The 261213-nt window shown below is 41.8% G+C and overlaps 3 protein-coding genes and 1 long non-coding RNA gene across 26 annotated transcripts; 2 read left to right on the forward strand and 2 right to left on the reverse strand.

Annotated features, from left to right (window-relative positions):
* Positions 1-19134: 19134 nt before the first annotated feature.
* On the reverse strand, positions 19135-101008 carry EPB41L2 (erythrocyte membrane protein band 4.1 like 2). Of its 17 annotated transcripts, none has more exons than XM_060272684.1 (22): positions 100927-101008; positions 73069-73511; positions 70951-71154; positions 61297-61401; positions 59766-59808; positions 56971-57046; positions 55881-56099; positions 52916-53003; positions 50423-50575; positions 49157-49254; positions 45353-45525; positions 44479-44648; positions 36492-36524; positions 36228-36290; positions 33747-33893; positions 28566-28619; positions 27816-28364; positions 25863-25985; positions 25372-25464; positions 24278-24358; positions 22134-22239; positions 19135-20314 (listed from the first exon to the last, which is right to left on the reverse strand). In XM_060272684.1, exons 2-21 carry the CDS (start codon positions 73495-73497, stop codon positions 22135-22137), a joined length of 3006 nt encoding a protein of 1001 aa, XP_060128667.1. In that variant the 5' UTR covers positions 73498-73511; positions 100927-101008; the 3' UTR covers positions 19135-20314; position 22134. The 17 variants fall into 17 exon arrangements, with proteins under 17 accessions (XP_060128667.1, XP_034964875.2, XP_034964873.2 ...); XM_035108984.2 differs by lacking the exon at positions 100927-101008 and adding an exon at positions 100723-100893; XM_035108982.2 differs by lacking the exon at positions 100927-101008 and adding an exon at positions 76108-76630.
* Positions 22121-30355, forward strand: LOC118082103 (uncharacterized). Of its 2 annotated transcripts, XR_004692184.2 has the most exons (3): positions 22121-22243; positions 22855-25677; positions 27707-30355. It is a non-coding gene; the product is annotated as an uncharacterized LOC118082103 (long non-coding RNA). The 2 variants fall into 2 exon arrangements; XR_009557341.1 differs by having other exon boundaries at positions 22855-30355.
* Positions 101009-101164: 156 nt separating the features above from the next.
* Positions 101165-203815, forward strand: AKAP7 (A-kinase anchoring protein 7). 6 transcript variants are annotated; one of them, XM_035108999.2, is made up of 10 exons: positions 101165-101366; positions 102493-102581; positions 104992-109048; positions 129504-129641; positions 131960-132105; positions 136410-136546; positions 142964-143124; positions 157810-157922; positions 167091-167238; positions 199921-201003. In XM_035108999.2, exons 4-10 carry the CDS (start codon positions 129593-129595, stop codon positions 200124-200126), a joined length of 960 nt encoding a protein of 319 aa, XP_034964890.1. In that variant the 5' UTR covers positions 101165-101366; positions 102493-102581; positions 104992-109048; positions 129504-129592; the 3' UTR covers positions 200127-201003. The 6 variants fall into 6 exon arrangements, with proteins under 6 accessions (XP_034964890.1, XP_060128665.1, XP_034964892.1 ...); XM_060272682.1 differs by having other exon boundaries at positions 101165-102581; XM_035109001.2 differs by lacking the exon at positions 102493-102581 and having other exon boundaries at positions 105876-109048.
* Positions 159566-162028, reverse strand: MSH5 (mutS homolog 5). Its single transcript, XM_035110151.2, has one exon. It carries the CDS (start codon positions 162026-162028, stop codon positions 159566-159568), a length of 2463 nt encoding a protein of 820 aa, XP_034966042.2.
* Positions 203816-261213: the final 57398 nt, after the last annotated feature.

Here is a 261213-nt window from a genome sequence, read left to right on the forward strand (position 1 = left end):
AAGCCTTGTTAAATCATGAAGTGCACGTTGCAGGTTGTTTATTGATGATCCTGTTAGGTCTGTTAAGCCCACAAAGAAAGCAGCTTTTTCCCAATGAAATCAAGAGAGAGAGCCTCATAACACATTTCTGAATCTTAACCTAAGTTGTGTTTTCAATAGCAGGGATACAAACTGCATCACATGAATAAAAAAATGCCTTTGCTACACCACTACAGACTTAAACGTCAAGCACAAAGCATTTTCTACCTTCAGATCTACTACCCATCTCTTCACCCGGGTGCAAACAATAAAATATATTTTATTATATTTTCCCCATCTGTGTTCAGACATGCACTGGTTTTGACCCCTGACCACAGCTATTTATGGCTCTCCAAATTATGCCTGCCTCTGCCTCTGTTTAGCTCATCCATTTTGCCCCTTCCTTCGTGTGAGTGGGCAGCCAGCCTTGAGTTTATTCATTTAAGTCCCATTTGTACAATTATGTAAAAATAAAAATAAACAAAAACAATAGTTTAAAACAAGCAGCAGGAGAAGGTGCTATGTGAATAAAACATCGCCATGACCTTATGAATATGATTTCTATTTAAGAATGAAGTTAAGGAGGGAGGTTCAGAGGGAGAAGGAATCGACAAATGAATGTAAAAGAATGTGTTTTACACCAGTTTCACAGAGTACCTCGGACCATCTAACTTACATTCTTATATGATAAAAAAAATCCTTCAGTAGCACCTTAAAGACCAACTAAGTTTATATTTTGGTATGAGCTTTCGTGTGCATGCACACTTCTTCAGATACCTGAAGAAGTGTGCATGCACACGAAAGCTCATACCAAAATATAAACTTAGTTGGTCTTTAAGGTGCTACTGAAGGAATTTTTTTATTTTGCTTCAACTCAGACCAACACGGCTACCTACCTGTAACTATTCTTATATGAGTAAGAATTAGTTTGGTGTCACCATAACAAATGGGGTGCCAAAGATCTAGGACTATTTATATATACACCAGATTGAAAAGCTGTTTATTCACAAGGCCTATTGCTGTCTTCATCTTTAACTTCCATCAGCATGCATGGTATGAAAGTGAGGAACAGAAAGTCCATAGAATACGAGATTAGGAGGATGTGTTCTCCCTTCCCCCTCATGACAGGTTTCTGTAAATGTGGTGCTCTTGGGTGAAACAGAGTGGTTGGAGGATGAGATGCGATATACCTAAATGCATGAAGCCTTGACCTGAGAGGTATAGGTCTCAGCACAATTCTTACCATAAAGCCAGCCAGAACCCCAGTTTCATTTTACATTACAGCAGCTAGCTGAGCCTTACAGCTCTTGATTAGATGAAAAATGGGGAACTGTGAAGATGCACCTAAGTTTTCTGGAAACAGAAACTGAATGAATATCAGAGGTGCTCACTCACGGCTACACACATATTTCATTGTCGTCTCCTGATGTTCATGGCTTTTTCTTTGAGCTTCCCCATGTCTAACTCTGCAGGGGAGAGCACATTATAACACAAAACAAATTGCCTGCAAAGCCTCCAACAATCACGTCCTGGAGGGTTTTCATTTTTCCATTTCTCTAAAGAGGGATAGCCCTGAAGTTTATCTAATGGATAATAAGTTGCAGCAGTCACAAGGCACGGAATCTACCAAGCCGATGTGAAGCTGGTATAAAAACCCGCATGGCCACAGCTGCTTAGCTTCTAGCACAAAACCCTAGAGCTGCAGCTGAAGAGCCCTTTGGATCAGGCCAATCTGGTAGAGCAACCCTGTTCTCACAGTGGCCAACCAAATCCCTATGAGAAGCCCCAAAGCAAGACCTGAGCACAAAAGCACTCTACCCACCTGCAATTCCCCGCAACTGGTCTTCCCAGGCATTCTGCCTCAGGCCATGGAGGGAGAACCTAGCCATCACAGCTAGTGGCTGTTGACAGCCTTATCTTCCATGGATTTGTCTAATCCTCTTTGGAAGCCGTCAGGTCTGGCTTTTCATATAAATAGGATGTACAAATAAAACACTGCAGGAGTCTGCAGCAAAGGCCACCACCATCACAGGGATAGAGGTTCTCTCATCAGGGAACAACACCTCTCTACTGAGTACACTATTACTGGCATTCCTCAGGGATGACACTGGACAAAGAGTGGATACAAATGGCATCAATTTATCGTGATGGGCAATGTTATGAATTGTATCACCGAAACTCTAAACTTCTGGCATGTGTGCTTTAAAAAGTGGGGGCTACAAACTGATAGTTTTGGGTGGTATTGGCATCAACCATTTGAGCTAGCCCAACAGGGAGGGAAGCTAATTCTATCACTTCTATCTATATTGATCTATACTGGTAGACCAGGGATGTCCAACTGGTTGACCGCGATCAACAGGTCGATCCCTGGGTGACTGTGATAGATCACGGTGGATCACTGACTCATTTTCCTCCGTGGTCATAGCAAACTCATTGAAGGTTGCTCAGAAATACACAATTTAAAAATGGCATATCTAACAGGGGAGCTACCAGTGTATACCAGAAAGGCTAAAAGCTATCAAAAATAATACATGCAGCATGTCTCAATGGGCTTGCTAACAGAAACTTATGTTTCTAATATCTCTGGTTTTTTAATAGCATCCTTCTCCATAACATCTGAGAAGCACCACAGGTTTGTTTTCCACAGGGAAAATGTAGAAAATGTGTGTCAATGATATAAACTCAAAGTGGAACAGAACCACAATTATAATGGACAACAGAGGGTTGCAACCCCAAGGCCTGATACATATTTAATGTGTGAATTTTAACTTCGTAACTTAGTGCTGTATTCTGATGCTGTCACAGATTACACTTACTGGTACATAAAATGATTACATAAAATAAACCATATTGAATAAAACAATAAAATCATAACAAAGCAAACAGAAACCTTACCACTTCCTTAAAATCCCTTCTGGAGTCAGAAAGTCTTTGTCTTGTGCCTGAAGTTCAGCAAGGAGGGTGCCTGTCTAATCTCAGTTGGAAAGGAGTTCTCACCCATTGGTTCCTACCAAATGCAGACTCGATACATACAAGAGGCAATGCAGAGTTGCTTCTGGGAAAAGTTAGAAGAGACAAGAAAGGCACTTTCTGAACTGCCCTTTCCAGAGCACAGCTTGTTACACTTATGCTTACATCCTTTGTTTGCTATTTTGTTTGCTACAGGCTTCTTAAACAATGTGTGGCCACCTCATGAGAAGAGAAGACTCCCTGGAAAAGATCCTGATGTTGGGAAAGATGGAGGGCACAAGGAGAAGGAGACGACAGAGGATGAGATGGTTGGACAGTGTTCTCGAAGCTACCAACATGAGTTTGACCAAACTGTGGGACCAAACACAGCAAATGCTGTGGGCTGCTAGAGATGAACTGTTCTTGATCTCTTATTTATGAAAGGTTGTGTGCTGCTCTCTGAACCTCCCCCTTTCCCTTTTATGTGCAAAATCCTCTCCAGTGCCTTTCTGGAATTAAGCAAGATGACAAAGCATCACATCAGTACCAAGATTAACACTAACCTTAGTCTACTTCAATCCAAAATCTGCATTCAGAATTTGAGGTGGAGCAGCAAAAACTGGTATCTCACCCTTCCTCTTTTTGAGCTAACCATGGTACAGTATTGCTACAAGTCTGGTGGAGCGGGGAATAGGCTTTATGCCGAGACCCTTCCAACCCCTGGATCCGGCAAGTATTAAAATATAAGCTATGCTAGCCTTCCTGATGAGGTGGGTGATGGGCCATTAAGGGGAACTAAAGAAAGGTGCTCTGTGCAAGATGGAGAATGGGAGAGGCCCCTCCTTCAACCTGCAGATAGTTAGAAGGACAACTCCAGAGTTGATAGTAGAAAGTTGCAGCCTTGTGGGCCAGAAGAAAAGCAGCAAGCTGGAAAGAGTCAGAACAATGTTTGATTTCTGTTTGAAATCCTAAATATACCACAGTCTCCACTGTTCCTCATTCCTAAAAGAAACACAAATCCTGACTAAGAGCCTGGAACTCCTGGCATTTTACACCGTGCAACAGTATTACTCTGCAACTTTCATGGTTAACTCTAGAAAGAGAAGGGGTGGGCTTATTTGTTTGCATGAGGGGTGAGGAACCCATGAGTTTACATTACACTCCCAGTCTTTTTATGATGGATGGGAGTTTGTTTTTTAATGCTTCCAGAAATGTATTTTATTTATTCATTTAATTGCTAACATTTATGTGCCGCTGGTAGCTTACAGTACAGTAATGAGAAAGTTTAAAAAATGTGCTATGTAGAAACTATAAAACCCTAACACATGCTGGGGGTTTGCAGAATGCTATTTTTGTATGAATAAAAAAAAGGGGGGGTGGGGATAAGACCTGAATTAAATGTTGGAGCACTCTATGCTTTGGTGATTATTTGCATTTCATTAAGGACAGCCATATGCCCTGCCAGAAGCCCCATATGTGAGGCAATAACTTTCTCAGCAGATGGCATTACAGAGACAAAATAAATATTATGAGGAGAAGCGTAATGACTACACAGCCAGTGAAAAATGGAGGGGGAAATAAATAGTGAGTAGCTCGTTTCCGCTTTGTTTTCAGCTGTGACATACTTCCATAATGCCCCAAAGCCTTCAGTAGGATCAGTAGGATTAAGAAACAGATGTTGCCCTTTGTGGCCAAGATTCATCAGATGCCTGGGGAAATGTTTACCTGTTATATTTAAACACCATGTGTTTTTGTGCAATATGACAAATATGCACATACACACACACAGAGCAACTTCTGCAGAGAGTTTTCAGCGGTAGGTGGTCAGATCCTAACCATTATTTTGATCCTTGTTAGCAAGCAACACCTTTGTTTCCTGCATCCAACACAAAGGTGACAAAAACCAGGTATAATTTGAACACACACCCCAATACAGTAAATTGACTCCAATCACAGACTCAGCAGAGGTAAACCAAGTCATCTCCTCATGTTGCTTGAGGACTCAGTAAGCTTGGGCTCCAGATTGGTGGGTTCTGGGAACTGGAGAATTGGCAAGAATGGAGCCACTGATAAACAGGAAGGAGAAGGATGCTCAGAGGAACTTCCTTTCTATTCAGAGGAGCTGAGGGCAATTACATGATTGTGATTGCAGCTAGAGTGCCAATGGCACAAATCTTACAGGTGGCAGCTCGGCTTCAGTCCTACTCTTTTGGCAGTGTTGGCAGCAAAAATAACTTGCTTCTGTATCAACAATGCATCTGTGCAATGTCAAAGTCCTTTTTCCAGATGTTGAAAGGTTTTGTGGGGGGGGTTCTTGGGGAACCCACGGTGAGCAGTTTGCCTTACAATTTGCTAGCTAATTCACTCGCATCTATGCCAGCTTGGATGGAATAGTTATTATAGAGTCCAGAAATGTCATTTTTCATACTTTTCAACGTGTGCAGCTTGAGGATGTGGAAAAGCTACTTGGAACGTCAAAGAATCCACTGGAGGGTGCACGGAGGGGTGGAATCTATGCCAAATACGCTGTAGTGGAAATATTTAATCTCCAAAATCTAAATAAATCATAAACCTTTGGAGCCCATCCTACGACCGAGTTATTTCAGGACTGCATTTCTTTTTTAAAAGAAACAGAAGTGAGAACACAGAGATGTGACACAGGAGAGCAATTGCCAAGAGATCTATTTTAGTTTCAGAATTAAAGATTTTATCGAAGTGGTCTCACATAGATTAAGGTGTGTGTGTGTGTGTGTGTGTGTGTGTGTGTGTGAGAGAGAGAGAGAGAGAGAGAGAGAGAGAGAGAGAGAGAGAGAGAGAGAGAGAGAGAGAGAGAGAGAGAGAGATGGGAATGGGATGAGATTATGGCAAAACAAAGTCAATATTTTCAGCTGTATCTCTAGACCCCATTTACTTGTGCCATCTTTTGATCCTTTCCTGTGGGTCGGTGGGGAATCTCACTGCTCCACTATACTTTGTTAACACTTGATTTATGTAACCCTCTCAAGCTTAGTATGGCACCTCAAGTCCTTGGTGTAGCTGTAAAGTGTGGAAATGAGATACCTCTCTGAAGGCACAGTGGACACATGCCAGGGAGTAGGCATCCAAACAGAACTCCCTAGCAAATGTCCACAAGTGTGGGGGGGAGGGGAGGCATGCCTCTTCTACACAATTATCCCCTTGGCTTCTGTGAAGTAGCTGCAATACAGCCTGCTGTTCTGGAATTCTTCCCAGATTGCTCCCTCCCTCATCCCCTAGTTGGAGGGCCTGCGTTAAAGAAACTGAGCCATTTCGTTCAGGAAAAAAAGATCAGTGAAACAGCAAAAGCGCAACAGTGAGGAGGAAGAAATTCCTCCTTAAGCTCTCATTAAGCCTCACCATATGCACAGTACGGCAAAGAGCTCTTTGGGTGCTACTCGGAATAAAGAGAGAACAGCAGCAGCGAAAAGGAAATTTCAAAGCCCTTCCTCTGCACTGACTGCTTTCACAATACATGAAGGATAACCAACCATTTCATTCTTCCCCAAACATTGCAGCATAGCAGTTGAAACACCAAAACGCTTTTATTCGGTTTATGCCATTTTAGCACTTGTAATAGACGTATTTCTCTTGAAAACCAAATTGGGACTCTGTGGTTTTTACTAATTCTCCCTGAGTAACTAAGGGTGTGGTTCAACCTTGCTTTTGGAGCATCATGATTAAGGACACATGTAGAGTTGGTAACAGCTCTTTAAAAGGTAAAGGTAAAGGACCCCTGACAGTTAGGTCCAGTTGCAGGCGACTCTGGGGTTGTGGCGTTCAACTTGCTTTACAGACCAAGGGAGCCGGCGTTTGTCCGCAGCAGAGACGTAGGAAGGGAGGGGTGATGGGGGCGCTCTGCCCCGGGCAGCACGATCCCGAGGGCGCCATGGAGGCTGCCCCCCCAACCCGCGTTGGGTGTCCCGCCCCTACAGGCAGCACACCACGCCCTCAGAACACACGCCAGCCCCGCCCCCGGTGCCAGAGCATGAAGCTCCGCCAGTGGCCCACAGACAGTTTTTCTGGGTCATGTGGCCAGCATGACTGTGAGGGACAGAAGCTATAGACAGCCCCCTCCCATCTTAAACACAAGCTCTTCGCCCAGCGCAAGTGGAAGCGGGGAGGGGGATGTTTCTAGTGGGGAATCAGGAAGCAGAAGCCAGGGCTCAGGCAAGGTAGCTGAGCCTAGGCGCCGCTTGGGAAAGGAAGGGGGAAGTAGGGAAAACGCGGGATGAAGACCGATCCCAGCGACCCCGGAATTGCGTAGGAAGCGACGGGGGCGGAGATTTAGTATCCCCAGGCTACTTTGCTGGAGGAAAACGCAGGAATCTCCATTCGGAGGTTCTGCACCCGACAGACAACATGTACACAGCACTGTTTCAGCACTGTAAATAGACTGCATGCACTAAATAAAAGGATAAAAATGCAGAGCTGTGGAGTCGTTACTCTAGAGTAGCCACCAGCACCACTGTGACAATGACTAAGCCTCTTCTGGCGCAACGGAACACTGAAACCAGGGCAGCACATAGAAATGTCATTTACCTTCCCGCCAGAGCGGTACCTATTTATCTACTTGCACTGGTTTTTTTGCGTGCTTTCGAACTGCTAGGTTGGCAGGAGCTGGGACAGAGCAACGGGAGCTCACCTCGTCATAGGAACCTTCTGCCAACCTTCTGATCGGCAAGCCCAAGAGACTCAGTGGTTTAGACCACAGCGCCACCCGCGTCACTCTTTACCAACAGCCAAAACCACCTGATCCTAACTAAATGTGCTGGACACTCTGCATCACTTGGCCAGCTTGTGGTACTCATGCTACACCTAGGAATTGCATAGTTCCAGGTTACACTTCATTGCAGCCAGGTCAGATGTCTCCAAAAAGAATGCTCCAAAAGTTCCAGTATTTACTTGTTAAGTACTTTCCTCTCTGGAGTGTTTCACACATTAGGGAAATGCTGATTCCCCTGGCATGCTTGCAGGCCAGCCCCACATTACAGTGTGGGGAAATTATAAAGATAGGTTGCCTCTGAAAGCCATTCGAACATTTTCTTAATGTGAGAAGGTAACTGGATGCAAAGGGAAGAAAGCTATTTCACCTTTTGACAAAACCATTGCATAGCATCTTGAACTCCTTGTTAGGAAGAACAGAAAATGAAATATACCTCTGAGGAGTGTTGCAACTGAATCGGCTCAGAAAGGGGTATGCTGAAAGGCTTAATTTAGAAATGTGCTTTGTAAAGTGGCTGCAAAGATCCATGATATGGCCATTATACATCACCTTGCTTTTGAAAGCACAAGGAAGGCCAGCAACATGTTGCCAAATGCAGCTTTTTTGTGAGATTGCAGCCTATTAGCGTCGAACCCCCAAGCAGACGCAAATGTGTTTGTAGTGTCAGGGAGCAGGGGGTCAGCAGGCTGCTCTCATACACAAGGCTCTCAAAAAGGAAATCCAGAAAGAACTCTAACAAACAAAGAAGGTGAAAGACAAGAGACTGGTCCATGCCCCGCCTAACGGTCTAAGCCTATGAATCATCACATCACTACCAGGGATCAGTTCCTCAGACTATTTTCCTGAGTACGAAATTCCAAATTTGCTGTGAAAATTTCACTTTTCATACAGTCAGGTGGCAACTCTCATCAAAATCACATTCTGGGCCTGGCTAGAGTAGTCATCAACCTTATCAGACATTCATTTGGGGACTCTCTCTCTCTCTCTCTCTCTCTCTCTCTCTGTGTGTGTGTGTGTGTGTGTTGCCATTATGACAGTAGATGTCACAATGCTGCGACTTTGGAGGCAAGTATGCTTCTGAATACCAGTTGCTAGAAAATAGAGTGCTCTTGTGCTCGGGTCCTACTTGTGGGTTTCCCATGGGCATCTGGTTGGCAACCATGAGAACAGGATATTGAACTGAATGGGTCATTGGCCTGATCCAGCAGGCTCTTCTTAACTTCTTCTTTGATCTACCCTAGGTGAGGCTGCAAACTCTCAATATATCCTTAATAAGTACTAGACTGTTGAAATGTCAAAACCCAGCACAGGCTGCATATGCCCATAACTAGGGATGGACGAATATGTTAATTTTGATTTCTCTCAGTTCCTCATTTTTCTCACTTAGATCTCCACATTTTCACATCAATTTGCGAATTCTTTTTTTTAAAAGTCCTCGTAACAATTGTCCTAATACAGAATGCACATTTTTGCAATATAATGCCTTTTTGCATGCTATTTTCAATACTGTGTGCATTCTTATACAAACTTTACCTAGTATAGTATGTGGATTTTGTATACTTTGCATGGTTGCAGATCTACACTGCATAATTCAGAGAAGCCCACTTTTTTTTTCAAAGGGTGAATGCATTTTGGTTCATACATGGTTTCAGGAAGTTTGAATTAGCGGTACGTAGGTTTGCTTTTTCATGCGAAGCGAACTGAATTTTTCTCCCATCCTCACCCACAACACAAGAGCAAACCAGGAAAGTAGAAAGACACAACCTAGAAGAGGAGAGTGTTAAGCACTGATACCTGGGAAAGAGAAAACACAAGCCAAACTTCCAAAAGAAGCTTTCATATGAGAGACAGAAAGAAGCACCAGCTGCCTCAAGTCCCGAAGAAAATGAGCAACAATAAAATCGGGATTCTCCATCGTCTGCCCACTGAAATGTTACAAGGTGGCTTGTTACCAGATTGATGAGCAAAGCAAGAAAATGCCTAAGGCTTTGGTAGACACCTGCTCTCACCATGTGTGTGTCAACAGAAGTGTATTGATATCAAAACAAGTCAAAGGGGTGGTTATTATATATATAATAACCACCCCTTTGACTTCTATTCTAATATATAATATATATTAGAATGGCATGAGTCATCCATAGTCAACTTAGAAGCACCTGAAGCTCCAGAGACTGTGAGGAAGAAGCAAAATGAGATGCCACAGCCGATCCACAGAGCACCATCAGGCTAGATTCCCTAAGCAGGGAGCTTTTGCCTCTAAGCAGTTTTCATTTTGATCCCTTCTTGCCTGATCTGTGGACATTTGCTGTTCCATTCAGCAGCAGCACATTGCACAGATCTATTCTGCTCCACCAGCACACCAGCCTTATTATAATGCATCTTGTTTCCAGGCTGCTTGCTAGTTTTAATTAAATTTTGATTACATTTGTCTGACTATTTAAAAGCTTGCACACTGCATGCATCAGTCCATGCTTCATTTGCAGTCTCTGCTCTCTCCAAACTCTCTTGGTTAATTCCCCCCCCCTTTTGCCCTGCTGACTTATAAGATGTTGTTGGTGGGTCAAACCAGGGGAAGCTGTGGCCCTCCTGATGTTGCTGGAGTTCTAACTTGCATCAGCCCAAGTCAGCATTGCTGGCCAATGATCAGGAATGATGGGAGCTATAATCCAACAATATCTAGGGTGCCACTGTTTCCCTATCTGTGGCTTGGAAGGTTGTGTGAATTTGACAAATCGGTTGCTTAATATTTGTATCTTACTTTTGTTGATTTTTTACTGAATCTCCCAAAAAACCAGCATTTTAGAATGAACCCGGAGATAAAACTTTCGTTTTTATAATATGTTTGGGAATTGCCTAAGGAATATGTCGAAAACATATTTGGCATGCAGTATTCCTCTGGCAGAATTCCAGTTTCCACCCAGTGTAAACTCAAAATCTGGACTGCAAATCACAAGAAGGCAGGCAGGCTGTAGTTGGGCATTCATTAATGCGAAGGCTACTGCGGAGGAGGAAGATCCCCATAACAAGGGTGGCATGGAACTCAAAGTGCATCTTTCCTGCCAGGTTAAAAACTGCGCTGAGCAGGCAGATGGCTGAACCTCATTAAGATGCAGAATTGTAGCACAAAAGGGTGAAATAGTGGTAAATTAAATTAGCATTCATGAGGAATGAATGGCAGGCTATGATGAATGCCAAATGCCATTTTTATTTCATGCCACGTTATACCTGGAAAGGCTAAGTGCCCAAAAGCATTTTCCTCACTGAGACTAACAGGATGAGCCAAGTCTTGGACATATGCAAACAGTCACCTCTCATTGCTTTGCAGACACAGAAAGGAGGATTTGAAAGTTACGGTTACATGAGCAAAGAGAAAATGTAGAATGCCCCCCCTCACTTTGCACAATCCACATTTGGACACCCTATCCAGAAACTGCCCGAGACAGTTTTGGCACCTGAGGCAGAAAATCTAAATGCCAGCCTTCTTATGAAGATAAAAAAAGTAACAGAATAACAGTCCCTGTAATGGGACTCAGAAAGCTGCCACCCGAGATGGACCATGACATCCTGCCTAACAATAAAGACAGTCTTGAGCACAATCCTGTTTGCGTGATGCACATAACCTCAAAAACTATTTGAGTTTGCCACAGAGACACATTCTTGATGCATTCCACTTCCTTTCCCAGATGAAGCAAAACTGTTTGCTCGCTAGCTGGCCAAGAAGTTCTATAAGGAGGCTTAGCAGGATGAAAGACTGCCCCCAAAGTGGAAGGGTCCACTTAGCGAGCTATAGCAGACAAACAAACAAACAACAACAATAATACTTTCATTACTTATACCCTGCCCACCTGGCTGGGTTGCCCCAGCCAGTCCGGGCAGCTTCCAACATGTATAAAAACATAAAATAATATTAAACATTAAAAACTTCCCAATACAATAATAATGCTTTTTGGAGTCCTATGTGGAAACAGCCTCCCATTGCACTTAGGCAAGGTTCTTCAGTGCCTCAGATACAAATAAGCTACCTAGCACACACTTTACTTCTGCATAGACCTCCTGGAAATGCACAGGCGAGTTGCAGAGTCCGAAAGTGTAAGGAAACCCACAGAATGTCATGAACTGGGAGGACAACAGAGGAAAGGGAAGAGGATTCTGGTGAGGGATTGGGACACACTGGAACAAGCTGAAGACGGAGAAGGAGAGGTTGGGGACTTAGGAGGTACTCACGGGACATTGGAGGATGTTGCAGGGCAGCTAGGGGAGGGTGGCACATCACGAGAACCAGAGGTGTGGCCATGGTGGGCTCTGAGGCATCGGAAACAGCAGGAAGTGCACTCCAGGAGAATGAGGCAGGCAAGGGCACACAACCCAGCTCACTAGTGGACCAGGTGGAGATCATGAGGCTTGTTAGGTCAGAGAGGAAATTTGTGGTCACTCAGCTGGATGAGGCTCAGGGCAGGGGAAGATCACATGCTTCGTCAAGTGGAGAGACACAGCTGCTCAACTGGAGCAAACTCAGGTGCAACAATTAAGATTTGGAAGGATAAAAGGGAAGCAAGCCAGAAGCTCTCTGTCTGCTTAGCTTTCTCTGGTGATGGGCCACAGTTTGGCTGCCTTGGGATGACCACTGGACTGGGACTTTGAGACTGACCCCCAGATGTTCCAGCTCTAGATCCTCTGCCAAGGCAGGAACCTGGCCTTCAGGATTGACTTCAGACCTTGCTTGTTTTAGACCTGGACTGGTATTTGACCATTTGGATAGTCTGACTACTCTCTAGTGTTGCCCTTGGGACTGTGGATTATCAGAACTTACTTCCAGGTACCAGAAGGATGATGCACTCTACTTCATATCTTCTACAAAGGCTGCTGAAACTGATAAAAACCAGCTCAGGTTTCTATTTCTTTGGAGCATTTATTATTTATTTTTTACTCTGGTGTTGTGTCAGAAAAAAAGACACCTGGTAATAAGACACTGCTTACTATCTGAAAGGCATGACACCAAAGGAAAAGGAGCAGGGAGGGAAGAGGGGCGAAGCAAACTCAAGCACTACTTCTTAGTTACAGGGTTCTTAAAACTACCAGCTGGAATGAAAAGTGTTCAAAGAGAAGAACCAACAGTTGCTGATGTCTCAGCTGTGCCATTAGAGCAGGTATAGGCAACCTTGGCTCTCCAGATGTTTTTGGAACTACAACTCCCATGATCCCTAGCTAACAGGGCCAGTGGTCAGGGATCATGGGAGTTGTAATTCCATAACATCTGGAGAGCCAAGGTTGCCTATGCCTGCATTAGCGAGTCTCCTGTAGTCCCCTTTCTCCCACTAGAGTTGGGTGGATAACCTCAGGTGCTGAGGCCAAATACAGCCCTTCCAAGGCTACACCCCCTTCCCAGGCACCTCTGGCCCTGCTTCACATGCTTGAGCATCTTTACCTGCTTGGAATGTGTCCTTGGATTCTGATTATTACACTTGCTTGCCTGGAGGATAATGAGGTTATGTGTCTTAAGAATTTGCTGCACAAAGGTGAACTGTATATTCACTGTTCACCCACTTTGGTTCCTGGCCGCACCCACCAGGGGCATATGCCCCAGAAGGCTGCTCAGAAGGGAATGCAAACCTCAGGCTGAACCAGGTGTTGTTTTGTACGGCATCCACAGGTCAGAACATAAAGCTCAGATCCTTTGGCAGTTCTGTTTCCTTCCATTCCCAGGTCAAAGTGCTGATTTTGGCCTTATAGCCTGAAATTACCAAATGCCAGATTACTTTAATGGTTACCTACTGTATTGCCTGCTGTATTTACTATATAATTTTATGACTTGCCACTGACCCGTCGTACTGTGTTAATGTATTATTTGTTTGTAGTGTTAAATTGCTTGTTGGTACTGAACTGTTTTTCTGGTGCTGCTGTGTGTATGCGAAGATAACAAACTGGCAGCGGGGAAGCTCCCATATGGACACAACCCTAGATAACGACAACAGACAACACTTGTCCTCGAAGTTAACAAAGCCCTAAGCACAGGATGCGTTCTTAATGATTCTTTGAAAGTGAAGGGCAGTCATTTTTAGTTTCGACCAATACAGAGTTCTTTATCGGATTTGGGTTGGATAAAATACTGCACTATCCAAAAATGAAATCAGTGTTATTGCCAAATCAGAAGGCCAAAGTAAACAGGAGAAATCTGTTTCACAGCACAGACTATCTGCACTAAGCAATGGAGAAATGTCAGATCATGTGTTATATGGCTGATTCAAACACACCAGCTTTTCACACTAATGGGGTGCTGCATTTTGTTCATGACCCACATTCCTTCCCTGCCAACTGGTATCACTCTCTTGTTTACTCTACCTCAGTCTCAGGAAGCCAATAATGGATCACCCCACAAACTTGTGGATTGAAGTGTGGGGAGGTTTCATGCCTTACCCAAACTCCATTGTAAAATCTCAAATTATTCTGAGCCCTGCAAACACCATCATTTCTGCAAACACCTGCTTTTCTTATATCACACACACCTTAGAGAGGCCACTGCGGAAATGGTTGGGTGCCAAGTTTTTCTTCTTCTTTTTTTTAAAAAAGCCTGCAATTTCTCAGTTGGCGGAACAATGCACTCTGAACATGTGCAGAGGTACTCTTGGTGTATGATTGTTCCACTGGTCCAGAGTTGAACCCTGGCTTTTGAAAATTCTGACTGAACATTATGCAGTGTCAGATCTAGGGGGGGGGGGGTTCCCTGTACAGGGCGCCTAGCTAAATGAGGCTCATAATTATAAAACATATTTATGAGTACCTGCTGAGAAGATTCATAAAAGCAACTGTAGTAAAAGGAATTATTGTGAAAATAAGAATCTTTGAGGGGGAGGGGGTGGGAATTTTATCCTTGCTCAGGGAGCCATATTACCCGTGCTTTATGTTCATGTAACTGGAATTCAGAGGGTTGCATCCAATGCTTGGTGTGTGTTCAGCTCCCCTGTTGCAATAGCACTTCTGTTTCCTCTTCTTCCCCTGCCATCCCCTCAAACTGCTCCAAAGGGGCCCTAATCCCCCAGAGCTGATTTTGAGAGCATTCATGGGGCTGGAAGGGGAGTAGTTCTGTTGCGGGTGCAGAAGTCCATTGTGACAGCCAAGCTGCGGTGTTGGATACCACCCACGATATCCCAACCTCCTTACTGTATTAAAATCTCATAAAAAAGAAGGACAAATGCTTCTCCGCAGTTTGTTAATCTTTCCTGTTCACTGTTGGTATTGTTCCTTGTGTGTGCCCATGTTGTCATTTGATGACACTCAGTCATTTTCTGGCCTTGTCTCCTCTGCCACTACCATTTTCATGATCCAACACCTTTGCTACATACTTCTGAGGATTGTTCACTCAGTCAAGGATGCAACAACAATAGAAGCCAAACAGACTATTATCCACATAGTACTTTACAGAGTAATTTAAGAAAGCAGGGTGCTGCTCACTGAGAGAGCATAAATTATACGTAGATCAGTGTATATATGTGCATCTGTTTATTCAATCCTAGCCCTCTTTATTAATATCCCCTCTGCAGCTTCCAGTGTCACCTTCTGTGTTGTTCCAGGGCTTCCCCAACCTGCCAGAGATTTCTCTTTTTTGGGTGGGTGTGGGTTATTGCCTCTGTATATTCCACAGCTGTATCAGAGCCATCTGCAGATGGAAGGAGCTCTTCTGTTAGCCAGAGGCAAAGTCTAGACAGAGTTGAGTGCAACAGCAACACCAGCAGAGAGAGAGAGAGAGAGAGAGAGAGAGAGAGAGAGAGAGAGAGAGAGAGAGATAACAAGATGAACATGAGTAAGTACAGTGGTGTATCCTCGGGCTTCATTTAGCTTGCAGGTGAGGCTTGAATATCACAGAAAGCAGTTTTTGAGAAGTGATTTGAATAAAGGAGGATTCAGGAAAGTGTTCAGGAAAGGGGATTTTGTGTATAAAGGAGTAGCTTGCCACCAACATTCATACATGAGAATTTAGGTCAAATGTATCAAATCTATCACTTCTAAGTGTCTTCTATACATTCATTTGTGTGACAGGAAGGGCATTATTCCTGACTTGGCCAGATTGTTTTGTATTCTACAGTCTGAGAATTGGCAAAGAATTGATCTCAGCTTAGTAAGCAGGAGCAGGACTGATGTGATGGTTTTTAATAGTTGCTCAGTGGAGCAAATGCACCTTACAAAATATAGACACCAGCGTGCATCATTTGTCATTGGCAAAGAGCCTTTAAGTAAGAGACTAGAGGAATTTAGAGGACGGGACACAAGAGATTTTATCCTGGGGTGAGAAACCTGCTGTCCTCCAGTTGTTGCTGGACTCCAACTCCCTAACCGTTGGCTGGAGACTAGCACCAAACCTCAACTCCTAGCCTTGATAATCTTCTAGGGCTGCAAGATCCCCACACTTTCTGAAACCATGGGAGAGACAGACATCAGTACTCTCCCCACTTTCCTGTGCATCATGCAAAGCAAATTTAACACAACGCAAGTGCGGAAGAACAGAACAGAAATGCTTTATATCATCTCTTAGCCTCCTTGTGACGAAAGAAAGGTGGCATGCAGGTATTTCAAATAAAGAGTTGACTAGAGAAATTATAAAAGCCCCTCTTTACTCAGTTTAGCTGCTGTTATGTGCCATTTCAATCTGCCCTTCTAAACTTTGCAGCCGAGTTAGTTCTGTTAACGGTGGCCCTCACATTAGAAATCACAGGCTTGTGCAAACAAAGCAAAGTCCAGAAGGAAAAGAAGTTAATACAGGCCGAGCAAAGGCCATGCAGCAGGAGCAACAAAATACAGAGAACAAGGTACAAAGCTACACAAAGCCTACTTGCGATGGGTCAGGCTGTGGTGTACATCCTGACAGCTTTTGTCAGGGAGCTGCCTGGATGGCTTCTCTTCGTGGGAATTTTCCTGCCAGTGACTCTGTTGCTGCTCCTGCTCCTTGCCTACCTGAGGGTTAAGCTACAAGAGGGTGAGTCAGCCACTCCAGGGCTCTGAAAGGTGGGCAGGTAGGCAGAACTAATAATAAAGCATAACACTCTGAATTTAACCTATACAGTAATTAGGACTAGCAGACTAATTCCAGCTCCTTCGAAACAACACCTAATCTCCCGCTGTACTGTAAGAAACTGATATTATCCTCAGCGCACTTCCCCAGGCAAAGGCCAGTAAATATATTTGATTTCCTACTGATAATAATGTATGGCGTAGATTGCCAGTATTGAAAGGGTACTGGTGGGTGGGATACAGCACTGCTTCAGAACCAGCCCCCCCCAAAAAAAAACCCAGAATAGAGCTGAACAGATCTGAGCATCAAGCAGTAAGACAATGGCAAATAATAGCGCTCGCTCTGTGTGTGTGGGGGTGTTTTTTTTTTAATAAGCAAGGTACAGGGTTTCTATGTCTTGGGTCTCCCACTCGGCCTGGCTTGATTTTGTCCAGATCTATTTCAAGTTTGGCACACAATTTTATCAATGCATTTGAAATGAAAGTGCTTTGGAAAAGTCCATAAATTAGCACCGAAAGCTCTCCGGCTCTTGCCCAATTTCCCTGTTGCATTTAGATATGGCTATTTCATTCTTTCTTGTACTTACATATCGCTCCTCAGGAGGCCCTCACAAAGTGGTTCCCCGAAGGTTATTACAGCAATAAGCATCCAATTTTTTAACTTACAGAAGAGTGTAAAAGGCAACTTGCTTAGAGGAACCTGTTACTCTTTCTTGTTCCCTCAGGGCAAGATGGTCCTTCAGAGGGCCTTGGGGGGGGTGGCAGTTGGGAGAGGGGCCATTCTGGGAGCTGGATGGTGACCGTTCCTCCTAAGAGCACAGTGATCAAGGTCTCTGTCCTAGGCAGTGAATCCTGTGAGTTTGCAAAGTTAGGATTTATTTATATGCCCTGATTTCTTATCACTTTACGCTTGCTTAGACTGAATTTCATTTGCCATTTTAATATCTAGTCACCCAGCATGGAAAAATCTCTTACAAGAGCTCCTTACAATCCCCTTTTGTTTCTACTGTTCTGATAAATGGTGTGTCATCAGCAAGCTTGGTTACTTCACTGCTCACCCTGAACTCCAGGCCACTGATGAAGTTAAAAAGCAGCTTCTGTTGGTTCAAATGGCATCAGTCCCGTTAGGTTAGTGCAACACGTTATACATAGGGTTGCCTCTGAAGACAGTTCAGAAACTTCAACTGGTGTAGAACTTGGCAGCCAATGAACACAAGCATGAAGCTCCTACTGCTGAGGAAATTTTTATCTTGCTGGTCGCCTTTCAACAGCTGCTACAAACTAACATGGTGTGTTTATCCTTTTTAGTGGACCAGGAGCTCTACCTAATTCATAATCCCTCTGATGCTGCTGCCATTGAAGCCTATGCCAAATACTACAAAAAGGGAAGTGGTAAAAGGAAACCAAGACCATCCTAAGAAATTGGTAACTTCCAGATACATAGTTTAACAATGGCTATTTACTCCAGAAGTTTAACTGCTGTTTGGTGTTATGCAAAAACTGGGGGGAGGTGTGCGAGGGAAGCTGCAACAATTTGTTCTTTTAAAAAGGTATAAATGAATGGGCTTGTTTTCTAAAAAAAATGGATTTTAATCATTTTGCTTCCTACTATAAAGTTAACAGCAGAAAATGTTTTCAGAAAATGTTTTCATGCAAAAATAATTGGGCACAAAATGAAAAACTGGACTTTTCTTCCATTTTTCTACCACTTAAAAAAATCTTTCTGCGGTCACAAGTGTTGGAAATACAGTGAAATGTTGTTCTTATACAAGAGAGTATAATACTGCCTGTATCTGATGACATTCTTTAGACCTAATGCATTTCTTAGGGCTTGTATAGGGTTATGTGTTTGTTTTGGAAATTACAGATTTGTAACACGTTCAACTGCAAAGAGGTTTGGTAGGAACCTTGTACACAAAATGAATTGAAATTTGCTGGTGAAAGACAGTTCTTCTTGCTACTGAGATTTCATCTTTGATGTGATTGTGACATTGCTGTATTGAAGACTACTTGCTAATGGCATTACAATAGCAAGATTGTTGGGGAGAATCAGTGGGGTTTCAGGGAGCAGTTGGGGAGTTGGGCAACTTGACCTCTAGGATAAGGTTACCAGATGTCCCTGTTTCCTGGGGACAGCCCCTAGATTTACAAATCAGTCCCCTGACAAAATCCTATGATTTCAATGAAGTGTCCCCGGATTCTTTGAAAAAAATCTGGTAACCTTACTCTAGAAGGACATTCAGTTAACAGCATGACTCTTCCCCACTGGGTTAGATAGGCAGGGGGAACAAAACTAGGGTGCCTCTTGCTCTAGGAAATGTTACTAGGTTACATAAAATCAACAAGTTTTGTTTTAACAGACATCCCACCCTCTTGAAATGTTTTCAATCATGTTAAAGAGGCTCAAAAAATGTGCTGAAACATTTAGAGAATAAACAAACTTTATTTTATAACAGTATTACAGAAAGCAAAATATCACTTAATACAACCTCAAGCTGCTATAAATTTAATATGGCATCTTAACTATACACAAGGTGAACAGTGAAGTATGTGGGAGAGAGACAGTTAGCAGGTTTTCATATAGACCTCCTCAGTGACTAGCAGCCTCACTCAACAGAGTTGGTTCCCATACTACTTACAATGGGTCCTTGGCTGCCCCCCTAGTTCCTCAATGTCCTGAAAACCTGTACAAGACATCAGGCGAACTACTTAAAGACAACTGCTCAACAGACGTGTCAGTTCTAACAGGTAGACAATGAGTTATGTAATGCAAGCATCCTGCACATGTATTCATATAATCAAAGTGTTTGACATTTAACATGTTAAGAGAAAAGCACTAAGGTTTTAAGCTGCCTGGATTATCTTTGTCAGAAGGAAAGAGAGCAAAGTCCTTCCTATCCTGTCTGGAATGTTGCAGACCAAAGTGTCCACGAAGAAATTGAACAATGGCACTGAAGTGTAGAGAGGTTACTAAAACAGCGCTCAGTCAATAGAAACATCTTTATAACTATCTCTTCTATAGTATACCAGCACCAGTTCCCTTCAGAAAGTGGGAGATCCTCAGAAGAGACTATAAGAAGTTTGTGCAACATCCATACAAATATTAATTTATTTCCCCCACCAGGTCATATGAAAGCTTTGTATTTTCTTTTAATACAAGATAATGTATTTCTTATATTATTTGATGTTTTATTTACCTGAATAATCCGAAAAAAAAGCTGTTATCCCATTGAGAGGCTTTATTTGGAAACATCTTGAAAAGACTTAGTGAAAGGTTCTCTCCTTCCTGCACTTGCCAAAGTGAAAAGTGCTTACTAAATATTGTTCACTTTCATGCAAACAAGAAATCAGTTATATAAAATGTCAGGGAGATGTGGAAAAAAATAATAAATCTCTAAACCTCATAAAAAGCCAAGAATGTTAAGAAGTGGTTATAAAAATAAAAGACATATATGGTAAAGGACCAGAGAAGTTTTGGTGTCGGCAATTTGTTCTGGAGATGTCTGGTCATTGTCACCAGGCTTGGTGGAGTCAGTGAAGTAGCGGTGGGGACACCAACTTGAATGATCAAAGTTCTTCGGTCACAAATCAGTCTTCAGAATTCTAAAGAAAGGCAAGCAGTTTAATGTCATTCTTTACATTTAGTCACAGATTTTGAATGCTATTAAAAACACTCAACCATATTTACAGCTTTCTTCGAGTAATGTTCCCTTTTCAAGTGTCACATGCTACATTTTTCTTATTTCAAGTGGCATCAGGCCTCCCCCTTCAGAAGAGCAGATTTCCTTCATTTTTCAAGGAGCTAGCTAAGGAACTGCTCCCTCCCTCTCTCTCTCTCACTGCAAAGAGCTCCATGCATCACCATTAGCATTCAAAAGGCCTATAGTCTCAGCCATGCTGTACCATTCCTTTCTGCTTTCCCTTTGTGCTCTTCTTCCGAACAAAACTCCAAACTGAAAGGTCCAAAACATTAGACCCTAGATCTGATTCCATACAGAATCACAAAAGATGTGTTTATTTGTGGTCAATAACATTCAAATAGGGGTTCCAGGTACTTAGTAGCAGCAGCCAGGGCACAGTCTTACAATGGTTGCGCTCTTTCCTTTCATATCAGAGTTGTCATCACAGCACCCCTTGGCCTGTGGAGTGCCCCAGGGTGCAATCCCCCCCCCCCCGATGCTTTTTTATATCTTTATGCGCCCACTTGCCCAACTTGTTCGGAGCTTTGGGCTGGGTTGACATCAGTACACTGGCGACACCCAACTTTATCTGCTGATGGGACGGCCATCCTGACTCAGCCCCAGACACATTGACCAGATCGGTGGCTGGATGGCTGCGTGGGAACCAGCTGAAGTTAAACCCTTCAAAGACAGAGGTCCTCTGGTTGGGTTGGGGGGCAAACTCCCATCCCTTGCAGGGGCACAATTAGTACCAGCGCCTTCAGTCAGGAGTCTGGGCATAACCTTCGACGCCTCCCTCTCCATGGAGGCATGGGTCGCAACTACAGCAAAAGCAGCATTTTCCCATCTCCGCCGTGCCAAACAGTTGGTCCCTTAACTTTCCTGCCCTGATCTTGCCATTGTGATCTATCTGATGGTCACCTCCAGGCTCAATTATTGTAATTCGCTTTATGCGGGCTGGCCCAGAAACTCCAACGGGTGCAGAATGCCACGGTGAGGCTCCTTACGGGGTCCTTGCCATGTGATCACATCCAGTACTACACCAGCTGCACTAGCTTCTGGTGGAGTATAGGGTCAGGTTTAAGGTACTGGTTTAAACCTTTAAAGCCCTATACGGCCTAGGACACTCATACCTACAGGACCGCCTCTCCTGGCATGTCCCGCAGAGGACCTTATGGTCCACAAATAATACCTTGGTGGTCCTGGGCTTCAAGGAGGTTAGGCTGGCCTCAACCAGCGCAATGGCCTTTTCAGCCCTGCCCCAGCCTGGTGGAATGCTCTGCCACAAGAGACCAAGGCCCTGAGGGATTTGACATCTTTCCACAGGGCCTGCAAGACAGAGCTGTTCCACCAGGCCTTTTGCCCGGGTCCAGTCTGACCCCCCCTTTTTTTTTTTACAAAACCTTGCATGTAAGGGGGCCCTCTAACCCTTCTCACCGGCTCATATGATATCAGCACAAATAGCTGGGCCTGGTGAGCACTTAATGTTCCCAACCCCATAGTTAGTTTTAATTCGTGGGATGCCATCTGATTTTATTCTGATTTTAAGCTGTATTTCAACTGATAGTTTGACCTTATGTTTTAATGTATTATATATTTGATGTTAGCTGCCCTGAGCTTGGTCTTGGCCGGGGAGGGCGGGATATAAATTATTATTATTATTATTATTATTATTATTATTATTATTATTATTAACCTGGGAGGATAATAGCATTCTATCAGCTCTTGTCTCAGGCTCTTACCTTATTCTCCTCCTTCCGGAAGATCTGTTTCCTTATGCACCACAACTCTTGTTACAGACATGTCAGGATGCTGTTCTTTGGCTTCTTTAATGGCTTGTGCCAATGCCTACGTAAGTATTAAAAAGGACTCATTAAATAAAAATCATGGGGTGGTTTGGCCAGTAATGACAACACTTCCTGGACTGATTTTGTTCAGAAGTGACAACTGAACAGAGGAAGAAATCTGTTCCTCCATTACTGAGACAGTCAAACAAAATACCCAGTAGCCCCTCTAGGCTTTTTAAGTTATGAGCTGTAAACTATGTTTTGGGTATCTTACATATTTACCTAAAGCATTAAGATCCTCCTTTTCTGGCAAACCTCACAAAGCAGTTTTTCACCAAAACATTAAGAAAGCACTAACAATAAAAACTCCAGAAAGGTAAGAAACAGAAAAACTTTTTAAAGCACACCACAGACACATCTTTATATTGATCCACATGGTGAGCCATTTGGATCAATATAGTATCTAGACAGGAATGCTTTATTGCTGCAAGGACAAAGAAGCATTAGGACGTAAGAGGAATCATTCTAAATCAGACCAAAATACCATCTAGTTCAGTCGAGAGGGTGAAATTTGTTGAGGGGAATCAGTGGGCAAAGAGGAGGTTGCTTAATTCTCAGTTATCAATTCTGCTTTCAAATGCCCTAACTGGTTTTTAAAACCCCCTCCTTCCCATAGAAAACCAGCTGGACTCAGACAAGAAACCCAAACCAAGCAAAAATGAGCAAGGATGGAGAAAACAATCAGTGGGCACCAGATTCCCTATCAAGTCTCCTTGACAACCGATTCTCACCACCACCACTACCACAGTTGCCACAGCAATTGTAGGATTGGGAATATATGTTTCCCAAGGTAATGGGTAGTTCTGCCAGGAACCACCTGTCAGCTTTCTTCCATATCTGATGTGGGATGTGGAAAGTGTAAGCACTGGGCAATTAGCAACTTTTCCCTAAAGATCTTTTCAAAACACAGTTCAGAGGTAAACATAATGAGTGGAGATTTTGCCTTGACAGATGCACACTGGAAACTCAAGACATAAACCAAAATAAATAGCAATCAGTTTTTAAATATAGAACCTTCAGGGCTTAACAATAAATGGCCAAGTAAATACATACACTATTTTGCTTTGCCTATACTTTATTTAGTACTTGAGCATGGAAGAGTTATCCTTCAGAATACAGAGAAACAAAATTGAAAACAAGACCGGATAGGCAAGAAAAAAATGGTTTTAAGAAATAATGTTTTCAAGTTTCCTAGATACAGTTTCAGCTTTGACAAATACTTTATTTCTAAACTGTACTGAACATCATTTAGAAGAATGACATTTCAGGGTTGTTCAAACTGAAGAATTCAGGGGTTCAAATATGAAAAATAAAAGTATTTTGTTCTTATCAAGTGTATTTTCCATTTTAAAGGGTTACTAAAGATCCTAATTTTACTGAAATAATGTTGGAATTTACATCTGAATACGAGCATGTTTTATATGAATTAAAAACTCAGACATTTATAATGCTGAACAAGATCTTGTGTTACAAACAGATGCATACAATCTATCTCTAAAATGTTTACTTTAAGACTTTATACTATTTATCCTAAGTGGAGTATACTGAGATCTGAATTTTATTAAAGCAAATCTGTTGTCTGACCTTTCCAGATTCCCCAGCTGTATGTTTTTGTTTTAGCATGTGCTGGGACAGACATCCCTCATGCCTAATGCTAAACAGCTCTGTCATTTAATTTCAGGCTTCAAGGAGAGATTGAACTTGTCACAAGCCACTTGCTACAGGCACATCAAAATCTGAAATTAAATTTACTCAGAGCCCTTGGTACATTACAATTAAGAAATGAAAATTAAATCCCTGTTCTGTTAAATTGTGAACCTACCATCAATTAAGAATCAGTGCAGCACCACATAGTAAAAATGGCAGATTATAATTACAGTAATTTAGTGATTGTTAGTGATTTACATCATGAGGTGGTTGAGTTTTAAAAATATTGTTCGTGTTCTTATAACAGAACATTTTTGATAGGGGAAAAACCTCAAATGCCTCATGACAGGCAAAATATTGGAAAGTAGAATATGATGCGTTCTGTCTCTCACCTGATCGTGGTCAAGGTCTGCATCGCCAGTGATAACAATCCGCTTTTCAATTCTGGTTTCTGACACACCACCTTTTACTGTCTAAAGATTTCAAGAACAAGAAATGTTTTACTTAATCCCCCAATGTAAGTAGCAGCTTGTAACTGAACATAGGAAAGGCAGAAAATCTTTCTCTAGTTCTTCTAATGTTTACTGTTTAGTAACAATTCTTAAGATAAAAGAAACACAGCACATTAAGGCCTTAAGACTTAATTCTATACTTTCAGTATTCAGATGTGTAACAGAAAAACCACACATGCAGCATAAAACAACATTCTTCATCACTGTCTGGAAATTCAAGTACCACTCAATCAAATGTGGGTCACAATTTAAGCTCAGTAAAATACAAATATGATAAACAATACTAAAAGAACATGCAAAAGCCCCACCAGCACAAAATAATCAGCAGCATAAATCCATTATGCACTGCAACCTAGAGTAGCATCGAAAGTGGGGAGAGGGTTTGACAGGTGGCACTAAATCAGGCATCCCCAAACTTCGGCACTCCAGATGTTTTGGACTACAATTCCCATCTTCCCTGACCACTGGTCCTGTTAGCTAGGGATCATGGGAGTTGTAGGCCAAAACATCTGAAGGGCCGCAGTTTGGGGATGCCTGCACTAAATGGTAACAGTGTCCATGCCTTCATTTAGGATAGTCATAACTGCTCTGCGACAGAGGACAAGATGGTTGGACAGTGTTCTCGAAGCTACGAACATGAGTTTGACCAAACTGCGGGAGGCAGTGCAAGACAGGAGTGCCTGGCGTGCTCTGGTCCATGGGGTCACGAAGAGTCGGACACGACTAAACGACTAAACAACAACAACTGCTCTAAACATACTTAAAATAAATCATCCTAGGTTAAATATAATGAAAGTTCAAGATTCCAGAAAATAAGCGAGTCACAAAATCTTGAATTCTGAATGGTTCATTAGTAAATATAAAACATGCCCAGAAACTTGAATAATATAACATTTCACAGCCCATTTTGATTACTTCTGTCCTGTTTTGTTAAAACAGCTGAGAACAGCAAACCTCACTGTTTTTCTTTTTACCTTTGTGATGTGTGTGGTTGTGGTTGTAGAAAGAGATTCTGAAGTGATCGTCTGTGCACTCAACAGCACACCAGCATCACCACTGCCATCAAACTGCATCATCAAGAAGAAAGAGCAATAGTCAATTTTGACAAACGGAAGACAAACCAGCAGCCTTCCTTTAAACAGAAGTTGCCTGTTCTAGACAATGAAGATGTCTAGATTATGTTTCTCATGCCACTCAAGTGCAGACGACAATTCTGGAACAGACAATGTACTAAATGTCATTTAACGTGATTCAATCATCATTAACCCCTTCTCAGGCAGGTGAGGTCAAGATGGCATTTCAGTGATGTTCTCAGATAAAGAAGTCCATTAGTTCATTGTCCTAGTATAAGCAGCGTATGTATACAGATATCATTTCCACAAGGAGATATGGCAACCTGTCCTCTCCCAACAAGCTTACAATATTGTATCCCAAAAAGGCATTCTAAATTATAAAACACCTGTACCTGGGGAGATTCATATGTGATCGTTTTAGTTTCTGTCTGAACAATTGGTACTTCCTTGGTGGATATTTCAGTTCTCTGTGAAGCATCTGAAATGGTCACCATCTCAGTTTTAACCACTGGAGGCTAGTGTTTAGAAAGACACAGAAGAGTATGAATTCAAAATTCGTGAAACTAAAGTACATGGTATACAGCAGTCTATGAACTGGATTCAGGCAACAAGATCCTAGATTCATTTTTTAAACATTCCTTAGAAGAACTTCTAAATCCAAGTCTGAAAATCATGAACACACAAGAAATGTTAAGTGTTCTGTCTACTAAATATAAGAAAGCACTTCAAAATCACCATAGTATATTTCCTATGCTAGATATGAATATAAATTTAAATCAGTAGCATATAAAAATGGTTAATAAATTAACATACAATCAGATTGGTAAGATTTAAAGCTTTTAAAATATCAGGGTATAAAGTGATGAGTCCATGGCCAGTCACAGCTTCCCATTGTTTAAACCCATAGCTTACATTTGATTTAAAAACTTGAGTTTTTTTAAACTTCATGCAAATATATACTCACTGCAGGTGAGCCACAAATGGCCACAGCATTTATGTGTTTCTGTCTTGTACACCATGTTAACAAGATATGTATCTACCATACTTCAGTTTGAATCATTGTTTATTAAGCTTGTCAATATATCTTCAATGATCTCGTTGGTATGACCTACCCTTATGTAGCCAATAGATGTCACCCCCAAACCAACTCTGTACACTACTTCCAGAGTGTCACAAACTTGCTTCAATGCCTTATATGGCAATGTTTAATAAAATTCATAAATGCATTTTGATAGAGTTTAAAACTTGACAAATCCTGCCAATGGGGACAAGATTGACCCAGATGGCCCTGACCATCATTACAAATCTTCTGTTTCTATATTTTATAATCTTGGGGGTGGAAATGCCCTCAGCCACTCCAGTATAACTATGGCGCTACACACACATTTCTCTAGCTGGAGGAGGAATTGCACATGCAAGTGGCTCTGTGAATCCCCCTCCAGTCCAGCTGCTATGTGCACCATTCTGTTTTTTGAAATACACACAGAGCAACAGCACAGATCAGCTTTGGGGGGATGGATGGCTGGATGGTGGTGGAATGGGTTTAGTCTTCCCACAAATTTCAGCCGATTAACACAGTTGCTGTGCTCCCAAGTTGCTGTTTGCCAGGACCCCCCCCCCCACACACACACACTGAGTTGGATTGAAAACTTTAACCTGTGCTTCATTTACCATCTCTTCTTCATTATGCTGCATGTTCTTAGAGAAAATAAATTTGATTTAGCTTCTACTGAGTAAGTTCATGCCTCTCGAGGACTACAAGTGGCTAGCATAAAACAATAACTGTATCTGCAAAGGACTTTGGTTAAGAGTAGTAAATATGGTGTGTGTGTCTCATGGTGATTTATAGAATGCACCAACTGTGCATTCCTACAAATCCTGGCTCTTTGTGTTTTAGTATTTAGACAGGGGGTTTCATAAAATAAGTAGGGTTTCTCAATTTAAAAAATACCGGTACTTGGGTTTTAAGAATATTACATCAAATGCATTTTCATCTCATGCACAAGATAGGTAACATCACAACTCCAATTAAAAGTTATTGAAGGATAATAAAAATCAAACTAGACAGGACAAGACTCAAACAAATTAACACATGCAAAACAAACAGAACATGAGAAAGTAAAAAGATGGCATAATCCCAGGCAAGTTCGCTCTTCTGGGTAACCAAACTAGTAAAAAATTCAGAAGCCTTAACCAAAAGCAGAATTTGACTGCACATCCATTTTCCACTTTCTAGATCTGAATCTTTATGAAAACCTGAAGAGGACAGAGAAGAAGAAAGGCAGAGATACTGAACCCTAGGACGATGCGCCTGATAAAGGATCCCTTACTCTTCTACCATTTACCTCGGAGCAACAAATTATTTGCTGTGAAACATCAATGTCACTATGCGATGCCTCTCCATTTACTTTGAGCTGCTCTTCCACCCTCTCTTCTTTCAGGCCTTGCTTATCCAGTTTTGCCGGGTGCCCCTCTCTGGGTGTCTTGGTGGATACTTCATTCGCCTGGACCAATGTTTCTGTCACTGGTATGTGCATAACTGTTACTTGAAATGGACTGGCTTCTTGTGAAATTTCTGCACATACTGTTGCCTGTGCATTGTGTTCTCCCTCCTCTATGACAACTTCATTTTCTTCTTTTTCTTCTTTTATGGCACCCTGAGTCATCCGTTGGTGTGGTTGATATTCTCCTACTTCATCTTCACTCTCACTACTGCTGCTACTTGATGACAACGATGAAGAATCATTCTTTGATAGGTGCTCCATCTTCTGAGTTTGCCCACCACCAGAGACAAGTTGTGTTTTGCCTCTGTTGGTATCGGCAGTGACTACTGTCTCTTCTATCCCAACCTCTGCCTGCTTCTTCTCCACTACGTTCAGAGTCTCATGCGAACTCTGCACAAAACAAATGGATGAGGAAAAACAAAAAGTAGAAAGCATGAATAAATAAAATAATGAACATAAAACTATATGATGGGTGGTTCAGGTCACATGAAGAACAAAGATGACTGTAATGGTTAAATGAAAAAAGTAAGGAAGGAAGAATGAAGATTTTGAAATGTAAAAGCTCAATGGACTATGGCAAAATAGTAGAACCTTAATCGTCCTGCTGGCTCCAATGGAAGACTCTTCTGTTTGGGGAGTAAATTTCTGTGAAACAAGAAGCAACCAGAAGACAAACATAAATACAAGCTTCAACACCTCTTGACACAAACATCTGATTTTATCATTTCACAAACATCACAGAGGGACTGATTGTACGCTCACACACGTACAGCACAATTAGCACAGATCAAGTGCACAGAAATAAGCACACTGAAAATATGCAATTCTTTTTTAGCCAGAGTGCTGTAAAACTTTCTACTTATGAAAGCTCCAAAGTTGTTATGGTGGCATTTGGTAAATCTGGATTCTTTAGGGGTTTTTATTTCATTTGATTTATCTGAACAGGATACACCTCTAATTGAAACTTTCACTCTCTTGGCTTGGGACAGGTTAAATTCTGAAATAAATATTCTACTTTAATAACTATCATCATCATCATTATTATTATTATATTTGTAAAACAATGTTATGAAGTGCCAAACAAGGCTAACATTAACTGGCCAACTATGTTCATGTATATGCGGATTTTTCTAACAAACCTAATGTATATCAGCAAATACTGACACCCTTGAAAGGGCTGCTACAAGTTCTGCCAGATGTTCCTATTTCACAGATATTAAATATCTGAACTTACATACATTTCATTGTTTTAGACCCTTGATTAGTTGGTCACCTCTGAGGATATATGAAATTTGCCTGTACCGTACATATATGTAATATCTTAAATGGAGAAATGTGATTGGCATATAAGCATGTAAGGAACAGCATTTTAAAAGCCCATACTGTCATATGATCCTCAAGGAACTAGTACTGTGCCACTTGTCCTAGAGTCAGGACAAACTGACGTATGTAGATTTTAAAAGCTAAGAGATGACACACACACACACACACACACACAGGACAGTACAAAAAAGTGAAAGGAAAAACATAACAGTACCATTACTATACTAATTAATCCTATTACAGCAGCTGTGATTTAATTTTGGTTTCAAATTAAAGTTTAAGGCTAGATTAATCTATGGCTGCCAGATAATTTCAAATATAAATGGAATAGAAAAACAATATATAGTACTATTGCTTTTGAATATCTATGTCTACAAAACATTTAGAATGGGCAATATAGCTTTTAACTTGCCCCTGCCTTTCATTTTTTTATTCAAAATAATTTTACTTCTAACTTCTAAAAAAGCGCAATGATGCAATATGTGTTTACATTCTAACTCTCCGTTCCCACTTCCTGCATGGAGTTGGCACTTCTACACGCAAGTCACTGGTAAAACCAATTCATGCAGGCGTTTTGCATATACACCAGCCATTTCAAAGAGCTTTTTTTTTAGGCTCTGCACTTTTCGCTATCCTAATTTCATCTTACAATATTTTAATCACTGGACACAATTTCATCTGACATGAAACCCCACTGTCTTCATATATAGTTTTATGATGGAAAAAGTAAATGTGGAAAAGCACCTCAGGCAGCTGAGAGAAGGGCGAGGCAGAAAGCTTTTCAGGAGGTACATTATCTTTCACAACAGTGCCCTCTGCTGTCCACAAGGTAGCTGAAGAGAAGGCAGATTTCATGCTAGTGGAAAAACCCTCTTTACTAAATAAAATTGATGCTATCTCCTCTTCTAGGCTCTAGACAAGTTAGAAAATGGAAAGTAACGAATTAAACAGCAGAAGACAAAACAGCAGTGACCTACAAAAGAAAGGAAAGCATCAGGCAGGAAAAGAAAAAGGACACAAAAAGGAAAAAAAGCACACCAACACAAGAAAGAGCACATTCAAATGTTTCCCTAAAAGATACAGCTCCATCCATTTTCATTATATTCTTTTTTTAACCCATTACGGACAGGATTTGAAGATGATCAAGGGGTTCCCCTGGCTTCCCCCCCCAATACTGCAGATCATGACATCTTCCTGTAGGGCAACAGACCCTCTCAAAATGTGTGTGGTGAAGCAGGTGGGGTGGCTAGAGCAAGATAAGAAATTCGTGGATTTCAGCAAAGCTGCCTTGGATAATTGGAAGGGCTTTCTGGCTCACGCAAGACATCTCTGGATCTAAGCCATTCATCGAGAAAATTGTGCAACTCTGTTCTCACAATCTTGCTCCTTTCTGAAAAGTCCATTATTAAGTTCAAACCTACATGAACCCTCAAGTGCAAACCTATTATGTATCATGGCCATTAAAACTAGCTTACATTTCAAACTTATTTTCAGGCTTTTCTGCAAACCATTTTTTTCTTAATTAATATTCCATTTTCCCTGGGTCATTAATTATGAAAGGAAGGGTAGGCAAGATAGCACATTTAAAGCCGAACTATAAAATGTGTGCAATAAACCCAAATTATAACCCAAATGTGGGCTAAATGATTTTGTCAGCTTACTTGGAGGAATTATTGAATGTCAAAGCACATGGCTGTGGAGGCAAACAATCATTTTATAATACAAATTTATGCTGGAGTGCAATTTGGAGCACAGGAATGTTGAAAAGAGGAGAAGTGCCCTCCACTTTTCAGTATCAATTGCTGCCTATAAATCTGCTTTTGTAGAAAACTCCTACCCACCCATATCTATGTACATGAAGAGTTTCATACAGTCCAAAAGTCAGTAACAGTTGATCCTACAAGGCTGTTAAAATCCAGCACCTTCCACTGAGTAATATACACAATAGTTACTGATAATGGTTTGTATTTAAAGCAGTGCTAGTGAAGTTCTGCGGGTGCCATGGCACCTCTGTTTCTTTCCCTCGCATGCTCACAAAATCTTCTCTATAGGGTCCCTCAGCCCTCCAGAGCTGACTCTGAGGACACATGGGGGGGGGGCTGCAGGGATGAGAATGGGAAAGTTCCATTCCACTAGGGCAAGTCTCTTGGATAGCGGCCAATATTTTTCCAGCCTAAATATTTCTTTTGTCTCCTACTACTCTGCCCCTGCAGCAGTGAAGAACTTAAGGAAACAATTTATTAGTACTACTATTATGTCAAAACATAGCACTATTCTTAAATAGGCTGCTAGCTCTAACATGTTCAGAATGAGTACAAAAAATTGAAGGGGAAAAGAAGGGGAAAAAACCAAGACAGTGATGCATACTTAAACCTGTAGCATAGTCCTGAATTTGAAGGGAACTAAGACAACCTTTCAAGAAATGACTAATTTCACTGGTAAAATTTAAACTCTCTAGAACATGGGTATTATAGAAATTGGCAAGGGCACTGCAACTATGCTGACACTACTGTTATTCTCACTAATTTGAAGTGGATTATCTATTTCTTGCTCAACTTGGCAAGTATTTTGCTTATACAGTACCAACTACTGGAAACTTAAAACTGTGGCGTATTTCTTATTCTATTATTAACTGGTTATTACTGACAAGATGTCTTTGGACAAAGACATGCAAAACATTAACAAATATGAAATATTGGCTCCCTATGCTGTGCTAGGGAACAGTGGTATGAAAACCTAACTGAAAGTAATGCCAAAGGAAGCACATACCTCTTTTGAGGCTGAATGTGGAGGAAAGCCAAGTATTCAAACAGCACAAATCTGCCGCTGCATAGGGTATATGATGGATACACCTTGAACCGGCACCTGAGCTTATATACTCTATGTGTGTATCAGGCAGCATCATTTAAAGCCTCATTTCCCAATACAAAAAAGAATACAGCCTGATCAACTGCTAAATACCCACTGGAACCAGAGATGGCTCTCTTTAGGAGGATCCCATTCTTTGACATTACTGATCTGCAGAACAGTTTTAAATGATGTCAATATACATTCAGAGAAATATAGTTGAGTCTTCATTTTCAAATAGCTTGAGTTTGGCACATTCGCTAGCTAATCCATTTTGTATTTATATTTTACTGATGTTGGCTATGCTGAGCACATTTGATGAAATGGCAGGATACAAATTTAATAAATAAATAAATAAATAACTGCAGAAGAGATAACAGTCACAGTCAACAGCTAACATGACAAGCAGAATGGCAAAAGAAACGAATACATCCACACAGTCCTTTTTATGCTAGGACAACTGGCATAAAAACAGGCAGAGAATTCCTGTGTCGCTGGCATAATCAACAATGTTTTCTGCACAGACATCTGGTATACACTATCATGAATGGAGTACTCTCTGAATTATCTCTCTCCAAGTATACAGGATGGGAAATGCTACAGGTTCAGCTGTAAAAGCCCCAAAGTTGTTTTGTTTTTAAGGCAACAGCATTTTATGATGGAGTCTAGTCATGTCAATGGGTTACTCTGGAGACAGTGATTTCAGAATCTGCCTTAATACAGATAAAAACAGCAAATAAATGTTCTGAAGTAAATACCTGGCCCACTGACTCATTCTGGATTTCCATAATTAATTTGTGTTGTTTGTATTGAAATGGTTCACAAAGAAACCTAAAAGGTAAACTTTAAAAGTGCTGAACAAAAAGTGTACTTCACTCCTGAAAGCGTGCCATACATTGGCACATCTATGGCATTTGTTTTTCATTTTTAAAGAACACACACATTGAAAACTGTAAATGGAAATAGAAGGCTGGAGCTTACTGATACTGGAATTTAAATCCTATTAGCATTCTCAATACTATATAAATACATTTGAATGTCATTTTAGCATTATAAATTTTATGATAATGGCTGTTGAATTTTCTGAATCTGCTTTTTAGTTGCCTGACAGTGGTTCACTCAAAATGCATTAGACATAACACCACTAAATTGGAGTGCATTCAAGAATAACTTTCTGTAGCACCTTTTTTGGAGGGAGGGTTGTGAATTGTGTTTCCCTTACCCCTTTTTCTCCTGTTGAATACTTCCGCCTCCAAATTGCTGTAAATGGTGAGGCAATGAACTGACTTAGGGACTTGGAGTGAATGTACTTGGAGCTGCACTGTAAACTGACATTCCACACTCTTTATCTAAAACTCTCAAATTATATTATTAATAACTACTTCATTCTTGCTTTCTCAACCTAAAAAGTAATGTAGTTACTTTGAAATTTTTGCAAACAGAAAGCAACAGATGCACACAATGTTAATGTGTTAGCAGCAAACAAATACCACATTAGCAACAAAGAAACACCCCATATCTTCCTTGTTAATACTGAAACACAATGTATAGTTTTCTTAATTTTGTGGCTATGCATGCTGACAAGGGTCTTCAGTGACATACCCCTTGTGTCTGTAGAGACAGAGGTGTGATACGCCGCTTTTCCCATTCATTAGGGCGTGGCTCAGGAGTGGATTCCATAAAATTGCGCTTGAGTTCACTAATGCTAGCCTGATGCTTCAGTAATTCATCCTGGGTCTTATCCAGGTCCTAAGCAATGTGTAATGTAAAAAAGGTAGGACAACATGTGACAAACATAAACCATTTAAAAAAACACACACACCATGAAAAGTGCCTGGGATATCAAGATTCAGTAATTTACTTATTTAAAGTGTTCTCTTTTTTACTGTGATATTATGTGCTCCCCCCCTTAATCTTTACAGTATTATCAAATTGAGCTACAAGGCAGTTTCTGAGATGTAGAACACTTAGTCACAAAGCAAATGTTTATTTTTGTCACTATAATACCCATAATTATGATGCACTACGGGAGGGTGTGGTGGGCAACAGGGTCCCTAAAAGTGAAGACCAGGCCCCCCAGTCTCCAGATGAAAAGCAGGGTTTGCCTTCACCCCAGTATCCAGGATAAACACACCACCTTTTGCCCACAAAAGTACATGGCACTATTTACTGGGAGAGGGTGGGAATAAAGCATTCTATTAATGTACAGTAATAGTGGAATTGTGTTTGTATAAGGTACATTTACATTGCAATGTAGTCGAAGCAAAATTCCAAGTATGTTTGGTACTTGGCCAATAAATTATTCCTTATTCCTTATTACATTTAACTTTGAGAGCATAGTTTGCCCCCTCCCAACAACCATGGACACCAATGACTCTCCTGTGAGAAGATGGTAGATAACAAATTGTGGCTTCAGCTGTTTCTGTGTTGCAAAGTACAGCAACCATGAGCTTACCCACTCTGTAGGGAAAAGCAATACAACACACAGGAAATGCTGTGTGACCAGAAATAATTTAGGCATCTTGCTTTATGCTTTATAATTTATTTAAACAAACATAGTGAAAGCTTGCACTTCCCAATTCTCCAGCTACAATTCTACGAAGTTCCTTTGAAGTAGTATGTCATTCTTAAGACATGGGTGTGGGTCCCTCCCTCTCTCTTTTGTGTGTGTGTGCTGGGGCTAGAATCCACTCTGCAACTAATTTTCAAACCACATCTGAAGGCACCATAAAATAATATGCCATGATGCCCAACGACACAATTCAATCATGCTGAAAGCTGGCTTTCAGATATAGCCTTGTACTAGAGGGGCAATAAGATAGCATGCATATCAAGAAGAGGGAAGAAAGAAAAAGAGTGCCTGGAATATTGGGTTGGGAAGCAGGCTCTGTGTTAGAAGAAACACTGGCAGGGGGAGAGAGATAAGTAACAAGGACAGCATGGAGGAAGGACATTTTTCCATAGTCTGTTGGGGAGGAGGAGAACTGGAGGCTTTTTTGTGTTGGCATTTAATTAGCCAAAATATTGCCCCCCAGACTTCCATGTTTATGGCACTATGAGCTTTGAAAGTGTAAAAGCAGTTAAAAACTTCAAGGGGTACAACTAGCACCTTTAGTAACAATCTAAGTAAAAAAAAACACCAACCCACACCAATTGGTAGAGATTTATCACAGTTTGAGTCAATAGAGTATTTTCAAAAAGAATGTTGGGTTGAGACCAGGCACATTTCTTGGATTTGTTCAATGCAACGTTATGCAGTACACTTTACAGTGTTTTAGTAAAATTATACTAAGTATGCATTTAGTTATCGAAAGCTGCCAAAAAGCAACATAACATATTAGTAAGGTTACTGTAAATCTGAAGATTTTAATGTAATGTTTTTGCATGTATACAAATAATGGACATCATCTAAATCTAAACCGTGCAAATAGCCCAATTTGGATGACAAAGCTTGCTCTTCTGGATCCAAAGTTTTGTTACTTTGAACACACCATTTTAATGCATTAGGTAAACAATATTTACTCAATATGGCTACCAAAAGAATCTACCATTCACAATTTCATTCAAAAGGCAATATAGTGCCTCCTGGTATCACAACAAATAAAGCATGAATTACTTCACAGTGTAAGTATTATTTTACTATAGAATTAGATTCAGCTCTCTAGGATTCCAGGAAGAGAGAAAAGAACTTCCTGGTTCAAATTTTACTGCATCATTTTTAATAGCATTCATTGCCTCGCATTTCCGGTAATGCATAGGAAATGTAAAAGGAAACATGCAGTTGAATTCTAGATGGTGCATCCTCAACGTTTTTGGCAAGTCTTTAAAAAATTGATTTCCTCCAAATATTAACATCTAAACAGGGCTATAAGTTCTACTTGCCATTCCAATATGTATTAACAGCTACATACTTAAATTCATTCATTTACAGAGTGACTAAAATTGGTTTTCAACATGCATGTCCAAGTCAAACACCCCCATGCATTTCATGCACTGTGCCTAGAACAGCCTGCAAGTGACCTCCAATCTCATGCAGCCTGGCAGCCCATGAGAACAGAAAAGTACTCCTTAGATGATACAAACCTCCAACATTAAATTGCTATGTCTGACATAAATATTTTCCCCATCTATTCTCAAGGAAAAGGTCTGTAAAATTAAAGCACACACAAAAGAAGACACGGAAAAACAACAACCCATGATCATCAACACAACAAAAAAAGTGTTTAAAAGTTCAATAAACGGGGCTTTTAAAATAAAACAGGGGTAGCCACTATGCAAACATAATCGACAGCAGCCTCAAGCACTGATAACAGCAGGCAACAACCAGGTGTAATTAAAAATATCCACCTCCTTGCGAATTTCCTCCTCTTCTATCTCTGCCTATGTAGAGGAACCACCCAGAGGTCAGCAAAAGAAAACACTCGTTAGTGTAGACACTGAAGTAGCACAGGGTCTTTTGTTTAGAAATACTACAAACAATGTGCTCTATTTACAAACCTTTATTGTTTTTTCCTCGGATGCTGCTCAAGTTATTAAACCACTGCAGTCTTCCACCTACAACACTGTAGAAATGGCCGAAGTAATTTTTTGTATAGGTGAAATGGAAAATGGAAGATTTGTCTGTCTCTCTACAACCATCATGTTCGATTATTTTTCTCCACAGTTTGAAATAATTTTTTTAAAATCTGAAGGTGAAGAGATCAGCTTGAATTCTGAACACTGATGAAGAGCAATTGCAATACCAACGCAGAATAACATCTGTAGTACATGCTCACTGTTAAAAACTATACTGTACAGGGAAAATTACATTTGTACTGTATTGTTAAATGCTTAGAGATACCAAGAGCTTTATTTGAATGGTTTTTTATGATTTTCGGGAGATCACATAAAAATATATACTGCAGACTTCATGTATAACCTTAAACCATCGTTTTGGGCTCTGTGAATGAGTCATATGCTTGAGCACTTCCTTCTCCTCCCCATACACTCCAGTTTAATAACTTGCTCTTTAGTTCAAACTAAAGTTTGCTGTTACTTACAAACCACCAGGATTATAAATCACAGTTTAAAGCTGAATGCCAGTTCTTGTTTGGAGGGAAAGCACAAACCACAGTTCAGTGCTCTGGATGCAACAGAAAATTATGGTTTGCACTAAAGAGGAAGTAACAAACCAAAGTGAAGCATGAGATGAGAAGAGGAAATGCAGTACATGAGCAGAAGCTTGGTTCATGTAGCATCAAACAGGGGCGTCTTACCCATAGAGGCTGGTCACGTAGGACGCCAGGGTTCCAAGTTCTGGATGGCGCCAGGGAAGAGGTGGAGGCTGGATGTGACACCTCCTGGCAACAGATCGCCGCCCTCACCTGCCTCCACCATGCCATGCTGAAGCAGCGCTGCACCCGGAGCCTCCGTCTGCCGTGGCCATCGTGGCACGAAGTGGCCAGCTGAGCTAGGAGGCACCGCATCCAGCCTCCACCTCTTCCCCGCCCTCCAGCTGCTGCCCGCCTCCTCTAGCCCCATCGGCAGTGCCGTCCTCCCTAAAAAAAAACCTCTGGGAAGCTTGGGGGGGCGCCGCCGGAGGAAGCTTTGCACCATGGTGCCGGATATGCTTAAGACAGCTCTGGTATCAAATTATGGCTTGCTGTTATAGGTTAACTAACTAAGAGTGACTTACAAGAGGCATCTGGACTACAGTTTTAATCAAAGTAATTATGTCCCCACAAAATAAAAATGAATCAAAATATGAATTGCCAAATATTAAACCATTGTTTTAATAACTATTTTACTTTTATCACACACATCTCTTACTAGTAACTATATGAAAGGGAAAGTATAGTGTGTACTAAACACATTATCAGGATATATTTATCCCAGTCCCACCTTTATCTGAGGTTTTTGGAATTCTTGCTGCAACGTAGTATCAAAAGTGTTTAATTGATTAAATGAGAAAATAGGCACCATAATATACAAATTGGCATATTAGATTACACTGAAATTAGGAATACAAGTATTGCACTGAACACAGCTGTATATAGCTGTCCTATGTAGAGTTGGACCACTAGTTTAACTGGCCCAGTCCTGCCTGTGTCTGGTTGGCAGCAGGTCTCCAGGTTCTCAATGCATGCTACCGTGTTTCTCATATTATAAGACATGTCTTATATTAATTTTTTCCTCAAAAAAACACGACATGGCTTATTTTCAAGGGATGTCTTATTTTTTAATAAAGTGCACGCGGGCGCTGTTTGCCGGGCTTGTCAAGCCCAGCAAACAGCGCCCGCCGATCTTCGGTGACAGGCGGGGGTGGGCAGAGAGCGGAGAACGATCTCCGCTTCCCCCCCACCCCCGCCTGTCACACAGCACAGGTCCGAAGATCGGCGGGCGCTGTTTGCTGGGCTTGTCAAGCCCAGCAAGGAGCGCCCGCCGATCTTCGGTGACAGGCGGGGGTGGGGGGAGAGCAGAGAACGATCTCCGCTTCCCCCTCACCCCCGCCTGTCACACAGCACAGGTCCGAAGATCGGAGGGCGCTGTTTGCCGGGCTTGTCAAGCCCAGCAAGGAGCGCCCGCCGATCTTTGGTGACAGGCGGGGGTGGGGGGAGAGCAGAGAACGATCTCCGCTTCCCCCTCACCCCCGCCTGTCACACAGCACAGGTCCGAAGATCGGAGGGCGCTGTTTGCCGGGCTTGTCAAGCCCAGCAAGGAGCGCCCGCCGATCTTCGGTGACAGGCGGGGGTGGGGGGAGAGCGGAGAACGATCTCCGCTTCCTCCCCACCCCCGCCTGTCACACAGCACAGAGCCGAAGATCGGCGGGCGCTGTTTGCCGGGCTTGTCAAGCCCAGCAAACAGCGCCCGCCGATCTTCGGTGACAGGCGGGGGTGGGGGGAGAGCGGAGAACGATCTCCGCTTTTCCCCCCACCCCGCCCGTCACATAGCACAGGGCCGAAGATCGGCGGGCGCTGTTTGCCGGGCTTGTCAAGCCCAGCAAACAGCGCCCGCCGATCTTCGGTGACAGGCGGGGGTGGGGGGAGAGCGGAGAACGATCTCCGCTTTCCCCCCCACCCCGCCCATCACACAGCACAGGGCCGAAGATCGGCGGGCGCTGTTTGCCGGGCTTGTCAAGCCCAGCAAACAGCGCCCGCCAATCTTCGGTGACAGGCGGGGGTGGGGGAGAGCGGAGAACGATCTCCGCTTCCCCCCCACCCCCGCCCGTCACACAGCACAGGGCCGAAGATCGGCGGGCGCTGTTTGCCGGGCTTGTCAAGCCCAGCAAACAGCGCCCGCCGATCTTCGGTGACAGGCGGGGGGAGAGCGGAGAACGATCTCCGCTTCCCCCCCACCCCCGCCTGTCACACAGCACAGGTCCGAAGATCGGCGGGCGCTGTTTCCTGGGCTTGTCAAGCCCAGCAAGGAGCGCCCGCCGATCTTCGGCTCTGTCCCCCGATGCGCTACGGCTCGGGGAAGCAGGCAGGGAGCTCCTGCTGGGTCCCGCGGCTTCGCCTCTCACTCGGTCGGGGCTTTGCGATAGTGCTTATTTTCGGGGTATGTCTTATTTTTCACCAACCCTTTGAAATCCTGTCATGGCTTATTTTTGGGGGATGCCTTAAAATATGAGAAACACGGTATTTTGGGGTTTCTATAAATGTTTCCCATCTTGTTGTCTGACTTTCTTCAGAAACTGTGCAATCATTTCTGTCTGATATATATTTCTAATTCTATAATTATAATTCTATAATTTCTAATTCTATAATTATAATATTATCAACTACAGGCAGCTAGCTCACCGCAAGGATTTCACTGCTTGAGAAGCTACAATTTTCTGCTTTAAATCTTCATAGTATGTTTTTTTAAAAAAAAAATACTGCAATTGCATTTGCCATATGGAATGCAGACAGTGTTACCCAGTCAATGCATATGGACATTGTCAGGAGGTTTAACCTATCAACATTAACATTAAATGTATATCTTTTTTTTAAAAAATCATGCATATATAAATTGCATTCAATGTAATCCTGACAATTTTAGCCAAGTAGGACTATGCTAGACTAAAGTAGATTAAGATAATTTTGTACCTGACAATGTTAAAATTGTTCTGGTCAAAATTCCACACTCTTTAAAAACTAAAACAAAAACAAAAAAAACTTCTCTCTCCACCCTCTCTACCTACTACCCAAAAAGCTAAACTGAATTTCAGAACTGACACATGGTCAAGTTCAGATGTAATGAGAAACAGTGATTTTATTGAATGTATATAAGCCTTTGGCCTCCTATTCTCTCAGTTAACCACAGTTTAGCATTATGCCCAAACCCTAAACCAGGGGTCTCCAAACTAAGGCCCGGGGGCTGGATGCGGCCCAATCGCCTTCTAAATCCGGCCCGCAGATGGTCCAGGAATCAGCATGTTTTTACATGAGTAGAATGTGTCCTTTTATTTAAAATGCATCTCTGGGTTATTTGTGGAGCATAGGAATTTGTTCATATATATTTTTCAAAATAGAGTCCGGCCCCCCACTAGGTCTGAGGGACAGTCGACCGGCCCCCTGCTGAAAAAGTTTGCTGACTCCTGCCCTAAACTATTATTAACCTTGACTCAGACCTTGGAGCCGAAATTCCATGCCTGATACACTTTTCTACTGCACATTTTATGCAGAACTGAACACACTAGTAAGCAATGGCCCCAAATTTCAATCACTTAATTTTTTCCAACTATATCATTTACAGGTTTCTTTTGGTACACACATGCACTGAAAAGATACCACAAAGAGTTTATTGATTGAGCTATGGAGTACTTTTTGACCCACCAATCTTAAAATATTGGGGCACTTTCCCCCCATTAAAATCTGATCCAGTGATGCAGATAAAAGTGCCCCCAAATTTTCATTTTTGAAAAATAATCATTGGGGCAAAAATGCCTTTTTTTGTTCCAGCTGATGTTAATGCATTGAAAAAATTTAAAATCTCATTTAAAGAGAAAAAAAACTGACCCAGGGAAATAGACATTTTTGACACCAGACCTTTTGGCTGTGGAATATTTTACTTCATTGGAATGTAGGTTGGAGTAGAAAAAGCACCACTTAAAACATTTTGTTAAGTTTTGTTAAACATCTGGGTTACTAGTTTATGGAAATAAGACAGCAAACCATGGTTCGAAGTTCATTTGCTTCTTTTCTACTATAGTTTACTAACTTGGTTCGGATGTAACACCACTTAATTGTAGCTACGGTAGCTAAAAATGGAAATGAATCCTTCCAATCGTTTTGCAGGTGTAGCAAATGACAAGCACACAAGTCCAAGGCTCATATAGACTCATTCTCAAAATGATAAACAGTTGCTGAACTTGTTCCTTGAACAAGGAATTCCAAGTACTTGTCAATGCTAGAGAAGAACTAAAAAGTAGGAGAATATGGATTATGGGAAGGCAAATAAGAAATCATTTCTCTCTCTCAATAAATGCTAAGCTATGTTGCAAAGTACTGTGTCCAACATCTTTGGCAAATCCCATGTGAGCGTACCTATTCAGGAGTGTACCTAGAGGTTGATAAGGTTGGCCCATGCCAAGCATGCAGGCTGAGGGGGGCTCAAAAATCACACCTCTTGATTATGGCTTGGAATCTGCCTACCCATCTGCATGCTCCCTGGGCCATTCCTCCACTGCTCTGGGTGGCCAAGCAAACACACAGGCTCCTCTGACAAGGACACAAGGGACAGCCGGGGGGGGGGGGGCAATACTTCTCCTTGTCATGGGGGGAAAGGAACCTGAGTATGCCTCTGATCATATCCAGAAATGTGTGGACTCACTGGGTTCTGACAGACATTTTGTAAGGAACAACACCTCCATGGGGGCTGTACACAGGGCTGTTGTGAGATCGCTGTATCCCTTTTTCAAAGTGGCTGCAGTGAAACTGTACACAGCTCTTTGCAAAGAAAGAGAGACCTTGATTCCTGAATGGCTTAGTTGCTGAACAAATCTCCTCCCAAATGCCACAAACCCAGAAGTAAGTGTTATGGTTTGCAAATGTTTTTCGGAAGCTGAACATCCAATGCGGCTTCCGCTTGAGTGCAGGAAGCTCCTGCAGCCAATCGGAAGCCGCACCTTGGTTTCCGAACAGTTTTGGGAGTTGAAATGACTTCCGGAACAGATTAAGTTTGAGAACCAAGGTACCACTGTATACAGCACCTAACTATGGTATCTCAATACCACTGGGATATAAACAGTAGATGTATGAGAAGGTCCTTAAAAGGACCATATGAAGTTTTAAAATTGTGAATGCTTTTTAAAAACACTAGATTTTATGAAGATAGATGCGTAAATATCTGCAGAAGGAATTCTTTAAAAAAAAATAGGGAGTCTGCAGCCTCATGCTGAAAGGATGGAGGTTGAACTTCTCTCTTAGTACACCCAAACAAATCTACATGCAAGTGGCAATTTAGGCAACAAAGTTACACACCTCCTCTTCCTCAGCTTTGTCTTTTAGAGCAGTGTCATTAGAGGTGGTCAGAGAAATTGCCTTAGGCTCCAGGTAGCAGAGGGACAGAGCAACAGGAAGGGACAATGTGAGTGAGAAAGGAATAGACTGGATGGTACAGAGAAGCAGTACAAAGATGAGGAAGAAGGAGGGAATGAATGAGGGAGAAGTAATGGGAACATAATGCTGAAGATAAGTTGGGAGGAATGAGATGCAAACTTCTGGAAGGCTAGGAAAGCTTATGTAGCCATTCTCATCAAGCAGAGAAGGAAAATTGAAAGGATAAGGTTTGCTCGCACAAACTGGAAAATGAGACACAGAATCTTCATGATCTGTATTTTTATGTGCAGCTCTCTCTACTGCAAGAGGGAGACAGTGGTCAGCCACCAAAAGATCCTTAAGTTCCAAGTGACGAGTTGGGAACCTCTGTTCATTTATGCCATGAACTGGTGTCTCTATCACAGGGCTGCAGACTATGGTATCTGAGGGCGTATACTTGGGTTTACCAAGATGATCATCCTCTGAAATGTCTGAAAATATGTCCATTTCAGGGATAGCAGGTAGGTTTTGGGAACAAAATGAATGAGAGTGATTGGGAGATGAAAGCTGATGTGTGTATGTTCACTGGAGGAGGAGGAGAGTCCAGTCCCAGATGCAGATGAGAGACCATGATATAAATGCACATTTGGGGGGCAGAAGGAATGCACAAAAGAGGGAGGGGGGAAGAAACTTGTTAGTGAGAACGTTTATTCAGAAGTAGGGACAGCACTACCATTACAATATGGATGCCACAAACATTCATTAGCCCCAATTGTATTCAAATACAACTACATATAATCCAAATACCTGGATTATACCAGCTCAAAAAGATTTTTGTTTTTGCCACCTTGTAAGGCTGCGAAGAATTCTGTAGTTTGGAACTGTAGTAGTGCAGTCACAATAGATGAAAGCAGACAGACATTCAAAGATTCTACAGAAGGCAGGCAGGGGAAAGACATCAGCATGAGGACATTGTTTCCAACTACAGGTTTTCCTTTTCAAGTGCTAACTTTAAATGTGTAACTGTCAAAATACAAATATTCCACAGATAATTCAGTGGCTTACAACCTAAATAAGAAGATTGAATCAAATTTCAAAGTATTCTTAGTAAAAGTGATTCCATGTTGTGTGTGCCAGAGAAAGCTCAAATTAATGTATGTTTATAACCTGTCAATATGGAAATGAAAATAAAGTTTAAATGTCCATATCTCACATTGATTCAGCTCACATTATAAATGTCCTAGTATTGTGCTTCAAGCACACAAATGCTAAAAGCTAGTATAAAACATGTGTTACACTTAATTATGTTTTCTTCTGCACAGTTATTCATAGAAGATGGCAGCTGTGGTTGCATAATGTAACTATAGGTTGCACAAGTATGAATAAATCATAAAATGAATTATATATGCTAATTGATTTCACTTTCACGCAACTGAATGGAGCTAGTTGCAGGGAGTTTTAAAGCAAATACCTTAGCTCTGCTCCAGAGCAGCTTATTACCAAATTAGATGCCCTTGGGCAAGATTGCAGGACTTTTTCTGCTCTTTCCACAACTGGGGGGTGATGAACACAGTCCCTCTCTTTTTGGTGCCAGGTACACTAATTTAGGGAAGAGTAACTGCCTTCTAGAAAAACTGCTCTTTAGCAGCTTTCACCAGTTTACCCATATAAACTGTAGCCCTAAGACCTGCCCCTATATAGGTGGGTCATCCTGTGCAAAAATCCCAGCCACAAAATTATTAGCTGAAGTGCAGCCCCACTAATGCAGCAGTTGGTTTTAAAACATTTCCAAAATCGATTAATTCCACAAAGCTGACAAACATCAGCACTCTTACCTTTCCATCTTCTAATTGTGGCATTTTAGTTATGCCTCCATCCTCATCTCTACCTTCCCCATCTTTTGATTTGAACTGTCTGGAAGCTTCAAAGATCCTATCACCAGCAGCCCCCACAGCTGTAGCAGAAAAGTCCTTAAGCAGGCTCTGGTCTGCAATACCTACTGGAGCTACAAAAAAATAGGTTTAGTTAATTCAACTATGTTTCAGATAAATATTCCACAGTACCTCGCTCTTTATGAGACAAGTATTGTCTATTTTTTAAGGTTCCAGTGTATTCTGGTTTTAGTCAGAAAATCAACGGAAAAAGAAACTGGGTACATGATATGCCAGTAAATAATTTGGGTGGAAAAACCTTTGGAACATTTTTAAATATAGTGACTAACGGTTGAAGAAAGTGGTTGGTTGGTTTGAAATAGAAAGTTGTGAGGTGCTAAAGGTCAGCTATAAAGGTATATAAAGGCAAATGATAACATCAAACAAATATCACTGGACAATTTTCATACATTCAGAAATGAGGAGATAAATCAAAAGATCACGCATAACGTTAATGCTATAGTGACAATATTTAGTGTCCACCAGGAGGAGGGGCTCTAAGACAAAGCAACTGTGGTGCTGTAAAAATGAGATACATTCTAATAACTCAGGTTTATGAATGTGTTTCGATACAAAAATGTTTCAATATATTAAATTCCATCCTGGTGCATAAACATAATGGTTTTATACCCTCTGTAAGTGCTGGCCCTAAATGCCTTACTAAGCACTACACACTAAGTTCAAACAAGAAGATTATCTGAATATTTAGTTTTAATTTCTCTGAAGAACCTATGTGTGGCACATATTAGGAGTTTACTACTTTTGGTTAGACTCTTACCACCATCAAGACTCCTGGAAACACGTTTGCTTGAGGTCCGTTCAAAATACGGAGCAGGTCTGTCTATGAGAGTGCTAGCCTGCCGTGTCTGTGCTTGAGTACGCCCACTGTAGCGGAACTTGGAACCTAGTGTCAGGAACTTGGCCTTGGCAGGCTGCTCTGGAGATACAAGTCTATAACCCCCAAAAGAAAAAGGAAACAAGTCACCATATTCAAAGGTATTTCAAAACTATAAAAAGATGCATATTCCAAAAGCATGTCAGATACCTGCTCAGGCATTGTTGCTCTTAGAGCAATGTGGCAGCAGGGCCAAATAAGCAGCCTTGCATCTTATATTGTATATCCAAAGTAGTCCTTTACTCAGTGTCCACACATGGGCTGATGACTGCCTGGCAGGCCAAGAATGGCTAGTGGGCCAGAGTTCTTCCACCCGTCTAATAAACATGGGGCTAAAACATGGAAGTGGCCTTCAAGAAGTGGTAGCCACAGCCATGCACACGTCTGAGGTTAACCTCCTTGCAGGCCCACCTAGGGCTAGTGGGAACAGCCAATCCCAGTATAAAAAAAATGTACCAAAGTTGCCCATGATTTTTGACTTTTGTTCCTATTGAAGAGATTAATTAAGAACATTTTTCTTTTAAAAAATGGATTGAAAAGCATTTAAAAAATGTTTCTTTCATTACTGCATGGTTACATGCCACATGCACAGTGGAAAAATGTGAATCATTTTTCATTTACTGGCATAGCTCCTCTCTTGCTACAGCAATAATTTCTGTTTTCAATTCTCTACCCTGCTGAGATAAACTTTTAATCTCTTAATAAGAGAAAAACCTAATTACTTCCTTATTTGGGATATTTTCAAGGATGCTTTAATTTACCAATCTTGGTTATACAAAGAACTGAAAAATATGGGTACAAATTTCCAAAATATTCTCCAAATGGCACAATATATTAAGTATCTCAGACATTTTAAAAAAACCAAGAAGCACTATATAAAAGTAATTTAAAACTTTCATAAAAATCTTATAGTACAACCCTTACAGACCAGTACTGTTTTAGAATACAAATGAGAGACTGCATGTTTCCCAAGTCACACTACTTCCTGTAAAGGGAGATAACATATAAGAAAGAACATTTGAACCTAGTCTTCTCTTCCTAACAAGCTATCTGAAAATCTGAAATAGTTTTGTATTAGATCTACCGGTACGTTATTACTGACACCCTGTTTTCAGATAGTAAGCAAAAGGAAATGAATATGTAATATATATTTAATCATTTCTATTTACCCTAAGAATAGTGGATGCATACAAGCATCCAGTACATTCCCCAAAACAAGAACAGAACAAAAAAGTTGGGTGCGTACATACTAACCTCAAAATTCTGTGCTCCAACATCTGAAGCCAAACACAAGTACTAAACACAGGCCTGGCTTAAGCAAAGAAAGGTAGCATCTGTCAGCTAAGATAACTAACTAAAGGCAATGGGAAGATAAGCCCTTGACAGTGATGCTACCGAGCATCCGTTTATTCAAAAAGGATCTGCATGGAACCCCTGCACAGTATTTATAGTGAAATGAATGGCAGTGATAGAACAGTATTTGCCCTATCCCCATACCTCATCTAAGGTGTGTGTGTGTGTGTGTGTGTGTGTGTGTGTGTGTGTGTGTAATAAATACGACCTTTCTAAAAAGGCAGCTTTAACTATAAGAATTACACTTGCTGCAACAGTTATATTGCTTGTGTTTATGTGAATTGTCTTTCAAAGTCTTGCTGGCATAGCTTTATTCTTGGAACACACAGAAGCCAGATTATTTTTAAATCAGGATGATTTAAATCTGCGGATTTTCTGCATGGTGACCATCGGTGGGAACAGGATTTGATACATGCAGTACATTCTCCCTCCTTACCCAAACAGCTATTTCTGATTGGAATAGAATCCAATTAAATTGTAGTCTATGGAAATGTCACAGAATAAATCTGTAACTTGAAATGGTCTAAACAGAGGCTGACCAGACAGTAAATTATATTTTTTCCTGTTTAGAGAGTGTTTTAAAAGTCAGATCATACTGTATTCACTTATTTAGAAGTAAAATGGAAATATATTCCTGAATAAATCTGTTTAGGATTACAGCAAAATCCAGCGAAAGAGTACAAAATCATGCTTCCCACTGCCAGCTATGAAAGGAAAACCACCACCTTGAATGACTGCAGAGCCTCTTCTGCTACAGTCAGTAGTTGGAGGCTTTTGATTCATGACCAAAACATTAATATAGCCTTTGGAAGCCCAAAGATCATTTCAACTTTAGTTGGTGCACTAGCTGGACCTCTTCCTCAATAACGAGTAATTCTACTCTGAGCACATTCATTGAGATTACTAAAATGTGCTGCATGCGGGGCTGCCTTTTAAAAGCATCAGATACGTCAGTCCAAAATACTGCAGTGAGATTACCACCTTGTTGCAAAAACAGAATCATATACATGTTTAAATAACTACACTGGCTTCCAGTCTGTTTCTGGACAGCATTCATACAGCTGACATTAATCCAGAAAATCCTAAATGGCTTCTGATCAGGGCATCTGAAGAATGGTTTTCACCTGTATTAACCTGGCAGTCTATGGAGAACATAGCCTGACTATTGGTGGTTGACTACTGGAGACAGAGCTTCTTGTTGTGACATTCTTAATACTGTATAGAATACTTTTCAAAGATGTGGGTTGGCAACTGTGTTGCTTTCCTGCATGGACCAGGTAAAAACCTGGTCTATGTGTTTTCTATTCAAGTTGAGTTTTAAAACTGTTGCTGTTTTAATTACTCTTTTTAAATAAAGATAAGCAAATCAAGCAAATGAACAGCCAAATTGCCATTATCAGTACAAAATGGCCTTTGTCATCTAGGTATTGCTCCTGGTCCACTCAACTTCCTGGACCTGCATTAAATGCATTATTTATGTTTATTAATGAAGGTACTTTCACCTTATTATGATATACATGCATAATCTGAGTGAAGACCCTGCTGCAGAATCATTTTTATTTGAAATTTATATCCTGCCTTTAATTTTTTATTTACCAAGTGAACTCAGGGGAGTTTACAAAACACTTTCTTTGACTTCTTTCCCAACATCCCATTCCCCCCCCCCTTAAGCATCACACTCAAAGGAAATCCATTATTCTTGTTTGCATTGCAGGTGAAGAGTTATGCACAACACTGGTGGTGATATGTACAAACTGTACATATAAAGATGTCATGGGTACATACAATCAATCTGAAATACTGTAGTTTCATATTTGCCACTTTGAGCTCTCTGAAAATACTACAGCAGTAACATGCTTCATGATTAAAGAGAACATGATATAATCAGTCAACACCGTTGCAAGAAAACAAATATTCTAAGACAGAAGTGAGAAAAAAATACTCTAAAAGTTATTGTCTTTTTTAGTAATAGTGGAAAATTTGCAGAGGGGATTTTACTCGGCAAAGATAGTTAGAAATTTGATGGTTCACCAATAAAAACTGCTTAAAGACAAGCATGGGGAGCGTCGTTACTCTGGAGTAGTCGCAAGAACCCCCTGACAGTTCATGTATTAGGATGCAGGATATTACCAAGGCAAAATAAAACAGAATGTGGGACTTCCTAAAGTTTGTTTGCTTTTAACAGATTTCAAATTTCATTGAAACAGTGGCAGGGGAAGGGTGTCCTCAACGCACGCTCCACAGGCCATTTTCAATCAAAACTGCCCTCTCAAAGCTGCTATTCTCCCCAGAGGATATGGTGACCCCATAACGAAGGAAAAATTTAAAAATTACCTATAAAATGTATGATGCTCCACACAAACCTTCCATAATTTCTTCGCAGCCCGATGGTTTGGCAACTTAAACCCAATAGTACTCTCGAACTGTTCCAACTATAAAGATTACAAACATCAAAATTAGCACAAATTCTAGAAATCACTGTTGTCTTTAAGAGTGCAGTTATTTCAGCTACAGCATATCTCCCTTCTCAAGATTAGAAGCACTCCGGAGTTTTCATATTTCTAACATTACAGCACTGCTTGAATTGCATACAGTAATAACTACACTTTTTCCCCAAAGAGAGAATGAATATATTCACAAGCAGCTCTTTAGGTAGTAGCCATGCTTATTGTAAATGGCTATATTTATATATATAGTACTTTCCACAACTATTCCAAGTGCCAAAAAGGCAAGCTCTTTCTAAACTAAAGCTTGCTTGCTGTGACAGCAGAAATTGTTGCATGTGTGCTCTGGCTGTGTCTCCATACATATATAACATACTAGTATCATGGTCTACTATAGTAAAACATCAAAAACATGCAATTGTTTTACTTGCAATATTAAATGCTGCTTACATAGGAACTAATAAAAAGCATGGCACTAGCACAAAGATTAATTAAAAACCAGAGCAAATGAATGAACAGCAAGACTATTACTAGTTAAATATCAGACTAGATATTTAATATCAGACTAGATAGTTAGTAGGATTGTAATTTCCTTCAAGTATTGTCCAGAGTTTCTCAGTTTTGTACATAGTTCAAGCAGGCTCGAAACTACCATGCTATTTTTAAAACTAAATGTTTACACATTTCTCAATGTTAGTTCCAAACGGAATTGACATGTGTTTTTGAAATCAGTAGCAGTTAACTCTCAGAAGCTGAACTGCATGTTATGGGGAAAACCAACTCTAATGGTAGAGTGTTCTTAAACCAGATCATGAGCTTCCCTAAATATAATTCAAACCACTCCAGTTAGACCAAATCACATAAACTAAGAGCTGCATAACGGCAGGTGTGAGAACATGGCAACCTTCCATTACAATAAGGAAATTTACATGGCAGGAGTGTGTCCAATCATCAGAAAGCACACTGCGGACATACTGAAACCTTAATTATCTATGCTAGCAGAGATGAAATTGTATTTGCTAAAAAACTATACCAAATGGACATATTCCTACATTATTCACAATGCAAATCGCTGCAAGATTGGATCTATTTTCAAGTAACTTCTGAGCTGAAAGTTGTAAAAACAGAACGCAAATTATGCCAGTCAAATGCTTACCTCAGTTGGTCGGACTTTAATATAGAAGTTACTGCGTTTGTAAGAAATCTTCAGTATTTTGGGCCAGGCAAAACGATTGATTCGGAGTCTGTCCTTGTAAATGAGAAGCCCATTGGCACATACCCCTAGCATGATGTCAACACCTTCAGAATCCTATCAAGACAATTGTAAAAGCAATTTCTATTGGAATATTGAAGGAATACGTAAAGAAGACAAAAGAGCAGGAAGGTATGCTAAGCTTACACTTGCAAATCAAGGAGCAGTGTATCGTAGGCAGAAAAAATGATTAAGTAAAGGCTTAAGAAATAGAAGTTTAAAAACCAGAAAAAGTATAATATTGAACTAATACATATTGTGGTTATGAGCTGAAAAATATCTTATTCTGGAAATACAGAGATAAATAACAAGATTTTATAAGAGGCTGGATACAAGAGAGTAATAAAATCAGGTTTATCAAAGACTATTATTATTATTATTATTATTATTATTATTATTATTATTATTATTATTATTATATACTGCCTTTAATCCAAAGATCACAGGGCAGTTCACAACAAAAACAAGAAGAAAAAGAAGGATATGGTTACAGTGGTACCTCGGGTTACAAACGCTTTGGGTAACTCCGCTAACCCGGAAGTAGTACCTCGAGTTGAAAACTTGGCCCCAGGATGAGAACATAAATCATGCGGTGGTGGCGCAGCAGCAGCAGGACGGCCCCATTAGCGAAAGCGCACCTCACGTTAATAACAGTTTCAGGTTAAGAACGGACCTCTGGACTGAATTAAGTTTGTAACCTGAGGTACCACTGTATGGAGAACAAGAATGACCCTTGACAAGAGCCCTTAAACCAATGGAGTAGCAAGAGACAAAATGTAACCTTTTAAAGCAGGCTTTCTCAACCTCGGCCCTCCAGATGTTGAGACTACAGTTCCCATCATCCCTGACCACTGGTCCTGCTAGCTAGGGATCATGGGAGTTGTAGGCCAAAAACATCTGGCGGGCCGAGGCTGAGGAAGCCTGTTAAAGAGTCAGAGGGAAGTGATGAGAGATTGAAGCTAAGAAAAAAACAGTGATAGAAAAATCTAAACTTTCTAAAGAATAAATCAGTGGTTTTCAACCAGTGTGCCATGGCACCATGGGGTACCTTGAATGATGATCAGGGGTGCTGTGAGCAATACTGGCCTCTGTCCCTCTTTCCCTTTCTTCCTCCTCTAATGCCTAATCCCGTCTCTGCCTCCCAAAGGCTTGCATACCGTAGCTGTTTGTTGCAGCAGTCCTGGCTACAAGCTTCTCAGGTGAATGGTGCTTCTGGGGCTGGCCAGGGGGTGCTTCCCAGGCCCCTGTGGAGCAGTATGAGGAGGCATCTTTCTTTGGGGTGGGGGGGTGGGGAGCTCGAAGACCAGGGATAGCAGCAGTGGCTGCCTAGAGGACACCCAAGGAGAGGGGAGAAGAGGCTGAGGGAACACTACAAAAGGGAGGGTGTTCGAAAAGGGATAAAGGGCTGCCGGCTCTGCAGGCAGTGGGTGACATAATTGGGCTCCTGAGCCCCACAGGGTTGCCACAGAAAAAATGTTGTTGCTCAAGGGAGCCGTGGACTCAAAAAGGTTGTAAAACTCTAGAATAAACAGAGGCTAGATGAATACTATCAGTATTAAATGCAAAAGAGAACAGAAACCTTAATAGTTCAACAGAAATCACATTAAGGCATAGCACAACGCTATGTATGTTTAATCAGAAGTCATTGAGTGTCATGTTTTCCCTCCTATGGCTACACTCATCAATTAGCCTGCCTTTAACACATTCTAGAATCAGTTCTGGTTCTGGGTTCATCTCGAGTGCATTATTATGGCCACTGTATGATTCACAGAAGGGAAGAGAGGAGAGGTAGAGATTAGGTTTGTATGCAGACAACACAGAAATGACCAGGAGAAAGGAGGTGGCAAACTACAGCATGTTGCAGAGGTATGTGCACATGCATGGCAGAAAAGAAGAGAGGAGGGGGAGGGAAAAGAGTGATTGAGATGGGGAGTGAAAAAGTAAAGAGAGATATAAACTGTCAGGAGTTTAAGCCCTTTTTTCCAAAATACAAGCTGGGAAAAAGTCTGTATGGAGCATCTGATTACATAAGAGGATTTTTAAAAAGAAAAAAAAGAAAAGGGAAAGGCTTATTTTTAAAATGCAATGCAATTGGTTCACTGCAAATGATGATTTTGTGTGAGGCATGTACAACAGAAAGAAAATGAATGGTTGAATGTGGTACATGCTTGCATGTAGATGTATGAAAGGGCGTGAATAGGTGGAGTACATGTGGATAGCTGGGTATAAATGGGATGTGTATGCTGCTTTGGCCCTGCACAATTTTGGTCCCGCCAACTGATGGCATGTAGCCTCAGAAAGTTATTCAGCCTGAATGCCGCATTCCCTTGTGGATAAGGTTCCACACCCCTCTGTTCTAAATGAAATAATGTCATCTATAGAAATGCTGGCCAATACCTTAGCATGATGTAAATCCACTCCGTACATGGAAAGCCTCTTGGCATTTTCTAAGAATTGGGAATCTGCCTGTGCTGGAGTCAAGCCTCTGGAATGATTGATAGAAGAAAATTCACGACAAAAATGAGTATCAAGAACAACATAAGCCTTCCTGCCTCAGATCCATGTCCCTCTAGTACAACAGCCGGCCACAGAGATGCCTTTTGAGGGTTTAACTGTAATTGGTTATTCCATTTATCCCAAGCATCTGGTCCTCAACAGTATATTGTTTCAGCTACACATTCAATCCTAGCAGTCACTGACCCTCACATCTATAAAAAAAGCACTGAAATTAAATGACAGGATACTAGTTAAATGGCATGGCAGATATTATTTAAACACCAACACCGCACCAAGTCTCTCATAAACTTTTTGGTTAAAAAATCAATGACAGAAGCTCAAACTATGCAAGCCAAGGTCTTAGCAAGTCTGCCAAGTCTCCGAGTAAGTTAAGGAAGCAACAGAACCTGAATCTTCAAACAGTACTCTCATGTTTGGGTAAGTAATCAGGGAGTTATCCTTACCTGGCATCTATCTCCTATGGAAAAGGCTGCAAAGGTCTAACATGTTATAGAAAAAGAAATTTGCTTTGTTGGAGATAACTTTTTGAACCATTTTTTTTGGGGGGAACCAGGGATTTTCTCAATAAAGGTGTCCTATTCTGGGGAGAATAAGGGGGGGGGTAATCTGGGAATGTTTGGGTTTCCCCCTTCCACCAGTATGTGACAGCAGCTCCATACTCATTGGCCAAAACCATCTCTAAAATTTACTAGCTGCTGTTGAACTACCTGCAAGGTACTGGTGGAGTGGTTGGGGCCAACATAATTTAGACCAGCATTTCTCAACCTTGAATCCTTAGACAACAACTCCCATCATTCCTATCCAGCATAGCTAGTAGTCAGAGATAATGGGAATTGTTGTTCAAGAATATCTGGGACCCAAGGTTGGGAAAGGCTGGTCTGGGCCAATGCAGTTCCTTCAACATACACTTCAAGCCCGACCACTAGTCACCCCACAACACTCCTGCCAACACTTCAGTAGGGCCCTTCACAGACCCCACCTTCTACTAATGGAAGGTGTAAACCTGAACACTCACCCTCTTTATCAGGAAACCCCCTAAATGCAGGAAGAGTTTTTTTGGGTTTTTTTTTTGGCTTAGAATGAACCTTATTGAGAGATTTGCCAAACCTCCTTTCCAACATGAACCTCACAAAACAAAAGGGGCAACTTCTGCACACATGCGTATCTCAACTGCTTGCAGGAGCGTTACACAACAAAGAAGAAAACAAATAAGAAATTCTTTGAAGAACAGAGTATCAGGAAATGTGATCTAAACTTGTTGCTATTGCAGTGATATCGTTGCCTCTGTCAACAAAGAAATCTAGGTCATAAGCATTTGCCTGTGACATTCTTAAATGTTAAGCATACAGTAGGAAACTCTTGCCCCAACTGTCACAAATTAGCTGTTACTCTCCTCCTTTTAGAACAAAGGTATATTACCCATAAGCGCTAAGGCTGGAACACATCTAATATCTGATATTTTTTATATTGCAATTTTAATGTTGTGAACCACCCTGAGATCTACAGGCATAGGACAGTATAATAATTTTGGCTACAACTGTTACACAGTAGTTCACTGTTGCCTAAAACAGTAACATTTTGCCCAACCATGGCTTTCTCTATCTAGCAGTGCAAATGGCGAACTGGACAGATTTAAGTTTCCTTGCCAATATGATCCAATATGGATCATATTGAAACGTATCTGTTTATGTTCTAATCACCATGGGCTTGTGGGTGGGGAGAGGAGCAAAACAACTTGAATACAAGTAAATCACAGAGGGGGTAAGTCCTTTTATAAAAGTAAATCACAGAGCGGGGAAGTCCTTTTAAAACACATACATACAAAATGTTCAGTTCCTCACAAAGCTAACTACATGAAGTACCCAATGATTTCAGCAAAAAACCCCACTTTGCTGGGGGCACAGTCAAGTCAAGATTACGTGCTTTAGTCCCACTAATTTCAATGACAAGTGAAGCGTATGCTACCCATCACTGGTCAGAACATAAATTGCTTGATTTTGGCTGGATGATGCCCGGTGTTCAACAACGCAACCTTAAAACATAGATGACAAGAATAAGCCTGTGCTGTTGCCACTGCGTGCAGTGGCGGGGGAGGGGGGAGGATAAAGAAGTTATTCCCTGTCACAATAGTATTATACCACATACTAGCAGTACTAAAATGGAAAGATAGCCATAGAAGTTGCCTGCTCATGAATGGGGCTGCACACTTGAGTGGCGCAGCTCTAGCATTATATAATCTCACAAAACATTTTTTGCTGTATTGGAAAAATAGTAAAAGTAATTTATGAGTGAAAAAAATCTTTATGATGTTTTTCTCTAGATGATTAAGCCTACACTGAAAACAATCTAGCTCTCCCCATTACATCATTCTTGTACACAATCTCTGGAACAAATTGAGGTTTTATTGGTTCGAAAAATGTTACCATACTATTCAAATATACTTGGATATTAACTCCAGAACAAAGGAAAAACAAAAACAAAAGTAGCTCAGATATGAAGCTGCAAAAGTTCATGGTGAGGACAGAACTTCATAACTGCAAAAGTTCATGGTGAGGGCAGATGATCATCAACTGTGGTTTCAACTTACAAATGTAATTTCAATCTGATGTTTTCCATCAGAAGAGTTTGTTACTGTTTTTACTGGCTAAGTCAATGGACACACCTTTGGCTGATTTTCCAAATCTTTAAGAACATAAAACTCTTAAGCTTGAGCTTGCTTGTGATATTCCAAATTAAGGTTATAAAGAAATACAAAGGCATTCTAGGTATTAGGATTCTGCATGAAATCCAATACTACCCACTACTAGGAAAGGGAACAGAACTCAAAGGTTCAGAAATGACCCACCTGTGTGTTTTGTGCAACTCTACTACTTTTTCCTCCATCTCTTTTGTCTGGTTAGGTGCAAACTGAAATTCCCCTATGTAATCACTGTTGTGTTCCTCTGGATCATAGTCACCTAGTTCTGCTTGTAGAGTATATGAACCAAGGAGAGCATGAGTCACAAAAGAACAAGGTAGGCGGCCAGAAGCAATATCCTGACGAAGCTGCAAACATAGGAAGTACCTGAACAAAGAAAATGGCATCAGACAAATATTTATTATTTATTTTGACATGTTAATAAAAGTAAAAAGATACATATCTTTATTAAAGCTAAGTGTTTTTGTTTTGTTTTTTTAAAAAATCCACAAATACACCTTTTAAAGGACATGGAAAATTTTAAGTGCAACCTGTTCTTCATATATATCCACCAATAAATGTATGTGTGTAAATTGATATCCATTAACAGATACACACTTGTGAAATCCTGGCACCAATATTCTGATTTCTAGTACAAATGGATTATAGTTAAAATTCACTGCAAATATATTTTAGTTCACAATCAAAACATCTTTACTGAAACTTTATTTCATATACCCTATAGCCCTCTCTCTACAACAGAAAGCTTCAGGTTATGCCAGTCCCTGCTCCCCAAAATTCATCTAAAGGAATCTATAAGCCATACACATGTTTACTTGTTATCTTAACTTTTACACTATCAGAGATCCAAGAGAAATATTTCAGAATCCAGATTCAGGATAAGTTGCTAGCAGCAAGCAGGTGCAAGATGTCTCCAGACATTACCTAGCTCTGAGCCAGAAGCTACTGTATAGTCCTGCATATAAGACTACTTTTTAACCCTGGAAAATCTTCTCAAAAGTTGGGGGTCGTCTTATACGCCGGGTCATATTTCTTATAGGGCGAGTATATCCCAAACTCTATATTTTAACTGGAAAAGTTGGGGGTCGTCTTATACGGCGGAATATATGGGGTATTTGTTGCATTTTCTATCTTGGTCACGTTCTCCTAAACTTACAGACTTAAACTCTACATAGCATTCCAAGGAAATATTAAAAACACAGGATTCAAAGTCAGGTAGTAATGCTTTATGGCATACCTGGTGATGTCTTCTGTTAACTGTGAGGGATCCGGTGGATAAAACTTCACATTAAATGTAAATAGCCAGGGCAAATCTAAATTGGGAAATTCCAAAAGGCCGGGAAATGTATTGGTGGGAGGATAAGAAGACAAAAGCACGTACACTGAAGTCTACTACATATACATTTGGGGAACAGTGTACACTAAAAACTAGACCATGATACTTTCATAGCACTTTTAAAAGTTGAACATATTTTACATATTCTTCAGTTCTCTTGCAAAGCAACTACTGTAACTCCTTGGGATCTTAACCGTTTCTATTTTGACCCTTGTGCTATTTAACATCTACATGAAACCACTGATCAAGTCATCCAAAGATTTGAGGTGAGGTGCCATTAGCATATAGATGAGCAACCAGTTGGCCCTCCAGAAGATTTTGGACTACACTTTTGATATATGCATTCATGTAAACATTTTTTATTGGAGAATGGCATTGCAGATTTCAGATAAGAGTGAATTTCAAAGGGTAACTGCATTTTGGAAGTGAGAATTAGGTAGGCTCAGATCAAAATGTGAACCAAATTGAATCACTCTCCCATCCCTAATCACAACTAAACCACTGCATTCAGCACAAAAGGGCAAGGCAGCAGGCAGTTAATATTAGGAACAGAACTCAGCGTCCTGGGAAATCTCAGCTCATTCTCTTCATCTCCTTTTTTATAAAGCTTACTTCTAATCCCCTAGCCGTGAATATTGTCTTTAGCCTGTGTGGACAATGAAATTAATAAAATATCAGAAGCCAAGGGTGGTACGGCCAAGTAATATTCCCATTGGCTAGTGGCCTGACACTTTCTGCCCCTTTCATGATAAACAAGAATATATACACAACAAGTATATGCAAATTTGTACAACTATTGAATTTGGCTATTATGCTGACATAGAAGCCTGATTTAAAAAATAAAAAGAAATGCAAAACATGTTTATCAGTTACATGCATCTATTTTAAGAAATAGGAGATTGAATCAATGTACATAGAAACTTACCATTATAATTAGTGTTACTGAATTAAGCTTACTGTCTACTTTTATTTTTTTTAATTATCAATTGAAACCATAAATAAGGTTGACTGTTTCTTCATTTAATAATAAGTTGCAGTGCAATCCTAGGCATGTTAACTCCAAGTAAATTTCAGATTTCTTGTAAAAGAGAGATAATGTATATGTAACCCTGAATGTTTAAATAGTTGAAACATTTGAAGAGCTATTGCAAAGTGTACTATTGTCAAGTAGGGAGAAAATAATCAACTAGATTTCTTGTATGACTACAAAAATAAGTTGTAGGCTGCACAGTAACCTTTATAGGCATTCTTCATTCTATTCATGAATCTGTGTATGTATAGGCTGCAAATCTGACCTTTCACGACTGTAGGTTGCATGCCAAATGAATAATTGTTTAGTGTAAAGTGCAAATCTCTGCAATGTTGCACTTCAGACTCAAACCCTGTTCTTTGAAGGGATATTCTGGCTATCATGAACAAAAGCCATTAAGTGTGCCTTATTTTCAGATGCTAACATAATGCTACTGAATAGAATGATAGAATCATAAAATTGTATGGTACCATACTGAAATGAAGGACTTCACAAAACTTAGAATATAGCCTGAGATACATTAGATACATTTCCTTGCGTATCAAATGACTAAGAAGCTACTTCCCAATTTTAGTGAGCATGTCTCATCAGAAATACTTCAATGTCTCTTATCCACTGATCCTCCTCCTGCCCCACTTCCCCTGTTTTTCTCTGTACAAATGAAAAGGTGACCCCCCTATGACAGGCATAGGCAAACTCGGCCCTCCAGATGTTTTGAGACTACAACTGCCATCATGCCTGACCACTGGCCCTGTTAGCTAGGGATGATGGGAGTTGTAGTCCCAAAACATCTGGAGGGCAGAGTTTGCCTATGCCTGCCCTATGAGCAGAATGAGGAAGTACTTGGTAGAACTCTTTTCCAGCTTCTATTTAAGCTAACTTACCAAGGCCCTTAACCATGTCTAGGGTAGAGAGAGAGAGAGAGAGAGAAGCATTTAATAGAGTACAGTATAGAGAAGAGGATTTCCTATCTATCAAGGGTATAATACAATAACATGCTCTTTCCGGGTCATGATCCTGTAATGATCCTTCCTGTAATGATTATGTACTGTTTGGCCATACAAATGTACAAAGAGATGTGTTTTACCATACCTGACACTGTTCAAAGCCTCTTGCTACTAATACTGATACTAAAGTCAAACAAAGAGGACAAGCATATGGTATTTGCAAATACCAAAGAAGGGAAGCAAGGCTACTACATCTGCTATGCTCAAAAAACTAGCTGTCTTTGGCTTCCCATCTCTCTGAACTGTTTATATCCCAGCTGGTTGCTATAATAACTTAGAAACTTTAAAACTACTGTCCAGGCTTATCATTTTCCTCCTCCTGTCCCATCCTTTTAGTTTCTGTGTTGGGCATTTTAAATTGCAGGTTTTGTGAGGGCAGAAATCTAAGTGCATTTTGAGGAGCCTTTCCAGCAGAAAAAATGGGGTGGTGGTGCTTAAAATAAATAAAAGTTGCACACTGCTTGGTAGCAAAGGTTACTCTTAAAAACAGCAGTATGTGAGAAATAGTGCTACCTGCAGTGGACAGGTCTCTTCAGCTTCAGTCTGATACAGACAAATGCATTGCAATCAGTTTCTGAAAGACTAACTAAACGAAACTCCAGAACCAATAGAAGTACTGCTCAGTTGTGAAATAATTTTAAAATCTGCTTAATACTTACTGCGAATTTGTCTCTTTATTTCCTTTGAAGGATCAAGCCAATTCTAAAAAAAAGGGGGCGAATAATAAGGAATTGCACAAGACTGATGCGGTTGGAAGAAAAGCATGGGATACTTAGACACATTTTATATACAGCTCTGTGAAACTTTTAGTTATTGCTATTCTTTCAAAATCAGCCTGCAATTTCTTTGAGAGCAAGTCTATTTCAGATATCAAGCTATAGTGATGTGATATTCATTCATTCATTCATTTGGTAAATGCAATACTCACAAACACAAAACAAAACACAAAACGAACTTATTATACATACAACTCCTTAATTCCGACAAAATAAAACAATTAAACATACATTAATCAAAAGAAATATCAACTTAAATTACAAAAGAAACTAAACATAAAAACATAAATCTTGACTTCCCTCCACTCATATGTGACTTCCTTTATTTCTTTCCTTCCTTTCGCTGTTATCAATATTATTTTTAACTATCTCGTCTTATACCCATTTCTTCTTAGTCTTTTAGTCTATAAATTTCATTCATTGCATATTGATATATTTATACCAGAACAATGTTTTAACATTTAACAAGTCCACTCCTCTATCAGTTTTTGATCTGACTGACCTCTTACCACTGCTGTAAGTTATAGTGATTTTCTTCCTTCTCTTTGCATATATTTGCATCTGACAGGAAGATGACAACTTTAGTAAAAAATAGATAATAATAACAATAATATATTAATGCTTTTGAAACACTATCCTGGGCCATCTATCTCATTCAGCTGCATTTAAAGAAGCCAAAGATCAGCATGGTTTGCAATATCTCTCACTATATATTTGCCTACCACTCAAGAAGAGGCTACTGGATATGCAAAATACCTTTGTCTTATTCCACACAAATAATTCAATGTACAGCAGTTGTAAATGATACAAAAAAGCAAAAAAAAAGTAATCTAATTAGAAAGCTGAACATATTCTGTATCTTATCCTCAGAGTGATTTTGTTCACAAAATCTATGGTCTGATATTTCAAAACAGAGAGCACTAACTGTCAGGATATGTAAGGTGCTTCCCAACAAATATTTAGATATTTTATAATGTTGGAATCAGAGAAGCACTACTTGCCACAATTCATAATGAAATCAGAGTAGAATGGTGCAAATAAATCACTTGTGCGTTTATGCTAACATGTAAACTTTTCAACAAAATATTTTTGTGCTGTCTGTAAATATCATGTTGTCAAAAATGGTTATGCTACAGTTAACTATCTAGATCTCCTAGGTGAATCTGAGGCTCCCCACTGCTCATTTCAAATTCTTCAGGAGAATTATCTGAATGAACCTAGGGAATGGAGCCAATGCTACTGGCACTGATATTCTTCCTCAATTTGAAATATGTTACTTGTTAAAAGTTTATCACCAACTAGGACCAAACATGCTAGTCATAAGAGCTCCCTGAAGTCTGAGGCTCTTTCTTAAGTAGGATGGAAAGATTGAAAACATTAAACAAATGTTATTAATGTGGAATTTAGTACTTGCCTTCTGATCAGCATGGTCTTGAAACAGTAATCCAAAGTAGTCCTTCTCCAATAAGTTAAGCTGTCCACACACCTTATCAAATAGCACATGGCCTTTAGCCTTTTTCTAAGGAGAAAGAACACTACTGTCAAGTAACAGGATAGACAATTAAAACATTTATTTCAAACCATAAAAATGTTAAAACTTGTTAAGGTGTCTCACTTCAACATACTAACAAAGAAGAAATGTTCAATATGTGTTCCTCCTTAATTTCCTTTATTTATTAGAAGAAAGAACCCAACAGTTGCACTTGAAACCTGCAATTGGTAAATAGGAAACCCCTGTTAAGAGGTGGGGTCCCCCCCAGTATTTAAGAAATTGAAATATACACTTAAACAGAACAAAAAAACTACATACAATTCCTAATAGTAAGCTGGAAGTCTTCCAATAATAGCATTGTGTCACACAAAAATATCAAAGAGTAAGCAATGTAATTTAGATTTCCATCCTTTAATTCAAGAACATATAGGTTTTGAAAGAGGAATCTGTTTGAATTTAATAAGATGGTTCCACAACAGAAATGTCAATCTGAAATATAAATTCATTGGGTTGTGGATCCATTACTAGTCCTACTCAGAGGAGACCCATTGAAATAAATTAACATGACAAATTTAATTCCATTATTTTCAGTGGGTCTACCTTGAGTAGGACTAGCATTGAATGCAACCTGTCTTTGCTAGATAGCCACATAATACTTGGAATCACTGTTAGTCTTTTACCAAAATGCCAGGCCCAGGGGATGGGGACAAGTGACTCCAACACCAACACATAGTATATGTTAAGGTCCAAAGAGTGTTTTATGCGCTCCACTTCGCCAGAACCTAGGGCAGTTCCACTCCAGGTTTACAAAATAAGTTGCAAGGTACACAGCAACCATTACTGGCCCAAAAGAAATACATGGTCCAGCATGTCAAAAAAGAAAATGAAAGAAATAATGTCTCTTCTCTTCTCTTCCCTCTTTCTCCTCCCCTTCCCTCACCCCTTAGCTAATTATGTTAATTTCTTAATTCCATCAGCTTTTAATGAGGGTGAACTGTTACAGTAAATGTGCTCCCCATTTTTTGCCATCCCTATCTTCCCCATCAATTTAAAAACTAGTACAGTATAAGTAAAACAAGCAAACAACTCCCCCTCCCTTTTTCTTTTCTTTTTTACAAACAAGAGACTCACAATGTGTCCAGTGTAGCACACTCACATAAATAGTGGATGGGGTTAGAATTAAACAACAAAGCTGATCAGGGAAGTTGGGCCCTGAGCTTTGCTTCTGCATGGGTGTGGCCTTCAAACAAACAACTCAGAACAGATGTACTGCACAACCAGGGCTACAAGTGCTGGAAGTTCCATTAACATACAAATTTGCTATCACAATGTTTTTCAGTATGAAGACAGATGGGTAGGACCCATAGCTGCCAAGTTTTCCCTTTTCTCACGAGGAAGCCTATTCAGCATAAGGGAATTTCCCTTAAAAAAAGGGAGAACTTGGCAGCTATGGTAGGACCTCCTGGCATAGCAATACTTTTGAACTGAGATTGACTGTGTGGTGCAGAGAGCTGGCCAGAGAATGGAAGATTGACAGATCAGTCTCCCCAAGTGTATCAAATGGATTGTAGAAGGATGTATGGCTTTGAGATTTTTGGGAAATTTTTGCATTTTAGGGATAAGCACTGGTTGGCCTTGTTGGCCTAAAGGGCCAGCCTCCGCTGACTTTAATCAGTAGGAGGAATGAAGAGCAAAAACAGAACAGCTAATCATCAACATCAACATCATCATCAACAACAACAACAACAGCAATCCATTGTTTGTGGTCACATTTCAAAAGGATTCTCTCAGATAACAATATATGCTAATAATTTGGGGGGCTCTGTCACATGGGGCCCTAATTCTGTGCATACTGTGCAGACCTATCAATCTGCCACTGCCTACACTTGGTTCAGCTGAGACCATTCTGCTGTACTCCTCTCCCATCATGCAGATGCACCTTCTAGCACAGGTGGAGCCTCAAGGTAAATGCCCACACATGGTCTCCTCAGGAGTCATTGCCTGGCTAATGCTGGGTGGTAGAGACTGGGGCTCACTTAAATTGCAAGATGTTAGCAAAGGTCCCAAAAGCCCCTGCGGCTCATCGCACTGATATTTGGAAATTCATTGAGAAACTGTAATTTCTCTATAGGCACAACTGGAGAGGATCAGCATGCTGCCTTATACTGGACTTCAAGCAAGTCCCACGTCCTTACTCTGCTATTTATGGCATTTGGTAAAGCAGCCATAATATGACATTTTTGAAACCTGGCAGTTGAAAGGCATTTTTGCAATTGCTTATCCTGCAGATTTCACTAGACGCCACTGCAATTCCAAAGGAACTCCATCAACTGCCTATGTGTAGGCTCTTGCGACACTGAAGTTATTGTGCCTAGCAGCCAGAGATAGAAAGCTCAGAACTGAACAAGCCTGCTATGCTCTGTGCACTGTGCACTACACAGTAGTTGTGAGCTATACTGTACAAATACAAAGGACAAGGGGGGAAAGGTATGCAGTGCAACTACCAAGCACAATAAATACATTGTTTGTTTGTTTCAAAAGGAATCAAAGCACATTCATACAGGACTGAACTGCTCAATTTAGATCCCAGTATTTACAGTTTTAGCTAGATCCTTCAATGCAGCATCTCATCCGCTGAAACACAGGGAACAATATGTAGTTAACGTATATCAACAAATACATCAGAGAATAAGCAAGATTATGGGAAAATATATATTCAGGTACAACACACAAACACATTTCCTAACTTGTGGCTGATATTATGGGTGGCCTTTAATAACTGCCTCCTGCCCAAGGGTAGCTTAAAAAACAACTTTAAAAAGCTTTTAACCCCAAAATTTAAAAAATGCAATTATAACAAGCTCCTTTTAAAATCAGCCTAATTTAAAATGAAATTGAAATAAAATACAAACAATTTTCCATTTTATATACTTAACATCTCTTTAGAATGAGTCATGACCCTCTATCAAACAAACTGAGTTGAAGGAAGCTTATGTAAAAGAAAAGGACACATGAGGATAGCACTACTATAGTATTATAAAATGACACAAATTGTGTATTGTACTTATTGTTGTGCTTTACTACTGGGCTTAAGGAGTAGTAAATTCTCAAAAGGAGTAAAAACCCAGATGTTATTGAGCATTCTATCAGGTTCATCCATGACATCCATGAATGAAACTCTATTTTATACCCACAAACTACATCTTCAGTGCTCAGATGAATAAGCAAGAATTTACTGATCAGATCTGATTGTTTACAAGTTTGCACAGTGATCTCTACCCCTTGTTAATAAAACATTCCTGTCCAATCCTATTAATATTTACTCAGAAGTGCTAGTAGACTGGTGGTATAGTGGAGGGGTCTGGGGAAGTTTTTAGGCTGTGATTTTATTTTATTATAAAACTAATAAAATAAAAAATATTTACTCAAAAGTAAATCCCACTCTGTTCAGACTAACTCCCAAGTAAGCATGAACAGTATTATAACCTTATTTCATTTATAAACTGCTTCCTATGGAGCACCTCTAAGCAATTCCACAATACAATAAAAACATATATAAAAGAACTGCATATATAAAAATAATTTCAAATCCAATGCAGATAACGACTGCAGCCTTAGTTTCAAGTAAGTAATCTCATTTAGCATGTTGGTCACAAATCTGCCTCTTGTCTCTAAGCAGTCATTCTGTAGTATACATGGGCTACATGACCTTTACTCCCATGCTATATAAAAGCTTATACCAACTGATTATTTGTATTAGTATTATTTCTATACCAATCTTCATCTAAAAATTACAAAGCCATTTACAATATAAAAAGACAAAAGTAAATACATACAAATACACTGCATCCCCCAACACAGTACTATTGGTTGGCATGCACACCTGTATGGGAAATATCAATTTTTAGTAGTTTACATTATCTACTATCATCATGGCCCAGATATAGCCATCCATATCTTTCCCTGGCAGGGTGGGGAGGTGATTTTTAATGAAGAAATTGATGGAAAGAATCTGCAGTTTCGATAACATGTACACCTTTTACTCAGACGAAATCTCCAGAGCTGGATTTTGTAAAAAAGGAAAGTGGGGAAAAACTACAAGCAACTGGATGTCACATGTAGCTTGTGTCTTTGTTTGTTTTCTGGTCTTCTTTGGGAAAGGGTCCAGGGGCCCTCAGTCTAAACTAGACTAGTGTAATAAGTTTTGCTTCTAAATCTAAGTGTCTGATCAGAAATCAATAGAACAAACATTCAGCTTAGGGAACAATTCTAAGCTCCCTGTGAGTTGTAGTCCCAAAACATCTGGAGGCACACTGGTTGAGAAACACTGATCTAGGCACTGACCAGACCTGCTTAGGAAGCCTTCACATGCCTTCTGACCACACCCTAGGACTGCCGCAGGCTGTCCCCCACCCCCATAGCATTAATCTTTGTTATTAATATAATTTTGGAGTGTTTCTTTGAAACAAATACAGAAAAGATGGACAATATGCACAGCTTTTGTTACAACTGATTTAAGTAAATATTGTTCATGGTTCAAAACACACTTTCCTACATTTTAGAAATATCACGAGTTCATTAGTAAATCATAGGTCATGTGGTATTTGAAAGTTTCATTCTTCCTATGTTGGCAAGTGCACACATCTATTTCATCTAAGCAAACTGTACAAAACCATTAAAAACTTATGTCAGCTTCAATATGCTTCAGTTGTTCAGACGTGCATAAAATATGGTCATGCAGTCATCTTTTAAATGCCTTTTGTCATAAAAGTTTAATTAGAACAGCACCCTGTGTAGAAAGCCTCCAATGTAATTCTCATTTGTGTTGTATGAAGAGGAAATATAAAAAGCCAAGTTTTTATATCATTTGCATTATTTAGACAAGATAAGTATTCAAACAACAATTAAAGCTGTTAAAATTATTCACAATACAGCTTCTCTATTTTTCTACACCAGAACTATATCACCTGAAACATATACTTAGACGTTTTAATTAAAGTAGGCAGAATGTGTACTTTATATGGGTAAAGTTCAACAAAATATTGTTACTCATTTAGAGAGACTATGCCTAGTATTCTAATGAAATCCAAATGTGAGCAGTGAAACTCTTTTTCATTCTCTTAAGCTGGTATTTATTCCCCCTTCCATGAGACTGGTGGGAATACAGCTTGGGGGGGGGGGGCTGTGGATAGAGGGTTCATTAGGCACAGCATAATGTTAAGGCAAGGTTGAGATTTGTCCCCTTTTGTCTGAGAAAGCACACCTGTGCAATCCCTTATCAGTAATGAGATCCTTGCCCATTTCTAATGCACCATCCTCTTATAGCTCTCAGGGGACCAGCAGGAGAGTATTTGAAGGTTTCCTTGGCATGAGGAAGAGGAGAAAGATAGTATTCACCACAAACCCAATAAAACTTAGAAGATGGAAACGCTACACAAGATGGAAAGCATAAAAAATGCTACCAAGATGAATTATTTCTTTGCTTTCAGTTACTGAATTTGGTTGAGAAAAGATCTGTTTTGTTAGATTTCAGTGACCATAAATTACCCCTCTTACACATTTCAGCACTCACAGAAGATATCCTGAGTATCAAATTCTAAAGGCATTTTAAGACATTATATAACAGCAGTAGGTCAGACTTAAAACTCTACATAACTACTTGATGCACTTCACTATGTGAAGTTCAAATACCTGCATGCAAATAAATAAATAAAATCAAACTATGTCCAGTAGAAACTGGTTTTGAAATGAAGCAATTTTAGCTGTTGCTATTGTCAAACAGCAAAATCTATGAGCCTACTGCAAATCATGGGAAGATCAATCTGCCTTTGATCTACATAATTTAGTAAAATGTTTCTGTTCATAAATGGATAAATTTTTGACTGTTCTATGCAAACAGAACAATGCCAAACAGGATTTATGAAGCCAGCTTCAAAACATCAATATTTTAAACAGAACATTTAGTCTTAAAACAAATTTTAAAATAACGTTGTGTGCATACTGCAATCAAGCTACATTAACATGGTAACAACTGTTTAATAATTTATATGATTGCATCAAACTCTACTACTGCTATTTCTCCTGCTAATTTTCATGGGAAACAGTTATTTTTGCAAGCAAATTCTGTTCTCATAGTAGCTATTTTATATAAACACAGCCTCTGGCAAATTTGAGGTAAGATTACTTTTGACTCCATTGCTTTGTTTAATGAATAGAGTGTGTAACATTGTTACTCTCAATGTAACAGCCACTGTAGAAGACAAACAAGATAGCTCACTTAACATATTTGGGAGCACATAGTAGCATATCTAGCACAAGCCTCATTGTATGTATCCATCTAACAAGTCCAGTCTCCATTAGATAATACAGTACAGTCCATATTGCTTAGTTTGTTCAACTTTTAAGCCACCCTTCATGCAGGATCCCGTGGCTATTTACAAAATACTAATGAAGACACCAACCATAAAAGCAATTTAAACATGATAAAATATTAAAATAATAATAAAATAAATAAATCAGTACACGGTGTAAATACAGCATCTCTAGGACCTTGAACAATTCATTTCCTCCAATTGTCACAGTGACATCAGAAGCCCAGTAAATCAGCACCCATCTTGCTTCAGGCCAAGGGAGCCGGCGTTTGTCTGCAGACAGCTATCTGGGTCATGTGGTCAGCATGACTAAACTGCTTCTGGCGCAATGTAACACCGTGACGGAAACCAGAGGGCACAGAAATGCTGTTTACCTTCCTGCTGCAGAGGTACCTATTTATCCACTTGCACTGATATGCTTTCAAACTGCTAGGTTGGCAGAAGCCGGGACAGAGCAAAGGAAGCTCACCCCATGGCGTGGATTCAAACTGCTCCGATCAGCAAGCCCAAGAAGCTCAGTGGTTTAGACCAGTGGTCCTCAACCTTGGGCCTCCAGATGTTTTGAGACTACAATTCCCATCATCCCTGACCACTGGTCCTGCTAGCTAGGGATCATGGGAGTTGTAGGCCATAAACATCTGGAGGCCCAAGGTTGAGGACCACTGGTTTAGACTGCAGCACCATGCAGCTAGTAGTTGTGTCTGACTGACACCATAAAATTTCCTCAGCCAACATGAGATTGGCATTTGTCTGATTCAGGAGACAATGGAGGAGTGTGCCTTTGGGGTTGTGGTCAAACTGCTGGAAGGTTGCAGCGCCTACTGTAGCTGTAGAGACTGATGCAGCAGTGACATGTTTTGTTGCTGTTGGGGCATATGAAGGCATCCAACATGAATTATATTCTTTGTAAGCAACTAAACTCAACTGCTACACAGCTTTACTTCAGACCTTGGGTTTCAAACTTCTCCTCAGTGCTTGTTATAAAGCATACGTTTTGACACCCAGTGTTATCACAAACAGCACAATCCTACGCATTGTTATTCAGAACCCCAAAGAACCACAACTTGAAGAACTATACTATGTTTGAGAACAGTGTATATTATAGTAATCAGAATAATTTATCTATCTACAAAGCTGCACAGAAAAAAAATGTTTTGTGTAGTACAGAGTATTATTTTCTTCCATTCATTCATAAAGCCAACTCCTCAGGCCTTTTTTCCTACACACCAACCATTCATTGATGAGCACTGGCTCAACCTAGAAACATTAAAAGCTTTTCTGACTGCCAAAGGGTATAGATTGACAATAATGTCCCTGAGCTCTGGCAGCGCTAGTCCACCTAGTATTCAGCCAGCATGCACTCCAAATTCAGCCACTCTATTTTTGCAAAATTTTAAGCAGTATAGTTACAGTATACTATATACAGTATACTGTTAAAAAAAATCATAATATGTAATAAAAAAAGGAAAGGGAGGAATTACAGCTGTTTCAATCCAGAGTACATCACTTCTAATCTCTAATCTCTGAGTCATAAATTAAGGGCTTGGGAGCCATCTTAGAGCTACACAATCCCTTCATCTCCCAATTTTCCCATTCCTTCTATGATCTTCCCACCAGTCTTAAGTGTAATGTTAAGTGTTGCATCAGCACCATGGTTAACAATGGTTAGCATCAACTAGTCAGTACAAATCAGTATTGGGTGTGAATGAATTTCCCACTATTACAGATAACACTACTTTTTCTTCAAGTACAATGCTATTGGAGGATAATTTTGAAGAGGAACAGCTACAAGGGGACAACGTAGCAGGCTATTTACTTCTTAACATTAAGACTTCTCTGTTATATTTGCAGAAAGCTGGTCCCATCTATCTCTAGTAGGTACAATACTGGCAAAAAACATATCTCGACAATGTGGGAGGTGTAAAGGATTAAAGCAGAGAAAATATAGAAAAAATGGAAAGATATGATCCACTCAAGTCAGTGAAAAAACTGGCCTAAAACTGCCATTCGCTAGCAGATGAGAGCTACCTTGGCATATGTCCTAAATTAGGAAAAATGGAAAAATCAGGCTGACCATGGCTCTGTTATTTGATCACCAGATGGCATCTATGATCAAGAGTACTTCTTCCAACTTTAGTTGGTTCACCAGCTGCCCAGTCTTTTCTAAAGATGATCTGGTGACAGGTGTACAACTAGCTTCTAAACAACTCCCATACAAACAGCTCAGATGCCTAATAGCCATCAGGGAACCCTGCTCCTGGTTCTGCCAAACTCTGCATCTTGTTTCTGAATTCCAAATAGTGATGACTAACAGGAAAATTGTATTCTCATGTGCCCAACTTCCTAGAGACACTTCATTACATTCCTCCAGAAGCTCGGGACAGTGCTCATGCTTTTGGTGCGTCAGTTTTTTCCTGCTCACAACCCTTTGATGTGTGTTTGATTGCAAGGGAGGACTAGCCTATGGTCACCACCATCTCCTCCCTCTCTCCTCTCTCCTCCCTCCTATCACTGTGCTGCTCCTCCTGACTCCCATCACTCACTGCCCCCAACTTACCAAGCACAGGCAAGAAGAGTTTCCATTTTTATATTTTTGCTTACAGGACAGCTGACAGCACCACAAAGTAGAGCACCAGAGGGACTCTAGCCACCCACCATCTTAAATTTGCCATAATTTTCTCTGGGCAAGTTCAGGTGACTGGAGTCTCACCAGCATTGCAAGTGGTAGTGTCTCCAGCTTCCCTTAAAGCAAAGTTTTAAAAATGTTAAAAGATTCAGGAACCAAAACAAAAGACCCAGGACTTGGACCTTGGATCAGTTCCACACAATGCAGTTCTACTGCTACTGAGAGGGCCTATATCAGACTAAGTGGAGAGAGTGCATTGTGAGACTCATGAACCCATGCATAAAATAGCTTCATTCGTGAACTTTATTTATGATCTGTAAACCAAGGGTTAAAACAGAAGATAATACATTTGCACTTGCAGTTTTGATAGTTATAGTAAAGTTCACAGTACACTTTAGGGATGCATTGTAATAAGCTAAAGGCATGGCTCATTACTACCCATTAACTATAGTGATGTGAATACCATAATGAACACATTAGATTGATAAAAAATGTGTTCATTAGCTCCCATTTCAATAAAAGCATACTGCACTCACTGCTTTCTTTCAACAGAAAAGGTCTTAAGGCTCACTGGCTTACCTCAAGGTCACAGCTGTATTCTGTCCCATCCAAAAGAACCACTTTACATTGGACAGTCCTGGTCCTTTTAGGAGTTTTTGGAAGAGCGTTCTCAATTCTTATTTCACTTGTCTGCACCTCTTTGGACTCCCTTTGGCCTTCCTCTGAATCTTGTTTGTCTTCTTTTACTTCAAAAACAATTTCTTTACTGTCTTCTTTAGCAGGCTGCACAAGAAAGTTGAAAATGGATATTAATGAACATCAAGGCAATTTTAATGCAATGCAAAGTAATAAATTGTGATGTATTACAATAAAAGATTATCATCGCCTAGCCCATAAATTTAGAAAAGAAAACCAATATATACTTATGAATCAATACCCATTTAGGGAATCTAATAGAAAGCCACTTAGCCCTCCCATCAGATGTCAAGGAAATAAACAACTATCTAACTTTTAGAAGACATCTGAAGGCAGCCCTGTTTAGGGAGGTTTTAATGTATTTTTAATATTTTGTTGGCAGCCACCCAGAGTGGCTGGGGAAACCCAGCCAGATGGGCAGGATATTATTATTATTATTATTATTATTATTATTATTATTATTATTATTACTACTACTACTACTACTACTACAGGTTGGTAATTGGTATCTTAAGATCCAGCTTATATTTTTGAGACTCTTTGGGTTGATGGCTAGGCCCTCTATACACACCCGCTCATTACATGGATCATTATCAGCAGACAAGAAGAAGACTTGTACATCAGTTACTGAAATTAATTTAATTAGGTGCTTTATATTGGTCTTAAAGTGACTTACAACAATAAAACTTCTACAAATACCACATTTAAAATCAGTAACACAGCAAAAGTGATAATCCACAAATAATAATTAATAAACCAGGACACATTTTTTCCCATGTAACACAGGGATTTTTTCCCCCAGTATTCATTTGGCTCCTTGAAGATATCAGTGTTAGTGACAGCTACATTTCTCTGGGGAGAGCATTCAACTAATTGGGTGGAACTTGCACTAAAAAAGCTAAGTTACTCATTGCCACATTTCCAGCTTCTCCTGAAGTGGGCACACTGAGAGGGACCTTCGATGACGATCTTAGGGTCTTTGCAGGCTTACATGGGGAAAGGTAGGCTGTGTGGGTGTCCTTAGAAATTAGAATCGGCACTTTGGATTAGTCTTAACAATGGATGAATACAGAATGGAGCGGTAGCTTCTATGAAAATTCACAGTAAGTGGGCTTTTTCTAGACAAGAAAATGAATGAATATTTGAATGTCAGACAAGCAAACATCTGTCACCTTCTTGTCCTCTCTTCTCTAAATTGCCCCCAGACAACCAGCAAAACTAACCTACAGCCTACAATTTACTCTAGCAGGAGTATAGTCTTTAAAACAAATGAACTGCACATAACTTACTACAGGGCACATCCTTGTACAGCATTTCCCAATAGCATCCTGCTTTATTTTACAAATGAGATTTTTCCATTTGTTTCTCTCACACTGTACTGGAAGCAAGAGTAGATCTGCTCTTAGCTGCTTTAATGTTGCTTGCTTGCCAGAAGATTGAATCACTCACTGTGAAAGCCCTACATTAATCGCTCTTTTAAACGAAGAAGCTGCTGCTGGGAGGAAACTGGAATTTTGTGTACAGCTAATACTAGCGTTTGAGCAACCAGAGGGGGGGAATACCTTGCTGTGCTTCAGGTGCTAGTCTAGTAGTTTTTTTGTGTGAACTTGTTTACAAAGAAAGGTTTTCTCTATAAATTGTGACATTTTGAAGATTATTGTTTTTTGGTAGGTATAACGGCCCTCCAGGTTTCACTGGGCTACAGTGGTCCCCATCCCCAACCAATGGTTGTGTTGGCCTGGGTTGACAGTAGCTGTAGCTCAACAGCATCTGGAGGTCCACACATTTCCCATACACTGAAGAATTCTGCTGTAACAAAATGCAAACATATAAAAACAGCATTTTGTGAAAGCAGCAGCAGATGTCTGAATGTGGAAAAAATATGAGGCTGGTCTCTGGAGGCATATTTCTTATAAACATATAACAGCCCATTTAACACAAGTTAAGCAGCTAGGTAATTAGCATTAAAGAGTTTCATTTTTCTTCCTTTCAAGAGTATACCTGTGTCTCAGCACTACAAACAGAATGTTTTTCCTCTCTGTCATCTGCTTTAGCTTCTTGCCGAATCTCAGCAATGTCTTCCAGTTTTCCCTTAGTCTGGGCGGTCTCCTCTGGAAGATGGCATTCACCCTCCTCTGCTCCCATTTCTTCTGCTGGCTGTTTTTTCTTTGTTTCATCTTTGGGTTCTTCCAAGCTGTATGATTTTTGTTTCTTAAGCCAGGGCGGGATGAAGCGAGAAATTCCCTTTCCTCCGGAGCGACTGGGGCTACTTTGACTAGCTGGCACCTGTGAAGTGGGAGAACTTTCTTTCATTTCAGAAATCTGCTCTTTTTGACTATCTGATGCATCCCCAGCATCTTCCTTTGCTGTATTTGATCCCAGGTTCTCCGATTCCTTTACTTCCGTGTCTGAACCAACTTCAGTCGTCATGGTCACAGGATGCACTAGAAATAAGATACATATATTTGCTTTTAGAATGTACTTTTTAGAACTGCTTGTAGACCTACCTAACTCCTAGCACAAGGTCTTATGCTTCAGCAACCACTGAAGTTTAAACTATTTGGCTTACTCTCTCCTTCGTCTCCCCAGAGTCACAAAAGCAAAAGCTATACACAACGGAAGTTCCAAGCAATCTGTGCTGGTATGTAAACAGACATGTGACATGCAACAGTTCCATGTTCAATACCCTGTTTTGAGTCCAGAATAAGATTTTGGAATAGCATATAAAAATAATTTCCTAATTTATTAGTTACAGGTAGGTAGCCGTGTTGGTCTGAGTCAAAGCAAAATAAAAAAATTCCTTCAGTAGCACCTTAAAGACCAACTAAGATACGTATCTGAAGAAGTATGCATGCACACGGAAGCTCATACCAAAATAAAAACTTAGCTGGTCTTTAAGGTGCTACTGAAGGAATTTTTTTATTTTGCTAATTTATTAGGATACACTTCAATAATGTATCAAGTTCTATAAAACACTAACAAAAATATTTGCTTAATCTTAAAATAATTGGATGGTTTAAAGCAAATATTTAATTATTAAATTATGTTAGGTCAGCATTTAAGCTGCTACAAGTCAAGTCAAATTTTAGTAATGTTCCTATTTTTGAAACAGGAAAGAATAATTTAAGGAGACTAAATCTGCCATTGTGGGATTCTTTCAAAACTGGTGTTAGTGGAAAAGGTTTGTTCTCAAATTATAGCAATCCTGGAGTAAAGTCATTGCTCAAGAACACAACTTTCCTTGATGTTTACTATTCAGTAAAATTCCTCTTCCAAAGAGGCAATCAGTCCCAAAGTATCGGTTTGTCTCTTCAGGAGTGGGGGCTGCTGCAAAGACAGTTTGAACAGAAAGTCCAGCTATGCATACAATAACCTTACTTGTAACAGAAATTACTGCTTTGTATAACAGTCCATATGAACTAAAGAATTAGAACTGAGTGCCTAGGAATCAACAGTCCAGCGTCAATATGACAAGCATTAATGCTTGTTTTGCTTGCCAGACTGAACCATCTCTCCTCCCCCCTCCCCCTCCATACAGTACAGTGTTCTGGAAGTTTGCCAAATTGCAGGTGAGGGCTCAGAGTGCAAATGGGGTGGGGGGGAAGGTGAGGAGAGAAATGCTTGTTGCACTGGCTCCCACTAGCACAACTACCTTTACCGGTAGTTGTGTGAGTGGTAACTGTAGTACCCCTACTCCCAAAAAATCAATGCTTAAATGTCAGGTTGTAAAGTTTTTGAGAGGTGTATTTCCATACAGATTATTCTCATGAAAAAATACTCTTTAATCACGCATACTGCTATTGCTCTTGGAAACCTATGATTGTAATACACCTGAATAGTTATGTCATCCCAAAATTTCAAATTCCTGATAAATTATGTCAAAGGACACCATGCTTGATTCAACAGTTATATCTGTAACCATGACAATGGTACTCTTTTCTTTCCGCCAACAGAAAATATACAGAACAAGTACATAGGCTACTTAGTAACTTAGCTATCTGACTTTGATCAGTAAATAACATTTCTGAAACTATTATTTTCAAAAGCAGAAATACTACATTAACCAATACTCTTTAAGCTGTAGTACTTTTACAGCTCAGTCTTATGCAGAATTAGATGTACGCAAGCCTACTGAAATCAATGGGTAAGATATAAATCATTCAGCACTGAACTGCAGCCTTAGTTTTGGAAAGTAATAACAAACCAAATATTTTCTACCACTAATATCAGTAGTATAAATTTTGTAACCCTACAGAAGAGGTGCAAAAGAACATGCGCTGCTTTACAACCCCTGAAAGTTTAAATACAGTTACAGAATGAAAGCACCACAAAAATTGTCTAAAATAATACCCCTTGTTTAAAGGGAAATTAGATACCATTATTGGATAAAAAAAATATAGCCACAAAAGTGTTGCAGTGAAAAGATCCAGAGAATCCCCTAAAAGCATTTCAACCAACACAACAAAACAGCAATGCCATCTACTTGAGTGTTTGCAGCTACATACACCCACAAAATTGCCTAGTGTTATTCTTGCAGTATTAAAGTACAGAGCATCCCATTTCAGAGTTAAAAGTCCTTTTTATTAAGTCATACTTTCTGAACTATTTGCTTCAATATTCACTCACAGACCAACTAACACAATTGTCATTTAGTACTTGGTGCCACTCATATACTGACACCGGATTGCGATCAAACTATCCACATACTTTTCTACACACACATGTACTTGTTTTTATTTTCTAATAAGCTGAAATCAACTCACCCTTTTCACTCGCTTGTCTAAGGCAACTTGAATCTCATTTGCTTTTGCATATCATACTTTGCATATTGATGAGCAATTAAGGTCAACAACAGCAATTAGAGCGAAGTTACACGCATATAATTTTTGTTATGCATATCAAACCAAAGCTATGAAGCCAGCTTATGAAAATCTACAGGCTCTTTGTGCAGATTAATGAATAAGTCTTGCCGCACCCAAGTCCCAACTCTGCTGGAGAAAGGCATGCCCAGTGGAAAAGTAGAACTTGGTTCCAACTCACTTCATTTTTGCAGCCAGAAAATGCACATGAGTCAAAGAGACAGCTCTGTTTTCCTGTTATCGCTCCTACAAAGTAAGAGATGCATTTTAAAAGCTATACTAGGTTAGCATGAGACATCTGCCACTGTTAGGATAGGGCTTTTATTTGAACTTTTTGAAAAAGGTACTATAATTTGTTCCGAGAAACTCAGAATATTAATACCACTTACATAGCTGGTTAGTCTTAGTTGTGGTTTCAGGGAGACCATATTTCACCATTAAAAGATAATGCTCATTTTATGGGAGATTGCTCTAACAGAACAGTTTCACCAAAACAAACAAAACAGATCAGTACAGCTACAAAAAAAATACAAAGGGGGAGGTGGTGAAAACCAGATAGAAAAGGAATCTTAACATGGTTTGAGTAAAAGGTTTTAAAGGGAAATTGCTTTTATATACAATAAATGCTGTTTATCTCCTCAGCCTCTCAATTCTCATGGCTAAAAAATGTTACTTTAAAATTTTCTGGCACATCTTCCTGCCAAATTGGTCTTAAGTGCTTTCACATTATTTCAAACACAAGACAAAAATATAAAAACAAACAAGAACAAACAGGGGCGTAGCCAGGATCAAAACTAGGGGGGGCAAGGGGGGGCCAAGGGGCGGGGCCAAGGCACGGGAGGGAGGGAAGGGAGGAAGCGCGTCGGTGGGGCGGGGGAGGAGCCAGAGCGGGATGGCAAACAGCTCTTTCAACCAGAAGGTTATTCCTGATGTTTAGTTTGGAATCTCCTTTCTTTTAACTTGAAGCCATTCATTTGAGTCCTGCCCTCGAGAGCAGGATAAAACAAACTTGCTCCATCTTCCATATCAAGGTGTGTGTGTGTGTGTGTTTGTAGGGGGGTGTAGAATCAAATAAAGGTGTGGGGGTGTTGAATAAACTCAAGTGCTGTGTGTGTGTGTGTGTGTGTGTGTGTGTGTGTGTGTGTGTGTGTGTGTGTGTGTGTTGAAGCAAGACAGAGGATGCCTCTTTGTGTGTGGGCAAGTAAAGAGGTGTTGAAGAGAAGCTTAAGGGCTCTGTGTGTGTATGTTGGGGTTGGAGCAGCCCTCTCTGCCCCTCGCCCCGTTCAACAAAGAGCAGCTGAGGGAAGCGACTTTCTTCCTGTCGCCGTGGCTGCTAATGCGGGTGGGCTGCTCGTTCCTCCCCTCCCCCCCCACCGCAAAAGCGGAGCATGCTGGCAGTGGCTTGGGAGGAGGAAGAGCAGCATCGTTAAGGGCTGTCCCCTCCCTCCCCTTCGTGAAGGCAGCCCCCATGCCTTCCCTGCTCCCTGTCAAACTTCTCCCCCTCCCCCCCCCAGCTTGTAAAAGCAGGCTTTTGCAAGCGGCAGCGGCAGAGATGCTTCACGGAGCAGGGGAGGAGGGGCAGGCTCGCTTTTCCCAGAGCGGAGATAGGCTACCAAGCCTGCCCCAGCTGCTTTGGAGGGAAGGAGGTGGAGCCACCCTCCGTGCTCACCCCAAAGCAGCAAAGAGGGAGAAAAGTTGCCTACTCAGGTGTAAGTGGATCTTGGGTGGCGCTTGGATCCTGACCGGGGCTCCTGGAAGGGAGGGGGCGGTGGAGAAAAAAAGCAGAGGCGTTGCCAGCAGCCCCCTCGGCTTGCAATTGCAAGCGCAGCAGGAGCGGCGTCTGCAGCTGCCGCCGAGTTGCCTGCGCGTGGGGCGCGAGGAGGAGCCGGCGGAGGAAGGAAGGAGGGAGGAGGGACGAGGAGGCGGCGAGGGAGGGAGGGGCGTGTCTTGGCCAGGAGCAAGGCGAGGAGGCCGGCCCGGAGCCCGAACGGATGGACGCGGAGCCGCCGCCACCGCCGCAGAGGCCCCGACCTTGTCCACCTTCTCCTCCTCCTCCGGCTGGCGGGTGCTGCGCCTCTCAGCTGTTTTTTGCTTCTAGGGGGGCAGCTGCAGTGGCACGCTGGCAGTGGCTTGGGAGGAGGAAGAGCAGCATCGTTAAGGGCTGCCCCCTCCCTCCCCTTCGTGAAGGCAGCCCCCGTGCCTTCCCTGCTCCCTGACAAACTTCTCCCCTCCCCCCGCAGCTGCCCCCCCTAGAAGCAAAAAACAGCTGAGAGGCGCAGCGCTGCGGCTCCAGGCTCCCGCACGGGGAGCGCGAGCCTGGGGCCGCCTTGCTCCGCCTTCTAGGGGGGGCAAATGCCCCCTTCTGCCCCCCTGTCTACGCCCATGAGAACAAAATCAGTCAGATACACCTAACACTGCAGTAATAAATATCTACCAAAATGGAGAAGTGCATCCCTAGTTTCTGACAGAGAAACTAGGAAACAAAGCAAAACATCTGGTACCCCATATAATAGCAGCATGCCTGAAGAGTATTTTCAACAGGTGGGCATCACAGCAGAGTATCTGTAGCAAAGCCATAATTTACTCCCTCCACGAATGGCCAGATGAGGTGCTCCTTCACATACCCTGGCCATTTAAAGCTTTAAGGGTTAACACGGGGACACCAACAAGAGGTACAGGGGATACAAATGTGCCAGGCCTCATGCCAAGAAGGGTCCCACATTATTAGTTTTCATTTTTTTAAAAAAGTAAGTGTACTGGGCATTTCTTAAGAAAGTCAAAACAGAAAACTTGAAGACTAAGGCTTCAGCACTCCACGTGCAATACTATTGCTAACAAAGTGTGCTGTCTTTACGGAATAATGCACCATTAACTGGCTTTGGTATGGTACACCCAGAAGTAACTCCCTTGAAATCAAAGTACAGCAGTTTCCTTCCTACTGAGAAAAAATGTTGATACACCCAGGTCTCATTTAATGAACACAATGCATTCCCTGGAAATCATTCGTTAGGCAAGCGTTCACATAGGGAGTCCATGATTTCCATTATTTCCTAGTGAAATATTTCTAATGCAGGATTTGTCCAATAACTTTTCCCTCTTTATCCATGGTTTCTTCCTGAAATGGCTGCAGCCAACCAGCAAAAGAGAGACAAGTTTGGGGGGGGGGAATTGCCTGGTCTCTCCTGCTCCCTGATTTGTCTGATGTCTCATGCTCTTTGGTTCATCCAATTCCACTCCCTTTCTGTGGTTTCTGCCCATAAATAGCTGCTGCTGACCAGCATAGCACAAACAAACAAAGAAGTAATGAAGTTGGCTGTTTTGATATCTGAATCTGTGGAGTGTATAGCTTGGTTTCGGCATACTGTAATTCTTTAAGCGCAATAAGTGAATTTTCAGACAGTGAGCATGTACATAATAGCGTGTATTTCAGCACCCTCCCCAATTTTCCATGTCCCCTACTCAGCCACTGCTGGTGTGCTTGTCATCGCTGGGCTGTTATTTATTAGGAAACAGTAACCATAAAACAAACAATATAAAATACAATACAATCAATCAGCACATTCAACCATAAAATAATTAGACATCTTATAGCTGCAGCAAATTAAAGTGTTGTCTACAAGGATCTCCTCCTTTAACTCCTCCTGGACCTAGGTGATGTGGGAGTTGTCTGTGCATCTTGAGAAGTGGTGGAGAGACCAGTAAAAATCCACCTCTGGGCAGACAGAACTACTCCTAGTATCTGATAGCATCGTGTCTTGTTTTTCCACCCAGGAGCTTAAGGTTGTTTACCTCCACCTCCCTACTTTTGTATTTTCAACATCCCTGAGATAGGCTAGGCCAGGGGTTCCCAAAATTTTTTTCTCGAGGACTCCTCATCGAGCCGCTATTGTGACAAGGACACCCATTAATTCCTAATCCTAAAATTGAAAAGTGGTTTTATTTATTTTTCAGTTGTTTTCCTCTTTTCTTTATGCTTCTTGGGGGGGGGGGGTTGGTGTGGTGGTGGCGGTGGCGGTGTGACGACCGTCTGGGGGTCGGGGGGTTTCCCTCTGGAGGGGGGGAGGTTTCTACCCTTTCACCTGGGTTGAGGGTGGTGGTGGGGCCCTCTCTTCCCTGTCGTCCCCTCTTCTTTTCTCCTCCTCTGGGGGTGGCTGTATTTGCGGCGGTAGCAGCGCCAGCGCCAGCAGGTTCGGTGCGGCCTTTGTTCTTCGGGTCCCCACGAGGCTCCCCGTGTGGCGTGCAGGAGCTGCAGGATCGGGGGCCTTCGCTTGGGGGGGCTCCTTCCCCCTCTTGGGCAGCTAGGGGTGATGGCGACTGCCGTCGCGAGGCAGGCCCCCCAGGATCGTTGCGTGGTGGGAGGTCTCGGGCCACGGAGCTCCGCTCGGCCGTTGGCCGGGCGCCCTCGGCTTCGGCCCGGCGGGCCTGCGGGGGGCCTCAGCGGCTCCTCGCTTGCTCCGCCAAACGTTTTCGACGCCCACGCGGTCGCCACGGGGTCTGCGGCCTGGAAGGCGGTTTCGGGCCTCTAGGCCCAGGGGTTCCGCCGAGTCTCCGGCCGGGCGCACTCAGCCTCGGTCCGGTGGGGTCGCCAGGGGGCCTTCAGCGGCTCCCCGGTTGATCCACCGGGCTCGCTTGGCACCCGCGCACCGGCGGCGGCAGTTCCGCCGGTTCCGGCGGGCCAGAGGCTTGGCATCTAATAGCATCTTGAGGACCCCTCTGGCATAGCTCACGGACCCCTGGGGGTCCCCGGACCACCTGTTGGGAACCACTGGGCTAGGCTAAGTGAATATATGTACATAAGCAGCAACTTTTGTCAAGTGGTGCGGGTGGGGTTAATGGGATGAAAACAGCCCAATCTACATACCATGTACCAGGCCCAGGAAATTCTGTTGGCATCCCTGGGTTAAGATTAGCAATTTGAATTGACCCAGAAACTGGAAGAATGTGAGGTTTTCCAAGAACTGGTGAAATATGATCACTATAAGCAAGTACAGTCTCCTAAGGTTGCCTTTGATTTTTTTGTTTTTAAACTAGGAAGATTCACACAACTAACAGTTACATCCAATTTATTGTCAGGGTAAGAACAGCCCATGATGTAGGAGCCATCTCTGTAGTGGGGGGCACATGAAAAAGAGGGTAGGACTTATACACCTTTAACAGTTGTGTAAAAAAGGGAATTTCAACAGTATAGCCTACCTGTCATGGCCACAGGGGAAGATACAATTAATAAAATTATTAACAGTCACTGTAATAATCAATGGTTGTGTTTTCCCCATTGCTGCTGTCCCTCTTTCAGATACTAGCAGGGTGGAGAACAGTATTAAAGAGTAGTTATTCTACTAGCCAGCCATTTTTTTATTCCCCCACTGCTGTCTTTCTTGCACATCTGAGAAAAGAAGGGCATTGAATTAGATAAATTTGCAGAGTAAGTCTTATGGCCTTCTACTCTACAGGCAGCTTCACTCTTCCATGAATTCTCTCTGTCCAAGATCCTAGGAAGTTCACCTAACTGCTCTGATCTTTACAAAAAGTCCTGCCTCTTTCCAATTGCTATCCTAAAAGGATGTACATATGAGGAAAGCCTTGGAGCCCCTAGCAAATTGCATGGTGTGCACCTGGCATTTGCCTTCCAGCATGAGAGTGGTGTTATTTTTTTAAGAAAAAGCAAAAATAACTAAAGGTATGTTGCAGAGACCATTTCAGTAAAAAGAATGACCATAGATAAGTTAGTCCATCAGAAAGGAATCTAGGCAACATTACTTTTCAAGTCTCAAATGATACTTTCAACTAGTATTTTGGTAGAAATTACCACCCATTTTGGTAATTTATTGCCTGAAAAATCCCAGATTATACAAATTCAAATAGTAATTTTGCTACAAATGATTCCTGAAATGGGTGGAATTATTCACTGGCTGAAGAAGACAGGCCATGTCAAAATCATACACAACTGCAAGAAAGCGGAACAAGCATGCTGAAGCAGCATATTTCCTATGAATGCCAATAGAAGGGCACATGTGTAGGGCATCCCCACTCTAAATTTCATCTGCGTCCACTGCTTAGCCCTGAAAATGCAGCAGTAAATCTAAACCAATCTACATCAAGTAGTGACTGACAGAAAAACTGAACACAGAAAGCAAATTGAAGAGAGTTCAAGGTCAGAAAGTGGGAAATGACTAATAGACTCCATTTGGTTTTGGTATTTCCCTCCTACTCAGTTCCACAAGGTTTTTTCATGAGGCAAAGCTAACCTTCCAAGTATGTTATTTCCAATTCAGTTTTGTCATAAAAAACAAATGAGACTTAATTTTTAGATGTTCCTCAGTAAATGTTGTTATGGTGTCCAGATTTACTACATTTGTTAACTGCTCTTCCAGGTAATTTGCATATCATGCTTATTTAACATACACACTTGCAGCTTTACATGCGTCTCCTTTTTTAAAAAAATGATGCAAAAATGGTGAACACAGGGGAAGCGGGGGCAGGAAACCAGGAAAAAAACCAGCCAGTAATCCCAGCAGCCTCCATGAGAGTGGGTGGAGAAGAGGCAGTTGGAGAGGGTGATCAGAGGCCAGAGAGAATTGCAGAAGGGTTTGAAGAGACAACAGAGGAGGTTGGAGTCAGTCAGTCAGTCAGTCAGCCTGTCTCTCTCTCTCTCTCTCTCTCTCTCTCTCTCTCTCTCTCTCGCACACACACACACACACACACACACACACACACACACACATGCACACACTCACTCACTCATAAAAGTCAGGTTAAAAAGCACACAAATCTTAAAATTAAAAATCTTTTTCTATAAGCCCTAATGCAATTCATTTTTTAAAAAAATTTAAACACTCTGAATGGTGGGTTTAATATCCAGGATCATGAAAATATTCTATACTCTTAACAAAAGGGGAAAACAGAACAGCCGTATTCTGTTGCAAAAATGCTGGGAGCAGGTACCCATCTCTGCTGCTCCTCCCCACTATGACCTGTCTTTTTCTTTGTACAGTGGTACCTTCGGTTTATGAACACAATTGGTTCCGGAAGTCTGTTCATAAACTGAAGCGAACTTTCCCATTGAAAGTAATGGAAAGTGGATTAATCCGTTCCAGATGGGTCCGCGGCGTTCGTAAACCGAAAATTCATAAACTGAGGTGTTCATAAACCGAGGTTCCACTGTACCTTCAGCAAGAAGCTATAGGGATGAAATTGGAAACAGAACATGAGTTTGACCAAACTGCGGGAGGCAGTGGAAGACATGAGTGCCTGGCGTGCTATGGTCCATGGGCTCACGAAGAGTCGGACACGACTAAACGACTAAACAACAACAACAATAATCCCTTTGCTCAACTTCAATAACACAATGAAACTGGGAGCAGTAAGTGCACCTTTTTCCAATTGCAGATTGGCCTATGTGTCTAAAAGGCAGAAAGAATAAGCTTTCTGCATTTTGGAAAGGAATGCACAGTGTTCTTTACAATAATGAATTAGTAGTTCCTCAGGATTTTTTAAAGGGTTATGAGTACACAATGCACAGTTTTATCCCTTTAAGCAAGGTGAATTTTTCCTAGTTGCCTGGAAGCATTTCTTTTTTGCCACAGTTGGCAAGACAAGTAGTAGATTCTAATCCTTATGGGGGGCTTTATGTAAAGTGGGAGACAGAGTATGGAAAAAACAATAAATAATCTGTGGGAGTGATCCTGGGGTTGATGTCGGCAAGCCGCATCAAGCCTGGCAGGAGAGCTGTCAAATGTAAAAGGTTATCGCGTGCAATGCTGGCAAGCCACATTGTACGTTGGTATAAGCACACACGTATCTATAGGTTGGGTCATTGGGACAGAGCAGGGCAGCAGGTCACCACAGGACTGGGCAGAGGTGGGGAGAACAGGATGGAACTAGTTTGGGCAGGTTATAACAGGGGAAGCAGGTCCAAGCCAGAGAGGTTGAACCCAGGTCGGGAGGAAAACAATGGAATGGGGAGGGGGTTTTGGGAGGCTAGCAGCAGTCACAAGATTGAGGGGAGGGGGATGTGTAAAGAGCACACATGTGACAAGGAGGTGTTTGAGGGATACGTGAGGATCAGGCACTTCCCTTATGGAGGGAAAATTGGGTGTTGGCAGGATGTGACACATGGGGAAGTTCCACCTTTTCTGGGATGTCCTGGCTGTCATTGGAGGAAGACTGCACTGGTTGTTAATGTTTTACTTTGAAACAAAATCTCAATAAAAGGGGGCTCCTGCTTCTGCTCTGGGTCACCCCCGGAATTTACTACCTTTGTGTTGCGTCTTGTTTGCCACCTCAACAATAATCCACTATGACAGAAGGTAAAGGAGCAAGCAAGAATGAAGTAAGCGAGGTTTAATGGTGTTTTTCTTTTATTTTAAGAATGTGCATGTTAAAAATACAAATGACTTCCATAATATTGTTAAATTCTGAATATTACTTTCTCAGCTGAATTTACTATAGCAACAAGTATGCTATGTGTATTTAGCTGCTGCATCACCAATTGAAAATTGAGTCATTTATGATACAAAAAAGAGGGTATACTGACTAAACTGGTGTTGCTGAAAGATAGCTTCTGTGTATATTGAATGGGTTCAAGATGTTTTTATGCAACATGTTCAGTACTGGACTCTTCATTTAGTATGCTCTCCACTTATTTTAAAGCATAAAAAATGTTAATAGCCATATATGAACAGCTATGGGGGTAGACCTAGTATGTCCATCATTTCTGCCTCCCTTACATGTTTACTGAATTCCTGAAAAGGACTACATTCAATCATATATCTAGGTTTCTTGCATGATGTAACAACCTGTGAACCGGCTTGAGACTCCAGGGTATAGGGTGGTATATAAATTCTATAAATAATAAATAATAATAACCCACATCACATATTTGTTCTGTTCAGATGCACCACTCTTATCATGGCTTCATGCTTTGTGAACAAATTCAGATTCATGAATTTCCTCCTTCTCTTATGAAATGCAATCTTCTTTCTCCATTCTTGCTTTGTTATGTGAACTGCCAAATGATGAATTACATTTGCCCTGTAGATCAGTACAGCAAACAATCCAAAATTTGCAGGGCAAGCCCAAATGGTAGTTTGCCAGTTAGAGTATAATGATAAAATTGGAAAGAAGTTTAGATTTGGATTTGATATTCACTACCCGAAGGAGTCTCAAAGCGGCTAACATTCTCCTTTCCTTTCCTCCCCCACAACAAACACTCTGTAAGGTGAGTGAGGTGAGGCAGAGAGACTTCAAAGAAGTGTGACTAGCTCAAGGTCACCCAGCAGCTACATGTGGAGGAGCGGAGACGCGAACCCAGTTTCTCCAGATTACGAGTCTACCGCTCTTAACCACAACACCACAAGGCCACTGGAGTGCCTTTTGCAGCTCCCAACATCAAACTAAAAACTCAGTTTTTGAATCCTTCCAGTTCCAATGTGCTACAAAGCCCCATATTTCCCTTTCAGGGAATATCTGTGTATATAAAGCAGACTTCTACATTCTCATTCATCACAGCAAGTGTGATCAGCACCTAGACTTCCTCAAACCTTTGAATCGGCAGAGGTGGATGAAAATAATACCAACAGCTGCCCCGTGATCTCCAACTCTAAGGATGAGAGGAAGTCTAAGGGTTGCTTATGTGCATGGGATCTGCCTCAGCCCAGAACACCTGAAGGAGCGTCTCCACCCCCATCGTTCTGCCCAGACACTGAGGTCCCGCTCCAAGGGTCTTCTGGTGGTTCCCAGGGAATCAGGCAGAGGGCCTTCTCGGTAGCGGTGCCCGCCCTGGGGAACGCTCTCCCATCAGATGTCAAGGAAATAAGCAACTATCTGACTTTTAGAAGACATCTGAAGGCAGCCCTGTTTAGGGAAGTTTTTACTGTTCTGTTGAAAGCCGCCCAGAGTGGCTGGGGAAACCCAGCCAGAAGGGCGGGGCATGAATAAATAAAATAAAATAAAATAAATAAATAAAATGTTGTTATTTCCTCCAAGCAGTCAAACTATTAAGCAATCTGGCTTCTTTCCTTTGAGTGGTGACCATGCAACTTCCTTGGTTGCTTGGAAGTGAGACACACTTAGGAAGACTACATCTTCTTGCTTTTGAGGTTGAAAGAATTTCAAGCTAATCTTGGGCATGACACTACAACCCAGATCCTCAGTTCTCTTGCATTATACACAATATAAAGGCAGCATGAATTAAGTCATATTATTAAACAGAAGATTAATTCCAGGACAGCTGTTACCTATGGTCACATTCTAAAATCCTAGGGTTACAGACCTCAAAAGAATAATCAGCATTGTAGCTTGATGGAATCTGAATAGATAATCCATTCTGAAAACACAGTAACAGAAAGAACAGACCAAATAAAAACCCAGGCTACAAAAATACTGGAGCAGCGGTTTATTCTTCTCTCACTGATTAGGAGCAAAGCAATAACAATTTAATTACAACATTCAGAAAAAAGAGATAAATAGATTTATAGATTTAGGTAAAAAGTTGCTACTACCCAGCAAAACTTTGCTACTTTATTGTTAATAATTAGCATATTGCTTGATTGCTCTTTTCCATAGTCAAAGAGATGCAAGTTAACGCACGTCTGGAAAAATTACACAGGATGAAACAGTTTGGCTATTTCTACTTAAAGATATTTGCAGAAATGAGGATGAGGAATGCAATGACGTCTGATGGTACAACTAGAGGAGCATACAAGTCTGTTTCAGGTATCGTTCAAAAGGTTGCATTCAGACACAACATTAAACCAGTTTAGTGCTATGTAAACAAGCGGGTGGCACTGTGGGTTAAACCACAGAGCCTAGGGCTTGCCGATCAGAAGGTCCGTGGTTCGAATCCCCGCCACGGGGTGAGCTCCTGTTGCTCGGTCCCTGTTCCTGCCAACCTAACAGTTCGAAAGCACATCAAAGTGCAAGTAGATAAATAGGTACTGCTACAGCGGGGAGGTAAACGGCGTTTCTGTGTGCTGTTCTGGTTCTCCAGAAGTGGCTTTGTCATGCTGGCCACATGACCTGGAAGCTGTACGCCGGCTCCCTCGGCCAATAACGCGAGATGAGCGCCGCAACCCCAGAGTCAGTCATGACTGGACCTAATGGTCAGGGGTCCCTTTACCTTTAAACAAGCCTCAATCTCTCACAAAACTCCTTTTCCATTTGCCTCCCATCAATAGTTTTATTTAATTAATAATTTGTTACATTGGAGTAATGCACTGAAGTTCACATTTATAAACATTTACAATAACTTTACAATGAATACAAAGCATCATGATTGTACATGAACTTGACATTTGTTATTCCAAAATATTAGGAAAATAGTCAAATAGTTTTATGGGAAAGTTTTCTGATTATTTAGTAAACAGGAGTGGACAATATTTGTACCCCAAATAACAGCAAACAGACACATTTCCTCCCCTCTCCATACCCCCATCAGTACACAAGGATGAGGAGGTAAAACTTCCCTACCTAATGCATTCTTTCTATTCCCCACTTACTGGCACTAGGAACAGCTAAGAACGTGACCATTTGATTGTAAAAAGGTCAGGGAGTTGCTTTTCAACATATAAACAAGACAACTTAGAATCCAATGACAAAGGAGCTCTCTTCCTACCGAGAATTTCAGAGTAAGACCTTGTGACTAATGAGGAATCTAAGCAATTTACAGACTTGCTCTTTAATTTTAAATTTAGAAACTGCTGATATCTTGGTACATTATGTCAAGTCATAACCATCACATGAGGAATGGTTAGAAACTACACTTAAGATTCTGAATACTGTATTAATTATCTTTATTGTAAAGCTTTGCTTTCAAGATATTGAAGGAGAGCAAGTCTTTAGAAAATGTCCCTCTCCTTCCACAATACCATGAAATCTAGAATCTAGATAGTCATTGATCAACAGTAAAGCCTTGCTTGTGTGTGACAGGAAAGGAATTCAAGCAAAAGCAGTAACATTTTTTTAAATCAGACAACCTAGAGTTGCAATTTTAATTTAAGAAGGCATAGGATTTTAATTTAAGAAGGCATAGCATTTTAGCTATGAAGTACTGAAGATTGAGCTAATATTTATTATTATTATTATTAAATGTATATCCCACCATTTCTTCCAAAAAAACACAGCATGAGACTCTTCAAAACGACCTGCTTATCTATACTTGCTTGCACAAAGCTTACATGGAGGTTAAACTGTGGACAGTCTTTACTGAAAATTCACTGTGTTTTGCTTGGGGGCAGTTATATGACAATGAGCATTCATCCTAATTTGTATACAAGGTGCTTTTATATCACAGAATCATAGAGTTGGAAAGGACCCAAGGGTCATCTAGTCCAACCCCCTGCAATAGAGGAATCTCAGCTAAAGCAACCATGACAGATAGATGGATCTTTCCACTAATCATTTGTTCACCCTACACTTTTCAGTGCATTTCCATGTTAATTTCCTAATTGCAGGAAGTCAAAATTTTAAAGTGGATTGGTTGTGCTAGGGTGATAGAAAAGAAAACTGTAGCTGGCTGCTGCAGGAGGACTGCAACAGGAGGACAAAAGCTTGTAAAAAATTCTGCAGGCTAGTAATTTTTATAAACCTACTTACAAGGCCGTTTTACTAACTTGCAGTTTGGCTGCATCTTCCTAACGTTATTACTATCAACAGAAAAGCCTCAAATGAAGGCTGAGAGTTAGACTTTAGAGCCAAACAAATGTATTTCTCAAAAACAGTGCTAAAGTAATGTGAAATCCAAACAAAAGGCTAGGAGACAAAATCCAACATAGGGAAACAGGCAAAAGTTGTCCTGTATAGTGAGGGGGGGGGAGTATTTGATCGCCTGCTAAATTTGCCCATTTGCCCATTTGCCCTCTGACGAAGAAATGACCAGTCCATAATTTTAATGGTAGGTTTATTGTAGCTGTGAGAGACAGAATAACAACAGGAAAAACCCCAGAAACCCAGAAGACAAAGTCAGAGATTGATGTGCATCATAATGAGTGAAATAAGTATTTGATCCCTTTGCAAAAGATGACTTAGTACCGGTACTTGGTGGCAAAACCCTTGTTGGCCATTAGAGGTCAGACTTATCGTGTAGGTGGCCACCAGGTTTGCACACATCTCAGGAGGTATTTTGTCCCACTCCTCTTTGCAGATCCTCTCCAAGTCGGTAAGATTTCGGGGCAGATGTGTAGCTACTCGAACCTTCAGCTCCAGATGTTCGATGGGATTAAGGTCTGGAGACTGGCTAGGCCACTCCAGGACCTTAATGTGCTGCTTCTTGAGCCACTCCTTTGTTGCCTTTTGGGTCATTGTCATGGTGGAATACCCATCCTCGACCCATTTTCAATGCCCTGGCTGAGGGAAGGTGGTGCTCACCCAAGATTTGACGATACATGGTCCCGTCCATCGTCCCTTCAATGCGGTGAATCTGTCCTGTCCCTTTAGCAGAAAAACACTCCCAGAGCATAATATGTCCCCCTCCATGTTTGACTGTGAGGATGGTGTTCTTAGGGTCGTAGACAGCATTCCTCTTCCTCCAAACACAGGGCAAGTTGAGTTGATGCCAAAGAGCTCGATTTTGGTCTCATCTGACCACAACACTTTCACCCAGTTCTCCTCTGGGTCATTCAGATGTGCATTTGGAAACTGCAGACAGGCCTGTACATGTGCTGTCTTGAGCAAGGGGACCTTGCGGGCTCTGCAAGATCTCAGTCCTTCACGGCGTAGTGTTACCAACTGTTTCCATGGTGACTATGGTCCCAGCTGCCCTGAGTTCATTGACAAGTTCCCCCGTGTAGTTCTGGGCTGCTTCATCACCGTTCTCCTGATCATTGCAACTCCACAAGATGATATCTTGCATGGAGCCCCAGACCGAGGGAGGTTGTGCTTCTTCCATTTGCGAATTATTGCACCAACTGTTGTCACCTTCTCACCAAGCTGCTTGGCAATAGTCTTGTAGCCCAGTCCAGCCTTGGGCAGCTCTACAATCTTGTCTGACATCCTTGGACAGCTCTTGTGTCTTAGTCATGGTAGCTAGTTTGGAATCTGCTGGATTGCTTCTGTCGACAGGTGTCTTTTGTACAGGTACTGTAACGAGCTGGGATTACAGGTAAGACCTCTCCCTTACAGCAGGTGCTTCTAATCTCAGTTCGTTACATACAGTGAAGATACCAGGTAGCCTAACATCTGGCTGGTTGATAGGGGATCAAATACTTATTTCACTCATTATAATGCATATCAATCTCTGACTTTTGTCTTCTGGGGGTTTTCCTGTTGTTTTTCTGTCTCTCACAGCTACAATAAACCTACCATTAAAATTATGAACCGGTCATTTCTTCGTCAGGGGCAAATGGGCAAATTTAGCAGGGGATCAAATATTTTTCCCCCTCACTGTAACTGAAAATTCTTCAAGTAGACTATTGAAATAAAGCATATTACCTGCTTGGCTAGTATGGTGCAACAGATTTCATTTTAAGTTCTTAAGCTTCTTTAGGAGCTCTATGAAACTGCCAAGTTTTCCCTTTTCTCACGAGGAAGCCTATTCAGCATAAGGGGAAATCCCTTAAAATAAGGGATAACTTGGCAGCTATGTATACGATAATTTGTACACAAGGCTAGCTTTCTACTGCTTACAAAATTTAAAATCAAGAACATACCAAAAACGTAACAGTGTAAGATGACCCTGCTGAACCAGTCCAATGGTCTGTTCAGCATCCTTTTTTCACAGTGGCCAACAAGATACTTGTGGAAAGACTGCAATAGAAATATACTTTATTGTCACTGTACCAGTTTACAGTGAGATTAAACGAGAACACAATCTCTCAGTCCTTGTTACACTCTGTGTGCTGTCTTACGACCACCAACCCCAAACGCCAGCTGCAATGTTGCTGTCTTCCACCTGCGATACCCAGCAACTGGTATTTGAGATATGACGCCTCAAACAGTGGATGCAGAATATCAATGGCTACTAGCCACAATGGCTATGTCCAGGGGTTACCAAACTTTTTCATCAGGGGTCCAGTCCACTGTCCCTCAGACCTTGTGGGGTGCCAGACTATATTTTGAAAAATATAAATACCGTGCAAGCCAGTCCCGCAGCTGCCTCCGGACCTGGAGGAGGTACACACTCTGCATGTGCTCAGGAATGCGTCTCGCCACTGCCCACTCACTGGCACTGTTGACGAGCAGCAGCTGCTCCATTGGCCCATCCCCACAGAGCTCCCAGTCAGCGCGCACCATGCGCTGTGGCCCATCATCCCAGATCAGGTCAGCAGGCAGGCCATGCATGCGGAACGCTGGGCAGGCGGCACGCAGCTCGTCCTTCAACTGCTCCAGCGCGGCCACTGAGTGCGCCACTAGCAACAGCGCCAAGCGGGCGCCAGGCACAGGGCCATCAGGCACGCAAAGCTCCAGCTGAAGCCCCGCAACGCGCCCATCCCGATGCCCATGGCACAGCCCACACCCGCCACCCACTTCTCCATCCATGGCTGAGCCGGGTTTACCTCAGAGTGCGGGTGGCGAGGCTTTGGATTGGCTGCAGGAACTTCCTGCAGCTAATCCAAAGCCGCACCAGTGTCGCCGCCTGCCCAGAGGCATCCGCGGCTTCGGATTGGCTGCAGGAGCTTCCTGCAGCCAACCCGCAGTCGTGCCAGCGTTGCGGAAGTCAGTCTCTGCACAGTGAGGCGTCCATGGCTTCTTTTCAAGGAAACGCTGTGCCGGTTTAGCTCAGTGCAGGGACTGACCGAGCGGGTGGCAGAGTCTGTGGGCCGGATTTATGAGCCTGGTGGCCCACATCCGGTCCCCAGACTATACTTTGCTGACCCCTGGCTAGGTCAAAAGTTTAAATTATGTTTCAACTGTAGCTTAAAATGAACTTAAGTATGCGCCAGTATTTTCAGAAGCTGTATTAAGGGGTGATACGAGGACGTTTGACCACATGTCCATGTTTTCATACATCTTCCCTGAGTAAAGTTCCAGTCCTTGGATTTTTGCTGTGTTGAGCTGCTGTTTTTTAATGCTCTTTGCCCGATGTCTATCCAAAGCAGCACTGAACAGCCTTTGGCCTTTCAGATCATATTGTTGGATTCCAACTCTCATTAGCTCCTGTTAGCATGGCCATTGATCAATGACATAGCACAGCTACATGTGGAGGGCCACAGATTTCCTACCCTTGATCCAAGGGAAGCAAAAGTGACCATAATGTTAGCAATTCCATCAACAAAATACAAACATGTCCCCATCAGTTCTGAAAGGAGTGAAGGTGTTTTAAGTAAAAAAAATGGTTAACTCCTGATTTAACTCCTCCATTTTGCCTTCATGGCGGAAGATGGCTCAGTTTTATGGCTTTATGGCTCAGCACACCATACAGATTAACATCCATAGTATTTTCAACACTGGGCTGCTGCAAAATGAAACCATACATTGGTAGTTACTCTAAAGCTCTCATACATAATACAATATCTAGCCATTTTCAAGACATTTGCATGTATTTTATAATATATTACACCTTTGAAATGAGATGAACTAAAACTGTTTCCATCTAAAAATCAAGCATTTTTCTCCTCAAATATTTAGAACACAATCTCTTGCAAACCTATGAGAAAATATATCACTCCTGCAACTCAAAATCTTGCAATGTTTTCTTATTTCTGCTTATCAAAATGCAAATTGATCAGTAAGTTGTTTATTTAGATGCACTCAGACTTGCACATACACTATCCAACGTGCATTGTTACTTCCAACACTTACTAAACAATTAAAAAAATTAAAAAATCATGATGCATTAACAACATTTCTCAAGTGTTTGAGAAAAAAACTACTTACGCAAGTAAAAGGAAACGAAAAAACTATTGACAGGAAACAAGAGAACAGTATACTGATCATACAGCACTATGCTGACAACTGTCTGATTCTGCAGTTTAGATAACACATGAAGAGTCAAAAGGTTGGATTGCAAACCCAGTACTTTGTTTCCTGAAGCAACATGCTTTATCCTTGCATTCAGTCTATCTGCTTCACAGCCGGGGGGGGGGGGTTAAAATTAGACTCTCCATTTATTACAATGGTACATACAGAATGGGAAAGGATCATGCAAAAACTTGTAGTATAGCATATATACCTACTAGATTTGGAGTTGAGAGACCAAAGTTCAGGTTCTCTATACAAACATGAAACATCATTGGGTGACATTAGTCTACTCAGTCTCAAGCTAATCCACCCCAGGTGGTGGTGGTTTTTTAGCTACCAAAAACAGTGTTCAGTGGAACTTGCCCCGGAATAAGTCTGAATAGGGCTGCAGCCTAAGTTACAACAAGTACACCCTTAGCAGATTTCCCCCCCTTTCTGAAGAGAACACATGTTGAATAAATTTATTAAGGTGATTTAAATGTTATCATATCTACTGAAACTATGTAGGAAAATCCTATTTCATTACATTTACATTACATCACATTTACTTTGCTACAAACAATTTCAACAAAGCACAGAACCTGAATACCAATATTCCTTACTACTTGCTTTCTATTTTAGAAATCTATTTTTTTTAAAAAAACTTCTAAACTGCCACTTGACTTAACTTCAAAAGACAAGGAGTGCTGAGAAAGTAAGGGTTGAGTGAGAATTCATTTAATAATGAATTTTTCTTTCAAGCTGCTTCTCATGCATATCAGGAGGCACACACAAATCTCTTATAGCATTCATTCATCCACTACTAAAGAAAATATTAAAGCAATTCCAAACAGCTACAGTATATATGAAACTGCTACATATATAATTTTACATGGCATGTGAGCTGCAGGACAATTTTATATACGGTATACCCCAATTTCCAGCAAAACCACCTAATGCCTACAACTACTAGGAGGTCTGATCCAGCTAAGCAGTGAGGACCATTTAGGACAGATTAACTCAAATTGATTGCAATCGGTGGGCATCTACCCCCAAAGTAGATCCTGAAAAACTGAAATCAGTGTGCTAGTGTGAGGCACTCTCAAAGTATTGACTTTACTAATGCTGCATTAGCCAAAACACAAAGAAAAAAGGCTACTCCTGCATAAACAGCAAAGTGATTTTAATACTGCTCCCTAAGCATAAAGCTTTCACTAGGAAGATAGCAGCAAAACATAGACCACTTTAAACATTACCTGGAGTACATGAAAACATAAAAGTAAAAAATCACAAGAACAGAAGCTTTTTTCTGTTCCCAAAGCTGATGAGAAATATCCAGACCAGAGAAACGAAAATAACACCAAGTAATGCAAAAATATGAAGTGGCTTTTATTAAAAGGATTTATTTAAGGGTAAAACAACCTAGTGTGACTAAATTTCCACAGTAGCAAAACAGAAAACAATGGGTTTGCCACATTTTTAACTACGAGAAGCATTTTTTAATATTCCATATGCACACTTTCTTTGGAGGAAGCTCTAGTGCAGTCAGTGAGACTTCCTAACAAACGTACATAGACTCAGACTGCATATTCATCTGCCCTTTTAACCAATTTAAATCAGATTTATTAATTTCCCCCCCCCTCAAAACAGAAAAAGTGCCAATGTATCCCTTCATTCTACTCAGTATCTAATGCAAAAGATCTGCAGAGGAAAAACTCATTTCTATTAAATAACGTATTTTCATTTGGGAAACAGTAATCCAAATGGTAGAGATTCATAGAATCATAGAGTTGGAATGAACCCAATGGTAATCTATTCCAACCCCCTGCAATGTAGGAATAACAGCTAAAGAATTCCTAAGAGATAACCATCCAGCTGTTTAAAAACTTCCCGCTTCCAAAGTAGTCTGTTCCACTGTCAAACAGCTCTTACTATCAGAAATTTCCTAATGTTTAGTAAGAAACTCCTTTCTTGTAATTTGAATCCATTGGTTTGGGTGCTACCCTCTGGAGCATGTCCAGGGCGCTGGAAATCGCGTCTGTGCCTGTGCAGGCGCCGAAAATTGCTTCTGCGCAGGCGGGATTTCCGGCTTCTGCACAGCCGCAGAAGCGATTTCCAGCGCCCTGGACATGTGCAGAAGTGATTTCCGGCGCCCCGGCCATGTGCAGCATGGCATCGGAAATCGCTTCTGCGCATGTCCAGCCCATGGACAATAGTCCGTGGGAATGCTCTGGCCCATGGCTGGAAAATGTTGCCAATGCCTGTTCTAGCTTGTCGATATCCTTTTTAAGCTGTGGTGATCAGAGCTAGACACAGTACTCCAGGTGGGGTCCGACCAAGGCAGATTAGATTGGCACTACAGTGGTACCTCTGGTTAAGAACTTAATTTGTTCTGGAGGTCCGTTCTTAACCTGAGGTACCACTTTAGCTAATGGGGCCCGCTGCCCCGCGATTTCTGCTCTCATCCTGAAGCAAAGTTCTTAACCCGAGGTACTATTTCTTGGTTAGTGGAGTCTGTAACCTGAAGCATCTGCAACCTGAAGCGTCTGTAACCCGAGATACCACTTCCCTGGATCTGGGCACTGTGCATTTGCTGCTGCATCCTAGAATTGAATTACAGTAGCCCTTTTTTTTTTTTTTTTTTTTTGCTGCTGTTGCTGCTGCTGCTGCATTACACGGTAGCCTCATGTTAGGCTTATGGTCTACTAAGAGCCTTAGATCCTTTTCACATGTACTCTGTTAAGCCAGGTGTCTCCTATCCTATATTTGTGCATCTGATTATTCCTGCTTAAGTGCAGAACCTTAGGTTTGTCCCAGGAGATATGATTAAGTATTTACTTTAAACAAACTGTAGTACAACAAAGCTACTTAACTGGTAAAAAAATATTTATTACAATGTGGGCCTCAAGTAGAAAGATATTTCAAGTCAGAACTCTCTTTGTTTTTTAAGGGATGGGAGGAACTACATCACACTGCAGTCTAAATCATTGTCGTTCTGATATTTCTGTGTTCAAATACCACAAGAGGTTAATGTTTTAGGCTTCAAAGAAATCACAGCCTAAATTACAGCTAGAAATTTAGTGCCTCAGAAACTGAGCCACCAGGTCACATTCAATTGGTCACATTCCAGAAGCACTACACTGCCACGTATGCAGCATGTCTTATGTTTAATAACTCTTATTGTAAACAGAGTCAGCAGCTGGATCATTTTATAGTAAATTAGATGCTTCATGGCACTTGTTGCCTAGGGAATGTGCTTAAATATAAAGACTGTAAATAGATTTATTTTATTATGCATGGAAACCATGGATATGTCAGAATTAGACATACTAATAAATGGTTTTTTAAAAAAAAACCCTCAATGACCCATAATCCAATAAACACACTGAAACTGTTTCACTTTTATTAAATGTAGGGGGGTTGTTTGAATTTGCAAAAGGGCACAGGAACAACTGCAAAAAAGAGAAACAAAAATTGTGTTATGAAGTTATAAGTAAAAAAAAAAAACCCTGACAAAACTTCCTACTTTTAAGTTAGACAGTTTGTCCTGGGATGTGCTGGCTTTAAAATCTGTTTTTGCTCATGGTTTTGTTAAACAAGAGAACAATCTTAAGAATTCAGTGACTGACACAGAAATTTACAGATACTAAATCTCAAAGTATAGTCCAAAGTGAGTGTGACCTCTCTGCTCCCCTCTTCCAAGTTATCCATGGGTGAATGTGCACACTCTCCCTACTCCCTCAATGAGGCAATGTCTTTTTTGCTTTAAAATGTTTAGGGGTCCTCTCATTCTCCTACTCATATTGAAATGCTGCCGCTCAATGAGGCCAAACTTAGATTCACAAAATGTTTACAGGTATGTGTATCCCCAGAAAAAAGCATTGCTCTGAGGTATGTGGGGGAAGTGGGAGTAGTAACGTTTATGGTGGTTCATTGGTGACCTAGCAGTCCCATTTGTTTATTTAAGTCTTGGCCCGCATTTTTACATTAAACATCTTTGAAGCAACTCTAATACCATAGAAGTATTTCAAAGTCACAATTAGAAACTCAATTTCCTTTCAATGATATATATTAACACCCAGGTGGCGCTGTGGGCTAAACCACTGAGCCTAGGGCTTGCTGATCAGAAGGTCGGCGGTTCGAATCCCTGTGACAGGGTGAGTTCCCGTTGCTTGGTCCCAGCTCCTGCCAACCTAGCAGTTCGAAAGCACACCAAAATGCAAGTAGATAAATAGGAACCGCTACAGCGGGAAGGTAAACGGCGTTTCCATGTGCTGCTCTGGTTTGCCAGAAGCGGCTTTGTCATGCTGGCCACATGACCTGGAAGCTATACGCCGGCTCCCTCGGCCAATACTGCGAGATGAGCGCGCAACCCCAGAGTCAGTCACGACTGGACCTAATGGTCAGGGGTCCCTTTACCTTTACCTTATCCACATGGGCACACACACACATGTACTACTCTTAGACTGAATGCAGTCAATAACTTTTAAAATAATTAGGGACATAATTGTAAAACTGTCATTGTCTGAACTGCACATCCCTTTTTCTGTTCCACATATTCTCTGGTCACACTAGTTTTGCAGGTTTCTGCAGTGCTCCAAGATATACCTGAAAAAAAGCAAAACAGCTCCTAGCAATGTGAACAGCAATGCTGCAATGCATGTGTACATTTTGGTATGACTGTCATGACCATCCACTGAAAAATGCCCCTGACAATTAACAACTTTTCCAGACTCACCCCAAGAAATTTTGGAAATGTTTATGTTAAGACTTCAGTCTTTTTCCCCCAGTGCATACCAATTCATTCCAGAAGATATTACCTACTGGTACATTGACCAAACTCAAAAACTGCAAAGTGAAAACACACAGAGAACAAGACCAAGCAAAGGCAAAGATAGTTTATTCTGTAATTTTTAAATGTGTGAGCAATAAGAACATGGACACAAAACATCTACCCAGAAATGCATGGTGACTACTGTAATGCAATAGATCTAGGCCAGGCCAGTACCTGGATGGATGACCAGATGGGAACAACATGTAAGCTGCCTTGCATTCCATGACAGAAGGGAGGTGGTATACAAGTGTAAATGAAATGTAATTAAATTAAATTAAAAAATTAAAATAATATAATACGGCACAGTAGCTGAAATGTGATATTGCTGACACTAGGAAGCTAGGGAAACAGGCTATCTCCTATCAAACCTTCTCTATATTGATTTATAACATAACTTAATTTTTCAAGATCAGAAAATGTAGCTTAATTTCTGGCAGGGGAAGCCAATGTGGTATCCTCAGGTTTGTGCCTTACAACACCCTTCTTCCATGAGCATGGGAATGCTGGCTGGGAATGGTAGAAGTTGTAGTACAAAATTATTTGGAGAGCCTGATTTATGGAATCCATCTTTAAACACATAATGCTTATATACAGAGATATTCACCCAAAAACCATTCTACTAGGCATTCACAACAGAAACTTCAGGCTCTTATAAGTAAGAGTGGCTAGTCCATAGAGCATGAACCAGCAGATAAATGTGGGGTAGAAAAGGGGTGGTGGAAAGGGGGTGGGACACTAATTCTGTCCGTGGTTTTCAAAAGCCCACCTTCTGAAATGAAACACCGTTCGCTCCTCCTGGGAAACAGCCTCACCTCTTAACTGCAGTGCACTTTGCAGAAATTCTTTAAGATCATCTTTTCTACAGCCCCTCTGACAGCTCACCCAACTCCTTCCATGGAGTTGACTAGAATAGCAGACTTCATATGCCTGTCAAATATCTAAAGCACCAGCACTCTGATGTCTGGCAGTCATCTCTGTCCCACTTCTCACCTTCTAGCAGGAAATGAGTGTTAATCACCTCCAGCATCCTTGTCTAAGTCCCTTCTTCCTTAGTTTAGCTGTTAATCATTATCACCACAATCAAACTGCATAAAAAGTGATATTATGCCCACATACTTTCTTCCTAACCTTCCCACCAACTTCAGAGGCTACCAAGGGCAAAGATGGCCATAAGAATAAGTTTTGCTATGTTAGGTTTTCCTAATATAGGATTAGATACAAAAATATTATTTAGTGTTTTCCTTTTGATTTCACCTACTTATAGTTTCTCCTCCAGCTTTTAATTAACACACTGCTCAATTTGATTTCTGTACTGCTTCCTAAACACACTCAAAGGCTGTTAGTTACACACGTACACGCCATTGCTCGAACCACTTGAGCTACACTACTGGGCTAAACTGCATGAGAAACTAGGAGAGGGATCAAATAGAAATGTCAAGCAGGAGACTTTAACTAGCAGTCTCCTGCTCCAGTAGACTTCATATGTCAGTGGGAATCACTCAGCTTCTGATCTAGGTAATAAGCAGGTGATAGTAAGAAAGAGTAGTAAAAGTGCACTCCTTGCCAGTAGGTTACATTCATTTCCCCACCATCCTCTCTAGAAGGTGGCACTAGCCTCTTTAGAACTACCTCACTTTCATTGTCAAGCTCCTAACAAAGCTTCTTACTTACAGATCATACTATCCAGATCACCAGCAAAGCTACAAGTTTAACAAATCCACATGCAGCTCTTATCTCAAACTCTCTTTATCCAAAACTACCCCTCATGTGTTGCAGCATCCTAGCCTCAAAGACCTAAAAAAACAAAATGTCAAAATCACATCCATATTTTTTTTAGCTTATCATGACCAATTTTTTTAAAAGAATATGGCTATGCTATGCTAGGCAGACACTTAGGAGAAGTGCAAATGAATTGTTTCCATAGTTGCCAAATCATATTCTAAAGCACATGGGCACTTCTTCTTCTTCTTCTTCTTCTTCTTCTTCTTCTTCTTCTTCTTCTTCTTCTTCTTCTTCTTCTTCTTCTTCTTCTTCTTCTTCTTCTTCTCTCTCTCTCTCTCTCTCTCTGTGTGTGTGTGTGTGTGTGTTGAGGAATACCAAATTTAGCTATCCAGCAATCTTACAACTGAAGGTGTGAATAATGTTTCTACCATATAAAGGTAATACTTGAGGGGGGTACACAGCCTAACACCACCCTATTTTGCTTCAGGTGATCAAAGAGCATACTCAGCATACCTTAAAATTAGAGCATGCAGGATGTATAACTTTGGCAACATAAGGAGTGCAATGCCTGTGTGTTGTTTTTAAAACAGCTCTGAGAAACCACTAAGTTTGAGGTGTTTTCAAAAGGGAATGGGGGTAAACAGACCCTGAATGTTTGGTCCCAGATGCTTTCATGCAACCCATTTGGTACCTACCACATTCTAATCTAATTAAGCCTGCATAATACCGCCTGCAGTCCTGCGTCCATTTTAAGCTTTTTCACCATGTCCACTTTCCCCACCCCACCTCGCTACTTCGCTTCACATCCAGTTTGCTCTGAGTACCATTTCTCGGTATACCAAAATCAGCACGCTGTAACTTGTTAGTTGGTGCCTATAAAGCTATCACGCGTTGGCAAGAGCTTTTTTTTCTTCCCTCTAAATGGGGCCAGGGCTCCCCGCTCACCAATCACTGCAAACACGGGAGACGGCGCTACACATAAACACATCGCGTTACGACGCAGGTCACAACAGTCCCGGCGGCCTGCAGGGGGCTTCCAGGACAGCAAATACGTCGGGACGCGTATCCCAGAGCCTGGCGTTCATTCCCGCCCCCACGCGGATCACATTCCCTCCCTCTCGGCTGCCACCCCCCCCCCCAGCAGCTCCACCGGAACTCAGAAACCAAAGGGCGGCTCGGGGGTGGAGGGCAGAGCAAAAGCCACCCGCTCGCTCGCCCACCTCCCGGACGCAGCCGAGGAGAGGAAGGGAAGCTGCGGCGGGCCGTCTCACTCGCTGTCTCACTCAACAGCAAAGCCCGCCAAAAAAAACCCAGCGCTGCTAAGTCCCGGCACCAACTTTGCCGGCGGCGCCTGTAGGGCTTTCTTACCTCCTCGGCGGGCTTCCTCCTGCTGCTGCTGCCTCTCGCTTCCCCGTCTGGCCGCTGCGCCACCGCCTCCCTCAGCCTCATTCGAAATTCCCTGGCCAAGGCCGTCAGCGCGCCTCCCCGCGTCCCGGCCTCCGCTTGCAGCCCCGCCCCCGGTTTTGACCCTCGGCTCCAGAACGCAGGCTCCAGAACGACTGTCAGCCCCACCTATTCCCTCTTGGGCGTTTTTCTTCTTTTCCCTCTCGCGCTCAGCCCATCAATCGCGGCCTCTGTTTCTCTTGCTCAGCCACCCTCCTTCCGTCCCGCTCTTTCTAGCCACGCCCACAATGTTCTTCTGGCGGCTTGTACCGGTAGTTTCGAGCTGCCCCGCCTTCGCGCTCCTTCGCTCGCGGTCCCCACCCCCACCCTTTTTTTTTTTGCTGTTGCATAGACGAGGCTGGCCCAGGAAAAGAAATGGAAAGGAAAAGAAAACAACTGTACTCGCTGATATGGGCAGGGATTGGTTTGGTGCATGTGAAATCAGTGCATAGCGGTACTAGAAATACGTTTCGCATTAAAGAAAAGCCGCAGACTGAGATTAGCCGCAGACTGTCTCCAGAAGCAGCAGAAGCAGCTATTTCTCCTTCAGCGATCATGAACTTTTGAAGGTATGAAAGGAGAAAAGTCCCACCCTGATCTTTTCCTCTTATAGCTGCTTTGCTGCGCTGCTTTGCTGCAGCTGCTGATATTTTTAACAGCATCAGCCTGAGCAAGTTTAATTGGCGTAGGGTTATAAACAACTGGAGCTGGGGGACCCTTCTTTCAATTAAATCTCCGAAGCATAATGACAAAAGCAAGATGTTTTTCCTGGATTAGGCAAGGCCAGAAAGAAAAGGAAGCATCTTTACAATTCTCTTCCCTCAACCAACTGTCCTCCTTAACAGTGTGCAAAGAGTCTTGGCCTTCAACTGTGCCTTCTACATCCAACAGCAGATTTTTACTCCCTTTCTTGTGTTTTTTAGGCTGTTTGGCTAGGCTGCGACTGTGACCCCTGGCTTATGTAAAGGGAAAAAAGAACCACAGCAGAAAAGCAAACAGTCTAGCTGTCAGCGTTGTTGGTTTAAATGACAATGCTGTCTCCATTCTCTTCCACGGGTCTCATTTATGCTTCAAAAATGAGGAATTTATGAGCTATAAAGGGAGTTTCTGGTGAATGCTCTTTCCTCACAACGCACACCACAAGAAAACATTTAAACTGTAGCTCTATGAAAGTGTTATCTGAACACATTTTGTTTGAATCCAGTGTGACTTTGTTCTTGAGTTTTCAGGGTGGACAAAATGGGAATAATAATTCCAAACGTCCTTGAGCTATGGAATTCTATTATTTTTTGAAACTATTGGATTTTTAATGGATTTTTTTTAAAAAAAAAATATCTAACAGTGGTATTCAACTAAATGGAGGGTAGACCCACTGAAATTAATGAACGTCTCTAACTTAGGTTCATTAATTTCAAAAGGTATACTATGAGTAAAACTTTGTTGAATACAGCCCTATATTTATACCTCTGGGTTTTGTTTTAAATGTTCTTAAGCAGCTGGATTGTATGCTGTGCTTTATTGCCAACCTAGTACCCTTCCAACGTTTTGGACTATCAATTCCCATCAGCTTCCATCCAGCAACAACCTATTTAATGGTTCCGAACATGGTAGGGTAAGCTGTCTACTTACACAGCGAAAGGCATGCTTCCCTTTCACAACATCAGATTCCTTATTTTGTTTCTTATATTGTACTAGGTCAAACAAACGCCTGGGCTTAGATAGGCATTGGCATCAGAGAACCAATGCACTCCATTAACCAACCATACAGGCTGGAGATATGAAGGGTGAGCAGACAAGTACTATTTTATCAGACGAATGCAAGATCCTCAGTGTGTTTTTCCCCAGCTCTGCCAGTTGTTCTGTGGCTTTCCCCCTCTGGGGTTCACCAGGAATTGGGGTGAAGTTCCCTCCAGTTCCAGTGGGAGTTTTATTTCCTTTTCAGCCCAAAAGCTGGGTGAGGGTGGGGGGGGGGGTTCATCTGGATCACAATCCCTCTCTGTGTGCTGGCAATCCACACCCACTCTTAAATAAATAAATGCAGCTGCATGCTACACGCTTAGCATTACACACATTTTGGTCCTCTCGCTCCTTTTGAGCATCTGCCTCTCTTGCTATGCCATGGTGACCTGGGCTCCCTGGGCTTCACCAGCCTGGGGTTGACAGCCCATCAACTATCGCTGAGCAAGGTGAATTACTTGTTGATATGGAGTCTAGCCCAGCCGTTCCCATGGCTCCCAGCTACAATTTGCGTGTTGAGACCCCGCAACCACCCCCTCAAGGAGAAATAAAAACACTAGGACACAAGATATAAGGTTAATGTTATTGGGCAAATTTAGGCCACAACTTTTTTGGTTACAGAATGTGAGCTGTATTGGCTTAGGCATTGAGTAGACCAGGCTATACCTGACTCCTGTCCGCTGCGCAGGTAGTCTGGTAGGGTAAACCACTGGTAGGGGGAGCCCCGTCAATGCAAACCAACTCGAGCTCACCCCTGGGTTCCCGGAAGGGTCATGGCATGGCCCTTGCCCCACTTCGGGCTTCAGACAAGATCCACATCCCCGGATTCCTGATTGGCTGGCCGATGGATGACGTGGCCAGGATCCCCCCCCCCCGGTCGGCGCGGAACAACGTCCCCGCCCCCGGGGTGATTCACCGCAACTCCTCCCCACCAGGCGGTGGAGCGGATTTGCCACTATCAAATACAGTTCTATCTCAGTCATGCAACCTACTCTTCCATTTTTCTCTCAGGCCTCGGAAAACTTTTGGGCAACCCTGGATCAAATGTCTTTATGCGACTCCTTCCTATTTCCACACAGCTAATTATTATTAATAGCTGTACTCATATTATGACAGCAACAAATGAGCACTTGCAACTATTAAGCATTGCTCATGGCAGTGTTGGATGCTAGTAAATTGTGCACAAGAAGTTCAAGGTGCTGTTTTGACTTGTAAAGCCTGTGTAAGTGGTTTTTAAAACGGGTCATATGGTACAGTGCTTTCTCCCAGCAAAGCTTAAAAGAGCCGATTTGTGGAGAGAGGGTTTTTTCTTAAAAGAGAAACAGATGGCAGGGTGTCTTGATGTTAGAAATTCCATCCTATTCTTACCCATGTATTGAAGTCCAAGTTGTTAACCGTCATATTCCACAGGATTGGAGGGAGCGTATGGAAATCAAAGGCAATTTAAAAGGAAAAACGTTTCCATTTTTGTCCTGTTTTAAGATTTTGCTTTTTTCTTTTCTTTTACAGACACCCAGAATAGTCACCAAATCAAATTGCAATAAAATGGTGGGCCACCACTTAAAGCAGTTCCGTCAACAAGGCTCATAAAACAATACCACAAAATAAAAAATAACAATTAAATACCGTATTTTTCCATGTATTGGACAAGGGTTTTTGACACAAAAATCATGTCAAAAACTGGATGGAGTCGTCCAATACACGAATAGTGGCATGGGGGGGAGATGCCGCTGTATGCAGGGGGCGATCTGGGGGTGCTGGCTGGCGGTGCGCAACTTGCCCCGATGCCACTGCACATGGGAAGCACTCAGCGCCGTCTTAGGCGCCCTCGGTGCCGTGGTGCGCTGGATCCCTCTGGCGCCCTCCCACCCCGTTCCGGCGCCCTCCCACCCCGTTTCCCAGCGTGGTGGGTGGGTGGGCGCCGCACGCAGCACGGGTGCAATAGGCACTGCTGCGCGGCAGGCAGGCGGGCAGGCGCAGCTACGCGGCGGACCGGTCAGCCAGCGGGTGGGCGCAGCTCACGGCGCCCTCCTGGCGGGCCGGCGCCATGGTGCCCTGCGCCACCCAGCCGGCACGTAGGGCCGGCACTGGAAGCACTCCCTGAATCATTTCCCGCGCACAGTGGCATGAGGGAAGAGGCTCAACAACTTTGGGCCATCTCTCCTCATTTTCTTAAAATTTAGTCCCCCAAAATAGGGGGGTGTCTTATACATGGAGGTGTCTAATAGAAAAGTATGGTTGTTGTTGTTGTTTAGTCGTGTCCATCTCTTCGTGACCACACGGACCAGAGCACGCCAGGCACTCCGGTCTTCCACTGCCTCCCGCAGTTTTGGGGGGGACTCAATTTTAAGAAAAGTATGGTACTTCACACTCCATTTGCAGCACCACATTGCCAACCCTGTAGCTCCCTGCTTCCAGCTACCATATTGCTTACCTACTCTTTAAAATCTTCCTTAGATGCCGATTTCTCTGCCCCTCCCCACCTGCTGCAAGGTTAGATGAACAAAGATGGTCTCCCCAAAACCTGCACATTTTGGAATCGTTTCCCAAAAGTCAACAAAGTCCTATTTTCCTGAGTTATTGTTATTGCTATTTGATGTTTGTATGGATATTACTGCTATTACTCCTTTTATTCTTGTTGGTTCTTTATTGCTGCTTTATGGCAGCAAGGTTTTGTTATCTAATTTAATAGCTGTTGATGTTAAAAAGCTTTTATTGAAAGGGTTTATTCTGAAAATTGGGGTTTAGGTCCAAAGTTTCAATATTTTCGTACCCAGGACTCAAATTGACCCCCAACATGCATCTGGGGACCCATTTCTTAATTTCTTACCATATGTGGTTGTGCCACTTGAAGACCGAATGCTTTAGGGTTGCTTTTTACAAAAACAAATACCTTTTACCATGCTTCCTTACCTTTTTTACAGCAAATGATTTGAAATTATTGTGTGAAATACACCACAGTCCTGCATGTATTTTTTTCTAACATAACAGCTGTATGTACTTATTATATGTACTTATAACACTCAACTTATAATAGCTCAGTCGATAGAGCATGAGATTCTTAAACTTTAAGTTCATTAGTTCGAGCCCCATGTTGGACAAAAGGATTCCTGCTTTGCAAGGGGTTGGAATTGATGACCTTCTAACTCTATTGTTCTATGACTATGATCCCTTCTAACTTATTATTCTATGACTATATAATATATAATTATATACAGCAGTACCTCTGTTTTTGAACGAACATTTGGGAACTCGAATGCCGAAAATCCAGAAGTAAATGCTTTTGCACCTCAGAACGGCTTCCACTGAGTGTTTCTCAATTTTCTCAATTAAATTTGCAGACCACCCTTTGCACCTCAGTTTTCGAACATTTCGGAACTCAAAACGGTCTTCAGGAACGGATTACGTTCAAAAACCGAGGTACCACTGTATATCATAACTAATACAGAATCAAATGTATGTGACACTTCAAGTGCTATGAGTAAATAGTTACTCCTTTTAAGCATGGTGAATGGTTGTCTTTTTAACCAGTGTACTTTGATTAACAGGGCCATCATATGTACTTCATAATATGTCAAAATGGAGATCAGTATGATTTACTCTCAGGTAAGTGTGTAAAGGACTGCAGCTAGTGCTGTTAAGGCTGCCATTTGCTGACAGCCATTTTTCAACTAGTAGTTCAGAATCCAGGTCGGCCATTTTTCCCTCAGTCCTATAACGCGCACAAACACTGGTTGTTTTGAAAAGGGTTTTTTATTTGGAAAACCTCTCATTTTCTTTTGTAAAAAACTTCTCCCTTCCATTTTGAGCCAATACCCACTGCCCCATTATTATTATTGGATGGAAAGCAAAGTATAGGCTATTGTTGAAAATAGTCTCTGTCCCTAACTGTGGAGGTAAAATGAAGGACTCTTGGGTTTACACATACACATGGAAAAAATCCAACGTTGAGGCATCACCACGTCACATCATATGCAGATTTTTATTTTAGGGGAAATACTTTGTAGGATTTGAATGTGCATTTCCCCCCTGCATGTACACAGATCAGGAAGGCTAACATCATGATTCTATTCATAGCTGTCAAGTTCTCCCTTTTTTAAAGGGAAATTCCCTTATGCTGAATATGCTTCCTTGCGAGAAAAGGGAAAACATGACAGCTATGTTCTATATACAGGTATGTCTATTCAAATGGGAACCCATTTGTGTTCAATGGGACTTACTCTCAGGTAAGCAAAGAAAGGATTGCCTCCTAAGAGAGAGAGAGAGTGTACACACACAGACCCCTATTCAGTAACTGCACATATTATTCTGAGCAGCTTGTATGACAGAAAGTACAGCACAGGCTTAGAAGCTGCTTGTCCTTCGGTGCCTGCATTAACACCATTATCTGCTTCCCAATCGATGTTACGCACATTAGCTTGGCTTAGGGGTCTGTTTACACTGCTACATGTTTAAAAAACTTCACTAAATCAGCCTGGAATGACTGGGTCAGGTGCTGTGAAGAACGATGATTGATATTTTATATGTAAGGCAGCTCGCCTCGTTTTAAGAAGAGCAAGTGCAAAACTGGGAGCATATGTCAAACCAGGGGGCTCACAGCTGCTTTTTCTTCAGAATTAAAGAGGCCAGTTTAAGCATGCATTTTTGAAAGCAGGAATTACGTAACATGTAGCTTGGCCCTAAGAACGGGTGAGTGAGCCAAGCGATGACGGCTTCATCTTAACATAACATTCAGCAAGAGAGGGAAGTTTAGCTTGCAGTTCACAAAAGGCTGCCTTGCAGTTCCAGCTGTGGGAAGCCAGAGAGACATAGAGGATGCATGCCACCCCAAAGGCCATGTAACCACTGACATGCTGACTACTTAGGCCAAGGCATTCACAATCATCCTATCTGGTGCTTTGGATTTGCAGATTTTCTAGGAGCTGTTTCTTTGCAACTGCTCTGGGCAGTCGAAACAGCATTACTGGACTCTCAGGTTTTCAGGAATAGGGTGGAGAAGAATATTGTATCAACCCAACAGGTTTGCTGACTGCATCCTCTTAGGGGGGAGGGGGACGCGAAAAGGCAAACATCATTTGATAAATCCATTATTCTTGCTCTATTTTGGATTTTAGTCTTGTTTTGCGCAACACTTTTGCACACTCTTCCATCTAGTTTGGTGCCAGAGGAAAATTCTAGCATTAATCATAAAATGGTTACCTGAATACATGACTCCAGTGTGATTTTTATTCCAGTTTTCTGGTTTGGGACTTTGTTACGCAAGTTAGTAAGATGTCATAATAAATAACGTTGTAGAGTCTCCGAGCAAATAGATGAGACTAAGGTGTAAAACGCAGTCCAAAAGCCTCCTCTGTTGGTTGTATTTTTAAGGCTGTTTGTCTGACATCCTTTACACATTGCAAGCGATGTTGCAGCCCTGATGAGGCAGTGTCATGCCTGACCTCACCTGCACTAGCCGGGATCTTGCATCCTAATCCCCGAAACGTCACTTAATCCGCACAAGGGATTCCCTGCATTACTATGGATTAGCCTGCAAAGTTTTGCTATACATGTGTTACAAATCTGGCAGGCTTGATAATTGGGGACTGTTGACAAAAGGGTGTTTAATATTTCTGGCTGTAAACTTTATGACGATAGCTGCCTTTAACACAATAAACGGAAACATACTGGGGGGGGGGGTTGTGGACCCCAGTAAACATTTCCTTGGGCGGAAATTTGGTTTGAGCCATGCTCAGGATCCGACTGATCTTTGTATGATGTCATTAATTTGGTTTGGTTGTAAGCTGTTTTGGATTGCCTTGAGCAAGATAAAGTGACTAACATATTTAATAAATAATTAATTTTCCTGAATGTATTCTGATCAAACCTGCAAACATGAAAACTAGTTATCTGCATAAAATAATACGAGAGACTATATTAAGTAAAATGAGCACGTCGGTTTGGCTCTCTTGTTTTTTTCCTCTCTTTCTCTCTAATGAACTAGTTGGAATTGTGTCCTAATTGCCTGCATTCATTGATTATTTTATTGCTCTGTTCAAGAAAGCACAGCTGTCCTTGTCCAGTATCTTTATTATGTATGCTCATGCCACTGGCAAAGCTTGGCCCGTTTGCCTTTGATGTCTCTAATGCAACCCCGTAAAATATTTAATACGCAACTATCATCAGTCTTGTTAATTTAACTTTGGCACTAACCTCATACTTTGAAGTGAGCAGGACGGAAGAGCACAAAGGATGTTCCCATTGATCTGCACCAAATCACTTTGATCCCGTGTCAGCTCATATTTAACCTGTGTGTCCCACCCATTCTTTCGCTGGGCGTTCTCTTGATTTCCATATTTCAGAAGAAGCAGTTGCTCTTCATCTTCAGTATGAAAAGAAAATAGTATCCTGGAAAGCGAACGTGCTATCCATTTAGAAAATTATCATGGGAATTCTATGAGTAGTACCGTAAGTGGGTACAACGGAGCTGGGGGTTTTGTTCTTCGGCTGCAATCCTACACCTAATTACCTGGGGGTAAGTCGCACTGAACTCATGGAAACTTCATTCTAAGTTGACCTTACTAGGATTGCACATTTATTCAAATAGCCCAGAAACACACTTAAATCTGTTTTCTCGTGAGTATTCTTCAAACTTACAACTTCCTTAAAATTAGGGACTTGGACTAATGACACGTAAGTTGTATTTCACTCCTTATTGGAAAGTAGATTAATATTAATTGTTCCCAAAGTATGCATCATGTGAGGTTTACTATATTCATGTGAGATCAAAATTGTGTAACCATGCTAAAATAAGTTTCGCTAAGTCAGGGAAACTTGCTGTATGTTTAACAAATTAAAATGGGAGAAATGATATTTTCCATACTCTGTTCCGACTCTCCTATATAATTTCACCTGCTTGCTTTTTTTGTTTTTAAAAATAAGATGAAGTCCTATATATCTCAAAGCTTGACCACAACGCTACATACATTGTTTGGGTCTATTTACAGTATTATTTTACTATTGCTGTGATTTTTATTAAATGCTGTTTATTTTCTGTGGTATAAAGGATTGACTAAATATCTTGCACAATGGATACACTTCTCATTACTTTGATTACTTCAAATTGTGCTCCTGATTTTGTGCAGTCCCCTGGGAATGTAAAGAAGGAAACCCAGCCAGATGGGCGAGATATAAATAATAAATTATTATTATTATTTTAATTCCTGGCTCATGAGCAGTACATACTGGCTGAAAGCCCTTCTCCATCTTTCTGAGAACCTGCCCCAAAGCTGTGCCACAACTTGAAGTTAAACACTTCATGTATATCATGAGGATTCTTCCTGGACTTTAGTGTCAGTCTAGAGAGCAGACACAGTTGAGGAGCGTTCAGTTACAAGTGTAAAAGTCCCTAATTGACTGGGCTGGAATCTCACAATTAGCGGCACTGGTTACTACGGCGACAGGATTGCAGAAAATAAACTGCGTCCCCATTTGCAATTTGTATAATTGGATGAAATAATTTGAAACGGGTCAGTTTTTGATGTATGGATGCTGAGCCTTTTATATTTTTACCTAATGTATAAATAATTTAGCCGAGCCCTCTGCCACTAAGAAAGCATGTGCAAAGGCATTGTTTGCCCATCTGTTTCAAATGTAAAGCAGTCCACAATAGTTTAATTACAGATTATTGCTGAATCAAAGGCCACACTCATAGGACTCATTAGCATGTTTAGCCTGCTTAACATATCTAAGTACCCATTACTGCTGTATTTGTCACTTCAATTACATGGCAGGGCTGGTGTGCGATAAAAGAACTCTTTACAGACCTCCAGCATGGGTGGGGTGGGGTGGGGGTAGATCTATGGTTAAATATATTCTCCATGAATATTGAATATTGTTTTGGTTGGACATAAAAACATCACTGACAGCATGAGGTAAAGTAGTTAAAATGAGAGACAGTGGGGATCAAATCTGCCTAGAAGCTTCCGCCTGGAAATATTGCTCCTGCTCCCACATGTACACCAGGTATCTCTGATCACTAAACAATGAAGGAATGACACTCCACAGATGCATGCATTTTTAGAATTGGTTACCATGGCTTAGGCCCAGTATACCTGAAGGAGCGTCTACAGCCCCATCGTTCAGTCCAGACACTCAGGTCCAGGTCCGAGGGCCTTCTGGCAGTTCCCTCACTGTGAGAAGTGACGTTACAGGGGACCAGGCAGAGGGCCTTCTCAGTAGTGGCGCCCGCCCTGTGGAACGCCCTCTCAACAGATGTCAAGGAAATTAACAACTCTATGACATTTAGAAGACATCTGAAGGCCACCCTGCATCGGGAAGCTTTTAATGTCTGATGTTTTGGTGTGTTCCTTTACACTTTGTTGGAAGCCGCCCTGAGTGGCTGGGGCAAGGAATCAATAATAATGTGCAATTACATTTATTAACCCCTACATGGGGGGGGGGAGTGGCCTCAATAGCTCAGGGGTCATTTTGGAGAGAGATCCAGTTATTCACTCTTGCATTTGCAGGGTCTCTTTATGTTGCCTGCTAAATATGTATGGTGAGGTATGCGGAAAACTAGCATTTACAAACTCAGGTATCATGGTTTGGTTTTAATTGTGTTCCCTTGTTGTTTTTCCGTTGAGTTACTGCATTTACCTTTGTATCTCAGAAAAGTGAAAAATTATCTTTTTAAAAGAAAAGGAAGGTTAAATATTGAACCCTGGCATGGTTTACAGGTTCATGAACTAAGCCCTAGTCAGGCCTGGCTGTTTTGTTGTGACATTAGCCTTCTTATGAAATCTGTTGAGGAGAGTGAGCGACTGTTGTTGAGAAATTCAAAATGCCAAACTTAAATGCCAGCCCAATGATGTCTTCTGCACATGGGGTCAGGACTTAAGCGTACAGCAGGCTCTTGATTTCACATCCTGGCAGTATACCACTATCAAGCTCCGACCAGGAAACATAAGGAAAGAACTCAATCAGTAAGTAAAGTTTATTCATAGCAATGTGTCAGAGAAGGTATGGCCTGACCCCTATAAAATATTCCAGGCTAGGTTGGTTTAGCAAGAAGAGGACCAATTTCCCTATGGGGGACTAACTTTGCCTTCCATTCACCATTCAACGCGACAAGAGGCGGATGTGAACAAATAAGGGCGGTGCATTCTTGTCCTGAACTGCTTTCCAGTTAACTTCACTGGGGAGAGGCAAATCACTCATACAGCAGGGATACATACGTGGACCAGCTTTTCTAGTGAAATGCATTGAGATGACAACACACAAACGCATGAGGCCAGAGAACAGATGGCATTCAGGAGTGGGGTGGATGTGTGCAGTCCACTGGGCTCCATTTACAGTACAGCAGCCTTCATGTCAACAAGCATGTATAGATGCTTTCCTAAGACACAAACACCTATTAGCATATCTGACTAATCTGATTAAGTGGGGAGAGCGCTGAAAAGACACAGAATTAAAAACCAACCACTCAACAAAACATCAAGACGGCAATTATGCTCCAGAGGTCCTCTTCTTTGTACTGCTGTTTAATTATGCACATCTCTCTCCCTAGGCACTTTCTTTCTAAATCTGTCAACTTTGCTGTCACACCTAAAAATCACCACAATTCTCTCTGTACTAATAGCAATCTCAGTTCTCTCCGAGTGCCAGACTAGTCCTGCTGTAGCCAAAATAAAGTTAGAGAAGGGAAACCTTCTCAAGGGCCTGGTGGAAACCCCCAAGTGATCTAATGAAGGCTGAGTGCATCCAATGGAGATGGAACGCTGACTGTTGTGAGAGGGTGTGGGTGGGGCTTTGCATTTGGAAATGGAGAAACTCCTGGCCCTCGCCACAAAATGACTCTATCGGCCTGCCTCCTTCTTCGTGGTTTAAATCAACCTGTCCTGTAAGCCAAGTTGACAAGGTAACAGAAAAAGGGGGGGGGTCCAAAGTGTTATTAAAAAACAAATCAGGAAGAGTAAGGAGGCTCAGGAATGGAGTATGCTGAACAGGAGCATGCCACATGATAGCATGTTGGTGCCAGTTTCACTCATTCCCATTATCTCTGCTGCTCAGGTGAGGAGTGCTGTTGCTTTTGTAGCCAAGCACCAGCCACACACAAGAGGGTTAGGGGAATGCTGAGGTTTGCAGGGGTGGTTGTTTCAGAAGCATAACCTTCATATGGGAAGGCAACCCACTGAACAACACATTCAGCATGTGCAGTGGTTACAGAATCAGACTGATGGGGGACCTGGAGGGTGGGTGGGAATAAGTTGGAACAGCATGGCTGCTGAATCCTGAATTGGGAGCAGTGTGCCACGCTTCAGGTCCAGGACAACAATTGCATCATAATAATGAACTCCTGCACATTTAGACTTTCTTCCTGGTCAAAACAGAAGGCGGATCCCCTCTTCATTTCAAAAGGTGTCTAGTTTGGGAAGGAAGGGGAGAGAATTTTAGCTAATGTGTGCATATGGAAATATATTCCAGTGGCATTTGCAGTGTGTGTGTGTGTGTGTGTCTTCAAATCTCAAAGCACTACTGCAGAGAGTTTCTAAGTGATTAGTGCAGAGCATTACTACTCTCCACCATCTGGCTTACTGATATAGAAACAACATTAAAGAAGTCAAATGAGCTATAGGCATCTCTGTGTGGTAGACAGGGCACCCTGTCGTGCAGTCGCAAAATGAAAGCAAAGCCCAGGCCACCTCACAATGTGAAATGTTTTGAAATGTAGCTTGCAAGCAAATGTTCTTTCTCCCCATTTCCAGTTTAATGACCTGAATGCTTATTATTGCCATATACATCACTCTTGATACATCTCAGTATTCAAAGGCAGGTAGCCTGCATATTCAGCATGCTAGGAGACGAAAGTGTTAACTCTGCTTTTAACAAGGGCTGCTCCGTGTCTGACCTCACTGCAGCTAGTTCATGTCTCTAGTGGATTTCTGAACACGGAGCTATCCTTGTTTGGAAGCCTTTTTTCCCATTTTCAGATGAAAGCGAAATGAAAGAAGCGTCACAAATGCAAAATATGACAGCTTTGCATTCTGCTCCTTCCATTCTCTCGCAAATGGTATGCTGTATATATCCTTGTGAGTAAAATATCCCTTTAAAAGCAAGAACAAAAGATACGCTTCTCCGCTCCAGTAATGTGACCCAGAATAAAGAGCCTCAGAAAGCCTCCAGACCACAGAATACAAGCTTGTGTTGGCAGAGAAGAGTGAAAGTCTATCCACTTTCCTCCATATGCCTCGTGCAGATGCCGTGCCAGGGAAGGCAATCAGGAGTTACACTCAAATATCTGCACGAGGGAAAGCAAAAGTGTGCTGAAGGCAGCAGTCTCCTTTTGCCCAGAGTGAGCTTGACCAACTTGAAGGAAAGGAGAAGAGCTCTGTAATGTGATGTGTTTCTCCTGCCAAGATTCCTCATTACTGCGAGTAGGAAACTGTAACAATGAAGCCTTGGGTATCATTATCATTATTATCATCATCATCATCATCATATTTTACTTTCAAAACACAATTTTGTGTCTAGACCATTGTTTTTTCCCTCAGAAGCCTCTGAGATGACTCACAGCAATGCAAAATGGTGAATTGTGCCACTGCAGCTTAAAGTCACATCGTATCACTGGGAAGGGCACAGAGTTCTGCTCTGTCACAATTTCCGTCCTGACTAAATGACTAAGTAAGGACTCTCAAAACAATGCCTAAAACTCCTTACTATTAAAATCCACAGGGCGGAGGTGTCATATTGGATTAGTCATGTTCTGTATCATGCTGTTAAATGTTAACGCTCGGTTCAGTTTGTGTCTGTATGGGCCTCAGTTAGTAAGGGGCCCGATGGCATGTTGCTACTTTTTGCTGTTAATTGTCGTCCACAGATAACAGGCATTTGTCCAATGCTCCCAGTTATGCCAACTGCCGCCATTGAATTTTCCCCTCCCACTTAAGCCCCTTGTTCCTCAGCACAATATTTTCCAGTTTCCCAACCCCTTTACTAAAAGTTTATTAGGGGCGGAGTAGGAAGGAGGAGGGTTGACGTTAGGATGGGAACCCTGTGGCTCTCCAGATGCTGTTTGGCTTCCACTCTTGTCAATCTCAGCCAGTGTGGCCAATGGGTAGGGGTGACGGAAACTGTAGTCCAACAACATCTTGAGGGCCACTTGTTCTTCACCTCTGCTTTCCAGCAATATCTGCTTCATAGTCTGAGAACTCTGGTCCTAATCAAAACTCAGGTCTGTGGGGAATTCTGTGGGCCTTTTGGCAGGTTAACACTGTTGTGTATTAATTCAAATATTCTGTAATCTGGCGGGAGTACTGTCCATTTGTCTATTTAAAGGGGACCAACACAATCCTAAGCATGATTGGGTTCTGCCGGAAAGTTAGTGTGTTATTGGTTCCCGCCTAAATGTATCCTTCTTCACCCGTGCCTTGTTCCTATAAATACAGCTTCCCTTTACCCCAATTCCTAGTCCTGTTTTGTCCTGAATAAAGAACTGTTCTCTTGAAGATGCGTATCTGGACTTCTTAAGCCACGACACAACAAACACTTAAAATATACATAGTTTGCTAGTGATTCAAATGCACTTGTTGTGGCTAGGACTGATTCAAATATTATTTGCTGAATAGGCATTGGTTACTGAAGTTGTGGTGAATTTCACCCAACACGTAGGATTATTCCCTGGCCAATTTAGCCTCACATATCACACGGCTCAGCAATGCAAAGGATGAAAGATGTATACTGTAAGATGTCAGAGGACATCACAATGGCTTCCACCTACAATTTGATTGTTGTTTATGTGCTCAAAGGCATTTGCTTTAGCTTTCTGTGCCTACTTTTTGTCGTTGTCATCCATTCGTCTTGAGAGATAATGGAGTGCACCTTCGGGTGTGAAACCAAACCACTGCATTAGCAGTACCAAAGTGACCTTCTCGAGGCACAAGCCTGGGCAGCGTGCATGGAGGTCCAGGGCTGCCCAGATGACAAGACCCTCTTCCTCAGCCTCGCTGATATGGTCCAAAGGAAAGCAGAGCAGTACGTTTGGCACCAGCTTGGCTGCAGGAGTTTCCAGAAGGAGGTGTACAAGGTGCCATCCAACCATCTTAGGGACTCCACTCCGAATTTGTGTAGGGTTTACTCCTTAGCCTTTTATTCTTCTGAAGATGTCCCGCAAGGCAGCAGAGGTTTAGGATCAGAGTTTTTCTTCTCCTAGATGGGCTACCTTCCCAGGTTGATGAGCCCCATCTTCCCCTCACTTCCCAATGCCTACCCAGTATTGCTGTACTATACAGGGCCTTTTTCCTGAACACTGAAGCAACAGTGCTGATGGCCAGTCTACACTGCTCAGATCATTATCATCAACCAGACTGGACTTTACTGGTCCAAGTAATAAAAAGGATGTCAGTGTCTGATTCTGTCCTGCTTTGCCCAATTTATTCATGGCTCCTGCTCTTGAGATACTTGCCAAAGTCAAGGAACATTCATATACCTTTCAGTCTCCTGATGTAGCAGGTGGTTAAGGCAGCCACAACATCTGACCATTATGACAATCTGCACAAACACAACTCAGCCCATGAATGGGTAATTCTTCTGTCATATGGTAGTGTCTGGATGCTAGCCTTCATTGTACCAGGTGTGCAAAGATTATTTGGAACAAGACTGCAAAATGATTTTGCAGACCTTGTTTACCTTCTGTCAAGAAAGAGGCCTTTCTTTGGCCGTTCCTCTGGGAAAGCAGCTTTATAGAAATAATAAAATGTTGAAAAACAAGTGGGCACTGAAACATTGGGAATTCATGCACAGTTAGACACAGTCAGCGCCAGTTTCAGAATTCTTGGGCAGCAGAGAACAACAAGATGTTCCTTGTTCTTTCTGACTAGGTTTCCCTTGGGCATTAAGCCCAAAGGTTACAACAGGTGCAGATATCTAAATCAGAACCTGTTCCAAGCTTCTAGGGCAGGAGTCAGCTGGGTTCAAGGATTTCCCAGAGTAGTCCTAGGCACTAGTACTTTCAAGGGCTGAGCTGGCCCTGTCCATACTAGTAGCGAACTAGTTGTCAGAGCACAATCTGGAATTCTGTGCCATTGCAAACCTTCTCAATGTGCAGGCCACACAAAGACTCAGCCATGCGTCCATCACTGAAGGATCAAGATGCTAAGGCCAGGCACATAATAAACGAACAGGACCTCAGGAGGAAGGTCAGTCGATGCTTAAATCATAACAGATGATCCATGATTTCACATATCATTGCCCATCATGAGCCCTTGGGAAGGGCCAGGTAATAAATAAATACATTTTGTTTTGGCTTCAGGGGAGATTATAACTTCTGCCAATGTGGTTAGGGTGGATTAGATGTTCACCTACCATGCCATCAATATATGCGCTAGGTTACTGTAACTACTGTAGTGTGAAACTCACATTATCCAGAAGCAACTAAAGGATAGCATGTGCCTTTCCACTGTTGCTCAGTCCTCTTCCATTCTTGCTCTGTCAAAAGCCATTTTCTGTTTAGAACATCTCTTGAATTGCCACCAGGTGTATAGTGCCTGCTATGTGCACAGTGGTTTATATGCTTTACCTTATTTGTCGTCACAATGCATTCATGTAGTCTCATTTTATAGGTGCAGTTGGCAGGGAGATAATGGCCTTCCTAAAGCCAGCTAATGGGTTCTTGACTAAGCAAGATATTTCAAGTCTCACAATTTCCAACATAATAACCCCTGCAAGACCAAATCCAGAATATCAAACACAATTAGTGTCTCTCTCGATTTAATGCGTGCAACCTGGATATCGAGCTGTAGCAGCAATAGTAATGGACAAGCTGCTTATAGTACTTACACAGAGAGTTGCTCTCAATCATGGAGGCAGTTGTGTGATCTACGCACAAAGCAGGTGTCCAGATTACATATAGGGGACTGAGAGGCAAAAATTGTTTTTACACTATTTAGTGTGTACAGACTGTACAGAGCAAAAAAAAAAGTTTCCATAAACTAACAAATGTCACGTATGAAGAGGCTCTCGTTCAAGCATTTATTATGTACCTGGAAGAACAAATTCATACAGCATGTACTGCAGAACCTTTTTTAAAAAAAATCACTGATGAATGATATGAGAACTAGGGGAAACAGCTGGGACCTGAAACAAAATGTACAGTTGTAAAATGCTATTGTTCCTGGTTCCAGCAAGTCATCCATGCCATCTTGCAGGATACTCCATTCCATTACCTGCTCCCTGATTTTCCTTAAAACAAACAATACAATACAAAACCTCAACAACCAATTGGCATCCTGTGCTCACTCTTCCCTTGGGGTTATTTTTAAGAACATAAAACAAGTCCAGTTGGATCATCTCATCCATCACTGTTCTTCTTGCAGTGACAAAGCAGATGCCTGATCGAAACTAATAAGCAGTGCATGAATGCAACATCACTCTCCACACTTGCTGTCCTCAGCAACTGGTAGTCAACTATACTCTATTATCTCTGACACTTGAGATAGTATATAGCCATTCTGAGTAATAGCCGTATCCTCCATGAATAAGCACACATGCAAACCTTGGGGATCCCTCAAACCAGCTCATATATCCCTCTTGTGTAAAAATGGTGCCCTCTTGGCTATATAGAAATCCATCCTTGGATAATAAGTTTGCAGTTAGTGTGCAGGCTGTGTAAACAACACAGCAGGAATGGTGCAAGTACGATGTCTGCTCCACAGTTCAGTCTTTTGGATAGAAGGATGGAAGGAGAAGAGGCGATAAGAAGGAAGAAAACAAAGTCAGACAAAGGATGATAAAAATGCAAAAAGAACAGAGGAAAGGCCAAAAGCAGAGTTTTGTGCAAAAAAGATGATGATGATGATGATAATTTATTATTTATATCCCACCCATCTGGCTGCGTTTCACAAGAAGGAGAAGGAGGAGGAGGAGGAGGAGGAGGAGGAGGAGGAGGAGGAGAAGGAGAAGGAGAAGGAGAAGAAGAAGAAGAAGAAGAAGAAGAAGAAGAAGAAGAAGAAGAAGAAGAAGAAGAAGTGGTGTTTATGGCAGCTGGTTTTGAAATTAGGGTTTGAATCTAGCACTTCAGTCTCGAAACAATGGTTTTACTAGTCTGTAAATATGCATTTCTTCCATCTGGAACGGCATAAAATTTGGATCCAATTCTGCATTCCTCACTTGCATAAAAATCCTAGTGAAGTCAATTAAACTTGAGTTGCTGGCTTTGCTTCATGAAGGGGGTGGATGTGTGCAAGCCTGCACAAAAATTCAAAAACTGGTCTTTTCTTTGGAAAGGAAATGGACGCAGCGTAGTTTGTTTATTGCTAATATTGCTTTTAACTACTTGTTTGACATGTTTTCCCAACACATCATTGCAGCCTGAAGATCAGTTTCAACATACTCAAGACTTTGGATCACTTCCCTCAAAATGACTTTTCACCTCTCTGGCTTAAAAACCCCCACTGATTTTTATATGCTGCTGGAAGAGGAAGGCTTCCCCCCCCCCCTCCATGCCACTGCCTCTCAAAATGCACAAGAGTTTTGAGCCCCAGCAAGGCGTTCCATGACATCCTGCTTTGGTGAACAGCTTCCGATAACGTCCCTCTCAAACTTGCATCCTTTTACTTAGAGATCCGTTTTCTTTGGCAAGGCGAAGAGACAAAAATGCAGCATGAGACATCCCATTTCAGCGGTTTCCTGCTCTGTGCTGGCTTCATACAGCAAGGCAATGTGGCACCCTGGAAGAGTGTCAGAACGTTGAATTTAGAAAGTATAATAAGTTATGAACGTTGAATTTAGAAAGTATAATAAGTTATGTGCATTGAGCCTGGAGGTCTAATAAAATTTAACATGCTCTGCTGACATTCTTCTTGAAAGTTAGGAAGGCCACTTTGTGTCTTGGATCTTAAGCACATGGAGCCCTGTGTAAATGATCAATTGCACTGAACAAACAGAAATTCTCCAGCTCCGGTGTGATTACATATCTGAAAAGTCACATGTTGCAGCGGTAGAGTTAAATGCATCGCCACTCCTCATAGCCAAACAAAGATAAGATTCCTTGCCCTGAAAAATAAGACAATAGAACCATTGTCTCCATGTCTTATAGGATGTGAAATTTGCCCGCAACAGTAGGGTGTCTTGGGTAAACATGCAGACAGATTGTAGAAAGGGAAAGAAAGTAGGCATGTGTGGTGTATAGATTTTTATATAAGACCCAGATGAGTACATTCTTACAAGCTTCACCCTTATATAAAACTTGCACATCATTTCTGTGATGTTTTACTTTCCTGTAAAGCCAAATTTCAATTTGTCCCAGAACAAATCTGTGTATGGTGCCACAAGAAGGGCACCATCTGTTTTCCTGGATCAATTTTTACTTGAAAAACCCCCACGGGACATTTCTTCTACTACAACACTTTGGCTAGGACCTAAAAGCACCTCTGTGGCAAAAATCAATAGTTTGCTTTTGGATATTTTATGCCCCAGATGCTTGTTCATTTCACCCACTTACGATTTAAATAGTAATTGATTGAAATTTGGTAGCACCGTTTGTTACTCTGCAGGTGATAATTTACCACAATAATTAGCTTGAAGGTCTGTGTGTAAATTCTGCAGAGAAAGGTGTACTTGGTAGGATTTTGTCCTGCAGTGAAGAATAATGTAGTATCTTACATTTTGCTCTGAAAATTTTGTGGGGTTTACTCCTGTCAGAAATTTACAAAAGGGCAAATTATTTTGTAAAATGATCTGTATATTGGGCATAAACACACACATATTCTTATCTTATACTTAACAGAAGTTATATATTTTTTGTATCATTGACAGACCTTTCATTCAAGCAGGCTATTTTTTTCTAAACCGCTTGTTTAGTTTCATGCAGGTCTTAGGGGTTTTTTTTTTCTCAAGCACTTTTCCTGTGCTGTCATGTAAAGTATGCCTGCTGCTCTAATACAAATCCCTTTGTGATGAGCAGCAGCAGGTCATGAAAACTGAAGTCCTTGGCTGTTTGACTCATAGATGAAAAGAATCATAGAATTGTAGTGCTGGAAGGGACCCCAAGGGCCATCTAGTCCATTTAGAGATCTACACTGGCTCCCAGTACGTTTCCGTGCACAATTCAAAGTGTTGGTACTGACCTTTAAAGCCCTAAATGGCCTTGGTCCTGTATACCTGAAGGAGCATCTCCACCCCTATCATTCAGCCCGGACACTGAGGTCCAGCACCAAGGGCCTTCTGGCGGTTCCCTCATTGCGAGAAGTGAGGTTACAGGGAACCAGACAGAGGGCCTTCTCGGTAGTGGCACCCGCCCTGTGGAACGCCCTCCTAGCAGATGTCAAGGCAATAAGCAACTATTTTACTTTTAGAAGACAACTGAAGGTGGCCCTGTTTAGGAAAGTTTTTAATGTTTGATGCTGTATTGTTTTTAATATCCGGTTGGAAGCCGCCCAGAGTGGCTGGGGAAACCCAGCCAGATGGGCGGGGTATAAATAATAAATTATTATTATTATTATATATTATCTACTCCAACTCCCTGCCAATGCAGGAATCTCAACTAAATTATACAAGACAGATGGCCATCCAAACTCTGCTTAACCTCCAAGGAAGGAGAGTCCCCCACATCTTGTGGGAGTCTATTCCACTGTCGAACAGCTTCTCTGCAAGAATATCATGGAGACATTGTCAAAAGCCTTACACAGATCAAGATACACTTTAAGTCCATAGCATTCCCCTGATCCATCAAGCTTGTAACTCTTATGAAAAAAGGAAATATGATTACTCTGACACGACTTGTTTTTGAGAAACCCATACTGGGTCTTAGTAACCACAGCATCCTTTTCTAAGTGCTCACAGGCCAACTGTTTAATTATATGTTCATCTAGGACCTTTCCTGGTTTCAATGACAAGGTGGCCAGTTGGTAGTTATCTGGGTTTTCTCTTTCCCCCTTTTTGAAGATGGGGACAACATTTGCCCACTTCCAATCCGCAGACCTGTTCTCCAAGAATCCTCAAAGATTATAGACAGAGACTCTGTGATTACATCCACAGCTCATCAGGCCCAGGAGATTTGAATTCATTTAAAGTAGCTAGGTGTTTCCTTACCACCTCTTTTCCTATCATGGACTGCAGCTCTTCCAGACTCTATGCCAACATTATCCCTCTCTGCCCTTCCTACAGTTTGTGTCCAGAGATAGCAATATCCCATGGGTTTCTCCACTCTACCAGGTATCTGTTATGACCACTATACTTAAGTTTCCATTTAAATCCAAGCAGTGCAACTCCCCTCACAACTATGTTTCCCAACATCATTAGTGCTAAAGTGCACCATGACTACTGACTCCTCTTTAGTAAAATCTAGAAGTGCTTTCTGTTACCTCTGCACCAAGCAGGCAGATCACTATGATGTCCATCACAAACCCATTCCTATATTTTGAATGACGGAAGTTTTATCCATACTAAAACCCCATCCCCGCCTTATGGGTACAAATAGCACCAATGTAGTTATAATTTCAGCACCAAGTTAAGACTTATTTGTTCAGGTATTTCCCCCAGTTATGATGTATGGAAGTGAGAGCTGGACCATAAAGAAGGCTGATCGCCGAAGAATTGATGCTTTTGAATTATGGTGCTGGCGGAGACTCTTGAGAGTCCCATGGACTGCAAGAAGATCAAACCTATCTGTTCTGAAGGAAATCAGCCCTGAGTGCTCACTAGAAGGACAGATAAAAGCAATACAGTATATTCCTGCATATAAGACTACTTTTTAACCCAGGAAAATCTTTTCAAAAGTCGGGAGTCGTCTTATACGCCAGGTCGTTTTATTAATACGGCGAGTATATCCCAAACTCTATATTTTTACTGGAAAAGTTGGGAGTCGTCTTATACGCCCAGTCGTCTTATACACCGGAATATACGGTATTATAAAATATTTTAATCCCTCCCTTCTTCCCACAAGTCAACTTTAGCAGGTGGATGAGTGCTCACTTACCTATCACCTGACATTGGGTGATTGACAGGAGGGTTCTCACCCACCTGTCAAAGTTGGCCTGTGTTGTATGTGGGAGAGGAAGCCAAAAAGATTCCCAACCCCACATCTAACCAGTTCATTTCCCCCTTAGTTCAAAAATTGAGAACAGTGGTAGAAACAGGTATTTAACATAGCTCTGTCCAAAACTTATCTTTAAGAACTTGCTAACCCTGTCTAACTGGCAATTCCTTCCTCTTGGCATGTAAAAAAATGTAGAACTGTTTAGAATACCATAGGCCCAGGGGGAGAACTTAGCCTATATTAGAAAGAAGACTTTTAGAGTTGCAGCTCCAGTTCTCTGGAGTCAGTTACTAGCCTAAACCAGACATTTGTGTAGCATGATGAAGCAGACCCTCCAAGTCTCCCTATTTTCCAGGGACGTCCTTGATTTAGAGAAGCCGTCCCAGTTTCTGATTTGATCCTGGAATGTCCCCCCTTTCCTTAGGATATCCCTATTTTCATTGGAGAAATGTTGGAGGGTATGGTAGGATGTTCCTATTTTCATTGGAGAAATGTTGGAGGGTATGGAGTCATCCGATCCATTAGCCGTCTGAAGGCAATCCAGTATAGGGAACTTTTTAAAATGTTTAATGTTATATATATATTGGAAGCCTCCCAGAGTGGCTGGGGCAACCCAGTAAGATGTGTAGGTATAAATAGTAAAATTATCATTAAGGAATGGGACGTCCCTATTTTTATCAGAGAAATGCTGGAGGGCATGGATGAAGTTTACAAACCTACTGAAGGCACTTTTTCTTAAGAAGGCTTTTCCTGACCCCGTCATTTATTTCATTTGTTTCATTATATATTTGATGAAACATTTTGTGGCTTTTTATAAGTTTGTAGGGATGTTTTATTTTAGTTTGTTGAATTGATTTATTATACTTAAGAGGGTCCCCCCCCCCCCGATGTTTACCCTGCACACTGTTTCAATAGCTGTATGCCATGAAATGGTCTACAATTCTGGATGATGATGATAGAAATTACAAAGCTGAGTGTGCCTTTGCGGTGCCAAATTCTTCCACTGGGAAATCCCTTCTAGATCCGATATAGTGACGTCCTGCTCAGATGGCATGGCTTACAACCCCCTTTCAGTGAGAGCAAAACTCAAGTGCATTTCTCTGATAAATGCCAGAGTACAGTATAGCTTTGTCCTGCCTTCCCCCAAAACTTGTAACATTACTCATATGTATGTATTGCCTGAAATGTTTTGTTCCCAGACATCAGAATACTCTGGCAAAGATTGGGATGGTGAAGAAAAGGGGGGCACAAAACAGGTGGCCCTTGGCAACAACGGAGGTATATCTGACTGAACGCGACGAAAGCGTTCGGATACTGTACAACCCCGCGCCCGGCCTAATCATACTCTCTGCGGCCGCATTGCATGCTGGGATTCGTAGTTTCCGGCTAAGGCAGAGGGGCGTCTCTCCCTCCCTCCCTGCCGCGTTCCGAGCGTTCCGCGGAACTTTGCTCTTGACCCCTCCGCCTTCCCGTAGTTGCCTGCTCCCCGCTAATGCAGAAGCGCCAGCCGGGCTATGGTACCGCGGACCCTCTGGCTCCGGACTCTCCGCTCCGCCCGCCTTGTCGCAGGCGCAGCCGCGCCGCTTAGTCCTCGGAGCCCCCTCGGCCCGCGGGCTCCTGCTGCGGAGAGGCGGGGGCCGCGTGGTGCCTCGGTCGCCATGGCAGCTCGAGAGCGTTCGCCTCCCCGCAGGGCGGGATCCCATGGGCTGGAGGCGGAGGCCCCGGGCGAAGCCGGAGAGGAGGGGCAGCCTCTCCCGACAAGCAGCCAGCTCTTGCAGCAGACCGGTGAGCAGCAGCAGGAGGAGGAGGAGGAGGAGAAAGAGGCACGGGGACCTGCCTTATACCGAACCAGACCATTGCTCAGGATTGCCTACCCTGCCTGGCTGGCAGCAGCACTCCAGGGTTGCAGGCAGGAGGCTCTGCCAACCCCACCTGGGGATGCCAGGGGTTGAATTTGGAACAGGGCGGTTCACAGAACAAAATCAAAACCTAAAACCGCAATATATACGGTATATAATCAAAAGAAAAACAACAACCCAATAACATCTCCCCCCCCCCCCGCATCAAAAAAACCCCATATTTTAAAAAGGCATAGGATGTCAAGCAAATCAACCATTTTGTTGGTGTTGCTGCCCCCCTTCCGACACAAAGCTGCTCTGAAACATTTCCCGCGCTCGGGGTAGCTTTCGACACGCATTCTAGCCCTCTGCACAGACACGTGTACAAAGGCACGCCTGAAGTTTTCCCTTTAAGCACAAACCATTTGGCGCATACATCTTGTTTTCTCAGCCACGACAGCCTCAGATCTTTAGAGTCACGTCAGAACTGTAGATTAGAATTATTGCTGGGGATAAACAAGGCATTCTCATTTCCCATTGTGCAATCTTGTTATAGCTAGATACTGTAACTAGATAGTTTTACTGATGATGTTTAACCTTGTAGTGATTAAACTGTGTATTCTGGTAATAAAAATGAGTGCTACAAGTAGCAAATGCTTGTTTGGTATCCCTGCTCTGCTAGGTGCAGTACAGAATTTGGATGTGATACAGCTGCATTAGATGGGCTAGTTGGGATTATTACTTACTATTCTGCCCCACCTCACCATCCAGAACTCAGGGTGGCTTGTATAGGACTCCCAGACCCAGATTTGTTTAGCTTCAGCAATGTGGCTGACTATGCTCTGAAAACTATAACTTACCGTACTACCAGGAATGGGAATTGAGATAGGAGCATCAAATGGCAGTGAAGGGACAGATAGGGTAAGTGGAAATGCCATAAGGAGCATTAACACCCTGCCCTTGTTGTATGGTTCAGTGTCCTTTGACATAACAGCTGGGAGAAAGAGGAGTATAAAAACCAATTTGTTATGCACAATTAGCATAGAAGAAAGAACAAATGACACTGCAGGCTACTGGGTTTTATTTACCATTCCAAATGCTCTTTTAAATGTTCACCTAATTAACGATGATTTATGTTTACACATACTTTTGCTACACTTGTGTATCTCATTCTCCTTTCTATAAGCTTATGGTTGGCATGAAATTATTTTTGCTCTCTCCTCGTATCCTTACAACAACTCTGTGAGAAATTTGGCTAGAAATGACTTGCCCAACGCCAACCAGGGAGTGTCATAGTTTAAACTGCAACACTGTATCTGCTATACCACAAACTTATGAAATCACTGCCGTTTCTTCCTAGTCCCCCCCCCCCCCCCCGCTTTTTGAATCTACTTTCTCAGAGAAACTCTAGGCCATGAATTATTGGGGTGATGGAGGGATTTTTCTGTCCTTTGTGTTGCAGTAGTTAGAGCCATGAAGGCAATGTGATTAGCATTTGGCCTGCTTTTCTAGCTGCCAGCAATTCACAACTTGCAGGATGCCTTGGTCCCTTTTAATATAATTTGATTGAGAAAAGCAGGCTCCCAAAATGGAGTGCATTTACATCTATGATCTCAAACAGCAGTTGTTTATTTAAGCAGGAAAGCACTTCCTGTTGGTAGGTGTAGTAGAGGAAGTGCTTTACTGGAGTAGCTTTAAATGAGCAGGAGTAGTTTACATCCCACTGCACTGGCAGTGCAAACAGCACCAAAAAGAAATACAGTGGTACCTCGGTTTAAGTACACAATTGGTTCTGGATGTCTGTACTTAACCTGAAGCGTACTTAACCTGAAGCGAACTTTCCCCTTGAAAGTAATGGAAAGTGGATTAATCCGTTCCAGACGGGTCCGCGGAGTACTTAACATAGCTGCCAAGTTTTCCTTTTCTCGCGAGGAAGCCTATTCAGCATAAGGGAAAATCCCTTTAAAAAAGGGATAACTTGGCAGCTATGTTACTTAAACTGAAAGTACTCAAACCGAAGCGTACTTAAACCGAGGTATGACTGTATTGCTGAAGAAACGGCTGAAGCAAACTACTATTGCTTAAAAGGGAACCCCCAGATACAGGCTTTCTAGTTTTGCAGAGCACGTTTGATAGCCTAAATTACGCCAGATAGCCAAGCCTCTTGGGAAAGAGCAACACACCACTCTGTTCTATATAGGCAATAAATATAATTAAGGATGAATCTTGCTTCAGTGTGGAATCTGTAAGGAGAATATTTTATGACTGGGATCCTATAAAACCACATACCTACTGTCCATCCCACATGTGCTCATAATTCAGCACTTTAATCCTATCCTGCTTGTTATAATTCAGTGGTAATATCAATACAGCCTATGGTCTCCACAGAGCCCCAGTTCAAAACATATATTTAATTGAAGAAAGATGAACAAAATGTATATGTTTGGGAAGCAGTTAGGGATGCAGCCCAATTCAAGACATATTTACCCAGAAAGAAGTCCACTGTGTTCAGTGTAACTTCTAATTAAGCATACTTTGTATTGCAGCATTGATCTTAATGTCCCAGAGCCATAATGGATCTTTTAGTATCTGCTTTACAAGTTCAGTTCAAATTACACATCAGCAAACGATAATAACAGACAACCATAAATTACATACTGTACTGAAGTTACTGTTTCTGAACTGCAGAGAATTACACATCCAATTTGTCAACCTGCAGCAAGCCCAACACTATGACTCACTTGTTTATCTCATCCTCTGGATAATTTCCCTTGAGGTAATCCCTGCTCCACTTGTTACTACTACAAACAGTGGCGTTCGACACTTGCCTGGTTCTTTGGATGCTGATAGTTTAAAGTCGAAATATATAATTTGGGGGGGGGGGCAAAAATGGCACTTTAGCTTTTCTCTTCCTTCCCATCAGGGTAAAGGGTGTACAGTATTTTATTCTTGGATACAGTTGATGATGAAATCAGCCATACAACAATCAATTGCCAGAATCGCCTTTTGCTCCTGATTATAGGATGGCAAACTTGGGTTTGTCATGGAAAGTGCACACAACAGGAAGCTATGGCCAGGCATAGCTTCTCCATTAATATGCCCTTATGATGCATTTGCAAACCTGCTTGTCACTCTTACAATTTAAATTTTTGGTGTACATTTAAAACCTCCAAGGCGTGTACATAAAAGATGTAATGTGTGAAGCTTATATGCAAACAATGACAATACGTTTATTTTTCCTGAACGTCTCAGGGTGTGCCTGAGACTTTTCTATAGTTGGAAATTCAGATACAGGTCAGATACCCTTCATGCCTAACACTGGAGGTAGATAGGAATTCTGAGATGACTAAACCACTGTGTGTGCAGAGATTTTCATGATATTCCCTTTTTCCTATATGTGTAGGATCCTGTGCAGATTTCGCATGCAGGAGACAGAACAGTAGATCAGTTCTCCCCCCTCCCTTAAACCCCATGAGGCTTTTATATAGAGAATGGCAGGGAGGGTTCACTTCCCCTAAGGCACAGAGAAGAGGATCTCTGAAATTGGAAGGAAGGTTTTAACCTCCCACATTTACATGATGGCAAACCTGTGTTTGTCACTATGTGTGCGCACAACAGGAAGCTGTAGATGCAATTCACCTATATGCCACATTTTTTTAAATCAGCCAGCAGCTACTTCCTGAGTGTACAACCTTCAGGATCGGCTAACAACTGCGTACCTTGTTAGCCTTCCCTAGCTGCTTTAAGCTGAAGCCAATTAGTATCTAATCAGGTGACTTATCTCCCCTAGCACTACGGATGAGGTATCTAAGAGACGCTATACAGGGCACTAATAATCTGGATCATGTGCTTGTGTTTTTTTACACTTCACTTCACCTATCAAGCCAGTGATTTCTTTGCCACAGAATAGGTGTGTCTGTTGCCAGATTCCCCCATTGGGTTAGATTTGGACTACCTGGCAGTGAAGATCTGAAAAAGGAGGGCTCTGTAGTAATGAGTTATTTCCTGATATGTTGAATTTCTGACGTAACACTTCTAGTACACAGCTATAACTGTGTTATGTCATACTACAATTATACCTGTGTCATGGAAGAAGCATCACATCACTAATTCAGCTCAACAGTTATGATGGTCCCCCCTTAGATTGCTACTATCAGTTTAGAGCAGGCATCCCCAAACTGCGGCCCTCCAGATGTTTTGGCCTACAACTCCAGCTAAGAGGACCAGTGGTCAGGGAAATGTATATGACCTAAAATCAGGGATGATGGGAATTGTAGTCCAAAACATCTGGAGGGCCAAAGTTTGGGGATGCCTGGTTTAGAGTCACAGTTACTTGTTTTTATTTTAAAAAGACACAGTAAGTTGTACCTTTTCATTAACAAAAGGTGTATAATTCTTTTTATGTGATAATAGTTGTCATCTAAGTTGGCAGGGCTTATTTGACATCAACACAAAATAGAACCAGCCCTGAGTGTAGAATATGTAAAAATGTGCCTTCTGCTAAAATCTTTTCTGTTCTGCCACACTTGTGCAGGCAATTAAGAATACATATTTTCATGCTAGATAGTTGATGGTGTCTTGATTTTATTCTTTTATATATTTTTATAATATATAGGTATATTATTTTAAACAGCTTTGATATTTTTAATGAGCTATATGAATATTTTTTTAAAATGAATAAAAATAAGTAAGGAATTTGTTTACTTATATAGCTGAAGAATCCACACCCTGTTTATAAGAACCCACAAGCTGTTTAGAAGATTGGCATACACAGATGCAGTAGTACGGAAAACTTACTCTGGTGTAGAGGATTGGAAGTTTAATCATTCTCAACTGCATAGATCCTTGTAAAGCAACTAGGTCAGCATAACTTGTGGCTTTCAAAAAGGGACTCAAGACACACAGATGTATTTTGGGATTGTTCATAAAACATCGAAAGCTAAGAATGAAACCTAAACTTGCAGTTTGGAGGAACAAGCAATTGCTTTGTGAGAGCCTCTGGTATTCTACTTGAAAAGCTGCCTTGCAGTGAGCTGTGAGCCTGGAACTGAGTTTTATTGGCGATGATTTCATCAGCCTTGAAATCTAAAACCCAACTCATTGTTTCAAATGTATTCCAGATGGAAGGCAAATTGTGGAGCGGAAGAAAAAGCAAAGAAAAAAACGAAAAGAGGAATCCCGCTGTCTTGATGATTCTGTACGTTGCTTGATGATGGAAATGCCATTTGCCAAAGCAGATATTGAAGATGAATTTAGCAGTAAGTATAAATACTAATCCAGAGCTGTGAAGTTGCTTTAGCTCAAATTTCTATCTTGGAAGTAAACAAGCATGTTCCACTTGGGCCAAATTTCTTCGTATTTTGTACTCTGACCTTAGCAATCACAAATACAACTATTGTAGTCCTTGAATGTTGGCGCCACCTCTCCCCAAAGCCCCAAATGTTTGCATCCTCTAACCACAAAAATGCACTCAGATCCCAAATGAATCACAAAATATTCTATGAACTACAAATTGTCCGCTTCCTAGTGCTTGTCCTTTAAGAAAATGCAGAAAAATGTGCAATTGTGATAATGAAAAATACAATAAAAAGGTAATGAGCAAATGCTGAGATTGCTTGAATTGCAGATTTGAAACAGCTAATTAAAGGGCTGATTGTGGCAAGGAGGTACCAGAATAGTGCTAATTAAATCTTCCAGTAGCAGGAAGATAACCTCAGTTGTGTTTTGCAAATCTGGCCTGGACAGGGTGGCGCCGTTATTTCAACGTCAGTTACGAAACAATAACCATCACCACAAATATATGCGTGGGGAGTAATGTTTTTGTTTATTCCTGTGTTGTGTATTTTTATATTGTAAATCACCCTGTGATCCTTGGATGAAAGGCAGTTTAGAAATTTCATAAATAAATCAGAGTTGTAAAAAGACAATGCGTGCGGCATAGAAAATACTGGAATGTACTGGTTCAGAAGCAACATGAAATTATGTCAGTTCTGGAGAAAACAGCTAATACCCCTGTTTCTCCAAAAATAAGACGTAGCCATAAAATAAGCCGTAGCAGGATTTTTAAGCATTCAAGGAATATAAGCCATACCCTGAAAGTAAGACATAGTGATAGGCGCAGCAGCAATGCCGGCCGCAGCAGGAGGAGGAAAAAATAAGACATAGTGGGTTTTTTTGAGGAAAAATAAATATAAGATGGTGTCTTATTTTCGGAGAAACACGGGTAGCATAGAAGCCTTTGAGAGCGTATCTGTTTATTTGCAACATTTATAGCTAAGTAGATGTGCATAGGATTGAGACTTCTTTCCTGAGGTAGCCATCGTGGAAATGGAAGCAGGGCACTTTTTGTACAAGTTAGGTCATCCAGGACACATTTGTCTATGATGCCATGTGGCCTCTGACGGATTACCTACAAGGGTATATGTAGCTGTTGACAGAAAAGCAGATGCCCAGCCTGATACAAAGTAAAACGGGGTAATCGATAAATTAATTAATTTTAGGGGGGGTGTATGACCTAAAAAATGTCAGGCCCTTATTTCTGTCATCCTATGTTGGAATTCCAGTTAAGTCGTTGAGGTGTTATACTGAGGTTCCAATCCTCAACTCAGCCGTGAAGCTGTGACCTTGGGCCAATGGTTATCTATCAGCCTAACTTAACTCATGGGGTATTGTAAGATCAAGGGGGGAGTGGAAGAACCCTCAAGCTTCTTTAAGGAAAAATGGGATATAAGTGCAGTATTTTTTTTAAGCCACCCAAAGGGCAACAACTATGTATAAGAGGGAGATGTCAGTAGAATGAGAGGAAACCTGAGGATAGCTGAAGTTCAAGAAATATTTAAAAAGAAAGAAATATTATTGGAAATATTTCTAAAAAGAAAGAACTCTGCAGCCCAGTGAGGACTGAGCAGGTGCAGTAGGCTTAGATTGACTGTTGAAGAGTAAATGGAAAACTGGTGTGGGATGTGTGGGATGGAACGGAACAGCTGGAATCCTAGGCAGGGAACCTTTATACAACAACATTTTGTGGGTGGTCTCTGTTGTACATGTAATATTTCAAAAAGTATGATACCTGAATTTATTTATTACTATTTATTTTATTTACTAGACTTATATATACTGCCCTTTATAAGATCTCAGGGTGGTTCACATGATAAAATATACAAGGTAAAAGCCACCAACAAACAGTTAAAAACAACCAAACAATAACAGCCCCCCCAACATATTTTAAAGGCTAGAATATTAATTGACCAAAGGCCTGGTTGAAGAGGAACGTTTTGCCTGGCGCCTAAAGGTGTATAATGAAGGCACCAGGCGAACCTCCCTGGGGAAAGACTCCACAAACAGGGAGCCACTGCAGAAAAAAGCCCGTTCTTGTGTTGCCACCCTCCGGACCTCATGTGGGGGTGGTACACAAAGAATGCCTCATATCATGAACACAGAGTCTGGGTCGGTTTGTACGGGGAGAGGTGGTTATTGAGGTATTGACTCTTTGCGTACTAATTTTGAGGATATATGTATTGTTCTACTCACGTGTGCACAGTATCATAACAGCTCTCCACCCTCCTTTCCTACCCAGATAAAAGTGCAGCTAAACCATATGTCAAAAAGACGAGAAAGAGAACTACTGGGAGGGAGAGTGAGGAAGACAATCTAATAAAGAAGAAAAAGAAAAATCAAGATAAACCAAATTACTTCATCTCAGTTCCAATCACAAACCCAAAGGTAGCCTTACTTTTTTATTGTTACTGTATTCTGATCTCATAGGGGACAAAATCACTTGTGAATAATGAAACCAGAGCTTAGACTTAAACCCAGGCATTGATTCTGTGCCTTGAAGCAGAAGGGTTTTGTGCTTTGAACTGGTGGTTCCAGAAATCTTCCTTTGTTTTCCCAACAAGAAAGGTGAGGGACGAAGGAAACTGGCTCTCTTGGGAGTTGCTCCTCAAGGTGCTTGATACCCAAAGGAGCTGCCTCCTTTTCACCACCAAACAGTTGTTTAGAGGGAGAAATCGTGGGGAATGGAAGTTTGAACCTGCAGATGTAGCACCAGGCGCATTGGATGGGTTCTGCCACTGTGCTTGTACTGCACTAAGCTCCTTGCCCCTTTCTCTCTTAGTTACCATCAGTGGTTTCCACATTGGGAAGCCAAGTAAGCAATGTTGCCCTACTCTGCCCAGCAGCTGCTACTGCCCAGTTGAATGAGAAGTTGCTGAGCAGCGGGAAAAACAGCAGGTCTCTGAAGCCACCTCTTCTTTGCTGTTCAGCTAATCAGCTCAGAAGCAAGGGTGGATAACATGGGGAGGAAGGTTATATGGATGTTGCATGGGTGCTAATAAATGCATGCATGTACATTCCATGTATGGTTGCCTTCTCTGCAGTCTCTGGTGTGTGGTGTGTGCTCTGCCCCACTGCCAGCTCTTCCCCTATACATAATTTGGTTTTGGCCCAACCCACCATTGGGATTGGATAGAGATGGTTCAGTATGTGAACCATTCCGTAAGAAGAGCTCTGGGTATGGAGGAGCTGCTGGTATGGACATTCCTTTGCGTGCTAGAAGCTCATGTATACACGAGAATATGAATTTGGAGACAGAATGATGTTCCTTTTTTTTTTTTCAAAAGAAGAGCTCTCCCGTGCCATGTTGGAAGCTGTTTCTGCCAGCCTGCTGACAGTGTCAGGAATGTGCTTCCTCAAGTTCAGTTCAGACATGATAAACTGCAGCAATGGTTACCTAGCCCTTTGACTGTGTTCTGCCCCCACGGTTGGAGGCAGTATGCCTTTGAATACCAGTTGCTGGGAACCGCAAGTGAGTGGTGTACTGCTACACTGAGCTCCTTTTTCCTGGCTCCCACATACACACAGCTGTCTGCTGGAGAACAAGATGTTGGACTACATGGGTCTTTGGCCTGATCCAGCAGCGTTTTATCTTATGTAAGTTTTGGGCTCATATGCTCCTCTCTTCACCTTCCACAATGAGGATGCTGCTTTTGGTTTCATTTTGATTAGTTTATTCTAAGAATAGCTATCTGTTGTTTTTAATAACTGCCATGCACTGGTTTCAGATATAAATTTATTTATAGGTCCATTTGATTACTTCTTTTAATTGGACTGTAATGTCTGCTGGATGAAAACAAATCTTTGATTTGCTTAGTTTAGTTCAGGAAATTTCTCATCTAAATAACATTAAATATCTACTTTATTTAATTTCCAGTAATACTGTGGTTGAATGAATGCTGTAGCAATTATTATTTTTTGCTTTGCTTCTGTGCATAGCAAAATGACTGGGTGTAATTTGAAGGCAAGCATTTTCTCATATGGCTGTTACTGGATGGAAAAATGAAGCTAAATAACTTAATAGCCTTTACAAGGCAAGCCTCATTATCCAACTTCATCTTACAAAGCAACTAGATTCATTTTCTTCAGCAAGATTGTGTCAGCCAAGTACATTGCTGCAAACAAGAATATGTAACTAAATAAAACAAAACATTAAAATGTGCAAGGTTATAGTCCTTGTCAGTTGCCAATGTATTAGGAATTGTAATTTGTAATGTCAAAAAATCTTTCTCATTTCCTGAGGTGTTTTAGAATATAGTTTATCATAGGCAGGGTCCTTTCCAACTCTACGATTCTATGATTCTTGATTGGTGTACAAAAATTTAATGTGGGTGATTTTTAGTTGTTTTTATCTGATATGAATCCCCCTGAATTATGTTTTTATAGTAAAGTGATGGATTATATATGAATTAATGTACCGGTATATATGGACCGGTATATATGAGCCCTGAGTGCTCCCTGGAAGGACAGATCGTGAAGCTGAGGCTCCAATACTTTGGCCACCTCATGAGAAGAGAAGAATCCTTGGAAAAGACCCTGATGTTGGGAAAGATTGAGGGCACTAGGAGAAGGGGACGACAGAGGATGAGATGGTTGGACAGTGTTCTCGAAGCTACGAACATGAGTTTGACCAAACTGCGGGAGGCAGTGCAAGACAGGAGTGCCTGGCGTGCTATGGTTCATGGGGTCACAAAGAGTCGGACACGACTAAACGACTAAACAACAACAATATATGTTGGTGCTGACCTTTAAAGCCTTAAACGACTCGGTCCTGTGTACCTGAAGGAGCATCTCCACCCACATAGTCCAGCTTGGACACTGAGATCCAGCTCTGAAGGCCTTCTGGCAGTTCCCTCAATGCAAGAAGTGAAGTTACAGGGAACCAGGCAGACGGCCTTCTTGGTAGTTCTGCCCAGATGTCAAAGAGCTAAACAATCATAGGACTTTTCGCAGGCAGCCCTGTTTCAGAAAGCTTTTGATGTTTTATGTTTTGGTGTGTTCCTTTATACTTTGTTGGAAGCCACCCAGAGTGCCTGGGGCAACCCAGTCAGATGGGCAGGGTACAAGAAATTAACAACAACAACAACAACAACAACAACCTAATAAATCACATCAGACTGGTTCCCTAATTGAAATCCATCTGTTGTCTTAAGCTAACACTAACAGAACAATTGGTAGTTCTTTGGGACTCATTTTAACCCCACCTACATGCTATTAAACTCAGTGAGTAGACATGTATTGGGCTGCCCTGTTAATCTGCAACATGTATTTACAGAATTCCCAAATGGCTATTTAGCATTTGAAATTTGTCGCTTGTAAAATATGTGATTCTGTGTCATTCTGAAAAGCCATTTATGGTCTCTCCGATACATGCGGTCTGTGGCTTCATGTCCCCTGAGCCTTCCAAGTTGCTCCACTCTCTTTTGGGTGCTCCATGGATGAGAGCTAAAATTCCAGGAAAAACCTAGCACGAAGGGGGATGCTTGAGGATTAATTGAGCAGAGAAGCTTTTGCCCCCTGTTTCTAATGATGGGTGACAGCCAGGGGCATCGGTCACTTCTGAGGTTGTAAGCCTCAGTAAGGCTTACTCTTGCCTAGTAAGGGGAAGGAAGGCAAGAGAAGCAGCCTGGGACTTGTCAGAGACGTTCGCCAGGTTCCCCCTTGCTCAGTGCACTGTTGTGGCATTATTCTGTGCTTTTCACATGTACTTTAATTCTCACTCTGCATAGTAAGAAAACCTGGGGGAATCAGTCATAAAGCTGTTATTGAGAGAAATAAGATCTCTACTTAGTTCTGTAGCCAGAGAACCCATCTGATACGGGGGGACACACACACACACACACACCAATGTGTAGATAAATGCTTTGAGGGCAATCATAACCCTATGGTAATGAACACAGTAAAAATCCCCTGTATGCATAGCCTATCAACCAGAAGTCAGCCATCAATATTTCAAGGCAGCTTTCCCAGGGAACTCTGTCTGTTTGACATTTTAAGCGATCAACTGATTAAAGAAGTGAAATGCTGAAGATGCTGGTAATTTGGTTTGACAGAACTGATGCCCTGAAGTGTGAAAGCTAACAACTCTCTGTAGAAAACAATAAAAAAAAAACTTTGCTGGCTTGCAGCATTGTGCATGATCAAGCCCCAACCAACATCTGCATTAGATCAGTTGAGTCATTCTGTATGAAAAGTGCTAATGTGTTAAGAGGCACCCCTAAAGGCTGCATTGTAACATGTATCGCGTCTGCTTTGAGCGAAGCAGAGCCCATCTCTTCACTCTGAAAGGGAGTATGGGGTATAACTTGCTCTTTCGTCCTGCATCCAGATCAGACCAAGGTTTTCTATAACCTTGATGTTTTTCCTATGTATTTGTGCTTTGCTCAGAATACAGAGAACAGAGGGTGGATTTGGCTTTATAAATCATGTCCTAATAAATGTATATTGTTTTGTGTTTCCTGTCCAATTTCTTTCCTATGATGGTGGGTTGCCTTAAGGCAAGAAGCCCCACAAACTGGGAACGTCTCTTGCAGGAGTCAAGTTCAAGTAAAACAGACATTGTGCTCGAGCTTTGTTTATGTTCTCGCACTATCTCTTACGCAGAGCAAAGCGTTTTCTTTGTGTTTGCTGCTGATTGCACTAATTAAAAAAAAAGTAATATTGTTTTTGTATGTGTTTCTGTTCTCCCTCAGATCACAGACACTATTCAGCTGCTCCAGGATAAAATAATACAAAAGGATAACAGGCTTTCTAAAGCAATGGTTCATTGTGGTTCTTTGCATATCACCCTCTCTGTGCTACATTTGGCCAGTGAAGAAGCAGTTGACAAGTAAGCATTTTACTCTGAAATAACATGCTGTCTTAAAATCTACTTAAATGAGTGGTAACCCAAAAAAAGGTAACAGAAACATTCTGGTTTCATTTTAACAATAATTATGACATTAATGGTTGGTGTTAATAATTTCTATTAGTAGTGTTATGCCTTCTGTGGTATAGAGGAAACTTTATTCATATAAAAGTGCTCACATCACATAGGTAATAAGGGGACAAAATTATATGCAAACCACGGATAATTGGCTTGCAAACTGGAGACTGCTAATCTCCCCCCAAAGATTCCCGCTAGCCCAATAGCTTTGTTAGTAATTTGGAGCCCTGTGTGCAGTTCTTGTAGCCTCATCTGAAAAAAGTTATTATATAGCTGGAAAATGTAAAATGATTGGAGATTGGAGCACCTTCTTTAAAAGGAAAGGCTAAAGCATTTAGAGAATTTTATGTTTGATTGAAGGCCAAACTATAGATTACTTTAATCACATAACCTAAAGGTCATAGCCCTGCTGAAGTGAAGAAGGATGGTATTTTTGTCCAGTTTACATCTTCTTCTCAACATGCTGCAGTCTCAGTGATGCTTGGACCCCTCTGACCACGCCTCTTAATAAATAGTTAAAAACATGGATGTAGCTTAGCTGCTACACACTACACCAGCTCTCCAATAAATATATCATAGCAAAAGGTTTTGTAGACCAGAGCCCACATATCAGATGCATACAGGATTATCCTCTGCTGTCAGGAATACACGTATATGAAGGAAGAGAAAAATATAAAGCTATTGGGGGTCAAAACACCATGAAATGATAAATTCCAGCACCTGTCACTGGCTAATCTCTCTCTCTCTCTCTCTCTCTCTCTCTCTCTCTCTCTCTCTCTCTCTCTCTCTCTCTCTCTCTCTCTCTCTCTCTCTCTCTCCCCCTACACCCCCCCACCCCTTATATTAGTACATTAATATCCTGACATTCTTCTACCATGGGCCTCAGTTTAGTATCTAGCAGGTCTCCCATCCAATTACTCACCAGACTCAAACCTGCTTAATGTCAGGAGGTGGTTGCATTATGTGCTGTGAGGTCGTATTCTAGTCCAGGCATCCCCAAACTTCGGCCCTCCAGATGTTTTGGGCTACAATTCCCATCATCCCTGACCACTGGTCCTCTTAGCTAGGGATCATGGGAGTTGTAGGCCAAAACATCTGGAGGGCCGCATTTTGGGAATGCCTGTTCTAGTGTATAATAGTCTCTTTAATAGTGATCCTTGTAATAATGAGGTGTATAGCAACTAGTGTAGTTGAGTCAGCTAATATGGTCTTCAGTAAATGGAGTAGGATTGCAATCTTATGCACACTTACTTGGGAGTAATCCCCATTGCACTCAGTGGAACATGCACATGTCATGAGTGAACTAACAAATTTGCTTTGTGAACCTTTTGTACACCTCTGCCCTTGGCTCTTTGTTTTTTGACAAATTTGCTTTCAGCAAAGCATGGCATGGGCTTAAGTTGGTCAGACTTCTCAGTGCTGTAGCTAATAGCTGGGTAATTTAACGAATCACAAAAGAGAAATGGACAAAGAGATATAATGAGTCCACAACCAATCCTTTCAACAGCACTATGCTAAAAGCTATAAGTCTTCCATTTGTTTTGCTTCCAACAAATTTGGGTGTGATCCTCAAAGTCTCGAGTGAGTGGCTGTAGAGCTCTGTCAGTGTGTGCTCAAGTGAGGGCTTTGAGGACTGCAGAAGAATTAGCTCTCTGCCCAGCTTTAGATTAAAAATTGAAGAAGGCAATGAGTTTCCTTCTTTCTGACAAGTGTAGTCTCTAGTCATTAAATGTCATGTTTTGTTTCATAACGTCTCTCGAAATGTGCACTGCTTCTAAAGAACTGCTTTGCCACATTCTCAGGCCTCTCTCTTTCTCTCTCTGTAGTGCAACATCTTTGTCCAGTTCCAAAACCTATAATGCAATTTACATTTCTGCACTCATTATTTCTGATTGGCAGAAGTTGTGTCAACTTGAAGGCCTGTATATTTGACAACACAAGTGATATATGCAAATACCACTTGAGAAACCTTCAGTTGACAGGAAAAAAAAGTTTCAGCTTTCATTAATCAAAAATAGTAAACATTTAGGCTTGTGGAGAAACCCTTTAAAACACAGCAGGCTTGAGCAGCTTAGAAGCTAGAAAACAGCTTATTTGTTTCTTGATTTGTTCAGTTATTTAGGCTTTTATTCTGCTTTTCTGTTAATCCGCTGGGCCAATTACACACGCATGTCAGTTCCCCCTCAATTTACAAGGATGAGTCCTGATTCTTGTTACTTCTGCTTCTCATTAGCCATCAAAGGCCACACAGCAATCAAAGGCCACACAGTCAATACTTTGCATTGCAGTGTTAAAGTGTGCAAGCACCAATCACATTGCTCTCTCATTGCCTGGATACTTACTATGACCCCAGCAGTGGCCTTATTAGACTGGGAGGTACCCACACAAAGCGGGCAATCTGTATGATTGATACTTGCATATGTTGCTTCTGCTGTGTGCAGCTTGTGGAAATGTACCCCATCTCCAGTCCATGTGTTAGCTTAGCATCTGCAACTGCTTCCAGTGTAAATAAAACCCAGGGTTGTGTGGCTGTCACTGGAATGCCTCCTTTGGGTGTCTTTGTTGCCACAGTCAGCACACAAATTCCTTTGCATCTACTCTTATTATTCCTGAAGCATGTTCTGGTCTGAACTGTGTGTTTCTCTTCACTGTTCAGTTTATTTTTATTTGATTTTAAGGGCTTTCTCTGCGGTTGTGCTTTGGTTTACGTAGGCTACATTCTTCTGGTGTTGCTTTCTACGCTCAAGCAAAAAGAGCCCTCCGTTCTTCATCTGTCAAAGCCTCTTCTCTGCAGTTCCCATAGTCACAAAGCCAGAATTTCAGAGAAGGCTGGCAGGAAAGTCTTGGATTCCTTAGCATAGGGGTCAGCAAACTTTTTCAGCAGGGGGCCGGTCCACTGCCCCTCAGACCTTGTGGGGGGGCTGGACTAATATTTTGAAAAAAATAATGAACGAATTCCTATGCCCCACAAATAACCCAGAGATGCATTTTAAATAAAAGGACACATTCTACTCATGTAAAAACATGCTGATTCCCGGACCATCCGTGAGCCGGATTTAGAAGGCGATTGGGCCGCATCCGGCCCCCGGGCCTTAGTTTGGGGACCCTATGCCTTAGCAGCTTACCTTAACGTTCACAATCTCTCCCCTACATTTCTATACATAGCTGTTACTCTCATGACTCTCATATCTTCCCAGCACTCTCTGATAGGTTATTTAAATATCTTGAGTAATCTACTATCTTTGAACCCAGCAGACAAATTACTTTGTCTTCCTCCAGTCCCTCACCTCACTAGTTATATTCTTCATAATTGATTCACCCAGAACAAACACTTTACATACCCAGCCTATTGATGTTCCATCTTCTGCAGGGATGTTCTTATCTGAGAGGATACTCATTGTAGCAAGCAGGGTGTCCTTGTGACCAGGGGTTGTTGAGTAATCCTCAGCAGTGACTGCTCTAATAATTGCATTTATGCATTGCTGCTTTAATCATAATAGGAATTTTAGGTCACTGCCTTTTTTATTTGCAAAGCTTAGCATTGAACTCACTGGTAATACTTGCTTGAGTACATTGACCTGGTTTTGACTCTGCCTTTAACAAAACAATTCACAGGAAAGAAAGGCCAGAATGAAAGGAGACTGAAAATGTTGAGAGCGCATATTACGGTACATTTAAAATTATTACGCTCCCAGCTAGCTTCACGCAGAATAGGAAGCTGACAAATAAGCAGGTTTTTTAAGTGGCACAATGCCAGAATGAAAGTGAATGCAACGGCAACACATCATTACCCGTCCTCATCTTCCAGCAGTTTTGTGCCTTTCTTCTTCCTGTGGGCTTTTGAAGTGAATTGGCCCTCATACCTTCCCTTCCAGTGATTTCTGTTATTTTGCACAGCACATTACTTCGTGGAAACACTCTAGGCCATGACCCCAAATGGAGAAGTGATAGGTACTGTATTACAAAACAAATTTGAATCTAGCACAGTCTGTGTCACCAGTTTGAGAGGATTCTGCTGTAATGTGAGATCCAGCTGATCCCTGAGGCGCAGAGCTCTCATCAAGGGCGAGGTTGTATGTTTTAGCAGAAGTGAGAGTCTCTCATGCTTCTGCTTTCTTTGCTACACAGTAATTTATGAACTAGCTATTGACCAGATACGGAGCCCATCTCACAGAGAGTCTACTGAGGATAGTTGCTTAGTAAACCTTCATTTTCAGAACAGCTATCAAAGGCTATTTCTGATGCAAAGGGCAAGCTGAGCGACAGCAGGAGTGAAAAGGAGAGGGGGGGGAGGGAAGGGGCTGTCCATCTTGTAAGGTGAAAAGAAAGGGATGTCTTAATTGACAGCATATTCTAGTCAGTCACCTGCAAGTAACTTGATCAGAGTGTGCTTTTGACACATCCAAACCAGTATAAGTCAGTGTCACAAATGCATTATGTGGCTTTCATTTTCTTTCTTTTTTGGCGGGAGGGGAGGATTGTAAATCTGGTGTGCAATTCAGGAATGAGTTCTGGAATTTCCTATGCTTTGTCCTGCACGGAGCTGTGTACGAGTTTCCTCTTGCTCGTTTTCTCTCCGTGTATTGTTGAGTTCACTTGTGCAAAGTGGCCAGCTGCTCCGCACAACTGTTCCTTACATCAGTGTTTCCCAACCTTGTGCCTCCAGCTGTTTTCGGACTACAATTCCCATCATTCCTGACCACTGGTCTTGCTAGCTAGGGATGATGGGAATTGTAGTCTCAAAACATCTGGAGGCACAAGGTTGGGAAACACTGCCTTACATGATTGCGTGAGAGACATCAGTGCAGATTCCGCCATGCAGAGATGTAGCCAGCTCCTGTTTGTGTGGCGGCTGGAAAAATGTGCTGCCATAACAGCAGAAGCTGTTGCCAAACACTGCTTGTTGTCATAAGCATGCAGACCAGTTGCCCTTGATGTTTCTCCACATGATGCCACATCTGAGAAAGGATTATGTGGACCTGTAATGAACTGAAGCCATCCTTTAAAGCAGCGGTTATCAAGGAACCCTGGAGTTCCTCAGAAGCATATCTGGGGCTCCTCAGAAAGAATAGCAGTGACAAATAAACTTCCTTGAAAGGCAGCTCGCTTACGATTTCCATTGCAACAGGAATCTTCCTTTGTAGCTTGCTCCCACAGGAAATGACTAAATATGTTTATGAGGTGCAGCTGCACGCTTATTTCATATGGGATGATGTTGAGGCCCAGAAGGGCCTGCTCAGTGCCCCTTGTGGTCCAAGTATGTGCCGAGAATGTGCCCCAGAAGTCTCTTCAATGCACTGTGGTTTCATGGCTAAGAGCTCTTTGGCATACAAGATAATGTGAAAAAATACCCATTGAAAGCTGGAAAATTTCAAGGAGGTAGCTGTTAGGATGCCTGCCTGCTTTAATTTGGCTGGAGCTGTGATTGCAGCTTTGGTGCTAGTAGCCATAAAAGAAAGAATGGCTCAGCCTGCCACATCTTTCATTTCAAGCAAAAGGGTCGAAACAGGTAAGTATTTCCTTTCAGGACTGTAGAATAGAGCAGGTACGTTGTGGGCTGATGGAAGTCAAAATGAAGGTGGTATAATACATCTTCCAACTCACAATATTTATTGAGTAGGTTTTTTCTGATCTTCGAGGATGTCTGCTCACCAGGGAGTTACTGCCACCTAGTGACTATTAAGTCATTGTCCCAATAATAACAACAGAGAAATAACTGTCCAGTCAAATGAATAAGGAGAGCCCTGCTGACCATAGCCTTTTAAATATTTTATTGATTTTGTTAAGAAATACAAACGTAGCAAAAAGAAGAAAACAAAGAATCAAAAATCTAAACCACGAAACGTCATGGCCTGGAAGGACAAAAGTACAGTGCAGCTCCAAAGGAATAAAAAAAATACAAATATTCCCTTTACAGATAACAAAGATACATTAAAATGAAAGTATTCTCCACCTGTGAGTTCTATCTTTATTGGGAATAAATGTTCAATGAAGTCTTAGATGAGCCATACATTTGCATATGCTCGTGACACTAAGCAACCATGTGTCTCAATATTCGTGTAAGAAATAAATACATGTTTAAATTCAAGCTCTTCCCTTTAGATGCTTTTTGATACCATTTAGACACATTTTCTAAGTCCACATTGGATTGAGAGCTGGTATTTTATATAGCCGTATATGCAAAATATGTTAATTTACTCCTGTCGTGCTTTAAAAATTGAGGGTGTAAAATGCAACCATTAAGAATACTAAGCAGAAGAGTTGGTATTGCTGAAGGAGATGAATAACATCAGTTCTGGTATATATTTTCCCTCTTGATAGTGCAGTTGGTGCTTTCATGGCGAGTAAAGATTTAATTGAAGAACTACTTCAAGGAAAGCCATTGGATCTGTCTTTTCAAGGAACCGATCACTTTAGACATCAAGTTGGATTTGTGAAGTTGACTGACAGTGATCATGTAACCACTCTTTCCAAGATAGCAGGTAACTCTTTTTAGCAGTGTTACATAGTGCTCAAAAGGCATCTCTTGACACTCTGCTAATGTAGATTGGTCTTCATACTCACTCCTTTGATTTTGCTACTACTTGATAGTTGAGAGTTGTTTACCTGCTGCATTTTTCACACTCAGGGCAATGGAGGGCATTCTGTGGTCACTGGAGTGCTTAGGCAGGAAAGGATTAAGAATGTAGGAAGCTACCATTGGCCTATATATTTCAGTATTGTCTATACTGGCTGCCAGCAGTTCTCCAGGGTATCATGACAGGAATCTTTCCCAATCCTAAATGGAGCCAGGGATTTTATGAATGCAGGCTATGAATGATCCTTTCCCTAGGGATTGAGGGTGCTTGGGAGTCACACTTTGAGGTGTAGTTTCCCCCACCAGTTAGATCCTCCCATTGCCAACATGAGGTGTCTTGTCCCTACAGCCCCCCGTTTCAGCAGTGGAGTTGAGATGATAGGCAGGAGTTTATATCTGGAAATCTGATTAAGTTCAAAACTTCAGATAATTCATACTTGGAAACATTTTGACAGATTTTACTTAGCAGTCTTCTATTACAGAACACATAAATGCCAGATTTCCATTTAACATTAACATCTAGTAGCATGAGTTTAATTGGACAATTATTCATTACAATGATATATAATTGCTCGCTGTTCTACTAGCTACGAAGTGCAAATTCTAGCGAGCTTTAACATCAAACTTTACATTGTAATTCCACTTAGAATGAAAGTGCTAGACTAATTAATGGATGTGCTAGTAATTGCTATGGATTGCCTTAGAATCCAGAAAAAAACAAATGTTCCTTATAACCTGCTGATAGATATCACCCAAGTGGTTTTGAAGGGGCATATCACACATATATAATAGGCTAATAAAAAAAGGTTCTTAAGATCTATTTCCCTCTCTTGAATATTCATATTGAGCATGACCGTTGGATAGACTAATTCTATCTACATAGCAGCACAGGATTGGTAAGATATACTGCCACAACTTAATTAAGATTAGAAACTCTGATGCAAATAAAGCTATAGACATTTGAACCTTTTCTTTCATTCATATATAATATTGGTTGAAAATTCATTTTCTGTAATCAAAGCACTACTATAGGTCTATCATAATATTTAAGATACCACCCGACTGCTGTGGGTTTGGCCATCACAACAAGCTGTGATTAGTTTAAAATGGAAGGAAATGTTTTTGAACTTCTTGTCACACTGGAGGAGCTGGGTAATGTTGAGCCTGAAGTTTTCTGCAACTCATTGCTTAGTCGTATGTGAAAATGCAGCTTTTGGGGGTTCTCCCATGCTTGTCCTGAGCCTTGTACTTAACTGCAGGAACCAGAGTGCTGAGTCTGATCCTATTTTCTTCCACTGCAGTGGAAGCAATGGAGTCACTTTATTTATTTATTCATAAATGTAGCTAAGATTTCAGATTCCAGAGCTACTCTAAAGGGAGGGGAAAAGGGAACAAAAGTGAATGTTGCTTAAGAAAACAGAGACCAGACAATCTGTTAATGCATTTTTATTGAAAGAAATTTAACAAAAAGATCTCAGTGCTGAAGAAATGCCTGGAGTTTGTCATTGTCCTTTTAGACTGTATCCCAAATTCCAACCATTTCTTGGAAAAGGTTTCTTTTAAGACATTATTAGAGGCAATGAATGATCTTTTGTGTTCTGAGGAATGTGAAGTCATACCATGCCTGAACATTGCGTGACTCATATTAAGGCATTCATCAAAGTTGCAAAGGCCACTGCCATCTTGGTTATCTTCTACATAGCCTTATATAGCATGCACAAGCTTTCTCTTTAACTCTGCCCTTTACAGATGGTCTAAAACCTGTATTTTTTCACAGCATTGTTGGAACTCACAGAAACTATTTCTGTGTTGTCTCAGCTCCATTCTTTTTGTTTCGGGAACCTATTATTTGACCCTGTATTTCTATTAAAATTACAGTAATTATTTGTAAATTTGCAACTACCGGTATGCATATGCCACTTTTTTGGTGATGCATGTCCACTATTTTGGCCATGAGTAAGTGACCACTCTATCAAGGCTTATGCATTTTGCCTTTGCCACTGTATCCCCAATCAGCATGCATATCCACTCACGATGGGGTATTCTAGAAAACACAAGACTGGTACACGTGTAATGCAACACATGATTTGTGAATCAAGATCTAGCTTCAATTTGTGTTTCTTTCATGTGGAGTCAATTTCTGGCCTAGTTCTCTTGGTTAATATTAACAGTGGTTAATGGTTACATGTGTACTGACAGTTACCATGGTTAACGATTGCTTCTTGAAGCAGATTTTTTCCCATTATTTGAAGCAGATTTGCAATCCATGGTGACAAGGGAACCAAGGGGGAATTAACTTCAGGAACAAGAGAGTAGGTGGGTGGAGTAAGGACTTCCTATTTTCCAGAATGTATTCTCATTTGCAGTCAGCGGATTGTGGGGAGTCAGCATTACTTTGGCATGCTACTACTTATTTTTTTGCGGGGTGGGGTACTTTTCTGAAATGGAAACAATGTGATTTCAGTGCTAATTTTTTCTCCTGCAGGCAATTCATTTTACAAGGCCCATTTAATCATTTTTTTAAAAAAAATAACCATAAAAAGAGTTGACCAATGCAGCAGAATAGAAACAAAGGTAAAAACAAAATACCTCTCTAGGTTTAGGATAGGTTCATATTTCACACTGTATGCTGAACAGAAATATTATTTACTTAAGGAAGAGCATTTATGTACAAAACTTCTGCTGCATCCATTGATCTTCCTTAGCAATTTAATAATGTGCACCACGGGTCTTTGTTTTTGACAGATATTTGTTTATTGTAAAAATTCATTGAACCTCTGTCATCCCACCTCCTTTCATATACTGTACACTGTACTAAATCAGTATAAAAAGACACTTGCTGGATTAGACTAATGGCCAGCGTAGTTCAATATCCTGCCTTCTACAGTGGTCAACCAGTCTTCTCCCATTGTTGCTTCCCAGCAACAAATACTTGGAGACATAGTGAACCTAGATGTTGCATAGCTAGTAGATATTGTTGGATTTATGTCCATGAATTTGTCTAATTCCCTTTTAAAGCTTTGGTATAGCATCTTGTGACCACATCCACATCTTGTGATAATGGTAAATGCATAACATACCCAAACTCTGACATGGGACAAGTTGGTTCATTATGCAGACAGAGGCCTGCAGGCTGCATTGGAATTTGTGACTACCGTTAAGTAAAGCAAATGTTTGACCTTAAAATTGGACAACATGACTTAGCTTTACAACAAAGACTAACTAATTTTAGAAGGACGGTCAATATAATCCCTCACATTTCTTTCTGCATTTGTTTTGATTTATTAAGCCCTGTTAAAGAAAGACATTTTTTGATTAACTTATTTTTCATTTTTTTAGATGAAAACTAGCATTACACATGCCATAAAAACTACTGTTTGGCAGCTTTTTGTGTGTTTTAGCCATTGTATAATGTGTAAGGTCATCTCTTGTTTACCACATAACTCTGCTTTTCAAATAAAGGTTTGTGGGTGAGCATGAAACTATGAAAAGGACCTGCATTCTCCAAGGTTCTTAGGAGATCACAACTTCAGCAGTGCACTTAATATGGATAGATGCTTCCATTAGACCACCATACCTCAACCTGGCACCCACCAGGTGTTTGGAATTGCATGGTGACTTGGGCTGACCAGAGATATAGTTGAAAACATATGAAGGGTGCTAACTTGGAATAGGCTATCTTAGTCAGTGCAGGTATTAGATTGTTTTGCTAATTTGCAGGATTATATAATTTTTTTATTTATTCAGTGGCACAATGAAATCAATGTCTTCACTTTCTTGGGCAGTTAAGCCAATTTTCTCCTCCTTTTATTTCCTCTTCTGTCCCTAAATCTGCCCCCACACAGAAGGAAGGTAACAGATTTGTAAATTAAAAAAATTCCTTCAGTAGCACCTTAAAGACCAACTAAGTTTTTATTTTGGTATGAGCTTTCGTGTGCATGCACACTTCTTCAGATACACCGATATTTGTAAATATCTGTGATGGCCGAGATATACAAGTTGAATCAGAATGTAGTATTGGAGTGGATTGAGGTATGCTTGTACATCCCTAGCTGTTACTTGTAATGGGTGCGGAAGTTCTCAACACAATGACATCATATCACATGTTTTCTGTTACTAGATTTTATCGGGGAAAGGGAGGAATAGATGTACAGCTGCTTCTTTTAGAGGCAGCCGCACAGGATCCATATTGTCTAGTTCCATTGTAGGGATATGGGAATGAAACTGTTTTAAGTTTAAGATAATTCTTTCTACCATGTAATATGAGAATTGGGTTTGCATTTTTCACTCGTGCCACACCGTTCTCTGGTAGAATAACAATATAGCTTATGACAGAAGCAAGAACAGGAAATTAGAGATTTTAAGACCAGCCAGCAACCAGACCTTCTGAATCTAATTAGATATGAATCTAATACAGGGATTGTACATGGCATCAACAACATCTGGGTTTTCCAGAGAGCCTGTACATAATTCTTGGCAGCAAGTCTCAAAACCATTTCACACAGAGTTAAAAGCTCAGTTGCAGACCAGGCAGGGCCTCAGTATTTATGCAAACTGATTAATTATTGCACAGTGCAGATCAGTTGAGCAGTTTTAGTAACATGTTGTTATCTTCTAGAAGCAACAAGTAACGGTATCAAAATTGTAATTTGGAAGTGGTCAGATGAGGTAAGCCTTTTTTCCACCCTGTTGTTAGTCATCTGTCCTGATCGTTTTCCACAGATAAATTGTATGCTGGCAAGACCGAGAGTGTCAGATTAGATCATCTGGAATTCTTTTTATTTTGTTTGTATTGCTTCCTAAATGAGCTCATCTGAAAGATACAACATTCTTTGTACCATTATGACCACTTTATTTCTCAGCGCTAGGGGAAGTGCTGATTTCCTTAAAGCAGAGAGCTCCATAGGTCATTAACTGGAACGGAACAGTGAATTGTATTAAAAAAAGAAGAAGTCAGTGGCAAGCAACTTCAATACTGAGAAACAATAGCAGAACACAGAATGGTTTTCCTGTAAAATTCAGACTTTGCTTGAGAGTCCAACTGTTCAAATACAGAGAACTGGTGTTCTGGCCACAGGAGGGAGCCTATATTTCACACTTTAAAAGCAGCTCCAGAGGGTGAAGAAAGATACGGTAATAGAAAACAGATCAATTTTACTGTTTTCTCTCCTTTGTCATAGGAAAAATAATTTCCTTTTCATGAGGACAATATGTAACAAGCTGCTGAACATGGGAGTTACCTTTATGAATGTTTCATATGGAGAGTAGATTAATTTATATTGCTTTACTTTGTCACATAAGTTTGATCTTGGAACAATCCACTATGGAAAGAGCTGCCTACACTGGACCAGATGAAGGACCCATCTAGTTGAGCACTTTGGCCCACCTGAGATGTAACAACAAACCATGGCTTGTTCCCTCTTCTTTCTGCTTCATATGTGAGGGATGACTGAAAGCTTCCACTTCCTCTTAAGAATAAACTATAGCTAGCACACCAGGATATCACACTATGGTTTGATCCTGGTTTGTTTCAATTTACAAAGGGAGAAGCGGGGAGACTTATGTCAGGTCATGTCAGGAACCCACACAATTTTCTTGATCTGAATTATTTCCCCCCCTCTGCATGGGTCAAAAGTGCCATTGAAGCAAGAATTTGGCATCTTCTTTCCAGCACTATGAATATTGGTTTCCCTATTTTGATGTGCATGTTTCACTAATGGCACTGTACCATAAACATATAAGAAATGGGTATAATATCAGCGCTCAGAAATATATGTTTTCTTAATCAGTTGCAATTCCTCAAATTGAAGCTGCCGGTATTTTATTTTTTTAAAAGCAAGTGGATCTTAATTTCTTCAGGTTGGTATCCCATATTAATAAAACAGGACAGAAACAGAGCGACCTGAGAGTCTTCTACATTAAATATGCATTATTGTATGCCATTTTGGTCATTTATACTTCAGTGAGTCTTGACACAACAGATGGAATATTTAAATATATTCATGACTGTAGTGGGACATATAAAAAGTAAAATACTTATGCAGGTTTGGTAGAACAGAAAGCAAAAGAAGTGTATATCTAGTACATTAATAATTAAACCTAAATTAAAAGAAGCTTAGTGGTAAAATTATACTGCTAATATATTTTTGGCAAGAAAATAAGGTTATAGGGAGATTTAAGTGAATAAGAATCAATTACCCCAATCAGAAGATACAGTATTGTATATATAATTTGATTCTGTTACATGACTTCACTGTTTTGGTTTATATTATAACTTTGGATGCTGGATAGTAAAATTTTAATAATTTGGTTATTTTTAAGTATCTTTACATAAAACTGTGTAAATGCATCCTATTGAATTCATTGTGTCTTCTCTACTGTAAATTGTTATTGAACAATTTATTTACGGTGTAATCCACCAACAGCTGTAGGGCCCCTACACTTACCCCTTTCCAAAGCTTGCTCAGGCTGGGTCCTGGCAGGTCCCAAACATTCCTGTCATAGCACAGTGGGGTGACTGTGCAACATCTGTTGTTGCTGTTTGCAGCTGTTCAGAGCGGTTACAACCATTTCCACTCAGCTTTGGAAGCTCATAATTCCTGATTCTCCATTAGATGCAGTGGCTTTGTGGATAGTATATGGACACTTCAGTTGTATGCTGTCTCAGACCCCAGAGAGGTCTGGGACTTGCCGGGTTTTGAGTGCCTGGTAAACAAATATAGTATCCTATACCCATATAGTAAACCACTCTGTACCCTATTTCATACCAGGAAAATGAAAACACAGAATAAAATGTTAGCAAATATATCTGTGTTGAGGGCTGACTTTCAGAAGAACGGCGACAAGAGGAAAGAGCAGAGTTTTAGGAGAGTAGAGAAGCTCAGTTTTGCCACTGAATCAACCATAGGGGGTGATTTATTGTTCTTAGGAGAACAAGAACATGCTGAATTGGAGTAGCTGAGAGTTGATTTGCTTTGCTGTTCAGCTCATGGACATTGGTTTTCAATCTAGTTGCTGGAGTCTGAGCTGGTTGTACGGTATGCACATGACCAGCTCAGCCTGTGGCAGTGCATCTGGGAATCAGAATGGGCCAACTCAAAACTAGAGCCACCCTGGGGTGAAATGGTTGTGAAATAGGCCCAAGATAGAGCACATTGACTTTGAAAGTTGATAAGCAGAGAGGCACCGGAAGGAAAAAACATAGGGTAGCCTAGGAAAGCTATTTAACTGGCAAATCCACAGGTCAAGGCACATCTGGAGTGGTGAGGATGAGAAAGTACCCTGTTTCTCATATTTTAAGACATACCCATAAAATAAGCCATAGCAGGATTTTTAAGCATTCAATGAATATAAGCCATACCCCGAAAATAAGACATAGTGATAGGCGCAGCAGCAATGCCGACCGTGGCAGGAGGAGGAGGAAAAAAATAAGACATCCCTTGAAAATAAGCCATAGTGGTTTTTTTGAGGAAAAAATAAATATAAGACATGTCTTATAATATGAGAAACACGGTATCTCATGAATTATCTGTAAGTACAGGACTAGGGACGCTATTTTCGGACTATGTTGTGGTAAGACAATTCTTTCTTATACCTTATTCCTTATCTAAGACTCCATTACGGACTTGAATTTGTTTCATTCTGTTTCACCCATTACTAATGCAATAGGGCATGTACAGTGGCGGAGCTTCAAGCTCTGGCGGGTGTGTGTGGCGGAGAGCAGGCAGGGGTGTGACTGGCGTGCGTCCCGGGGGTGTGGCGCGCTCCCCGCAGGGGCGTGGCGCGTGTCCCGGGAGGCGTGGCATGCTACCGGCAGGGGCGTGACGAGCATCCTGGGGGGTGTGGTGCACCACCTGCGGGGGCATGGCGCCCCAGGGCAGGGGGGGGGCAGCCGCGATCATGATCACTCCACCATGATCATACCACTGGGGGCGCTGCGCTCCCCCTGCACCCCTGTTCCTCCGCCAGTGGGCACATATTCAGGTTCTCATATGTACACTTGTTAATGCTCTGACTCAACGATGCATCACAATTCTAATTTCTGAAATTCTGCTTGTGTTCTGTTTTGAGAAACATGCCTAATTTCTTCGTTTTGAAATTATTGGAGAATAATTATTGACACATTTCCTGAGTAAACTTTCCACAAGGAAATGGACATCCCCAGTAATTTCTAACATTGATTATATGTTTTTCAAGCCATTTGAAATGGCTGTTTGCCTCTCAGCATGTGGCCTCAGTACAAAATCAATACCAAATGAAGCTCTGACTCATTCGTTATTGATCTGTCTATTCCATTATTCAGCTCTTGGAACTGCATTTTTGCTTGAAATGCAAACAAAAGTATTTTCTAATGTACATACAAATCTCTGGTTCTTAAGAGCTACTGGGAGGTTATACTTTGGGTACCAATGAAATAAATAAATAAATAAATAAATAAAGGATCTGTCAAAGCAAGGAATAGGGTCTTCTCAGCAGTAGTGTCCCAGTTCAATATTTCCTTTCAGGGGAAGGCCCACCAAAGATTGCACTTAAATTTCTTTTTAGAGACTGTTTAAAACATTTACTAAGATGTTTATAATTTAAACTTCTGAGTTATTGTTTCTGTTGATGGGTTATTGAAGCAGACAGGTGTTTGATAGATCTTTTGCATATTTTGTGCAAATTATTTGTTGATTTCTTTAAGTGTTTTTTTAATCACTTTGAGTTTTTACTTGGAAAGGGAAGTGAACAAGAAATTTAGTAAGTAAGAGATTCAAGTTACTGTAATTTAAAACAAGGATGGCAGTAGGTGGATTGGCTGTGGGTTCCTGAAATATCTTTATCTCTCACCACCACTGTCCCTGTTTATTTAGTTTCACATGTATGAAAATAAGCAATGACTCTTCATGGATGTTCCATATAAACAACATTTTATTGCTAAGTGCTTATTCTGGAGTTGCAGTTTCCAGCTTGCCTACTGAGTATATCTTTCATAAAGCACATACATTCCCCAGCCTGCTTCCCTTTACTGTTGACCCTTTCCTGCTTGAGCACCTATATTCCATAGTGCTGATAGGTAACACCAGCTTCACAACAGACCATCTGAGGGGACTGGATTATTTCAACCTCTTGGGTGAGAGTTTAGAAAACATAGAGGCTCCCTAACATACAGAATTTGGCCATCCCTGATTTTGCTAGGATTGCAGTATTCCAAAGACCAAATCCCGGATACCACCACCATTGGGGCAAACCCCTCCCCCCACTGCTCATCTCCGCAGCTTGCCCCCTACTTTAGGGTTGCTGCCACCTGGGGAGGGGTTACGGGAGCTGATGCACTGAGAAGGAGAGAGGAGATGGAAGGAAGAGAGCAACATCGGAGGGCACCGGGGAGGGACGTGGTTGGCATGAGGCAGCCCTGCACTGAGAAAGAGATAGGAAATGGAAGGAAGGGGGAGAGAGAAAGAGATAAACATCGAAGGGCACTAAGGAGGGACACGGCTGGTGTGAGCTGACCCCCGCTGCTGGCAGGAAAAGAAAGCGACCCCCCAGACATTTTTGCATATTCTGAAAAACAAAACCCTGTCAGATATTTTTACCCCTTAAAACCGGACATGTCCAGGAAAATACAGACAAAAGGCAACCCTAAAATGATATAAGGGGTTTCTATACAGCTTTCTAAAACTTTAAATCTGTCTCTTTCCTTGAAAACAGTTCCTGCTGTCAGTAATTCATTGCAACTGGAAAAGTTACTTGTTAATTTTAGAGGCTCTTTGGATTTTTTAAAAAAAATTTATTCTGATAAGGGAGAAATGGAACATAGGAAGCTGCCTCTAAGGTTTGAGGTCCCTATGTTATGAGTGGGAGGACTGGGATTGAAAGTGGCTTGCCTAAGGTCACCTAGTGAGCTCATAGTAGTGGCAGGATCTGAACCAGATTCATGGCTCTGTCTTACTGCCCCTAGGCTACATGGGATGTCGAGAGAGCTACCATCCTGGTCAACATCTTATTTGATGTTCAGTGCTCTCATACCGATACCAGTCACATATACCCTCTCTATCTCTTTGAGTTGAATCCAACAAAGTTATACTCAAAGTAAGGACTTGTGGCAGGGGAGGAAAGGGATAAAAACCTTCTCCACATGTAGTAGCCCCTGCAAAACTCTGTAGAAAAGATTTGAATATTGAAGTTATGGACATGTAATTTCAACATTTGCTGTAGCAGCTGGAAACAAATACACATTTTAATATATTTTTTCTTGAGTGTACCGGGGGTGGCAGATAACCTGTGGTCCTGCAGTTATTGTTGGCCTCCAGTTTCCATCACCCCCTGCCAGCATGCCCAGTAATCAGGAATGATGGGAGTTTTAGTCCATCTGCAGACCTAGTTTTGCTCAGGATGCAATACTCACAGTGTCCACTTGGAAAGTAAGTCCTGTTAAATTCAATGGCGCTTACTAACAGGTAAGTGGGGACTAGGAAAGCAGCACTGGTTGTATAGATTTCTTAAATGCCAGTCGGGCTTCCCCACCTCTGCTCTGCTCTTCCCCACCTTTCCTCTAGAGCAGTTTAGTCACTTGGTGAATCTGCCTTCTGTATATTTCTCGTCTTCAGCGTGGAAGCTCACATCTCCCATGGTCTTTTTCTTCTTTTAATGCTATAAGCAATCTACACCCTGAAGCAAGGCCAAACATAGTAATAGAGATGTAATATTGTACCATTGCCACAAAACAATATTCTTTTTAATCATCCTGGATAGTCCCAAATGACTTATTTTTGCTGTAAATACAGCTGGTAATAAACACAACTAAACGGCACGTTCCATTGACATTTTTCAAGTAGCAACGTTAATATACTGATTTCTTTTTAACGTAAGTTTGATATGCTGCAATCTTGAGATACTACAAACATTATTCTGAAATGAGTTTTTAATATCACAAACTAAATTTATCTGAGTAGTGCCTCTGCAGAGGTTAATGAAGCATGCATGTAGCCCATTATCTTTAATATGAAAACTCTTTAATAGAAAACAATTATGTGAGCTTTGTCATTATTATTATTCCCCTAGGATGAAAAGACTTAAATGAAGGGAATCAAATGCATCTTTATGTATATCTTTGAAATAAGTATTATTTCCTTTATTTTCTTCATATGAAGAGGCTTCCAAAATAAACGTCCTTCTGAAATTGATCATTGCCCGAGTTATTTTCAGGTTCTTATGCTTGGTCCCAGCTCCTGCCAACCTAGCAGTTCGAAAGCACGTCAAAATGCAAGTAGATAAATAGGAACCGCTACAGCGGGAAGGTAAATGGCGTTTCCATGTGCTGCTCTGGTTTGCCAGAAGCGGCTTTGTCATGCTGGCCACATGACCTGGAAGCTATATGCCGGCTCCCTCGGCCAATAATGCGAGATGAGCGCGCAACCCCAGAGTCGGTCACGACTGGACCTAATGGTCAGGGGTTCCTTTACCCTTTATGCATGGGTTTAATCTTTTGAAGAACCTCTGTGTATCTGCCACTGAATCCTGTATGTTGTAGATTATTTAGGAGTGGAGGTGGGGAAATATTGTCACTTTGCACAAGGTGCCAGTCAGGCCTTTTGGGCCTAGAAAAGACTCAACTCTCCACCCCTTCCTCAGGATAAACTCAAATGGTTGGAAATATATTTCTGCAAACCTTTTAAGTTTTCTGTTCTTTTTGTCAATCAACATAAGAATGCAATTTGAAAACCGTTACCCTAAGTAAACAACTCCACTCTTTCCATACATAGCTGCCAAGTTATCCCTTTTTTACAGGGATTTTCCCTTATGCTGAATAGGCTTCCTCGTGAGAAAAGGGAAAACTTGGCAGCTATGTTTCCATATTGTCTTTTTTTAAAAATATGATTGGCAGAATTCAGTCTGGGCAATGATTTTTTCAATTTTTTCACAGTTCTTCACTAAAGTAAAATAAGCATTGACCCTGCTGATTTGGGAAAACAGAGCTTTAGTTCTTTTAACTCTTACATGTAGAGATATTTCTGCTAATTCAAAGTAGGTTTATTTCCAATTACTGTACAACCAAACTGCTTTTATAGGTTTTTTTAAGGGTTGCTAATCAGTCATTTTAAAGACTTTTACAGACTTGTGCAGCAACCCACCTTCTGATAACAAGCCATTTTTAGCTTTCTCCTCCTCTTTGAGCAAGCTTTTGTTTAGTGCCCCAGCTCCACCCTTTACTATGTTTGTGGGACAATAATCAGCAGCTGTTCCTCTAAGGACTTTTTGTTTGCCAACACACATATCTTAATTCTTTTAGGGATCTACAGTACATGGTACCAGAAGGCCGTAACAGCCAGATTTATTTTTCTGACTTCTTTGCTTTAACAACTTCTTTGCTTTAACAACCAGCCAGATTTATTTTTCTGACTTCTTTGCTTTAAAACAAATTAAAATCTGGAAGTGCAAGACAAAGCACAGTAGCACTAATATTTTGGAATCATAAGATATCTCACAACCCTTTTTCATTTGGTAATAATTAGCTTCACATGGTAGAAAGTGGCATATTAACATCAGACTAGATGTTAATAAGGTGGAAAGCTCCCATATATGGTGATAGACTCCAGAAGCTTTACCCAGATGTTGGCCCCAGTCTTCAGTAGGTGCACTTATCAACAATTCCTGGGCAGACTCCGAACTATATACATGGTGCAGAATCAGTATTATACTGATAATACCAATCACCGCATGTTTCACTTAACATTTGTATAGGAGCTCTCGTGCAGAGATTAATAAGAAATCAGTATGAGTTAGCACATGTTGCTCTACATGTGCTGATTTTATATGCGTATACAAATTGTAGAGTTGGAAGGGACCCCTAGGGTAATCTTTCAACCCCCTGTAAAAAGTAAAAAGTAGCCATAAGAATACACATACTGTACATGAATTTGTTGAAATAAATAAATAATAATAATAATAAATTGTCCAGTAGCACCCTTAGAGACCAACTACGGTAAGTTTGTTCTGGGTATAAGCTTTTGTGTGCATGCACAATTCTTCAGATACCTTGTCCAGTAGAGCGTTCCTCCTTTATTTGCTTCTGTTTAGAGTACAGAACACTGATCAAATGTTTGAGCAGCTTCTTGGAGAAAGTGTGGCATAGTTTCTTTACATAGTCAGTAGGCTAGGTGGATTGTAGAGGGTTCTTAATTCTAAGACCCTTAGGTATAATGTCCAGGTTCTTGCATTTAGTCAGAAAGGAGATATCAGTCTGTACCTGTCCTGTGCAAGTTTATTTGTGAGGGTGATGGACTTCCATTTCATGCGGCTCAATGTGGTGCCTTCCATGATTCTAGATTCAGGTAGGTAGCCGTGTTGGTCTGACGCAGTCGAAATAAATTAAGGTGCTACTGGACAATTTTTTAATGAATTTTTTGAAAGCCAAAATGCATGTTACTGGCAGTGCTTAGAACTGAATCCAGCTTTCTTAACATCTTTGAATGTCACTGCTTTCTTTCCATGGACAGTTTGTAGGGATTTACAATACTTTCAAGCAATTAATTCGAACAGAGAAGTGCATAAATAAAAAAATTCCTTCAGTAGCACCTTAAAGACCAACTAAGTTTTTATTTTGGTATGAGCTTTCGTGTGCATGCACACTTCAACAGAGAAGTGCATGTCAGTCAACAGGTGTTGATGGGAAATACCAATAATTCATAGGTATTAAAATAAGTGTCCAGTATTGATCTGTTACCCTTGGAGCTTCCCCCCCTTTAAACCCCAACAACACCCAGTGGTTATAATGGCAGGCTGATAGAAGCCCTTGGTTGAGTTTTTCTTTTTAAACTATATTATAGTTTTAACAAGCAACCAACCCCATGCCAAAGTAATAATACAACCAGCCTAAGACACTAGATCAGTACAAAATACAAGAAACAACAACCCTGTATGTACTCAAAGTTAATGCTCACTGTTTTTGGCCAAATTATGTTGCGAAAATTAAGGTGCATATTAGTTTCAATGCCACATTTACATTCACCAGCTAATACTTATTTGGTTTCAAGGTTCTGAAAATTGAAGTATGCATTAGATTTGATGGTGCATTAGACTTGAGTAAATATGGTAAAAAAAATACTCAACACAATAAAACAAGCACCCCATAGCAACTGATCCTGCTAGTCTAAATGCCACTGTGTATGCTGTTTTACTGGCTACCAGTTATATAGTTCTGTTATGTTCCACTGGTACAGCAGTGTGAGTCAACATTGCTATGCCTAGAACAGTGTTGACCTGGCAAACTTTAGTCTTAGGTGGTACAAATTTGGGCAGAAATGAATTGTGACAGATGTAAAACAACACATGTAAGCATCACCTTGAGGGCTTTTCACCTGCTACAAAGCTATGTTAGAAAGTTGGGATTGTTGCATAGCATATTGGCTCTTTCAAATTTTAAAAAAATATGCAATTTTTAAAATGTGTATCTAGTTTCAAGTGGTTTCTGTGGTTTGCTTGTAAGTTTAAATTAGACTATCTGAACATTTGTTCTCTCTTTCTGTCTTATCATTCATAATTTTTATCAAACATTATAGTCTGCACAATGTTTGGAATTTTAAAAGTTTCTCCATTTGTGCCTACCTAGATATTGTGAGGAAGATATTTAAAGAAAAGGGCATCATCACAGGAGATGATAAAGCTTTTCAGCCTCACTTGACCTTCATGAAGCTGTCAAAATCGCCAAGACTACGAAAACAGGTGCAGTCACTTTGTACATCACAATATGTATACAAATGGTGGGGGGATGCTATGACCTTTAAGAAATTGTACAATAAAGAAGGTTTAAATTTCCAAACACAATAACCCAGAAGTAAAGTAGAGAAAAACAGTCTGGTTTAGGAACGATTCTGTTTACAAACTCCACAAAACCGGAAATAGTGTCCCGGTTTGAGAACTTCACTTCGGTCTAAAAACGGAATCTGAATGGTGGAAGGGCACCGGCCGCGGGAGGCCTCATTAAGGAAAGCCCACTCAGTTTAAGAATGGTTTTGGTTTAAGAATGGACTTCCAGAACGGATTAAGTTCTGGAAACCTAGGTACCACTGTATATATTATTTTGGGCGGTATGCAAGGCATTTGTTCCATTAGCGCAAGAATTCTCCCCCTATGCCCTCCCCAAATCTGTTCCAGAGGGTTGGCTGTGTGGCAAACTCCCTGAATATTGATGGGGGTGAGATAATGTGACGGTGTTTGGGGTGATTTAAAAGTTAGACACTCCTTGTCAGTAACGCTGGAGAGATTTTCTGCATGTGGTAGCATTTACTAATATCCAGCAACAAGAACTCTTAATGTGAAATGAAAATCTGTGACCACTGTTTCATCAACCAGAGGATCAAAGTAAGGATGAGGCATGTTGGAAACCAAACTGGAATTTTTAAACATACTCAATGAGAGTTACAGCTTAATAGTTACTCAGATAAGGCACAGCCCTTAGTTTGGGTCAAAGCCACCTTAGAGAGGTTTTATTTTAAATGTTTCTAATTAAACTGATCCCTCCTGGAATGGTTATTTCTTTCACTATGCTAGTAAAACTCTAATGCAAATGTCCACACTGAATTGTGACAATTAAATTCTATCTCCTCAGTCTAGTGTATAACATTTCAAGTATTATCATGATTTATATTAACCAATTTCTCCCGAATGTGTTATGAGACTATAGATATTAATTTGCCAAATTCCTTTCCTTTATAATAATTCAACATTGTTTGGTTGTGTAGCTTGTTTTGGTTTTTTTAGAGTATAATAAACATACTTAAGGCATACTTAAGTTCATATTTATTCTTTTTTTCATATTATTCAACAATAATTTGTTTAAACAGTAAAGAGAAAGTTTATGTAAAACTAAACAAAAACCATGAATAGAACTTAGAACACAAATATAATATTTTAATAGTCTTATTTAATTTTACTTAATAAACAATTCAATTTTTTAAAGTAATTTATTTTTCTTATATTTATTAGTATTATGCACCTGAAGATGCATGCTTCTCTTTCAAATAATCTTTCCAAATATTGCTTATTGTTACCATAGAATTTCTTCATTACCTATATTTCTCTGGTAAGCAGTGAAAGGTAGAGAGTTGTCTAAAGATCCCTAGCAGTTTTCTCTCCTAGGACATGAGCACTTTCAAACACCCTTTTCCTTCTGCCTTTCCCAAGGTGTTTCTGCCACGACATTGTGGTAGTGTGTGTTAAGCATCTAGTATGCATGGCTGCATTAATTTTGGTGGATCACAAGTTGTGCAGGCTTCTTTGACATCTATAGATGAATTAACTTGAGCAAGGACTTGCTGTTTCATTTGTTTGTCATAACCAACTAAGCACAAGCAATTCAGGACAAGTTATGCCTTTTTACTAGGGTGCAATATGGTTGCTGAAGAGGGCAGCACCTCTTCACTCATAAAATCCATTAAATCCAGTTGAGGATTATTGAGATCCAGGGAGAGGAATTTATCTACCAGAGATTTGCAACTTTGCAACTGTTTCTCCTTTGAAGAATGGTCAGTGTGTTGGATGGGTTTCCCATTGCGGAGCAACTCTGACACTTCTACTCCTCGGGCAATCAATTTAGGTGGCATGCCAGCCAAATCTGCAATATTAGCTGCATGGCTGACAGTGGACATGCCTTCTTTGATCTTGTAGAAAAACACAAGTTCATCTCCATCTTGGTGGGTGTCCATAGTCAGATATTGCAGAAGAGGACTGTCAGGCAGGAGATTCAGCTGCATCAGGCTGTGGAAATTAGTGGCAACAAAAATGTGTGGGCATTGGGTCGCTTGTCTAATCCAGTACCTTAGCACAGCAGCCAGAAGAGAGAGGCCATCTACTGTGTTTGTGCCTTTGCCAAATTCATCAATGAGCACCAAAGACCTTTCAGTGGCATTGTTTACTGCCTTGGCTACTTGGTTAAGATCAATCATGAAAGTGGACAGTCCTAGAGATACTGACTCTCTGCTATGGATCCTGGTGTAGATTCCATCCACTGCCCCTATCTCGGCTTCAGCAGCAGGAACATAGCTGCCAATTAGGGCCATAAATGTAATAATGCCTATCTGCTTTAAATATACACTCTTTCCAGATGAATTGGGTCCAGTGAGGATCTTAATCCGGCCATGCGTTTCAGTGCTCTCTGCTGAGTTGGGAAAAAAGGTCTTTGCACATAACTCCATCAGTGGATGCCTTCCATCTTTAATACGGATCATGTGGGAATGAGAGAAGCTTGGACGGATATATCCATTCTCACGAGCCATCACTGCTAAAGAGAGCAGCACATCTAAGTGTGCTGTGTATTCAATCACATCACTAAGTACTGCAGACTTTTCCAAAATCTTAGTCTGTAGCTGGTCCATGATCAATATTTCTTGATCCCTTATTTCACAATGAAGATCACCAAGCAAACCATCCAGTTCCTTTGTCCTGGCACTGCGGTAGTGAAGCTTTTCTTCTGACAAGAACATGAAATCTAGTCCCTCAATTTCAAAGTCACTCATTTCCACCATTGTGGGCAGCCGTGGAATGGAGAGTAAGAATCCTATTAAGGGAATATAAATAACGCTACAGGATGGAATTCTATTATCCAGGTCCTCCAATTCTTTTCGGGCCACCTCTGTAAGGAAGTCTGAAAGCCCCATCAGCTTTCGTTTCTTTTCATCGATGATGGGATCTACATTTGGTCTGACAGTGAAGTGGTTTTCTGAGATACTGCCTTCAAAATCTACCACTTTGCTGATTAGGCTGGCAATATAGTGTAGATCTTCAGTGAAGGCTTGTGAAATAGTCTGGAAGAGCTCAATGGTATTGGGCAGGGAGCGACATGTATCTCTGAGGCACACAGCACTGTAAACGGTTTTGTACAGTGCTTGCCAGTCACTTACCTTAGTGTTAGAAACAGCCATGCGCCTAAGAATCAGGGGTACATTTTTAATATTTTTGAGGCACTCCTGTAGGGTCAGAACTGTTTCATGATTCCGAGCTAACAGGAAAAATTGGATAACATCAAGACGTTTATTCAGTTCTGTCAAATTGCGCGTGGGTCTCATGAGCCACAGTCTCATCAGCTTCTCTCCCCACTTGCATCTACAGTGGTTCAGAATCCCATATAAGCTGAGTCCTTCTTTTTTCCCACTGGCTTGCTTATACACAGAAGGATGCACTTCACTTTTAAATATCTGCAGCACAGAGTAAGCATCTTGATCTACATGTACAATATCCGTCAGCACAAACTTTTTAAAGGCAAGGATAGGAACATTGACACTACTATCTTCCAGTTCAACTCCAACCCTCCTCCTGTCAAGAAACTTCAGCAATCCTCCTAGCACTCTTACCACGAGTGGGCTCTCAAAAGGAATAATAGACGACAAATAGACAATTTTCTCAGTTGCTGTCATGTGAGAGGGGACAAAAGGGAATTGCCTAGATAGGATCCTTTGCTTGCTTACTTCTAAACCAAAATCCATATTTGGATACAGGACAACCTCTGGCTTTCCTCCTTCCTGATGTTCTCCCATAGTATTACCTATATTGGACAGGAATTTGGCTATGCTATAATCTTGTTTAGCACTACTTAATATGTATTTGGGAAGTACTTCATCAACCACTTTCTGGAGCAGCTTAAGGTCTTCATTGTCTGGTGTGTCAGCCATAAAGTAGATAGAGCAGTCTCCAGTGTCATAGTAAGCAATACCCAGCTCTCCTCCATACCACAACACACACATGCAGATCTCATGCTGTTCTTGTTCATCTTCTTGATCAATGGTAGGCAATGGTTGGGGCTGGCAGTTGGTGGCAAAAGAAGCAGCATTCATTTTTAACAGAATCCTAGAAGATATATGGCTGGGTAAACAAAACATTATTTTTAGTGTTTCATTCCTTAACTCCCCCACTTTTCCTCATAAAGCTACCCCTCCCATTTGGCCTATTTCTTACATGGCCTTCTTATATTTTATCTTACTCTGTGCATTCCCCTCTCACTTTGCTCCTTGTTTACTATATATGTCTCCTAATCAGTTGCAGAAAAAAAGTGGGCAGATCACCCAAGACCTCACTTCTGATAGGCAAGGAGTATCTAGTTTGCAGGAAGTTTGAAGTTTGAAAGAAGGTGTCTAGTTTTGAGATGCAAATTTACTGCTATTACCACACTCATGACCTGGTTGAAGACAAGCAAAGAGTGTCACTTTCCTTAAACAAATTCACATTCTTTCTTCCACTGCAGAACCCATTCCCGAATAACAAGTTTTGTTAATAGCCAATTTCACAAAGTGGCACCTTAAATTAAAATTACAGAAATAGATACCCCAATCACACTATAATGTTTTTTCAACATTATTGTCTATGTGTGGTAAGGTAAAGTATCTGCTTACATATATAATGCATTATAGGTAGGTATTATATTGAGTAATGTACGTATGTTTTATGCTATGAAAATAAGGTAGTGTGTTGTGTATATGTATTGTGTAAATGTAAATGTATGCATTTTATATGTTAATAAAATGTAATAAAATACATATATAATGTATGATTAAAGATCAGGTGGTACTTCTGTGTTTGAGCATTTCCTCACATGTGTGCAATGTGGTATGCTTCAAAGTTGTAAATGAAAGCGAGAATGGTATGAATGAATGAATGAAGAGAGGTATTGTATATATGTTGATGGAAGTGAATGAGTGAGTTTGCAACGAGGCAAGAGGGAAATGGAACATCACCCTTTCCTGCCTTTCTTTGCTGCATATGCTATAGAAAGCAGCTGCTCTAACAACAAAAATAACCGTTACAACTACGTTCGAAAGAAAGAAAGACTTTCAAAAATTCCACAAGATTATTAGACACAAAAGGTACCAGAAGGATTCTATGATTGATTGATTGATTAAGTATTTTGTGAATACGATACAGGTAACTCACAACTTACATTCATTTAACTTATGTACATTCAGCTTTACATGCTTGGAAAAATAAAAAGGGGGTGGGCACCGGGGGGGGGGGGCTTTTGTAATCCCAGTCACCACTGCACCCAGTGTGTTTTGACCATACACAATTTTGGCTTTAGGCGCTATCCCCAAAACGTAAGCCTCATGTAAGTTGAGAGTCAGCTATACCGTAATAGTCTTACCTGAATTATTCTTAATTGTGAACGGTCACTATTTGAAGAGTCTAGAGAAAACAGATAGATTATACGCAATAAATAGGTAGAATCAGATGCTTTTGGACTTTTATAGAAATATGAAAGGCAGCTAATAAACTGTTCAAGTGGTTTTGAATGTACAGGAGAGTGAGATGGACTTCGATATGAGACAAACCACTAGAAAGTATAATTAAGAGGAGGTTCATCATTCTTTAGCATAAAAGTAATATTTTACAACATGGCTTTTGCAAGCAAAATAACATGAAAAATGTGAACAAGGTAGTTTGCCTACTACACAGAACAAGCAGAGAGCTTGAATAATATTTAAATATAAAAACATAGTAGTTAATCACATGCATGTGAGGCCTATTGAGTTCAGTGTTTCAGCATATAATGATATAGTGGTTAGATAAGAGGTCAGTATCCAACCCTTGAGTGAACCAACACGATCCATTTGGGGTCTTATTCTCAAATTGGGTGTACTAGTTTCTATAAAACTCATTATGAATTTGTGTGTGTTTGGAAATAGTTGTCTGCCTGCTTTACCACATTACCACAAGACCAGATTACGGTTGTACGTAATGCTTGAAAAGCCACAAAACCCATTAAAAGTTTGGCAGGCCTTATAACGATCATGGAAACCAGGCAGAGGGCCTTCTCAGTAGTGGCGCCCGCCCTCTGGAACGCCCTTCCATCAGATGTCAAGGAAATAAGTAACTATCTGACTTTTAGAAGACACCTGGAGGCAGCCCTGTTTAGGGAAGTTTTAAATGTTTGCTGCTTTATCGTGTTTTTATCGTGTTGGGAGCTGCCCAGAGTGGCTGGGGAAACCCAGCCAGATGGGTGGGGTATAAATAATAAAATTATTATTATTATTATTATTATTATTATTATTATTATTTTGAAAACATCAATCTTGGTTTAAAAACTAATTAAAAATGGTATTTGTGAATTATGTTTCTGTTGCTAATTTATTTTAACATTGGCTAGAGATTATAATTAGACAAGGCTACAGGATACTATGAAGCTGGTTCATATCCCTTTACTGCAGACAAACCTTATGTCCCCTCAAGCAGACAAAGATGCCTGAATAAGAGCTTGAAAAAAGAAGAAGTGGAGGGAAACCGGAGCTCCCTCATAATATAACCACTGCTGGACTATACCATTCCAGCCTGCTTGGGGGGGGGGGCGGTTAGATAATTTAACGCTTCTCCTCATAAAATACTGCTGCATATAAAACGAAATGTCCCTTGCCAGTTATGGAGTAATTCTGGTATGTTTTTCTCAATATCCCATAGACTGTGTAACAGGATACTTGTCCTGTCAGGATATTGTATTAAGGGATATTGTATGAAGGGAGTGTCCCTTTAGTTCAGGTTCCACCAAAAGCCTCAAAATTAACTGCTTAAAGGTGATTGTATTTAAGTGGCATATACATTGTTTAAATAGATAAAAAATTCTACAGCTTCTAAAAGTTATACCTGTTGAGCTTTTAGTTTGAAACGTGACATATGTGAGGTTTATGAATGTGTCACCTTGCAAACCCAACAAAAATTGTCTCAAAAATGCTGAAGATTAATACCTCAGAGTGACAGTATTTATATAGGCATACAATATTTTTCTTTACAATTGTGTGGAAAACTACTCATGCATTCACGTTTGTTAAGGAGGACATGTCTTCATGGCTTTGGTGAAGCTATGAATGTCAAAAGTTCAAATGTCAAAAGATCTTTCTGCCCCATTAAAACCCATGGTAGTAACTACGTGGCGTGTTTGTAATTTAAACACTGATGCTCGAAATCCCTACTCAGCCATGAAGCTCGCTGGGTGACCTTGGGCCAGTCATTCAAACTCAGCCTCGCCTACCTCACAGGGTTGTTGTGGAGATAAATGGGGAGCAGCAGAACTGTGTAGGCCACCTTGAGCTCCTTGGAGAGAAAGTGGAATATAAATGAAATGAAATAAACGTTGAGATTATCACAGCTTTTGCGGAGGGAGACTGCTAGTAATTTAATTTAATTTAATTTAATTACAGTTTATGACAATGCGGTGCAGAAGTTGCTAGGTTTTGGGGGCCTGTGGGCACATTTGTAAAACTAAGTAACTGTTGTAGGCATCGCCCACCTCACAACTGCACACCCTCAACTGCATGCACACATCTCACAACCACACATGAACACACATAGTGAGCAAGCATAATTTGTGACATTACACAACATCAATACTGATCACAGGGCATGCCTGATAAGACATTGGCATTATTTTCAGTTTTCTGGCTTTGAAGAGCTTGAACCAGTATGGCATAGCTTTAAATCAGCAAGGTTTTTTAAATCATTGTATTGTATTGATCATGCAGTTACTTAACTAACCTCTGCAAATTATACGGTACTTGAGTTACAAGAGTCAGTGTCGCATTAGGGCAGGCATGGCCAAACTTGGCCCTCCAGCTGTTTTGGGACTACAACTCCCCTCATCCCTAGCTAACAGGACCAGTGGCCAGGGATTATGGGAATTGTAGTCCCAAAACAGCTGGAGGGCCAAGTTTGGCCATGCCTGCATTAGGGGTTACTAAGAGGTGACTCATGTGGAGTTAGCATCATTTACCACTAGATGTCAGTGACATTTCAAGAATTAGGAAAAGCAAAGTAATATTTTGGACAGTGAGCAAATATTCTGTCCAAATATATTCTGACACACTTGCTTTGTTTTTACCTCAGAAAGCTTATTCAAAAGCACTTGAATAAAAAGAAATGCAGCATTATTATTGCTATTACAGTACTGTACTGTTACAACAAGAACCACTACTATTATTTCCGTATTTCTTTTCCTTCCAGTCTAGAGCCCAGGGCAGTGTACAGCATTAATAAAAACAGTAAATTTTAAAAAATATTACGTTAAAGGCAATTAAAAAAACTAACTGCATTCAACAGAACCCAAATTAAAACTGCAGCAACATATTTCAACTGCTGGAACATTTATCTCCCCAAAACACAGCTGAACAAGTATGTATTTAGCTGATACCTAAAGACTACCAACGAGGAGGACAACTGTACTTTTCCAAGAAGGCAATTCTATAATGCACTGAATAATTCTAAGAGATATGATAAATACAAGAAGTAGAATTAAATTTGAAACAGCTGACCATAGCATCATTCTATTACTTGCCTTTAAATGGTTTACTTTAAATGACCAAGCCAAATTTATGTGCATATGGTATACCAGTATTTTAATGGGAAAATGCTCATTAAATAATCAGGAGCCAGCTGTTTACCTCGACAGGTGCCCAACAGTGCTAATCTCTGATTTAATTAATGCTGTGCTGATTGCATTTACTGGTTATACCAGACAAAATGTATTGTACCAATCAACTGAGTATAGGATTTCTCCGTATTGATGTGCATCCCGACCCAACAGAAGTGATCTATAGCTGGTAACAGGTTCTCATTCAGAGATCTCTGCTATGGACAGACAAAATGACACTAGGAGGGTGGGCAACTGCTTTAGGTATAGCATTTAAATATAGTACTTAAGTTTCTGCAGCTGCAATGGACTCATCAGCTGTATTATTAGCCAGCAAGACTATCAAGTTTTATTTCAAATTTTCAGCACATTGAAACTTTGGTCAGCAGAACCAATAGGAAAATATTATGAAAATCTAGTTAGTCTATAAAGTGCTGTGCACATTGATGGTGCTGTATTACTCTTCTGCCTTCTCATTAGATCATGTATTTTTTCTTTACTGTTTCAAGGGAGTAAAAAGAATTGACCCAGCCTTATTTGAGAATTTCAAGAACCATCATTTTGGAGATGAATCCATGAAGCGTCTAGATCTTTGCTCAATGTTGAAAAAGAAGCAGCCAAATGGCTACTATCACTGTGAGTCCTCTATCATCGTGGGTAAGTGCAATATATTTCTTACACTTTTCTGAGTTAGCTGTAAGTGAAATGGCTTTTTGTTATGTTCACTCGTCCTCCTACTTCTTCCATGACCAAAGGAGCGTTGTATATGCGTGGACCTTTTGCTTAGTTCTTCAGGATTTCTTAACACAAACACAGTGCCAAGATTCTGGTCAAGACTTTGAAACTTGTTCACATAGTATTGCCTCTTCCTCAATTTAACTACTTAGAAAAGTCAGAATAAATGGGAAACAATAGGCACTGTTTGAATTTATAATTGCCCGGGCTGTAAACTTCAAGCAACTTGATTGATGGATTAAAAAATTACAGCTTTACATTAACATTAAAATTGCTTTTCCCCTCCTGGATTAATAGGAGAGGCTGTGACTGAGGGAAAGTTGCATGCAGGAGATTCCTATATCCCTCCTCATTGTGTGTACATGGAAAAAACAGCGCACTTCAAAATGTCATACGAATGGGAAGCCAGCTTATATTTTTCCTTTCCATGTGAAACTACTCTGGCTTTCTAACAATGAGAACCAGAGCCAGCTGAAGCAAACAATGTTCAGTGTCAATAATTCATTTAAGTCTGGATCTTCCACAATACTGATAAGTTTCATTTTTAAAAGCCATTTGGATTTTAGCAGAGATGGCCTTTCTTTAGGATGGCCTAGCTGCTTGGGATTGCGTCCCTTTTCCCTGTTCATCCAGTAAAATTCATGAAACTGGCACTTAGGGAAGGGTTTTCGGAGGTGGACAGGGGGTCGTGGTCTGACCTTCCTTTCTTTTTAAATGCCAGATCTGGTTCCAAGTGCCTCCTACCGCTTACAAAGCAGCACTGTGTTTTTTTTTTAAGGTAATGACATTTTTTAATTTTTTTATTTTATTTTTAACGTATTGGCAGCAGGTCAAGCTTGTGGCTGTGTGTGAAAGACGTGAGGACATTTCCTTAAGGACAACTGCCAAAGGAAATGCAAAAAGAAAAAGAAAAAGCAGCCAGTGGATAATACTGCGTCTAACTGTGCCACCTTAAGAGGGAACAGGAGAAGCTCTGCACCCAGTGCATTAGTCTCAAGAGCAAATACAACAGCTTTGACAGAAGTAGTAGTATTAGGAATACCAAACAGCTGCTAGGGAGCAACAGTGGAGGACAGAGAGGACCACCAGAGAGGGAGACAGAGGAGGAACTGATTTGGGGTGATACTGGAGTGGGATGCAAATTAAATAAATTTCTTTTCAACAGTGGAATGCCATTTGTTTATTATTAATTTCTCACACTCAGGTGAAACTATGCTCTTCCTGCAATATCCTAAAAGGCTTTAAACAATAGATTTCTTGATTTGTAAAAAGCCAGGCGATTAAAGCATCATTAATCAACTCACAACCCTAATAATTACTGCAGCATACAGAGGACTAAAACAGAGTAAAGTTTTCATTTGCTATAGAAATGTATAAAAGCAGTGGCTTTTATTATTAAGTAAATACATACCACATTTCTAGATTACTCAGTAACCAAAGACTTGAATTGTGATGGCAAAAATACCTTTTGGTTAGCCTACAGGACCTTTCTCCACCAGCTTATTTCAATGGGGCGCTTTCCTCAACAGTGAAAAGACCTATACTCTCTGTTTACCCTGGGTGCCCCTGACACTCCCTAGATGATTTGGTCCTTATGACATTTTTACTGATAATGTTGGTTTTATTAACTTTGCATTGTGAAGTGCTTTACTGTTACTCCAAACAAAAAGTAGTGTAGATATTTTTTAATTAAAATAAATACATACAGTATAGGTGTGCTAGAAGTAGCATGTTGAATCCAGTTAGAAGCCTCCACACTAATGGAAGGCGAGGAGAACAGATGCCAGCTGATTTCTTCTTCTACCTGCAGCCCTCTGTAACCCCATAAACCTAGATCATCCACAGCAGTTGGAAGGTGGCATAAGGAACTACAGGGGAAAGGATGAAGTGGCTGCTAGCTCTCTTATCCCCATCTTCTGTTAGCAGGGCCTCAGTGAGATCTTCTGTACGTGGAAACATTTGTTCTGTTTGCAAAAGGGCATAATTGGATGCAATCCAATACATTACATTTTTAGCCTGAGTAAAATCAATATCCTTTATTGAATTTTATGTTGATAGTCTATAACATTTTCTTAAGGTATTAAGGCATAAAGAGGTGTTTTATTAGCAAGGGAAAGGTGCTCTTGGAAGTGAGTTTATATATACTAGAAAGATATATATGCTAATGACACAGTTCAAAGCAAGTTCAGTATGTTGTTCAGGTTCACTCCTCACCACTGTGACATTTGATTTTGGCTTTTCTTCTGCTTTGGAGCATGCAGCAGAGATTATTACTAATGTTTATTCTTGCAATTTATATTTTAGGCTTTGAGTAAAAATAACTGTCAAATATAACATTATGGCTAAACCATTGCAATCAGTTTTTCCACGTGGCCTTCTTTTTTTTTTTTAAATCATGCTTAATGCCAATTTTGAAATGCATTTGCAGCCTCAGTTTTCATGTTTGTTTGAACAAGGTAATGGGGCTTCTATGGGCCTTTAATTAGTTTATTCCTGTTCATTCCCAGCCTCAGCAGTACTGAATCAATCATTATTTAGTAAGTTCCTGTTTTCTGCAGCATGTATGTGTGTCTATTCCTGTGTCATCTATGCTGTATTTGCTCATTGTGCGTTTACTGTCAGAACAATTGCTCATGTTTTATTCTATTCTTATTCTATTCAAGTTCCTCCACTGTAGGAAAGAAAGCTGCCTTATTATTTCTAAGAATACAGTTCTGGGGCAGCAGGGCTTGTGAAATCAAGAGGGCAGAGCCTTGGCCTTGTTGCTCCATAGACAGTGATGGCCTATTTTACCTTGCAGCAGAATGAGACAGGAATTAAGTTGTCAAAACCTGATGTAGAAAAATTCACTGTGCTACTTCAGATTGCAGGAGGCGATTCGAATTTTAAGTGCTCTCTCTGTTAAAAAGAAAGCGAGGAAAACTCAATGCAAGTAGAAACTAGCAGAGCAGGAAAAGAGCTGACCCATAATCTTTTGCCCTAGCATTAGCAGGGTGCCCCCCCCATTGGTTTTTTGTGTGGAGGAGCATTAAAAAAACCTGATGTGACTCTCTGCAATCTCGGGTAGGTACTGTCCACTCTTAGCAGCTCAAATTCTACCACCTCATTCTGCATGTCACTGTCTTTCAATGGTTTATGTGAAATACAGTTGAAAGTTGTTCCTTCAGTAGAAAGAGATGGTGCTTTAAAGCTTTCATGATTTCATTTATACCTTTTGTTCTTCACTGCCAGCGATATCAGTCCTGATGAGACTGATGGGGAAAAGGCTATGCTGGAAATGAAGTTAGCCGAGTGGTATGAGATCAGAGTGGGCAGATAGGGGAAGTGTTATGACTTCCACATGTTTCAAGGAAAACATTTTAAGGTCAGACCATGTTTTCACATTCACCAGCTGATAAATAAATGTGTGAGAAACTGAAGGATCCAGAGCGGCAAAGAAAAGGCCTAAGGTTTCAAAGTGAGCCAGGTCATTCTTACCATTGTAACTTCTCACTAAATTCTCATTAAGCTGTCCTGTATTTTTCACAGGACTGCACAGTGCACACAGTGGCTTTCCAAATTGGTCCTCCGTTTCTTTGTTAAAAAATCATAGGTATTGCTCATGAGCGCTTTTATTTTTAAACCAAAAAGTGCCGCTCTAGTATATTTATAGTGAATTGAATATGAAAGAAAAAGTTCTGAAAAGACGTGACAGCAATATTTGTTTCACAGTCTCTAATTAGAAGCTTCATTATTTTGATGCCTCAGGAAGATAAGGTGCAAAAATAAAACATCTGTAAAAGGGCTCAGTTACTATTTTCAGCTCTAAATGAGTTGTTTTAACTCCCCTTCTTAATGATGGCTATTATTACATACATAGAAAGAGAAATAGTGAGAGTGTTTTGGAACACGTGCTTGACTCAACTATCAGCTTTCTCCTGTCTTCCTCGTATGAGATAAGTTACTTATGTTTTCGCATATGAATGCTCCTATAGGGAACTCTCTCCCCTTTTCATCCTCTTACTCCTGTTTCACAGCTGTCTGTCAGTGTTTGCAGAGGGTCGGCTATTACCCCGTGCTGATTCTTCTATCTTTCCCATTGTAATCTGTACTGTGGGTAAATTCATACGGTACAACCGTGCTGTTTTTCTAGAAAAAGAGGTGGTGTACCTCACCATGAACACCTCCCTCATTCTCATAGAATGGCAGTGGTGCCCAGCTGAGAAGTGCCGGAACTGAGTTCTGGTGAGTTGCAGCTGAAAAAAAAGACTTGCATACAACTACTGTATATCCATTTATTCATTTTTTGGCAGTAACAAGTGAAAGCAAATAACACGTCAAATGTCATGAATTAAATATTCCAGCAAATACTTTCCCAAGTTGTGTTGCCCAAAATATCACAGAGCTTCTAAGGCACCTTGTATCATTTCAAACACAATGCTTTCTGAACAGGCAACTTACATGCTAAGATGCAAGTCAGCATGCATGTTGATGTGAGGCACATTCACGTGTAAATCAGCTGTTAAAGAATGTGAGGAGACAAACATGATCAGCACCTTCATTTTCTCTTCTCTCAAACTATCAGGCTCTATGTATACACACTCGTATTTACATCCAGTGTGCTGGTTTGGGAAATGATGAGCACACAGCATTAACCACAATCCTTATCTATCCCATCATTTCTTATAAATTACTGTGTTTTGATGAGTTTTCTCCCAAACCAGCTTCAATCCAAATTGAGAAAAAGAACTACTTTAAAGCTGCTAATTTATAAACAGCCTATGTAATGCTACATAGTTTTCAGTGGACGATGCAGGCATCCTTACTGATAAGACAGATATTTGGCCATCAAAAACAAAACATTGAACTCTCATCTTTCACAATTTGCACACATCATTTATTCCTTTTTGAATTATCATAGGTCAGGGGTCAGCAAACATTTTCAGCAGGGGGTCAGTCCACTGTCCCTCAGACCTTGTGGGGGGCCGGACTATATTTTTGGGGGGGAAATGAACGAATTCCTATGTCCCACAAATAACCCAGAGATGCATTTTAAATAAAAGGACACATTCTACTCATGTAAAAATGAGGCCCCACAAATAACCCAGAGATGCATTTTAAATAAAAGGACACATTCTACTCATGTAAAAACATGGTGATTCCTGGACCATCCACGGGCCGGATTTAGAAGGCGATTGGGCCGCATCTGGCCCACGGGCCTTAGTTTGGGGACCCTGTCATAGGTGTTAGGGTAGGGGTGGGGAATCTCAATGGGGAACTGCAGGCCCTGAGGTTCGATGCATCCCTCTAGGGTTCACTGACCCTTAGAATTTGCCCTAGGCCACACACCTCTCGATTGCCCTGCTGCACCTGTTCTATGAGTGCTTTTGCCTTGCTCAAATTGGCCCTTGAACGGTGCTAATGCCCGCTGCTTGCCTAGGTGGAGAGATATTTGGGTAAAAACATCTGACTTTTTATGTGGTTGGAAGGAAGCCTGTGCAAAAATAATGGTCATATCACTTGCCCTGCACACTTGTGCCTCTGACTCTGCCCATCACTGCCATATTCCCCACCACCATCACAGGTTGTCTACAAGGGAATGTTTCCTTGGGCTGAAGAAGACCCCCCTGTCCTAGGAACCTGCTGGTGTGCGCACATGATTTCTTATTGCAGCTGCCATGGAAATGTTTTATGAGCCATAGACTGCATGCACCTTTTCAGCAATGCCATGCTTTGAACTGGAATCAATGAAGAAAGTGTTAGCATAATGAAAATAGGCAGGCTTAAGGATACAAAAGGCCAAATTCAAGTCCCCAGTGTGTTGCTGGAAGCCAGCACAGACTCTTGCTACCACAATGGTGCTCTTCCCACTTCCCCCTGTGCTTCCCCCACATCTGCTCTGGAGGGTCAGAACCCCTCAGAACATGGGGAGACTGTTTATATGACTTGAGCCACCTATTCTGGTGTTTAGCATTCACTTATTTTTATTTCATTTATTTCATAGAATGTATATAATGCTTGATTGTAAAAAAAAATCAAAAAATCATCAAAATGTTTTATAGTCCTCCATATACAAACATTTCCAGTGCCTTCCATATTTATTAATTAAATTATTTCAGCCTTGTTTTTTGTAGCCAAATGGCTTCCAAGGCAGCTTACAGAGATTTTAGAAAATCAAAATGCAAGATGGAATGTGCAGTAGATACACTTCCATAGTAGAGCAAGAATTATTTCAGACATCAGTGATTCCAAACACACACCAGAACAATATAGTTTTTACCTGACATCTGAACGCCAACTGTGAGGAGGCTGAATAAGTATCCTAAGGCCAAGTTCAGCTGCTGGGCATCATAACAAAGACCTTATCCCGGACACTTTACAGCTATGCTTCTGCTGGTGTTTGGACTCAAATCAGGGCCTACATTAATTACCACATTTTTCCGTCTATAAGACACCCCCATGCATAAGACGACCTCCATTTAGGGGGGCTCCGATTTAAGAAAATGGGGGGAGATGGCCCCTGTGTATGACACCCCCAAATTTTGGACATTATTTTTTTAGGAAATAAACCTAGTATACATGGAAAAATATGGTACCTGAGTGCCAGAAAGGATCATATGAGCAGGCCCAGGTAATAACCAGCATGTGCTTCTTCAAGGGGAATGCAACACCATCCAAACAAATTACACACTTTTCTCTCAAATCAGCTTTCTTAATATCCCCCAGACCACCACTGTCTTGCCTGGATAATGGCAATATACTCTAAGATAAATAGTAATATGTATAAGAAAAAGCCATTTTCTTTTCTGTTGAAATGCCAGAATGGCCCGTTTCTTTCTTCAACATCTGATGGCTATCCAAAGTCTCCAGAGATTACAGAGAATGCCGCATGATTGCGCAGAGATTCTGCTCTGATGGCCATTGCATCCCTCTGAGGTATTCTAAAATAAGACACACTGTTGAACAGGTCAGTACTTCAGAAATAATGTGAACATTGCTATTAAAACGTTTTGGGTTTAATGTTTAGGCAACAATATAGAACAGCAGGAAAAGTTCCTTTTGCTGCTTCTGTATCCAAGCAGCCTTTGTCTTTAAAGCTCAGTATATATAAAGTATTTTTTTTGGGGGGTGAGGTTGTAAAAAACATTATAATTGAGCATCTCCAACTGAGCACAAGATCTGAAATTCCACTACACACTATCCCCATTATTATTATTACTATTTTTATTTATTGAATTCATATTCTGCCCTATACCCACAGATTAGAGATTTTTCCATTGGCCCTGTAAACTTTATTTCAGTTGAGAAGCAACATGCAAGATTCCAGAAGATATTTCTAAAAATAAAATAATTCACCATCCTCATTATTCAATATGGGGAATGTCTAGCTTCTCTTGTTAAGATACTGTGTGTGGTGGAAAATGGGAACAAAATTCCAGTTTGCTTCCTTGGTTTTACCATCTTTTTAATAATATATTTCTTAAAAATAGGTTGGCTCCAGACTTGTACCGGGTAGACCCCTGCTAATAGGATGCTGTAGTTCCTCTGCAGCCCCATATGCTCCTGAAAACTTGCTTGGGACGTTGTGAGGGCTCCTGGGACACTGCAGGGGGAATTGCCATAAACTACCAGTAGCAGCCCCTCGCCTTTCTGTCCACAGTAACTTACAGGTAGCAGGACAGGAGCCTCAGCTGGATCAGAGTCCAGCCCATTAACAGAGGAGACCTTTCCATTCATGAAGGAGATATCTGGATCCAACATATTGTTTTAACAAAAATTACTAAATGCAAATGCAGGTGTCTACTAGGGAGCCCTAAGTATAGACTGTCAAATATTTAATAACTTGCACACCAGCTATTAAATGCCATCAGCTACCAAATGTCAATTAATGTCAAATACTGTACTGGAATTTCTTTGCAAATGTTACCAAAACCTCAAATATTAGAATATTAGAATTTTGACATTAAGACAATTGAGACTTTAAAAAAAAGAAAATTATTGTCTATTGCTATGTACCACTGTTTTAATGTGATAAAAAACCATAAAGATTGAAGGTTAAGCAACAACCTTCATTTCTCCTACTCACTATGAGAGTATATGGAGCTTTTCTGTTAATAATTATGATAGAGTAGCATTAGCGTTATTGTTTCTGGATTTTGCAGGTAATTAATATTACCATGTAGAAGGGAACACACACACACACACACACACACACACACACCATTTCTATGAAAACTTACATCTCACACTTTTGATGTCTACACACAATTCAGGGCAGCTTACAACAACTAAAACTAGCCATAAAATACAATAAAATTTGGAAACAAAAACAATATAACAGAATCAGAGCAAGTTCAGCCATGGATTAAAAAACCTTACCTATCTGATATGTGTGTTATATGTAATATAAACCCATAGCAAATTACCAAATTCATCATAAAATAATGTAATGCTTAGGATCCATGCTGCATGGTTAATGGTTGCCAAATTCAGACCCATTGACTATGCATATAGCTGTATGTAAGAACTCTGGGCAGTTAGAAGGTATGCAGAATAAATGTATTTTCTCTGCAACAAGAGATGTGCTTGCCACAGCATGCAGAAGTACAGGGTGGGGGAAAATGGCTGGTCAGATACTGAAACAGCAGTCGCAGCATATTATCATGTTTCTCTAGGCCTGGGCCAAACTTGGCAAGCCTATCATATTCTGGACTTTGAATTTCCTCCACCTTACATCCCTGCATTCCTTGTAAAGGTATAAGCATTCAAGAGCAGAATAAAGTGTAAGATTTTTTTCTGCAGTGAATATCATTTTAATATATTCAAAATAAAATTTAAAAATAATGGCAACATTTAAGTGAAAGCATGAAGCTGCTTATAATGAGATCACTTCTCCACCCAGGCTTGTCTGAAAGTGGCTCTTAGAGGCCTCTCATCTTTATTTAACCTTTTTCTCTTATACCCTCTGGCTAGAGATGACGAGATTTGAGCCTGTGGGTCTCAGAGGTGACATGATTCTGACTGGAGCTTTGTGAAAAATAACCCTACTTGTTATGCTCTTATCAAACCCACGCTTCTCACCAGGCTTCATCATTCCAGTCATTGTATCTGCATAGTATATGCATATATGTGCAACTGTAAGTTTCTTGAAAAGCCATTTCAAGCGGAAGTGATTGGGAAGCAGCAGGTGTGTGCGACTTTGTCTTCTTCTTCTTCTTCTTCTTCTTCTTCTTCTTCTTCTTCTTCTTCTTCTTCTTCTTCTTCTTCTTCTTCTTCTTCTTCTCACTCGTTTATGGATTGTCTTCCATAAACACGGTTTTAACAATGAGTCTGCAAGTGACTGTGGAGGCTAATTCTGGACCAGACGGGAGTTGATCATGGTGTGGATTTGCCAAGCGTGCCTTCCTCTTAGCATGACTGTATGCACATACATGCGGGGCCAGCCCAAGACATTTTGCTGCCTGAGGCAGACAAGGTGGCACCTCCCGCATACAAAAGCTGACTGGACTGTAGTTAAAACTTCCTTCAACACTGATGCCAGGATAGGATCCTTATCACAACTGAAGCTTCAGGCCAGATTAGGAGGTCAGGAGAGAACACGTGGCAACAGAGAAGAATGGGTGGAATAGCTGAAGGGGGCTGCTGCTCCCCCTCAGCATCCACCATGTGAGGTGTGTACTTTCATGCATGCTTAAGTTTTTGCATACCTACGACTTCCTCACTCATATGTTTTTACATATTTGAAACTCTCTGAGGGAGAATGTAAAGAAGCATTAAGGTAAAGGGTTAATCACCCTTCCTGTTACTTCTCTAGTACTACCCAGTAAGTGGCTTTAAAGCGGGGGGGGGGGGGGCACTGTGTAATTAAACCATATACACTTGCACCTAACATGAAACTTATCCGTAAAGTGTGAATATTTTCTTCAGTCACGCTATGTAAGATTAATAAGTAAAAGGGGAAAAAACCTAGTCAACCTGTTTAACAGGACTGGAAGCACAAAATTCTGCTGAAATGGCAGGAGTGTTGCCATGTTAGCAAAACAGTGCTTTCCTCTTTTTCAAAATGGGTTATTGTGTGGCTAAGCCATGGCTGCTGTTAAGGTTCAAGCAAGCAGGATTTGGCCTTCCTTCCGAGAAACTGAATGTTTTCCCTCTGCATTCTAGCAGTTGTGCAGCTTTACCAGCTGCTGTTGAGCTTGAGGGCAAAGATTCCTTATATTCTATTTATTATGTGAAATGTGGTATCACAGTATGGATTTGAAAAGACACAATACTAACTGCTGCATAATAGCATCTCTTTCGGGAAAGGCTGTAGCTCAGTGGTTAGGGCATCTCCTTTGCATGCAGAAGGTTCCTAGGGCTGGGGGGGAAACCTCAGTATGAAACCCTGGACAGCAATTGCCAGTCAGCGTGGACAGGACTGAGCTAGATGAACCAATGGTCTGGCTCAGTATAAGGCAGCTTCCTGTTTTTCTATAATTATTATTATTAATCAAAACATTGCAGGTTGAGTTAATTGTACATTTTGTATGTCTTGCATTTTTTCAGAATGCTGTTATAGAACTCTATGGTGTGACTTCATTTGGAATACTGTATATGATTTTTGGTTATATTTTGTACTGGAACTTACCTTGATATCATTAATTTCATGAAGAACAGGCTCGAAATTGAAATAAACAAATGTAATTGACTGCTTGCTATGACCTTCTAACAACTTTTTCTTTAGAAATGCCTACAATTTATAACCTTTCAGATCAATTGTTACTATGTGTTGACAATGTTTCAGATGTGATACTTAATAATAATTAAACCATTTGAAATCTTGTATCAATTTGTTATTGACATACTGACTAATACATAATGGAGACAAGTACAAGCTATACAGTGTAATAAATCACTATGAAGACACGGGAATAATTTCCAGTGCAATTTCCTCCTGAGATGTTCCCTTTTCCCTGTGGTTTTATTTTAAATTGAGAATGAGAAGCACTGAATGATGGAGGTATTAAAAGCTTACTTCTCAGAACAAAGAAATTGTAACTGTGCCAAGCTGTTAAAATATGCTGAGATATATAGGTTAAAACCTGAAATAGATTCAAAATAGTGTGTGACTCTGGAACTGCCTGGTTTCTAAGCACTAAGATAAAGCTGTCTTTGAAGCTGGTTTGATTTAACTAATGTACTTATAAAAGATTTTATTTTAACAGCTTGGGCACACCATTCTGGCTATGAGAAATTGCTCTCAGAATTTCAATGTTGGTTTCTGCAAGCGTTCAGGCCCAATTTTGAATGTGTTTTTCAGGTTTTGTGTTTTTATATGTAATAAGCAGGCATGCATCTGATAAAGACAGGCATTTTAGTCAGGGAATTTCAGCCTGCACTTTTTTTGTTTGAAAATAAAAACTGAGAGCTATGAAGTGGGGGTCTGTATTTACACATCAAAATGTGGCTGAACTCCAAAACATATTATTATGTTACATATAGCTGAAACAGTTTGAGAATTGTAGTGTATATTGTGAAATAGGGTTTTGTTCATTATAGGAATACATTCTTGGGAGAGACATGGTTCTGCAATTCTAATGCTTTTTGGTTCTTTAAAAATCAGCTCTATTAATCCAGCCAATATAATTGCTTCCTATAGAATATTATATAGCTCTGCTTTGTTGATCTGGATCTTGGTTGTTCCTATTAGAATTTGGGTTGCCATACATTCCCCTCCAAGCACTGCCTCCCACCAGGGGACTTCTCCATGCCAGAGAGAAAGATACCAACTGACTTCCTCAGAATTAGAGTTACTGCCCCTACAAATTTGATTTACTCACAAGGAAGGCACGTAGCCTTATATATATACTGGCATAAGAGTGAAGGGCTTCTCCTCCAACAAATTCATTCACAAGAATGAATGTGCCACGTGTGAAAGATGCCTGCTGCATAAAACAGTGGTACCTCAGGTTACAAACGCTTCGGGTTACAAACTCCGCTAACCCGGAAGTCAAGACAGGAGTGCCTGGCGTGCTATGGTCCATGGGGTCACGAAGAGTCGGACACGACTAAACGACTAAACAACAACAAACCCGGAAGTAGTACCTCAGGTTAAGAAGAACTTTACCTCAGGATGAGAACAGAAATCGTGCAGCAGCGGCATGGCGGCAGCAGGAGGCCCCATTAGCTAAAGTGGTACCTCAGGTTAAGAACGGTTTTGGGTTAAAAACGGACCTCCGGAACGAATTAAGTTCGTAATCTGAGGTACCACTGTATGTGTGTAAGGATTGGATTTTGCAAGTATCCTCTTGCATCGCTATATTATGAAATGTATTATAGTGAACAGCCAAAACCAATGACTGTTTTGGGAAATGCACTATTTTTTTCTATTTAGTAACTGAAATGAGATATGAGATGGTAGATTCAATACCGAACTCTAAATAGAAGGCATGTAAAGATTTATGGAGTTATGGAATAAGGCCCCTTGATTATAGGAATGCAGCCTAGAAAGGCTTTTAGAAATAAATTCTGACTAGCATGAAAAATTCCATTCCAGTGCCTAAAAAATTAAATGGCCAATATGCCACCTGATCTTCTTTTACTAACAAAAGAAAAATATGCTTAACCCTTTGAATTTTGATTGAATGGATTCATTGGGTAGTTTTACTACATGTCAATTTGTTACTTAATTTTAAAAAGATGCCATCAGTTTGTAGGTTCTGGAAAATGTTTTAATGAGCCGACTCACAATATCAAGAGTTGAAGTCTATATTACAGTTACTCATTTCTCCCTAGGGTGGGTCATTTATTCACATCCTAAAAGAACTACTACTTAGACCAGAAGATCAAAATGACACCACTAACAACTGGCATTAATTGCATTCTCAGAAGTAACATGGCTAGCATGAACCATTATTTAACTTTGGAACAGCACTTTATTTTGCTTGTACTGTTTCATATACGGTATATGTTCTTAGTAATCCTTTCAACAACCCTGTAAGGTAGGTCAGCATAATTACCTCTGTGTTGCATATTGGGAGTGGGAGGGACACTGAGTCTAAGAAATAGTAGCTTGCCAGACAGCCAATTAGTAAGTTCATGACAGAGATGTGATTCATCACTGGGCACATTCAAGCTCAGCTCATATGTTTGCCTGCTCCACTTCATCAACTCTCATGGGGACCATAGCTGCCAAGTTATCCCTTTTTTTAAGGGAAATTCCATTATGCTGAATAGGCTTCCTCGTGAGAAAAGGGAAAACTTGGCAGCTATGATGGGGACAATCCAGTTGAAGTTATGCATCTTGAAGTTTAATTAAATTCTGTGTGAAAACTTTAAGCACATTCTTAACTCTCCCTTTGAAATCAGCTGGAATGCTTTTGACACAGATTCACAGAGATCAGAAATCTTCATTGACATTGGCACTGGCTTTTACTACACAATTGCAACAGTAAAGATAAATGGAATTTCTAGCAATTCCCCCCCCTTTTTCCGGCTTGCTTTGTATATTAATTGGTGCACGTGCAGTTCTTGGATGCCCCGAAAAGGATGACTGAAACTAGTTACTGTCAGAAATATTCTCCCTTGCTTTAATGGCTGGTTTTTACTTATGCCCTGTAGATGTGTGTTAAGCAGTCATGTTTAATTCATTTGTACTTTAGAATATGGGTCATGTGTTTTCCCCAAACTCGTGATTAGACAGGCTGACAATTTCTGCTTAGATAAGACATGCTTTATTACAAAATGTAGATGAATCTGTTACCATGCCTGATACAGTTTTACAATCCATTCTGTCATATCAGAATGGTTTAGGAGGTTGCTGTCTTCCTAGTATTTTATTTTTAAAAAGAAAATGCCAGTATTTCCATGGAGGCACCATCTGACTTCTCCTGTCCCTGCTTTGGCAAAAAAAATGATAATGGGACAGCCCTCAACATTGTTAGGACACTGTGTTCTTTTCAGATAGTTATAACACATGGGTGCAATTAAATATTTTTTAAAAAATAAAACCACTCTGCTTTTGTATGCTGGTGATACTGAAGCAACTTGCTAATTGTTAATGATATTGTAAAAACAACAACGAAGATTGTTGTCATCCTAAGATCAATGAGGTTTTATCTAAAATTGAAGATCAAAGAGAGCCATGTGTTTAGGCCACCCAGATTCATAAATCTGTGTCACCGTGTGATCTTTGCCAGGTCTTAACATGTTTTTATAGGCTATCACATAGGGGCACTGAAGTTCTGGTTACAGGTAGGTAGCCGTGTTGGTCTGGATCGAAGTAAAATAAAAAAATTCCTTCAGTAGCACCTTAAAGACCAACTAAGTTTTTATTTTGGTATGAGCTTTCGTGTGCATGCACACTTCTTCAGATACGGTATCTGAAGAAGTGTGCATGCACACGAAAGCTCATACCAAAATAAAAACTTAGTTGGTCTTTAAGGTGCTACTGAGGGCACTGAAGTGTTAGCTAAAGATATAAGAGTGGTGAAACAAAGGAACAAGATGGTGAGGTTGTGGAATCTCCTAGTTTGCAGTTTTCTTTGTCTCCAGCCAAAGTGTGAACGCCTTTGCATGGGCATACCTGCCTGTCAATGCCCCTTGGTGTGTACACAAACAAAAACAAATTAAACCTTGTTAAGATGAGTGGTGGTGTGGTGGAAGCACTGTGAAACACACTGGAGAAAAAACAACTTCACGGTTCGCTAAGGCAGTAAAGTGATAACACCCTATCTCATGGACATCATCTCAACTCTTTGCTCTATCAATTCAGTTCCTGTCCCTGTTTCTGCTAGGGGAGCAGGTTGAGCCTCTTAGGCTTGCTGATTGGAAGGTCGACAATTCGAATCCACACAACAGGGTGAGCTCCCGTTGCTCTGTCCCAGCTTCTTCCAACCTAGCAGTTCAAAAGCATACCAGTGCAAGTAGATAAATAGGTACCACTGTGGTCAGTGGCGAACTTTGCTACTTGGCTGCCCAGGGCGGCAAAGGCGGAGGTGCCTCCTGGGGGTGGGGCCGCTGTGTGCAAGCAGCAGCCCGTTACAGGCCACTGTGTGTGAGCAGTGGCCTGTGGGGCTGCCATGCGGCAGCAGCAGCACATACTGACTGCACATGTGCAGCATCCCGGTGCGTATGGAGTGCACACCCGCTGGGATGCTACACATGCACAGTCAGTACGCGCTGTACCTGGCGCACAGCGGCCCCACGGGCCGCTGTGTGCAAGCAGCAGCCGGGCTGGAACTGCTGCTCCCGTGGCAACCTTACGCAGGAGCAGCAGTGCCAGCCTGGACGGATCACGTATGCGCATGTGTAGCATCCCGGCGCATGTGCACTCCATACGTGCCAGGATGCTGCATATGCGCAGTCAGTACGCGCTGCTCCTGGCGCACGGCGGCCCCATGGGCCACTGCTCACACACAGTGTGCGCACTCCATATGCGCCGGGATGATGCACATGCGCAGTCAGTACACACTGCTGCTGGCGCATGGCGGCCACACAGGCCACACAGTGGCCCGGGGCACCCCACCCCCACCGTTCCCACCTTGCTACACTACTGACTGTGGTGGGAAGGTAAACAACTCTTCCATGCACTCTGGCACTCATCACAGTGTCCCATTGTGCCAGACGTGATTTCGTCATGCTGGCCACATAATCCGGAGAGCTGTCTGTGGACAAATGCCTACTCTCTCTGCCAGAAAACAAGATGAGCGCCACAACCCCATAATTGCCTTTGACTGGACTTAACCATCCAGGGGTCCTTTACCTTTCTGCTTATGGAGCATTTGTAGGACATGTTGGAGGACATGCATTTCTTACTTTAAATTATTTTTTGTCATTAATGACAGAATTACAATAAGGCATCATTTAAATTTAGTGTTAGTTGGAGACTAATGGGACTTTACATTATCTGAGAGCTTAAACATGGTAGGGCAAGGGGAAGTGAAAGAGAGTTATAATTCCCAAGTAGAATAGGTAACTAGAATAGATAGAAAAGCCAAGTAGAGTTACCACCTTTTTCTGGTAGAGTTCCTATTTCTTCAAATGTCATTTAACAAACAGGAATTTAACAGATGTGACTTTTTGCTGATTTAGTGATAGAAGAAGCTGCACCTGTTACATTTCTGCCAGTCATGCAGCTTTTAAAAGCAGAGGACACCCAGAAAAATAAAAAAGATGTTAAAGCAACACTAGCTCTAGCACTTTATGAACTCTAAGATTAATAAAAACTGATATATATATATTTAAACCTAGCTATTGTAATATATATTTTCTTGATAGTGGCAAAGCACAGTGTCTTATTTCTTTAAAATCCCTGTGCAAGGAAGCCATATAAAATGTATGAGGTGTGTGTTTGGAGAATCATGTCTCTGTTAATCAGTCCAGATTAAAAAGTGAGTTTTTCCCTCTCTTCAACTATCTGTGCTAAAGCATTTTACACAAGGACAAGGAGGTGGAGCCTTGTTCGTTCATCACAGCACACAGCTCGCTTGCTTTCCCTTTTCCTCGCCTCTGTGTGTGCTTTTCTCTCTTCCTTGGAGTAGAATGAACAGTTTTCCTTCAGACTCCAGATCGCTCTCCACTTTGCAGTTTGAGGTGTACAAACTGCAAGGGCAAGGACAAAAATAAAGCTGTAGATGCCATGGGTCAACTCTGCTGCTATCCTTTTGGGAGAGATGTGGAGAAAATCAGTAAGTCTGACTGCTTTGTCTAGTGCCAGAGTCTTCCTAAATACTGGCTGCAGTATTCCAGAGTGCTGTTTAAAGCTGGGGAAAGACAGCTTTATTTATTTGGGGTGAGGTTCCCCCTTTCAATTAAATACTTTGCTTCAAGAGTTTGAGTGCAGGTAGGTAAAAGATGAATGTCTGAATATATAGCTATATATGCTCAGTTTATTAGATTTATTTGTAACCGAGAGGAATTGTATTCTGATTCTTCTTTGAAGGTTGTTTTGTTAGTGAATAGTAAAGATGATATCTTAACAGTACATCAGGGTGTATATTTGTTTAACTTGCCAGGTGTATACCATGGGACAGGACAGTATTTGCCCACTAAAGACTACTCTCTTTTAAGGGTATTGATTATTAGCCAAATGTAACAGGCATGGAGGTTTGAAAAGCCAGAATATTTTTGTTGCTGTTACACTTTGAGGATGAGAAAATGATTCAGTAGCACTTTTGTTTATTATAAATGCATGGCATCCATACAAATACAATAATCTTTTTTGAATAATTACCAGATCCACTTCTGTTTTACTTCACATTGCAGTGAGTTAGGTGCACCAGAGAATTTTATAAAATTGTGCTAACAAAAGTGATTTGACTTCAGTTCTCAGATTTATTTATTTATTATGTGCTTCAGTGCAATGTTTGTACCAACCTTGGCTACATAGTGACAAATTTACAGCTGACTTTTTACTAACCAAAATATTTCCAGTTTTCCTCTCAGAAAATCAAGCCAGTCTGTCACATTGTTTCCAAATTGTTCTAATCAGCTTCATATACAGTATTTGGTCCTAGCAGTATTTGCTCCTAGCAAACTTGGAAAGTGTCTGTTAATTAATAAAATTAGTTTGGTTGCAAACCTGTTTGTCTACTCAGAAGTAAGTCCTAGTGAGTTCAGTGGGACTTATTATTAGGTAAGTGGGCTTAGGATTGCAGCCTAAGGCTCCAGTGCTATAACACTTACATGGAAGTAAACCTCTGTTAGCTGACTCATAATATTAGATGTTGTGGTCCCATAAGGTAGCCACTTAAATATATTTCTCCTAATTATAGATTAACATTTTTTAATGTAAAAAGACAATGTTGATGTGGAATAAAAGATTGTACAATATATTTCAAATTATTTCACAAGCTTCTGTATAATAGCACACCGATAAGAAACCAGATTGTGAGCATTTTGGCCGGAGTCAGGGAGGGGGAAAGAGTTGGAGAATGCAAACAGGTTGTCCAGAAGTTCAATCTTTGGGTGTAGGATAACAGCTGGATTGAAGTTAGGTTGGATGGAGAAAGTTGAGAATGGGTTGAGCATACAAAACATTGGGTTAGATGTAGACATAGTCATGTTTAGAGTTACACCCACAGAAATAAATGGGACTCAAGTTAGTCATGACTGACATAAGTTCTGTTGATTTCAGTGGGTCTTCCCAAAGCATGACTAAGTCTGAACCCAAACCTTGACATCACAGAAGAGCAATATGAAGACAAGATTGAGTGACATACCATGTTCTAATCTAAGCAAATAGCATATTGTGCAAGAAAATTACCCATCAGTGGGAATAATTTGGCCAATGAAGAAAATATTCTCCTCGGTGATACCAAGCTGACCTAACAAGCTGTTAGGATATCATGATGCAGTGGGCAGAAGCTTTGTTGTTGATGCTTACCTTATTAGCTCCCTAGGAAAAGGGTAACTGTTCCGAAGGCGCTATGGTACATGGTTACTTAAATACAATACTTTCACTTCAGAAAGATGTGGATTAAAATGGATATTTGGTGACGTCATTTCTATATTTTACATAATAGGCAGAGCCAGGGAGTAACATTATACTCTGTTTACTGATGAGAAATATAACTTCCAGCTTTTCTATCCAGTATATTTCAAAAGGAGCACGAGACACATTCAAACTCCCCTTCTAGCAGTTCTCCCCCACCCCATCAGTCATTAAAACTATGTAGTATATGAATACTGTTGATTGTAGTATTTGCAAAATTAAACTTTATCACACAGCTTAGATTGTTAGCTGTATTTATTAGATTTAGAGAAGATGTTGTTGGACTCCCATCTCCCATCAGCTCCACCCATCATGTCAGGGATAAAGGGAGTTGTAGTCCAGCAACGTATGGAGGGATAAAGGTTCCCTACTCTGGATGATCAGTTCTGGGCCATAATATGTATACAGGAAGAAAGCAAAGTAAGCTCAGACACAGAACAAAGAAGAGAGTTGTCTTAACTCTCTACTTGTAAAAGTACCACCTCAGACTACAGGTGGAGGTTCAACATGATTGGATGCTTTCTGCCATATAAAACCTTGCCTATAAAAATGTAGCATGTCGGGTAGAAAGCAACTCTAGGTTTCCTCATTGGCACATTGTTTTCTGTATACAGGGACTTTTTCAATGGAAGAACATTAAACCATTAAAGCCATCACCTGAAGCCTAAGTAGTACATGCCAGACACAGGTTTAGCACCTCAACAAGGGTGGTCAATATACAATCACCAGAGTAGGCATAAATTAATCAGAAATGAAAGCTAGGAAAGGTTCTGGTATAGGTGGAACAACCAGTGGGGTCGTCAGGGTGGACAAACCACAAGCTATTTCTGCTTGCTTTTTGCAGCAGCCTCTTGAAAGCAGAGAGCAAGAGGTCACAGAACCAAACAAACTATAAAAAGCTGTGCCTTTTTCCAGGCCAAAATGCCAAAATTGACAACTGAGCCTTGGAATTAACAGTTAGGCAGGTTGATGAAAGGCTGAGGAGAAAATGTCCCTGAAGGCAAATTTTGTGAAAGAAGACAGAGAGATCTTGGAGAGGGGGCATTTTGGCATGTGGCAGCAAATATTAATTAGCCTAGTTATAAAGCATTTGGGAAATGGTGCATTCATATAATATAATAAATATGTCTGGACAATTGGATACAATTCTATGGACAATTTTATATGATAAAGCAGTTGCCCACCATGAGGCAATTTACAATAAGGTATGACCCCACCCCCAAGCCAACTCTGCACACTCACATCAGATAATGGTCTGTTACAAGGCTAGCAGACACAGTGCCTTCCAGACGTTATGGAACTAACATGCCACCAGCCCCAGCAAGCACAACCAATAGCCAGAAATGATGGGAGTTGTAGTTTAACAACTTTTGGAGGGCACCATGTTGGCTAGCAAGACCACTCATGCAGATCCAGTTACACGCTTGCCATGTGCAACAAGTGTGAGTTTCACTTGACCTGTGTTGGGAATAATGAAAATACTCTTGAATGGTAAGGCAATTACAGTGGGAGTATGTGTACTTTTTGCAGGTCCACTTAGCTTCAATTTATTGGCCATCACCACAATGTCCAGGCACTGGTTCAGCTTGTGCACGGCCTCTCCTGAGTCATGTTTAATGGAGAAATAGAGGTGGGTGTCATCAGCATACTGTTGACACTGTGCCTCAGATCTCCTGATGATGCTCTAACAGCTTCATATGGATGTTCATTAGCATTGGGAATAAAACTGTGTCTTACAGCACCTTGCAACTGCCAGGGTACGGAAACCTATTTCTCCCAGTGCTATTTTCTGAGACCAGTAGGAGCAGAACTACTTACAGAACTCTGCCTCCAACCTCCAGCTCACATTATCGTCCATGAAGACACCATGATCAGCAGTAACAAATGGCATTGATGGATCCAACAGGGGCAACATGCTCACACTCTCCCTGGATCCGCCCAGTCTGCCCCACCCCACTCCCAATTTACACAAGAAGCAAAGACGAGCAGGTGTCAAGCTGCGGGATGGAGAGCCACAAGCATCTTGTCCACATCCTCAGACCTTCATAACTAGAACTGATCCTGCATAATTTAATAAGAACACATCCCCAGACACTGGCATCAAGATCAGCATCAAGATGAGCAATTTTGTTCTCATGGTGCCTAGCAAACTTATCACAATAGAACTTCAACAGGTTCAGTGCCCCATTAACTGGGGCTGGCGCTATAAATACACGAGAATAAAAGTTAACGTGTATGTGAATGGCTGTAAGGAGGTAGGGACAGAGACTTCTGCAAATTTATAGCCCTGGAGGATCTGAATATGTACTCCATCACAGTGTTCCAGCCATGCAATTTGCCACTGTTCTGGAGTAATCAAGGGGCAAAGTGTACTGGAAGAAATAGCACAGCACAGCTTGGCACACTTCAACCAATCAGCTGGTTCACATGGGAAGGGGGGAATTTAAATGGCCAAATTATGTTGCTGATTTGCATATCTGATAAGGAGACTAGTACCGTTGTGATATGTCATCCTAAGCTTGGTTACATATACTAAGAAAAATCTAGAATTAGTAGAGGACATTGGGATGGAAAGGGGCTGAGGGAAAGAAATAGAGGAGGAGCACAAGGGAAATGACAGGTAGATTCTGCAATGTTAAATATTTAAAGACCGAACATGACTTAATAAACTTAAGCTAGCAGGAGCCAGAGCAATGAGTCCTGTTAGTACAATGGGGCTCTCCTCCACATTGGCTCTGGGGGGTGGGGGAAATTTCCAAAACTGGGGAAGAGGGGAGAATGTTCCATCAAGTAAGCAGAAATACTTGCGTTCATGAGGCCATTTCCTTAGTGCATGTGCACCCATTATTCTGAAGTGGACATCAGATTCTGTTCTGGTTCAGCCTCGTCAGCATATATACTGCTGTTTGTGAAGACTGTTGAATAATGATTTAGCTCCCATTGCATTGTGGGGAAATACAAAGGTCTATCCACTGTTGTATTCTCGTTGGATTATGTGTGATGTCACCTGCTAATCAGAGCTCCTTCTCTGGACACCGGTCACAGGAAGTGTGCAGAAAGAGCAGGCATTATAACCCAGGAGTGTCACAATGAAGCACCATAGCCATTGCATGCATGCCCAGTTTTCTCCTTGCCTTCTTTTACCTGCAGAAGTGAAGTGCTATGGCTGTTGCCTGCCCCATTTCTCTCTTAATAGCGGGAAAGAGAGAAGAGTCTGGTGGTACCATAACTCAGTGCTGCCTTTTCCTGATTGAGAGGGCATATGCTGGGGAGTTGAGAAAGCCATGGGAGAAGTATTGAGTAAACCAATGGAGGAAGAGGTAGGCAGCAATTTGCTGAATGTATTTGCAAGACTGCAGTGTTTTGTTGTACAGTCATACCTCGGTTTGCGACCGCAATCCGTCGCTCCCCGAATCGGTCGCTCCCCGATGCACTTATGCATCTGAGTGCTGTGGAACCAGGATGTAAACACTTCCGGGTCCGCGGTGGTCGGAAACCGAAGCAGTTGGAAACGGAGGCGGTTGCAAACCGAGGTATGACTGTATTCCTAACCAACAAAGTGTCATCAGGGAAATGGCTTTTCTTTAGTTTGCTTAGTTTCTGTATTCCATTTAAGTGCCCTTGTGAAAAGTGGTGGATGGGAATGTATATAAAAGGCTTTATTGCAAGTACTTTACCATAACAAGTAAATTGTCTCAATGTGGAAATAATTTTTCGTGGTTAGCTCTATCTATCTATCTATCTATCTATCTATCTATCTATCTATCTATCATCTATCTATCTATCTATCTATCTATCATCTATCATCTATTCTTAAGAAACTTTATTTCATTCCTTAAAAAAATTACATAATCAAAGAAAAAAGAAAGAAAAAACAAACAAAGCAAACAAAAAATAAACATTAACAAACCTTAAAATCATCAAATCATAATTTGCAGAATAAAGCATACAAAAGCGAAACAAAGGAAAAATAGTAAAAATTAAAAATTGACTTCCTACTATTGATAATACCGCTTCCCTTTAGGATAGATTATTCTTATCTTGCATTGTCTATGTTTAATTTACATCAATTCACTATTCATTATTTCTCTATACTACTCTATGCATACCTTTTCTATGTTTCTCTGCATATCTTTCAATTTAAACAAATCACCGATTCAGTACTAAAATTTTATTTAATCAGATAATCCTCAACATATTTCCATTCGATTCTACATTTCTCCTTCGGGATATTCCTGATTGCTGCTGTCATTTTGGCTAAGTTCATAAATTCCACCAATTTTTCCTGCCATTCTAAGACTATCTGGATTTTTTCTCCCTTCCAGTTTTGAGCAATGAGGAGTCTGGCTGCAATGCGTACATGCGTACAGAAGTATGGTTTTTTTTCTGTCACCTGGGATGTTTTCGGGATGTTTTAACAAAAATATTTCTGGTTTCTTTTCAAGCGTTAATTTTAACATTTTTAACTTCTCATAAATTATATTCCAAATTTTTTGAATTTTCTCACATTACCACCAACAATGGTAATAGCTACCAATTTCCCCCCGACATTTCCAACATTTATTCGAATTATTCTTATATATTTTAGCAATTTTATCTGGTGTCAGGTGCCACCTATAGACCAATTTTAGCATATTCTCTTTTATCCCTGCACACGCTGTAAATTTTATTCCATCCCTCCATAATTTATCCCATTGATTACTATATAGGGGTCTCCCAATGTCTTGGGCCCATTTTATCATGGTAGCTTTCACAGCTTCATCTTTTAATTCCCATTCTAAGAGAAAATTATAAAATTTTGCTAATGATTTATTCAGATTTTCGATCAAAACTTCTTGTATTTTAGATTTATTTTCTGGAAATCCGATTTCTTTATGTTTTTGAAATAAACTTTGGATTTTGCAATATTGTAACCAACTCGAGCATTGATGTTTCACCTCTTGGTATGGTTTTAGCCTCCATTGCTCTTTCTCCTTTATTAATAGATCTTTGTAAATCGGCCACTTCCCTTCTTTGAATTTATTAAATAATTATGTCATCTCTAAAGGTGATGCCCACCAAGGTATTTTTGGTTCTACAATGCTTTTGTGGTTCTTCCATATTTTTAATAAAGATTTCTTAATAACATGGTCTGAAAATTCTTTTCCTTTTCCTTTTTCTAACAAGTAAGCATGCCACCCTTCTAACATTATGATAATATCGTCGGCAAACCCCTTAATTTTATAGGCTATTTCCCCCACCTATATTCCTTTGATATTTTTATTCATCAGGCATTCAATTGATAATATAGATAAGAGTGGCGAGAGCGGACATCCTTGTCGTGTGCCTCTTGTTATTTCAATTTCCTCCGACAATTCACCATTGATTATTAATCTGCCCTTTTGTTTTTTATAAATTGCATTTATGCATCTCAGAAAATTTCCTTCAATTCCGACTTTCCCCAATAGTTTGACCATATAATCCCAAACCACATTATCAAAGGCTTTCTCTGCACCTAAGAAAATAAAGGCAGCTTTTTGGCCAGGATTCCAATCAAGGTACTCAATTAAATCCAATAAAATTCTGACATTATTACTCATTTTTCTTTTTGGGAGAAATCCTTATTGGTCAGCTCCAATTATTCTGTTTAACACATTTTTCAGCCTATTTGCCAATATTCCCGCAAAAATATTATAATCTGCATTCAATAGAGAGATCGGTCTGAAATTATCGACTTGGTCATTGTTTTTGTCTCCTTTCGGGATAAAGGTTATAAAAGCATCTTGCCACGATTTGGGGAGGGTTTCTTCCAGTAATATTTTATTTGCCAGTTTTACATAAATCTCTTCAAGCTCTTCTTTGAATATTTTATAATGTTGGTTAGTGAGGCCATCTGTGCCTGGGGATTTTCCTGGTTTGAGTTTCCCTATTGTCTCATACACTTCTAATAATATTGGCTTATTTAACATTTCTCTCAAATTTTCATTTATTTGATTTAGCCTACAATTTCCAGACATGCGTAGAAGCGACTTCCGGTGCCGCTGTGCCCATTTCCAAAATGTCCGCAGCGACAGAAGTCGCTTCTACGCACTTCCGGACATGCGTAGAGGCGACTTCCGGTGCCGCTGTGCCCATTTCCAAGATGTCTGCAGTTCCAGAAGTCGCTTCTACGCACTTCCGGACATGCGTAGAAGCAAATTCCGATGCCGCTGTGCCCATTTCCAAAATATCCGCAGTGCCAGAAGTCACTTCTACACACTTCCGGACATGCGTAGAAGTGACTTCCAATGCCGCTGTGCCCATTTCCAAAATGTCTGCAGCGCCAGAAGTCGCTTCTACGCACTTCCGGACATGCATAGAAGCGACTTCTGGCGCTGCAGACATTTTGGAAATGGGCACAGCGACATCCGAAGTTGCTTCTATGCACTTCCGTACATGCGTCGAAGCGACTTCTGGCGCTGTGGACATTTTGGACACAGTGCATGCATGAGGTCGTTTGACCAGCCTATGAGCTGCCCCCGAACCAAGCTGCCCACTTGTGCACTGCGCTAAACTGGCGCAGCGCAGCGTAGGGACTCGCTTCTGCGGTGCCGGAAATTGCAGGCGCACGTGCAATGTAGCCCGCGGAGGGATCTCCGTGGGACAGATCTGGACCAGGTAAGAGAAACTTTGCCGACCCCTGTTTTAAAGAGGCCTGAGCAGGCCGTAGGCCTGATTAAGAGTGCTTGTCAGCAGTATGCACACACAAAAACAATTCTTTTTATCTTCTATTCAGAAACAAAAGCTTTTCATTGCTATTAAATTATCTACAAGTGAAAGAAGGCAATGGAATACAGTGTGATCTTGAAAATAATCTGTAGTAGAACTGGTGCTTTTGAACTTGTTCATAACCAACCTGGAGTCACAGGTGAACCCTCAGTTAGCAAAGTTAGAATATGTCAATCAGTTATACAGCATGGTAAGAATCCAAGTAGACATACAGAATGTGAAAAGAATTTCTTTGAACTGATTGACAAGGCTATAGAAATGAAGACTATATTCAATATATTCTATCAAATATATTCAATATTCAGAAAGTATGCATGTTGGGGTAGAAAATATATAACTTACCTTCACAATATATACAGATGAGATCTCCACTGAAAACATCTGCTTAATATACCACAACAAGGCAGGGGAGGAAGCAAGAAACAGATAATGGCAAATATAATACCCTTAAAGGTAAAGGTAAAGGGACCCCTGACCATTAGGTCCAGTCGTGACCGACTCTGGGGTTGCGGCGCTCATCTCGCATTATTGGCCGAGGGAGCCGGCGTACAGCTTCCAGGTCATGTGGCCAGCATGACAAAGCCGCTTCTGGCGAACCAGAGCAGTGCACGGAAACGACATTTACCTTCCCGCTGAAGCGGTACCTATTTATCTACTTGTACTTTGACATGCTTTCGAACTGCTAGGTTGGCAGGAGCTGGGACTGAGCAACGGAAGCTCACCCGTCGTGGGGATTTGAACCGCCGACCTTCTGATCGACAAGACCTAGGCTCTGTGGTTTAACCCACATGGCCACCCGCATAATTATATACGTAATACCCTTACGTATATCTAATAAGATGGACCTTTTCAGTGGTGGCCCCATGCCTGTAGAATTCCATCCCCACTGAGGTCCACATGCACTTTTAATTATATTATTTTAGGAAACAGGTTAAGATACATCTCTTCTAGCAGGCTTTTGAAGAAAGGTTATGATGAAGGATTGTTAGCTGATATCGCACAGTTGGATTTGTATGGAATAGAGAAATGGTAATGCAGCCTTTCCTGCTGTGTCTTAAAGTTGTGTGCAGTTTATTATTATTATTATATATGAGTTGTATTTCACTGTATTGTTTTTATATGATTTTTATTGATACACACCAACCTTGAACCTCATCAATGAAGGGTGGTATGAAAATGTAAGATAAACATACAAGTAGACAAGAAGTTGTTGGGGCTTTGTAACTGTGGGAGCATTATAACTGAACACAACTATGAATTGTGTAGGAAGAATAATCAAGCAACACTATTCCCACTCCTTAGAAAGCATTAGAATTGATTATTAGTATGTTCAGTATTGTGATGGCCAATACAATAGATGCCTTTAAAAAAAGGATTAGCAAATTCAGGGACAATAGGCCTGTCATGGTTGTGAGACATGATAGTCAACAATGGGTCTTCTGTATGAGTCTTCACCAACCTGGTGTCTCCATGTAGCTAGCTGGAGCTAATGGTAATTGTAGTCTAAAACATCTGGAGGGCATCATGCAGGCAAAGGGCTGCTCTACATTCTGCCACAGTTTGGGGGCATATAGCCATGGGGGAGACAAACAACAGTACATGGCTATCTCCATCATGCTCGCTACAAGTGTCCAGTTAGATGGACCTTTGGTCCAATCCAATCATGTAGCTTTTCTTATACTGACTCTTGGCATGTATTTTGCCGTAGTGTTTCCTTTAGTGCTAGAAACTGGAGTTCTTTATGGCCAAAGGTGACAAACTGTGAAGGTGGGCAGTAGATGGAGTGTGGCAGTGCCATTTTGTATGCTGATATAGCTTGAGAAAATAGAAGAGAAAGAAAAGTGCAGAGAGAAAAAGGGATTATTCCAACTGTTATAGTACATAGAATTCTTTTAATCCTACCGTACTATGTTGCTTTTCTACTGTCTGTTTAAAACATTTAGCCTATTTATGATTTATAAGCATTTCAAGGCCATTGTATGAGAGTGATGTGTTGCTGGGTTTTTTAAACTGCTTTGAAAGTGTCCCCCCCCCCCAGTTATTGTATCTCTCAAGGTTTTCATTCATTATTTCCCCTTATCATTGTATACAAAAGGCCATTCCAATGCAATTCAGATAGAAAAGGAAAACAGGCTCTTTGCATACGTATTTTCTGGGCAAGAATCCTCTTTGTGGAACATCTATTTCCAAGGCCATTTGAGACATAATAGGTTTGCAAATTTTGTCTGTTTAATATCCCACCCTAGGACTGTTTCTTCACTAGGTGATCAAGACTAGTGTAAGAACGAGGACATGGCTAGAGTAATCTTCTTATTACTATTCACTTATAATGCATTTAAAACTTCCTAGATGCTGTGCAGAGATGGCAAGATAAATATTGCACCTGCCTCCAGATTTACCATCAAATAGATATGATACAAAAGGGAAAAGAAATGGGGAGGGAAGATAAAAGCAAGCAAATTCAAACACCAGTTCTCACAGTTATATAACCTCAACAGTATCACCTGGTCTGGACATGTGGGCCTTTCTTCCTTTAAAAATGCACACAACACATCAGCCCTTGATCCACTGGCTGATGGATGGAGCCAGACTGTGCTTCCTTTCAGTTCTGCAGTCTCAGGGCAACTAGGCCTAGAGAGAGAAGCTGAGGTGGCAACAGTCTGAAGCACACTTTCTTTGTGATAACCCATACTGTATTGTTCTCAGTGGGATTTATAGGACTGCACTGCATATGACTGAACACAAAGGAATATGGAGTTCCTGTACTGTTAATGGATGTTTAGAAGCTGGAGTGTCAACAGGTGCAGGTTTCCTCATCCCTCTAGGGCAGGAGTGGTTGACCTGTAGCCCTTCAGATGTTTCAAGACTCCAATTTCCATCAGCCCTAGCCAGCATGGCCAATGGCTGGGGATGATGGCAGTTGTAGTGCAGCAACCTCTGCCCTAGGAAAAGCTGTGTCCATTGAAATTCCCTTTAGCACATTGCTATACAGGAAGGAGCCCTCCCTCTTTTGTTCCTGGTTATCAAGACTAAACACTGATGTTGAAATCAAGTAAAATGCTGGCCATTTTTAATGGATGTTGCTTCCCTTCTAATGCAGTGCAGTAATGCACCAAAAAGTTTCACTTTTGCTTTATCAACTGCACTGTTATTCATATGACTCTTTCCTCCATGCCTGGAGCTGGCAAATGGTTGATGTTTATTGGGAGAAATTTTTTTTAGTTCCTTCACAAATCAAAAAGGATACACACACACGGTTGTGGCACATGAGGTGGGGCAGTGTGGCTATTTGCTCTGCTTAAATATCAGCAGAGTTGCAAGTCAAAGAAAGAACGATCACCAAGCTCATTTCTCCAGTTCATTCCTCGCTTGGAGTTTTATTATATTTGCTTCCTCATATTGTGCTGAACTCCTCTGCAAAGGATGTAGATTCAAGCCAACTTGGTGAAAAGGCATTAGAGGGCTCAAACAAACAGGAAATTTGGAGTTTTATGAATCAAATCATGATTGAGTTTTTCCCCCAGCTGCCATAATCATTTCATGGGGAGATAGTCTTCATCAGATCATGGTACTCTTTTTTTTTCTATTCAGATGGTCATATGTACTGTGTATGTTTGGATTGTAGGAAACCCATTTTGAACCTTTGGCTAACACATGGCAAATAGAACAATATGCTGATATACAGTAAAATATCAAGAAAACTCATGTTGTTTTTCTTACCTTGGGGTCAATTTACACGCAAATTACATGCTCTACTACATAAAGTTGGTTCAGGTAGGTAGCCGTGTTGCTCTGACACAGTCAAAATAAATTAAAAATAATAAATTGTCCAGTAGCACCTTAGAGACCAACTAAGTTTGTTCGGGGTATAAGCTTTCGTGAAGACGTGTGCATGCGCACGAAAGCTTATACCCAGAACAAACTTGTTTGGTCTCTGAGGTGCTACTGGATTATTTTTTTATTTTTTTAAATTTTATTTCAACTACATAAAGTTGGGTACTGGAGGCTGCATGCTTTGCTTACTGCACACGGAAGGCTTTGTATGATGTTCTTGTCAACATAGTCAGCCTCCTTTAAAAAAGGGACAGATTGCATTGGCAGAATGTGCATCTAGTGGACTGTGGGCTCACTAATGCTTTGTCTTCTGTGACAATTGTTAAATTTCCCATTGTTTTCTTACCTGTTTCATTGCGTAGAGCAATTCATATGATACTGCACACCCATCGTGGACATAGACTAGTTCTGTTCCTGTCTGATCAGATTTGAAATGATCAAACAAACAAAGAACTATCATAGAATTTCAGAATTGCTTGTAAATGTACCTTTCTTTAATTTCTAACTTCACTACAACAAAACCTGGCCATGCCAGGATGCAGGACTAGAGTGCATATGGCACTTTAATATATATTCTAGTAAAATAAGATGAAATTTTGCTGGTGCAGACATGCTCCTAATGAAGAAAAAAAATGGGAGGGGAGAATGATAGTAAATTAAGCTGACTTTTTGATGTTTCACAAAACAGCATAACTGAGCTTACTGCTCTAGGATGAGTCATAGGAATGTTTTAACAGCAAGACTCTTCTTCAAAATGTTGACAGACTACAGGCTACATATGTCTTGTCCTTTCTTGTTTTGAACTTTACAATTCTGTGGTATCATGTGCCCTGGGGTGTATATTGTTGTATCATAATGAGATAGCTTTATGTGGCTTTTGCACACAAAGACACAAAGAACACACAGTGACTCTGAGAAGATGCTGTTGCAAAGGTCGCCCTGGCTTGCCATGCTTATTTTGAACAGGAGTAAAGTTTCAAACTTGAGCAAAGTTTTAGATTCTACTGTTTCTATGGGGTAGGATGGATTGTCAGTTCTTAATAGGCACCAGGGGAAAATGTTCCTCTATATCCAGGCCTTTGGCTGATATATGGCCTGATATATGGCCTGATATAAGCAATCTATGGCCTTTTAAAGTGAGGGAGGTATTGTTTTTGTGATTATATTATGTAGTTAGGGCAGTATAGACATTTAATAATAATGAATAAATGATCTTGCTCCTGCAGCCATTATAAGGCTTGCGGGGGGGGGGGGGATGACCAAAGACACTTGAAGAATTTTCTGGCTTTGTGCAAGAGCTTCACTTTTAAGAAACTGTTTTTGTAATAAAGAGGGTGTATACATTAGATATTTGATATGAGTGCTTTGAATAAATGTATGAAGCAGCTGCATGGCTTTTTATGAATTATTATTTGCTGCTAATTGTCTGTGTGCACCTGCATGCAACACATTAAACGTCTGCTAAATGAATACATAAACAAAACAAGCCAGAAAACAATTCATGTTTTTGAATAATCCTAAGAAATTGCGGTATGCTAAAAGCAAAGTAATAAATAATAGTAATAATAATATGCACCTCTTTAAATCTGTCCAGCTAACAGGCATCCATCTTGTTGCCTTTCAAACAATATTTTTTTACTATTTTGCCTAATAATAAGCATCTTGATTTTTGTGGTAAAAACATGCATATTTTGTTTACCAAACAGAAGCATAATGTTGGAATTGGGTGAATGCATTTTAAGTTGGGACCTGCTTGCTACTAACTTGGCTTATATTGCCGTAGTTTTAAAGAAGTGTGGCAAACACTCCAGAGCTAATGATATGCCAGAAAGCCAGTACCCTTAAAGCAGGCATCCCCAAACTGCGGCCCTCCAGATGTTTAGGCCTACAACTCCCATGATCCCTAGCTAACAGGACCAGTGGTCGGGGAAGATGGGAATTGTAGTCCAAAACATCTGGAGGGCCAAAGTTTGGGGATGCCTGCCTTAAAGCCTTGTTCATGCATTAAAACGTGTGTGGGGCAAGTGCCAGCTCTGGCAAAATTAACTGTTATTCACAAACTCATGCTGTGCTGTCCTCATCTTGCTCTACCGGTACCAATTTCTCTTGCTGCAGCATCACTTTACTATTGATAGTTGCTCTGTCTAATCAGAGGAATATAGCACACACTCCAGTGGCTGTACATGAACTTCTTGGGGTGTATTTTAACAATGTCCTTGTATTCACAGAAGGGTCTTTGATCCAGCTCCGGCTGTAAGAGGAGAGCTATTTCATTGATTCCCCTTTCTCCAACAGTTCTTGGAACTCATGTATCCCAGCTCTGCTCCAGAGGGTATAGGGATCCTGTAGAACAGCTTAGCGTGGAGCATGTGAGGCTGCACAAAGAAGAAAAGGGGGAATATGTGAAAATTGGCTCTATTCCTGTTCTGATCATGGAAGCCTCTGCAGGATCCAAGAGCCTTTCATAAATGGAAGGACAGCATTGGATATAATAACCCCTTGTAAGGACAGTAGAAACCGAAGTGTGGGTGACACAAGGAAGCTGTTTTAGGGAACACTAGAGAATTGAAACCTAGGGAAGCAGCCATTTTGAGTTCAGATTGTTGTAATAAGAAATGCACAATGGAAGCAAAGTTTGTTCTGTTCTTTAGTCTTTTGTAGCATCCTTTTATATACCTTGTCGTTGCCATATTACACTGTTTCTTCTTTCTCTCACTCCAGGGTTTAGAGAGGCAGTCTTTGGTCCTCCACAATAGATACATTTAACTGAGATTTTGAACACATTAGCAATACAGCAACCAAAAAGCAAAGCAAATGTCCCCTTTTAAAATGAAAAACATAAATACACAGACGGTATTCTTAGTTTCATAGCCAAGTTTGAATTCACTGTGCTCAACAGACTTCTCAATTTTTTAATGTGTAAGATACAGTTTGGTGAGAAAATAAATACTGGAAAGCTAATAGGGTGTTTTATGTATGATGTCATTGATTTATGGATTTAATATGAAAGAAATATGAATATCTGATAAGAACTCTGGGATTTTTAGTTGCCAGTTCAGTTTATATATTATTTGTAGAAATGTATTCACACTAGAACGTAATAGATTTTGCTGGTTGTGGGTTTTTAAAAGTATTTATTATAGTTTCTTTATGGCGTACTGATCAGGGCCACACCCTCTTACCTTCAGCAATACCGCAGCATCAACTGTTCCCAGATTATTCACCAGACCAAGATTTATAGTTTTATGTGCTGCTGTTTCAAGGAGTAAACTGGGATTTGGATAGAATTTGGACCTGGGAGGAATCTAAGAGCAAAACAGGCAAACAAAACAACTAGGATTCATGAAAGGTCAGGGCACAGAAAAACAAAGGAGAGAAAGCAGCCTCTTCATGCTTCCATTTAGAGGGACTTCATGGAGTTGAAAGTAAACAGAGACATTCAGATGGCTTTGGGTGAGCTTGCACATCACGACTAGGTGAGGCTGAGCAGCTAGTCCCAATAGGTGTGTACTGCATGCCATTTCCCCACCTGCACAGGTTTACTGATTTTTGTCTGTTGTGGTATGTAGGTGAAAAGAAAGGGCCAGAGCCAGATGATGCGGAATTGCTGAGCCTCAGCAAAAGGCTGGTGGAGAATGCAGTCCTCAAGGCGGTGCAGCAGTACCTAGAAGAAACCCAAAACAAAAACAGACTGACTGATTTTGAAAGCCCAATGAAAGCTGAGGAGGCAGCCATTGGCAATAGCAAGGAAAGTGAGAATGACAATAGAAAATGAGTGCTTTGAAGGAGGCCAAGAAGGCATGATTCAGCTACAAATACCCACGACTCTGCTCCCTGGATCAGCTCTGCTGAGCTATCATGGCTGACTTGAGTTGTGATTTGTGATTGTCTGTTATCAGGCGCTTCATCTGAACAGAGGGGTGCTAATTTACAGAGCTTCATGATAACAAATATCAAGGCTGATAAGAATAAAAAACAAACTACTGAATGCTGGGAAAGAAGGCAAGACAGAGAGGGCCAGAAGGATGGAGAGATCTGACTACTAAAGTGCCAGCTTCGTTGTGTTCTCAGCTGCAGGAAAATGAATCTCCACTGCTTTCTTTGTGTGCCCTGTGGATACAAAGCAAATGGCCAATGGAAGATGGTGTAGCCAAACTGGAAACAATGCCATTAATTTTTGTTTTGCAGAACTGGACAACTGTTTACTTGAAGTACAAAAGAAAACATTGTGTTGAATGGAATTGTCACTACTAATATTAATCATAGCTACTGTTACCCAATAGAATGGGAATTGTTCATGAATATTGTATCACTATCCTTCATTTTTAAGTAGCATTTGCACCCTTAAATTATATTTTCGACTAAACATAACCTTTTATATATATTTAAAAGATACATAAGGGCAAACTTGTGTTTTTTTCAATCAATGGCATCTCTTTTTATTCGTTCCATAACATTTCAGGCAGCAATTACTCATATGCAAAAACGTATCATTTTCCTCCTCTCTAGGGAAGAGCCATGAAGCAGATGTAATAAAGGAAGCCTTGCACAGAGAACAGTTGCCCCTGTTGTCCAAACTGAATCAGATAAAGGCGCTTTTGTCAAGTCCAGAGATTCGTATGAAAATGCACAAGGAACTGCTTGGAAAAGGACTTGTCCGTGACTGTTTCACCAATCCTGCACCTTCAGTCTATTAACTATAAATTACTGTTTCGTGAAACCCTACAACTTCATTTTTAAATGAATAGTATTTGTTTACCAAATTTGTTTTGTTTTGTTTGAGAGGTGGGGCAGCAGTCTGTATGAAACGATATCAAAAAGATATACATAGAATTTCAGTGAGAGAGAGAAATTCTAAGTTAGGCTTCCTCAACCTCAGCCCTCCAGATGTTTTTGGCTTACAACTCCCATGATCCCTAGCTAGCAGGACCAGTGGTCAGGGATGATGTGAATTGTAGTCTCAAAACATCTGGAGGGCCGAGGTTGAGGAAGCCTGTTCTAAGTGATCCTACGTTTTATGTGATCCCAAGAGGAGGGGGAATCTATTCTAAGCATTGTTTTTCTTCAGTAACAGTGTACATAATTGACATCCTAATTTTTACAATTTGTTCTGGCATATTTACAAGTGAATGGAAATCCAGCACAATGTCCCAGCATTGCTTGGGCAATGTCATGGTTTGTGACATGTTTAGGCCCATCCTATGCTCCTACTGCTGGCACAGTACATATGCATATGTGGCAGCTTCTTGCACTAGCCAGGCTTCAGCATTTTAGTACAAATTTGGAAGTGCAGGAAGTAGTGCCTGGATTATTACTTTTGCAGGAACGAAACAAGAGAGAAGCAAAAAAGAAGGTCCCACATGGATTATTATATCCCTGCTTTTCCTCTGATTGAACTTAAGGTACCTTACAACTAAAATAGAAACAGCTAAAACATTATTATTACTTTATTATTTATTGGCTTAGGCTGGTCTTGTGTGTTGATTCTGCATACTATGCAATTTGCATCCATCAGATACCCAGAATCAGCATGTCAGAGGTTTAAAAGGTGTGGGAAAGGATTCAACCCAGCCAAAATTAAGTACTTTAATGTTCCAGAGATTGCCATAACCAGTTAAATATGTTCTTCTGTAGAAATGAGTAAGATTCGAAAGTACTTAGCATCTTATTATGCCATCTCTCCATATATGTCTTTGGGTTTAAGCCCATTATTCCTTGTTTTTTAATAGACCATTTCAATAGCCATGAAGTCACATTTTAAACCAAATCAACCAACAGATTTTAAAAGATGATTTTAAATTATCTAAGGAAATCATTTTATATTATACTGCCTTTTATGTATGTGTTTTGGCAATTTGTTTTGGCAATGTCTACTTTTTTAACAAGCCAGAATTTGAAATCATATGTATAGATATTGAAATATAATTTCTGCTGTTGTTTACATGCAAAACAAGATTGTTTAAACAGTCTCAATATTTATTGTGAAGCCACAAAACAGGATGATCTTTTATATAATCACTTCATGAAGTATGCTTAATTTTTTTCCAAAGGGAAAAATGACTGCTTTTCTGTACAAATCAGTTCTCTGAAGTTTCAGATGGTGTTAAAAAGTCCTATGTTAAGCTTCACAGTTTTATTAATTAGATACGTCTGAATATTTTACTTATCAACTCTGAACACTGGCAGGTTTCTGCTCTTAACAAGATTAAGCAACCTACACCGATCTTTAATGCTAATTACCATAGTTGACAAAGAAAATCTGTTCTGATTATTATACTTCTGGAAAAGATCCATATCATGCTAAATAGTACTATCTGCCCACAACCAGTGACCCTCTAACTCACTTCCTCTCACTTTCATAACCAAGCAGTCAAGGAAGCAGAGCTTTAGATAATTTAATGTTTCTTTTGTTCTTATCACTCATATTTTGAATGTGCATTCTGGTTGCTAGTTGCTCATCCTTGCATCTTCTAAATATTGTTATTCAAGGCACAATGAAATTAGGGGTGTTTGGGGCAACAGATTTAGGTTCCAGACTGACCAGGTGACTGGGATTTGCACTGGGTGTGTGGCAGTCTGTTGGCTTTGATTTGCATTCTGATGGCTTCTAAGCAAGCTGCAGCCATCGCAGAATCTTCATGCCATCCTTGATGCAGAGAGATGCCTGCTTACATGACATTTCCTGTGATTTCTGTCCAGCTGCATACATACAAAAAACCCCAAACAAATGATAAAAGTTTCATTAGTCATAGACTTTCCTAATAAATTTGTCCGAATGATAGAAGAATGCTGCTTAACGTTATCCAGAATGAAAATCCACAAGCCTGTGAAACCAGGGTGTATCATATCTTGATACCTTTAAGACTTGAATATCCAGTATATTCTATCTGAGTTGCTGTACTAAAATGGGAAATGCTAAGTTTATCCCTGGGTACCTGCAGCAAGCCTGTCTCCAACAGCAACTAAAGACAGTGAACTAGAGGTTAGTGAGAGAATATGACAGTATGTTACTACAGCAAAACTAGTTTAGTGGGGACAGATGGTGAGCGTGTTTCAGATAAATACTGGAAAAATGTAATTGTGTAGAATTCTATGGGGAATGGGGAAAAAAACCCTACATTTATTTCTTAACATGCAACATCACCCTGATTTCAATAGCCAAGATTTTAAAGAGAAAAATGCTGTTTAAGTGTGAATGGGTGAGTAAATCAATAAGTCAATCAATCTGGCAACTCTTAACTATACCGGTTTTGGCACAGTACCAAGGTCAGGTGTCAAGACAAAGAGATTGGTTGCCAAAGTAAAGCATGCTTCTATTGTACTGATGCTGTGAGTTGGTGACAAGCATAACCAAGTGTAAACTCACACACAATTAAGGAACTCTTTATTTCATGCTATGCAGCCTTGAAAATCTCAGTGCACACCAGAATAAACAGCAGCTTTCCCATGCTAACTACATTTTGCCTACCCCCCCCCGCCCTGACTCTGTGAATTGCTCCATCTTTCCACACTAGATCACAACACAGCAAAGAAAGACTGTGACTCTTAGTGTTATGAGATGGCACCCTGTAGATAATGCAAATGGTTAGCTGGGTCAGTTTCACATATCAGAGGAAAAATACTAACATCTTTCCATTGGTGGGGAATACCGTAGCCAAGGGTATACACTGACTATGGTCGAACCCATGTATATAAATAGGATTTCCATTGGGATCTTTATTTGGCAATTAAACAAGTATGCCTTCATCTTAATATCTCAGCGTGGGTTTAAAATAAATTAACAAGTAACCTAAGAAACAGAGCAGATGAAATGTTTATACATAAACACTGAAAATCAAACATAAAAAAACATTTTGAGTCAATCCAGCTGCTTACAAAAAAGAAAGTTGTGTTATCAGTTCAAAAAAAGCCTCGGCAAGCAGGTCTTAAAAAAGGTAAAGGACCCCTGGCAGTTAAATCCAGTCGCAAACGACTCTGGGGTTGCAGCGCTCTTCTCGCTTTACTGGCCAAGGGAGCCGACGTTTGTCCGCAGACAGTTTTTCTGGGTCATGTGGCCAGCATGACTAAACCACTTCTGGCGAAACCAGAGCAGCGCACGGAAACACCGTTTACCTTCCCGCCAGAGTGGTATCTATTTATCTACTTGCACTTTGCCGTGCTTTCGAACTGCTAGGTTAGCAGGAGCTGGGACTGAGCAACGGGAGCTCAACCCGTCGCGGGGATTCAAACCACCGACCTTCCGATCGGCAAGCCCTAGCTTCAGTGGTTTGGACCACAGTGCCACCCGTGTCCCCAAGCAGTCTTAATCTAGCGCAAAAATGTCAGCAGAGTCGGCACCAGTGCCCCTCCCATTACAAGCATTTGCATGGTAGTAGGTGCAAGTTGGATGCTTGTAACATGGGTTGGTAGCTTCAGTTCCACAATATCTGCATTTGCATAGACCTCCATGCGTCTACTGTAGCGAGCAGACAAATTGGGGGCTTGCCTCCACTACTGTGCCACTAAAAGGCACCAACGACAAGGCAGATAGAAAGCTAATATGTCAACCACTTTGGAAATTATGGCAGCCACTACCAAGGGTTCTTTTCCAGGCCATAATAGGGAAGTTGGAAAGGCCGTAGCTCAGTAGTGGAGCATCTCCTTCACATGCAGAAGGTCCTTGGTTCAATCCCCCACAGCTCCAGATACAACTGGGAGAGACTCCATCTGAAATCCCTGAGAGCTACTGATAGCCTGTGTAGGCAATACTGAGCTAGATGTCCAATGGTCTGATCCAGTGTGAGGCAGCATCCTAGGCCCAGTAGCAAATCATAGCAGTTGTAGCGTAGCCATTATTTTATACTGTTGCAGCCCAGACCCAAATATTTTTAAACAGTAAAAATAAAAACAATTTGTTGCATGCCCTGCTTTTCTTGGATAATGATAACATGAATTGACAAGGCTGAGCTGTCAGGTGCATTGTTTGAAAAAGTGTTGCCTGTCCATACAACCTGATTGACACCTCTGATGCTGTAACATCCTGCTCCATAATTCTCTGTAGAACAGATACAGCAGCTTAGGAATGTTCTGTATTTACTAACATTTCAACCTGACCACCTTGTAGTAGGCAGAACTGATCAGAAAACCTTAACCACAACATCCTGTTTTAGTCAGTTTCAGGTCCTGACATGCTGGAGTAAACTATGTATGTAACACCCTCAGCTATTGGAAGAAGAAAGACGCTTCATGAGACATGTGCAAAGGTGAACACTTAGCTGCTATTTTTTTTAAAAAAGAAGAAGCATACTCCCATTATTTGAATAAGATTATTATATTGTATTAAGCCTTTCACTTCACAACAAGGTTGTCCTTTGGTTTCTAAAAGGCAGGGTGCCTCATACAGACACTAACATTTCATGAAATACCACAGTGATCACTGTTTCTTATGGGGGTTGTTATAAAAAGACATTAGGTCATCTAATTATTGCAGAAAGACTAAAGAACTAAAGTTCTGAGCTCTGGAAATGCTAAAGATTAAGTGTTATAGTGTGTATTGCTTCACAGTTCCTTTGATCAGTATAAAAACCCTTAGTGAGCACAAATCTCATTTATATTCTTCTCATGTTAAATGTCTTCTTAATGAGAACATTTGTACTGAATGGAAACTAATTTAGGAGAAGCTAAAACGTACATTCACATCCAAACAACAATTAGAACCCTGCTGAGTGAGGTGGGGGGAGCCCTAAAAGGTATCTACAGATGAGAGAATACTACAAGAATAATAAACTGGAATTATCCTCTTGTAACAGTCCCTCTCCTCTTCCCAGAGTCATATTCTGGGTAATACATTTTATTTTTGGTAACAAGCATTACATGTCTTCAGCAGTTCAAAAGTTCTGATAGACATTTAACTTCAAAAAAAAAATCATTACCAATTTCTTGCGCCTGTGGAAGATGAACATGAAAATTAAAAAATGAAGCACTGTGAGGAAATGAGCCCAGCTTCAAGCTCCTAATTTCGGGGCATTCTATAATCAATTCTGGTTGAACAAGTGAGACCTGCAATAACAAAATGTTGCAGGGTTGACTGCCTGTATCTGATGTTCAAGCTAGTTTCCATTCCACCTGCCCACCCCCTGTTTACTGTTCCACCCTCAACCATCAGCATTCTGTGCCCCCTAAACATGGTTCATTTCTCATTTGGCTGTTTCTGAGGTTTCTCCTCTCTTACAGTTTATTTTCTAACAATTGCTGCAATTCTGCAAAACTTGGGATATTCCTGAGCCTGTTAATAACCTCCTTGCCAATGGCTGGGGCCACTTTGGCTACACATGGGTCCAACCTCATAGAAGGAGTTTGCCATTGGTGTAGAGAATTCAGTCTGTGTGAAGTCAGATTCAAATGTGCATAAATAATCCATAGGTCAGTCTTTCCCAGACAAGGTCTCTTCAAACTGCAGATAGAAATTGCATACTTGAATGCTTTTGTGTGCACAGACACACGGGAGTGTTCAAACCTGTAACCCCTTACCTGCAGTCTCAAGGGGACAATCAAGGATTGTACTACAGGCTCTTTCAGCATTCTGAAATAACTCATAATTATAGATGCCACAGGACCTCTGTTGCTATTAGCAGCTTCCTGACTTGAAAACTGCATATTAAAATTCAGTCGAATTTTAAGCACTTTTGCCCAAGTTCCAAACCTTGCAGGGAAAAGCAGCTTTGGGGGTGATGGTAGTGGAGGAAAAGAGGCCAGTGGGAAAAGGGCTAATCACACCTCCACATCTGTTGCTTCTCTGCTCAGCAAGATCTCTCCCAAAGATGCTTCAGAAAAATTGGTAATCAGGGTTGTGCTATGTGCCTTTGTGTCCATTTGGTAGCTTGTCCCTGAATATTGGCTTTATGCATTCTGTGTTGCTACCTCTTGCCCCTGCATTTCCAGCCTCAGAACACTTCACTGTCATTTTTGGATACGTAATTAGCAATTGCACCTGAGAGCCCACAGAGAAAGCCGCCTTATACTGCATGAGACTCTTTGTCCATTAAGTCCAATATTCCCTACTCCAGTGGTATTTTTACTATATTTCTTTATCAAGTTCCTATTCCACCTTTCCTCCCAAAGGAACCCAGGTCATCAAGCAACAAAGTAGCAAAGCAGTGCTATCCTATATAATAAAGTCCAAGTGTCTCTGCGTCCAGTCCCTGTGTCCTTGGGTTTGTGCTACTGCGCATGTGCCCCACGGACAGCCGTTGGGACTTGGAATGCAGAGACGGAGTGCGTTGGCCAGCGCGTAAGGGAGCTCAGCCTCTCTGGGTTCGGAGCAGCTCTCACTCTGTCCGCGCCACCACCACCCCGGGCTGCCCACTCAGGAACTTGCCTCAGTCCGGACCCTGCCGCCCGCCTGCTCGCCTCTCCTGCCCCTGCAGGACTACATCTCCCAGCATGCACCGCGAGCTCCTCCTCCCTCCCTCCCCCTCCCTCCCCCACGAGCCTCTAAAAAAAATAACCCTGAACGGTGTTGAGAGGACATAATTGGGGATTCCCCCCTCAAGAAAAAGTAAAGAAAGGTGGAGTTATGAGAAGGGGAGGTAGTGTCCGAAGAGGAAAGGAGACAAAATTGTGAGGGAAATTGGCGACGGTTTGGGGAGGGGGGGGAGAGTCCGACTCTGAGGGGAAGGGGAAGTTGCCCCATGTCGGACCTCCTGCCTGCCTTCTTCCCTCCCTCGCCCTCCTGCCCTTCAAGCTCCCCGGAGTCATCCATGTTGCCGTCTGGCCAACCCCCCCCACTCGACTGGAGGGAAGCGCAGCCACAACTTTACCCTCTCATGGCTGCTTCTTTTCCCCTTCGCTCGCGGAGGCAGCGCGTCCTGGAGAAGCCCCGCTCGCTTCTCTCTCTCTCTCTCTCTCTCTCTCTCTCTCTCTCTCTCTCTCTCTCTCTCTCTCTCTCTCTCTCACACACACACACACACACACACACACACACACACACAGACACCGCCCGCAGCAAAATTTTTCTGCAAAGAGATAAGTACCACACTTAATGCAGATGAAACTGTTGCAAGAGGCTGTGCATTGCAGTGTGCAATTCTTTCTCCAGCATTTAAAGTCCGTGAGTTTTCCATCACAGATGTTGTTCTGTACTCAATTACTCTGAGGTGGGACTGCTCTAGCACCTGTTATTTTAACGGGCCTCATGATACTAGTGAAAAATAAAAACTTTGAAAACAGAGCATCTAAAAGACATTTAAAAATGACAACTCCTGTCAGCCCCAGTCAGCAGGGTCAATGGTCAGCATTGAGCACTTCCCATCACCGGCTACCTATTTTTGTGTGTTTTTAAACTAGAGATGCTAGTGATTGGACTTGCACTTTCTGCATGCAAAGCATGTGCTTTCTACCACTGAGCTTTCCCATCTCTTCCTGGGCTAGATGCCAGCCTCAGGCAATGAGATTTCTGGTTCAGCCTGGAAAGTTGTGTCCTCATTTATCCAATTCACAGTGTACTGCTTCAAAACCAGTCCAAGGACAGACCAGCGTTGTGTGAACCGAGGATCACAATGAAAAGCTATGAAGAGTCCTCCTCTCAATGGTGGCTTCCTGCTGGTTCTCTGTTACCCAAGGTAATTTTCATCAAAGCATTTCATATTTCTAGTAAACACTTGTGTGGGATGGTGCCTGTATGGATGACTGGATGGTTGCCATGGAGAAATAAGTTTGTGTCATTACACAAAGCTCTCAGCTGCCAAGTTGGAAGAGGGCTGAGTGATTATATGCAAAACAGGTTGAATTGTAAACATGGCTGGACAGAATCATGGCCCAAACATCCACCAAATGACAAAGGTCAAATGAACAGTATTTGCATTGTTCAACATATGACATATATCTTAAAATATAGGTACTTTTGGCAGTCATCGGGTACTTTGTGTCTGAGATGTATCACTACATAGTGTAGGTGTGGAGGAATGTCATGTGACTAAATGCTCCTCCATGGAAATAAATAAATATCCCAATACATAGAAAACATAACATCCGAAGGAGAAAACTAATCTAGAACTCCTATCCCCAATAACTAGTTTTATTTGTGAAAGTTTGTTTAAAAAGTTTGGTATTTATTTATATGCAGCATTCTGCTACTTTTCCTTGAAGTCTGAAGCACTACAGCCAAGACACAGATTTACCTCACTAGTAGGAAGTAGGCCTCAGTATCAAAGGATATACAAAAATAAATAATTGCAGTGGGACCTGCTTTTTCACATGACAGCTCCTTTCTTATTCTTGGGACAAAATATGTGTATTCTTTCATATTTATGAAGGTGAACTGGCATTCTCATTACAGGTAGGTAGCCGTGTTGGTCTGACGTAGTCAAAACAAAATAAAAAAATTCCTTCCAGCAGCACCTTAGAGACCAACTAAGTTTGTCATTGGTATGAGCTTTCGTGTGCATCCACACTTCTTCAGATACACTGAAACAGAAGTCATCACATGCTTATATATAGTGAGAGGGTGGGGAGGGGCATTACTCCCTCCTTGTGGAGGGCATCAGTCAATCACCCACTCCCACTTCCTTCCTCACCCTAAAAACCCAGATTGAGTTGTAGTGCCATCGGTATAGGATTTTAAATATAATTTCTTTCCACATGGGCACATAGTGCAGGTGTTTCCCAGCAACTCTCTCATGGTATGGAACAATTTGAGAATTACTGTACTGTACTAAGGCATGACTCTTACCAATGTATGTAGCGATGCATAATAACAAATGGGAAAGTGCTCCAGTTGTCATGGGTACCACTATTTCAAAACCCAATCATTACTGTTCAGAAATGTTTTTATCCTTTGATAAATTATACAGATAATAAATGTGCATTACCGTGTTTCTCATATTTTAAGGCATCCCCCAAAAATAAGCCATGACAGGATTTCAAAGGGTTGGTGAAAAATAAGACATACCCCGAAAATAAGCACTATCGCAAAGCCCCGACCGAGCGAGAGGCGAAGGCGCGGGACCCAGCAGGAGCTCCCTGCCTGCTTCCCCAAGCCGTAGCACATCGGGGGACAGAGCCGAAGATCGGCGGGCGCTCCTTGCTGGGCTTGACAAGCCCGGGAAACAGCGCCCGCCGATCTTCGGACCTGTGCTGTGTGACAGGCGGGGGTGGGGGGGAAGCGGAGATCGTGCTCCGCTCTCCCCCCACCCCCGCCTGTCACCGAAGATCGGCGGGCGCTCCTTGCTGGGCTTGACAAGCCCGGGAAACAGCGCCCGCCGATCTTCAGCCCTGTGCTGTGTGACAAGCGGGGGTGGGGGGAAGCGGAGATCGTGCTCCGCTCTCCCCCCACCCCCGCCTGTCACCGAAGATCGGCGGGCGCTGTTTGCTGGGCTTGACAAGCCCGGCAAACAGCGCCCGCCGATCTTCAGCCCTGTGCTGTGTGACAGGCGGGGGTGGGGGGGAAGCGGAGATCGTGCTCCGCTCTCCCCCCACCCCCGCCTGTCACCGAAGATCGGCGGGCGCTGTTTGCTGGGCTTGACAAGCCCGGCAAACAGCGCCCGCCGATCTTCGGCCCTGTGCTGTGTGACGGGCGGGGGTGGGGGGGAAGCGGAGATCGTTCTCCGCTCTCCCCCCACCCCCGCCTGTCACCGAAGATCGGCGGGCGCTGTTTGCTGGGCTTGACAAGCCCGGCAAACAGCGCCCGCCGATCTTCAGCCCTGTGCTGTGTGACAGGCGGGGGTGGGGGGGAAGCGGAGATCGTGCTCCGCTCTCATCCCCACCCCCGCCTGTCACCGAAGATCGGCGGGCGCTGTTTGCTGGGCTTGACAAGCCCGGCAAACAGCGCCCGCCGATCTTCAGCCCTGTGCTGTGTGACAGGCGGGGGTGGGGGGAAGCGGAGATCGTGCTCCGCTCTCCCCCCACCCCCGCCTGTCACTGAAGATCGGCGGGCGCTGTTTGCTGGGCTTGACAAGCCCGGCAAACAGCGCCCGCCGATCTTCAGCCCTGTGCTGTGTGACAGGCGGGGGTGGGGGAGAAGCGGAGATCGTTCTCCGCTCTCCCCCCACCCCCGCCTGTCACCGAAGATCGGCGGGCGCTCCTTGCTGGGCTTGACAAGCCCGGCAAACAGCGCCCTCCGATCTTCGGACCTGTGCTGTGTGACAGGCGGGGGTGGGGGGGAAGCGGAGATCGTTCTCTGCTCTCCCCCCACCCCCGCCTGTCACCGAAGATCGGCGGGCGCTCCTTGCTGGGCTTGACAAGCCCGGCAAACAGCGCCCGCCGATCTTCGGCCCTGTGCTGTGCGACGGGCGGGGGTGGGGGGGAAAGCGGAGATCGTGCTCCGCTCTCCCCCCACCCCCGCCTGTCACTGAAGATCGGCGGGCGCTGTTTGCTGGGCTTGACAAGCCCGGCAAACAGCGCCCGCCGATCTTCGGCCCTGTGCTGTGTGACGGGCGGGGGTGGGGGGGAAGCGGAGATCGTTCTCCGCTCTCCGCCCACCCCCGCCTGTCACCGAAGATCGGCGGGCGCTGTTTGCTGGGCTTGACAAGCCCGGCAAACAGCGCCCGCGTGCACTTTATTAAAAAATAAGACATCCCTTGAAAATAAGCCATGTCGTGTTTTTTTGAGGAAAAAATTAATATAAGACATGTCTTATAATATGAGAAACACGGTATATAGTCAGTTCTCTGATTCCAGAGGCATTAAGCTGTTAGGTTGTTGTGAAACTCCTGATTGGGAAATATGAAGCTTTCTTAAATGAATCAGTCTTGTGGTCTATGTGGCCTGGGATTGTTGCTCTATAACTGGCTGTGGCCTTCCAGGTCTTCCACATCCCTTCCTACCTCAGCTCGTTTTTTTTTTTTTTTAAACTGGAGATGTCATGGATTGAACTGGGGATTTTTAAAGTGCTAAGCATTTGCTCTGCTCATTGAGTTATGGTCTCTGCCTTGTTATTCTTATCAAACATTCTCCATTAAATAATACTAAGAATGACTTGGGGGGGAGCTTTGATTTTTGAATGCAGAAATACAAATAAAACTTCCTTTGAAGATAATTATTAAATCTCATTTCCCCTGTGAAGTTTGAAGCAAGATTTTAACCTTCACAAGAGTCATGTGAGGGAAGTGAGACTGAGAGAGAGGGATGTGCCATTTGGTGGGCTTCATGGCCAAGTGGGGATTGCATCTGAGTTTCTTTCAGGAGTGGTGGGTTAGGAGTAGATCAGCAAACAAAAAAAACCACCCCAGAGTGTCAGTGCAGTTAGCTCTTTATTCAAGAAGACTAAAGTTGGCTCAGGAGGCCAGGCCTAGTGAGCACCGCAAGTTGTCCCAGTAGATCTTGCCCCTATGAGACACTTGTGAGGACTGAAGCTTCCCGCCTTCCCACAGTTGTCTCCTCCTCCCCTGCGTCCTTCCCAAGCAGCCTGAGACTCTGTTACCTTGTCTGTCTCTGCTGCTTCATACCTCTTCTGGTTCTGGCAGACCAAAGGGGAGGGGAGCTGGTCACAGCAGGAAGGGAAGACACCATGGTTTCTTTACCAGCCTGACCCATCTCTGCCTCTTGGCCCCCCTCCTTTCCAGGCTCTGATTCTGCCTCTGATTCTGGACTGCTCCCTGCCACACACTCTTCCTGCTCACTAAACCCTGTTACCTCTTCAGCTTCTGACACCTCCTCCTCCCAGTCTGCTCTCTCTTCTCCCTCTGACCACTCACTGTCACCCCATCACCAACCCCCTGGCTCTGAACCTTCTTCCCCAAGGTTTTTCTGTGGGGGTTCCCCAGCTGGTGCCTCTCATCACTTCTCTGCATCCAGCCAGTCCACAAATAAGCCCAACACTCTAGTCCAGGGACAAGGAACCTGTTGCCCTCTGATGTTGTTGGATGCCAACTATCATCCCTGACCATTTGCCTATACTGGCTGTGGCTGATGGAAGCTGGAATCCAAACACATTTGGAGGGCCACAGGTTCCCCAGACCAGCTATAGTCATTGCACTACACCAGCTTTTCAGAACTAAACGGTGCATATTGCTACAATTCAATGGTGATTACATTCAACAATGAATTTCTTCTCTGCCTTGGTCTTTTGTTGTTGTCATAAATTAAATAAGCTTCACATAACCATTAAAACACACTTTGTTCAAGTGTCAGGTATGCCTTTTTGTGGTATATTCCACTTGTGTAGGGTGCCAATCTGTAGTGTTGCCAGTAAGCAAGCAAGCAAGATTGCAAGTGAGCAAAATTAATGGATTAATTAATTATAGTTCTACCCTGCTTTTCACATGAATATTGAATATCTCCCGAGTGGTTCACATTGATATATTTTTTTAATGGTGAACAGACCCTGTCCTCGGGTTTATAAACTAAAAAATAAGATATCCAAGGAAAAGAAGTGAAGTAGTCAAGAGAAAGGAGATCAGTTTAACACTGATAGAACCAAGCAGTGAGTTGTAAACTGGCTATTTTATCCAGCTGGGGCCAGGATGATCTTCCCTTGCTGGTGATCTTGCATGGATAGAGGTGCTGCAAATGACCCAACACAGCTCTTGTTCATTTTTGTAGTATGAGGGCATCTATTAGTTGGAGCCAAAATTCCACAATATGGGTGCCCACCATCAAACACACATCCTGGTCCTGCTGCTAGCTGGACTCGCCTCATGTCACTCAGTGATCTTAAATAATGCATGGAAAGAAGGTAAAGGACCCCTGGACAGTTTAATCCAGTCAAAGGTGACTATGGGGTGCGGTGTTTATCCACAGACGGCTTTCTGCAACCAGCAGATGCTTCTGGTGCATCAGAACACTGTGACGGAAGCCAGAGCACACACAAACACAGGTCAGGGCACATATGGGAAAAGGTATGTCCTAGAAAGCTGTCTGCGGACAAACGCTGGCTCCCTCGGCCTATAGAGCGAGATGAGCGCCGCAACCCCAGAGTCGGACACGACTGGACCTGATGGTCAGGGGCCCCTTTACCTTTACCTATGTCCTAGAATAGGCCCAATTTAGATCTATAAATGATTAATTTAGCATGGAAACTAGCATTCAGTGTGTTCTCATAAGGTCAGTGTTATATGCTATGTGCAATTGGCCCCAATCAAAAAACATGCTGCTACATTCTGGACAACCAGTTCAATCCAGGTAGGGCTGGGAAATATTCCTGCCTGAAACCATGGAAAGCCACTGCCAGCTGGTCTTGACAATACTGAGCTAGATATGCTAATAGTCTGACTTGGTATAAGGCAGCTTCCTATGTTCCTTTGTGCAGAGACTAAATGGCAGAGGCAGTGCTTTTTTTAATAGTAAAAAATGAAGTGCTGGTACTGTACATGTATCAAATTGCTGTGAGTGCCAACTCAAAATAGCTGCCATGGGAAACAAAAAGGAGGTGATGGTACTCTAGTCTGCATTCATGTTTGAAGAGAAATGTGCATGCTTTGTTTCACTGCCTTAATTGCCCAGTTCTGTCCCTTGGATGTTACTTTACCCACATACTTTTAGACACTTCCCCTTCTCTTTCTACACAGGTATAATCTTTGGATCTAGCATGAACCACATACCCGGTAATTCTTACATTTTGTATTAAAGTGTTGTTTCCCTGCCTAGCATGAGCAAGAAATTCCTTGCAGGTGGGGCCTGGTCAATTCCAAGCTTACTTCTGGTTTAGATCCTGCTTAAAGGTACAGGTATCTATCCCAAACCACGGGTGCAAATCCAGTTAATGTGCCTAGTTCTAACAGCACTTAATAAAATGACACCAAGGCATGCTCTGAAAACAACATAGGTTGAGCTAAATAGATGTAGGTTTGCTCGGTGACTGACTAGATGAGGAACTGCCATCTGTGCACTGCCTCGAGTTCAATGATGGAAGAAAGGTGGGCTATAAGTGAAATGAATTAAAAAATCCAGTGTAGACTTTTTGGATGGGCAAGATGGGTTCATTCATTTTGCAGAAATCCTTTCCTCCTCTGACTATACCTGTTCTATATATTTAAATAGCATAGCCACTACAGAACTACGGCATCCGTGTCCACATGGTTTTTGGAACATTTATTCCATATTAAGCCAATAGCTTGTTGACCTTGCATACTCATGATTCAACATTCAATGTCCTGAGAGTTAATCTTTTCTCTGTGATTTCCATCACACAGTGTACTGTGTCAAAGCAATGAGAGGGCCCAGCCATGCCTTACGAACGAAACATATGTCTAGCTTTGCATGCATAAATTCCTCCCGATGTCATTTCAGGTCATGGGCTTTTCAGCCTGGATGCACACTTTGTTTCTCCTGATGCTGGTGTATTTTAATGCTTCTGCATGGTGTGCTGGCTCACAGCAGAACCCCTTCTGTCACAATTTCCTGCGTCTAAGTAGTATTAAATCAACCAAGCATCACTAGTAGATGGCTTTAGGGCTGGAATTGTTTCCAGGTGAAATGCTCATTCCAATGCATGCTGAACAAGACTTGGCCAATATCTTACATTGCACATACTGAAATAAGCACATTTGTGGTCATTTTGTATGTACATGGAGGACTTGGAAACACCTGATACTATAGCAGCTGAGGTTGCCAACTAAGCTGAGGGCCAGGGCTGGGGGAACTAGCCTAGCTTTGCTTTTGTCTCTCTGACATAGATTTGATCTTCAGAAATCAGCAGGTGAGGCTTTCTTGGCAGTGAACTAAACACGATCACCTGCTAATTGCTGCCAATCAAATGGCTGCCAAAGGGACAAGGGAAGGTTCAAAAGTTGGCAACTTCAGGAAGTACTGATCAAAGTATATGGCTGTGGGAGTGCTCATGGATCCATATTTAGTTATGCATTCATAAGATTTATTACCTGCCTTTCACCATAAATTCTTAGGGCAGATTGCAATAATATAGTCTAGAGTAAGAAAAACAGAAAAAAATAGAAGAAACAATAAAAAGTAGTATCTATCAAAAGTTTCAGAGGCTAGTGGATATGTGCAAGTGACTCTGTCTTGCACACATTCATAATTTTATGGAACTCCCAGTTGAGATCAGACAGGCCCTCTCCTTCTTGAACTTCTGGCATCTAATGAATACCTCTATCTATCTATCTATCTATCATCCATCCATTACTTACTTACTTTCTTTCTTTCTTTCTTTCTTTCTTTCTTTCTTTCTTTCTTTCTTTCTAGCAGGCTTTTTCACTGAATTCTGATTTTATTATTTGAACTGATTTTCATTCTCATTTTATTGAGTCACTTGTGCACCGTTTAGAAATGATCGCAATTAAGTGGTATATAAATTGTTGCATTAAATAAAAATAAATAAATATTCTTTGTAATATGGGAGAGCCACGCTTGGCAGAGGCCTCCTCCTTCATCTTCTGTTTAGTAAACTGTATAAGTTGCTACCATCAACACAACTGGATTGATTTTGGGTCCCAAATAATGATCTTACTTATAACACACCTATTCACTTCTATTTTAGTAGCCCCAAGGCCTTGAGGTTAGTTGGGCCAAACACGAGCCCTATCTTCATCTTGAGAAATACTACCTGTGTGACTTAAATTTCCTTCCGTGTGTCAGGATAGAGTCAAGACACAGGTGAAGAAAAGAACAAAAGGCAATACATTGGCCTGGCTCCTGCCCAAGACCAACAGCAGGTGCACTTCCTTGTAAGTAAAGGAGCCAAGCTTTTTTTGAGCAGATTGACAGTACTATCTCACCAGCAGTAGAAGGCCAGGAATCAGTCCGGATGCTCTTAGGCACCAGTGGTGCAGCAAGGATCAAACCAACTTAGGAGAGGAGTTTCAAGCTTCCCTAACACAATTCAGGGAGGTAGCCAAGGGTCAGGATTCCAAGCAGCTGCCATCTAAGACTATGGGACTATGAAGGCTTCCCCACAATCAGTCCTGCCTACCCATTACAAATTTAAACAGAGGTGGGGAAAGTCCAGCTACTCACAGAACACTCCTGTGGATAGCTCCTAGTCTGAAGCTGGGCATTCCTTCCTGGGAACTGGGTCTTCTTCTGCCTCATGATGTGTTGCATTGCCTTGGAGACAACACATGGCAGCTCACGGTTTCTCTTAGATCATTGAGTTGAGCAACACTCTTAATTGTGCAATCAAGCCCACATCTCCATTATAAAGATTAGAGGGAGTAGGCTGGAATACCTTTATACTATGGGCCTATACTGCTCACTTCAAAGGAAGTCTCATTTGTTTCACCCGTTTGCAGTTAAATGGGTTGAGGGTGCAGCCTAAATGTCACTGTGTGGTGGGACAGCTCCACACAAACTACTTTGTGAATTTTGTTCTGGTTACACATCTTTATCATTTCCCTTCTGAAACAACAGTCCTGAGTCTCTGATCACAAACTTTTCTCATCTTCAAGAGAAAGCTGGATATTTTCAGGTTATTCTTCTATCTCCTGGCAACAAGTTCTTGGCTAAACATGGAGCAATTCTCTACAGTACACATTTCCTTCTCATTCTAGCTGATTATAATGAGAACTGTGGTGTTTTTGTGAAGATAAGAACCCTGGAGGATCAGAGCTAAAACCTACCTGCTTCAGCATCCCCTGGCATTTTTCACAGTGGCCAGAGGTGCCTAGGAGAAACTCACAAGCAGCTGCTGTTCACTGGGGAATGATCCTCTTTTACCTCATACCCAAACATCTTTAGGTCTTTGGCCTTTACCTCCATCCTCTTGGTTATATTCAGTTTACCTGTGCTCTATGAAGCAACCCACTCCAGAGGAACCTTGGATGTTGGCAAGTTCCTTTTCCTGGAATAGCAGGAGATGGGGTGCAGCATTCATCAGAAGCAAAGTGCAGTGAGCTGAACACCAAGGACATCAGCAGGTGAACTGCAGAGATCACTGTTGGCAGGTGATGAGTGGACAGGACAGTAGTGATGAGGAGAAACCAGAGTCACTGCCATCTCCCTCTGGCTTCCATCCCCATTGTAGCTACTGGCTGCTTCTGCTTCCTCTTCAAACTTGTGGTTCTTAACTTTTCACTTACTGTTGTTGTTGTTTAGTCGTTTAGTCGTGTCTGACTCTTCGTGACCCCATGGACCAGAGCACGCCAGGCACACCTGTCTTCCACTGCCTCCCGCAGTTTGGTCAAACTCATGTTGGTAGCTTCGAGAACACTGTCCAACCAGCTCGTCCTCTGTTGTCCTCTTCTCCTTGTGCCCTCAATCTTTCCCAGCATCAGGGTCTTTTCCAGGGAGTATTGGAGCCTCAGTTTCAGGATCTGTCCTTCCAGTGAGCACTCAGGGCTGGTTTCCTTCAGAATGGATAGGTTTGATCTTCTTCCAGTCCATGGGACTCTCAAGAGTCTCCTCCAGCACCATAATTCAAAAGCATCAATTCTTCGGCGATCAGCCTTCTTTAAGGTCCAGCTCTCACAGCAACAGTCCTGGCAGAGTAATTAGTTTCTGGAGACTCCCACCAGATGCTGCGTTGGTTTGCTGGATAGCTAATGTATTTCCCAATTAACTAGGTCCACACATGTGGCCATCAAATAGCTAAGAGTCCCTGTGTTCCACAATGTTGCCCCAGCATGTAAATATAAAGAAGAAGCTGCTGGAGGCTGTATTACAGATGTAATTCTAGCTACAAAGGCAGTCCCAATGTGGGACTGTAGAAACTGCGTTAGCAGCAAAGTGAACCCAGCATAATGTGCAGCTTACAGTTTGATCAAATCAATAGATCTGCCAAGACAAATCATTGGAGACTCCTTCTACTGGTCCTTGCATTCTTTATGATGTGTTCCACTCTGACAGCTTCCATGAAATGTGGCATGTTAATAAGCTTGCTTTGAATGATGCTAGGGGTGTGCCTTTTGGGAAACAAGGGCTGACAGAACAATCAAGTAGTTTAATGGTAAAGTTCATGGGCCATAGCCTGAAAAGACAGCAGGCAGATCACAGAACAGTATCCTAGCAAATGTTCTCTAAGGATATTTTTATTGGTGAGTTGTCTCTCCATGTACATTGATTATAAAGCCTGCAATAATGGTTGTTTTTTAAGAGCTGTAACAAGAAATGCAGTTCCCTGATGTTTTGCCATGGATTGGATTGAATGTTAGTCTTTAGTGTTGGCATCAAAGTAATTTCTGCAAGATCCTTAAAGCAATCTTTATTTTATACTGAGAGTTAATCCCTAATAAAGACCAAATGGCTTTTTAGCATGGATGCACCAGTCCCTTCTTAAGCTCTTTAAAAAGGGATGCTAATCACTACCTGTGCTTTTGATGAACTGGGTTACAGTGAAATGCATACCAATGATGAACCATGGCAGCATCTCAGAATCAAAGACCACCAACTGACAACCCCAACACTTTATTGAGTGGGTTGATCAAAGACATACAAATGGCTAATGCTCTGGGCAATTCATTGTTTTCTTCCAGCATTAATACTATCCATGAGTTGCTTCATTTCCCACACTTGCTGGCCCCACCTCAACCATCATAGCCTTGCCAATCCCACTCCCACTTAAGAACATAAGAAAAGCCCTGCAGGATCAGACCAAAAGCCTCAAAGTCTAGCATCCTGTTTCACACAGTGTGCAAACAGATGCTTTTGAGAAGTGAACAAGCAGGACATGAGATCAGTAGCCCCGCCTTGCTATTGTTTCCAAGCAACTGGTGCTCAGAGGTATACTGCTTCTGATTCCAGTGAGTTGGAGAAAAATCTGAAAAGGGGAGTCTGCTTTTTACTTTTAGGCTCCCCACGTGATTTAGAACATGACTTACGTAGATTTTAATAATGATGTGAGGGGTGAACACCCGAATAGGTTTCTTGCATTATGTGTATGTAAAACAAAGCAAGATCCACTTTATTTATTTCATTTATATACCACCTTTATCTTCCAAGGATCTCAAAGTGGTGTATATGGTTCTCCTCCTCCCCATTTCATCATCACAACAACCCTGTGAGGTAGGGCAGGCAGAGAGATGGTGACTGGCCCAAGTTCACCCAGTGAGCTTCATGGCTGAGTGGGGATTTTGCCTAACCATTTTGCCACACTGGCTTTTCTCAATATTGTATGACTCTTTGGGTTGGAAAAGTAAGATGCAAGGTACCCCTGAGATTTCATGACAAGCTAAATGCAGAATACATATGGATTGTGGCTAACATTGTGTTTTCATCGCTTCCCAAACCAGCTGTGAGAGCACACTGGGTACAGAGTAAACATGAAGTGTGTACACAGCCTAAAGTTTCTGTAAAGGAAAAGTGGCAATCTTATTCAGGATAGGGTGAGAGACCAAATATTAACTACAACAGCAGTTCATCAGTGGAAGGGGAAAAATGAATGAATTAATTAAAATGATTGGACAAACTCTTTTTTTATGGACAGACATTCTGTACCTTGAATTAGTATACAGAAATTAACAGACTAAACTTTTCCTACCAGCATGGAGATGCGGTGCTGGCGAAAACTTCACCAGTTGATTTCTGTTTTCATTATGCATCTATTGAAGCCCTAAAGCTGCACAGGTCTAAAATGTGGTTCAGGGCTGGAGATTGAAATAGGTGATTTGCTGGGCTTCCTCCAATAAACATGAATCTAAGGAAACAATTTCCTAAGTTGCAAAGAAAGTTAAAGGAACCAGAACAAGGGTTTCACTGTAACAGGAGTGACCCCACCACCACCAATCCCTTGGCAAGAGCTTGACACCCTTAGCCTAATCATGCATCTGTGCCAGCCTGCCAGCCCTGCCAATGTTCTGCCAACAGGTAGGACAAATGCCATCCTCACTGAAATAAATGGTGCTCTGGCTCCCTGTGACTCTAAAATATCAACATGAAATGTTAATGAATGTTCAGCCATGCCAAATTCTTGTTTAATTGCTGGGAACTCTAGATTTGAGCAACAGAGATGGGAGAGAGACATTCAGAGTGCAAGGACATGTTCACCTCTGCCTTCCGTGAGGCTTGGCAGACCTTTATTAAAGCTGATGGATTCTTTTGATTGCCGTGGTCTCGGTTGTCATGAATGTACAAATTTGTGCCAACTCAGAGTGAGAAGGCAAGGGCTTGCGTTAATAGGGTTGGTTTCCCTTGGTTTCTAACAAGGAGAACACACAAGCAAATGGTAGCTGGCTATGCAAGAAGCCACTTCAAGAAGACTTAAGCAAAGATTTGGGTGGAGATTTGCCAAAAGGACAAAATCTCAGGATTGTGGCCCTCGTGCTGAAAAAGCTCTGCCTCAAGTTGATCCATAAATACAATGAAGGTAACTTGTCACAAAATAAATGTTGTTGTTTAGTTGTTTTCGACTCTTCGTGACCCCATGGACCAGAGCACACCAGGCACTCCTGTCTTCCACTGCCACCCACAGTTTGGTCAGACTCATGTTCGTAGCTTCGAGAACACTGTCCAACCATCTCGTCCTCTGTTGTCCCCTTCTCCTTGTGCCCTCAATCTTTCCCATCATCAGGGTCTTTTCCAGGGAGTCTTCTCTTCTCATGAGGTGGCCAAAGTATTGGAGCCTCAGCTTCGTTCCAGTGGGCACTCAGGGCTGATTTCCTTCAGAATGGATAGGTTTGATCTTCTTGCAGTCCATGGGACTCTCAAGAGTCTCCTCCAGAACCATAATTCAAAAGCATTAATTCTTCAGCGATCAGCCTTCTTTATGGTCCAGCTCTCACTTCCACACATCGCTACTGGGAAAACCATAGCTTTAACTATACGGACCTTTGTCTGCAAGGTGATGTCTCTGCTTTTTAAGATGCTGTCTAAGTTTGTCATTGCTTTTCTTCCAAGAAGCAGGCGTCTTTTAATTTTGTGACTGCTGTCACCATCTGCAGTGATCATGGAATCCAATCCACCTGCAGCAAGAACTGGCAAGCCACTCCAGTATCCCTGCCAAGAAAACTCCATGGACAAAGACAACAGGCACAAAATAAATGCAAAAGATTAATTCTTTTAAGAATATATTTTGCCAGTTTCAATCAGGTTGCCAGAGAAGACAAACCTAGCACTATTATCCAGCTTTGTTTCCTTTACTGAAGTGCACTGGGATGACGTTGGCAGAGGTTAGCAATGCCCTGGAGTGCTGTTATTGTATAACTAAAAAGTCACATGAACTCATTTCCTTCATACTCTTTTTCTCAGAGCAGGCTTGCCAAGTCAGGGGATTTTCCTGAGACACAGGCTGAACACTATGATACCTGTTCTGGAGCTAGCTCTTGTGTGCAGTGGGGAGTACACAACATTGAAGTCTAAATTACTTCACACGTATTGGTCTTCCTACATTCTTAACCAAACTTACGTATAATTCAAGCAGGTTATAAAAGAGGCATGCTTGTTGCCACTGTTGGGAACCCACCTGAAGTGGGTGACACCAAAGTTGGATCATTGCTTGTTTGGGATGTGATGAGGACGAGTGCAGGATATTGGTTTATCAAATTTAAATACAAGATATTTAACTGTCTTTCCAGAATCCATTATCAGAATGTTTAGTGGGCAGTTTTCTTGGTTATTGTCTTAACATGCTTTAGTCCAGCTGTGTACACCTTATACCTTTAAAGCACATTCAAAACACATTTCCTCCCTCAAATAATTTTGAACAGTGCAGTTTGTTAAGGGTTGCTGGAATTGCAAATCTGTGAAGGGTAAACTACAGTGCCCAGAATCCTTTGAGGGAAAGAATGTACTTGTAATGTGCTTTAAAGGTATAGTATGTCATTCAGCCTTAGGCAGAGCAGCTCTGCGACAGAGATTGCAGCGGTTGACGCAGCCTGAGGTGTAATGTAGTTTACTTAGCTGTTGAATTCAGGCAATCAATCTCTGAACCAGCATGAACTCTTTTAAGTGTTTTCCTTTCAAGGAAAAAAAAGACACCTTGTGTACTTGTAAAATGTTCGGTTTGTCTCTGGAGGATTTGTCTGTAGCAGTTCCCATTTCCCCACCACCTGACACTGAAATTGGCTTTAAGGAACTGGTTTGTTCTGCATCCAACTTATTGCCCTGTCCCTGATTAGCCCTCAGCTTCCTGATTTCCTCATATATGAATGCTAGCAGGTTATGAAACAGACACTAATCCTCTCCTCTCACAATGTCACTTGTTTATGCTTGCAGTACCCAAATGCAGAGGAATCTTCCTAAGGCCCAAGGGAGTGTGGTGTAGTGGTTAAGAGCGGTGGACTTGTAATCTGGGGAACTGGGTTCGCGTCTCCGATCCTCCACATGCAGCTACTAGGTGACCTTGGGCTAGTCACACTTCTCTGAAGTCTCTCAGCCCCACTCACCTCACAGGGTGTTTGTTGTGGGAGAGGAAGGGAAAGGAGAATGTTAGCCGCTTTGAGACTCCTTCGGGTAGTGATAAAGCGAGATATCAAATCCAAACTCTTCTTCTCTCTCTGAATGTGTGCATAAGACTGTTGACAGGCAATATACTATGCCAGTGTGGAGAATGGGAGGTCTGGGCATGTGCCCCATATCACCATCTAACTCAACTACCTGGTGAAGGAACTGCACGGAACATACAAAGGGAAACTGGTGCTTTGTCATGCCCTGGCAGGTTCTGTCTTAGGCGTTGAACCTGCATTATTTGTTGTTTATTACATTTATATCCCATATTTCCTCCAAAGAGTTCAAGGTGGCTTACATACCTCCATTTCCCCCTGTGATGTAGGTTAGGCTGAGATATAGTGACTGGCCCAAGGCCACCCTGTAGGGTTCATGCCTGAGCAGGCATTGAACCTTGGACTCCCAGATCCTAATCTGACACCCTAACCACTACACCGGAGCTGGGCAGACTTCAGATTTGCTGGTTGTACATTGTTGTTGCTCTCTACAACCCCAATATCTACCAATAAGAGCCTGGTATAAAAGCCATGCACATGAAATTAAACAATTTTTATCCTAGGAATTTGTTTTGAGTACCAGAACTGATTAAAACGCATAGCTTTCCATTTAAAAACAAAAACAAAACCCAGCCCTGGTTACCACATGCTCTCTTCATTTCATCAATATAATTTGGGCTGGGCTGGGTGCAGAGAGTCATTTTGCTGTTGTTAATGTGAAGCAATTAGGAGTCAGAAATCCTTTCTGATTTACTGTAAATCACCCAGAGATCACCCGTCCTTATTTTAAAAGTCTAATTTATGAATATCTACGCATATACCATAGCCATATTACTTTTTATTTTTATTTGTTTGTCCTGCTTGTTGCTTTGGAAGAGAAGGAATTTTTATTACTTCTGACCTTACACAGCCCTCATTTATTTTGCAACCCTACACTTTACAGCACCACTGTGTGTGTGTGTGTGTGTGTGTGTGTGTGTGTGTGTGTCTGTGTGTGCATACAACCAGATTTTGTAGTGCATGAGTACATCTTCAGGACTCTTTTTTGTTCTAAAAAGCAGGCAATTATTCCAAAAGGAGGAAATGAATTGCCCTACTCAGCTTTCAGCATTTGGCCTGGGTGCTGGCGCAATTTGGGACACCTCATGGGAAGTGAGTTCCCAACAAATGGTTACTTTAAAAGAGAAAGAAAGGGGAGATACTGGATCCTGAGATGACTGTGACTACTGCAATAGCTATTGCCCTTTTGAAATATAATGGTGGCCTCTCTCCTCGCTAAGCAGTTTTTCCATGCAGAAGTTGTGCAAACACGAGCCAGCTGACAGGCGAAGAGCCCTTGAACTATGATCCCAGCTGTGTGGAGCATGTAAGCAGGAAAAAGCTTCTCAGTCTGAGGCCAGTGTTGACACAATTAAGTCAGCTCTTACCATACGCTCACATGAAACTTTTATTTCTTCTTATACCCTTAGACTGGGGAAGCCTGACCCAAGGTCTTGCCAAAAGGTTTCCTTGCTGAATGATGCTCCTTGGTATCTATTATTGATAGTGATGTGGGAAACTTCTGTACACAGTGGATATCAGCCAGATGTTCATGTTTCTCATTTGTGGGATGGCTTCCCTAAGGTACACAGGACTGCTTTCAGAAAAAGCACGGAAGGGCAACCCCAGCCCACCCCCCCAAAACCAACAACCAGTATGGGCAAAAATGAAAAGAATTGGCTGAATTAACAGTAGAACAGAATAATCCCTATGGGAATGTTCCTTACAGGCCGGGGGTGATTAACTTATCTCATGCTGAATCCTTGGTGGCTTGCATGTCAATGTGGGCATGGCCACTGTAGAAGTGGGTGTGACCATTTCTAAGGGTGTGCATGGGACAAAAACCTTCAGTCATAACAGAATCAGAGTAGGAGACCTGCAAGAGTAGTCAGTTAAAAAAACAAACCATTATTTTTGCATTAGTTGCAAATATTACTATTTGCATTAGTACCTTCCCTAAATCTGTTCAGGGGGAGTTGAGAGACCTCCTCAAACATATTTATAGGGTGTCAGGGGGGGAGGGGGACCTCTTCTTGCACAATAAAATACACTCCTGATTATTCCTTTGTGAGCAGGGCTAGTATTCAGCACCTTTTAAATTTAGTGACAAATGCCAGCCTCACTGGGGTTGGTTCCATTTGGGAGCCCCCAAGCAGAGCTGATCCCTGCCAAAATCAAGTGTGGGCAACTCTCACTATCAGCTGAATGGGTAGAGAAGCCCTTGAAAAGAATTGCATCTGTGCTGATTTATTCAAGCTGATTGTATCAATGCTGCAATCTGTTAACGTCTGCATGAACTGATTCTAACCGCCAGAGGATCAACGTGGTTCTTGTGGCACCTGTCTAAAGTGAGTGTTCGTTCCTTATGCTGGAACATCAGGCAACTTCTGCTACCTGCTGGCCATCACAGCAATTATCCCCAAAGTGGAGGGTGGAGAAATGAGGCTATTAAATCAGGGAAAACCTCTGAGGCATGGTAGTGCTTGTCAGATTTGGCAGACCAGGGACAAATCTGATAGTAATACTGATGTGCCATGAATTTCTAGGAAACAGTGTATGGCATCACTCCAACTTGTAGACTTTTCTCTGCTACAGTATTTACAATAAGTTTAGAATAGCACATGCATTCATAATACTTGCCGACAGTGCAAGATTTAGAGAGTACCTTTGATGTGTTTATATGACATGAGGTCTCTGAAGACATGAGATCATAGTGTTTTTCCTCTGAGTTGACTCATATGACATATGTGACTAAGGCAGCGAAGTGAAATGCTGTAGGGCTCCTGTAGCTCCCCTTGGGTATTCTGGATATTTCAAGGTTATCGGGGGTTACACAAACAACTTCCTAGAAACTGTATCGTGCAGCCCTGAAGTTGACAAATGGATAAACCAACCAAGGTGGGTGACTGCAGGCTCCTGAAAGCTCATCAGACACTAATGGGAGAACTCTGTTGTCTGAGTTGCGCCTTGAGTTCAGTTGTTGTGAGAGAGGGAGAGGGAGATAAACCCTCTCTCCCTCTGCTCCTTCTCTCTTTTCAGTTTGTGATTATTTGCATTTTATTCACCTTCGGTAAGGTCAATGAAGGTAGATTTAGAAAGCACAGAGAGTGAGTTTTAATCCCAGATAATCTCTTTCCCATCAATTACTGAAGTGTGTTTGACAGAGGACAAACAGGAATCCTGTTAGGCATACAGTATTCCCCCCCTTTTAAAAAGAAGATGTTTTCAAACACAAGTGGAAAAAATCATCTGATATGAAATTGCTAATGACTCACTTTGGTGTAGCTTGAAATGGTGGAGCACTTAGGCAATCATGCTGAATTTGATTTAGCCTACTGCATCCTAATAGCTTTGGGGTTTCTCTCTCTCATAGGAGCTTATAGTTCTCTTCAGCAGGCAACCCTATCTGTGGACACTTTCATGTACACGCATCCACACACCTGGATGCATTGTGGATTAGTAGACATTTAGTTATTTACTAAATGCAAGTCAGCAGCACCAGACAACCCTGCTCAGCTAGGCGCTGCGGTGGATTTCACCCTGCGCCTTGCAGAGCCGGACCAGTAATGCCGACGGGCCCTGCACTCCTTGGCAACATCTAAAGACCCTGATCTACTAGGTGCTGGAGTGGATTGCAACCTGCGCCTTGCAGAGTCAGGCCCAGGCTGCCACTCAGGGCCCAGCACTGGCGACAGCAACAAGCAGCTCTGGATCACTCAACCCTACCCATTGCCACCCTACCACCGCACTTACCTGACCTGGGGGTTCTGGGTCGTGGGCTCTCCTGGTCAAAATGGGAGCCTCAGTGATTGCCCACTCCCACTAGAAACACACCCAGGCTGCTCCAAGAAAACACACATGGCAAAACGGAACAATAGGCCCTGGTGGGCTGTCCCCTTACCCGCTTGTGGTTGGCCAAGCGGTTAGCCAGCAGGATTTTTTTTTTTTTTAAATGATTTCCTCACCTTTACTTCTCACTTCCCTCTGTGGGCCCCTAGCTATGGCCCCCCATTTACACATTTTTCACCTGTAGCCTCCTTGGAATATCCTGGGAGGTGGGGCCCAGGGGGCCATATGGCCCCTGGTTGGGAAGCACTGCTCTAGAGGCCATTGAAGGAGGGAGAAATCCTTCTAGGATGATACAGGCAAGTGCATTACGGATTAGTTCTTTCAAGCAGTAATATGATAGTCACCTTGATGCAGTCACACAAGGAAACAGTGCAATGTTCATCCAGAGATGGTATCTTGGGATCTGGAGTCTGGAACTTGTGAAGTTGGGAGTGCTAGGCCAGACCATTTTCTGCAAGTTTGTGCATTCTTGTACAGCGATTCCTTTGCATTTACTCTAAACAAAAAATTGATATAATGCATTCAGAATGTTTCAAGCTACTAAAAAGGCTCCAATTAATTTCAGTGTGGTGTGTATAAAAAGAGCTCCTAGTGGCGTGTGCATAGCGACTATATATACCGGTATATATAGTATATCAAATTCAATTCACTGACTATGTATCTCAACCGGTTATGTAAACCAGAATCATGCCAATGCAAAATAAATCCTAATCATACACATTGAAGGGACACTTTATTCAAACAGTGATTTCAAATAAAAGTTAAGGGTCCTTGTGGCTAAGCTTATTCTTTCAGCTCCTTGCCTGGTTCGCATTATCTTTCAGTGCGTGCCAATTATTTTGTCTCTTCTTTGCAAGAAAAACCTCAACAATTTAATTTTCACTTGGTAGCTGAAGAGTACCTTAACTACAAATTCTGTGTCTGAATGTAAAGAAAGATGCATTGATAAGATTATACAACAGTGAAACACTGGAGGCACAGTGAAGTATCTGGGAAGAAGAGAGACTCCTTTTTTGAGTCACAAATATCGCACAATACATTTAATCCATTGCTCGCATTACATCAACAAACAACAACCGCCCCAACTTCCCCCAAACAGAAGTTTCTTTTCGATTAGGAACTTCCTGTACAGAGCGATATCTGGAGCCACCAAGGTTTCAACATCTAGAGGGCTGTAAGTTTCGGAGTGCATAAAGTCTTTGCCTCCTCTCCCTTTTAAAAATATGAACTAGCTGGCAGCACCATCAAATTTTGATGTGCCTTCCCCATTCTCTCTTCTCTGTGAAGAGGCAATCTCAAGCTGAGCACAAGTGATACAGGCAGCCTGACATGACTTGGCTTTCCTATTCGCCAGCAGCCACCCTGTACAAAGTTGGGTTAGAGGAAGCAGGTGGTTCCACACTACTGTGTGTTTCCCATTTTATGCAATAAGCGAAATGAAAGCCAGAATTCCTTCAATTTGGTTTTTTCCCTGATTCCTATCCCACTCAGGGCTGAGGTCAGGAGCAAACATTTTCTCATGGAATCTTGTGGCACCTTAAAAACCAGCACAAAAGTTTTCATGGTGCCATTTCTTGACAAAGGGAATCTTGGTGCAGAACTGCACAATGCGCTTGCTATGGGGCCACCACTAAAAAGAGTCTGTCTGTGTCAATGTGTGTCCTATAATATCACTTGCCCCGTGTTGTAATGGGGAGCAGGAAAGCACACAAAGTGATTGTGTGATGAGGTCACTTGATTTATGCTGTGCTGTTTTTCTAGAAAAAGAGGTACCAGAACTTGCCATGCATCCCATGTAACATGTAGCTCTGCCTTTTACTGCAGTGAGATGTGAGGACTCATAAAATAAAGATCTGCCAGTCTTCATCTCATGATCTTAGGCACATTGCACCTTCTCTATTTTGGTATCCAGTGCATTTTGGCACTTCTTATCCCCCTCTCTTCATTGGGGTTGAAAAATTGATCTTCTTAACTTTGGCTTATATATGTCTGCAAGGAAGCATTCTCCTCACACATTCCTCTGCATGCTAATAGTTGTATGGCTAGAAACAGAATTTTCAGAAGCTGTCAGATTTCTCTTCTCTTTAAACCTTGAGTCAGCTCTCCCACCCTTTTAAAATGTCTTTTCAGCAGCATTTTCTTGATCATAATAGAAGCTGCTGAAGCGTCTCATGGTTCTGTCTAGAAAAATTGAATTAGTTCCTTTAAGCTGAAGTAGATAATTCTGCTCTGAGTACAAAAATAGATATCTATTTAACAAGAATTTTTTAAAAAATAAATCAGCAAGCATGTGGCTGTTTCTAAAGAGGCATATGTTCAGGCAATTGATTTTAGACAAATTGAAAACTAAGGATGAGCCAACGTGTGTGGTGAATTTTGGTTTTATCCTCACCAGAAATGGTCCTTTTCAGATTTAAGAATATTATTTATTTATTTTAAAAAAGATGATGATGATGATGAAGATGATGATGAAGATGATGAAAATTGAGGAAAGTGGGGGGAAGGCACCAACCAGGGCAGCTCTTCCCATTTCACCATGTGAGGTGCTGCCTCCCTGCCAAAGCCTCACTTACCAGGATCACATGGCAGCAGCTTCCAACAAGATCTCACCAGAAGCCACTGCTTCACAATCTCAGCAGCAGCATTGCTTCATTGGATTCCACCACCTGAAGAGGCTGCTTCAGTTTGCCTCTTGGGTGGGCTGGCCCTGGCACCACCACCTTAACTGGGGTTGGTGAATATACGGTAATATGAGCCGTACTGGATTGGCCAAAGGTCCAGCGTCCTGTTTCTTTACAGTACCCAAACAGTTGGCAGTTAGGAAGTCTCCAAGTAACACATGAGGACAAATAGCCCAATCCTGCTGCTATCCTCTAGCAACTAGTATTCGGAAACATGCTGGCTTTGATCCTGGAGGAAGCATATATCCGTCATGAGCGATTAGTAGCCGTATCTTCCATGACACTGTCTATTACCCTTTTAAGGGTGTCCAAGTTGGTCGCCATCACTACCTCTTGTGGTAGTGCATCCCATAGTTTAAGAACACACTCTGCATGCTTTTGTGTGTAGTGAAACCCTCCCCACCACACACACCATTTAGATTCATTGGATGAATGTGTTCTAGTATTATGGGAGAAAGAGAAAGACGTGTCGCTCCACCAGCCTCCCATAATATATAATTATATAAACCTTCTAGTCTATTGTGTCATCCCCACCTTGCCTTTAAAAAACCTGAAAAACCTAAAACGTTGCAACCTTTTCTTGTAGGGAAGTTGATTCAGGCTCTGGATCATTTGTATGGGAATACCACCCCACTCCTAATTGTCCTTAGGAACATAGGGAACTGAACACAGGAAGTCAGCACTGGCCTGTCTAGGATTGCCTACTGTGGCTGTCAGTGTCTCTCTAGGCTTTCAGGTAGGCGGTTCCCCCAGTCCTACATATCGGTGCTTCAGATTTAACTTGGGGCCTGTTGCATGCAATAGCATGTGCTTCACCACCAAGCAACAGTCTCTCCCCTTACTTTTAAGGGCTGGCCAGCCGTTCCTTACTACTACAAACCGAAAACAGTGGTAACGTATCTTATTCTTAGGAATTCTTTAAGCCTGTGGAGTCAGCATGGAAAACTCACCCTGCACGCTCCTTCTATGCAACTGAGCAAAGGTGTGTTAAAATATGTGAACAAGCACAGAGTTTTGGAGCAGAAATAAGAGAAGAGTCTCTATCATGGGGAACTTCCCAGACCATATCCCAAAGCCTGTCTTGGGAAGGAAAGAGAGGAAAGATGACATTTCAAAGCCTAAAGCAGGAAACACGGTAATTTATATAAACACTTTCAAGATAATGCACGACCCTCCCTTTGTCCCAGGTGGTTAAAGTCATCTAGGATAATGTCACAGTTCATCCATTACAGCCTCTCTAGCAGCAAGAGTTGCTGGAATCCATCTGGGCTAAGAGGAATTAAGGGCGCTTCCAGATGGGAGTTCATTGTGCGATCAGTGCTGCTCATGCATGCATCATGCAGTTTTTAATCATCATCAAAATGCCAGTGTGTACTTTTTCTTCTTCTTTTAGATTTAATCCGTTTTGCTTTACTGTGGAAAATTGGGTGCATAATGATAGCCCATTCTACTTCTGCAATACTGCCAAACTCACTATGTCTTTGGCTCATAGGCGTCAACTTCTGGATAGGAAAATAAGGGAAAATAAGGGATCAGCGGTGGCGCGGCACCGGAAGTCACTTCTACGCATGTCCAGACATGCGCAGAAGCAGCTTCCAGTGCCGACTCTGCCCGATTTCCGGTGCCCAGACATGGGCAGAGTGGTACCGGAAGTTGCTTCTATGCATGTCCAGACATGCACAGTAGCGACTTCCGGTGCCGGACTGCCTGTGTCTGCATGTCTGTGCACCAGAAATCACTTCTGCGCATGCTTGGGCATGCGCAGAGGCAATTTCCAAAGCCAAGTGAACGAGTAGCCGACATGGCCACCGGCACTGGTAGGAGCTGCAAATCCGGGGGATTTATGGGATATTTTTCAATTTGGGCGACCAGCGGGAAACGGATTTAAATTCGGGGGTTTCCCATGAAAAACGGGAGACTTGACAGCTATGCTTTGGCTATGCGGGTTGGTGCTGGCTGTGTTCTGCCTCATGTGCAGAGACATTTCTGTGGGTGGCCTCTGACACTGCACACCAACTTTCATTTTCTCCTCTCTTATGTACAATCTGGCCATTTTGTTTCGGGAGGCCCAAATGATACCACATGTGCCCATTTCCACTGTTTGCAGGATGGGGGCAGCATCTCCAGATTTTAGCAACCTGGTTAGGAGAGTGCTATCTCTCAAGATTTCCACAACAGTACATCTAAGGGGTTACCCTAGAGCAGGCATCCCCAAACTGCGGCCCTCCAGATGTTTTGGCCTACAACTCCCATGATCCCTAGCTAACAGGACCAGTGGTCGTGGAATATGGGAATTGTAGTCCAAAACATCTGGAGGGCCAAAGTTTGGGGATGCCTGCCCTAGAGACTGTAATAATCAGGCTTAAAAAATATTATTATGTATTAATTTGTGGGGTGCCTTTTACATGATTTACAAACACAACTAAAAAGGCTAAAAATAACAGTACAAAAACAAGTGAAGATAGGATCAATACACAGTACTCCTTCATTGCACTTCTGCGAGCCTTTCACAGATAAATACCACTCTTGTACAAGACCCCAGTATTAAAAAAAAATAAAATGGGCATTACCCCCTCCATTTTGCCCATTATGAAGCATTATAAGTAATAGAACAATGCAACCCCCCTTTGTCTGAGTTTGGCAAGAGCTGGGGCATAGGAATGGGGGCAGAAGTGGGGTGTGGTGCTGTGGGCCTGGAGGTGGCAATTCCCATTTTGCTTTGGGTGGTGAGATGGGGTGGGCTGCCCTTGCACCAGACAACACTTCAGCCCCACAAGAACCATTGTTTTAGGAATCTCCGTTGTTCTAAAATGTGCCACCAACCACTTGAGGGGTTTTTTTAACAAGTGCCATGGGCACCACTTTCTTTTATTCCTTTCTCTCCTCCACTCAAATCAGCCCACCTTTTCCCAAGAGACAGAAAGTGTGTGTCAATCTTCCAGCTTATTCCTTCAGCTCCATATACTTCTAAAGGGTGAAAAAGATAAGCACCCATGCATGCCACCACATGACCATGGGGGCAGTTGGTGGTGACTCAGAAGTTTTGTGGGTACCAGGAGAAGATCTCAAGGGCACCATTGCCTCCCAAACCACTGTGTCTTCCTTATAGATGTATGCTAATACATAATATATAAACATAACTCCTGTTTAACCAGTCATCCCAGTGGCTAATAGTATGACTCCAGTCTATTCAGTTCCATGAATATGTGCCATTTCATGTGGCAATAGTGTTAGGCAGAAATAAATTCACTTTTTTAAGCAACATGTTTTTTGTCGCTTTATCAGTCCAACCCAATCTGAGAATAGTTGAAGGCACCATTATTTCCATCTTTGGATATTTCTATTATTTCTATTTCTATTATTTTTTCCTATTGCTTTTTCATCTCTTCTACTTTCTGTGTCTGTTCCAGTGATTTAAAATAAATGTTCATGATAGGTTTTTTTTATGCTATCCTCCTGGAAGCCAAGAGAACTAAACTAAAATTTAAAAGTCTCAACAACAAAATCTCGAAGCATCTTAAAGGACTATTATGGTGTAATCTTTATGTGCACACGGAAATATTACGCCGTGATAAATGTGTTAGCCTGCAAGATGTGACACAATTTTTTTTCTTTGCAGCAGCAGACTAACATGGCTACCACTCTGTAAATTAAAGTCTAGCACTTCAGCTTAACTGGGTTTAAGATTTCCCTGTGTTCATGCAATTAAGTTTCAAAGGCAACAACACAACTCTCATAAGTTTAAGGCATACAACAACACAACTCTCATTCCTCACACCCTTTATTTATTTATTTTGAAAAAAAGCTAGATTTTCATAAGGAAAACATACAGAGTTAAATAATTCATGTGTATCCTAAATGTTTTATGATATGATTTTCGAGTTCTAATTGAAAAACCTTTTGCTGCCTTTCTCACACAGAACTGTGCCGGAGAGTGGCACAGCTCAGGGGGATTCTAATGGACCTCATAGCCTTTCAGTTCTAGGTCACTGGTTTCAGATATGGACTAGTAAAAGATTACTAAAGGGCACATTTCTGTTTCCTTGTGCACTGATATCACACTTACAATGTGTACGAATCATCTGTCTGTAACTCAAAGGACTGAAGATGTATTATTTGTTTGGATTAACATGGAACTATAAGAACTGCTATGCTAGGTAACCCCAATATTCTAGACAAAAGCCCCAGGACATGATGCTGTCATGCATTCTTTGTTGCCTGCGTTCTGTGAACATGGGAGCATTGATCCACCATTCAGTACTTGAATGGCAAGAGATGCTTGAAGGCCTGGCTGAGCTCATTACTTTTAATTTTGCCATCCTTAGCACAGGCGCCAACTCCTGGGGCTCAGCTCTTTTGGCCCCATTTTTTGGGGTGTGGGTGTGTCCCAGATGTTTTTTTAAAAATGTGGGAGCAGAGGAGGCAAAGCGTGGAGTCGGGCAAGTCAAGGCTTCAGTGGCCAGCTACTTCTCCTCCTGCTGTTGCTGCGGAGGCGAAGGATGGGGGAAAGCAGCCCCTAGCTGATGGAGGAAGAGGAGGCTACTTAAGGAAGGCTGGAAAATGTTTGTAGAATATTTGAAGAATTGTTGTAAACAGGTTAGAACGTTAGCAGGACTAGAGTAAATTCAGCAGTAAATATTACATTGAGATAAAATGAGGAAGGTGAAACATGGAATAATATACAGAAGTAAGGGGTAATCAGAAGGAACAATGGAATGGGGAAGTCAATGTTTAATTTAATGTTTTGCTCTGTTTATGAGAATTATAAATAAAATGTATAATAATAAAAAAGGAGGTCGATCGTGGAGCCAAGTGCAGTCAGTGGCTGGCGGCTTCTCCTCCTCCTCCTGCTGCTTGGTAAGGAAAAGACAGGGGAGCAGCCCCCAGATGTTGGCAGCAGCAGCAGCAGCAGCAGCAGCAGCAGGAGGAGGAGGAGGAGGAGGAGGAGGAGGAGGAGGAGGAGGAGGCTGAGTACCAGAGAGGAGGAGCCACCGGCCCTTGAGGCTGTGCTAGCAACACGTTCAGCTCTGCCACTGGTTCCTCCTGATGTCCTGACATTGCCATCACACATGCGTCATTGCCCCCCCCCCCCATTTCCCTCTGCTGGTGCCTCTGCTCCTTAGCTACTATTTTCAGAAAGTTGGAAATGCAGATACGGTAGGGTTGGGGAGGATGTTAGATCTCATTAGTGTCTTTGCTGAGCCAAGCCCCTCCCCCACACCGAATAATTTGAGTACAAGACATAGTTGCCATGAATCTGTTTCATCCTTTTAAAAGGCCACATCATAAAATGGTTATGCTAATTTATTGTGACACTAACTTAAAAAGTTAATTATGCACGGTGAGAAGTACTTCCTTGTGATTTCCTGGTCCTAATGTCAGGCTATTTAATTGCTTCTTAAGTACTAATGTTTGCCAATGAGTGAGAAAGAATAATTTCTTCATTTGTCTGATTTTTCTCCCCCACCGCTACCCCTCAATTAGATAAAAGAGAAGAAAGGCTTTTAACAACTTCATAAATTTATAACAAGAAAAAAACACTCTCCTGTCCAACTTGTATCTGGCCCTAATGAAGTCAATAAAAAGGTGTTTGTAATGTGAACAAAACTGTTTTGGTGCACATTTAGTTGATGAAAATACAAAGAGTTACTGTGAGATGTGAGGTTACATCATGAGCAAAGGTGCAGACCTGATGCTTTGCATCATTCACTTGCTGCTTCAGCTCTCTGAGCAGCACTGTAAGCCCAGGCAAAGGCCAGTCACCAGACCCAGGGTAGGTGCTTTTCTTCCCTGCTCTTTCTGCTTGCTTGGTTAGAGATGTCAAGGCTGTCAACATGAATCACATCTTTGAAGGGGGATGAGGAGGGTCTCCATCTGTGTTGCAACTGCACACACTATATTCTGCTGCTCTCTCTGATCTCTACATCGAGACTTTGGCATATGGAGTCCTACATAGCTGAAATATGCAGGAGGTGGAGCAGAAGCTTTAAAAACAAAGGACCGAGGTTCCATTTCTCTCTTCTGCATTTTAGATGTTGGTGGTTGATTGAAGACACGCACCAATTGTGAAACGCAGTGCGCATCAGAAAAAAGCGGTGCAAACAACACAGCATTCAGAAACAGCAGGTGTGTGATCCAGCAGGTAAAACTCCCAAGCCATAGTTCACCTTCACCCCGTAGCATCCGACATTGTCCTTGAGCAAGTCACTGTACCTCATGGGCGTTCCCTACAAGTACGATGGGAATAAGGGCAGCCTGCTTTGAAGGGTTGGTAATTATGATGCACATGGGAAAAGCTGTTCTAAGATTTCTGAGAAAAGCAGTGGGAAAAGCTTAGTAAATAATGGCGCCTGGCAGCAACCATTCCATCAGGCTAAAGTAGAAGGAAGCAGAGCTGCTCCGCTGAGCGACCAGGAACTTTTGCCTCTTCCAGTTTCCATTCCAGTTGCTCATTATCAGGACTTTGCAACTGAGAGGCCAATCCAAATTCTGGCTGATGACTGGTGAGGTGATACATACGGTAGCCCAGTGATGCACAGTGGCCAGGGCAGCACTGAGGGTGGGTGGCAGGAGGACGATCACTGCCACCCTAAAACTGTTGCAACAAATAGGCCTGGACGAGACTTGCTGTTGTCACACAATGGCAGTTAAACCAGCTCAGAATCCAATGAATCTCAGGCCGGCTTAGTCCCTCCTGCTCCTGGAATACCCGGTTCTGCAACTTTAACCCACCTGCATGTTTGGCTGTGGCAGGGGAAGTGCTGCACTGAAGCTTTTTACCTCCTCCCTCCCACTTACCTTTCCTTTTGTGTTGTGCATTTGGGTTGTAAACCTGAGGGCAGAAGCTATCTTATTCTTGATCTTTGGAAGGCACTCTGGGACCCTTTTTGGGGATAGCAAAAGTGCTTCAGATGAATAAACCAGAGAGAACTGAGAAATGAAAGCTGATTATGATGAAGAGAACCATCTAAAAGTTTCATGGAAATATTTTAACAAATAAATTCCAGAGAGCTGCCACAGTGAAGATTCTTTCACACATCCTTACATTTTTTAAATGACATTTGTTGTCAAGTCCTCTTGTAAGCATTTCGCAAAGGAATTTGCAGGATGATAAATTGATGTCTTTGGTAAAAGTGTGGGTTTAGAACAGTTTGCTGCTGTTGTGACGGTTTGAAAGATATTTTGTATTGATGATGTTGGAATTGTGTCACTTGTCACTTCTATTCATTTAACAAAGTCTTATTTTATCCTTATTGTATTTTAAAGAGGAAAACAAATTTTTGGAGCTTTACATTGTGCAGGAGAGAGTGTGGGCTTTGACAGAGATGGGAAGAAGATACGGGCAGAAGGTTATGCGTGCCTATTCTCCTTGAATTCTCTCAGGCACAGTAAGGTATTAACAATCCTTCAGTGCTATTCCATTTCTCTTCATGAGTGTCCTTTAATACCAGGGGTTACTGAAATGCTGAAGGAGCTGAGTAAACGAGCCCTGTAGACAGAAGAAATGGGAAAGTGAATACCATTTGCTATTTATGCTTATTTTAACGTTCAGGGATACATCATCTTCCTGTGTCTCGATCCCTCAAAATGATGAAAAATTTATAGCTTGTGTATCTGCAATAGTTTTGATGTCAGGCATAATGCTACAAAATACTGAGAAAAGCATACATCAAAGCGGAACTTCACTATGAGGTCTTTATCTGTTGCTTCTTCATCCCATTTGATATAGCAGCATCTTTTCGAAGCAGTGGGCCAGATTTAGGGTGGTATGGGTGCTGAGCTGAGAGGGCACAAAATAATAATAATAATAATAATAATAATAATAATAATAATAATAATAATACCACCTATATTTATATGGGTACCTACTGAGAAGATCCATTAAAGAAGCAACTGTACCAAACTGAATTATTTGAGGGGTGTCAATTTTTGTCCTCACTTAAGGCGCCATATTACTATATTACTGGAAGTAGAAACATTTCCAGTTCTATATATGGGCCTCAGGGCTGGCCAAGAAGTGCCACCTCCAGTGAGATGGCGTCACAAGATCTCATGGGATGTTGATCTCAGTGAGATCTCACAAGATCTCGCCGGAATCCGCTACTGTTGCTGCTGCTTTGTGGGCACTGCTGTGCAACCTAGGTAAGGGAGGCTTGGAGTGGGGGGGGCGGGGTAGAACCTTCCCATTTTGCCTTGGGTGGTAAAATGGGATGCACCACCCTTCATGGGCCTTTAAGATGTAAGTCGAGTAACTTTGCGTGTTACTTAAACTCAGCATAACAGGGCCGTAAACTAACATCAATGCAATGTCAGATCAATCTGGCTCCACCTGAAGTAGTGCAAGAAATCAAAAGAGCAGATGGCATGTAGGCTTTGGATGTGTTATATGATGCTGTTAAAAGTGGGGCTCTGGGCTACCATTTAGATTGTTTTCTGTGTCTGCTGTTCGTGTAGTTTTATTTCTCATTTATGTACAGTGGTACCTCAGATTACGAACTTAATTCGTTCCGGAGGTCCGTTCTTAACCTGAAACTGTTCTTAACCTGAGGTACCACTTTAGCTAATGGGGCCTCCCGCTGCCACCGTGCTGCCACCGCGCGATTTCTGTTCTCATCCTGAGGTAAAGTTCTTAACCTGAGGTACTACTTCCGGGTTAGTGGAGTCTGTAACCTGAAGTGCCTGTAACCTGAAGCATCTGTAACCCAAGGTACCACTGCACATGTTAAATTTCTTTTTTGGCACAAGGAGTCAGATGCAGAGTTAAGTGCAGGTAATGGAGCTGGTTGAAACTGAATTCCCAGCACCCTCCTCCCCACAACAGTCTGACCACCCCCTGCAAATGCTTCAGCCAGGGTTAGGTGAATGGGGTGGTCTGTGGCCAGGTGATCTTCTCTGTGCTTGCTGAGTCTGCTGACTGGCCAGGTGCCAACTATTCCCAAGCAACTTCAAGACCCTTCCTACTCTTTCCTTATGGCTCTTTATTGTCAGTCCAGATTTAGACAAGGCAGCGTATCAAATAGAAGACTCCTATAAGTATAGGATTGTCCTCTGATTGCCCTCAAATAGAGGGGTGCCCCCTGTGAAGTAGGACACATGGCAATCTAGCTTTAAGACCCAATCTTTGATGGACTTGGAAGTTACTCTGAAGTTTTGGATTGCAAGGCTCTAGTTGGCCCCATCCTCCCACCCTCAATTATGACCCTTCTCTGACTTCAAATTACAGTTGGGGTGGGCTTTGACATGGGTGTGAGCTGTCACCAACCTATTCTTGAATGATATTCTTGAGTGTTCAGTTAAGCTCATTCTCATTGGAACAGTTACTTGGCTCCCATGGCCTGCAGTTCAGAATTTGAGCCTTATCCTCTCAAATATCTCCATGCCACTCACCCAGAACTTCCATATTTGAGCTACTACGGTCACTTCAAATAGAGTTTTGTCTTAACAATCTTGGGCAGACACAAATTTGTCAGGATGGATTCTCTTTGCCCAGTATTCTCTGTATTCAAATAAGATTTTGTGGGGGGGGGGACCACATCCAGCAGCCAGTGGTGTTTATGAGGTGTTCTTCTCCTCCATACCGACATCTCCTGTGTCCTTTTTGTAGGTGAGGCACTAATACCCTTACTACCCCCTCCAGAAAGAATGAGAGCTCTGAACAACACTGTGCTCATTTCTGCAAAATTTTGGATCTTTTGCTGAGAGACCACATATTAATATTACCATTTCTTTCTTTCTAAAATAGTAGAATATTTTCAGATGTCTGTTATTGTTGCTGCTGGGTTGTTGTTGTTGTTGTTTTTAAAGGGAGGTTGCCAGATATGGCAAATTGTAACTTTTATGAGCCAAAAAAAGCCACTGTAAGTGTATATTTATAAATTCTAAATGCACAGCGTTTTTTTGTTTTTGTTTGTTAAAAAAAACATGTTTAGCAGAGAAATACGTTAAATAGTGTGGCATGGGTGTTTCTGGCCTGCAGATTACGACATATTTTCTTTGCACTTTTGAGAAAGAAATACATTTTAAGATTATGATTTCTTTGGCACAGACATTTTTTCAGCACCACTGGAGATAATTACTGTTCAAAGATGGATTGCCCCTTCCTGACATGGAGACGAGCCTTTTCTTTTAGAAAATCCAGATGGCAAAATGCAGCAAAGCTCTATATCAAATGTAAAACAAAGAGAAATACTCATTGCCAATGCTTTCGCCTACCCTGTCTCAGAATTCTACATTTTACTGCTCGTGCAACACACACACACACACACACACACACACACACACACACACACACACACACACAATTTTCTAATATAAAACATCAAGCTTGAAGGAAGATATTCAGTATGAAAGTAAATGATAGATTACAATACATCCTAGGAACCAGTTTTTTCCGCTGCCACCAATGTCCTCTCCCCCCACCCCACCGTTAGCATCTCTAGGTATAATTTTAGAATATTTAGCATAAAATGTCAGCCCTTACTTTCCTCCCTTTTGCCATAGTTTCAAAACACTTTGCTTTGCAATACAAGAATCTGTCTTGAAGATGCAGGGGGGTGGGGGGAATGAGACATTGCATACCTTTGTAACCCAAGAAAATCTTTAATAAAAATAATTATTTAAAAAAAGAAAAAAAAAGAAGGAGGACTAGACAGTAGAGTAATGCTCCAACAGAGGTGTCTTCAGACCTTCAGCGGGAAGAAACAGCCCATCACCCTCCATTTTCCCAATCCTTAATAAAAAAACAACACCATTGAGAAGGGGAATCCCAAAAACTACCCGGTGAGGACTTGGAGTGTTCCGATTCCATGGAATGGAAGATTATATGGGAAAGGGGATAGAACAGAGCATGGCTGGCTGATGGAAACACCAAACAGGAATATTCCACACTGCAACATTTTGTTGTAGGCCTCATCTCTAGTTAGAATTGGCAACAACACAGTTTTGTTATCAACTTCTGGGTGGCATCTCAAGGGAAAGCAAGACTGTAACTTCTGTCTCGCAGATTTGCAAGCAACTTCCATGCCTGAATTAGCGCAGGCTTTTTGGAGGCCAAGCCGTTAGAGCCGAGGCGTCTCAGTTTGATGAGTGTAACCTTGGCAGAGCCAGAAGTCTGAGTGGGGGAAAAATTGTTTCTGGGTCAAATCGAAATGTATTATTCATTCCTTCTGTGCATTATTCTTGCTGCCAGGGAATAGAAGGCCCTGGAGGTGGAATGAGATGACAAGAAAATCATAGAGAGTCTCAGATGCACTCCAGAGAGCGCTGCCAGATGTTTTATGTAGAAGATAGTTAAATCACAGCTGCATCTAACTGGAGTGCATAGGGACTGCTCATCTTTTTCAGCATAGAAGCAGCTACGGCATTCTTGAGACCAAAGGGACGGTATTTTCTGCTTCTGGATGGTGACTTAACTGAGTCTTTCATGAGGCAGTATGAACAGTAGTCTTGCATGCATGAACACACACACACACACACACACAGAGCATCCATACCATCTTATGCAAAAATAACAGTATTTATGTCAATGTTTTAATGGAGCCATAATGGAGGACCTCTGGGTTTCAATCTGGATCTCTGATTTTCAATTAAAATGCAGTTATGCCTTGTTAAACATTTCTCCCCCCTCCCCATCCCTTTCTACTAATTAGGTATGGTGAAATTTCAGTCCTGGGGGACATGGTATGAGGATGGTGTATCAGGAAATCCAGTTGGCAGGCTTTCATGTTTTAAAGAAGCTTTTCTGATTTCACGCTGTGTCTGAAAATGCTGTGTGCTAGTGGAAGGAATCCAGATAGCGATAAGATTATTATCAATGTGAAACTAGATAATCTTATTTCTTTTAAAAGTTTGCAGAATGGCTAACTCAATGGGGCAGAAGATTCAGTTAACAATGGTATGAATACTTACTTTCAGTAGCAATGTGTTTTTTTAAAATTTAACAAAAGGAGTGGCAAATGACAGTGATATAAAAAAATAGCTGTCAGCAACATATTAAAAATTTGAGAGAGCTGTTATTCTCGAACTCAATAACACACAATAGAGGGTCCAAAAAACAGGCAGTTGCAAAAAAAAAAAAGAATAATGCAAAATTCTCTGAGAGCCCATTTCTTTTATTTACGGACAGTGCAATCCTATACACTTAATCTCTTGAGTAAGACCCATTGAGTGTATATAGGATTGCAGCCTTCAAGTTTCAATTAATAAACACCATGAGGTACCTCCATTACAACTCACAGTCCTCCTCCATGCTACTTGCTTGTTCGCCTAACTGCCATTCTTCATGCTGTAGTTGACGACCATGTGAACTGCAGCATGACAACAGCCTTACATTTTTCTGTACAGTGGTACCTCGCAAGACAAATGCCTTGCGCAACGAAAAACTCGCAAGACGAAAGCGTCTTGCGATGTTTTCAGCGCTTCGCAAGACGAAGTTTTCTATGGCCGCGCTTCGCAAGATTAAGCTTTTCGGCAGGTTTTTTTTTTTTTGCCACGGCAAACCGCGCTTCGCAAGACGAAAATCTTGCTAGACAAAGCAACTCACAGAACGAATTACTTTCGTCTTGTGAGGCACCACTGTATACACCAGGCATCCCCAAACTGCGGCCCTCCAGATGTTTTGGCCTACAACTCCCATGATCCCTAGCTAACAGGACCAGTGGTTGGGAAAGATGGGAATTGTAGTCCAAAACATCTGGAGGGCCGAAGTCTGGGGATGCCTGGTATACAGTATAGGAATACAATTTGAATTCTATGGAATTACAATTGCCACAACAGGAAGAACAATTCTGCCATGACCCTCAGCATTTTTCAATTGGTCTGGGGGAGGGGGGAGTTAGGGAAGCACTGGAATATGGAGGTTGGCACTTCCTAGATCTGGGTCCTTACATGGGGAAAGTGCTGAAAACGAGAGCAAAGTTTTGAGGTTGTGTGATTGCCTTTTAATGCATGGAATCATTTCCATTTGGCTTTTGTAGTTAGCAATCCTGATGTTTGGGCAGAGTCATTTAAAAAAGACAGATATTATTTACACAATCTGGGCAGGAACCAATGGGCAGGGTTGTTGCTTCACCGCTGTGCTTGGTCTCATTACTGAGAACGGTTCGAGAAAGCAAGCAATTTTCCTACCGCATGAAGGAAATTGCCACCTTCAGAATTACGCACTTTACAATAGGGAAAATGCCTACACTTCACCCTTTCCATAAGTGGCAGCTACTAGCGTCAACAGATGTATTTGAGAAAGGCACACAGAAGGCCTCTAATTGATAGGTACCGCACTCACAGCTGCAACATAACTCTTCCCTGTTTGCACCGTGGTCTGCTTTACTTTTAGGCTTTGGCTTAGCTGCAGCTGGCCTTTTTGATGCATTGCTTCTCACCGCCGTATCTTTCTTCCTGATGAGCTGAACTGCTGTGGTTGGAAAATCTTCCTGTGGGGGGCTGCTGATAACCTTGAATTGCATGCAAGGGGGCAGAACATGCATGCTTACTTCTGGCCTAGACAAAGGGGCGTCTTAGCCATAGAGGCTACTGGCGCAAGGCGCCACGACGGCAAGTTCTGGAGGGTGCTGAAGGGCACCACCGCCATGCCCTGCCATGCCTGGAGCCTCCTCCCTGCCGGAGGAGCCACCTCAAGCCCTGCCGGCAGTGCTGCCCTTGCCCGCCTCTTCTCGGGCTGCGGGCGCTGTTGCGGGGAAGCTGGCTGTGAGCTTCCCGTTGGTGCGGCAGCCAGGGCTCCCTGGACAACAGCGCCGCGCAGCCGCTTCTGCCGAGCAGGCAGAGGCGGAGCACAGCTGGCAGCATCCCTGCCCATCGGGCCGCCCCCTCCAGCTGCCCACTGCCCGCTATGCCTGGCCCTGCCCAGCGCGAGTCCAGCATCGCCATCGTCGGTGCTGCCCGTGGTGGGCAAGAAGCAGAAGGCGCGCCATGGTGGCGTGGGGGGGGGGAGTGAGGTGGGCTGCAGAGGGGCCCGAGGGAGAGGTGCTGCCCACCCGGAGGGAAGTGTGGGGGGGCCTGAGGGATCCCTGCACCATGGCACCAGATAACCTTAAGATGCCCCTGAGACAGACTGAAGCCCACTCAAAAATAGTGACCACATGGAAGTGCCCTCAAAGACTACACCAGCTTCTGATTTCCTACTCATTCTTGCTAAGTCTCCAAATGCTCTTTCCTCAAAAGGAAACTGACCCTACAACACAGCATCCATTCCGCTCTGAGAATGCATAGCATGAAACAATGGAAGAGGTGTGATGCTACCGGGACGACTACCTAGTTATTCACAGCTTTCGATACTCTAAGGGTTGTTGTTGGCATCTGTCTGTCTCAAGAGACAATGGAGTGTGCCTGCAGGAGTGAAGTCAAACCGCCATGTTAGCAGCACCAGCGTGACCTCCCCAGGATGCAAGCCGGGACAGCGTGTATGGAAGAAGTCCTGGGTTGCCCAAATGACAAGATCCCCCTCTTGGCCTTGCTGATCATGGTCTAAAGGAAAGCAGAGCAATATTTTTGGCACCAGCTTGGCTGCAGGAGTTGCCAGAAGGAGACATACAAGGTGCCATCCAACTGTCTTAGGCCCTCCACTCTGGATTTGTGTAGGGTTTACTCCTTAGCGGCCTTTTCTTCACTCAAAGATATCCCGCAAGGCAGCGAAGGTTTAGACCAGAGTTTTCCTTCTCCTAGATGGGCTAACTTCCCAGGTTGACAAGCTCAATCTGCCCCTCACTTCCTTCTACAGCACATGCAGAAACCACCTTCTTGACTGTTGGACACACTATTGGCCTCATCCGCTCAATTAGTGGTTAATGCCTCTGGCTTGATGGCACAGAAGAATCTAGCCTACTGGAAACATAAAGGTAAAGGTAAAGGGACCCCTGACCATTAGGTCCAGTCATGACCGACTCTGGGGTTGCGCGCTCATCTCGCATTATTGGCCGAGGGAGCTGGCATACAGCTTCCAGGTCATGTGGCCAGCATGACAAAACCACTTCTGGCAAACCAGAGCAGCACACGGAAACGCCGTTTACCTTCCCGCTGTAGCGGCTCCTATTTATCTACTTGCATTTTGACGTGCTTTCGAACTGCTAGGTTGGCAGGAGCTGGGACCGAGCAACGGGAGCTCACCCAGTCACAGGGATTCGAACTGCTGACCTTCTGATCAGCAAGCCCAGCCCTAGGCTCAGTGGTTTAACCCACAGTGCCACCTGGTTCCCTACTGGAAACATAACTCTCCCATAATAGCCACAGCAGGTGCTTCAACTCTACAACATTTTGACTCCACCCCTCCATTGCCTCCAGAGACAGACGGATGCCAACAAAGGTGGAAAGAAAAAATGTGCCTGCATTACTCTGTCCACTTTTGCCTCTTTCTCCACCCACCAAGTGACCCTTGGAAGGCTACACAGAAGGGAACGTGGCTCTTTGGATGGAAAGCTTCCCCATCTCTGGGCTAGAGAGATATGGCAAAAGCAGGTGGGCTGTAACAGAGATGAGAGCTGCCTTCAAGGAGCTTGTCTCTCGGAGTCCTAATACACCATCTTTCCCACTGTGGCAGATGGAGCTGGAGAAGTTTCTGGGAGGCGGGGGAGGAAAGTTGATAATTTTTGCAACACAAGTGTGTATTTTTGGATTTACTGTCAGAACAAGCTCCTTTCACTTCTATTCAAGAGATGACTATGAGCCAATATAATCTGACTAAGATGTACAGTACCAAAGTACGAGGCTAACAAGTGCAAGAATATACAGTATTCTCGGTATGCTTAGCCAAATAGCATCCCCTAATGACCCGCTGCTCAGTTCTTTGATCAGATGCCTGTTTAAAGAGCCTAAGGCAGACAAATCAGCCATATTTCTGAAGGTTCTTGTGGTTGTTTAGTCGTTTAGTCGTGTCCGACTCTTTCTGAAGGTTACAGCTGTTAATATCTCAATATTCTTTCAGAATTGCAGCTTCTCTGGGTTTTTGCAGCCTATCCTTCAACCCTTGGTGGCTTCTGTCCCCCTTCTCAAGTATTTTTGTATCTATCTTGGACTAGGTTCAGTTTCAAGTTTGCCGCTGAATGCAGGGTGGCTGACATAGAGGTGTTTTTTGGAGGGGGGGGGCGATGACTATGACACATGCTTAAATGAGTGTGTCTGGTGAGATTACTTCCAATCTAGATGTGAAGACTGCTTCTAAAACGGCATTGTTCCTTCACATGCTGTAAGAATACAGGACTCATTTGTATCACTAAAAAACTGCATAATAACAGAAAGCAGGTGTTTGTGCTCAACTTGCAGATAAAATTTGCTACTTGGACATTAAAAGAAAATCTTTAAGGGTGCTTATTTGTCTCCCTCCCCTCCCAACAGATTATTTAGCAGGTCCACCTTGCAAAATTTAGGCCGCATCCACACCATACATTTAAAGAAATTTCCTCCCACCCAAAACAATCCCGGGAACTACAGTTTATTATGGGTGCTGGGAATTGAAGCTTTGGGAGAGGTAATTAGCAGGATTCTTTGGGGAACCTGTGCTCACTCTCCAGTGGATGGACTATTGGGGATCAAAATGGGTGTTGGCATAACCTCATAACCACATTCAGATCCTTAATTGAGCAATGGGAAGTTGGGTGATCTATTTTCTAGGAGATGTTCAAGGAGCAAAAGTGAGCTGGTATCTTCTGTGGATGTTTGAAATATCTGTGTACATGCTATACCTTTAAAGCCCATTCAAATCCCATTCCTTCCCACAAAGAATTCTGGGCGCTGTAGTTTACCCTTCAAAGAATTACAATTGCCAGCAACCCTTAACAAACTACAGTGCCCAGAATTCTTTAAGGGCTTCTCATGTGCTGTAAAGGTATACTGTGTACACAGCCATAGGATATCCTGCCTTGGGCCAATCGGATGACCTGCTATATTCTTCCTTTCAGATCTATGATGCTTTTTCTTCTTCTTTTACTGCACATACATATTCCATCACAATGACAACAGAGGCAGATATTTTGATTCTAAAGACAAACTTATCCTAGTGTATGGCAAAGCTCTTGGGCACCATATTGTTTTATTCCTTATCTTATCTTAGCAGTAGGGACAGCCCAGGTTTCAGACATGTCTCCTACTTCCAGGGCTTATGCTTATCAGTGGGCTGCAGTGTTGCCAGATAAGACAACACAATTGCGCCTGAAATATTTTCTATTACTCTTAGTTGTTTTTGTTTTTGTTTGTAAAAGCCAAAGTAACTTATTTTAAAATAAAGCTGCAAGGGCTCATGGGCTGATTTACACAACACTTGGCTTCTGTGGGGAGAATAATATAATGGCTGGAAATCGGTTTGCATACTTGGGTTTGCTATAGTTGGGAATGAGAAAGATGCAAAGAGGAACCCCATCAAAGGGTGGGATTTGCATTATTACAAGGCAAAGCCGAATGAGGAGCAGATATGAATTTGCATGGGGAGGCTCAAGATTCAAAGTAGATTAGCCTAAAGCAATGTGCACACAGCCATGCAGCATTCTGCTTTTAAAAAAATTATTCGTTTATTCATTTATTTATTATTTGCACATGCTTGAATTTCGTAGTAAGAGTGTTATCTCCATATAAACTTTGCATTTTTCTTCCAGTTCCTTGTATTTCGGAGTCCTTGAGTCCATTCTGAGCACTGCCAACTTTGGGTAAATAAACTGTTGTTTCTAATCTTTCCGAACGTTAATTGACCAGTTTAAATTTTGGAAGACATTTTGATATCGCCTAACAGAAATATTTCTGGGATCACTTGTAAAGTATAGCAAGTATTTTGGGTAATGATATATATGACTTCTTGAAACCAGTCCTATTGATTGATTGATTGATTGATTGCAGTGGCCATAGATAGCCATTGCAGTTACATCTATTACAATTGCATTGCCTCTGAGCTGTTTTCTGGATACAGAGCAAATTACAGCCAGTACTTTCTTGTATTATCTAAAATACACTATTCCAGAATTTATTTATTTTTTATTACACTTCCAGAAAAATTGCAAGTAATCTCTGAATGATTCACTCCTCTATCATTTATATATTCTGGTTAATCTAATGACACCACTGTTAAATTATCTCAAAGAAATTCCCTTTGAGAATCTGATGTATATTTTTCAAATTATATCTGAAAAGTATATCTTGTGATGTTTGTGTGCGTGCACATTTATGAACTACTAGTTGAACATCTGAAGCTGAAACCAGCTGTGTTGATTGGCTGGCCTGCTGTGATACTTCTGCAACACCCCTCACCAAATATAGAGAGCGAGCAAATGTGGACACTTTTCATTTTAAATAATTAAGAAGGTGATGAATAAACAGATATACAGAAAGAAGTGTATACACATACATACATACATACATACACACCCCAAGAAAGCAGACATTTTGGATTACTGAGGGATAAAAAAAAGACTGACAGCTAACCTAGCATTCAATTTGTTGAAATTATACACCTATCATTTTGGTTGCCAATCTGGGAGAAAGCTCGGCTCACCCTGAAGCTAAAGGATCCTTTTTATATTTAAATCCAGGTTCACCCTCTTGAGTACTTTACACCCATCAGTTAATTCATTATAGGGTTTAAGGGAGAAGCGTACATTAGTATTGGTGCTTGCTTTCCATATTATCTACATGCAGTGCTACAATATTATTGTATCTTCTTTTAGTCTTTATTTTGCCCAAATTGTTTTAATTGCAGCTCAATAGCTAGAGTAAATAATGAGGGTGACAAATGGACAATCCTACTTTGCCCTCCCCTTTCATTTAAATTCACTGATTCCTGCATCTAACAACCCAAAAACACAGCAACAACACCCCAACCCAAGGGTCTGTTCAGCAGCCTCAGCTTCTGCAGCTGGAGTCAATCAGGGCCCCACCCATGCAGGCCAGGTGGGGGAAAGGCTGGCAAGGCAGGGAGCAGATCTTCCAGGACTCACAGCCAAGGGATGGTCTCTGGCCTCCTTAGCAGACTCAGCTTCTGCAGCTGGAGTCAATCAGGGCCCTGCACTCCCAGACCAGGCATAAAAAGGCCTGCAGGGCAGGGAGCAGGACTCACAGCCAAGATAACCCTGAAGCAGCAGTGGCAACAGTGGGAGACACTTGCTGTGGAATATCCTGTGGTGGCTGCTGGAGCAAGTAGTCTGAGGTCCAGCCCTGTGAAGAAACGAAGCTTCAGGTCTGTCTTAGGTAAGGCTTGTGGACCATGGCATTGGCTGGAAGGGGGGAAGCAGTAGACTCCCTTTAGCCCTGCTTGCAAGGAGTCAGTCCTTCCCTTTTGATTCTTCATGGTGGCAACAACAACAACAACAACACAATTAACTGCAAGCAGCTAACTGCCCAAGGTCATTGATTCAATCTTACTGAAAAAGGCCAAAAATAATGTCAGTATATTGAAGAAGCTCCTGTCACCTGAATCTGCTTGAATGGGGTGTGCGCACATATGAATGTCTGAAGAGAGTCCGCAGGTGTGGGTGTATACTTTGGCCCAGCTAGTCTGTGGCCCTGGTCACTTTTTCCTCCATGGGAAGGGAGAAGACTCCCTACCTCTGGCCTAAACCACACGGTCATAGTGAGAGGCTTCTCTGAGTCCCCCTGCCTTCCAAAGTCAGGTAAGCAGTGACCAGTGAGAGAGCATCTTCTCAGTCCTGGTCCCTTCCATTTGAAATGCTCTCCCCAGAGATGCTTGCCTGGTACCAACTTTGATGTCCTTGTGCTGCCCAGTGAAGGATTCTTAAAAATTTGACCAGGCATCCCAGCATGTTATATAGATGTGTTTGTGCTTTCTTGGCTTCTGTTGGAATTTTGCTCATCTGGTTAAAGGCTGCTTCTTCAGTGACTTTTATGGCTCCCATTGATTTTGCCATTTTATGGCTTTTGCTTGGTTTTTTTCATCTGATAAAGGTGATGGCTGCTTCATTGGTTTTGCATTTTATTGTACAGTATTTAATTTGTTCTTGTTCTTGTATGCTGCTCTGGGAGCCTTATGCTGGGAGGAGAGCTGAAATAGCTAAGAAATAAATAAAACATTCAGGAGGAACGAAGCTTTATTAGCATATTAGCCAGAGCAGGCATGGGCAAATGGAGACGAAATGGACCTAATGGCACAGGATTATAATTAAAACTTGGTTGCAATTCAGGAAATAGGTGTTTATGTTGATTTTCTAACTGAAAATGAATAACAATTCGAGCAACAATTGATGTCTGATTTTGCCGTTCTGGTGCCTCCTTGTGGTCTGCTGGATTCATTCATTTATAGTTTAAGATGACTTTGCCAGCCTGGGGCTGGATGGACCCAGGTTGAGTTGTAGTCTAAAACATCTGGAGGGTACCAAGTTGACAAAAGCTGGTGAACGCTCACCTACCACTTCCCTTGTAAACTGGGCTTCAAATGCCTGCAAAACCTTAGAAATTAAATACAGAAGCAAAACAAAAACAGTCCCATTTGACCAGAAGCAAAAGTGAGGCAAGATGAATGTTTTTATAGCATGGGAAATAACTCCTTTCTCGTATCAGTTTTTAAAACCTGTTCTGGACTTAGTAAACATCTTTTTATGAATGATTCTCAGTGCTTGAAAATGAAACATTGGCCTCTGCCTGCATAATTGTCACCAAGATTTCAGCGACATTGGTTTGTGAAAGCACCTTTTCTGATAAAACATCCAAAATATGACACAAATCCCTTTTTGACCTCAACTGTCACTCGGGCACAATGAAACCCTCTTTCAACTATCCTCTGGCTAAAGGTAAAGGGACCCCTGACCATTAGGTCCAGTCGTGACCGACTCTGGGGTTGCACGCTCATCTCGCATTATTGGCCGAGGGAGCCGGCGTATAGCTTCCAGGTCATGTGGCCAGCATGACAAAGCCGCTTCTGGCAAACCAGAGCAGCACATGGAAACGCCGTTTACCTTCCCGCTGTAGCGGTTCCTATTTATCTACTTGCATTTTGACATGCTTTCGAACTGCTAGGTTGGCATTTAATCCTCTGGCTATTTGGGATTAAATATGATATTACTGTATGTACTTGTCATTTATCATAATACCATTTAGGATGACTTATGTACCTCTTATCTAATAAATAAATAAATACAAATGTGAAACAAGTCTTCTGAAACAGATGAACACCACTGAACTAAATTACATTATGGTTTTATTGCTAGACCTGGTACTCAATCTGCGATTATATCTGAGCATGGAGTTTCATCAAATATTCTTACCTTCAGTTTTAATATGCTTCTCTAGATGGTCGTTTCAGTATTTGAGGCCTGTTTTCATATCGTACTCTGCCCTAATAGAAATAGCTTTAATGTGGAAAATGGAACCAAGTGTTCTGGAGCAGTTCTTTTCTGCTGCTCATGGGATATAGGACTAGCAGAGGACAAAAATAGCTCTGTGTGTTTTTCCTTCCCTTTCACTGTTTCCAATGTTCTCTTTTCATTGTTCTGCAAGGCAGGATGTTCAGCCCGGTTGCATAGGCTGCCAGGCACCCCTTGATGAAGGTGAAATTCCTGAGTGGCTGTCTAGTGCAGGCTTCCTTAACCTCAGCCCTCCAGATGTTTTTGGCCTACAACTTCCATGATCCCTAGCTAGCAGGACCAATGGTCAGAGATGATGTGAATCAGGCACCCCCAAACTTCGGCCCTCCAGATATTTTGGGCTACAATTCCCATCTTCCCCAACCATTGGTCCTGTTAGCTAGGGATCATGGGAGTTGTAGGTCAAAACATCTGGAGGGCCGCAATTTGGGGATGCCTGCTCTAGGGTAACCCCTTAGATGTACTGTTGTTGTGAATTGTAGTCTCAAAACATCTGGAGGGCCCAGGTTGGAGAAGCCTGGTCTAGTGGATGAGAAGAAGCAGCCATACCTTGATCCTAGTTAGAATTCCAGAACACCTGTATTGCCAGTGAATCCATTTTGAGTCCTTTACTGGATTAGTAAGCAAGAAGACCCTCTTGAGAAGAAAAGGCAGAGTGGTATCTTATCTCAATTTCTGTATGGGTCTGGAGACAAGAAAATGGTCTGGGGTTTGTGGGCTTCCTGCCTCAATGCCTATTGTTTTTCGGAGTGTCCTGGTGTGCTGGGACGCCACAGGTCACCTGCAGGAACAAATATATAATGTGAAAATATAAAGATTGTACAACTGCCTTTCTTCTTTTTCTCTGAGTCTGTTCCTTGGTTGGGAGTTCATTGTGCAAATACTGTACTATTCTTTGGGCTTGGTGTGTTCTGGCCCTTTGTTATGTAGTGAGAGAGCAGTGGAACTCTTAAAGTCTTTCAGCCTACATTCTAGATGTGTGCTTTGTTCTTTGGTAGCTGCTAATGTGCTTGGACTGTGCATTGAGTTGGAAGGGACACTGGAAGCATACCCAGCTCAACCCCCCTTTCCATGACATTGTAAAACAGAAAAATAATAAAATGGAAATGGGCTGCAGCAGATAGAGCCAGAAACTGGGTTCACCATAAAAAACACACACACCACCTTTCAAAAGCTTGGCCAAACAGGAGTTCTCACCAAAGTGGCTTTACAAGGTGGTTATTGGATTTTTTAATGCCTCTTTGTAACCCATTTCCCCCTATCTGCTGCTGCTTGGGTGCCATTTTTGAAAAGGCACATTAACTGCAGGATCACAGCCAATTAGGGATCATATAGTGAACACAATGACATCACAGTGCTACATAACCAATCAGAGGAGGTTATATCACCACATCATTGAGGGATACATGCTATGATAACCTGCCTATTGCTACACTGATTATTACGGCAACAGGAATGCATTCCTTCTGACACTCTATTCCTTGCAAACTGTTTTCTGCCTTTTTGCAAAGGGGCAACAACAACAACAACAACAACAACAACAACAACAACAACAACAACAACAACAACAAATCACCCAAAGGGCAACATGCATTCCATACAGGCAAAACATTTTGTGAAATGCCCCATCCCACACCCCACCTATTTTGGCTCTGTGCTATTGTGTTTTTCATATGAAAAACGTGGCAAGATGGTGGAGGGGAGCAATGGAAGCCATTTTTTAAAGGATTAAAGACAATGTTATCTCCTTATGTTTTTACATAGAATTAAAGTGGAGGCTTTCATATATTTGAACAGAAGTATATGTGGGTTAAAGCACAGAGCCTAGAGCTTGCCGATCAGAAGGTTGGCGGTTCGAATCCCTGTGATGGGGTGAGCTCCTGTTGCTTGGTCCCAGCTCCTGCCAACTTAGCAGTTTGAAAGCACGTCAAAGTGCAAGTAGATAAATAGGTACCGCCATGGGCGTACCCAGGATCAAAACTAGGGGGGGCAAGGGGAGGGGCCAAGGCACGGAAGGGGAGGGGCCACAAAGTGGGCGGGAACAGCGAACTCGCGCTCCGCCGGGCTGTGCCCCTCCCTAGCAGCAGGGCTGGTGGGCGGAGGCGGAGCCCAGCCCAGCGGAGCGCGAGTTCAGCGTTCCTGCCCGCCGCGCCGCGCTCTCTGGTTCCCCGCCGCGCTTGGCCTTGCCAGAGGGCGCGACGGGGAGCTGGAGGGAGGGCGCAGCGCGGCGGGCGGGAACGGCGAACTCGCGCTCCGCCAGGCTGTGCCCCTCCCTAGCAGCAGGGCTGGTGGGCGGAGGCGGAGCCCAGCCCAGCGGAGCGCGAGTTCGGCGTTCCCGCCCACCGCGCCGCGCTCCCTGGTTCCCCGCCGCGCTTGGCCTTGCCTGAGGGTGCGCCGGGGAGCTGGAGGGAGGGTGCGGCGCGGTGCGGCGGGAATGGCGAACTCGCGCTCCGCCGGGCTGTGCTCCGCCTCTGCCCACCAGCCCTGCTTCTAGAGTAGGGCAGCTGCCCTAACTTGCCGCATGGTGGGTACGCCCTTGGGTACCGCTCCGGTGGGAAGGTAAACGGGGTTTCCGTGTGCTGCTCTGGTTCGCCAGAAGCGGCTTAGTCATGCTGGTCACATGACCTGGAAGCTGTATGCCGGCTCCCTTGGCCAATAACGCAAGATGAGCGCCGCAACCCCAGAGTCGGTCATGACTGGACCTAATGGTCAGGGGTCCCTTTACCTTTACATAGTATTGCAACTTACAGCTATTTTGAGGAAACTGCAGTCCTAATCATATGAGTACAATGGTTGTGCGAAGCTGTCCCGACTAGGTGTGTCCAAGGCTTTAGGTTCCATTTCAGATATGAAGGGCCCTGTCTTTGCAGTCCAGCCAGGGCTGTCTCAAGTCGGTCGGGCGCCGTGGCGCGGAGATCGCTCCAGTGGTGGGCGGGCGAAGCGTGGCTTCTGCGCAGCTTTGCCGCACAGCGCCCTCCTGCCAGCCCGGCGCCCTGGCGCCCCGTGCCACCGAGACTACCCCTAGAGCCAGGCCTGAGTCCAGCCACCAAATGATGAAGCTCTGTCCTGCACTAACATTTGGAAATTAAACCCATTCTAACTTCTAGTTTTCCTCGACTTCCTCTCATGCACAGCCTTTCAGCCTGTCATAAATAGAAATAGAAATACTTTATTGTCACTGTACCACTTGTTTACAGTGAGATTAAATGAGCCCCCCTCCCCCCACAATACATACATGAGGAGGTGAGACTCTAACCATTGATTTATCTGTTGTTCGTAGAACACACAGGTGTCACCTGTTAGCAGGGGCGGACGAAGGCGTCGTGACACCCGGGGCAGGGCGTCGCTACATAGGGTGCATGTGCCGCACGTAGCGACGCCGCACATGCGCTGTGTGGCAAACTGCTATGTACAACACATCTGCAGCGTCACTACATGTGGTACATGCACGGTACATAGCGGTTTGCCGGTGGCGGTGCCAGGATCCTCTGCTTGTGGCTGCAGCCGTGAATGGAGAATCCTCTACATGCAGCTGTAGCAGCAAAGGAGGGATCCCACCGCCGTCCGTACGGCACTGGAGCAGTGCCGCCGGCAAACTGTCATTACGTACAGCACATATGTGCGACGCTGCACATGCGCTGTATATAGCGGTTTGCTGCCGGTGCCGGGATCCTCTGCTCGTGAATGGAGGACCCTCCACATGCGGCTGCAGCAGCACGATGGCTGCTCGTGCCGCAGCGGCGGGGCGAGCCCTTGCAGGTGCCTTCTTGTCACCCCCCCCCAGACATGGCACACATGGCGCACCGCCCCACCGCCCGCCCATTGCGACACCACTGCTTGTTAGCAGAGCAGCTACTTTGTTGTGACAAAGGTTGATCTCGGTTTGCCATTTGGAGGGTAAGTGGTTCTGTCAGGTTGACTACAAGCTCATTTCTTTGAGTAGAAAAAGGAAGCGGAAAGGATGGTGTAAGAAAAAGGAAGTGCAGCACTGTTTTATTTGTGTTGTTAATATTGTCATATTGAGCCAGTGTGGTGGTTAGAGTGTTGAACTCGGACATGGGTGCAGGGTTGAAATACCCGCTTGGTCATGAAGTTCATTGGAAGGACTTTCAGCAACTCACTGTCTCTCAGCCTAACCTACCTCACTGGGTTGTTGTAAGGAAAAAATGAGGAGCGAGAGAACCATGCTTGACATGGTCGACCACAAACTTTTGGACCACTGCCTTGCTGATGTGGGGATTCAGGGCACAGCCTTACAGTGGCTGCGCTCTTTTATCTCGGGTTGGGGACAGAGGGTGGCGCTAGGGGAGGAGTTGCCGTCACGGCACCCCTTGGTGTGTAGAGTGCCCCAGGGTGCAATCCTCTCCCCGATGCTTTTTAACATCTTTATGCGCCTGCTTGTGCAACTTGTTGGGAGCTTTGGGCTGGGTTGTCATCAGTACGCTGACGACACCCAACTTTATCTGCTGATGGATGGCCATCCTGAGTCGGCCCCAGACACACTGACCAGATGCTTGGAAACTGTGGCTGTGCGGGAGCCGATTGTAGTTAAATCGAAGACAGGTCCTCTGGCTGGGTTGGGACGACTTAGGGTTGGGGGGCCAACTCCCATCTCTTGCGGGGGCTCAGTTAGTGCCAGTGCCTTCTGTTACATGAGACCATTCTGCGGGATTTGACATCTTTCCGCAGGGCCTGCAAGACGGGAACTGTTCCACCAGGCCTTTTGTCCGGGCCCAGTCTGACCCCCTTCTCTCTTTGGGACACTGTGTGTAAATGGCCTCTTTGGCTATTTCTATCGGCCCATATGGGAATAGCACTAGTGGCCGGGCCTGGTGAAATTTTAATTCCTTACCCCTACGGTTATGATTTGTGGGTTCCCACTTAATTTTATTTTGATTTTAAATGTGATTTGAATTGTATTTTAAACTAATAGTTTGAGTTTGTGTTTTTAATGTACAGTCATACCTCGGGTTACAGATGCTTCAGGTTGCGTCTTTTCAGGTTGCGTCCTGTGCCGAACCCGGAAGTACCCGAATGGGTTACTTCCGGGTTTCGGCGCTCACACATGCACAGAAATGCTAAACCATGCTTTGTGCATGCACAGAAGCACCGAATTGTGACCCGTGCGTGCGCAGTGGGTTGCGAACGCTGTGGGTTGCGAACGTGCCTCCCGCACGGATCACGTTCGCAACCTGAGCGTCCACTGTACAGTCATACCTCTAGTTGCATTAGGTTCACGTTGCATTTTTTCTGGTTACGAACGCAGCAAACCCAGAAGTGTTTACTTCCGGATTTGCCACTTTGCGCATGTGCAGGAGCGCTCTATCATGTCACATGCAGAAGTGGCACTCTACTTATGGACTTGTGCAAACGGCACCCTGGAATGGATCGTGTCCGTAAGTAGAGGTACCACTGTATTTTTTATATTTGGTGTTAGCTGCCCTGAGCCCGGTCTCTGGTCGGAGAGGGCGGGGTATAAATAAAATGTATTATTATTGTTGTTGTTGTTATCTATTATATATTCCCTTGAGCTCCTTGGAGTAAAGGTGGGATACAAATGTAATAAATAAATAGGCAGTAAATGGTTTGTCATAAAGAAGAGGCTGCACTGATCACAGCTGCATGGTGTATTATATGGATATCATACCACAAACCAGATAATCCAATGGGATCTCTTCTTGTTATGTGGGCTAGTTCAAACATCCATGTTCTTAACTTGATGACTGAAGTATATTGTGGTTTCCTGCATGAGCTGTCAAACACCAAACATGACACTGTTTTTTAACCTCAACAGTTCACACACATTATTTTGTGACTCACTGAGCACTGGATAATTAGCTGGTGAAAAAACAAGTCGTATAGTTAATAGCTGACTATCTGTGTACAATTTTGTGAGAGTAGCAGCACCTGCCTCATATAATAAGGATTAAATTTTGAGTGCTCTTAGCATGAAACCATTTCTATCGCCCAGCGGGAAATTATTAGCTGAAAGAGAACATTGGCCATTTTCTGGGATAGTTAACATTTGTAGTCATGCCCTGTATCATCAGAAAACAAATGCCATGAATCCAAAGTACTTTATAATCACTTGGGTGACAACAAGGTGACCCACTGTGCTGCTGCTATGTAAAAATAGGGTATGTCATGGCCCTGGTCATTTGACTGAGGTCTACAAAAGTTTATGTTCCCATCACCTGACAGAGATCAATAAACTTTCACTTAGCTTCAAGCAGAGTCAGCACACTAATGAGACCGAAGAAGTAAGTTTGGTTGAACTCCCTGGGAATTCCTTCTAATACAAACACAAACGTTAATATAAAATAAAGCCATGGCTATGTAACAAATTGAAATGCTTCAGTTAAACTTATTATTATTCATTTCTATACAGCTTTATATTTTAAAGAAAAATCTTGAAGTGGTTTACAGCACATTAAAACATCGATAAAACAATCCAGAATAAAACATTACTGAAGAAAGTCAGATATAAAGTATACAGTCAAAGCGACATAATTAACAGGGAACTAAAATATTATCTCAGATTTCAAAATAAAACATTACAAGGAAGGTCAACTACAGAATACATATTTAACACATAGTTAGCAAAAAACAACAACCCTTAAACATTTCAAAAGAAAACATTGTATTATTATACAACTTCACTTTAAGAGTAAATAAATAATTTAAAGTTGTACTGGAGGACACAATGTACCAATTATCATTCACTTTTGAAAATGTTCAGGAGAACCAGCGCCACATGAACACAATTTGCATGTCAGTTGCAAATAACTCCCATGTTTGCAAAGTGGGCTTGTTTTTCAACCTGAGTTAGCATTTCCAGGCAACCTGAGCACATTCAAAGATTTCTACACATTGTGCTTCCTGCAGCTAGTATCACGAGAGGCAGGCGAGTGGTGCGGCACTTCCTCAGTCTCTTGCCGCCACCACATGGTTGTGTCCTACTCCTGCCCTTCCCCAAGACTATCTGCACATTTGTTGGCTTTTTTTTTGCAGTGAGGCAGCTTGCCAAAACATTTAGGCTACACTATAACTTGAACCTAGACTGTTCTGCTGCAGACAGCCTGGCAACATTGCAGGCAACATTGGTGTGTGTGTGCATGTGTCTTACACAGGCAAAAATGGGCACAGGGTGAACGCCTTGGTCTTCTGCTGCATGTTCAAAATGACCAAGTAGGGCTTATATCTATTGTATTGTATATAGTTTCTGGCAATCTTAGATACTTGTGGAGCACAGTGGAAGGAGCAGATATGTTTGGTTCAGACCTTTTATTGTTTTATCAGCGGTCATTTTTAGGCATGGGCATATTTGTAGTTTTGAGTGAATGTTGTGTGCCACCCCTTCTGGTCACTTCTCTGTGGCCACCCCCCCCCCAATCCCAGATTAATGCAAAGTTAATGCATTAATGCATTCCTCTTTCTCAAAGGATCTGGATAAATGACTCCATAGAATTAATCTGAGCCTTGAGAAGTTCCAGTTCCAGCTGTGTCATTCCAAGTACATTAAATGAACAGCAGAACAAATCGTGTGGCGTATTCATTTTTGAGATAATTTGAAGCCTTTTTCATGTAGGACGGAGACCAAAGTAAATTAGCAAAGATTATATACAGTAAATTGTAACCAGTGGGAGGTCTGAACACTTAAGAATGCAAGTCGCACCAATTTCAGTGATGTAGGCATGGAAAGCAACTACGTTGTCATATAATTACTAGAAATGCACAAAACTGAAAGTAAACATTTATTAACTGTAAGATACCAGAAAAAGATAAACTTCCATAATAATTTTTATTTTTATTTTATTTATCAGGAAGTGAATACCCTGATGATATCCAGTCAAAGGAAAGCCTTTCTGGAGATCCAGCTAGCCAGAGTTCCTGTGGGAGCATCTCGAGAATAAGTCCTCCATTAGGATAACGGGATCTTCGTTTTCAAAAGAAGAGGTAATCATTGTTCTGTTAGATTTATAAATGCTGCTATTTATATATGAATCTTCAAATTGTCTTTAGACTCTGTTATATAAAGGGGATGCTCTTTGTCACTTTATTTCTGTTATTTTAAACAAATTTATAGTGATAATTCATAATCTAAAAACTTAAAATGAGAATAGAAATAAACTTACAATGAGGTAGATTTATGAATGAGTCTATTCTTATTTTCTGCACTTTGAGCTAAGGAGATCCTTTTCTAGTCTACGACTAGAACGGTGTCACTCTTATTTTGCACCCCAGGGATGGGGACCCGGTGGCTTTCCAGATGTTGGATTCTCAACTCCTTTTTTAAAATAACTTTTTTTTAAAAAAAAGTTTTTACAAATATCATTTACATTCCAATATGGTCAATTTTATACATATACAGGATTCCCTGAATCCTTGGACTTCCTTCCCCCCGTGGTTTCCATAGTACTTCCTTTTATACTGCATCTTATAATATTATCCAAATTGTGTTCAAATTTCCATTTGTAACCATAGAATATTACAAATGTTGTATTAATCCTGCTAAAGTTCTTTAACAGTGTTCTTTAACACAATCTATAAATGTTTTCCATTCTTTATTAAATTTCTTATCTTCTTGGTTTCTGATCCTCCCTGTTAGTTTTGCCATTTCGGCATAGTCCATCATCTTGATTATCCATTCTTCTCTGGAATTTTATCTTCCTTCCATCTCTCGGTGAAAAGCATGCTTGCAGCTGTCGGCACATACATAAACAGTCTCTTCTGCTCCTCCGGTATTTCATCACCTATAATTTCTAATAGAAAAGCTGCTGGTTTTCCCACAAAGGTTATTTTAAACATGTTTTTCCAACTCATTATATATCATTTCCCAGTTACAGGTAGGTAGCCGTGTTGGTCTGAGTCGAAGCAAAATAAAAAAATTCCTTCAGTAGCACCTTAAAGGCCAACTAAGTTTATATTTTGGTATGAGCTTTCGTGTGCATGCACACTTCTTCAGATACACTAGAAACAGAAGTGTAGGGTCTGACACTTCTGTTTCTAGTGTATCTGAAGAAGTGTGCTTGCACACGAAAGCTCATACCAAAATATAAACTTAGTTGGCCTTTAGGGTGCTACTGAAGGAATTTTTTTATATCATTTCCCAGAATGCTTTCCTTATTTTGCACGTCCGCCATGTGTGGTAGGATGGATTCCCAACTCCTGTCAGCCCTGGCCATCACTGTCTGGTGGCCAGGGGTTATGGAAGGCATAGTCTAACAATATGTGGAGGGTAACGGACTCGCATCCCTGTTGTTGTCCAAGCCAAAATGCTATAGATAGAGAAAAGAAAGTTAAAATCTCTTCACTGTTTTGACTTACTAAAACACAAGAAAGCTATTTCATTCCTCTGAGAGCGCCCCCTCATTAATTGTGTGCTTGTTTTGAATTCAGACATTTGTAATGACTTCTGCCACTGAGGTGGTTCTATTCATAGCTGAACTGTGAGTCAATCAGAAGAATTTCTAAAGAATTCTTTACAAAGAAATTATGCCCTCTGTTTTTAGAAGTCTACCAAACTGCTTTCATGTCTGTAGAAGGGCTGTTTCAACCTTACATTGCTGTTCTTACATTTTTAAGAAGATGGGCCATATTTTTTTTTTTTGCTCCTGACTATCTTGATATAATGCAGACTTATGGTTTGGGGCACTCTCCATCCACAGCCACATTAATGTCCTAAAGCAAGGGGGGGGGGCGACCTCTTGACGCCTGGGCCTAATCAGGCCCACTAGGGGCCCTCA

This window comes from Zootoca vivipara, chromosome 3 (genome assembly GCF_963506605.1).
Source record: "Zootoca vivipara chromosome 3, rZooViv1.1, whole genome shotgun sequence".
NCBI classification, from domain to species: domain Eukaryota; kingdom Metazoa; phylum Chordata; class Lepidosauria; order Squamata; family Lacertidae; genus Zootoca; species Zootoca vivipara.

Bases quoted from the DNA above. Each gene is read 5' to 3' on its own strand.
- EPB41L2 (XM_035108982.2), bottom strand. The intron at 56,100-56,970 runs GTATGCCATAAA...TTCTTTGTTCAG, and splicing joins TTAACAGAAGACATCACCAG to GTACTTCCTATGTTTGCAGC. The intron at 36,291-36,491 runs GTGGATATTTTT...TTAATTTTACAG, and splicing joins AGGAGGAAATTCGCAAGGAG to ACCTTTTCCTTGAGAATAGA.
- AKAP7 (XM_035109002.2), top strand. From the start codon at position 124,060: ATGGTACCGCGGACCCTCTGGCTCCGGACTCTCCGCTCCGCCCGCCTT. The intron at 132,106-136,409 runs GTAGCCTTACTT...GTTCTCCCTCAG, and splicing joins TTCCAATCACAAACCCAAAG to ATCACAGACACTATTCAGCT. The intron at 143,125-157,809 runs GTAACTCTTTTT...GTGCCTACCTAG, and splicing joins CACTCTTTCCAAGATAGCAG to ATATTGTGAGGAAGATATTT.
- MSH5 (XM_035110151.2), bottom strand. From the start codon at position 162,028: ATGAATGCTGCTTCTTTTGCCACCAACTGCCAGCCCCAACCATTGCCT.